Consider the following 288358-nt stretch of genomic DNA (forward strand, 5'->3'; position numbering starts at 1 on the left):
TCGTCTGCTAATTTAGCAACTGTGCTCTCATTTCATCGCTGGAATGTGGTGATAATGTGCAGAACCAGAACTCTACAACACCTCTGTTCAAGGTGTCTTCTGTGCTGTGAGCGGGCCTCTGATGGCTTCTGGTTGTCCAGCTGCCCTGTCAAACCCTTAACTCTCTGGACTGTGCCTGCTTAGTTTGATTTTTGGGCCTTGGTGAGCGGTAGAATCAAATATATCACCGAAGCTAGGGAGGCTCCCAGAACTGCTTGTCCCCTAGCCACCGCAAGCTGTCCTCTCAAGAAGAGAACGAGCTCAGTCGGGTGCAGTTTGCTCTTCCTTAGCCTACAACAGCTGCTGCCACTGTCCAAGATGCAGCTTGGTTTAGGACGAGGAGTTCAGGAGCTACAGCTCTCTGCTTTTTCCTCCGGTCGTCCCCTGCCTTCCAGGAGCTCAGGGGCCCAGCCTCGCGGTTCGGTGAGAGCGGCAGAAGCTCCTCAGAGGTTTCCACCGCAGCGCAACCCAGGCGCGGCGTTGGCTTGGCGAAGTTTCGGGTTTTGCCCCGCGCTCCCCGGTCCGTGCGGCGGGGGCACCGCTCGAGGGCCGGGTCCGGGGCTGCTCCCCGCGGGACCCCGACCCCGTCCCCGCTCGGCCCCGCCGTGGGTGTGGCGGCGGGCGCGGCCCCGGGCCGGGCTTTGCCTCCGGTGCCGGCCTCGCGTCGGGCGCTGCGTGGAGGCCGCGCCGGTGAGTGCGGGGCGGCTCCTCCGGGCCGGGGGCTGCCGGGGCCGGGGGGCGCGGGGGCGGGGGCCGGGGCCTGGGCGTGCGCGGCGGCGGCGGCGGCGGGGAGCGGGGAGCGGGGCGCGGCCGAGCTGCGCCGTGCTGCGGCCCCGCCGCTCCGCAGCCCGGGCCCGGGCCCCCGGCCCCCAGCCCCGCCGGGCGAGGCCCCGGCCGCCGCCGCTCCCCGCCCCGCGCCGCTCCGCCCGGCCGCGCAGGCCGCTCCCCCCCCCCCCCCGCCGCTCCTCCCGCCGGGCCGCCCCGCGCCGCCCCGCGCCGCCCCGCCGGGCGATGAGGAGCTGCTTCTGCCTGCGCCGGGGGAGCCGCGAGCCGCCGCCCGCCGCGCGGGCAACAGTTAAGTGTCCCCGGGGCCTCGGCGCGGCCGGGCCGGGGCTGCGGGACCGGGCCCGGCCCTGCCAGCGCCCGCGGGGCCCGGGGCGGCGCGGCGGGGCCCGGCGGGGCCCGGCCGTCCCCTCCCGTCCCCTCCCGGAGCTCCGCGCGTGGGGCCGGGCCCGCCGCGAAGCCCCCGGGTGCCGCCGGGGCCGGGTGCCCGCCCCCGGGGGTCGCTCCCCGCGCGGGGCCGGCGGGCGCGGGGCGGTGTCGGTGTCGGTGTCCCGAGCTGGGGGCGCCGCCTGCGGCGGGGCCGGGCCGCTGGGGGCTCCCGGGGGCCGCAGCCTCGGCGGCCGGGGGTCTGGCCGAGTCCTGGAGCCGTGGCCTAGCGAACAGCTCGCTGCGGGCGTTGTGCGGCTGGTTACAGAAAATCCCCCCAGTGCTGCCTTTCTCTCGGTCTTTGCTGCAGGTGTTCGTGGCGTGGATGTGCTCGATTGCTCTTTTTCCTCCCTCAGCCCTGCTCGGAGGTTTCTGCTCAGCTGGAGGTGACGAACACGCGCTGTGTGTCTTTGCTGAACGAGCCAGAAAGGGGAGGCTGAGCTGCCCAAGTTTTGTTTGCTCACCTCTTACCCTGCCGGTGCTTAGGAGTTTTCACTGGTTTCTGGAAGGGTTCTCAAAGATCCACAGAGCGTTAGTGTTTGCTCGGCCTTCCCTGAGTTGGGATGCTCGCGGACTGGTCGCTACAGCTCCAGCTGGGTCCTCAGCTGCAATGGGAGAGCTGGGCTTCAGGAGTTCAGCTGGTCACGTTAAAATTTACATTTCTCCATCCTGTTTTTATTTTAAACCCAGTGAGAGCGCGCAAACACAAAGCTTGGTGGAGCCTGTCGTGTCCCGTGGCAGGTTAGCGGTGCGGTTCAGTGTCGTCCCTGTAACTCTCTGCTTTGCCTATTGTATTTTGTCGGTGTACTGGGAAGAAGGCTTCGTTTGAGCTGCTGGAGGTGTGAAGATAAATACAAAATGTTCCAGTTCTGCAGTGCCTGCTTCTCTAAGTGAGTCCCAAGGTTTAAGGCGCTGTGGCTGCCGGGGACTTGTCCGCACAGGTACCAAGACAGAAATAAGCAAACTGAATGTCATTTAAATTTTGCTACCCCGGTAGAAGGTCATCTGCATTTGGAAATCTATTTTGGTTTGAAATAGGACACTCCTCGCAAGTGACTGCCCATCTGCTGTGAAGCAATGCGAGCGCTGGGTTTCGCTCACCCTGTGCTGGGGTTCCTGTTTCCTCTGGGGTCGGTGAGGAGCTGCGGCACTTCCCCAGCTGCGGGGGGAGGCTGGCGGGGGGTGGGGGTCGGTGTGGGGACGGTCCCGGACGTGCCTCCGTTTGGTGAGAGCTGACACCGAGGCCTTGGGGGTCCCAGCTGCATGTCCTGCCGCGGTCTCCTGTTTCTGTTCTGGCTCAAACAGTTGTGCTTCGGCAGCAGAAATAGCAGCCCAGCAGGGGCTGTGTCCTGTTCCCGGGGGTTGGCAGCCCCGGTGGGGGGACCGGGTGTGCGGAGGAGAGCCCCGGGGTAACCTCGGTGCCGTCCGTGCTGTGCTGGCGGTACCCGCCTCCTTCACAAGATGAGGCAGTGATAACCCGAGCACGTGGATGAGTGTTTCGGCAGCGTCTGCTCTGGTTTGATAGGATTATTTCCTGCAGAGTGCAGGAACTTGGGTAGTTGATTTATTTTTTTCAGTTTTGCCTTAGCTTATGGTTTTCTGCTCTGTAGGAAGTCCTCTGCGGTTTAACTTCAGGACTTGGCCTGCTTTGCTGGAGTTTCTATGGCAGATATGTCCCCAGATCTGTTCACCTGCCACTGGCTCCTGGGCTTGCCTCACTTGTTGAAAAGAAACACCAAGAGGGGAGAGCGCTGTACAAACTCAAAATAACACTTTTGTCTCTAAAACTGTGTTCCTTTGTTACGCCTGCGTCCCAGCCAAAGCTCAGTAGTGCATGTGGTCAGGTCACCGTCCTGTAACGCTCTAAATGGACAGTGAAGCCAGTAGAAAAGTGTGCCTAGGATAAACTAATAAAATCAGAGATGAGCTAGCAAGAGTGAGAGAATGCAGAAAGGATGGAAACAGGCGATCCCAGGGCTGTGCTGTCTGCGCCCCCTCTGCTCTCCGCGCCGTGCCTGTTTGCCGTGCGGCTGGGTGGCAGGAGGGCCAGGCAGAAGGCCACTTCCCCTGCCTCGCCTGTGAGGCCTCTGCTCCATGGGCTGAGGGTTTCCCGGCACCGAGACTCGTGGACACCCGGTCAGCTGCTCTGCGCGGAGCCTGCCCGGTGCCCGCTGCCTGCAGGGCGCCTGCTGCTGGGCTTGGAGCAGGAGCGCTGGCTTCGCTGGTGGGCTGGGCTGGTTTTGCTGGCATTTGTTCCAGGAAGGTCAGTTTCTGATATTCCTGCCTGCTGCTCTGGAGAGGGAGTCTGCCTGCGTTCTCGGGCCGCCACGAGGAAGATGAGGCTCTGCTGACCTGCAGCAGTCTGAAGCCCTGCGCAGAGCTTGCCGAGAGCGTGGGTGCTGTTCCCACCGGCCTGGCAGGGCACAGAGCCTGTACCCCTGTACCTGCCTCTCTGCTGGTCCATCTCCCGCCGTGCTGGCCAGCGCAGGGCTTCCCCAGTAGCTGCTGCGAGCCCCATCGTGCAGCTGGGATCAGGCTGCCCAGGAGCCCCACACCTCCTGCCCCCTGTGCCACAGCCGGCTCGAGACTGCCAGAGGTGTTCAGAGCGAAGCTGGCAGCGCTGCAGCCGAAAGCTCTGCATCCTCGTGCCTCGTCCTGCAGGCATCCTGCTCTGCCCTGCATGTGGGACCGGTGCTGGTGGGATGCGTGCAGCGGTGCGGGGCAGGCACGGCCTCTCCCTGCAGGCTTCGTGTGAGCAGTCCCGGCGGGGCTGGCGTTACGTCCTGTCCCGGGGCTCGTGCCCGGCATCCCCTCGGTGCTGGGAGCTGGATGTGGCCCTGCAGCTGAGAACCTCCAGGGAGCATGCTCCCAGCTGAGGGGAGGAATGCTCTTGTGATTGTTGTGGGCTGTTCCCAGCACAACCATGCGGCAGGAGGAGCAGCAGAGGCCCTCAGAGAGCTCAGGAGCAGAGCTGAGCGTGGGATGTGACGGGCTGTTCCCTGGTCAGCTGCTCTGAGTTCCCAGCCACCACGGTGCTAGGCAGGCGTGTGGGTCAAACTTATGTTGTTTAAAGAGAACTTCGTTAAAATAACAAGCTGTCTGATAGGAGTATTTATAGAATCCGTCTCCTCGATTTAATTTGTTCTTTCACTGTTTGGTTTTTCTATTATTTTTAAGTTCAAAGGCATGCTAGAAAAGAAACCAAACTTGCAGCAAGCACCCTGAGGGGGATGTGAGATGTAGCTGCTGTTGGTGTGATTGCCCAGCCGGAAACTCCTCTTTGACCCGTGTAGAGCTCAGAATAACGTTGGTCTGGGTGCACAGACCGGTTGCTGCCGCTCCGTGTCTGTTCCAGAGGCATCCTTGGTACCACCCAGGGACCCTCGGTGGCCGAACCCGCGCTGCCGTGCCCGCTGCCCATCCCGCACCCCGGCAGGAAGCCCCACGCCTCCGTGCGCGGCCTCCGCTGTTTCCGCCGTGCAGGGGCTTTGTGTGAGCCCTGACAAAGTGCGGATTGATGCGGCTTCCTCTCCCCTCCCCCTGCCGTGCCGTGCGTCCGGCCCGCGAGAGGCCCTGCGACAGAGGTGCCTTTCTTCCCTGGGCCGAGGGCAGCTCCGGGCTGGGCCGGGCGGGGTGGCCGAGCCCTCCCCGTCCTCAGCGCCCCGCGCAGCCCCCCAGCCCTGAGGCGTGTTGCGTGCCGTTCCGTGGCGCACTGGGGACTGCCATCGCTTACCTGAACCGCGGCTCTGAGCGGTCCAACAGAAGCCGCTGTCGGCACCCGTCACCCCCCAGCTCCTGCTGTGTAACAGCAAGTCACCAAATTGTCGTGAGCGACGTGGGAAGACGTGCATTCGTATGAAGAACACATTGCAAGTTCTTTATTACAGTCACGTTAAGTTTGCCGAGTTCTGCTCGGTTTAGGCAGTTTCTGCATTATTTGCGAGGTTTTTTGAGGAGCTCATGGGCACAGTGCGGACGTGCAGCAGGGCTGGCTTTGTCTGAGCAGCACCCAGTGGCTTTGTTAGCTGCACAGCCCTTTGTTCTCTGCTGGCCCTGACAACGCGAAGGCTGCGGTGAGGGGACGGGGGTGAGCAGGTAGGGGTCAGGGTGCCCTTCTAGTTGTGCTTTGGAAGCTTAAATCGTGTGGGTAAGAGTGGGCCTGCTTCAGCTGGCTGCCTGCGTGCTGGATGCTTACCAGGCGCTGAAGCAAAGCTCTGTCCTCGATTTGGGTCGTTGGCAGTGGCATTTCCGTCATTTCGAGCACTTGTTTCCTTTGTTTTGGTCACTTCAGGCAGTCTGCTTGTTTGTGTGCCATTGTTATTTATACAGGGCCCAGACTTGCTCTTTTCTTGTCGCCTGCAGCACGATGTTTGTTCAGACTGGGCATTGTGAAGTGTAAAACCCAGGTCCTACTGGCACCAGCACTCACCTCTGCCTTTTCTAGGAGCAGTAAGTAACTGGCCATCTCCGTGGCCTCGAAGCGCTGGGTTTCATTGCTCTTAAGAGGGAACTGGATGAGGTAGCTGTGGTTCTCAGCTTGTCTGGCTGCTCGCGGCGGTGTGCCTCCACACACGGTGCTGCCCTTCTGTCTGCAGGTGCATGGGGGCAGTGTCCTGGGGCAGTCCTTCCCGAGAGCCTGAGAGGTCTGGCTCTGGCTGCCGGCCTCTGCAGGAGACCACTTGCTGAGGCAGTGGCACCTTTCCTCCTCCTCCTCCTCAGTGAGCTATTTTGGCAGCTCTCTTGTCCTCTCCCCCTGCTTCCAGTAGCAGCATCTCTCCACATGGGTTGGTTTCACCCGCTTCTCTCCCTCTTTGCGGCTCTTTCCCCTGAAGCATTCAGTGCTCTTCTCCCTTGTTCCTGGAGGATGCTCAGGCCTCTGTCTGCTTTGCATCAGACCGTCCTGTGTTGCTTCGTGTGCTCCCCTGGCGCTCCGCTCCCTGCAGCAAGCAGAGATTTGCATATAGTGCCAGATACATCTGTGCTGCTACGTGAAGGCGGTCGCATTCAGGAGGGTGCGGTGAGACTGCTGCCTCGCCGGGGAGCCCTCGCTGTGCCCGATGCCTGTGTTGGATGGGGAACCTCGTAACGAAGCCATTACCAGCAGTTTTCTTGCTGCTTAAAATGGCAGAGCTGCTTCAACCAGCCTGACTGGGGGATGAAATTTGCTCTTTATGTGGGGGGGAAGGGATGAACTTGGGTTTTCCCATCACTGGTAAATGGAGACCAGCCCATGCTAAATGTCCTGGAAACAGTGAAGTTAATCTCAGAAGAGGCTGCTGGCCCAAATTCCAGACCTGTTGGGCATTGCACAAACATACCTTCTTATCAAAAGCAAATGAAGGTGCAGAAGGTGTGTCTGGCCTAATCCTGTGTTTAACTTGGCAGTCTGTGGTGTTTCAGCACAAGCACTGTGGCATGCACGCACGCAGGCTCTCGGTGCTCTCTGTGCCGCTGCGGTGCGCTGCCCAGCAGCCCTTTAATGCTGTGCCTTTCTTCCAGGATCAGTCCATGATGCCTGAAGTGCGAGACCTCTCCGATGCGTTGCCTGACCTGCCGATGGATCCCATCACGGGCGTCAGTGTGGTTGCATCCCGGAACCGCGCACCGACAGGTTATGATGTAGTAAGTAGAGCTGTTTCAGCTGCTGTCGCTACTGCTTTGGTCCTGCATTAATGAGGCTTTGCTGGGAGCAGCATCTCTTCCACAGAGGGCTTGCCATCAGACGGGTTTGAAGAAGTAATTTGGTAACCAGCTGCCCACCTCTCAGCCCAAGGTACTTAGCAGTGCATTTGCTCAGTGGAGGTTTGTGGGTGCAGTCATGCCACTTCATCTGTGCTCCAAGAGGAGCATAATTACCTGGAGGAGAGGTTTGCAGAAACAGCTGGCCACCGTGGCAAGTAAATTTACTGATCCTAGTAACATCCATCCTGAAGGATTCCTAAGTATCGCGCAAATTACATCTCTGAATAAATGGATCCCACATCAGCTGTTTAATCCCACACATCAGCACTGCACGATAATGATGAGAAGCTCCAGATTGGGAAGCAAATAGCTTCACAACCAGCTGAAATTGCAAGGGCAATTTTGATGGACAGAATGCAAACCTCTAAATTAAGCGTTGGCAGGAGGCTGGGCAGCAGGAGAAGGCAGCTGGATACAGTAGAGATGAACATGGGAATGGGTGGATGGAGGACACAGCGTAACGACTGCTTGTTCCCTGGACTGGTTGCTGTATAGCCACCAACATGATTGGTTTTTTGCCTATAAAGTGAGCGTCCCAAACAGTGAAACATCATGAAATGCTGACCTTGCAGAGTACTGCTTGGGAAGATGTGGTCCCTTTTTGTGTATCCTCCAGCTGCTCTATGTCACACCTTGGGTTTTCAGTGTCACACAGCTTGTGGAGCTGAGCGTGGAAACCCATGGACTGCGGCTTTGCTCACACATTTACAGCTCTGGGTCACGTACAATCGCTGGATCATTGTGCAGGATGCCCTGATCTGGATCACTGTGCAGGATGCCCTGTATGGTGTGAGAAGGAAGAAAAGGGATCAGGCTGAAATAAGGGGCGGTGTGTCCGTGTGTGTGTGTGTGTGAGAAAAGGCTCCTGAGAGACCTGGAGGGGTTTTTGCATTTACTGCATTTTTCTGAGTGCTGATTACCTGTGTGAGCCAGGCTGTGTAATTAGCTGCTTGCCCTGATAAAGGAGCATGGGACAATGTGAGAGTTGTGATAACAGAATTGCATTCTGCCTAAATGGCTGGGCAGAGAGCTGCTCACCCCAGATAGCCTGTCTGAGGTTTAATAGGGAACTTTAGCACTAGCACAGTTTAAACTAAACAAGATAAAAGATTCTTCCTGTGGCTTAATCCAATTACAGCGGTGTTGTAATAATGCTTGTGAATGTGGGTTGCTCTCTCCTAGGGGGCACAGAGCGGAGGCTGCCTTTTCTCTGATTTTTCTGTTTTGCTTTGCGTTTACAAGGAGCTCTTTTGACCTGGGGCCAGTGGTCCCTGCTGTCGCCAGCGGTGGTGTTTGCTGGCTGCAGTTTCTTTACCTGATGCGTGGCTTCCACACGTTTCCTCCTTCAGCCGTGCGTGTGGCGAAGCCGCAGCGTGGCTCTGTGCCTGGGGCTGTGCTGGGCCCCCAGGAACTGCCTTCGGTGTCCTTCCACTGCACAGCGCCTGCTGTGGTGTGGCTGCACCAGGGGTCACAACACGTCCTGGTGCCCAGCCCCTGGGGCGGGTGAACGCGGGGCTGTGCCCCTCTTGCCTGGATGTCTGGGCAGGGGCTCCTCTGCACAAGTCAGCCGCACGTGGGGTGTGGGGGCACCACCTCCCCACGACCTCTCTGGAACCCGGCCTGGAGTATCTCAGGGCACAAAACCAAGCATGCAGAAGCGCTCTTCTGAATGCGGAGGGCGAAGGCTGTAGCAGGTTCAGAGACGTGGGCATCGTGTGGACCGGAGCAGTACCAGGCTCAAGGTTTCTCCAGATCTTTTAATTGCTGAAGCACCAAGGACCAGATTTTGCCAACACGCATGGAATGTGTCTGAATGTAGATTCCTGAAAATCTGCCCAAACTGGCAGGACTGAGCCCAGAGGTGGGGAGGAAAGGGAGGAGAGGTGGGCGGAGGGCTGGGGACAGGAGGGAGGTGTGGTTCCCGCGCTGCAGGCTCGCGGCCAGCTCGGCGCTGCGGGTTGCTCTGGGGCTGCGGTGCCGGGGCAGGGGTGGGGGCAGCCCCTGCCGGGGGGCAGGCAGTTCAGCGAGCCTGCTTGCCAGAAGAGCTGGCCCAGGGCTGCCAGTAGCAGCATGCCGGTGCAGGGCGCTGCGCGGCTGGAGGAGCCGGCTGGGAGACGCCTTCTGTACCGCGTGCCGCTCCTCTGTGTCCAGCTGGTTGTGGCGTGCACTTGAGGAACGTCTTCAGCTCTGAGAACGACCTTCCCTTGTGCTTGGCAAGGCGCCGTGCCAGGCGGGCAGGCACCTGGCTGTTCAGCTCCACATTCCCTTTCCCTCTGCAGCCCATCTCTGCCCCCTCTGCTCTCGTTCTCTGTCCGTACCCCTCCTGGTCCTCTGGGCCCAGACAGCTCCTGACAGCAGGGCATGGGCTGTGACCTGGAAGAGCTTGTGCCTACGCTTCACACGTCTGCAGTGTGTGAATGCTGGGATTCCTGCCTGCTTTTGGTGGTCGTTGCAGACAAGGGGGTGGGAAGAAGTTTGGAGCAGCCACACTGGAGCCAGCCCAGATCTGGGAGTACCACCCCCGCTGCTCCCTCGGTAAGGCCAGGGTGTTGGGCACCATCTCCACCATCCTGCACGTTCCTCACACCTTACCGAAGCAGGGAAGACGTGGGCTGGGGTTGCTCAGCACCCGTCCTGCTGGGACAGGCCTGCTGCAGTCTCTCCACATCCTTCCCCTCTCGCGTTACCCCACCGTGGGCACGTTTCCCTCATGCAGCTTGGGCACAGTTCTGCTTCCAGGGGTGGTGGGGATCCTCCTTGCCTGCAGGAGCCTAGCAGATGATGTAAGACATTTCCTGTTTATATTACTCTGTTTTCTTTCCCTGTGAGTTTTCTGACAAGTTAATGCATGCTTACATTCTCCAGGCTTGGAAAGAGGCTTCAGCAGGATGGTGCGGAGCCACAGCGTTCAGATTAATCGCTGGGGATAGCGCCTGCAAGTGTTGCGTTTCAGCAGCAGCAGGCATGGCTTTGCCTGGCGTGCCCGTGGGAGCTGGTGAGGTCTCAGCCCTGGCTGCTTTCTGTTTTGCTGCCTGCATTGCCCCAAGCACCCTGCGGGAGGAGCGGCTCGGGGTGCGCTGCACGGCGCTGGTGGTGGGCAGCGGGTTGGCTGGGCAGGGAGGTGCCGGAGGAGCTCGGGCTCAGGCCCCAGCTCTGCAGGGATGCCCTCCCGGGGGGACGCCGGAGCAGGGCTGCAGGGAGGGAGCCCCAGCACCTTCCCAAAGAGGAGTGCTGTGCGCGGTGACTGGCTGGGAAGCTAACTTCAACCGCTTTGAGATTTGAGGCGTTAGAATTGCAGGGTAGTTGCCTATAAGGGTTTGTGATGTGGTTTTTATTTTTTTTCTGTTATTGCTTTTTGAGGATTTTTTCAGTGCTGAGTCAGGGCATAACACTGCCAGGCTCTCTCCTCTGGGAAGGCAGAGGTGCCAGCTTGTGCACGCCCGTGCTGGAGCCTTCCTGCCGTTCAGCTGTGGGTCGGGGGAAGGCAGCAGATGCACCCTCTTGTGCCGCGAGAGCAGGGGCTGTGCCCTGTGCCGATGGGTCTGCTCCAGAGCTCTGCTGTGTGTGCAGGGCAAAGCCTTCATAAGAGGAAGGGAAATTGAGGTATGAAAGCGGCGTACCCGAGTTTTTCATCTTCCCAAGGGAGCGAAATGCAGGTGCTCTGGTGCAGCAGCCCCAGTCGGGCGGTAGGGTGACTGGCACAAGGGCTTGGAGTTGCCTCTCTGCTGTAACTGTTGTAGTGTCACCACTCCTTTGAAGTGACTTTTTAATCCAGTTTAAATCGTGTGAAATCACAAGGAAAGGCTTAAAGATTTTTGTGGGAGTATTTCTTGTTCTGGCCTTCGTCAGGAGAAGTGGCTGTGGCTCCTGGTCAGCCCCGGGGCCATCGCTCTGCAGACGGCCGTGGGCTTTGTTGGGATGGAGCCCTCCTTGCTGTGTGCCCCTGCACCTGTGGCGGTAACGCATGCCTCCATGTGCTGACTGTTCCTAACTATTGTTTGGAGACTGCAGCCAAGTTGCTGTTTCCTCATTAGAACAGCTTTTGTCAGAGCATCTTTAATCAATGGACTCCCAAGCGGCAGCACTTTTAGAACTTTTTTTATACCTCCTCTTGGAAGTTCTTTACACTGCACCTTGTGAAGAAATAATGAGATGCTGTGAGAGTTCAGGCTGCTGTTAATTAGAAGAGGTCTGAAGAAGTAGTCCTGCACATATATTAACTTTATCTTGGCTCACATGTCTCCTCTCTCCCTCTGTCTCTTCTTTCCAGGTTGCACAAACAGCAGATGGCTTGGATGCTGACCTCTGGAAAGATGGCTTATTTAAATCCAAGGTCACGCGATACCTGTGCTTCACAAGATCATTTTCAAAAGAAAATGTAAGTCCGTTTGCTGAGTGTCTGCATGATTTGTATCTGTGCCTGCTATGTTCTTACCCACAAGATGATTCATTTTATTGAGCCAGTTATAATTCAAGCAGGCATTTAACTGTGTTTTGGTGACTAAAGAGGCAAACTGCAATGGCCAGATATTTGTGTTTTGTTTATGTTCTTCATGGAAGGAAACCACTGGTGAAATCTGTAACAAAACCAGCAGAAGAGTGAGTGTTTACATTTCAGCACCCCCCTTACACTAGCAATGGGTGCTGCATGTTCCAAATCCTGTTAGATTTCTAGCTCTAATTACGCAGAGAAATAAATGCTGCAGATAATGTTGACAAAGGAAATGTTAGTTTCTGAGTCCAGGGGAATCACACCTGTCTTCTTGCAGGATTACATTTTTCCTTATTTTTTGTGTTCATTCTTGAAAATTTGTCTACGTTGTGCTTACACCACCCTATATTTGCAGTCTTCTAGTATGGCTATTAAACAACTGCCAGTGATCAGAAATGAGCTTATGTCTGCCCACATCTCCTGTGGAAGGGGGGAGACCATGTGCAGTGAGAGCCTGACGCCTTCTGCTGTGTTCATTTAATTTTTCAGTTGAGGGTAGTGTGAAAACTTCCTCTTTTCTGGAGGAGCTATTTAATTCTACAATGAATGCACTCCATCTAGTGGGTATTTCTGCTTTTCTTGGTATTCTGGATATTCACAGTGACGCAATTGTCAAGGGTATGGCGGTACCATTTCGTGCTTTTACCAACAATGGGAACGGAAAAGCGGCCGTGACTTTGGAGGCTGATCGCAGATCTTGCCAGGAAAAACAAGGGCCTGCCTATTTCCAGCATTTGCCCTTTATTCCTTCCACTTTCTCCAGATTAAAATGAAGCTCCAGAGCCACGGGAAATACTGCTTCCTCGGGTGGATGGACAGTACCTGGTTTTTTAGCCTTTAGTACCTGCAGCAGCAGGAATAATAGCACCAGAATAGGTAGGAAGGGTACTAAACAGAAAGATTTGTGATCATTTGGGTATTAAGTTTATCTGCGGCTACCTTAAATGCAAGGTTGTCAGAAATAATTATGGGATAGTAGCAACTACTGGCTACTGGAGACAGCGTAAATCCCCCCAGTCAGTGCCTGTTGGGCTTTGGCATGAATCATCTGCTCAGCATGGCACGGGAATATGTTCTTCGTATTTATGAGAAGTGAATTAAAGGGGGGGGGATCGAGGGGGGGGTCTCAGCTGCACAGCAGACGCATGTGCGAGGAGCGGTGCAAGCGGCCGTGCCCCACGCAGGGGCTGTCTCACAGCCTGTGCCGGGTGGGTGCTGCTGGGCTCCGGGCAGCAGCCGCGGGCTGAGCTGTGGGGGGACCACGGGTGGCAGGGAGCTCCCTCTCTTCGGGCGGTGGGTTTCCTGAGGTTTGTCAGCCTGCTCACACCCATGAGTGGGTTCTGTCCTGAGGACACTCCTCTATCCAAACTCAGCAGAAGGTGCAGCTCACGCTGCTCAAGGCTGTAGGTTTTGTGTGTGCTTGGGGCCTGTCTGTGAGGCAGAGATGCGGGGTAGATGGTGCAGCGAGCCTGCCAGCCCCCCAGGAGCACGCAGCTGACCAGCACTCCTGGTCGCCCGCCTGCAGGAAGCTTGGAAATGCAGGTTGTGTGGCCTGGGAGGAGGGGGGGCAGATGAGCGGCTTTTTTTTTCCTGGTGCAGAGCAGCCCAGCAGAGCTTTCCATCTCCTCGGTCTGCCCCAGCCATGCAGGGCTGCGATGGGCTGCGCCCAGCCTGGGGCCCCCAGGTAGCAGAGCACTGGCTCACCTGGACCTGCAGGTGTTGCTGCTCTTTGGGCTGCAGGCTTTACGCATGGGGTGTTTGTGTTGGTTTGTTTTTTTTTTCTTGTTTTTGTTTTTTTTTTTTACAGAACGGTGGGAACGACTCAGCTAGAAGAACATGTTAGCAGAGTGAATGCAGCATGGTTACCTGGTTTACAATGGGGACAGCCTGCAGTGCCCCATTATCAGAACAATTGTTCTCAACAGCTTAAAATATTTGGCAATTTATAAGGATGTTTTGGGTATTTAAATGTCACATCTAGGAGACCTGGAATGGTGCATCTCACAGACAGAGGGATGGAGGCAGCCGGGGGCTGCCCAGCCTCGGTTGCTTGGTGTGAGCTGGGGACACAAGCCATGTGTGTGCTGGTTGTCAGGGCTGCAGGCCTGGGGGCAAGGAGCTGACTGTGAAACGCAGAACCTCAAAGTCAACTCCAGCCTGATCTCCCCTTAGTTCAAAGGCTACAAATTCAAATGTGTTTTCAAATAGCTCAGAATAATAACCAGAGAGTAGAGATACGCATGAAATAGTTTGTCTGCCAGACAAAAAATACCTATCAGGGAGGTACCTGGAAACAAGTAACAGTAAAACACACTGGCAAGTGTGATGGCTTAGGGTGAAATCTTAATTTTTCTGTGTTGCATTTCTGTTTGTAAAGGCTGTGTAGTATCTGAAGTGTAGGGCTTTTTCTTCAACACGTGAATGCAGATTACTGGGAGCAATGTTGGATTTAACGAGAACTGCAAAGAAAATCTGGTCTCTAAACAATCGTGGAGGCTGTCGTTCTGAATTGTATTTTTAGCTCTTCAAGCCTTGATTAACAGGGCAAGGCATCAGATCAGAATTCATATGGACTCTAAATGAAGCTCTTCCTTCCAAATGGCCTGCTCTTCTGGAGCACGCCTGAGCTTGGAGCTAGAACTGTGTCTGTTCAGTACTAATTAGCTAATGCATGTAATGACTCTGGCTGTGTCTGCAAGAATCCTCTTCCCGCAGTGCTTTCTGCCATCGCTGTCGCAGAAGTGTCGAGCTCCTCTTGCAGCGAGCAGTGAAGTTACCTGTGTAGCGGGTGGGGTGGTGGAGCTGGTACCCTGAGCTGCCGTGCTTTCAAAAAGGAAGAGTTAGGTTCCTCTTCCGAGGATCCAGGAGTGCAGCTGTGGATGAGACGGCTGAATCTGTGAATGCCAAAAGCTGCCTGGTATTTCCTATTCGGTCACTGTAGTTTCTGGGGAAGGACAGGTCCAGGTGTTGCCGTGGTATCTCCTCGCCTGTTTCTCAGTGGCCAGGTACAATGACAAGGCATCCTGGGACTCAGAAGGGGATAAAAGCTGGGTTTGAACTGGATCATGTTGTAATCGCTGACTGTTTCTTTTCTCTCTTCAAAGAGCCATTTAGGCAACGTCTTGGTTGATATGAAGCTCATTGACATAAAGGACACTTTGCCTGTGGGCTTCATCCCCATCCAGGAGACCGTTGATACACGTAAGTTGGTGTTGGTTCCTGCAGCACCGTGGGGTGGTGCAGGGCAGCAGGATGCTCCAAGTGCTGCTCTGGGGGGCATCTTCAGGGGTAGCTCTTCTTGTGCTCTCCAGGCTTGTTAATGCTGCTGCCTGGCTGCCACCAGCTCTCCCGCTCACGCAGGAAGGAATAGTTTATTCTTCCTCTTCCCAAGGGCAAACTGAGCCTCACGGGAACAGAGCTGCTGTGAGGGGGGGTGTTCACAGACAGGTACGAGAAGGGAAGTGGGTGCACGTGGGGCTGTGCTCATGCACACGTGACTTTCACCACCCGTTGCAAACAAACAGAAGCCCAGGACTTGGCAGGCGGTGCTGAGGTTATGTTTGAGCTTGCTGAGAGAAGCCACAAGTGTGGCATCCAGGGGAAATACTGTCCTCGTTTCTGCAGGGCAGAAATGGCTTTCCTGCAGCATTTAAGCAAACTGCTCGTGAACGGGTCTTCCAATCCTCTGAGACTTGTGGCAGCAGCAGCTGGAGCCGTGTCTGGTCACAACAGCCCAGCCTGCAGCAGGCAGCGAGCGCTCTTGGCTCGTGGTGCAAAGCAGCCTGGGGCCAGCCCCGTGGGAGCTGTCTGGGAGGGCTGCGCAGCGCCGGGTGCTGGCGCTGAGTGCACGGTTACCACGCGGGAGCGTAGGTGGCTGGTACCAGTTCTTTCCAGTAAAGAAATCCAGGCTGGCTATGAACAGAAAGGAGGTGTGTGGGCCTGCTTTGCAGTGGGTAACTCATCCAGATCTGCAGCAGAGGAGGATCATTTTTCAGTTGCTGCTGACCTGGTTCTGTTTGGAACCTGTAACCCAGAAGTGAAAGGCTCTGCAGCCCAGTACTGAGCCCACGGGTCGTCCCCTTTGCCTGGAGAATTCCTTAGCTCATGTGGCGTGGGAGACTCACACCTGTGGGAGAACTGGACAGTTGTCAGCTGTTGGCGTAGCTTTTGTAGAAGTCTAGGTAGAGAGGTGAGAAGGGACTTTGTAATTAATTTAAAATGCATTGAATTGCAACCCGTACAATCTTTAAAGCGGTGGCACTGTCTGTATTAATGAAGTGGTGCATATCCCTGTCTCCGTTAGCATGACTGAGCACATTTTGATTGTCTGTATATAATATGTTTACTTAAAATTAACTGTGGTTAAGCATGAGTAATTAATGGACCTAGCTCTTAAACCAAATTTGCTACAGACTGCAGGCTCTATCCAAGTGTGAAAGAGACCAAAGACAAAAGCAAATAGTGTACTCAGCTTTATACATATTGTGAAAGTTGAGTAAGAGACGCTAATTTTGGTTAAAGCCAAATATTTTGGTTATACGTTTTTCTATGTTCTTCTCTAATGGTGCATGACTTGTAATAAATACATTAAATATAGCATTCTTTGGTGGTTCTTGACAAAATTTTCAGATGCGGAAGCCTTAAACCCTGGACTCCTTAGACCTGTTCTAGGTATGTCAGAAGCCCTAGTTTCCCAAAGCAGAAGGATTAGAGTTCAGGGATGTAGGTATTTAATATCTCTAAAAAGCGTCACTGTTAATCTGACGTGGCACGCACGGGTGCTGCACTGTGACACACCTCACACTGTCTGTATGTTTGTTGGTGCTGGTCTGACAGCAGGCTTCAAAGGCCAGGATGAATTGCTTTCTCCAAGGTAAAGATTACGAAACAGCAGGAGCCTACAGAGACAGGACTGCTTACCATCTGTTCAAGTGAGGGCATATTTTTAAACTGGAGAATACTTACTCATATTAAACCGGAGGGCTTTTATTCTTCTCCCAGTGCTTGTTTATACCTGTTGGTTGCTTTCAGATTTTCATGCAGTGTCTGCACTTTTGATTTTTCCACTTTATCAGTAAGAGCTTCTGTCGTGTCTTTCAGTTGTCTGCGTTCACAGATGGAAACCTCACCCTGCTCACGTTGAGAGTCCCACAGATTTTTAGGGTGAGGTGGAGCAAATCTGTGTCAGTGTGCCAGTACCACATGTTGTTGTGCAACTGACCCAGAACTGAACATAGTTTGCACCTGCATGCAGACAGGTAGTAGGCTTATACATGAACTCATTGTACAGATAAGCCTTAATTGTGGGCTTTAGTTTTTTACAATGAGTAGCACAGAAACAAGTGAAATTTCTCTGTGACACACAGCAAGAAGGCACCATGCAGGAGATTCATCTGCCCTTTGAACACAGGTCAGCACAGCCCAGTTACCCCGTTGGGGATCCCAGCAATTCTGCTTTTAAAACCTATTTTTAACCCTGCAAAGACACCAGGGCAGATGTAGTGGAAGTATCACTTCAGTGCTTGCTGAGGGAGTCAGGAGAGGTTGTTAGCACTTAGCAGAAGTCACCTCTCCAAATCTCACATCCTGTCAGCGCTCTGTGACAGTGTCCTGCCCGCTTTGGCTGTTGGAAGCACTTCTCAGAACAAACTGTCCACTTGTGTCAGCAGCTTCCAGGTATGTTCCCAGAGGCAGAGCTTGTAGAAGAAATACTCAGGTATCCAGGCCAGTGAGTCAAACGCTGCTTTGGAAAGAGGAAGCAAATATGAGAAGCATATGGAAGTGGGAAAATCACCTGCCACTTCTGTTCCCTAGTGCAGTGTGCTGTGGCATGCACGATGCCTTATCTTCTCTACAAAGGGAAGTAGGGGGTATTGGTTTCTCACAGTGCCTAGTAACAATTCCTGCACGGTGTACAGAGAGCTCATAGAAAATTTCTTCAGTCGTTGAATGGCACTGCACTGTCTGGTTTTCTGACATATATGTCCTTTGGCTCTGGTTCCTGCTGTAATTATCTGCCAAATATCTGGAGAGATAATAAATAATATTTATACCCTTGTCTTGCATAAAAAAAAAGCTTCTGTTGTTTTTGTTTTGTTTTTACAGAAGAAGTAGCTTTCAGAAAGAAGAGGCTGTGCATTAAATTCATCCCTCGAGATTCTACAGAGGCAGCAATCTGTGATATTCGAATCCTGAGTAGATCTAAGCAAGCCCCTCCTCAGTACACGTTCATAGGGTAGGTACCCCTCGCTCTAGAAGCTGCTTCCATATTTGTAATTGTGCCAAGCATCTTCTTTTCCTGTAATCGGGAAGTAGTCACTTATGAGATGAAGCTCGTCATTGGAAATATTTACGTAAATACAAATGTTACTGAGTTTGATGTGGGAAGTAACGAACCCTTTTTTCCATGATTAAGATAGTTCTTGCTATCCAAGGTGTCTGTGAAATTTATCTGTTTCCTAATTGTGTATGTGTGCAGCATGTGCTCACAGCATTAATGTCTTTTCTGTCAACTACACAGGGAGTTGAACAACATGGGCATTTGGTACCGGATGGGCAGAGTTCCCCGCAACCATGAGTCTTCACAACCTGCTGCTCCTGCCCAAGTACCGTCTTCAACACCAGCTCCTAACCTGCCGAGGTGAGTTTTCTGCTTTCCAGCATCTTCTGCTTGACGCAGCGTGGCATATTGTTGCAAAGCACCTGCATGGTGGACTCTAGACGAAAGGCACACCTAATAATAATTATTCAAATAATAATAATTAAAAGAATTAAATTAACATTTAAAATATTTTTATAAATTGATAAATAATTTAAACATTGATTTATAAATTTTTGTATTGATTTATAAATTCGATTTTATTATTGATTAAATCGATTCATAAAAATTATCAATTAATTTTATTAATTTTATAATTAAGAATTTAATCAAAAATAATAATTAAATTAAAATAATAATTATTCAAATTGTTCAGATAATTATGTAGTCTGATTTGATAGTGAGGGAATGAGTCATTCTTTCAAGTGTTTGCCTAATTGGAAGTTCCTGTGATTGTCATTGCACAAAGGCATACGATTAAAGAAGTCGGGGGAAAAAAAAGCCTTCATCGGAACAGAAACAGTCAGAAAGCTACACCTTTTCTTTGTTTTGTACTGTGTAAAATTTTTGTAGCTTCCAAGCACACGTGGGTTACCCTGGAGAACAGGTGAGAACTGTTCTCCAAACCAGCTGGTTTCCCACTCCTTGACCAAGGAAAGGGAGAACTGTTCATACAGTCCCTCATGCACAGGGAGACAAGTTTTGCTCGTTCTCCAAGATCAGTCCACTCGTGGTTTGAAGTGCTGGCCCCCTTTTTTTTTTTTTCTTAGACCACTATGCTCTAGTCTTGCAGTAGACATTGAACATGCAGAGCAGACTGCTCATTGTACCGTGTCAGGAGTAGGTCATAAGTTGCATGCTGGCAAAGGGTAGGCAAGATCAGGGAAAGAGATGTCATGACTATTAGAGCGCAGATCTTCGTTTTCTGTCTGCAAGAAATTCCTGCTTGGGCATATTTCCAAAATAAAGAGAAAAATTATCATAGCAAGAGAATATCGATGGCAGTCCTTAATCACTAAGCGTGGAAGGGTCACTTTATGGCCAAGCAGGGAAGGCTGTAGAACAGCTTCAGAGCTATTGGGAACAGGGCCAAAATTAGAGCTCAGAGCATCAGCGACAGTCTGAAAAGAAGTGTTTACAAGGCTTATATATTTTATAACCTCTTGTTGTACAGTTTATGGTTTACAATGGCTGCAGGGAAATTGGATCAGTTTTGTTTTACTTGCCAAATAAAGCAAATGTCAAAATAGTCAATATAAAATGTATTCTAATTTGGCTGAGTTAAAACAGCCAGCATGCAGTGGAATAATTGAATGTTACATTAATGCCTCCTAGTAAAAACCACCTGTCTGTAGCCAGCTCCACTTTCGTGCCCGGTGCATGATTTACAGGTAACTTTTACACCACCCGCCTGATCTTTCAAAGCATCTTTCATGTCTGATTTTTACTCTGATTATTTATTATCCAATATATTTTTTAAGAAATAGAAATATATAAAAAGGTGCATCCTGCAAATATTTCATTATTACGGGAAACACATGCTACTTGAAAAGCCTTTTCTAATACTATATCAGCAATGCGATGTTACTCAAGTTTAATGTTTGTGGAAGATTGTAGTCACAAGTAACCTCTTATTTTTACATCACCATAGAGATAGGAGATTACAGTGGTCGCCAGTTTGCCATTTTACTCTGTGTGGATATATTTTGACAGGAACTGAAGTGAGTAGCTCTGCTACTGCAAGTGCTAAGACAAAACTGGTGAGCAGTGCAGAGCAGAGCTCTGGAGATCCAGCTGTTAGGTTGATCAGGTATTTAAGCTATTCAGTTGCTGGCGAGCATTATAAGCAGTTTTAAATTAAGATGGTGTGCTTGGGTGCTTCGGGATAATTGTCAACACTGGATATAAACTAAAGAAGTAAACCATACCGGAGAGCAGGGAAGAACTTCTCGCTGAGAGCTTTATTTCTGTCAGCCATGTTCCCTCCGCTGACCCGCGGTACAAGCCGCTGATGGCAGTGGATGGCTGCACATCAGGGTTTTGTTGTGTGTCAGACGTTTGACCTCCCCAGCTCGCTGTGCGTCAGCAATGCTGCTTCCTCTGCTGTGTCGTGGGGTTATGGCTCGCAATCAGAACTGCACAAGGGGAAGCTTTGTTTGATATTCTTGCTGGACTGCATATGTTATTTTCTAGCCATTTCTTCTCCTTGGTGTTTAATACTACAGGCATCTGGCTTAATGGTCTCTAACTGCAGCCGTCACGCATCCCAGCGAGGGCTGCACACTGTACCGTGGAACACAACCGTGCCGTTGTGCAGGGCATCAAGCTGCTTTACTATTTTTTCTCTCCAAATTTTGCAATGGCTTCTTGGCACTAATGGCAGCCTGGAGAAATGCATTTTTAGTTTCCCATCCTAGAAGGCTGCTGCTAAAGAACTGCTTCTGTTGACTTGAGTCACCAGTGAGGATTTAGAGTAACTTCCCTCGGTGCGTCTGCGTTTGAGGCTTGCACTCTCCAGTAAAAATTGGTGGTAGTGCTACATTGGGACATCGCTTTGGGGAGCAAGTAGGTAAGCCTCCTCCAAAAGAAGAGGTGCTAATAACAGGTAATTCATTTGTTCTTCTGCATACCTTTATTTCATCTAGCCTATTACTGATAGCCAGTGCATGTGTTGGGGACCTGGAAAAATACATGTCGCAAGCATTTGAGCAGTGTTTTAGGGCTCAGCTCCTCACTGGCTCAAGCTCTGTCTGGGAATAAGCCAGAGGAGGGTTTTTATGATGTGTTCTCCTCTTCATCACAAGTCCGCTTTGAGCCTTTTGTGAGCAAGTCCTTCGCTTCAGCACATGCATGTGGCACCAACCTCAAGCCACTTTGCTCTGCAGCTGCCGATGCGATGGCTCCTGTTGCAGTGCTGTGAGCCCATGCGGCTTTTTTGGTGTGTGGGTACAGCTCACATCCCTTCCCGTGGTGCTGCAGGAGCCTCTGCTGCCGTCATTCAAACGGTCCTCTCACAATTTGTCAGCTGCAAGCAAGATGTCAGTCAGTGCTGCTGAAGTGTGTTTTACAGTGACAGACATAATTGCACTTAACTTTTTGCATGGATGTTATCAATCTGTGACAGATACTTTGGGAAATTGAGCGCTCTGATTGCAGATGATGTGTCACAGGCGTTTAATCTTCCTCTCGGAGAGACCAGGATTTCAGTCACAACTTTTACTTGTTGATGTCAGGTTTTGAAAATGTAGATTCGCGCTGACCCTGGGAACTGTTCAGTCATTTAGTTTGCAGGGCTGTCATCTGAGAGGTTAATGGCGTACCAGGGAGAGAGGAGGAAGATCACGCTGCAATTGGCTTGTGTTCACGCCGTGTGTTACCGTGGCTGGGCTCGCGGCACTTGGTCCTCCTGCGCTTTGAAGATCCAACCGCTTCCACCGGCCTTCCTGGGATGCCCGTGGCACATCTCCACCCTGTTCTAATGGAAAAGCCGAGCGGCGGTGAGGGCAGGCAGCCCCGCGTGCTGGACGCTCAGGGTGCCCCCGTCCGGCCATGCAGGCCTGCCCAGAGCCACCGCAGTGGAGACGAGCAGTGGCTGAGCTGGTGCGTGGTCGGCTCCGGCCGGAGAGCAGGAAGGCTGCGGCAGGGGTCAGGGTGCTGGGCAGCTCGTGGGGCAGCTGGTGGAGGAAGCCCTGTGGCAGCGAGGTGCTGAGCTGCTGGTGCTGGATGGGGTCCAGCTGGACAAGGCTCCGGTGCTCCTGTCCCATCCCTGCCTCTTCTTGGGTGCCCAGGGCTTTTGCACAGAGAGGGGCTGGGCGCTGGGCCGCAGCTTATGCCCGCTGTGCCTGCAATTCCTGCCTATCTGCACAGTTAACAAGCCACGGGAGCAGCTCAGTTGTGCTGCAGCTCCCACCCCTTGCAGCTCCCCCCCCCCCGTCCCTCGTTGCATGCCCTGGCGGTGCTGCAAGCAGCCGCTCCCTGCTGCCGGCTGCTCCGCTCTGTGCAGCACCGATCTGGCAGGAGCACGGACCTGGGGCTGTGCTGCAACCCGTGGGATCGGGAGATAGCTACCCGGCATAACCCCCTGAAATAAGAGCAGGATGTGTAAATGTTCCTACCGCTCTCCCACGTACCCCTTAAACAGTTAGCTGCTTTGCCTAAGAACAGGGAAATGATTTGCTCCCGTTCCTTTGCTCCCAGTGGAGTTTAATGCGAAGGAATGTAAGGATTTCCTTTCTGGGCAGAGAAGTCTGATTTTCAGATTGACTTGTTTGGACTTTGTCGTGTGAGCTTGGAACGTGATCAGTGTGTGGCTTCCTGCTGGAGGCTGACGATGTGCAATAGGTGGCAGCTAATAAAGCAGCACCGGCCAGCCCGCGTGTCGGAGGCCTGCGCTCGGCGTGACGATGGGCCAGGCTTGCTCTGCGCGGTGCGCTGACTGAAGGCAAGTGGGAAGCCTTGTACCTTCCTGGTTTTTAAGCAGCAACTATAGTATTTAGAAATAGCTCGTAGCTTTTTCTTTAAGGTGTTTCGAAGAGATTTCATGGAGAGTCTGTAGAGCAGAAGGTTCTGAGGCTTCACTTTCCTCCTCTGGTGAGGAGCAAAGCCAAGACTTCGTGAAGTTGTTGTGGACTGGAGACAGACACTGCTGGTAGCCTGATGGCTAGGATGCTTTAGCAGAGTGGTTGTGTTTCCATTAAAGTCCCTCATCTGAATGAAAGTCTATCAAATAAGGAGTCTGTTGGGGTGGATCTTTTTGGTTTGACTGGAAACCACTCTGAGAAACCTGCCAGTGAAAGCTCTGACAGCTTGATCCTTTCTACAAAGTACTTTGTTCTTGATGGAGATTCATTTTCCAGTACGTTTCATCAAAAGTGCTCTAAAGTAAAACTAATTTACAACTAATAAAATAGATTCCTTGACCATTCTTTGTGCCGGGGAGGCTTAGGTTGGAAATTCTGAGAAATTTCTTCTCAGAACGAGTAGTCAGGCACTGGAACGGGCTGCCCGGGGAGGTGGTGGCGTCACCGTCCTTGAGGAGAGGTTGGACATGGTGCTGAGGGACATGGTTTAGTGGGTGACATTTGGTGGTAGGGGTTGGACCAGATGATCCTTGGAGGTCTTTTCCAACCTTAATGATTCTGTGGCTTGAATGCTTAGAACACTTGTGTCATGAAATAGAGCCAAATATTCTTAATTCTTATACGGTTTATCCTACAAGAGGCCAAGGATTGCACAAGGGCTGGGATGGAACAAGGGCTTCACAGTAGCTATGGGTAACAATCAATGAGACTGAAACGCCGAGCTGAACCTTGGAAATAGTGCTTTCATCCACTGCAGTTCCTACAGTAAGAAGCAACATTTCAGGCTGAAGCGTATGTGATGTGTGTATGCTGTGCAAGTCTGAACCTGATGGTTTGTTTGAGTGGGTAAGGAGTGCTGGCATACGTTTATGCAGAGTCTGTTTCACATAAGGAATTTGTTATGAAACTACACTGACCATATGGCTTGCATCCAACTCAGCTGGATGAAGACGTGCAAAAATTGGTCATAGTCCAGTATGTTTTAGTGGCAGAAAACGATGATTAGGAAAAAATGTTTAAACAATATGAGTGGTTTCCAGGCACAAGAATGCCTTGCATCAGTTGAGAAAGGGGGACATTAACTGTGGTTAGGAAAAGTTTGATTTAGCTGAATTTGAAGATGCATTGAAAAATTTTGGGGAGAGCTCTGACTGAAGAGGCTTCAATATCCTTAGAATCATGAATCATTTTTCTTTACAGCCCTGTTCCAGGTATAGTAATATTCCTCAAGGCATGCTTCTTTAGGGTGTAGTGTAGGGTCGTTATATCTGAGCCAGAGGTATTCATTCAAAGAAGCTATGTACTTAGTTGTTAAATAAGCCCTGTGGGGGAATTGAGCATTTTTTCCCTAAAACATCTATGTTGTCTGCTATTTAATATGATCTCTGCCACTGTTGATTTGTAATCTGTGCTTTCACCCTGAAGTGTATGTGGTTGTGTTCAGATATTTCCGTCTTTAAATCAATCACTTTCACCATTTTCCAAAACACTTCTCGAGTTTATTGCTTTTAGGAAAGTGTTTGGACTGTCATTATTTATTACTGGCGAAGCGCTGACAATGTGCTCTTCCCAAATGAGTCTTTATGTGGAATATTTGTTTAGCAGGTTCTGTAGGGAGGTGCTGGGGCTGTGCCGCAGCACCCCGGGGCTGCGGGCTCTGCCATGGTGGCACCAGCCTCAGGTGCAGGCAGCGATGCTCGGGTCGGATACACTTCTCCATGGGCCTGTGATCTTGGGCTTCCTTCTGAGTAATTTGATGGAATTTAAAAACCCAGCCCAGGAAACCTGCGCTGTGTGTAATTTATCTTTTTGGAGTATTTCTGCTGTTTGGCAATTTTTCCCTACTGCTTCATTATCTGAAAACTCCTGACTCCAGAGAGCAGCTCGTGAAGGATGTGGAAAGCTGCTCTCATCCCACCGCAGCCTCCAGAGACGCTGCGCTGTTCATCTCAGACAACCACTTCATAAGCACTTCATGCTTACAGTATGAGGTCTTAGTTCTTTGATGCAGTCCTCTGCCTATAACAATTTAATGGGCTACAGCTCAGACTTTCAAGCAGTGTAAATTAAACTTGTTGGGCTTTTTCTATTGTTTGGCAGCTGTTCCATCCTAGTTACTTAAATTCTCTGTTCTAAATTAATCCCGGTACAGAGGGAGCCGCAGGAGCTTCGTTCTGCATTAAGCCTCACATTTTGGGTTGCTGGTCTGCAGTAGATCATGCTCCCTTGTTAGCATCATCGGGCCTCGTTCCGTGCAGCTGGTGAGTGCTTTCGTTCTGACAGGGTAGCGTAACATCATCTTCCCTTGTCTTTGAGGCGTGGTCATTTCGGGAGGGGGCCGTGCAGCAGCACGCTCTGCGTGATGCGTTGGGTAAGGATGCTGCAGACAGGCCTTCCTCCCTTCTTACTGCTGGGAAAATGAAGTGCTTAAATCTAAAAGTGGAAAGAATCACTTGCTCCCTTTTTCATTCTCTCATGTGTTTGGTCTTTTATAAAACCGGAGTCTGGCACCACGAGCACTCATTGATTTTTTGGGAAACAGGATATTTTAGTAGTTTGGAATGAGATGAAATGCTTGCAAAGCCCATATGTTGCTTGTTTTAGGCAAAGGGTCAGTAAGGTTTTAGAAAGTATTTAAATATTTGGTTTACACGATTAGAATAGATTGTCTGGAATGAAGTCCATTACCCGAGGTGATTCTTGCCTCGCAGTTTTGTTTTTCACTGCAGTTCTTTTGGGTATGAGGTAGGTGTTCTGGCATAGCAATGCCTGAGCACAGTAAAAGTTAAGAACTGTGAATAAATACTGTAGATGGGATTCTGGACGCTGCTGGAGCCATAGGTATCTGCTGTGCCATTTTCTGTAAACTACAGTTTGGAAAATACATTCTGGTAAAGTGAATGGTCATGGAGAGGTCCTCTGATTTCTGTCAGCAAAACACTAGCAGCTCATTTCTTAGAAATGGGCTTTTTCCTCTGCCCGTAGGCAAAGCTTTCAAGTCAGATTATGTTTCTTGAAAAGTACAGCCTGACATTAACTTCTTGTAGGTGTGTTTTTAGCTTTCTGCAGCTTAGAATGTGTTTAATCATTCTAGCCTCAGTTTTTCGTGAGGCATATGATCTTTGCATAATCCATTGATTACGGAAGATAAGGTTCTTTTTATTCCGGGATATTCCTGTGAGACTTTACAGTATCTGTGGCACTGTTCTTCATTTAGAATAAATTGCAGTCATGGCGGTGGTACATCAAAGAACAGAGCAGACCCAGTTCTGTAGCATGCAATGTGCTTTCTAACATATTTGACAACGTGGGGCAGCTTTTAAGGTTTTGCCTGATTTCTCTACAATGTTTGTCTAATCCAGTTGGAAACCAAAACCTTACTATTGTTCTTTTGCTGTGCATTGCTGATATTTTTATGTGAATTATGAAGCATCCTTTGATATCTGGCGTTTCCCCTTATGATCTTTTGTTACTTTTTATGAGTACTTGCTGCCTGACTTCAAAAGCAGTTCATCACCTTCATGCAGACAGTTATTAATAACTTACTTGGAACTGTTGGGCATTCCTGAGCCTGTTTTGTGCAAGTTTCTCTCTAGAAACAGTCAAAAAGTGACCATAATGTGTGCAGACCTCAAACCTCTTTTGCTAGCATCTGAAGGATCTCTCTCATGTCCTTCTGTTGCTGCTGTAGGTAGATGCATTCCATAGATTTAATGAATAAAAGAAAAACTAAAATTAAGTGAGTAATTAAATCTAACCTGTCCTGAATTATGGTAATGTGGCTGTTTCACCCTAAATTATCTGGAAATTTATAGTATGTTGGGGAAAAATATTTTTTGTAATGTTCTCTCTCTTAATCCATGTGGAAACAATGGGTTTTTCACTTCAGCTTAGGTGAGAACAGGCCTGAAATCCTGCCGTGAGCCTTGCTGGGGCAGGCATCCCTCCTCCCTGAGGGGCAGATGGCACCAAACCCACCTCGTTGCTTGGATTCAGCAGGGAGGACAAAACCTACTTCTCTGACAATTCAGAAGGAAAGCATTAGGATAGTTAATGTGAGTTGCTGTTCCTTAACATCAGAGATTCCACTAAAGCACTAATAATTACTGTTAATATCTTTCAGCGGAAACTTTCAGAGTAACCCAGCACCGGTTGAAGCAGTATTTAACGGCATGCTGCTGGCATGATAAGAATGCAAATAAGCGTTATTAGCCTAATGATTCTGCTGTCGCCATGGCTGTGCGGCGGCGGTGTTGTGAATATGTCATGCAGTACCCGTGAATTTGGAAAGTGTGTCAAAACACAACTTCAATTAGTTTGCTCTAATTATGGCCCTAGAGAGTTCATAACTATATCACTCCTCATTAAAAGAGATTTTTGTATATGGATTAATACAGCACGTAAGGATCCGAGGCAGGGTGGAAGGAGGGTGTCCGCGGGGCAGCGCGCGGCTCCGGGGCAGTCCCAGGGCTGGGCCCTGCACCCCCGGGGGCTCCCCCTGCGCCGGCCGCTGGCTCGGGGTCCGTGCCCCTGGGAGCAGGGCTTTGTCCCTCGGCACGCAGACCTGGGCGATGATTCTGGACGTGTTCTTCAGTTAATTTAAAAAACAACAGCAAAAAAAAACCAAACCACCACTCCAGAAACAACACTTGGTGGTAAGACAGGGATCCAGCCTGAAAAATCTGCTCCGACAAAGGTCAAAGAGCACAGGTAGTCAGCAGCCTGTGGGATGCCAAACGTGCAGGTACCTCTAGCAGTGTTGTTACATCCTTTAAATATTGTCGTTTTGTATTGTGCCAGCACGTTCTTGCTTTGCAGAACGGGGAAGAGATTCTTGTGCCCACAGGTGAGCAGTTGGTGAGGGGTTAAAGTAGTAATTGTTCAAATCTTTCAGGCTTTCCTCCCAGTTCTGTGATAATTTGATGAAGAACTTCACCCTAATTAAATATTCAAATTAGGAATAAGTGTCAATATGGCTTCCCATTGCCTGGAATGATGATTAATTGTATTCAAAACTCTAGTGGCCGCTGTAATCTAAACCAAACCGTTGTTCTTGATTATTTCTGCAACACATTTACCATGTTTTTCTTTTAAAATTTAAACTAGTAATTGATTTGCCATATGCCACAGAGCTGCACATACTTTCACGATATGTGTTTAGGAACTTGGGGACTTTGTAATTGGGATTTTCTTGCTTTTCAATGGCAGCCTCTCTTTTTTTTTTTTTTTTTTTTTGTCTTCTACACTGTAAAATGATTTGGCTTTCACAATGCATAAGGAAAACGCATTATGCAATCAACTGACTAGGTATAAGTTATATTGATCCTGGCTAAAGTTTGCATTAATTTAAAATAAATTAGACTTTGTTTCCCATATTTCCCTACCATGTCATGCTCTTAAAAGAGAAAGGGGGAGGGGAGGAACCGATCTCATTCTAGCAGTCGTTACCCTCTGTCTTGTGGTCTTCCAGCTAAATGTTCTCCTTGGAGAGACCTAGCTCTGCACAGTGCAGCCTGGTAGAAAGGATGAAATACCTGTTTGTCCTACCTCAGAGAACGGAAGGTGGCAAAAGAAGTGGAGACAGAAACAACGGCGTTTTATGTTGCTTTCGAGCACCTTCACAGCAGTGCTCAGGACGCAGCGCTGGAAGGCGATCGGGTGGGATGGGCGCTTGTGGCACGGGGAGCCCCGCGAGAGCAGCTGCAGGGCTGCCTGCCCACCACCGCCAAGCATCAAAGCACGCACCTACCGGTGGTGCTTGTACTTCTCCCCAGCTTGGGGGAGTATTTTGGTATGTATTTTCACATTGATACATCTGGAATGAGAAGCAAATAGGATATTATGTCTGGCTGTGTGAACTTCTGCTGCCATATTTGTGTGTATATGGTCAGAGTCCGTCAGACTGCGAGTGATTCATTTTAATTACGCGTGTGGAATGCGTGCACCACTTTAACATATGGTGCTTGTGAAACCTGGTGCTGCCGTGAGCTGCCATGCAGACTTGGTAGTGCCCGGGGACTTGGTCTGGGATGTCTTTTGCAAAGTAAGATTTCAGAGCTTTGTTGGAAGGCTGCAGTGTTTGTTCGTGGCACTGACAGCTCTGTAATTTTGCTTACACAATGCCTCTGTGAGCTACCTGTGGAGCTGTCCTTTCCATCCTGCAGGTCGATGCGATGTGCATGACTGGCTTCAGCAGCGTGCGGTGGTCTCTCTGGGCTTGGTGGTGGCTTGCTGGAAAGAACTGTACATATGGAAAAGATTTAGCCTCTTACAGCAGAAGCTGGGATAAACGTTTAAAGTACTCTGCTCAGAAATGGGGCTTTTTAAATAGACCTGCTTTGTTTACTTCCAAAGCATTTCCTGCTGTTTCGTTTAGGTATGAAGAAAACAGTCTGCAGTGCAAGTAAGAGAAATTCAGGGATCTTTGTTAGCTGTTTTGATGCCTCAAAGTATTTTTGGATACTGCTAAAAACAAATGAAATGTGTGTAATGCCTACAGGCAGTGGTCTCCTGTTTTAAAAGTGTGTTCATGACAAACCTGCCTGTGCTGGCCAAGAGAGTTTCATATGGATTGGGTTTTAAACAGAAAACTGTTAGCCAAATTTGAAAATATTTTCACACCTTTTTTTTTTTTTTTTTTTTTTTTTTTTTTTAGAAATAGCTTCAGGAAGCACAAGCAAATTCAAACTGATGTTTGCTTTTTCTTATTTTATCCATGGTGTTCACCATCAGCTGCATCAAGATCTAAAAATACGTAGCTCTTCACAAAATGCGTCCTGCTTTTAAAGGCAGATAATTTCCAGATGATCTGCTCGATAGATAAAACCTGCTAGCTAAGAAAATGGATCTGGTGCTGTGCTGGAGAATACAGAGGGCTCTTTGTTGCCCATCACAAATACCGTGGCTGCAAAAGAGGTTGCCTTGTTTTCTGGCAAGAGGGCATGCCAAGCATCTCGCCACATTCGGGTAGCTTTGCCCTTTGTGCAATGGTAGCTGTTGCCTTTGTCTTCATGGTAGAGTAAGTCCCTCTGCAGAGAGGGAGCATCTTCATTATGTATGGCAACAGGGTCCAGAAGATTGATGGTAACGTTCTACAGGAATTTGAGTAGACTTGAGATCAGCATTAGAAAAAATACGAATTTGGATTAGAAGGGAGAAGCTGGGATCTCTCACCAAAGCATGAGAATCTGCGGGCTGCCAGTAACAACATGAGCAAGAAGCCTTTCCTTGGGGAGACTTCCAGGGGAAGTCGGGGGGGGGCACAGTGTCAGGGGGCAGAGCGGGGTTCTCTGCCCTGTGGGGCGGGCTGGGCAGCAGCAGAACGTGTCGTGTCCTCCCGGATCTGAGTGCTCAGGTGTCTGGGCAGTTCTGGGTTGTGTCCTGCCAGCACGAGTTTTAGTGAGCAGCATGGGGCTGCTGTTCGCTGTTTGTGCCGTGTCCCGAGGGTGGTTGGGTCCCATCCACCTCAGGACTGGGGGGGCTGGTGCCAAGGCTCCAGGCTCCAGCAGCGTGGGGTGCGACCGCCTTTCTGGCCCCAAGAGCAGGGCTCGCTGTCACCTCCGTCTCTCCAGTACCGCGTCGTTTCTGGGAAGGTTGTCTGTTCTTCAAGCCTCTGTCCGGGCTCACTGTGTGCTGGGTTTTCCTTTTAATGACCTCTGGGCCACTGAAAGTAGTTTCACCTTCACTTCTATGAGTTCCTGGTTTTTTTTTTTCCTATTTATAGCTAGTACAAGGAGGATTTAACAAAAGATGTAAAAAACGTCTCTGCTGCGGGAAAGGCTGTGCAGAGAGCTGTTGGTAGGCAGGGCACATTTGCTGTTCCATTTAGGGAGAGGCAAGGGGGTGACGTTTGCCTTTCCTTTCCTCTGCAAGTGGAGGGAAGCTCAATTTGTGCATCCTCCTCTGCATCGGAGAGCAGGGTAGCGTGCAGCATGCCTTGGTTAAGTCTGGAGCAGACCACAGCCATTGAGATTTTAAAGGTTTTATGTATGAATGTACTTAGGTTTTGATACAGATCAATCCAAAGCACTCACTGATAGTGTCCTCTGCCTTGAAGGAACCACAGCCAAGTCCCACCGGGTGCACTCCAGGTGCCTTTTGCTCGCAGGGGGAGGCTTGTGCTCACCAGCCACCACGCGGGTGTTTTGAGGCTGTGTCCTGCTCTGGAGCCCACCTTGCAGACAGATGCTGCTGCTCGGTAGTATTTTGATTGTTGGCTCAGTTTGATGTTCAGTGGGGTGGACGGAGCTTGAGCCGGGGTAGCGGCCCTGTCCTGCTCACAGCTGGACTGAGAAGCAGATGCAAGCAGCTGAACTGCACTGAGCTGTGATGGTGGAGTCACCACCTCTGTCTCCTCGCTGTTATTTGGGATCCACTCCATCTCTTAGAAACATTAAAACTGATGTTTGGGCTTAACCTGAGCACAACTGTAAGGCAAGAATGAGCTGATAACAGCAGTGTCTTTTGGTCTGTAGAAACATCATCTTGATTTCCCCGTTTCTCTTCCCCAGGCACATCTCGCTAACTCTTCCTGCTAGCTTTCGAGGCAAAAGTCACAGCACTCGCCTGGACTTGGAGCACCAGCACTCAAATTTGTATGCTATATCAGGTAAGCTGGCACATGCAATGGTTTCTCTGCACCTCTACTCAGAAGTGTAACCAGGTAAAGCAGCCCCATTTGCATAAATAGCCAGATGTGTGGTATCTGTGAAATATGCTTCCAGCTTTTCTGGCAGTGCCATTTAATTGTCGAGAGCATGAGGGGCACAGAGGGATGCCAGAAAATGCACAGGCACGAGTATTACAGGTGGCATACATTGCTCATCACAGGGGAGACTGCAGACCTCAGGGAGGGATGCTGCTGCCCGTGTGGGCTCTAGATGAGAGATCTGGTGGAAGGCAACACTGGCACAAACTGCTCCTCATCTTTTTTGTGATCTTCACTGGTGGGTTATAAAAGATGACTTCTCTGAACATCTAGCAGGAGGATTCATCTAGCATTGCAAGGATGAGTTATCATACATGCAATTCTTTGCTACACTCAACATACCCTAACATTGCTGTTTTTAACAGGTAAATTTGCAATTTGATGTTAGGATGTGGGGGATTCTACTTTACTTTTAAAAACCAGGTACTTGAATGTGCACACCCGTTCTCTCTAGCTGTGACTTTCTCTCTGTTAGCCAGTCCTGGCCAGCATGCAAATGCTGGAACTGACGTGTTCCCAGGTGCCAGTGTGAGGAGGGAAAAAAAAAAAAAAAAAACAAGCAAAAAAAACCTGCTAGTGAATATTTTTTTCTATTTTTAATTTTTACTTAGTCTGTAGGGAAGATGTATGTTTAATAGAGTGGTGAGGCTCAAGCCCATGCCTCTGCCCATGCAGGTACAGGTGCTCTGTTTCTGTGCTTCAGGACCACGTGGTGCATTCATTTTGGAACTGGGGTCCCTGCTGAGCTGTCCCTGACAGCTCTGTTCTTCTGAGCAGGTCTTGCCTTTGAGTGCTTGATTTCTTGGAAGATGAGTGCGCTGAAAAGGAACACGGTGTGTTTCTCAGGGCCCAGGATGAACTCGTGCCTGGGAGCAAGAGGCAGGGATGCTTTACAGAATTGCACCTCTTGGAGTCTGTCGCTGCTGGTAACGCGGAGGGCTGTCTGGAAGCAAAAGGACTTCTGTTGCTGCAAGCTAAAGGCAAATGCTGCGTGCAGCTCTGGCACAACAGTGCATTTCATCTGCTTGTTCTCTTACGGGATTATCTCATTCTGTACTTCAGATAAGTAGTGCTGGAGTGCAACATATTTTCCTCAAAATTATTATTTTAGAGTAATCTTACACCTGCACAAGTACTGTGATAGCTGTAGTAGAAACACACTTAGCTGCAGCTTTCTCTTCATTGTGACGTTTTTGCAAGAGGAAAAAAAAAAACTAGCTTTAACACTAGCCTTAGCAAAACCTAATGGAAGTACAATCCCTTCATTTGGCTGAAGCAGATTTTCAGGATGGTTTGGAAACCCAGGAAAAGCAGCAGTGGGTTGTACAATAGGTACTTGCTTGTGCATAATCAGAGCAGAGAAGATGGCAAAAATGTGCCATTCACAGGTCCTTTCTATTAATAGTGAGTGACACTTCTAACATGGGAACATGGCATTAATTCATGTACCATAATCAAAGGGTTATTTAAAAGGTAATCTCTGACTGAAACTGCAGCTTCAGGTTCCTAAATAGATGGAATATAACAATGGCATAATTCTTGTCAGTACTCGTTTTTCTTGTTACTTTCCTGCCCTAATAGATTTAGAAATGTAAGGGAAAGCATGTTCTTGTGTTCACATGAGACCATCCTGCAGAGAGGATGGGGAAGCTGTTGCTTCTCTCCTAATAAAGCACCAACCGCACCAGCAGCGGCAGCAGTTCTGCATGAGCAGTGCTGGGCATGGCCCTGCTTCTAGGGCGTCCCATGGACTGCCTCTGCTTGTAGCATAACCAGCCTGGAAAGATGACCAATTTTGCAAAGATCTGAATGTGTTACCAGATAATTACAGGCAAAGTATAAAACACACTCGAACGACTGAGCATAGCGCTAGTCCTCTGCGTTCATAGAAGCCCATTTCAGAATACATAACTGTGCACCCCCGATGGCACAGTTCTGCAGGCACATTGTTAGACAGGTCGCGCATACGCGTGTGGTAATGGCTATTGCAGCTGTGAGGCGTTTCTGAAGGAAGGCTCTTGTCGTGTGAAACATCCTGTGTGTTGGCAGGGATCTTCGGCATAGCTCCTGACCACTGCAGCCTTTTCAGCAGCTGTGATGAGGTGCTGAGACAGTTCCCTCTGCGTGCTTAAACGTTACCAAGGCAGGCAAACCCCAGGGCGCACAGTGGAAACCATTCAGAAGTTTCCTATTATGTCGCTGTAGTTTGCAGCCAGTCCCTTTTATCTCTGCTGCGATGTTGGTGTCTCGCTGCAGCGCCATGGCAACGCGAAGCTTATGAATGCCTCTGCACCGCCGCCCCGCGCTGCTCTGCCAGCTTGTGCTGTGCCGCCCTGGGGTCCCGCGGCTCCGGGGGCGATGGGTACGTGGGGAGCGTGGGCTTGGTCCTGTGGGGAGCGCGGAGCCCCTGGGCTGCGGTGCTGGGCGGCCACCAGGGCGAGGTGACCCCGGGGAGGTGACCCCGGGGCGGCAGCGCAGGGCCGCGGCTCTGGGTGCAGTGCTGCAGAGCAGGCGCTGCCGGCGCGCGGACAAGCTGCTGGCTCCCTCTCTTGGCTCTCGGCATAATGGAAGGCTCCTGGTACTGGCACAGGGAAACAAAAGCCGTTATATATAAACAGTCTCTTGCTTTCTAATTCTGGTATCGCCCCGGTCTGAATTCTTGTGGTGAGAGCAGGAGGGGGTGCTGAGGAAGAGAGCGGTAGAAAGGAGGGTGATATGAGGAGTTGCGTTGTGGCCTCAGACACCTAACACTTCCTCAGTAATCGTGAAAATGAAGCGCTCAGAGGTTTTCAGGTAGGTGAGGTGAGTTTTGGAAATCATTTTGGAAGAAATTGCCACGTCCCCACTGGAACTGTCCTGTTACTTCTCCATGTATGTAGTGTAATTCTTACTGCAAATCTGGAAGAAACGGTTCTGAAAGTAGTAGCTAGAGTCTTTAACCAGCTCATTGTCATTTTCAGTCTTGGCAATTAAACATTGTGCCACCAGAAAGTTAGGGAGCCTCCTGTTTGCACAACAAACTAATTAATCAGCCTTTGACAAGTTGCATATAGGAAACTATTGCCCTGTCCTCCCGGCACTGCAAAGGGAACCTTCCCTGTGCTGCCGTACATAGTGCTGTCGCCCACCTCCTCCACACCCAGCAGGCTCCCGTTCCCACACCACGCCGTGCTTCCAAGGCCGAAGCACAGAATTGCCTATAAGTTGATCTGCAAAAGGTCTCTGGGAGCATGGTGCTGAGGAGCTGACAGGTGCAATAAGCATGTTCAAATGGGCAGCTGCTGGAAGAAGAATGCCTTGCTGTAGACAGACCTGTCGACAGACATTGCTCGGTATTTCACAGCATAGTCTTTCTTCATGGCCTTCAGCTTAATTAAGATGTTGTCGTGACTACATACTGCCTTCATTTCAGACTTCAGCGTCCTCTGGCTGCATATTGCTTTGGCTTATCAGAGCCACAAGGACAGAGGGAGCCCTCTCAGGCAGCCAGAGTTGATAACGTGCAGGGAAAATTCCTGAATGAAGTGAAAAATTATTTATAATAATGGTACTCAAATAGAAGGGAAATAAGTCACTTTAAGGGTATATAAATTTTTATGATAGTGTATAAACAGCCACAGCTTGCCTTGTCTCCCATCTATCCCTGCAGAGAATGAGGGCAACATCTAGCATAAAGAAAAATATAATAAGAAAACAAAGAAATGAATGGGAAGAGCTGGAGGATTGATCACTCGGTGTATTTGTATATCCTGATGTAAAAGGTGCTGCTGACAGGTGGCCAGGTTTCTTCTGTATAAAACCATGTGTGTGCTGTCAGGGCGGTGTGAGCAGCCTTGTTTCGATTGATGAATTGCCTGCTTTCTTGATTAAACCTTCCGTCACTTAAGAAACAAAAAGCCTGTGTTTGGATGGCAGAGTGGGACATGTCAAAAAAATCTGTCTGCTTTACCTTTGTGCAGATGTTGGGCACAGACTGTAACATGTATTATTAAAATGAATGTGGCATTTACTGTGCATTATTTCTTTCCTGGGAGAAAGGACCTGTAAATTATATGCTAATAATAAGCCTTAACCCTTTCAGAAACCAAAAGATTTAGAAGTGCAGATATTCTCACAGGCAATACTAACAGGATGGGCTTTAATACCACTAACTCTCTGAAGTGCATAAACAGTGTGTTTCAGGCCAAGATGCTGATGTCCCTTGGGAATCTTGCTTCCAGTAAGTTTTCTGCTGTGTAAGTGTCAATGGGTAAACCTTCAGAATTACAGGATTTTCTATTGAAAGCTTTCAAATTCTGACTGCAGGCAAAAGCTGTCTCCCTGCTGGAGGACAAGGCCAGCAGAGGAGAGGTTACACGGCCAGCCAGGCACGACCCGCGTGGCAGCAAGGCAGTGCTCTGCCCCAGGAGCTCTTGGAGCTTCCCCGCAGCTGCATCAGCTCCAGCATTTGATTTAACTTTCAGAATTGCTTTAAACTTGCCAGTCAGACATAATGCAACCAACATGCTATTTCAAGAAAAGGATTAGAGATGGAAGAAAGTCTTAACGTTCCTTGCAGCACACGTGGCAGGATTTAGCATTACAAACTCGTGGCTATGCTTGCAAAATGAGATTTTTACTTTCTCGGCTGTGAGTTCCAAGGAATTACAGGATGGTTCAAGCAGGGTGCTTCCATGCTGTGCAGCTTTTGCCCGCTAATATCAGGCGGGCAAAGCCATCTCTGGCTTTGGTGTGTGACCCTGCATGCTCTTGGGCAGGGTTGTCGTTTTTTGGTCCTGAAATTCTACTGTAGCCAGCTTCAGTCATGTCGCGGATAGACACGTTTGCTGGTACCCTTGTAGAACACAAACTTGTATTGACTGCCTTATGTTCAAAATTTGTGTGTAACTTCTGAAATGTGTTGCTCTTGGGCTGTTAGGAGAAATTGCAGTGCATGAAGTGCATCAGATACTTCTGCATGGCCCAGTCAGAATGTGTGCAGAAAATAGTTACAGCCTCTTTGTATCAGTTGCATAGGAAACACACCTGTGAACTTCCAGGTACTGCTTCAGCTTCCATTTCAAAGGCAGAAACCTGGCTTCTGGCATAGAATTCTGTACCTCCAAGGATTTTTGCTCTAGTGGAAACCTGGAGATTACAAGATGATCACAGCTACCCTTGTATATGACCAAGTTCAATTTATTTTGAACGCTAAAATATGGAAACTGCAGAAAAAAAAAAAAAAAGCAGAACATACTTTGCATGTTTGTGATCATTGTTTTCAAATAATACTTGCCAATTGTCAGCCCAAAACAATTAAAACATTTGTACAAATACTTTAAAAGGAACAGCTGATATTAGCTTGGCATTAATATGCCATCCATATGTTTGGTACCTCAAGCCATGTTAATCCATGGAAATAAAACAGCGCCCAGAAGCACATATTATTTGTACTGTATGGGAGCTAACTGAATTGGTTTTTAAAATATAGTTCAGATTCTCATGGCATTTGAAAAGTTTTCAATTCAGTTACGGATCCTTCAAAAAGCATTTGTGGAGCCAACAGCCAGTGCGCCCCGTGCAGAGGTTTCCTGTGCCTGCAGCTGAGCTCTCAGCAGCTGAGCACGAGCAGCCAAGCTCGGCGCCAAGGGGCTGCTGCCAGATCCTTTGCTCGAAGCGCTTTGTGCAGCCAGCCTGTAGCATTGCTCTCTGCTTGCGTGTTTAGTTGTACGTCATTCAAATGTGGCTTCTCATTTTTCTCAAATCCTTTTATCCGTTCAGACCGTATCGCTAATTATGGCTGGAATTTTCTGAAAATGTTAAAAGTTTTTTGCTTATATTGAACTGAAGATGAAGGTTTCCATACTCTTTCAAAGGAAAACACCCTGTCCTCCAGGCTGAAGCTTGGATACCATCGATGTCACATCCCTGAATGAAGCTTCTCACTTTGCAAATCTGTGGTGTGAATGCCTGTAAGGAACAAATGGCAGAAGGCTTTCTCAGGCCTGGGGTACTCAGCTTGGACAGTGAACAATAGTGCACATGCCTTACTTTCCGTACAGCATAAAAAAATCTAGCTGCATCGCGCTGAGCCGCTGATGAGCCACTGGTGAGTCGCGGCCAGGGCCAGAAAGCTGCAGGTATTCAGTGCTTCTAGAAGGTTTGGGAGGATTTGGTAAATGGAGTTCCAATGCTGGTTTGTAATCCAGGAATGGAAACTGCTGCTAAGGATCTGGAAAAACATCAGTCAGTGGGTTCCTGGGGTGGGAAGGGAGGTGCTTTCCTGTATGGGATAATGCAGACCTTGGCAAAGAGACTCGTAACTTTTTGTGGGTAGCTTCTTCTTTTTTCTTTTTTTTTTAAGGATTTATTTTACACACTGCTCTTATGGTAGCAGTTTGCTTCCAGATTCTCTGTCCTTTCTGGAGCTCGTTGGATTATTCAGAATGGCCTTCAGTCTTGAAGCTCTCGTGCTCTGGAATGCATCAGAAGGAAGGTGCAGGCGCATCGCTGAGGAGCCGGGGGGCTTGGGGGTGGCTCGCTGCTCTGCTTGCTGGCAGCTCGGTTTTTCCGGTGCTCTGTGATTGACTCAAGGGTGCCTTGTTGCATGTGCCACATTAGGACAAACAAATAAATAAACCCCCCTGGTCTTCCTAGATTAAGAAATGGAAGAAAAATGAAAGATTTCGTTACATTTCAGTGCCCATATGTCAACTTCTTTCTTGTTGCAAAATGTCAGGTTATCTGTGGTACAACTGCCACTTACTTCTCTTCAATGTACATTTTCTTTTAGAAGATACTGTATCTTTTATCTGTATGTAATGAGGACAGACGTTTTAATCAGAGGTTAGTCATTTATTTTTGCAAACTATTGTTTTGCTTCATCATTTTTGCAGATAATTAAATGGTTCACTTGGCACAGTGTGTCTGCTTTATTAAAACAGGTAATTTTGAAAAAAAGAAAGATGCTATTTTTTGGATCACTGCACAAGAATTGCTTTTATCTTCATCTTCCTGCATAGTTTCTGGTGGTTTTGCAATACCCTCCTATCTTCATGTATTTTAGTACATTCTTCTCTCTAAGGGGGGAGGCCCCGTGCTATATTTTACTGTTGATCCAGATTTCCACATGTTTGTTCTTTGCACTTCTTGAGAATAAAATCAGAATAAATTTATTTTTGTGACACCAAAATTTAGTCAGCATGGTCCAAACGAAAAAACACCAGACAAGTTGTGACACAAGCTTTATTCTGCATCTAAACCTCTACTGGGCTGAGATTAAAGTCATCCTGTTTTTCTGCCCTATTGAAATTTCCAGTCTTTGGATTTAGAGACCTGGATAATCTTCAAAATATAAGAGGTTCTATTAATAACCAGCAGTGCAGGGAGACTGAAGGCTCATGTAAGATGCTGCAGCTGCGTATTTCAGAGAGGGAAATGTAAGTGTTATTTAATACTGTATTTAATGAGATTCAAAGGAGCATATTTCCTACTAAATTCTGCTCATCTGTGGTATACAGATTTTTGTGCACGCTTGCTGCTGTAGTGCAACATCCCGTGTTTTCAGTGCTACGCTCAGGTGGGCTCAGACCAGACGGTGAAAGATGAAGCCGCGAGTTCTGCTTTCTGTATATTTTTTTCAGGCATGTGATTTTTCTGCTTAACCTGGTGTAGTCCAAAGCGAAATTGTCTTCACCATCCCATTTTTCTGTAGCTGTATGAAGGTTTTGGCTGCGGTGCTGCTCTTTGCCATGCATTTAGTCTGTTATCCCATGAAGCTGCGTACCGGTGTGTAAAGTTTCATTTTTTTCACGCTGTAACGTGCCAGACTTGGTCTTCACTCGTTTTACTCAGATTGCATGTCCTCCAAGGGAAGTGCTTGCGGATTTCCACCCGGAGCGTTGCCGGGTTCCTCACCCCAGGTGTGCAGGCAGGCATGTGGGCAGGGGCTCGCACCGTGCCCACCGTGGGGACGGTGGTGAAGGTGTTGCTGGCAGGGTGCCATCAGGGCGCTGCTGCCGACCTGCGCTTGCTTGGAGAGACGCTGGCGCGTGGCTGCTCCCGAGGACTTGCACCAGTTGCTTGTGGAGCACAACCTCCGAGGTGGGCTGCACTGTATTTGTTTTGCTTTTCTGAGTGCCGTAGTTTAATTTTTTTTAAATAGGAAGCCGCTATGCGGTTTGGATATTTAAACAGTTATTAACCGAATGACAATTAACAGATTGCATAGACAGATTTTCTTTTCAAAACCTCTGAAATTGAGTACAGTTTGCAAAACTATCACGGCATAGTAATGACAATGAATTTTGATTTCCCGGAACTGATATTAGACTCCTTATTAAACTATGTGCATCTGCTTTTAATTTACTCCAAATAATTGGAAAATGCAATGAAGCTTTCCAATTAAAGCACGGCTTTATGCTGTTTAATAATACCCCCATAATATTATAGCTTATGAAGTGACAGGTGAGTTGGTATATGAATAAAACATAAAGGCAGCAATAAGGGACAGAAAACCAGAGACAGTTGTTGGGGATTTTAAATGCTGGATGTAATTTGCATATATTAATCTCTTCTTTTCAGCCTTATCAGGCGTTCTTCAGTATTTGAAGTTAAAATAGCGTTGACAGGCGGGAGTATGCTTAGTTTTTTCAAGGATTTATTACTTGTATAATTTCTGATCTTTAATAAGCAGATATGACTGATCCTCATAGTTCTATAGAAATCGGTTAATTGTTCCAGATGGCGTGTACTGATTATGCAAAATTACTTTTCACACCATTTTTTTTTTCTGATGGAGTTTGGAGTAAAATTAAATTTTTTATAGCCTTCTTATCATGCTGTTTTACAGTGGTTTTTGCACAGAAGTTGAATTTAATCTACTATATTACATTGACCAGCAGAGTTATTCTAATGTAGTATTTTGTGATTTGACAAAGAATAATAGAACACATTGCTCATTGTTCGTTACTGTGCTGCTAATAAAAAGGAGTTCTAGTGCAGAAAACCAGGCTGTTATTTATGAAGAATGCTTAATTTGCACAGTTAAAAATGCAAAATTGTTACAATGAGATGTTCTCTCTTTTGCATAGAAGATCTGGGCAGAACAAATGAAAATAGTCTTGTTGGTACAGATTTCATCTAATAGAGAAGGATTTTTTTAGAAATAACTAGTGCGGTTAGGCTGTTTTACTGGGAGCAGCAGTCATCCAGGCAGCATGCGCTGAATCCTATCAAGAGGTGTCACTGGTGTTTTCCCGGATCATCGTAATCTGGATATCTCAATGGCATAATTCCGTAAGTGAACAGCATTCGTGAAGGTTGCAGGGCTTCATTTGTCTAATGAAATGCTGTTCATACACAACAAGCCACACGTGAAGCCCCCTCACTAAGCAGGCTGTTGTGGTTCGGGTTGGTGTGAACTCTGCCTTCAGAGGAGGTGCCTGGGGTCCGCGTGCCCACGGGGTGCTCGGGCTGGGCCCCGCCTGCTCCGGCACCAGCGCCGGTTCCGTCGAATTTCCTCGTTGCCTCCCAGCGTTTGTTGCACCCTCCTGCAGCCTGCGTGGAGCGCTGCTCTGACGGCGCTGAGTGTCACACGTGTTCTGTTTTTCCTTCCTCGGCCAGCTCGGGGGCTGGTGGTGCCCCTGCCCACAGACGGCTTCGCGGCTCCCGGCCGTGGGTGCCCTGGCGTCAGGGACAGCAGCGTGAGCACGGCCCCGTCTCAGGGGCCGGGCGTTGTCCTGAGGTCTCCGCTGCTGCACGTAGATGCATGTGGGGAGAGGGGCTGAAGGTATGGTCCAGGGCTGAGTCTGAGACGTCTTATTAGTCTTTGAAAAGCAAAACAGCAAATGTTTAAAAAATGACCCTGTGGTTAATGGAATCAAAATCTCCAATTAAATTAGAAAAGTGGGGATACAGTAAATGGACTTTGGTAAAGAGTGCTTATTTTTAACTCAGTAGAAAAAAGACAAGTAATTAACTCAGCCATTAGAAAGCTCAAAATTCCTCCCGTCTCCTGTGCAACAAGAAAATTGTTTTGTGTATACTTTTCTATATGGAGGAATAATATATAGGGAAACGACTAATGGCATAAATCAGAAATGATTAGAAAATATTTGTTCTAATGAAGTAATAATTTGGTAGTAATGCTTTTCATCAGTGTAGCTTAAGGCTACATTAAGTGGACAGACTTTATATGGATTCTCTAATTTTAATCTCCAAAATGCTATCTAATGTCTCATTAAGACTTGCATATAATGTATCTTAAGTACAGTCATTAAATATAGTTTAGGGAGATTTATGTTCAGATATTGCTTAAAGATGTTTTAATAGGCCCATTTACTCTGATGATATTAATGAGTTCTTAACACATATTAAGCTTCTAAAATTGGTAGTATTCCTCTCACAGTGAGCAAAACAACTTAGGAATTGTAAATGAATTGGGTGCTCCAATAAGGCTCTTCAGTCGAGTCTGCAGACACCCTCTTGAATCTGTTTCACTCTGTAAGTATCAGCTCTGCGCCTCCTGCCTTCCTGCAGCATGCCTTGCACGGGCTTTGCAAGGTCGTTCAGCCTTACCAGCAGTTCTCTCCTGGGCGTGCAAGGGTTGATGGCGGTCGTGGGCGCTCCTGTGAGTGTGTATACCCCAGAGCTGGTGTAAACGTGTAAAACGTTACACAAATCTGGTTGCATATTTACTAAAATAAATAGATATTTTAAGGAAAAAGACAGTACGGCCCTAATTTTCATAAATTCTTTGCTTTTGATCATTTCACGTTAGCATGTAACAATTGTAATTATGTGTAATAAGAACCGTTCGTTCCCATATTTTCACTTTAGTTCCAACTCTGAAAGTTATTGCAAACAAGATGCTCCAGTTTCATCACTCAGCTCTTAAAAAATCCTTCTGAGTTCGGAGACTTTTATAATTACTAAATTGGTTTGTTAGAAGGAGATAATAGCAAATTTCTTCTTTTCATAATTGGACATTTCTTCCCTGTAGGCTAATGTATGCGCGGCACTTGCATACACAATAAGCCGTGCTTTTGAAAAGCCATAACTAGCTAATAAGTGCTGTGGTGTCATCAGAGAGTAATGGTTTGCTGATTAGCATAATTAATGACAAATGGTGGTGTGGAGCTGGTGGATTGGTTTAGCAGATGATGAATGCATCGCAGCCCGAGTCGAATCCTGCCAAGAAGGCCTTGCTGGCTGTCAGCCGTCTGTTCCCGCGCAGGTAGACCTCATTAGTCACCGCCAAGCGTGCCAGCTCGCCTTCGCCGCTGTGCGGGGCTGGGGGGCTCGGCACGGTGTGCGCGGGCACCCCCAGCCCGGGGCTGGCCTCGGCCCCGTGCCCGCTGGGCGCCGCTGCGCCCGCGCGGGGCACGCTGGTGGGCGCTGAGCGTGCCTCTCCCCGGGAGGGCAGGAGGGAAGCTCTGGGCGACCACTCCTGCTATGAGATGGGCGCATTTATCTGTGACTTGATTAATCGGGGCTAATTTGCATTCACAAATGAGACTGATAAAAATGGAGTTACCTTTTCACCTTTAAAGGGGAGGAGGGATTATTTCTAGGTTGTCTCTTTTTAAGTGATAAGCAACTCTTTTACCAGTAAGGATGAAAATACTTAATTTGCATTAGCAAAAGAAGCTAATTATTATATAGTTAATTAGCATCTGGAAATGAGGATTATCTTAATTACAAAGCACAATTTCCTTAATAGCTACAAAACTGTAAGTTTGATCTGTGTGGAGATTGGCGACTATTATTATGTAATTAGTGATCATATTAATGGTGCAATGTATTTAGATATAATTTGCATATGCAAATGAAATTTACCTGATAGAAATATGTGGCTCCACTAATGGCTCTGAGCACTTAAAGTAAATTACATTAGGAGATCCAGATCCTGGCTTGCCACAAAGTGGTGCTGAAACCTCTCGTCCTGCAGAAGAGCCGGTGGTGCGGGGTGTGTTGTGAGAAACCCAGGGCACAAAGACATTGCCCGGCCGTCTCAGTTCCTGGGCTTGTCCTTGTTACAGCTTCTGGCAGCTGAGCGTTCCCTTGTGCAGCACAGGCATTGCCCGTGCCGTGCTGGCAGCCTCTCCTACACTGAAGGCATCAGCTCCCTGACAAGGCTGCTTTGGCTGGAGAAGTATTGTCCCTGGAGCGAAAGTTGGTGATTTCAGGAGGAAGCAAGCATTCGTGATAATGGCGGTAGTGAGCTACTGGGCAGGGAGATGCAAGTCCCGCCACCTTCCTTTGTAGCATGCTCGTGATTCCTTTCTGCTCTCCATTCACATTTGGGGATGCCTTGGTATGGAAAGCATGCCGTTTACGTGACAGCTCATCCAGTGCCTTTCCCCTGCCCTTGCTGGGAGCAAAAAGCTGCATGTATGTTCAAAATAAAAAACAAAAAATAAAAATAAAAACATCTTTAAAAGAAACCTATTGAGAGAGGGTGCAGTGTACCTGTATCTCACACAGGGAGCCCTGTGGGACATATACTGGTTGCACAACTGGAGGCTGTGGGGTGCTGGTGCTGAGCAGGATCGCAGCTGCCCCTGTGAGTGCTTCTGGCCCCACGGGACCTGGCCCCCTGAGCACAGAGAGGCTTTTGAGCAGGGGGATCCCAAAGATCCTCTCATGGTGACAACCTCCCACCTCTGTAGGTGTCTCAGCAAAGGAGAATTAAAGCTTCCAGGGCCAGATACTGTAACAAAATGAAGTGTGTTTCTGTAATATACCCTGCTTCTAACCTGTGGTACTGAAAATTAGTGAAGTGAAAAAAAAAATACAAGTGCTGGAAGGAAGCAGCCATTACTGGGCAGGATGTTTCTCTCATCAAGAGGGAGAAATTTACAGCTGCCTGCCGGGGAACACTGCAGCTATTGTGGGTGCTTCCTGAGATGCTTTTTGCAACTGTTTGCTCAAGCCCGAGTTCTGTATGCCTGCGTCTCCACTGCAGACAGACATTACAAGTTTAATGACTTCCACGGAGTCTGTCTATCGTTACAGTTAGAGCTGAAAGTAATTGAAAAATGTCTGTGTTTCTCTTCAGCACAAAGACCTGCGTGCAGGGGCTGGAGGAATACCTCTCGTTCAGTGCTGCTGTTCGCGAGGGTCGCTGTCCTTATGTGAGACCTGCTTAAATTCCTCTGCAGCCCAGTACAAGTACCCTGTTTTGTATCTGCTCTGGTCTAATTAATTAAGGGTTGTTGCTTGGAAGCAGCACATGCTTAGGTGTGATCTTTGAAGTTTAGTATAGTGCAGAGACTTCAAAGGAGACATTTTATTAAAAAATAATAAAATCAAGAGCTCCTAAACACTTGCAATTTGAAGAGCTTGTTTGAAGTCTATCCATGTTCTCTGGTGCTGATATAGCCGTGGTACCAAGGTACTATTTAGCTGTTACCATGCAGTACTTAACCTTAACTTTATTTAAAAAAAAAAAAAAAAAAAAAAAAGAAAAGGAAAATAATCAAAACCAGGAGTATTTTCTCAAGTGTTTTCGTGGCTTGATCTAGCAGTAAAGAACTAATTATGTTGTGTCATGAGCTGTGCAGGAAATAGAGAAAATCAAGGCTGACAATCAAATTAGCAAAAATGAAAATTTAATCCAGGTCTGTTTTTTTAATCAATGTCATTTCAAGATGAACAGAAAAGCTGTAAACTGTTCCCCTTGCTGGGGCTCCTCTCAGTGGTCAGGGAGGCAGTGTTAGGCAGGGCCCGGCTCCGCGGCCTGTTCCTCGGCGCCCTGCCCACGCAGCTCACTGGCGGCAGCGCCGGGGGCGGCCCTGTGAGTGCCGGAGGAGCTGCCATAGCCAGCTGGGTACGGCTGCGGGCCACGAGGTGCCCCCAGTTGGGCAGTGCTGGGGCCCATCAGCACGGCGGGCTGTGGGGCAGGGCGCCTCGCCTCGTGCTGGTGCAGCAGGACCAACGCGGAGGCCTTGGCCCGTCAGGCCGAGCCCAGCGAGGGGTCGTGGCTGGGGCTGGCACCGGCAGGTCCGGACGTCAGGGCAGAGCCCCCAGCGCACCCTGCGTCGTGCCATGGCAGCACTTGCTGGAGTGGAGCTTGCTTGGAGACTGCCCTGGTCTCCTCTCATCAGCACACTTGACTAACGAGGGGCTGTGTGGGGCCAGCCAACCTGCCGATCCTCTCGGCACCGCCAGCGACAGCAGCCTCTGCAGCAGCGGCACAGATGGCAAGCCCGAGCGACAACGTAAACTACAATATGTCTTGGAGACACTGTCAGGCTGCCGCGGATTTGTCACGTCGTGGCAGACTCTGGGGTGGGGAGCAGCTACACGTCCCCTGCTCTTGCCTGAGAAGTTGCTGGTGGTGGGGCTGTGCCTGGTAGGCTGCAGAGGAGTTGGATGCGAGCCAGAAGAAACAGTGGTCAATTGCTTGATATGCGGGCACTTCATTAAACAAATAAGTGTGCATTTGGGGGGGCGGTGTCTGAATCTGAGGAGTGCAGCCTGTGGCAATCGCAGGCGTTCGGATTGCTGAGGATTTGGCAAGAGCTCGCAGGGAGAGTTTGCTTTTGTTTTCCCCCTGAGATTTTGCTATCATTAGTGATTTGGAAATGCAGAGTGGTGGTGTTCCATCTGGGACTCGGTGCACAGTAGCACACACACATGTTTACTATTCAGGCTGCTATTTAAATTACTGTGTACAAAAATACAGAAGTAGGAGGCTTAGCTGTACATTATGAAAAGAGTGGTGTATTTTGAAAAGCTTGCATCTTCCTCTTGATGCGTTGCAGGCTGTTGTAAAAGGGTTTTTTTTCCGCACTTGTGAATGACTTTCCTCTGCGCTGAGATCACATAACATTCCTTCGGTGTTTGATGTTGGTGTCCTGCGGTCCTCCACGTGTGACTGTAACGGCTGAGGCACGCCCAAGCACTCACTGCAGTTCCAGAGCCCTGCACACTTCGTAGGGGATGAAGGGCACCGAGTGCTCTGTTGAGGTGCTGGTGGTTCTGCCCTGTGCCCTGCCTCCTCCGCGCCCCAGGCACATGTCCCTCAGGAGAGCAGGGCCTGCCTTGCACCCTATTCCCCCCAGTGAGTCACACCCTGATCACGTGTAATCTATTGCCCTCGATTGCCAGAACTGTCCCTTGTTCTTGTCGTGCAGTACAGGATGGCACGGGCTGCAGTCTCTTGTGTATGTGCAAGTTCTGTTGGAAGAGGGTGGGCTGCCCAGGTGCTGTGCTGCCCTCACCAGGCTGTGCTCTGTGGAAAAGGAGAGCAAAACCTTCCAGCATTGCCCTGGGAGCATGGTGTTTCCACGTTCATCCCATTTATCGGTGGTTTCTCTTGGCTTGTGCACATAGCTGCCCACTCTGATCGCTGGAGCACCAGCAGTCTGTGCCCAGCCTGCCCTAATTCTTGCACGTTTCCAAGTTCCTGATGAAAGCAGTGAAGATATTATTTCCTATAGTGTCACTTAGCTGAAAATTAAGTTTCTCTAAGCAGGCGAGCTTTGCTGTTTTTATGGTATTACTGTAGGCTGTTCTATGAGATATCCATTGTGGTAAAACACAAACACTGAAACAGTGTTTCAGGTCTGGGGAAAATCTGAAGACTTGTGCGGTATTACAGAAAGCTATTTCTAAAATCTAAGATGATTTAAATTTTACATGTGGCAATAGTACATCCCGTGTTGTGGGGGGTTTCATTTTTTTGGGGGGAGGGGGCTGTTATCAGTGTTTTAATTTTCATAGTAATGTAGGAAAATGTTTTGTGAGGAACTTACTTAAATATTTTTAATATCAGAGGTTGAAAATTTGAGTGTAAAAGGCCATGCAGAAAAAGCAATAAAGAAATCCAAAGCTATAAAAGCTTATGGTGAGAATTTAAATGCAGAAACAGCTGTTATTTCCTTGGGAGTTGAGGTATATAAACTTTTCTACGGCTGTGTATCCCCACAATAGTGGTGTGAAGAATTAGCGCTCACTGCAGTGTGCAAACTGAACCCGCCAAGCACTGAGGCAGCTATTCATCTATACCCAGGAGCTAAATATGACAATGTTAGCATTTTTCATTTCCCTGACGTTACCATTAATAAAGCAATGATCCAAAAGAAGCTTTGCTGAGTCTGTTCTTTATGCTTCCATCACTCACGACTAGATAATTTCACACAGGATCGTTTTTAAATTAAATGACGATAAAAGCGCTCTGCTGTCCTGTGTTCACTAGTTCATAGAAGTCTATCAAGTCATTAATGTGTCATGACAAACTGCTAGTTGGATACAAGAGTAATTAATTATTTGCATAAATAACAGGTTGAACTTCGTGCTTTGAACTGCAATGACATGTGCATAACATCATGGGCATCTTAAAACCTCTTGCGGAGAGTTCACAAGAGGGGTTAAAACCGAGATGTGTGTGTGTTTGTGTGAAATCGTATCCTCACTTACAATAGTCAGGAGCTTGGCTTGAGTTTTGATGCTTTTTGTGTTCTTAGGTTCTTCATTAACGGCTGTTTCAAGAAAGCATCTGATCACTGGAGATTTCAATGAACAATTATACAGATTTTCATAATCACCATTAATCACCACATATTTTTCAAGATAATTACAGCAATTATTATTTAGATTCCTCTTTTATGTGTACATTGTAGAAGAGAACAAGTGCTTATTACACTGGGTAATGTAGAGAACTACAGTCTGAAGTTCTTTGTCATCCGGCAACTCATTATGTTAACTGATGCTGCCTGTGAAAGTTCGTCAGCATGTTTAAATTAGGGTAGCATTGGCAGGTCTGATTATTTAAATCTGGTAGCTTTGCTAAAAATATAGTTATTCTAGAAAGATGAATTACTAATTTGACAACTGAGATTTAGTTGGAGTCTGCAGCACAGAAGGCAGCATCTATCGTGTGCTTAGAGGAGGGTGACAGTACTTCTTCATATTAAAGAGTGAATTTCTAAGTGAGCTAACAAGTTGTATTTATAGAGCCTAGTTTTGTGGCATGCCCTTTAAAGGCTGATAATAAGTCTTAGTAAATTATGATGAAGTAGCAGCAACCAGGCAGAAGCTGGACGTGCTTTCCTGCGGTCCTGCGTGGTGCCAGCAGCCCAGTCTCCCCTCAGCTTGGTCAGGGCTTTGCAGGGAGATGCTCCCCTCCTCAGTTCGATTGCAGGCGTGCAGTTCTGGCAGTTGGCTCCTTTTGGTTCTTATCTAATTCCAGTGAATGAGCTAATTGGATATAACCCTCAGGGAGGAGCTGTTCCTCAGAGACAATAAACAGCCACTGAAAACATTTTTCTTTCTGAACTCCCTTTTTATTTTTTTCCATTTGGAGAGTGAGCAGTGGAGGCACCTCCCTAATCTGTTGCAGATGCTGTAGCTGTAATTACGGGGAGGGGAGAAGCTGCTCCTCCACTGCCAGCCCTCCGCAGCGCCCCGTGCTGGGGGTGTCCATGGCCCTGAGGCTGCGGTGAGGGGAGCGGTGCTGTGAGGGGAGCAGCGCGGAGCTTTCTGCCAGGCCCTCCCGCTGCTGTTGGCCACGCGGCCCCTGTGTGCCAGGGAGGTGGCAGGAGGTGTGTGGCCAGGGCTCTGTCCCGCTGCAGCTCCCCTCGAAGCCTCAGCATTGAGAGGCCGTGCGCCTTCACCTCCATCGCCCCCGCCGTGCTCTGCCTGGAGGTGGGGGCTGCGGGTGCTCCGGAGCGGTGGCCGCTGCTCAGGCCCTGGCTCCGCTTGCCCGTGCTGCGCTGCCAGCCTGGTGCTGTCAGTAAGTCATGCGAAAAGTCAAAATCCTTTGGTGTGTCCCATGCCATTGTCCTGGCCTACGGAAGCGGCTGCTGTGCACAGCGCCTGGTCAGGCTCACAGGCAGGCGTGAGGTGGGAGCTCAGAGGGGGCCAGATGGACAAAGCCTGAAAACTGTGTAAAAGCAATGAAGGGCAAGAAAATCTATGTCTACCTGTGTAAGGAGGCTTTTAAGTGACACGAGCAAGGCAATTTATAGATCTTTTAAAACATTTTAAAGTTACAACCTTTTAAAAATGTCAAAACCTGTATGGGTTGTTACGTGAGCCCGCTCATGTCATGGTATGAGTAATGCTACTTGCAGCAATGCTGCAAAAAGGGGACTTCACCCACCTCTTTTGTTCTGAATCAGTACATTTTGCCTTTGGAAAGAGAGTTTTACTTTATCATTTGTTAGCACCAGTTCCTCTTCTCCCCTTCTGTTACTGGATGCTCGTCCTGAAAGTGGCACCAGCAGGCATTAAGGAGCATTGCACGGCTCTTGGCCAGGCTAAAACTAGAACTGTAGCTCCAGCCCAAAGCGTGGCTGGTCAGTTTTGATGTGAAAACAACACCGGGCAGCATCTCAGCGCAGTATTTCTTTCATCAGAGACTGCCAGGAGTGTCTGAAAACCAGAGGAGAGAGGTGTAGGGGGGAAAGGGGGAGGAGAAAAAAAAGGAATCATAGGCTGCTGCTGATGTTTATTTACAGCACAACATCAGAACAAGAGACAAGGAATTAAAAGCCTCCTACAGTTCTGGTCTCATTTAACTTTATTATGAAATTAACTGTCTGCTGTAAAGTGCAGTTGCACGCTGCCTCGTGGTGTGTGGTGGGGGCGAGCGATGGCACTCGTGCCCAGGCCCTGGTGCCGGACACCCCCAGCAGATCACGGTGCAGCAGGGGAGCTCTCTCCTATGGTGCCTGCTTGCTGGATCGGGTGCTCAGCCCTTGGGACTGCTCCCTGGAGCGGGATGTTGCCCTCTTTGTGGGGTGATGGTGAGCTGGACACATGGCGTGTGCACGCACATACGCAGCCCCATCGCTGCCCTGCTGCTGCCTGTGCTGTGTGGCTGTACTGCACCGGAGGGCGATGTCTGCCAGGGCTGGGCACCGCTGCTGCGCCGGCAGCAATGGAACCTGCTCTGCCACCGCGTGCTCGTACCGCTGGGAGGCCTTGGTGCTGCAGCCTGGCTGTGTCAGGAGGACGCGAGCCCCACGCGCAGCACCAGCGCTCCCCAGCACCGCTGCTGAGAGCGCTCTTCTCTCCCGCAGATGGTTTCTGTTCAGATTCGTGCTTTGTGTAGGACCCGTGCCAAGCACGCTCCAAACCTGAGGAGAGGCGTAGTGTGACAGAGACGTTAACAGATACCAGTTCAGCATTTTGGTGGAACTAATCGTCACTGCATTTATTAATCTTCTTGGATTTGGATTTATGTGGCTAAAAGGAGGTCAGGTGCTTCATCCTTGAAGTTGTTTGTAGATGTGGAAAAACACTACTTTGGTAACAGGAGTTTTGAATCTCTTTCTTCTTGTGTCAAGCGTTAATAAGACCACACTCAGCTCCTTTGAGGGTGAGGCATGGGGAATGGGGCGCTGTCTTTTGAAGCACCCATTTCGGCCTGGGCCATAGGAGCTGCTGCCACCCGCTGCTTCAGTGCCCCTGGCAGAGCCGTTTGCCTCCCACCCGCTGCACGCTGAAGCCGCCCTCCCCAGCGGCACCAGTACCACCACTGCTCCCAGCCTGGCCGTGACACGGGTGCTGCAGGCACCCGGAGGAGGCTGCCCCCACTGCCTGGCATAGCACGGGGCTGGTGGTGCAGCCTGCAAGGACAGCCTGGAGCTGCATTTGTGTAAAGTTTCCCCAGTTGGTGGGTATTTAAATCCTCTCGTCTCTGGTGCCTGGCTGTGAAAGGACTGTTGAATGAGCTTGTTGTTTTCTGATTTTTCCCTTTAATGTGTTTTACAAGCAGCCTAGTGACAGGCCCGATACGCCAGCTCAATGCACGCTCCCCACGCTTTGGGATTGCAGCATTAATAACACACTTCCATGCATCATGCCATTTTTAAGCATGATCGTTATGATAAAGGGCATATACTTAATTACAGGCCTGCTTAATTACAGCTCTGTTGAAGCTCGTTTGTTTAGGAGAGTGCTAATTGTGCTGCTGAGCCCTTGGCACACCCTGCTTTCATCTGCTGCCTTGCTCTGCAGTTCTGAGCTCTGTCAGGACCGAAGGACCGATGGAGGCAGTGCAACGGGGGTGGCAAGAGGGGAACATGCGAACGCACCATGGCTTATTCTTTAAATTACTTTACAAAAGCTGGCGTGTGACTGATCAAAGCAGGTTTCTGTCGGGATAACAAATGCAGATGGTCTTTCAGGTTCAAAACTTCCTGGATTTTGTGATGCTGCTTTTCATCTGTTTCCTTTTGTTTCATGTAACACTGCAGCTGCCACATAGCACCTTTGATAATGAAATTATTCCACTGGAGTGGATTTTTTGTGTTTTGTTTTTTTTTTTTATGTTGAAAATATACAAAGTGAGTGTAAAACGCTAAGTATTCTTAAATAGCTGTTATTAAAACACTAACATGGTAACTCACTGGTGCTGATGGCAGCTGGGAAATCAAAAAGCAAAAAAAAAAAAAAAACAAGTAGGGAAATGCAGGGTTCGTGCACACACCCTGTGAAAGAAAACCCTATTTGAGGATTACTTAAGGGCATTTCAGGGGTTAAACTTGCTCCAGTTTGAAGTTTTTATTTCTTTAAGAGCTGAAATTTAAAGACTTAAAGGTGTAACTGAAATAAAGCATGTGTATCTGGGGCTGCGCTCTGCTTAGAAATGTGCCCTTCTCAGTCTTTGTGGAAATTGTTGAGATGCATGCTTTAAAAATAAGTGGTTCACTTGTACTGACATGTCCTGTGGGAGGATTTCTGTGAAGTTTCCAAGGTGGTGATAACAAGACAAAAACACTGAACATTGTTGCAATATCTGAGAATAATATACAACATTATAAATAGAAAAAATCCTTTTAATATCATTACGGTGGTGCTACAGAGAGTGCCTAGCACAGTGACATGTCCTTGTGTGTCTCCAGCTACTTCACTGGTTTCTGTCCTCCAGATGCGGTTTGCATTTTGTTCAAGCTCCATTGCTGGCTGTTGAATTTCCAGTGGTGGCAGTCAGGAATGGGGAGGTGCTTGCTGTGGTTCTGCCCAGCAGTGCCTACCTACTGCTTTGTATTTGGAAACGTGAAAGTTATCTGAACGAGGTACTTCCCTTTTCCTCTGGTTAGGACACCAAGTTAGCTCAGATTGTTCTGTGTGGTAGCGATAAATAGATGTCTGTCCTTTTAAACTGTTCGTATTTGTTTGCAGTTTCAAATGCTGTCCTTTTTTGGCAGCTGGACCAAGTTGGAAGCAGACTCAAAACCGAGACCATGAAATGATATGTGGGTAGAGCAGGGAGGGTTTATCGAATTCCTGACTCGGTAGGAACTAACCCAGCTGTCTTCAACAGAGAAAACACTGGGAGATTAGAGGGAGAAAAGATTGGCAATAACTTCTATGAGGTATCAATCAAATGTCAATGCCATGTACACTTGATATGTTGTTGTGAATGTGTGGAGCTGCATGTCAGAAGTGAGCTGGAAATGTGACGTTTTTGCTTGTTTTGTCCCTTACAGCGATGGATGGAGTACCTTTTATGATTTCAGAGAAGTTTGCCTGCGCTCCTGAAGGGGTGAGTTACCTTCATTCTTCTTCCCATGTCTGTAATTCGTCTTTTCATGGAGAACGATCACATAGCATTAACACAAATTACCAGCTTCTGGGATCTTTTCTTCTGTCTAATACATGCCTTGTGCTTGATATGGCCCATGGCTGCACCTCAGAGTACTTTCCTGTAGGTGGGAGCAGCTTTTACCAGATCTTTTCTGAAACTGAATTCTCCCAGGAGATGAAGGTTTAATGCCATTAAAAATAGGAGCGGTGATTTGACCTTCTGTGCACTGGAAACACTTCTAATTTCCTAGTCTAGATTTTAAAGAAAGCTGCAAATACTCAGGTCTCCTGAATTTAACCTGTTGTGGAGACCGCATAGTACAGTCAACCTCACAGGTTTCCTTTTGCACCCCAGAAGCTGAAGGCAGCAGGAACAGCACCGTGTTTGCTGGCGCTGACCCCTGGCTGCTGCCCTGCAGGCGGCCACGAGGTTCCCCCCACGTGCTGCGCACCCCTGGGAGCAGAGCTGGGAGCAGTGTGGGGGCGAGGAGGGCACGGCACCTCCGAGCGGGGCCCAGGCTGTGCTGCCCTTGCTTGGCCGCAGCACACAAAGTGCCTGAGCACGGGCGCTGTGGTCCCTAGCAGGTCAGCCCCACGTGCGCCATGGCCAACCAGGGTTCCCCCGTCCCACCGCCTTGCTGCTAGATGCAGTGCCCGAAAGGCCCTTGGTGGCAGGAGCATCTCTGGAAAACTGCCTGGGGAGCACCAACGAGGCGGGACGCCCCTGCGTTCTCTGCTCACACCAAACACAACTGGCATCACCTAAATCCTTCAGAGCTACCGGATCTGAAGGAACGCCAGTGATCCCGCACGTGGACCGGTGGCTGTGGTGCCCCGCAGCGGGGCTGCCATGGCTACGCTGGCAGAAACCCAGTTCTGCGGGAGGCTGAGGCGTCCTGTTCCCTGATTCCAGCCTGGGAAGTTTAAGGAGGTGCCTGCGTCCTCATGGCACTGCAGCTGGACCTCTGCGGGGTGCCAGGAAACAGAAGAGGGGATAGAAAAATGATTTTAGCATTGCTGCTGCCCTCTGGTTTAGGGGATTATTTGAGCTCAGGCATCTCAATTGCAGCAGCAAAACATGCTTGGTTATTTTCGCACAGAGCATGTTTCTGAGTGACTTCTCTTTGCAGAGAGGGGTCCTGCCCAGCTCGCCCAGGAGCTGCGCAGCGGCGGGGCACGGTGCCGCATCCTCGGCTCTGAGCACGGCAGTGACTGCAGAGGGAGGGCGACTCCGACATCCTGGGCAGGGCAGCCTTGCACCTCAGAACGGGCACCCACCCCAGTACCAGTTGAGAATTGCTTTTGAGCATCACTGGCCCAGCACTGTCTTAAGTTGGTGATCCAGAGCTCAAAGGCATCCCATTACCAGTCCTCTAATCCATCCAATCACTAAAACAGTATCTTCTTAAAATAATTTACAAGATGCTGTTGCAGCAAACGCAGAACTGTCAGATGTGTCTGATTTTTCACATCATACTCCTGCTTCATGCATTCTTTTTCTCACTGACACAACCTGTGTGGGCAGCTGGATGTGGTTTTTCACAACCACTGCTTTCTGCAAGGGTTGTTTATGGGACTTCATTCCCAGAAAGCTGGAGGCCCCTGCAGCGAGGACAAATGCAGAAAGATTAGGTCATGCTAATCTCCCTTCAGATCCTTTAGACACCATTGCCACCATATGGTCAATATGATCGAGGTTTTCCACAGCTGGTGCCACTCACACCTGCGTGCTGTGGCCATACAAAATCCATGGGGTATTACAAAGCGAGTTCCAGTAACGACAGTCCCGTGGCAGGGAGATGGCTGAAGATTTACCTGTTTAAAGTGACACTGTGATGAGTGTCAGCTGTCCCCATTTAGGGAGAAAGGTATTAGAGCTGTTATCCCTAAACCGCCTTCTGCTGCTTCTCTCTTGTGGTGCGCTGAGAAATAGGATTATGCATGCATTTACAGATGGTGCCTCTAAATCTCTGGTGATGGAGTATTTGCTGACTTTAAACAAAACCAAAATCAAAACAACAACAAAAATTGGCATTTGTTTGTTTTTGTTTTTTTATTCCACCAGATACAGCCAGTTGATCTTTTGGGCATCACAATCAAAACCCTTGCAGAAATCGAGAAGGAGGTAGGTTCCCACCCATGCACTAAGAAGTGTCATGAGATCTGTGTTCATGTAGTTGTAAGATTTTCCCCCCTGTGGAAAAGGTCTTGTCTTTCCCAAGTCACTGCTGGTAGGTGAAGTCAATGCTGAGTCAAACAGTAAATACAGAATTAGAGACATCTGTGATTTGTGCCAGGTAAAGAAGTGTTAGACATAGAATCTAGTGGCAAAGGCTGCTGGCCTCCATTTAATTCCAGATGTCTCTCTTATTCAACCTTTCTCTTTTACTAACAAAAGGTGTTTGTTACAAGCAAGGTGCTGTTTGTGTCAGGAAGCAAATGAAGTCAGCTAAGTAGTACAAAGTAAACTACATCATAATTTTTCAATTAGAATCCACAGGTAACTTGCTACCAGGAAAAACAACTGGCATTTTTAGCAAATGTGGGTCTTTCAGGAGGTTAGGGAACAGGCAGGAACCAAACTGAGACTGTTCCTGAGGGAGCATTTTGGCACACGTGTGACTTGGGCTGCATGGTGCTGAGGAGCCAGCTGCTCTGCAAGAGCTGCTTCTCAGCTGCATGTCTAAGACCAGGAGGAAGATTCTCAGCAGCATTTGTTTCTTTGGGCATCCTTGGTCACAGATGTCTCTGTTGTGCAGACCAGCAGGGTTAACAGCAAAGCGTAAGAAGGTAGCATAGCAATACTTCCAGACTCTTCTTGGCCTCTCTGCTCTTTGGTTGCAGTTGTGGGTCCAGTTTCTTAAATCATAGAATCATGGAATGGCCTGGGTTGAAAAGCACCTTAAAAATCATTTAGTTTCAACCCCGCTGCTCTGGGCAGGGTTGTCAGCCACTGGAGCAGGCTGCCCAGAGCCGCATCCAGCCTGGCCTTGAATGCCTCCAGGGATGGGGCATCCACAACCTCTCTGGGCAACCTGTTCCAGTGCCTCACCACCCTCTGAGTGAACAACTTCCTCCTAATATCTAACCTAAATCTCCCCTGTCTTAGTATAAAACCATTCCCCCGTGTCCTATCACTACCAACACACACAAACAGGCGTTCCCCCTCCTGTTTATACCCTCCCTACAAGTACTGGAAGGCTGCAATGAGGTCTCCCCAGAGCCTTCTCTTCTCCAAGCTAAACAAGCCCAGTTCCCTCAACCTCTCTGCACAGGAGAGGTGCCCCAGCCCTCTGATGTCCAGCTTCTCGTCCAGCAGGACCCCCAAGTCCTTCTCCGCAGGGCTGCTCTCAACTTCTTCTCCCAGTCTATATAAATACCTGGGATTGCCCCAGCGCAAGTGCAGCACCTTGCACTTGGCCTTGTTGAACCTCATCAGGTTCTCATGGGCCCAGTTCTCCAGCCTGCCCAGGTCCCTCCGGACGGTGTCCCTTCCCTCTCTTGTATCGACGGCACCGCTCAGCTCGGTGTCATCTGCAAACTTGCTGAGGGTGCACTCGATTCCATCGTCTGTGTCATTGATAAAGATGTTGAAGAGCACTGGACCCAAGACCGACCCCTGAGGGACATCACTTGTGACCGGCGAGTCACAAAATCTGTCTCCTCTTCCTGCCTTGAAATTTTGGCTGAGTAAGAAAAGTTGGCTGGATGCCAGAGCTTTCCAGGCATCCGCCAGCACAGCAGAGCGCTGTGATGGTGGCTCTGAACATGCTGCCCAAGCGTAGAAATCGCTGGCAGAAGCACCCAGCTGCCTCAGGCGCTGCGGTCCTGCCATGTGGCACGCCTGCCTACTGCTGGGGGCCGCCACGGTGTGCTTGGGCAGCCCCAGCCTGCCCTGAGCACGTGGAGCCCAGTGCTCGGGGAACAGCTGCCCCGAGCCCTTCTGCCTCCTGTCCCCCTCTCGCCAGTCAGCTGCAGGTGCCTTTTGCTGGAGGGGAAGCGCAGTGGTGTCAGATCTCCTGCTGCTGCCCTCTCCATCCTGCCAGGCGTGGAGAGGTCTGGGCAGCTCAGCGTGCTGCCTGCAGCCCTCTCCTGAGCCTCTCGTGGGCCTGCAGAGCGTGGGGACCGCTACTGGCTAGGCTGGGGTGGCTGTGGGAAGAGTGGCGGATACCTGCTGGTTCTCCCCACACCCTCCTGTTCCATTACAGGCTGTGTGTGTTTCAGAGTAATGAAAAGTATAATTATGCAGCCTATATTCCTTGATGAAGCATCTTGTCTGCACATAGATAGCTGCGCATATAAATATTGTGAATTTCCACATGGTTTTATTTCCCTTGCAAGCAATAGCACCATTACAACAAATCTTCTGGATTTCCAGAGCAGCAAGAACATTTTCCCTGGAGCTAGATGCCATTCAAAAATATTCCCAAAGAATTCCAAGAGTTATTGTTCTCTGTCGCCACATTTGCAGATGTATGCACCCATCCTCCAAGCTGTGCAGCGAGCCAAATGGAAGGACCCCACCCTTTCAGGAAAAGCAGTGAAAATAGGGTGCAAATCCTGTACTGCACGGCCAGCCTGCAGCGGGAGCGGCTGCGTGCTCAGGCCGCGTCTCCTTGCAGCAGGCACTGGAACCGCACAGCCGAGCGCTAGGGGGATGTGTGAGGAGGTGGAGCCCGGTGGGAGCAGAGGCTGGAGAAGGTTTTAAGCTGAGTTCGCCCAAGGCCATTTTGGTGGACATGGGGCAGAGAGGAGCAGGAGCCCCTGCAGCAGCCTCCTTGCGGGGCTGCAGGGGGGCTGTGCTGGCTGGTCCTCGTGTACCGGGTAGGGAAACTTCCAGTGTCAGCGTCTGGGAGGCGAGGTGGTCGCTGCCTAACGCCGCGTGGCCCTCAGCCTCCGGGCGGGCTGCCGCAGGCCTGCCCCGCGCACGGGATGCTGGCAGAGAGCACCGAGCCTCCAGTTCAGCTTGGCATTGAGCTGAAAGTCTGGAGAGGATCTAATTAGTAAAGTGAGCATCTAATATTAATTATTCTTTTTAAACTGACAAGGAAGGCAGCTCATTTAACCACTTAATTCCTACAAGTTTTCATGGGCTGTTCTTTGCAAGTATGTTTAATGAAGAAGTGGTAAATCTAAAAGAGCTTAAAATTTTAATTTTATACAGAAATATTTTTCCTTGTTCTCATGTTTGTAGTCAATTCTCCGGAGTGTAGTCACATGAAATGTTCTTTAAATGAACATATTTGCTAACTGGCATGATTTCAGTTTTTAAAACATTGGTTCCAGCAATTAGGCATTTTTTTCAGTTCCCAAATGACTAGAGAAATTCGTCTTGATTATAATTGCTCTTAGCCACGCATATCTAATTTGTGTCTTTTTAAGTGTTAATTAGTAAACAGTTTGAGCTGACATCTTTATGTGTTTGCGCGTTGAAAAATGATGCTCAGTGCTTATTTAGCTTGGGGCTGGTTCTGCTGGCTGTGACACCATGACACCGAGGTAAAATTAATGAAGCCGCCTTTGCCAATTAAAAGGCAGCCTCGACAGAAGCGGCTGCTTGACCCGAGCTCCCCGCGCGGCTCACGCCGGGGGCCGCCCGGTGCCGCCCGCGGGGGCCGCGGGACGCGAGCGCCGCGCCCGTGGCGGAGCCCGGCCCGCGGCGAGGCTCCCGGCCCTGCTGCGGGCGGGGCAGCGCCCGAGGCGCTCCCGGCGTCAGGCGGCTCGGAGCCGGTCGCCGAGCACCCCCTAGCGCCGCCAAGCCTCGCTGCACGGCCCCGGCGCTGCCGCGGGGGGAAGGAGGGGGCCGGGGCCGGCTCCCGGCCGCCGGGGCCTCGCCCGCCCGGAGCCGCCCGGCCCCGCCCGCGGCACCGCCGGGGGTCGGCCCCGGGAGGCCGGGGGAGGCCGGGCCCGGGCCGAGGCCTCGGGTGGCGGCGCGGTGCCGTGGGCGCGGTGCTGTGGGCGCGGCGCGGCGCGGCCGGCAGGTGGCGCTGCTGCGGCATCCCACGGGCGGCGGCTCCGCGCCGGGCGCCGCGTGCCTGGGCCCCGGCCCGCAGGTGCCGAGCCCGGCCCGGCCCCGGGGGGCGAAGCGGAGCGGGCGGCGGGGGCTCGCGGCCGGGGCGCGCTCCCGGTGCCGGCCCCACAGCCGCAGGCACCGCGGTGGGAAGCGGCTGGAGAGGCCCGCGCCGGGCGGGGGCTTCCCGGGCGGCTGCTTCGAGGGCAGGAGGCGCGGCCGCGTTCCCGGTAAGCCGGGGTCTGGGGGGGGGCAGCGAACGCGCCCCGCCGCGGGCGGGCCCTGCAGGCACGGCCTCGGCCCGGGGCAGGGGGACGCGGCTGAGGCTGCTGCCCGTGCCGGGGCCGTCCTGCTGCTCTTCGTGCCGGTTGCGTGCATCCCGGGCGGGGCAGGGGCTGGGGGCGCTGCCAGGCAGGTGCCCCAGCGCTCCCTCTGTCCCGTCTCTCCCACAGTACGACTACAGCTTCAGGACGGAGCAGAGCGCGGCGGCCCGCCTGCCGCCCAGCCCCACCAGGTGCCCGCCAGTGCCGCCGTCCTGAGGGGCTGCCGGCGCTGGAGCAGCCTCGTGCGCGCGTACTACTGAGCGGGATGCGGCGCTGGGGCCCTGCCAGCAGAGCTCTGCTCGTCCAGCCATCGCCACCCACCCTGCGCTGCACCGCCTCCTCCCGCACACGTTGCTCCACACGTTTGGATCGTGCAACCCTTCGGCAGCTGCCCTCGGCCTTGTACGCTGCTGCGGACGAGTCTCCACGTGAGTACGTTACTCAGAGCCTGACTGGCAGTCTCTTGGTTGCTTCTATTTCCATGTACCCTGCTGCAGGACAGTCACAAAAACAATAGACTGTAACGAAGCCCTGTGAACAGCAAGCTGTGAGCTCGCAGACGATCAGGAATGCTCAGCAGCGAGCCCTGAGAGAGAGTAAAAGATAACAGCCGGTTAACAGCAAACTCCAGACCTCCTGCCCAAGCTGGCTGCTTTGCTCTCGTCACCCCGTGCACGTCGCTGAGCAGGCGGCACCGAGCCATGGCAGACACTTCATTGGCCTCTGCTGAGGTCTGGGCATGCAGCAACTCTGCCGTGGCCAGGTTCAACCCCAGACTGTGGTCTTCTTTTTTGCTGTAGGCTCGTGGAGCCAGGGTCACTTGCTCAGACCTGCTCTGGGCCCTCTCCTCAGTTGCTGCCAACGGGGAGAAGCACAGAGATCACGAGCGGCACTGCGGTCTCTGAGGTGAAGCACGTTTGCTTTGCACAGGGTGTCCGCGCGTCTGGCAGGACCTCGAGTGACAAGCGTCCCATGCGTCCTTCTGGGCTGGATGCTGACAGCAAGCCAGCAAGACCCCTGCAACGTCATGCTGACCCCTCGCTGCAGCTGCCTGCTGAGCTGTGGCCCTGCTGACCAGGCGGATGCTGTCACCTGTCTGTTACTTTGGACAGTTTTCTCATTTTTGCCCCGCTAGCTGCTAAAACAAAAGAGATGTGCCTGTTCCCCTTTGCACTCACGGAAGGAAGCACTGAAGTCTGGCGTAGCACAGGATGAGAGTTGATGCATTAAACCCTGACCTCAGCCTCCTTGTGATCGGTGACCTTAGCTCACTCCTGAGTCAAATGCATGTCTTGGAGAACTCGGTTGTTGTAATGAGTTACTTAGAAATGCCCGTCTGACTCTGTGCTGCTTTTTCAAGTCTCTGCTGTAGAACAAAACTCCATCATGGCAGCAAAATGGCAATTTTTAAGTGTTCAAATGTACAACTTTTTGTATTGTAAAATACTGATTACCTAACCCTATTGAAACGCAATTGCCATAGTAACAAGTAACAGTATTGCCGCTCTCGGTCTGGGTCACATATATGCCCTGACCTGCTTTGCACTGCTTTTGGTTGATCTTGTATTTTCTAGTTGGACAGAATGGTAACTAACAGTAGGTTTTGTACTGTCAGCTTGTATTTTTTATTTGTACATATGTAAAATATTTCTTGTCCAAAGATTCATTTCTGGTTTTAAGGCACCATACCATATCTCTTAGGATAATGAGCACAATATACCTTAACATTCAGGATAGACTGATTCCCGTTATGTGCTTCAACTTCTTCTAATCAGGTGATAATTTTCTAAAACTGCCTCTGTAAAGCAAGGCTGTGCAATTTAAAAGCATAGGCAGATTTGGTTGCAGGTGTGTCATAATTTGGTCAAAAGGATTAAAGCTATGTCATTTGCATCAACTCTGGAGGTTTGGTTGACCCCCTGGAAGTGCTCATTTACTTGAAGGTTGCAGCACCATTTTTAGTTCTTATTTATCCTGCAGGAAAGCAAAGCCAGACCTCACTGCCAAGCTTCACAAAGGCTAGATTGATGATGCCGACATCAACAAATGAACATACCATGGCAGCCTGGTCATTCGGCTCAGGTTCACTTGAAGTTCAAATCCACTCTATGCTGTAGTAGTATGCCCATCTCATCCATCTTTTGTCGTTCTATTTTTCTGCTTGTAATTTGTTCTGTAGTTTTCTGTGGCATCCACTTATAGCTTCTCCTTTAGTGGACACTGCAGGTAGGTCGAAGCTGACTGCAGCAGTGCATTCCTCATAGCTTTGGGACAACAGAGTTGCAGACAGCTGACCTTCCCTGTTACTGATGGTGGGCGAGCAAGGGCTGCAAGGCTAGTGCTAAGCTGCCAGTGCAGAGTCTGTAGAGCTCCAGGGGCAGTTCCTGCTGCCAGGAGATAGGGAGACAGCTACAAGGAGCACCTCCTCCATCCGTGTCTTCCTGTGCTGAAGGCAGGACTGACCATGCCACAGTGAGGAGCAGCTTTGGTAGCTGCCAAGCTCAGCATCCAGGCACGCACTTCCTATGGGTGTCTTGGGAAAATGGGCACATAGCTTTGAGTCCCTTCCCGTGAGATTTAGCTTAGAGCATCTGGAGATAAAACCTGGTGCTTTAATATTTATAGTGACAGTTGCACTTGCTCAGTCTTCTTAGGGGTAGTAAGTTCAGCTTTCTCTTCAGTGACCTACAAGAAACACTGGATGGCTCAAAATGCTGCCAGGACATCCAGCTGGGACAAGCATCTAAGAAATCTTCGGGATATATCTGTATAGTTGGTTCTCACTGTCTCTTCTCTTAACACTGGCCTAGCAAAGCTACTTCAGGGATGCATCTGCAAAGAAAATTGGAAGATAAATTGGTCTTTACAGCGGGGTTTTGCACTGTGGCACTTCAAAGATAGCTGTTATCAAAAGCATGATATGTCTGCATGAGTGCAGTAGAGATGTTTTGAGTAAAGAGCTACAGCTGCTGAAAGCCAGTTGTGCTCTCAGACATGCTAACCTGAGGCTAGAAAACTGTGGACATCTCCAAAGCCGAGAGGGCTCAGAGTCAATACTCAGAAGCACAGCGAGGCACAGCACAGGGTGGCTGATTTTACCTTCACAGTCCACTGGTTCTAGGAAGCTTTCCTGCTGCACCTCTGAATTCTGCATATCGCAGGCATCAGATCAGCATTTCCACAGGCAGGTTCTATTTGCAGTTCTGTAACTTTTGTACTCTCAGTAACTCACTGCAGGGCTGGTCCTTGCATCCTCACAGCAATGTGCCAGAGCCAGCACAAGCATCCCTGTCGGATAGGCAAGTGTGCTACCACTGGTCCAGGCAGTAAATATTCAGGGAGCCTGATATTGATGTTTGTCTGTGGGGAAGCCTTCTGGGGCATAAGGGGTGGGGATGTGTCAGTGGGAAGCAACAGAAGTGGATTTGCAGAGCTTTACCAGATGCGTTTGGCTACCTTCTTTCTGTTTCTAGAACAAAACCGGACACCAGGTAGCTTAATCTTGTGGCTGATGCAGAGATTAGTTTGCCAAATTATCCAACAGATCCATATCTCTGCAACAGAGACAGAAGAGCAGCAGTGAGGGGTTTACTTACTGTAAAATATACCTTCCGATGTGAGTTAGTAGTGACGTGCTGCCTCCTGGCTTTCCCACAGCAGGGAGCGTACCAAGATGAGTCATGGACCGTCCAGGACAGGCTGCGATGTCTAACATGTTACTTACGGAAAGGCAAGAAATTAGTGCAGAAAGTAATGTAAAGCGTGAACTTTGTGGTAAAATTCAAGTGTGGACTGACTTAGCAGATGTCTTCCTGTGGGAGCATCTCGTAGCTGTAGTTGTGTAGGAATAAACTTTGTCATACTTCGTTCCTTTGACTGTCACTGAGATTGCCTCAGTGTTTGTAGGAAAGGATCCCTTGTGAGCCTCCTGTGTAGTAGGACGTTGTTGGTAGTTCGTTCCTTTGGGCTTGTTGGGTTTCACACCCGCCCCGTGCCCCTGCTGGTTTCCTGAACTCCTCCAACCGAACCTGCAGCCTCAGAGCCTGTAGGAGGTGCTGCCTGGGCACGGCGCGGCTCGGTGGGTGCTGGTGGCGAGGGAGCGCGTCCAGGAGCCTGGGAGCCTGCTGTTCCCTTGGCCCTGACAATCTCCTCAGCAGAGGGAGGTCGGGGCACGGCGCCCTCCGCAGCTGGCAAGGCCCACACCCGCCCTCAGCCCCTGTCCCTCAGCGCCCGCGGAGCAGCAGCTCCCCAGGCGGGGCACGCGCGGCCCTGCTGCCCTGTGCCAGGGCCGGCCTGCTGTGGCTCTGCCTCGCCATCCTTCAAACCGCACACGGCACAGACGGCTGCGGAAAATGGTGCCTACGACACTCGGCTTACCCGTGTTTTTAACATAAAAGTAAAACTCCTGCTGTGCCCGCCTCACGGCACGGGGGTGTTGCTGGCGGGGCGAGCGCCTGGCGAGGGCGCCCAGAGCCCAGCCCCACGCGCGGCCACGTCCCCCAGCAGCACCCCTCGTGCGAGGGGCCGGGCGCGCTGCAGAGCTGCCCTGGGCCCTGCAGGCCCTGCCCGGGTGAGTCCCCTCCTGAAGCACGTCTCTGCGTTTCAGCATTACCTCAGCCTCCAGCCTTGACGAACAGACGGCGTGTCCCGGCAGCGGGGCGGCCGAGCGGTGTCAGTTAGCTGTTCTGAGCCATAAACCAACAGCGCTGCGGGTAGGGAGGGTGTTCCTCAGTTAATTAAAAGGCTCAGTAAGGTGCTGCTCAATTCATTCAATACAGGGACACCAAACAGGTTGGATATTATGGTCATTTATTGTGAAATTCTTTGTAAACAGCAACAGTTTTGAATGCCATCATACGAACATGAGAGAAACCTTTTATGCAGTTGGAAAGTGTTTTTTTAAGATGCTATGCATTTTGTTGGGTTATTGAAAGTGAATTTACTGTGCATTAATCTAATGAATGTTATTACCTTTTGTATTTATTTTAGATGACTCTCCTGTATTTTACAAAGGGAAGTTTCATTGTGTGATAACTTAGTCTGTATTCTTAATATAATTGTTAAATAAAATTTGCTTTAATCGGTTTATTCTCTGTTTTGCATGTGTATGTTCCTTGGGACCAGCTTGCACATCTTCCCTCTGTATCGTTGTTGCGCTGACTTCTTCAGATCTCAAACCTGGATGTTTTGCAAGTAGTTAAAACACATCAGGAGAATGAAACATGAGTTAATGCTTAGTCTGAACTCTGCTGTACTGTAGCAGTTTCAGCTGTGTCACCTGGAACTACTTGTATTTCTAAATGAGATTACAAGTTTGTTTGATACAGGTGATGCTTTCTAACAGTAGACTTGGACTTCAGTGAAGCAATTGGCTTTGTACCAAGATGAACACTTGTTAAGGAGCTAGAATGGTACAGGTGGATGGTTCTTGTGGTGTCCTACAGAGGTGAGTTTTCTTACCTTCCGTCTCTGGTTTTGATCATGTGGAATTATAAATCATCACTCATATGTGTCCTTGGATTGGAAGGTCTCAGAAAGGAACGGGTACTGCAGGCTTTAATGCAAGAGACTCATTTACAAAGGTGCTTTTTTCTCTGTCACAACTGTGCAGGTCACCTTCTGCTCCTGCTTGGGGCCAACAGGGGCTTTCTGAGCAGTTTTGGTAGGACATGAGGGCTGAGACCAGAGACACCCTTTCCTGTGCTCTCAGGGTACCCAGGAAGGTGAAGGACACTGCAAGAGATGTGACCTGAATTCAGACACAGGAGTAATAAAGAGATGGGAGCAGAGGAATCATGAGCAGTTGGACCAGGAGCTGTGAATCCCTGACGAGGAGCTGGGGAGCAGCCGTGACTGCCCGCAGTGCTGACAGGTTCCCTGACTGACTGAAGCAGGTATGTCAGAGGTTATGGCTTGATCCCCACCGTAGGTAATTCGCTTTTGCTTGTCTTGTTTTCTATCCTTGAAAATAAAATATAAGAAGTCTTGGAAAATCAATCCAAAATGTCTCTGTTAAACTTTATGCTGCAAAGTCAAAAATCAGTAGTCAAAATAGCTCAGCTGAAGTGTTTTCTGGAGGATAAAGGACCACTCGTGATCCCTACGCTGCTGTACAGGCAGTGTCCCAAATGTGGGTGGCAATGAGTGTGTTCAGTACAGTAAATGCTGGCAAAGTCGGTGAAACAACTTGTTTATCCTCTATAAAGATTAACAGCTTTAGTGACCCGTAATTATCAACTATATAATTTGCATTGCGTGTCATTATGAGGAGGTCAGGTTTAAGTCACGGAGTCAGCATCACAGCTTGGCAACACCAGCGTCTGAGCTTGACTTTTCAGCACAGTCTTTCATTGAATTAATTGTTGTTACCGTGCACATGCTTGTGCGCAGCCGCTCCCTCGGACGGCCTTTCTGCACCGCAGCGCATCCCCTGCTGGGGACGCTGCCGCAGCCCAGAACAGGGAGGGCTCTACTGGGAGCTCCTGGCATTGCAGCAGAGCACAGCAGGTGACAGCAGCATGCAGCAGGTGACAGTAGTGTGCAGCCTGAGTGCAGCGTGCAGCGTGTGTGGGGCTGCAGGGCACCTCGCAACTGCAGTCCCTGGCTCCCTGGCTCCCTGGCTGCTGCCCGCAGTGTTGCGCAGTGACCCGGCAGCAGGCAGAGCTTTCGGGCAGGGCGTTTAGGCAGAGCGCTGAGGCAGGGCTTTCTTGCCTGGAGGCCACCCAAGTGGCTTCTCTCCTGCGCAGCATTTCGGCTCGAGGCTGTCCCAGCAGGGATGGAGGCTGCACGTGGGCCAGGTGGGAGCATTTCTGTAGACTAAGAGCAGCCCTGCCCAGCTCAGGGCTCCGTGGTCTTGTTTTTTACAAATATTATAAACTGGGATTCTGCAGAAATAAACAGGGTTTTATAATCAACTCTGAAATACGGCCGTGTTTTAAGAGAGGCAGTTAAGGGTGGAAGTGTGAGTTACAGGGAAGGTGCCATGCTTTTATGACTCAGGGTCTGTACTGTGTGGCCCTGCTTTGTGCTTTCTTTGTCAAGTGCTGCTGCAGAGAGTTTTAACGGCACTGGAGGGACGTTGCTGGGACTGGCCTCAGCTCAAGCGCCTGCTGTCAAGTGTGGTGCTGGAGGGCGAAGCCCCTTTGGTGGCTGCCTCGCAGCGGTGGGGAGAAGCCTCAGCACTGGGCAGGACGGGGAAGGACCTGGCACGGGGGCTGTTGGGCAGCAGTGAGGGCAGCGCACAGCGTGGACAGAGCCCTTCTGTTGCACCCTTGTGAGAGCCCTTGGGGGCAAAATGGATTTCTCAGCTACAGAGAGGCTAATATCACCCCATTAGAACTCAAATTTGTTATTCTTTGTGCTTAGTTATTTTTCTGAACTTGACCCAAGTGGTGGCGTACGCTATGACCTCTGCCATCTTCTCTCACCCCAGCCAATATTTCTGTCTCACATACTTAGAGTGGCCTTTGAATTAAAGGAGATTAATACCCGAGTTCCCAACATTCTCTTCAGGCACATGTTTTTATAACCTTTTTAAAGCGAGTACCGCTGGTTCTGCCAAAAACTAAGAAACTGCACCGTGGAGTTGCTGTGGGAGCCGTCACCGGCACCTGATTGAATGTCCTGGCCGGGGGAGGAGGCAGGCGCGGGGGGCACGTAAACCAGGGGGGGCTGGTCCCGCACCACCCCCTGACCTCCGTGGCTACGTGCAGCATTCAGGCGCGAGCGGCCGCCGACCCGTCACTGCGCAGGCAATGCCTGCAGGGTCGGCTGCTGCCTCTGCCGGGGGCTGCACTCAGGGGCAGCGCGGGCTGGGGCTGCACAACTCCTGCTGGGCGGCAGCAGCGCCTCCGCACCCGCCGCGAGGGCTCATCCCTGGAGCTCAGCTTGGTTTGTGGTTGGAGCCAGCGCCGCCCTGGCAGGGCTTGTGCGCCCCTTCCTCTGAGAAGCTGCTCGGAGGCCTCTGGGACTGCGCTGCTGTTGAAGTACTCCAGGTTTCACCAAAACCCTAGTATTTCTGCTCAGCCTCTGATCTTTGTATTTCCCAATTCAGCTGCTCAGAATCCCCCTGTAATTATCGAATGTTAAAAGATCCTTCACCGAATATCTCTGCCATTTCTGAGGAGTTTCTTCTGAAGCAGCCATGGTCTAAAGATCTGCAGTGACTGGCGCTGGTGGAAGGGGGTCACCACCACCGCTACCAGGAGCAACAGCGACGCTCAAAGCCAGGGGGAGCGGTGGTGTCCTGCCCCCACTGCTAGGCACAATGTGATTGATGTTTGGGCTGCAGATGCTGGCACGTGGGCCACAGCCAGCGCGTGGAGCAGTGGAGGCAGCTGCGCTGTGTGCTATAGGTCACGGTGTTCAAAAGCGGATAGAAAGAAACCCAGAGCCTCACCTGCCATGTTTCTTGGTGCCAGTGCCTGAACAGCATTTCCTTTTGTTATGAAAACCCCTAAGTCTCAATCCATTGAGCCGTCATTTCCTCCTCAGCTAAAACAACATTCTCTGGTATTTCAGCTCCTTCTCCTGTGCTCATCCCTTTCAGGCAAAACAAATTTAAAATTGTCTGCCAAGAGATTTTTGCTGCCCAGGGGACCGCTCAGCTGCGTGCTGGGAGGGGTGATGGCCCCAGGCCCAACAGGGGCCAGGACGGGACGGGGCGGGCGGCTGGGAGCGACCTGCCGGGGAGGTGTGTGCCACCCTGCGGAGACGTGGCAGTGTCACCGCCTGGCGTGGGCGCCCGGTGCCAGCTGGGTACGGCCCCTTCGCTTTGCTCCGGGGCTGTGGGACCTGGGGCGCCTGCGTGGAGTGGTCCCGGAGCTGGTTTGTGCTGAGTGTCATTCAGAGAATTTGTTTTCTAAGGAGAGTCAATAAATTAATTGAACTTCGAAGGCAGCCCTTCTGCTCCGTTTCATGCTCCAGTCACTGGGAGCTGCCATTTGTCCGAAAATGTGAGCACCTTGTCATTCTTACTGCGAGGCAGGCCTCGTCTCGTGAAGATGAGGAAACAACAGGCACGAGGGGTGGAACAAAAGCCAGCCAAGGGTGCGTGTGGTGTCAGAAAGCTGTGCTGGGCTTTGTGTTTCTGTGGCTTTTTTGTTGGTGTTTGTTTTCTTTTCCCCTTCTCCCTCCTACAGCTTTAAAAATTAACTTGCCCTGGGAATTTCTGAAAACCTTTTCCTTTCTCTGCAATGATTGATAAGCCATGTAACTGATTGTCATGGCCCTGGAGAGGATAAACATCTTCTGCAGTTTAAAATAAAACCTCCTCACTTCTTGGTTAATAAGTGTTGAAAGAAGCATAAATAGAAAAAACACAGGATTTCCATGACTAACAAGATGACCACATCAGTGAATGTTGTTTGGGGTTAAAAATGACTCAGCTTTTGCTTCCCCAGGGTAAGATGTTTTATTCCGCTGCAGGAAAGGCTGCCAACAGCACTTTGAAGGTCTAGCAAAGCCGACATAGCTTGGATTGTGAACTGGGAAGTGTTTGAATGCACAGTTAAAAAAAATAAAAATCCTGAACTCTGCTCCATGTGTGCAGATTTCTGAAGATAAAGGAGCCCACAGCTTTATCCAGCTTGTGCTGACTCTTTTCTTTTCAAAAGCCTTTTCAGATGTTTTCACTTTTCTGCTTGCTTTGTTGAAAGATGTAAAAATTTAAGACAACCACAAAATAAACATTTCAAAACTTTCTATTCTGAAAATTAGTGACATTTTCAAAATCCCTTGAATTCCAGTTCTGCATTATCAGAAATGAAGATGTTTGGCATTTCTTTGACAAATTTTTCAGGCAGGATTTTGTTTATTGATAACCTTTCTTTTATTTTTTTCAAAGAAAATAGATTTATTATTCGGTAGAAACACTAGATAAGTAGATGTCTTGTCAAAATAAAGCAGGTTTTCTTTATTAGAGTGAAATAGTAATGAACTCATCTGCTTCCAATATTTATAAAGAGTAGAGAAGGCCATTAATTCTACTGCTTGTGAATAAAACCATCTGTGATTTCTTTCCATTTGATGTGTTTTGGTTTTAATATACATTTTTCACAAATAAGTACAGGGATTTTTTGTGAAAATGTCACATTCAGAATCTCATAAAGAAAGAACGCAAAGAGGGGGGAAACGAAATGTTTTGTTAGCTAAGTAATTTCTCACCTTGCACAGAGAATAAAATTCATGCCAACTTTAACACATTAGGCGACAGAATTACATGTTCAGCTCTAATGCAATCCATGACATGTAACAAGGCAAATAGAGTATGTTTGGAAGTTTGTTTTCCTTTGGGAATCACACAGTACATTTAACCTAATCTGTCCTGACACTTGAATTATAACATTATGAGCTTCTTCAGAGAAGCAAAACGGTAGATGCCTCGTTTTAAAGCAAAGCAGAAGTTAATAAAACGGGCAACATGTCAAGGAGAAAAAGCCCGATCAAATCACGGTGCAATTCTCTGGAGGAAACAGGTTCTAGGTTGTGTGTTTTTCCACCAGATCTTGGAAGTCTCGTGACGTAGTTCTACTGAAGCTGAAATTTGACCTGCAGAATTTTGCTTGATTAAACCAAAAACTGTGAGAACACCCCAAGTGGGACCACTTTGTAGTTTGACTTGTGAGTGTTAGATCTTAAATTAAAATGAGTATTCATCCAGGTGCTCTGCCGTATTTACATATATATTTTATAGTCTTCCCACCAACTCCTACGGAGGCCGTACTATTTCATGGGTTTCCAAAAATGTGCCCGTACCCATTAAAGGAGCGCAGTGCAACGCGCTTGCCAATGCCAAAAGTCCCAACCAAGCTCCAGGTAACCCCCTCAGAGGGGCTTCCACAGGATTGCCCCTGAAGATGCCATCCGCTCCGCTCACTGCTTTGCACCCCCCCCAGGGTCCCCAGGGGTGCCCGCTGCCCTCGCGGGGCCCTGGCTGAGGATGCTGCTGTGCCTGCAGGCACCCAGGCACGGCTGCGGGCAGTGAGCACCAGCGTGAGTAGGAACAATTGATTCTGGAATGTACAAAGCGAGTCCGTGGGGATTGCACTGATGATTCACGCAGCAGCCACAAACTGGCGTGTGAACAAACCTGCTGTGAAACCCCATGCCTTGCTGCTCCTCTTGAGAAACTGCAGTTTAAAAAAACACGTCTTCCTTTTTTTTTTTTGCAGTAAAAATTAAAAAGTTACTTTTTGTAATCTGAAAAAGGCCTTTCAAGGAAGGCTTAACCCAAGTCAGATCAACAACTAGTACCTAGAGGCTCAGCTCCTGTGCTGTGCTTTCAGCTGCTCAGAGAAGCGCCTCTGGTACCCAGGCAGATGTGGAGCTGCCAACCCATGCAGCTGAGCCTGCGTGGTGCCTTTTTGCCCACGCTGAAACATCTTCACTGGCATAACTTTTTTTCCTACTTTTTTAAATTTAGAGGATATATATATATATATATATTTAAGGAGAATATGTTAAATCATAAACAGAAATTCACTGTTGGTTTTCACTGAAAAAATGAGGAAACCAATTATTTCTCCAGACATTTGGAAAAAGGGGGAGGGAAGAAAGAGAGAAAGAGTGTTTTGCCCCAAATTGCCACGTTCTTTTTAGGCTGCAAGCCCTCTTCTCTGTTGACTGCCTGAGTCAGGACTCGCTTTCTCAGCTAGTTCCTGCAGCTGTTGATTCCTTGGTGTGGCACATTCATCTCTTAGGAGAGTTTTCATACTTATGTCAAACAGGTGAGTCTACCCACTCTTATAGTTTTATAGTTTAGGCTTTGTTTCAGCTGCTTGGGCTTCATCTTCACCAAAATGCAGAGTATTAAAGTATCAAAGAAGTATTAAATGCGGTGTATTAAAGAAGGGTTCTCTGTCTCTTTCTAAATATCTTTGGTTCTGCTTTGGATACAATAACAATGTTTTGCAAAATGTGTTTGTCTTCACTAATGTAGGGTAGGAGCTCCTGTTGGAACTAAACTTTTTCTCCTTCCACTGCTGGCAGCTGGCATATCCTGGTGACTCCTTGCTCGAACCCGCATCTCCTGGGAGCAGACCTGCACCACCACGCAAGTACACGCACTGCCCACAGGAACAGGCCTTGTAACGATTTCACCACTGCACAGTAACCTGACGCTAGAAGGGTTTTCCTGGTGCTTTCAGATCCAGTGCGGTCCCACCACTTGCGTACAGGCACCGCCTTCGCAGCAGCCGCGGTTTGATGCACAGCTCTTCTAAGGCAGAGTGGGGGCTGGAAGGAAAAGTTGCTTACATCTGTTTGATAAGCTTGAGGACACTGCCAGAGGATAAGGACAGCAGCTGCCTCATGCTTTATGCTGAATGTCTGAACTTCTAGAAATTCAGGACTGGAGTTTGTTACTCCTTGGAAACTAACACTTGAGGTAGACGACTCGGGACCACTGAACTCCTGCACAAAGGGACCAGTGAAACCCAACAGGTTTCTGGGAGATGGCAGGCATGAAAGTTTATGATGGCAGAATTGTGGGAGAGTGTGTTCCCCTTCTCCAGGCTGATTCCATTTCCTGCATTCTCATTCACTTCTTTACATGCCAAAGAGATGATATATGTGTCCTTTATTACCCCAATACTGTAATTCCATCTCCTTGTGAAAACCCATTCAAAGCCATGGGGTTAGAACTAGATCACTGGTGTATGGGATCATGCACTGGAGATCCAGGCAGCAGGAGTTGTAGAGAGCATGTGCTATGCTCATGGAAATGAATTCTCTCAAATGCCACGTCCCATCTTAAAGACTAAAATGAAGACAAGCAAGAAAATTAATTGATTTATCTGCTAGTAACTGAGGTCAATAAACACATGGCTCTTACAGAACGAAGATTATTCCAGCAGGGATCCACTCTGGTGCCCACTAAATTATCTGCTGCAGAAGAGGGGCTGTGAATGCCCAGTGACCTAACGCTGGAGCCAGCTAGACAGGCCAGAGATAATCTGGCATAGAACAACGAGGATACGAATTGTTTAGAGCACTTCTTTGACCACATTAAGCTGCACTTTTAGCTGGGCAAGGAAACAAAAACTTTGTACCAACCTTGAAAAGTAACTGATTTGGGACATTAGCTGTAGCAGTTTCCAAGAGCAGTCACGTCTTAGATTCGGCCGAGTGTGGGTACTGTTTTGACAGGTTTAGGGGCACCCTGACCACAGGACTATGCTGGGTGCACCACAGCCAGTCGAGCAATCAGTGCATCTGTGGAGGAGGCCAGGGAAGGACACCTACAGTCCTCTCTGTTGTTTTCCTCTCCTTGGACAGAGAGCACAAAACGTGCTGGGTTTAAACGGTCACAAGGAAAATCCACACTGGGTATTAAAAAACCTTCCTGCAGCTGAAAACTTCCATGGCCTGGGGAGGCCTCCATCATTGGCCTCCATTGTTAAATCTTTGCTGCAGTTTTTGGGAGCAACAGAGGTGAAGCCAGGCTGCTCTGGGGAAGGTCGGGTGAAGCAGTGCGCGGGGTGTCCCCTGCCCCTCTGCAGGCACATGCCCTTGCTGTGGGCGCACCGGTGGGAAATCCCCACAGTCCTGGCAAAGATTTTGGATTTATTTTTGGGGGTGTTTGCTGGAAGCTGGGGGAGTCACTGACAAAGTCACTGAAGAGTCAAGAAAAGGGAGCCAGCCAGGGAAGCTGAAGTGCCATGAGGTCGTTTTAGGTCATTTCCCTGCCAGGGAAATGCTCCCAGCAGGAGTGTCTGAAAACAGACATTCTTCAAAAAAATAGGCAAGAAGCCTATTATTGCTGTTCCTTATAATGTGTCCTGCAAAAGCACCTGAGGGCTTCATCAGGATGCGACCCGCAGCCAGGCAGCCTTCACCTGGCTGCCACTCACCCAGTGCCGGGAGGACACTGGGCACTGCGCACATGCTGTGGCGAGATGCACCATGTAGGGACCTGATGGCAGCAAGCTGAACCTTGCTGCTAAATGGGATTTGTTTCTGCAGTAACGATTTTCTCACCTGTATAAAAAAATCTCACTCACAATTTTGCCACCCCCAGAGCAGTGGATGGGGCTGCAGCAGGGAGCTGCACGCGTTTGTCGCAGAGAGTGTGTGAAGCAGCAAATCAGCCCAACAGCATGGCCTTGTCCATCTTACAGTGCCTAACAAGCTTTCCCCTGACTGGGAAAAAAATTTCTCGTGTCAGAGTCAGGCCATGCTCCTGGCAAAAACTGAGAAAGACAAACTTAAGAGCTATGTAAGAATCAATCTGTTTCCTGAGCACTGAAGGGAATGGAGGTGGTTTCCTATGACTGACTTTTATCTGAATTATGTGAAGATTTTCTACTCTTTCCACTACACCTAAATGTTTTCTGCAGTCTGCTGGCAGCGGCCTGTTGCAGCCAGAGGCAGAAGCCAGCTGATGGACTCAAAGCCCTTAATGCAAACTTTTTGCCTGTTCTAACTTTGAATTCCTTTTTCTGCTCAAATGCCTATTTACATGGAACTTTTAGGAACTTAATTATCCTTGAGACTTCTACCTCTCTATGAAATCTGGTTTAAATCAGTTAAAAAAAAAAAAAAAAGGAGTTCAAAGTTATTGGGTAGGACAGGCAGACAGACAAGCGTACATGGATCACAGGAACTTTGTTTTCATAGGAAACTAGGTTAAAAAAAAATCCCACAGCAGTTACCAGCTCTTTCAGTGGCAACCCCCCGTAGGTCTGGCGCAGCATTTGGGGTGTGAGGGCTCCCCTCAGTGCAGGCACAGCAATTCGAGTTCATGCTCTCGCTACAAGTGGAGGGAGACTGGAAGAAAATCTGCATCTCCTTGCCAGGAGGTGACTGTGGCAGCAGTGATTCTGCAGCCTGTCTGCTTTTCCCAGCTGGACGCAGATTCATGACATCCCTGCTTTCTTTGGCATGCAAACCTGTACCTAATTTCTTCTGAAAAGGGCCCTGAGGAAGTCAGCAGATGTTATTATTAAAGCATTGAGTATCAACAGCTCCTGAGATATTGTCAGTCCGTTAATGAGCTGATCAAACTGTGGAAAGCAAGGGGTTTCCCAACTTCTTATTAAGGAAAATAAGACCTCCAAGGTTAAAAGACTTCTTCTAAATTGCACCAGGTTTATAGGTTGCAAAATGTTCTTTAATCAGTTTATTCTTAGAAGGCTCTCGCTGTCCAGGCACAGTAGTGGGTGTTATCTTAAGTGGTCCCCAGAAGGAAACATAGCTGCTCTCTTCTGGTAGCGGTTACTGTCATTTTTGCTTGCTAAGTCTTCTTAACAAGCCAGTTCCCTGCAGTTTCTGCAAATCTTTTGTGAATTCTCTGTGCATCAGTGACAGCAGATCTGCCCCGAGACTTCTGCTGATTTGTGGATTATTATGTTCTGCTGTTTAAAAGTTAAACTGAATTTCCTATCAACACATTTGTATTCTCTGTTTGGCAAACCTTAAATCTCAACTGTTTCCCAAGGCTGCAGAAGACACAAGATGCATGAGCAAGCAAGAAATGACCCTGAATCAAAAGTTTCCTTGTACCTCTTCTCTGCATTAACTCACTCCTGAACTATTTCTGTATCTGGGGATGCATGAACTATTGAGCAGATAAAAGCAACAGAAAATGGGTAACCTGTAGTGTTGGGTCTTTTGCTTACTGACACGTGATCTGGAAGCTCCTTTGGAGTTTTTCAGCTGCAGGAATGTTTGAAATCTAGACGAGAGTGCTAATGAAATTAGAGTAAATTGGTAACAGCTAAAAGCTTAGGAAAATCATTTATTATTTCTGTAGTTCAGCGGAAGACCATGATTTAAAGGTGAGGAGAAGCCAAGACAAATTCTTGTCTTGGGGAGTTTCATTATATCAGAAATGTAATTAAACAGCTATTGAGAAATGATCAAAGACAATACAGAGAAGGGCTTACTTTAGTCCCCTTATCTGCTCACTGATATAAGAAAGAAAGAAAAAATAAGGGGGAAGATGGACAAATTCCCATCCGGTGGAACTGTGTTTGGCAGTTGTGGTGTGCCCTGAGCACAGCAAAACACCTTTGTGAGCAGGGCAGGCAGCTTGCCCGCTGCCCGCAGAGGCTCAGCTGTCCAGATGCTCATCAACACTTCTTTCTCACTGTGGGTCACCGTGCTTCACATTCGTGTCCTGATTTATTTGAGCACAGGCATATTTATACCATCTGATAAGCAGCAACCGCTATAAATACATCTGTGCACTCCCTTTCGCTGTGAACCACTGAGGAAGGAGCATGTTGTGATAAATTGACCCTGAAATATAGCGTGTGATGAAATTATAAGACAGAAAGGATTGTGTCTTTCTGCTGTGGTTCAGTTACTTGTTTCTAAAAGCATCTACTGAACTGTGGCTTCCGGAGAACATTTTGGACATTACCTGTATTTTTAATCCAAACTCACGTCACTCAGTGAAACTTTATGGGCACTAATAAACAAACAGACCCTGAACTATGGCTCAGCATCAAAGAAACATTACCCTTTCCCCATTTGCCCAGCCCTCTGCCCCTTTCTGTTGCTCAGGGGGAGGCAGGAGCCCCGCTCAGCTTAGCCCTGAGGCACAGCAGGCATTGCGGGTGCGAGGTGCAGGCGAGCAGCCCAGAGCCCCGGGCAGGCTCCTCCTGGCTGTGCGAGCAGCAGCACCGAGCCTGGCAAAGGTCCTGCAGGCACCCCCAGCTTGGCCAGTGCCCCCCATCCTGTATGTGGGGGGGCATGGAGCCGTTTCTGTGCTCCCCCTAGAGCCACCCCCCCTGCAGAGAGCAGAGGCTGGAGCCCATCAGCATCTCTTCGTTCCTTGCTCTGAGCGACGCCCCACGTAACCCACACCTTTTGAACCAGGAATGGCCAGCAAGCGCCCTTTCCGTATCCTGTACCATTTTGGATGGCTTCAAGTAATAATGTATAACAGAGAAATAATAAATCACAAAAAGCTAGTTCAGAAACCACCCATACAGTCTAGAGCCAGGTCTGCCTATGGAGGAGGATGAAGGCATTCGCACGCATCATACCCAGGAGTCCCACCAAAGCCAGTGTCACCTCACATAAAGTCAAACAGGTGCAAGCTTGCAGAGTTGGGCACCTGAAGCAAAAGTAAAAGGAAGAACCTAAAAAACAGCCTTCCTCTGTGAGGAATGCTGAATAGTTCTTTTCCCCTCATTGCTTTCAGGTGTAGAGCCAATTAGCAGCCATTTGCAAAATGGCTGTGTTAGAGTAGCTGCTGGCTGCATTTTCTTCCAAACAGTGAGTATCAGATCTATTTTTTCCTCTTTAAAAGTAACTGTGTAATTAGCCCAGAGTTCTTCAGGAAGAGGCAAAGGCTGTGCTGGCTTGGGTTAGATTGTTTTGTTAAATCTCAAAAAACCTGTTTTTCATTAAAGAATGTATGTTAGCTTCTAGGGAAGTGGCTGAAGACCTTTCCCCTTCCTGGTATTTAAATACTTGTGCATTTTTAAATTTTATTTTCTTTTCCATTTAAATATTTTAAGCTTGCCTATCCTTTTGGTATCATGAAGCTTGAACTGTCCTGTGTGTTGCAGACTGAAAGAGCCTTGGCTGTATAAATATTTTCAGTTTGCCTGGTCAGTAACTGAATAGCCTAAGAAGGTTTGTTGAATTAGAGAGAAAATTCAAGGCTGTTTTACCAAGCAATGCTGAAAAGTTGTTGGTCTCCACACAAGGCAGAGCAAAAAACTTGCTAGGTGAATTAGGAAAGGTAAAGTCAACTTTATTGCTTAATGTGTTTGAGAATTTGGCTGCCTTCTTCCTCTCTATGCAGTAGCTTCTGTTTGGTTCATGCTTGAATTTAATTTGAGAACCGAGGTTTCTGGATATCTGTAGTCAAATCTGTTTTCTAGATATGTTTTTATCTTGTTTTGTGCATCCCTCTCAAAATCAGCAGCGTTTCTTCTGTTTTAACTGGTTGAAGGAGCTGCTCTGGCTCTTTAAATCTAAAGAGGCCAAGTAAGCTATATGCAGATGTATTTTTATGTAACACAATACAGCTGTATCTATGTTGTGTTATACAAAACAAACCAAAGAAAGTGGCTCATCATGCAGCTCCTTGCTATGCTGTGAGGCTCATTGCCATGGATTGTTAGGGGAGATGGAAGGGAAGAGGTTCTCTGAGTGCTGCTGCACACAGAGCCAGCCAGTTCTTGGGAAGTGCAGGCTCAGAGGGATGTTGGTGGGATGTGTACTGCTCTGTTCTCACCTTCTTGGGGCATTTTTCTCTTGGCTAATGTCAGAGGCCTTGGCTGGATGAATCTTGCTTTACCTCTTGTAGTTGTTTTAATGGTTTCCATTAGGAGGTTGTGGGGTTTAGGTGGAAAGTCTTCCTGCAAACTTTGCAGACAGGAGAGAAAAGCAGGAATATTATTATTGCTGAGCATAGGAAAGTTCTCCCCACCCCTAGCTGGGAGAGACCTGGAGGCCTACTGAGGCCATCTGCCCCATCCATCTGTGTCACCCCTGCTGCATCTGTGCAGCTGGAGCTGTTCCTGCAGCCGCCTGGGAGTGGAGGGTGAGCAATGCTGGAAGAGCAGGATGCAGCCGCAGGGGCTGCTGTGCTGGCCGGGCTGTTACTGCTTGGGAGTGAGGTCTGTGGATTCAGTTAAAGTAGTGGTATGGTGAAGACTCCAGATGTGAATTCATTGCGAGTTTTTGACCAAAATAAATTTGAAAGGCATTAAACTGGCAATTCTGCACTCTTACCACCCCACATTGTTTATGATTCCATGTAGGTCACTGAAACCTTAGAAAACACAAAAGCGTTTCATGTAGCCAAAAAGGACACTAGATACAGGCACATTTCTGTATTTACAAAACTACGCTGGAAGGAATGTTACAAGAAAAAAATATATGCTAAGATACAGACTTCTTTATTTTTGCCTTATCATAACACCAAAAGGAAACTAGTGCACCTTTTGGCAAATTAGAAACAGGTTTGAGTATTAGGCTTTACATTGATGGTACTCGGGTATTAATCCATTAAAGTAATCAAAAGAGCTTAAATAAGATTCTGAAGGCTGCAATATATATGTCAATGAACAAGCTGTAAAACTTCCTGAAAAGGTGATTTCAAAGCCATATTGCCCAAGCTTGGCAAATTGCATATTTAATTATTTTGTCAGTCCCTCTTTCTACTCTAATCTTTTGGTGAAATACCTTTAGACATATGAAATCAGTTAAGATAATTAGGGTATGATGGAATTAGGTGTTACTTGATTTTTAAGAAAGATACCATCCTCTGCCTTGGTATAAAATGTGTGCAGACCCCAAAAGCTAGACTGTATTGTAATGTTTTCTTTTCTATAAAGATCAAAGGTCTCCAGCCCCTTTCAAGATGTTTGCAGAATTTGTTTCCTAATTATCCCACATTTACTTATTTGTGTGCTGGGACATCAGAGTTAACTCTTTGATTGTAAAGATGAGATGGGACAATCATCCAGATGACTGCAGGCCAGCAAAGTCTTGCATCTCTAAATTGTTTTTTTAGATTACCTGGCTCCACTAATTCTAACATTCTGGCACAGTTAAAAAGTCTGGCAGATGAGGTGTTGTGTTTGCTTTATTTTAATACCCCAGTCCTCTACAGCAAAGATTTGTTTTTCCTCAGTAAGAGTTTACACCTTCATTAATATCCTTTACAAGTTTACATACTCTTAGTAAGCAATAGTAAACTATTTAGTCTTTGATTTGTCTGGGAGTTGGAACTGTTTTCACCAAACCTTTATGATCTTTCCATGATGTGGTGCCTGAGTTTTTTCAGGAGAAATTTCTATAAAAGTTTTGAAATTAGAATTTTTTGGCTCACTTCATTGACTTTATTTTCCCCCCATCTAGAGAGATATAAAAGACTGACAGGACACACCAGAAATGTGAAAACAGGCTGTAAGGTTTGCAGTTTCAGTTGTGAAGTTACAAAAATAAAGTTGATTAGAATAGCATGAAATCTATAAAATAAAAAGTAAAATGTTTATAGGGGAAGTCTAATATGAAACATTTTTAAACAATGTGTTTTATTTACTTTTTATACATTTCCTTTCTCATATTCTTTTGAACTTTTTTGAATCTTCTCATATGTTTCCTAATTACATTTGCCTCTACAACTCCTGTCTCTTTTTTTCCTTAGTACTGAAAGGGCTGATGGTTATTTTACTTTTTTTTTTTTTTTTTTTTTTTTTCGCTTTACTTTGAAAAATAAAGATGCTGTGTCAAGCTTTTCCGAAGGAATAATCGGGGGGGGGGGGGCACAAAAAACTAGATAAACAACAGAAATCATGAATACCCAAACAGCCATATGAAATGCAAGTGGTTAAGATAATGAGCAAACGACACATGCCTGTCTACTTAAAATTCTTTGACTGGCAAATCCTGAGATCTGGCAGAATCTATAAATCCTCTCTCTTTGAAGACGATCATTCCTACTATTTGACCCCTTTTAAAAGCAGCTCATGGCTGGCAGGAAATGCAAGCTGCGGCTTTCGCCCGTCCCTGCGGCATCGCCAGCTTGCTGGGGCTGCTGCTGGCCCGAGCCCTTGGCAGTGTTTGTTCACTTAGGGACATGCTGTGTTCCCGTGTGGGCGCTTCTGTAAGAGATCTGGGTGTGTGTCAGGGGGGAGCTGTAAGCTACCAGAGATGAGGCGGCTTTGGGTCTGGCAGCCAGCAGCAATCAGAGTCACGGAACCTGCTTGTGGTGGCAGCTCCTTGCTTCCACCGTATGACCCAGGAGCTGGCAGGATTCTCCGGAGGCGGTGCGGGCACCAGCCTGCTGCCTCCAGAGCGCGGCCGTCCCTCCCAGGGCAACGCTGGTGCTGCGCAGCCCAGGAGGTGCCTCCGGGGCTGCTTGGATGGAAGTAACACCTGTACAGCGCTTTGTGGGAAAAAATGCTCAAATGCCGTGTACTGACAGCTTTCTTGCTTTCACCAGGTAGCCCAGCTGGCCTGCTTGTGGTTCAGCGTGCCCCTTTGCTGCCAGGTCTGGGTGCAGGCATGGTTCAAACTGAATGGTGCTGATCAGGAGGCCTATGAGGCCATGCTCCAACCCCGCTCGAGGGGACTGGCCTCCTGTCACTGTCCCTCTTTGTGCTCCTGCCCGGCCTGGCACAGCCCTGCCATGCTCACTGTGCCGTGCTGGCAGCTGGGTGGGTGGCGTTCCGTGCAAGCTGTGGTCTCCCTGGGCACAACTCAAGTTTCTGTAGGTATTCACAGAGCGTTTATTGTCTTGTGCTGCGGCCTTCAGTGCTGCTCACCAGCAGACTGGAAGCAGAGACTCGGCTGCTCTGCACGGTTCTTGCTGCAGAGCCTGTGCCTCAGCAGTGCTGCCCAGCCCTGCCATGGGACCCCCGGTGCAGGCAATGCATCGCCCAGCCTGAGCCCCGGCACAGGGCAGCACCCAGACTCCCCCCCCGAGGCTCCCTGGCTCCTGCAGGCAGGCTCTGCCATGGAGCACTGGTGGGCGCGTCTGTGTTCCCATGCTTTCCATCCCCCCCCCCCGCCCCCAGCAGTGCTATTTATTTCTTTGCTGTCTTAACTCAGGTATGGGGTTACTTGAGGGTTCTCTTTCTTCTTTGTCATCTCAAATTCAGGCAAGATTTTCTTCAAAATCCACCATTTTAATCTTTGTTTTTTTGTTGTTGTTGTTGTTGTTCAGCTTAGAGATTTTTGTTTACTGGTTATTATTTACTGACATAGGGCTAAATTTTTCTTCAGCCTGTGTTAGGAACAATTTTCTTATTTACTCAGTAATGAATTACTTGTTTTTTTTCCCCCTACCCCAATAAGTCAAGAGTCATTTGATGATACTTGCTTGCTGTTATTTTTGATTTCAATAGCATTACAGATGAGTTTTTATATTATGTAACCAGTTCAGGAATATTTCAGTGACTTTTTAATTTTTTTTTTTTTTTTTTTTTTTAAATCTAAGGCTTCTCAGATGCTCACAGACTTCTGTTGAGCTTAAATGTTTCCATCATTAATAAATATTTCATGTGAAGCTTTGTATCATGACATGTACATCATTCTTCCTGGACAAGTCAAAACATTTAAGTTCTTCATCTCATATATGGCTACAGTTTTCAAAAATATACAAATCTGAAATGGAAAAACATCTCCGGTCTTCTAGAGGGAGTCCTACTGCAGGTCAAAAAGCTCTCCTAAGCATGTAGGTAAAGATATTAAGTAAACTTGGATTTTTAAGAGTCACAGGAGCATTTGATAAAGTTTGCCCTGTATTTCGTGAAGGGGTACCGTAAGTGACTGTTTCATTGCCTCTTTAAAAACTGCTTTTGATACCCATAGTAAATGAAGTCTAGGCAGATTCAGATCAAGGCATTTGATCTGGTCTCATATCAAAGACTGTTAGTCTGAGCTACTTGAAATCTCCAGGACTACATCTTTGGCTTTTATATACAATTCTGTCTTGATATCCCTTCACTGGGAAATTGTATTTAGAAAGAAAAGAGAAGGAAGAAAAAAATGCAGAGGCTTTACTGAAGAACTTCTGTAAATTCTGGACTAACTTGAAATTGCTCAGAGATACAGAAGTGCATAGTATTGCCAAATGGCAATACAGAGCATTAATTCTTTATTTTTCTGCAAGGATTTTCCTTTAGACATACCTACCACATTCCTGGGGGGAGGTGTGTGCGGGGGGGGGGGGGGCAATTCTGTGCTTGCAGGTATTGCAAGCATTGCAACAGAATAAGGAATCAGCAAAGTAATTATTTGAACAATAATGAAAGATCTCCAACATGTGTACGTGATATTGTTGCTAGATTGGGGTTGTCCTGAAATGCGGTTTTCATTCCCTTTAATTACTGTGATAAGCAAAATAGCAATTTTCATCAAGCTTTCATGGAAAACTCTAGATACATCCTTGTTCAAATGTTTCTGGTTGTTTTAAATAAGCTTTAAAGATTAGAATTCCTAAAGTAAAACTATCCTCATTGAAATACCTAAGGTATGTTATTAATAATAAGAATTGTTAAACTTTCTTTATATTTAATTCTAAACAGGTTAATAAAATATATTAATTCTATGGAAAGCCTTACACAAATTCATATGAAAGAAAAGGAAAAATTGCTATGCTGTATTTTCCAATTATTTCAGTGTTTAATTGATTGTAACTTATGCCAGAACTTCTACCTAAAGCAGCAACAAATATATTTGAATATATACAAAATTCACCTAGCATTTATTTCTTAAGCTGGTTAAACACAACTATAAAAATCCAAGCATTTACCTTGTTGTGATTAGATGCAGCAGATGCCCTAGAAGGTAAGGCGCAGTGATGTTTCTATGTGCAGTTGAGAAGAAGCCCGTGGAGGATTAGGGTGTGTTAAGTCTCTCTTCAGACAGGTGCACAAACACTTCCCCCTTTTAGGTGCTACCTGCTCTTTACTGGACGTTTATTACAAGTCAATGCAATTTCACAAAGCACCTGCATGCAATAAAAACCTATTACATGTGTGAGGCCTTAAGGAAATTAACGGTTCCTCCCTAGGGATGCATATTTTGTTAAGATGTTTATTACAGATGAAGTGGTCCTGGGGTAAAACATTAACAAGTTGTAGAGTGATAAAAGGAATTTTATCATTTCTCAGTGACATAAATAGGAAGAAACCTTTAACTAAATCTATAAAATTCCTGTTTCCTAATGAATTTGCTTTAACTATTTATTAACTGGATGAACTTTTTCAGGACATGATTTGTTTTTCTTCTTCCTTATCCCCTTCCTCCCACTGCCAAAAGCAAAGCAGAAGCAATCCAGGGTCTGTAAACTGATGTGAACTCCATTGTCCAAAAAAGAATCTTCACCTCACCATCAGTTTAAAAAATAATTCTCCTTTGTGAGCTTAAGGCAGAGCCATAAAACTCAGCTCACTCTAATACTGATTTTAGCATTAAATGTAGCCTTACATTTCTGTATTGCTATAAATAATGCTAACTCATACCACGTAAATTGCAAGTTTTATCTTAAGGTTCAGTCCAGCAACTTTTTTGGTTACCATTACAAATGCAAATTTTTTTCTTTTTTTTTAACACCACATTAACCAAGTTTGTCTGTGCACCATTATTAGAGATGAAAGCATAGAATACTGGCTTTGGACTAAGAATGCTCAATCTAATTGAATTATATGAATGTAGTTAAATGTCTACTTCAGAAAGGCTATATTCACTTTCAAGATTAGTTACTCCAAGAGTTAATGGGCTATTTAAACAACATAGTCCAAGAGCCAAACACAGGTGGGCTGTGTTAATAACTTTATTTAAACCGTTTTTTCCCCTTTTGAGAGGCACAAGCCATCCATTAATGCATTCATTAGAGTTTATGGCATAGTTCTGCTTTTCTCCTAATGACACTATCCAGACTCAAACTTGCTCAGCTAATTTAGCCCAGCTGCCCTTTGCCTCTCAGCAACAGGTCTCTTGTTCTTCGCTCATACATGCTGAAGTGTCATGATGATTAGTTTTTGGTCATTGCTGCTCTTTGCAATATTCTTTTGTGTATTCTCTGCATCAGGAGTTACTTTCCCTTCATTTTTCTTTGCTGAAAAGTTTGTGTAAAGCAGCTGTTGGAAAGGGCATGGTGGCACAGAGGCATCACCACACTTGCTGCAGCACTTGCATTCCAATGTGATTGAGCATAATGGTTTATTACTTTACTCTGACCAAACAAGCTCACAGGTTTCAATATCCCGTTCTGCTGAAGGTATTTGCAGCAGTTCTTTGCAACTGTGACATCTAAGCTTTACCTTGACTTTTCAGTTTAAAATCTAATCTAAAAATGCTTTTTACTGATGTCATTACAGTTGTAAAATATATAACTGAGGACAGAAGTGCCTATTTCTTCCAGTAGCTACAATGCAAGTAACCTGTATATGTTTAATAATGAATTCCCCAGGTACCAATGAACATCACAATGAATAAGAATTACCAAAGTGTCACTCAGAAATTAGCAGCCAGGAACTATGTGGATGGATTAGAATCTGCATGGTTGGCTACTAACATTGGCAGGGTTTCTTTTGGAATATTTTATCAGTTTGTTCCTAGGACTTTTGTGTTAGCTGTTGACTTCCACCTTGAAATACTGCCTCTGCCTTGTACAAACAGTGAGAGGTGTCTTAACCATTGCCAGATATCGGTATTTGTGCCAGTCTTGTTTGAGAAGGACCACAATGCCAGTGAACTCGAATGACCGTAGGCATGAGCATTCATAGATACTTACTAACAGATGTATTTGCAGGACTAATGGCTTAGAACATTTCTGAACTGATATGTAGAGATAGGAATACAATTTTAGCAGGAGCGCAGTATGCTGCAGATACCAAATGTTTTTACTTTCTCATGTATCAGCAGTATGCATGATTTCTACTGAGTCACGCTGCAGAGCCTCTACGCATAGGAATCACAGTGCCAAGGAATTTCCTTTCATTAATCTGGTAAGGTGGTATGTGCACCTCTGACACCATATCAATAGTGATGTGCGTTGCCTATTGGACCGCTTTATGCAGTACACAGTCCCAAGTGCTGCTGCTGAGCAGTTCTGTCCAGCCATGCTGCTCATGCTCTGCAGACTCAGCTTGGCACCTGCACTGGGGCAGTGCTGGCAGGGATGGGCTGCAGGGATGAACTCAGGCCGGACAGGCATCTTGCTAGCCCACCATTTGGGAGGGATCGAGCTTCCTTCACCTGACTTTGTGTGTTGTTGTGCTGCATGTTCCAGGAGGAACAGAGGGACTGCTTTGTACACCTCAGTGACACCATGCACGGCTTGAGACAGGTTTTGGTGAGGAGGTGCTGACAGCTCAGCCCCAGTGTATTTGAGGACGATGCCCTCTCAGGCAGGTCCCTTCTGTTGCTGGTGCTGCTGCCCCGTGCCACAGCTCTGGCTCCAGGCTGCTGCTCTGGCCCTGCCATGGCAGGGAGAGGAATGCTACTGCATACAGAGGCAAGTAACCTCTCTTTTCTACCCCTTCCCTTTCCATAGTCCATGGGCCATGAGGAAATCACAGCCAAAATCATGGCTGCTAGTGAGGTTTTGTGGATTCAGCTCCTTCTCTTGGAATAATTTTAAAAGTGAAAACTGGGAGGATCTGGAGTTGTTTTCTTTGACATTGCCCTTAGGCATTCCCTTTGTAGCAGCTTTCCTAGGTGAACAGCAGTGCAGGGGGCTCTGAGCTCCAGGAGCACACGTGCTCCCTGTGGGTGTCACTGTGCTGGCAGAGGCAGTACTTTGCAGAACTGCAGCCACCGAGAAAGAGAAAGGTTAAATGTGCGAATTGGACTGGTGCCCCAGTCCAAAACTGGCCTAGGTCATTTAGCAGCAGGACAGGTGCAAGGTGTTGTTTAGGATCAACACATTGGAGAAGAATGCAAATACTTTATTTAGCCTTGGTGGATGAAGGGAGTAGGAGACTTTTTTTTTTATTTGACTTTATTCATTGTAACTAAAGCTAACAGCTAGCATGGAAAAATATAGACCAGTGAAAAATGTGCCAGGTCCCGAGTTCTCTGTTCTGTTTGCCCACCTCTGTCCACCCATTGCTGCGCCAAATAGCTCTTCTGAGGCAGATAAGCAAGTACCTGAATGCCAACATGAATACCTTCTGCCACGACTGACTTTAAGTGTCCGGTGGAAGGAGGCCTTTAAAGAGCAGGGGAGGGCAGGAAAGATGGCAGTGATGAGAATCAGGAACCTCAGGAGTCAGATGCTGGCACTCCCATCTGTATCCACCCATTTAACAGTTGAACTTGATGATCTTGGATGTCTTTTCCAACCTAAATGATTCTGTGATTTTCAGGAAACTTCATGTCCACAGATCCAGGTCTTGCCTGCTGTACAAAATGCAAAACAAGTGGCAGGGCACTTTCTTGGGATGGACAAAGGAACGAGAAAAATAGAGACAGAAATATTTTCACTTGTGGTGAGACATGATCAGGGGCCAAGACCCTGCAGCGAATCTGGGTGCTGAGGCAGATGAGTAACCCAGCACAACGTGCATCCCAGTCTATGTGCTGGATGCTTCGTGCAGTCCTGCTGTTTGGCTTGGTAGGGCAGAACTCGCTCTGCTCCGTGCTGCTGGCACAATGCTAACTCCTGCACCAGGACATCCATGGGCCAGGAACCCTGTGCCGCTCAGAGCATTGGCTGCCTCCAGCCAGTCACCCAGCACTGACCACAGCTGGGCCAGCATGGAGCCTGGGAGAGCCTAAACACTACTATAAATTGTGTGCTGATTCCTAACATGATATAGGGTGACGTGTTGTGTGATAACATGCATCTTACAGTTCATTAGAGGGCTGCTTCTGAGGCTGCAAAAACAATGAATGGAGGAGGAATGAATGGAAGGAAATGAATGGAAGGCTTGAACATGCATAAATCTCCCTGCATACTGCTCGTATATCACAATGTGTAAACCTGCAAGAGAAGGAAAGTTTACCTTAAACACAAATTAATTGAACGTTTTCTATACTTCTTCATTTTGGGTGGTCTTAAATTTGTCTTTGATTTACCATAATTTTTCTTCTTTTATTCTGGATAATTACTTTGTGCTGCTCATAACTCATTCACGGTCCCTTTTCATCCTCTCTTCTGGGGCTCCATCTGCATGGAGAAATGTCCACGCAAGTGTCAGATCTTCAGAAGAAAAGCTTTGGGTGATGAGGTAGTGTCTTTGTTTTGCCTTTGTGAACTGCAGTAGGAGCAGAAGTTTTCTGGCTGTGTTCTTACTACAAATGTATGCTGGTGACCAGCAACCACAGCAGTGCAGGAAGGAGCAGGGGGTACGCTGTGCCCTCCCTAGCCCCCCTTGTCCTGCTTGCCCAGTGGGGTGCTGCTCCTCTGAGGCAAAGCAAGTATGGCACAGGGTGGTGAGGAGGTTGCAGGTTGTCCTTGCTGCACCCTCCCGTGGCTGCAGACCCTGCTCCTACATCACCAGGCATGGGTGGGGGCATGCTGCAGGCCAGGGCCACCTCTGCAGCAAGGGGAGCTGCACGCAGGTCAGTGCTGCACCTCTGTGGGGCACAACACCTTTGTGCAAGGCCTAAATTGACACTAATGGGGCTATGAAAGGTCTCTGGCAGGTGATACAGTGTCTGTTGGCAGCAGCCTGGGTGCTGCCCTGCTCCTGCCATAGAAGGGAGTTGCAGGGAGTTCCCCTTAGGTCCCCAGTTATGAACATGAGTGAGAAAGCCCCCTCAGGCATGGGCACACTCTGGACACTGGTCCCAGTGAAAATCGGACAAGCCGAGGCTGGTCGTTTGGGATTGTATGGAAACAAAGCTGCTCTGCCAGCAAGGGATGCCCCTTTCATTTAGCTGATCTCAGGGATCCCACTTTGGCAGGCTCCCTGCCAGGAGCACGTGGGGCCACTCGCACCTCCAGGCCATGAGGTGGGCACCTACCAAAGCAGGCACCTCCCATGTGCAGCTAGGTGAAACCCCGCAGCAATGCTCTTGTTGCAGACCAGGAGCCATACCACAGCTGCTGTGATGGCCTCACGTAATGAATGTAGTGCACCCCAGCCTACAACAGGAGATCCCCTGGTGATCCATCATCCACAAATTCTTCTGCAATGTGCTCTCCATAATTTCCGCTAGGCAGAAGTTTGAAAACGTTTTCCTCTTTTCAGTACTTTGGTGTGAACTGCTTTATTACTCCAAGGAGCTTGTCTGGCATCAGGCACAGAGTCATGTTGCTGATGCTGCTGTGATGCAAACCATCTGAAAGCAATTGCAGCACAAGTCAGGTTTTGTCATCCTGCCCAGTTAATGAGTTTATCCATGTGCTAGGATCCCTGTTTCTAGCAAAGATACCATGTAATTTTGCTCACTTTTGGAACTGCTGTGAGTTGTGCCAGCACAGATGATGCTCTCAGCTGGAAGATACAGGTGAGCAGTATGAGGTTACCCAGCTATGTGGTTACCCAAGTGGTTGCTGCTAAAGCTGCCTTCCCAATAGCAGTGCAAGCACTATGCAAAAATTTGATTTATTTTTTTATAATTAGCACCTGGGACAGTCAGCTGGGAATCATTGCTTCATTGTGCAGCTCCCTGCAGCTGCAGTGGCAAGTGAATGCACTGTGTGGGCCACCAGCTGCGGTGGCCTTTCCCAGCTGTCTCTCTTCCACTGCGCTGGGCTGTCAGCATTCCTCCCTGCCAGCCACGTCTGCCCTGCAAAGCTTAACTGCAGTCCATTTCAACATTTGCAGAATTATCTTTAACAGATCAAACAAACATCTGAAGTAAAAATACTGTGGGAGGGTTAGTTGCTTTCTTCAGCTGCAAAGCAGCATAGCCTAGAGCAGAGCAAAGGCAGTCAGCAGGGGAGGGTCTGCTCCTCACTGAACCATAAATATTTGTGATCCATGTATCAAGGACTGCTGAGGTCACAGCACTGTTGTTTGCTGTTGCCGTTATGCTACTTGAATATTTCGTGTATTTCACAGTGTATTTGTGGGCACAGCTGTGTGTGTGTGCAGAGGGGCTGGTGGTGCTGGAGGTTTCAGTGCTCAAGGTCAGGCACAAGCAGCCCCCCTCTGCCACCAGGCTCTGCCCAGAGCCTGGGCTTGCTCCCTGAGGAGAAAGGGAGGGGATGTGGGTGGCACAAGGCTTGGTAGGCTTGCAGGTGATTTGTGCCTTTAAGTGTTTATGAATGAAATTCAGTGTTGCACTTCTCTAGACGTTCTACAGACAGTTGTGTCCTCACGTTAATCAATATTCCTGAGGTCAGACGTGCTGTCTGGTATGCATGCCTGGCAGCAGGCCTGCCTGCTCCCCCTTGCTCACACAGCTACTGTGCCATGCATTGGCTTCCAGGTGGGAACAGGCAAGATCCCAAGTGCTAGACAACAGTATTTTGTGACTCTGATGAGGTTTCCAGCAGCGAGAAGTGAGGAACCAGGCAAGGTCACCTTAAAAAGTCAGCGCAAAGAGAGCCCCCGTGAGCTTAATCCAAGCAGCAGAGTAGAAGACCGGCATGAACATGTTAACTAAAGTGTGCTTCGTCCCACTGGGGCAGGGGAGCTGCTCCGGCTCAGCCCAGCAAGCGCTGCCCAGTGCTGCCGGGGGCACATCACCCAAGCTCACCCTGGAGGGCACAGGGTGGGCAGGGGCCAATCTGTGTCTGCCAGATGACAAACACACACAACTTTATGGCTCCCCATACCCCAAACTCCACCTGACCCCAGACCCGCAAACCTGCACAGCTGGGGGCACAAGGGGCCATGCGGGGAAAGGAGCCGGGGTCGTGCCTGAGGAGAGACCAGCTTTCAGCTCAAGCCTAGGACCTTGTTCCTCCATTCTTATGACTATGGGGATAGTTTTTTATAGGCTTCTGGCATGAGGTTTTTGGTAAAATGCAATCCATTTCTGCCCTTGTTCAAATGATAAAATGGCGCTCTCTGACATACTGTAACGTGACTTGACACTGCACTTGCTCTGTATTGGCTTTTGTGAAGTAACAAACTTTCACCAGAAATATGCAAACTTTTTTTCATTTTTTCATAAAGGAAAATTACAGTTTGTTTTGTTTTAACTTCTGTTCAAGAATGGCATGTTGCAGGCCACAAGTATCATTATCAGAGATTACCAGTTATCCTTTTCTGTTTATCGTGGCTTCTTCAGTTGACTTTTGTCTGGCTTTATGCAGGCAAGTGAGTTCCCTATATTTTCTGCAATAATCTAATGATTAATTAATACTCAGCAGGTTTGAATGTGAAAACTTACTCTGCAGAAAGGAGAGCTGGGCCCAACAAGCATCTACAATGTACCTGGATGAATTGGAGCAGGATGTTAGAATTGTAACATCTTGTGACCCTAACGCTTTCATCTGCAGTAGCAGTGAAAGAGTTAATGCATTAGTTAAAATGATTTTTAGTGTGGGTCTGAACTGGGGCTGACAATCCATTATTCATAACTCTTCAGAAACTTGTAGCTTAATTCTTTTCTTTTTCTTTCATGATTTACAGAATATTACAACTGTAAGCACTTTGCAGTTGGATTTTTATTGCATACTCCAAAATGAAGAATTACGATTCAGGATTCATGATGAGCAAATGTGTTCTGGTGTTTGTACATCCTTTTCATCTTCTCTGCCCCCATCTATAGCTTACCCCCTGCTCAAAGCAGGGAACTTCTACCATGTATAGGAGCGAGCAGTGCTGAAGCAGCTTTGCCGTTGCACTTAAGAGGTGAAATGCCACAGGCACACATGGAGTAGGAGGTGCTGCACTGCACCCAGAGCAGCCAGCTCTGGATGTGAGTGAGAGCTCCTTGCACGTTCTGGCAAGCCAGCATGTAGGCTTATGGGGCATATTAGCAGTGCTGAGACAAAGGATGAGCATTGCAATGGGTCCAGCATGACTTTTTTCACAGTTGTGTCCATTTTGCTACTTCACTGCACCCTGAATGCCAGATCCGCCCCAAGAGGTGGCAGATGTGAGCCTCAAGTGTGGCCACCTCTTCATTTGAGTTTAAGCTAAATGTTCTGTTCTCCCTGAGGCACAGGCTGCTGGGAGGAGGACTGGATGGAGACTGAAAATTTTAGGGCTGGCTGGAGGCTGAAAAGTTGCTTTCTGCAGCAGCGTTCACCAGGGCATGCCAGCATCCTGCCCAGTGTCGGACTTGCAGAGCAGCTCTTTGTTTCTGCTCCAATTAGCTCCTTGAAGATAATTGCAAGAAAGTTAAGGCACTTACAATTTAGAAACACCCTCCTCAAGGTGGACTTGAAGTCATCTTTTTGAGGGCTTTTGCAGTAAATGTAGTTAAGGGGTTGTGCATTGTCCAAAAGCATTTGGGAGCCTCTGCTGCAGCTATCCATGGCTCTGGAAGGACAACTGCAACAAGGGGTAATTTTTCATTATGGACAAGAGAATTATGAGGTACAAACGAGTGCACCCAAGAAGATTAATAAATTACTCAGGATTAGCTCCAGTGATGGGTAGATCTGCTGTGTGCAGCATTAGCCTGGCAGGACAGACAGGATCCTGTGCAGTGTTTGTCACAGATCAGAAACACTAGCCCTTTGACAGATGCCACGTAGATCTTCATTTCCAAATTCACCCATCTGAGAAACATCTGTGTGCTTAGGCTGGCAAATCTCAAGGAATGCTCTGCCAAGCAGTCTGCTTCCGCTTTTATAGCTCTGTAATCCTCGCCTGGGATTCCTCCTTTAAAAAGAATAGAAGTATGTGCAGCTCTTCAGGAAAACTGCGTAGGTCCAGGAGAAGTCTGTGAAGAAAAGATTCATGGCATGATCAAAAAGCACCCAGGCCTTTTACAGACAGGGCTCAATAGGTGCTCTGAACAGTTATAAATAACAGAAAGGAGGAGGGAACAGATTAAAGAGCTGCATGTGAAGCATAGGCACAGCTATGGGGTTTACTCGCTGCTCTTACACAGCAAGACAGCCCCAGGGCCGCAGCAGGGTCACGCCTGTGCAGAGGCATTGCCCAGCACAGGAGGACAATGGGGGCTGTGAGACTCTGCCATTTGTCAGCCTGAACCATAAAGGGGTTCAGGGCTCAGCTTAGGCATCTGATGTTCAGAGATTTGGAATTGTCCCTACAAATCCCACCTCAAAATGAGCACCCTTGCAGAATTTGCAGTGGTTTGGTCATCCAGCATGTGACACAACTGCTTTGTAAACAGAGCTGTTAGTGTTTGTGCACCAGGCTGGTTGATTGGCATGCAAAGTTAAACGGTCACCTGAAGAACTGAAAATACCGGGAGCTTTTTTTTTATGAATGCTAAATCCTTATTCTAGATATCCCTGTTTATTCATCCCAGTTCTGCGATATCCCAAGGTTAGCACATCCCACTGGCAAGACCTTCTGCAGCCTTCTGCATTTACATTTGCACTGTTTATAGATCTATTTTTTATTATTTCAGGGAGACATGTTCCTGATTTTTTTGCTGATAAGTAGAGGGAAAAGCAAGTGTAAGGAGAGAAAATAGGAGAAAATAAGCAGAGCAGCAAAGCTATACGCAGTGAGTATGCAGCTTCAGTTTCTTCTGGGTGTCCTCAAGGAAGGTCTGTGTGGATGCAACATGGATGCTCCTCTCATGGGTTTCATATCAGTTCTGTTTGTTGGTTTTTTTAAGCAGTGTTTATGCTGCTTACTTATTAGGTTCACACACTCCCAAAAATGTCAGAGAGCATTAAGTGTCAAACACTATTTTGCTCTTCATCCGTTTCTGTTTGGTTCCTTCCCTACAAAGTTTCCTTTTGTTATTAAACTGCACAAAGGAACCTAGCTCAGCTTTACATAACTTCCCTCTGTGCATTAACCCAGCTTGCCTGACAGGCCTCCTAGCTGAAACTTAGTCTTTCCTGTGGCTTGGCAGAAGGAGAAGCATTCTCAACAGCAGATGTTCACCTTGGTGGTGCTTGAAGCCAACAGTTTGTCTCCCCGCCAGGTTTCTCCCACCAGGAGCAATGGCACATGCATCCTGGTGAGCTCTGCTGTCTCTGTGCTCACTGTCTGCAGTCTGGGACAGACACAGGGAGGTTAAACCTTGTCTGGCCATGTCCAGCAGCATCTCAGTAGTTCTGTAAATGACACCCAAATCTGGAAACACAAGTCTCCACTGAAACCAAGGTGTTTTTCAGCAGGGTGCTAGAATGTATTTGAGCTAGAAAGAAAGAGAAGTGAAGCAGGAGAGAAAGGAGCAATATTAACATGTAACACTTGCCTATGCAGCATTTGGTATGTGCCAGAACATATCTCCTGCTTCTGGGTTTCAGGTGCCTCAGGGATCCTGAGTGCTCTCCATCCCTCTGGCCACAGCTGTGAAGCCACTTCTGTCCTGGAAATTGCTTCTGCCCCTGCCCTGGCAGCTACAGTGCTTGGGGGCAAGAGCAAGGCAGGGCTGCCTGCAAGCAGAGGGGAGAGAGACAGCAGGAGCAAGGGGAACAGGGCTCCTTTTTTCAAGGCGGGAATGATTCTCCATGCAGTTGTCCTCACGTGTAATGAAATGTAGCACTTGCAAGAACTGAGAGAGAATTGAGCCCATGTGACAAGCACTGAGTTAGCCTCAAGTTTCCATCAGTGCTTCTTGTTAGAAAGCTCATTATACAGGACCGCAGGACACAAAGATAAAGAATAGTATGTCAGGAGAGCACGTAACAGCAGCCTAGGCATGAGAAGTAAGCTGTGCATAGGCGAGAAGGGAGAGACGTGGGAGAAGGAGGCTTCAGCAAGTTTACTCCCACCTGCTAGAGTAGAAATTTATTTATCCACAAGAGCTTTTTCCAGGCTGCCTCTACTTTTGGTATGTAGCATTATGGGAATCCAGAAGTTCATTCTGGAACCTAATTATGCTAACAGCACAATGGCAATTACACAGCAGCTCAGAGACAGCTGTTGGTACTTGGGCGTTAAGAGCAAGAGATGCTACCAATGTCCATCCTCTCTGCAGGAAAAGCGGGTGCTGGGTGCTTGGAGCAGCTCCTTGAGCTGGGCACTGGCTTAGTCCTTGGGAGCCACAGGGACAATGCTCACACAGAGGATGCAGACCAGCAGGGAAGAGGTGTGAGCAAATGTACAGGTATCACTTGTCGTATGCTCTTGAGCAGGTTTGTGAATATTTCCCATGTCCCTGCTTTTTTTCCCTCCCCTTGGCAGCCTGCAGGTGAATTCTCTCAATACCACATCTCTTCCTTGGTCTTTTGTGTGTGTGTGCACCTTCACCTCTTTTGGAGTCACAGGCTCCTGTGCTAGTTATAAAATAGGGCCCATTTTCCATAGAGGATTTTGACTTTGGGGCAATTCTGGGAGTAGAGGAGGCTCTGGATTTTCCATATACAATCCACAGCAGTCACTAGGGTTTTTTTATGCCTTTGGTTTTTGTTCTATTTTGAGAGAAACCTTTGGAGGAGTATTAATAGCCTAAGGGCTGCCCCAATTTTTTCCATTTGTGCAGGAAAAATAATATTGATGAGGAGGGGCAGAGACACCCACAGCACCCTCAGGGCTAAAGATATTTCATAGGAAATTGTTGTTTTCAGACAGATGAAAGCAGAATCCTTTCTTCCCCCTGCCCTCACCCCTTCTTCCCCCCCCCCTCCCCCCCACCTCTCCTTCCCCATTTTTTTGTAAGTGCATGCAAGGAAACAAGAATAGCCATTCAGGTGTGCTAATATTTTCCCCTTGGATCTAGGGTCTGTCTTGGTGAAGCTTGCTCTCAACTACTTTAAGTGAGATACTAAAATAGAATAGGAACATGTTTTGTTTTTCAAAATGTATCCCCCAGGAGCCAGGCCCAGTAGGCTAATGGTACAGCAGGCTTCGGACTGCTCCCCACGGGCACAGAGGATGATGCTCAGCGGTGGCAGGTCTGTCTCCTCTGGAGCTGCACGACTGTAGTGGTGGCTTTGCAGCCAGGCCAGGGTGGTGGATCACCACAGTGCTGGAGAAACCTCACCTTATCTCCCTGACCACATCTGGGCATCTACACCATGTTTTGTTTTGTTTTGTTTTCCTCCTGCCAGCAAGGAAGGCAGTGTGTTTTCTTAACATTTGAGGGCATGATTTATAAACAACCATTAATGCGCCTTTAACCTCTTTTTTCATTGTTTAAATTTCAAATTTTTGGATGCAAACTCCTTAAATCAATTCAATATGCTCTGAAGGGCTTTGCTAGAATTTGAGTTGAATTGCTTCCAAATGGAAACACAACACACACACAAAAAAGCATGTCAGTAATTTTAATTGACTCTACGCTGTGCATATACTCTTAAATAATTGAAGTGTTTCCAATAGTTATAGATGCTTCAATTTGGCAGTGATTTGGGTACAGGCATAAAAAAGGCAGAATATAGAAGCATTACGCCTAGCGTTTCACAAGGGATTTGTTCTAGATTTAATTGGGATTCCTGTGAAACCATGCAGAACTTTAGCAACGAAACTGGAAACCAGGTGACCTGCGTGGTAAACCAGTGTGAGTTTTGGTACAACCTGAGTGGCTTTGAGGTTTTGGATGGAAACCAGACAAAATTCCCTGATTTCACCTGATCCTTCTTTTGAATTTTGAGGTCAATTTTTAGCTTGATATACAAAACCAAATTTAAGGACTCTGAATACAACCTCAAAGTTGCACAAATCTGTGTAGCCTAGAAACAAAAAGGCCGTGCCTGTTTTGAGGCCTGCCAGAATGAGACAGATTCAAAGCTGGTGATTTGAGGTCTGGGCTCTTCCTCCCTGGAGGACCTGCATTGTTCTAAGGTGCTCTGCTGACTTGAACGGCCCTTGGGTTGGCTTCTGCACCAAATCACAGCAGACCGGTGATATATTTGGCTGGTAAAGACCCTGTGCATGGCTGGGAAGCTCCTGTACGGGGCTGTGTGGGCCATCTCCCTGCTTCTGCTCAGCTTTTCTCTCTGGCAATGCTGGTAACATGGGGTTGTCACCTGCTGCCAAGGATTCAAAGGACCAAAGTGGTCCCTGTGGAGTGTGATGGCAGTCAGGGACAACTCTGTTTGTAGACAGCCTGAGGGTAGCTGGCTAAGTGACTGGAGAAGTGTGGGGCTCCCTGCTAGTGTTCGAACTCCTGCTAACAGAAATGCACCAGTGCAGCTACTAAAGCTAATATTCATTCACTTTCATGATAGATTAAGCATTCTAGTTGCATACCAGCAGGATGTGAAATGTCTCACTTTTTTTTCCTGCTCATGTTTATTAGATGTTCCTCTGAGTTCTCTTATTTCTCCCAAAGAAGGAAGTGGTGGTTTAGTAGTACAAACACTGTGAGCACACTAAAGAAATGCCAAAAACATTTCAAACACATGTATGATCCTGTGTTAATTTAGGCTCAGCTTGAAGCATGCCAGGATGCTGCTCAGGGCAGTATCAGAGCCTATGTGTAATCTTCTTGAGTTTTTCCCTTGCACGCTGAATTTAGCAGAAGCTGCCCAAGGTTCTCATGTTCTGTGCTTCCCCAGCACCAGGCAGGCAGCTGGTGGCCACTCACAGGCAGGAGAAGCGCCTCCCGTGCAGTTTGTCCCCTCTAACTGTGGCTGTGACCACACTGGCAGAAACAGTGCTGGCAGTTCCTGCCGCTTCGTGGTCCTGGGGCCCAACAGCTGCAGGCAGGACGGAGGCAGGGCAGAGCCCAGCCACCAGCTCACTTCCACCGCAAGCATGGCCACGGGGTGAGGCCGTGCAGCCAGCCAGCCATCGCCACGGCAGGCCGGGGCTGGGAGGCTGCACACCACCAGAGCCCTGCGGCATGGGCTTGCAGCCCCTGGGCACTGCAGCCTTGGCTCCCAGCTGCCCGCAGAGCCATGAGAGGTGCAGCACGGCCCGGCATGTTGGACCTGCACCAGCTCAGCTGTGCTGCTGGATTGTGCCCATATCATGCTGCCAATTTTGTAGTAACGGGCCACGTTCGTGGTCTTGCTTCCTGCAATCAGGAGAACAGACAGGGCGTACTGAAAAGGATAGGGGCAGTGAGCTTTGTGACTGAGTAAAGCTGATACCTGAGAGAGGGGAAAGAAAGGAAGGGAAGGAAAGGAAAGGACTGAGTTTGAGGCCATCAGGCCAGAGCAGGAGGCAAAAACTCTGGGTGGTTGTGGTCTGTGAGGGGAAGCCAGGCCCCAGCCCCTGCCCAGTGCCTGCAGGGGCTCAGTGAGCAGCAGGTCTGGACTTGCTCTGCCCTGGCAAAGCCCTGCAGGGCGATGGAGCATCCCCAGAGGGAAATCATGAACACGTTCACAGAATTGGCTGTTTGGCTTACATCTGATGCTGCAAAACTGCACTGTAACTGCAGCTTACTGATTAGTTTTTTGTGTGCATAGCTAAAAGTTTTAAATATTGCTATACAGGGGGAATTGAACTACTGGTGTAAAATGGATGATCTTTGTGGGTCTGGCATATGTCCCTACGTATAGATGAGAAAAGATAACTAGTTGGATTTTTTTTTAAGGAATTTTAATATGCTAAGGTGCGAAAGGCATCCACAGAGTTAAATGTTTAGAAAGGAAATGTTACTTTCAAGCTTCATTATGAGCAAATGTAGTCCTAGATTAGGTTGCAGTTTGTCCCTGACAGTGTCGGTTTTCCTGAGACAGGAGTGGAAGCACGAATCAGTATTAAAAGGAGTCAAAGAAAACTTTTTTTTTTTTTTTTTTTTTTTTGATTCTGTGTTATTCCTTCATTCAGAAAGGCTTCTCTTGTTTTATTCTATCTGATTCTTTGATTTTAAAAACTTTGGATGTGAAATACAGATTCCAGGCCAAATTCTGCCTGTCACAACGTATTTCATACAACATTCTTTTCAATAGGTTTCTAGTATGCATAAAATAAGCAAAGTTTGGCTTCAAAAGTGTGTTTACTACACGAAACCATAGAATCCTCAATGGCATAGTAATTTTTTTCTCATCTCCCTGCAACTTTGTATCACAACCCACATCTAGCATCCCACAGCTAGACTCTGTGTTCAGATTTCAAACAGAATTACTAGTGTCACCAGAATCTAAATGACCAAGTAGCAGAGGAATTTGGCCTACCATAAAAAAAAAAAAGTGTCTTTCCTGGGTATGTAGTGGGTCTGCTGTTTTGAGAGCATGCAATATTGATTTCTAGAGTACGCGTTGTCTGCATAGTGGCATGAATGCTATGCTGCATGAAACAAAAGCAGCTCATGGGTTCTTCCATTGTTTCTGGCTAGAAAGAAGACAGTAGGCATGCCAAACGATAGCATATCATACTCATCAGTTTTCCAGACCCAAGTGAAATACCACCTGTTTCTACAACAATTAGTTCATCAGATTTCATAGAACATTGGCATATTGTTCAATCATCTCATGTCCGCAAGCATTCTGCAAATGAAACAACCAGAAAAGCATTCAGGCAGAGAACATCATCCTCAGTATGCAAGCTATTCACACTGGGAAAAGATGCTGAGGAAAAAGAAAAAGGCTGGAATTTCCAGTGACGGCAGGTCATGCTGCCCAGGGCATGTCTTGCAGAATGAGTGGACTAATGAAGCACAGAGCACACAGCCACACTTTCTGGGGCTCAGCCAGTAACCCCATACTCTTACCCACACATTGGCTGCATGTCATCATCTATGGCTATATTGTCAGAGTTTCTGAGGCAGAAAAAAAAAAAAAAAAACGGTTTTCTGCTCCTTCTGTTTCCTGTTTTTCTTGTGACTGTGTGCATTTCCCCTCTCCCCAGCCTCAAGGCCAGATTCTAACAAGGTCTAGGATGGATAAAGGGCACTGTTCAGGCTGGTTAGGACAGCATCAACCAAAACAGTTAAAGATGCTAACCTTTCTGCAGAAGTAGCAAGACAAACTGTAGACAAATAAAGACAGATTTTGATTCAGCCTCAGAAGAGAATTGCATTTACAAGTTGGAGAGCATCCTGCAGGTGTGTGGGTGGCAGGAGCCTGTGCTCCTGCAAGACCCCAGCCCTGCAGGAGGGACCCTGTAGCCCTGAGCTGTCCTGGGCAGGGTGCAACAGGGCCCAGCCCCAGGCACTTCTGTCCAGCTGCCAGCCCTTCCGTTGGTGGTTTGCTCATTCACTCTTACAGCCCACCACACTGAGTAGCTTTTCCCTATGACTTAATTGCCTCAATGTGTCCTCTTGTGTCCTGAGCTCCAAGAACTGGGCCATAATCTGAATTTGGCCAGGAATTAACGGATAGTGAAGCATCTCTGCTCTAGCAGTTGACATGTTTCCAACCTGGAATAATTAGCAAATATTAAGCATCCTGGAAAGCAGTTGACTCCTATTAGATTTCTAGATTGATCTTAGAGCCAAAGGAATCAAATCAGATGCGTTGATGTTGGGAAATGCTTATAAGAGCCAGATTCACCCTTCTTGCGTGCTGTATATATGACTGCATTACAAGCACCGAAAGAGCAGCGGTCTTTCAAAAGGCATTTCAATAAGTAGCCCCTGATGTATAAAATAATTAAATCCTCTTCATCTCTCTGTGTTAATTTCTCCCTGTGTTTATCTGTTTTGTGCTAGTACCTCTCTTTCTGAGCTGCCTTGCTGATGCTGGTAGGGGTTTCTGAGTGACTGCAGTCCCTTGTGTGTGTATATGGGTCTGGCTGCACCTACATGACCTACCTGTGTCCTGGTGCCACCACCCAGCTCTGCCTCTGTGTAGCTGCTGGCAAAGTCTGGGCAAGGGGCCGGGAGGTAGCATGAGCTGTGACCCCAGTACTCCCCAGGTGCTGAAAGACCCAGGGACTCTGTGCTGGTGCTCTATCCATGTGTTGTGTGCTGTTTCTGTGCTCTCCACCACTCTCAGTAGTAACCAATAGCTATTGTTGAGGTAATTTACCAGGTTCTGGGTAATGCTGGTCATCAGCATGCACCAGAGCTGCTCAGCTCAAAGAAGACCCTTGCTTGATTCCTGTTAGGTGGTGGGACTCTTGTATAATTCTGATACAAGACTCAGCATGTGGTGGAGGTGCCTGAGGCATCCCAAGCTTGGGATGGTCCCTGCTTCCTGTCTCACGTCTCTGTAGCTCAGGACACAGAAATGCAAAAGCAGGTTCAGCCCCTCCCCAGGTCAGCCCCATGTACCTGTGCAGCCCATCGGGGCTCTCACCTCTCAGGTCATGGCAAGAAATACAAGGGTTTTCAGGTTTCTCTCTGCATCACACATATAGGACATTTGTGTCATACAATTAATTGTCCCCATGGTGCAAATATCCAAGAGAAAATAAATAGCTTTAAAGGTGCATAATGTCTGGGAAGTATGCTCTGCTCTGGTCTCTGGGGAGCAGCTTGATTTCCTGAATGCATTCTGAACCTACCACTTCTGACAGATCGCAGTGTTTCTCCAAGCCATTTGCCCATCAGTTACAGAACCCACTTCAAGCCTGAAATAAGGTTACCAATGTTTTCTAGTATTTTTTTTATTAACCACCTCCACCGTCTTGTAATTTAAAGCACCTGTCCATTTAAATTTTCCGTCTGACCTACTAAATAACCCTGCATGATACATACAATGAAACTAATGGCTTTTGGATGATGTTGCTGAAAACCAGCTTATGAAAAGTGAGTTGAATGAACCACACTGCAGGAAATCCTTTTCATACCCCCTGGAAAACCAAGCTGGAACACCTTTCTGGTTCAGTGTGCAGGGCTGAATTCTTAAACAATTATCACTCACTTTGCACTTGAAAAATGAGGACTGTCTTGTGATTTCTCAGCGTTGCTGGTGTCACCGTGCACCCCCTTCCTGTGGCATTTTGTGATAAATGCCAGAGGCTTTGCATGCGCAGGTGCATGGTGAAGCCAAGAGCTCTTGCCCACCAAGAACAGATCTGTGCAAAGAGACTGCCTGCTATCTTCTGCTTCACTTACTCTTATTCTTACAAAAATATAAAGCTTTGTGATTTTGTTTTGTTTTGTTTTGTTTAACTTATTGAGGAATGGATAGATTCTTTCCAGCTAGGACAAGAGCAGCTTTGTACTTTTACTCCAGTTACTGCTTTGCTCACTGTCAATCTTTCAAGCACAAATTTGGCAAGCTAACGAGAAGGGCCAGGTGAAATTGTATTGTTGTGGGGACGGGAATGCCTGTACAACCACAGACTGGAAGGTGTCATTGTGCACTACTTCAGGATCCTCAGCCACCAAAAGGCTTTCAGTTTTTCAAAGCACTGCTGAATGGGGTGACCACGGCATTATAGGACCTAAGCTGTGGAGTGTGCAGGCTTGTCCTGCTGCACATCACTATGTAGGGGGCAGAAGCACTGGAAAAGGCCCTCCCCAGGCCATATAGAAGCAGATGGGTATTGCTGAGTGTTACAAGTCCTAACACTGCTGCAATGGCTCCCCTGGGTGCAGCGTGGCCCAGAGCTGCTGTGAAGGTAAGTGGTGACAGTCTCAGTGGTGACAAATTTACAGAGGCAGAATTACCATGTTACAGAAGGAGGGGAAAGGCCTTGCTTCCAAAGTGGAACATGCAAATCTAGTTACCAACCCAAAGTTCTGTGAGCTTTTCACCATTGCCAGGCAGCTACCCTGCAGGCTCTCTTGCAACTTCCAAATAGCAGCGGCAGCAGCAGTAATGAGCTCTGAGCATGGGAATCAGAAGCATGTGCCTCCCTAGTGGGAAGGGCAGGAGGATCTCTATCAGCTGCCATCTGCACAGGGCTTCCCAGATGCTGCAGAAAGGGCTGGCTGTTGTCAGTGGGGCACAATCACAAGCACAGAAAGGGACTTGTTTACAAAATGGTTTCTCTTCGAATTCTCTAATTGGAAACCATATTTGTAACAGAGCTACTAGAAATGCATAATGCCAGAATTGATTATTTTTTTCAAAATAAATTGTTATTGAAACTAATTTTGTTATGGAAAATGTCACTTCTGGTTGGATTTTTATGATTTCCTTTAGAAAAACTTCTAAAACTTCTAAAACCTTTACTGTTGTTACATTTAGATTTAAAAATGTCTTTTTAATTCATAATCTGGTGTAAGAAAAATTAATGTTTGTATACTGAAATCACCCCAAATGAATATTTATTTCTTTTTGAATTGAAAAATAATCTTTTCATTGAATTCTGAGTAATTCTAATAAGTGCTATCCAGGGCCTTTGCTATTAAACAGACCAGAGTAGATTAAAATAAGACTTTACAATCCAGTCATCTAGATCAGATGGAATCTGACTCTTTTTATTTTATAGAAGCTTTCACAGGGGGATTTTTCATTTTCTCATGTTTTTCATAGGAAAAACTGGGCACAGAGAGAAGTAGAGGTTTGGTTTCTTCCAGTCCTGAGGTTTACTCGGACATGGGCTGCAGCAAATTTCATTGTCTTGTTTGGCCACTGGTTGTTGCCATTGGCCCCCAGCAGCAAATTATTGAACAAAACAGAGGAAGTCAATGGGGTGGGTGGAGGGGACATGCACTCGTGCACAAGAGGGGACAGCATGGGGCACATGCATATGGGTGCAGCTGGTCATCCTGCCTCACAGTGCCTGATATGAGGGGTATGGGAAGAACCGCTCTGCTAGCTCAGTCAGGATTTTGAGCCTTCTGCCAGTGCTGAAGGTGTTCTCATTTGCAGCACCAGCAGCCCCAGAAGCAGCAATGTGTTCTGCCTCTCGCCTGCTTTAATGCTGTGTGCTACCTGCCAGTCCCCCTGAATTTCCCAGCTAGCAAGTCTAGCATTTCTTTGCAAACCGGGGTTGCCAGTGTCAGACATCTCTGGCATGCCCCAAGAACTTGCAGAGACAGTGGGCTGGGTAACATATGTTCACTGACCACAAATGAGACCTTTAATAATTTTGTCTGCACAGGTACCAGATAGCATCTGTTGCACCTGGATTAGCTCTGAAGGATGGGAGTATCAGAGCCTAATGCCATCAGAAGGGCTGCACCAGCTGTGATGAAAAGCTTACCTGCTCTGAAGATAAGGGAGGCCCTGGAGCCCAGGTTGTGGGAAGCTGTATTTGGAAGCTGTTCTTAGTAACAGCGTAGGATAACATTATCCACAGTGAGTTACAAATTGAGGTTACATGTTGCTCTGTGGTGCTTTTTGTGGATCATTAGTGACACCCACTTCTGGATTAAATACAGCATGAAGTTTAGATAAATATGTTGGATATTAAGGTGACCATACACAGTACAAGCTGCAGGAAAATAGAAAGAGAAGAGCCTGGAAGAAAATAATCACAAAAGCAAAGAGGATAGCCAAAATAGAGACCTCAAAAAAGTTTTCACACTCAAAGATAGCACACAAAGCCATAAGGAATACCCTGATAAATTCTGGACAATAATCAATTATTTTTTCTCCTGTTTTAAGCAAGAGCTTTGAAGTGGCAGCACCATCCTTCAGCTGTGGCTTGGGTTCTGCAGCCAGCCATGTGCTTTGCCCTGCAATGTGGTAAAGAGGAGCCCAGCATGCTGCCATTTGGGGAACAGATGGATAGCATCAGGTGTGAACCCAGCTGCCATCCTGGGCTCGGGGTCAGTAGGAATCAAGGCTACTGTGCTTTAGTTCCAGCAGAGATCTGCTTGAGTTTGACAGAGTAACTTGTGCTCAGATGATGCCCAACACAAAAGACACCTAGCGGACACCCATGGCCAGAACTGAGGTCCCATAAGCAGGGAGTTTCTGGTTACTCGCAGAAGACCACTTCTCCTGAGGGCTGGCCAGGCACTGTTAGCTACACCCTGGCAAGGGCTTGCCACAGGCCTCTGAGATTTGTCACAGCGAGTAAGAAAAAGATAGTTCAAGAGCTAGGTAATGATGTGCGCTGAGAATTGGAGACTGCAGAGATAAAAGGCAACTAGTAGCAAAGCAAAAAGACTGACACCACTTAAAAGGGCAGAAGAAGTAAAATGGCTAGACACATCATAGCCTTAATAGGAAACACATGAGAGATGTTGATCAGAGAATGCTGGCAAACAGATGAGGTCTCTGGAAAAAAAAAAAAAAAAAAAAAAAAAGAGGAAACAGAAAACAAGATGGAAAGATAAAATTTCAAAGCAAGTCCTAAATGGGTAGCAGTTCCAGCTAATAGGAAGACCTGTAGTGATTTTGCCAAGTAGTACACAGAGAAGCTGATGATCATTAACATCTTGATAAATTTATTATCAGACAATTCAGGCCTGTCAATTTCAATTTCTTCCAAGAGACCAGGGGTAGTTTTATAAAGTTACTAAAAGTAAGCGAATCTCTAACACAACAAATCCTCACTGATTGCATCTGCATACACTAAATACTCAGGAGTGAGCAGCGTGACAGTCAGGGCAGCCACCAGTGCCAGAGCTGGGGATGGCAGCCGTGCCACAGTCCCATGCCCATCCCAGTGCCTCCTGCCACCTTGCTGCGTGAGCAGCACTCGGGTCAATGCTCAGCCCTGCAGTCTCCACTGGCTGCAGTTTCTATCCAAAGCTCTTTTTAATGTTTCTCTGGGAGAACAGCAAAGGAGGTGGGCAGGCTGCAGCAGTGGGTTCAGCCCTTATATGAGGTGGCTATGACTGCAGCTCTCACTGGAGCTGCAGGGAGACTCTGGGGACCCGGTACTGCCATGGGCCCTGTTCAGTACCAAGGGGAGGCCCCTCTACATACATTGAGCCACTGAGCCACCCTGAAGGAAGAAAAACTGAATTTCAGCAATCCTGTCTGCTCCTGCCACCACCTGGAGAGCTGCTCTTGCATTTCCTCCATTGCTTCCTGAGTGATTACCAGGCATTAAACCATACTGGAGTTGTTCACAGGGCGGGGAGTAACAAATTTGAGACTCAGAACCAGAAAGACCAACAAAGAAAAGCAAAGATTTCAATGGAAAAGGAAGAGTTGGCAGTTGCACAGAAGGCATGCCTGCTTCACTGTGCTCTGCACACAGGGTACGTCACAGCCAAGGCAGCACTGTGGGAGCATTCACTCGCTTGCTTTATGGTACTTGATATACCTTGAATTTTTTGTAATTAATTATTCATGCCTTGCACCATGTTTTACAGTGAGGCTCTGCCACATTCTGAAACTAAAAATAATCTTCTTACATTTTTAATCAGGCTTCATTATGAATGGCAGATGCTTGAGACTGAAGTGAAAATCATCATCAGTTGTACTTATTGGCTAAATTCCTGCTACACTCAAAGCCTAAGAAAAAATCAAACACATTTGACAGCTGGTAGAATGAAAGGGAAGGATAAATCTTACCCTGACAACATATACCATATTTACCATGAGCTGTTAAACTCAAAGAAGCATCAGCCTTCACCCAGAACACCATTATAGCTTTAACGGGATGCTCAAATTATTGTGCATTTATCAGGAGGAAGAGGCGTTTGCTCTGTGGATGCTACGGTCCTCATTGGCATGGCATGGCCCCATCCATGTGGTGCAGGGCAGGGGGTCTCTTGGCCTTCTGCTCCCCCTGCCCCTTGCAGCCATGCTCCTGGCAGCAGCCTCCAGGTCTTCCTGCAACCTTGTGGCTAGCATGGAGGTGCCAGAGATGCAGAGAGCTCCTGGACTGCTTGCTTGCTCTTTGCTCTGCAACAAGCTGCCCTTGCTGTCTGTAGGTAAATGCCCAGCAATAAGGACTTCTTTGGAGCCTCCAAGACAGAGATGCATGGCCATGCTGGCCCAGTTTCATGTGTGCGAGGCAGAACAACGCGATGCTGTGCAGTTGCAGCACTGGGCTGCAGCTGGTCCTGAAGGCGAGGATGGTCAGGGCCTCAGGCTCGCACAGGATAGCAGCACCCCAACAGTGCCCAGGGGATGCTGCAGTGCCAGGGAGTGGCAGTCGGCTCCTGCAGCCCTTCTGTAAAGGGGTGATGGTCCGTATCTCTTCCATCAGGGCAGCAAGACGATTTCCCAGTAATTCAAGTACAGAAAGATAAAGTTTCAGCTAACTTGTTAACCTGATTGGTGAGCACTAACTCCAGTGTCACATTTCACCCCAAAATAATTGGGAAATTATGATTTGCATTCATTCCATCTTCACCTGCAGGTCAGAGGTCCGCTGCATGTCCTACAGCATTTGAACAGCTGTTTTGAGGTAATGTTAATGCACTGCGTACTTTGGAGTCACTTGGGTAAGCTACATCATAGCGAGGCAAGCCTTTCCATTGCACCCCGGAGGGCACAGCACAGCCTCTGTTCATTTCTTATCGCAACTAGTTGTGTGACATTATAAAACATTTGCTAACTTTTTCTTGATGCATATTTTATGGGCTTGTGTTGCTTGAAGACTGTCTCTCTGTGAAACACATTCCTAAAGAGAACACTGAATAAAAAAAATATGTCTGAACTAGAAATGCATGAGTTACAGAAAAATCCTATTTTACTACCAGAGGTTTGTGGATTATTATATGGGTCTGTTTTCACTTGATTTCACACTATGTAGATTTACTAGGTTACAATGAAATATTGGAGTAAAATAACTCTGCAAATGAGTAATGTAATGTGTTTATAATGCAGTGCTCTGTATCTATAGCAATTAGTGTGTAACAATTAAAATATTATATTTATCTTTTTAATGAGTGTAACAAACCCCAAAATCTTTCACAAAATAAGATTTGTCTACAAAGGGCAATAGAGGTGGCTAACCTTATCAAATTCAGAAATAAGCTATAATTTTATGCTGATAAGAAACATCCACAGTTTTTCCAGGTAGAAAATATTTTATTTACCCAAGCACCTACGAGCTTCAGGTAGAATTAAAAGATAAAGGCCACTAAAAGCCTGGGTAAGTGCATAAGAAAAGGGCATTATTTAGGTTGCAAGCACACAGGAGACAGTGTGTGCTGACAGACACACATACCATAGCACAATCCATGGTCAGAGCAAGGAAGGGCTTTCATCTTTGATTTCCCCTGCTGTTTCACCAGGACTTCCCTGGCCAATGCCCGAGGTGCCTTGCCAAGGATGGTTTGCCAACCCGATCTCCAGCTGGAGCTGCTGTGAGGCAGGTCTTGCCTTCTGCAGTGAAAGATCTGCTTGGCTTCTGCACTCACTGCATCAGTGCTTTTCAGTGCCAGCTAGGAAAATGCTTCACCCTCGTTTCTGATGGTGTCAAGAGTCCTTAGCTTTGCAACAGCACGTTTAGCAAAGCAGGGAGGAGAGCCAGCCCATCAGCTTACAGCTCTGACATTTATGTTTATGGGTTAGGAAAGGAAATTGGTCTTTGTGCTCATACCATGACTGAGCATTTCACCAGCAGCACTCAGCACAGCAACAGCCCTCCCCAAACTTGCTTTCCTCTGGCTTAGGCCCTTTTTGGCTTTGCCATGTGAGTTGCCCCACCACATTCATTTTGACTCCCAGCCCCTCACCTCCCCACGTGCCCCCGCTCTGGCTGCCGGATCCTGCTGGGGCAGGGTGGGAGGGGGCCCTGGGCAGGTGGCAGGGTGCGTGGGCACCCGACTGCTGCAAGCCACGGGGAGGGCAGCACCTGAAAGCTCTGGCCGCTTTCCAAAACCAACAGTATCCCCACATCTTTGTCTTCTGGATATACATATTTCCCATGTTATTCACTTAATTGCTTCTCAGTCATGTCTGAGCCGTTGAACTGCTCTTGTGTTCAGCTGGAGTTTCTTGCTCTGAGGACTCTTCTTTCAGTCTGAGGGACATTTTAAAACTGACATTTTACCTAAGCTTTTTGCTTTTGCTTGCTTTAGGATACAGGTGAGGAGTTGTACGAGTTAGGCTGACCCTAATTAGCCATCACTACAGGCTATGTTGTGCTTCCTTCTGAGCCTGGAACTTCTGCTCAGAGGAAGCGCCTCCTCTGTGCCTGATCCTTCTCCATCTCTGCTGCTGCTTCCCTTTCAGCACTGTGTAGCACAAGGCCATGGCTCAAGAACAGAGTGAAAGCTCTTTCTTGACAATGTGCAAAGAAGACAACCCCAACCCCAGTCACTACTAAATGCTTTGACTAGTGACTTTAGCAACACCTTAGTGCACAGATAAACAGCCTGTGCTGGAAACAGAGTTCTGCCAGAAGAAGGGAGATTAGATGGGCAGAGAAGGAAACTAGATTTTCAAACTTCACAGAGTGGTTTGTCAGTTATGAAAACTATTAAAGCCCCATGCTAGGCAGCACACCAAACCTGCCTTGTGACTGGGGCCCTGCCTGTGGTGCAGGAGGGTGCGAGGGTTGCGAAGCCCGGCACTGACGCAGCCTGCATGGGCTTGGGGAGTGGGGCCCCACCAGCTCCCTGTTTGCAGAGTGGCACTTCACACAGAGCCATAGCATAGACAATGTGTAAACTGTTGGGAAAGAAGAAAATGATTTTGGGTTGAGCGCTTTGTCTGAACTTTGTCCTTTTCTCAAGCAAAAGAAAATATTATTTCACCCTTTTAAGAGCCACACATAATAAGAGGCAAAATGTCAAGACCAATGTTGATATAAACCCCCAAGGAAAACAAACATCTATGTGGCTTCTCCAAAAGGTCTCACTTCCTCACCCTTCTCCCCTAGTTTAAACAGATTCAGTAACTGAGGAGGAAGGGGGAGGGAGGGCATCTCCCCTGGCTGCTGCTGAAGGTCTTCATATGGACCCAGTCCTGCAGCCTCCTCTGCGGGGTCCAGGCCTGCACAGAGCACCAGGTACAACACGTTCCTGCCCCAGTAAGACCCCTGCCTCTCCTGAGAAAAGCTGTGTGCGTGGGGCAATGTGGCAAAGCCCCAGGCCCCATTTCACCACACAGGGCAACACAGACTCGCAGCAGGAAAATGAATGTCCTATGCTGCTCAGCAACATGAATGCTTACCAGTATGTTGCTGCTTATAAGGTTGCTGCAAAAAATTCCTCAGATCTTACTAGAGGCTCATCCCAACAGAGGAGATGAGCATGCTGAAGTCAACAGACCTATTTGGACCTGTTGGCTTTTTCAAGGAGTTACATGGAATTAGAGCTGTTTGGCTGCTAGCACTGAGAAATAAAGATTTTGTTATACATGTATGTAGAGTGATTCTATTCTTCTAATATCTTTAGTAAGAGGTAACAGTGAGGCAACCTGGAAGGTGTGCTGAGTGCAAGATATATGTGATGTTCCTGGAAGAGCTGGACCTGTTTACCAGAATCAACAGCAAAAAAAAAAAAAAAAAAAAAAAAAGCAGCCCCTGCAGCTGGAGATGTCTCCATTCCACATATATGTGCAGCTAGAAGGGATAAGGGACAGTGGACCCTGTGGATTGTGATGGAAGAACACAGCTGGATCCTCAGCGCATATCCTTGCTGTGAGCATGGTGCAGAGGAACCACCGCAGAGACAAAGCCATTGGCTGTGAAATCAGGGACTGGCCTCTTGCAAGAAGATTGAAGCACACTGAGGCTCTGACCCAACAAAATGAGCATGGTAGGACTGTGGTACAAATACATGCCAGGAACATTCTCTTGTGATGCTGGGTGTTCAGAGGGTAAGGGTGCAAAGGGTGGAAGCTAGCCTCACAAGCAATTAGGGACATTTCTTGATGTTTCAGCTAATGTATAAAGCTTCAGGTCTGTGAAATCAAGAGCCATCATCTTCTATTGCCAAAGCTGAGCTACAGCCTACAGTTATTAAACAGGAATCTCTAAATGTGAATACATGTGCCAATATTAGTGACATTAACAACCTGAAATGCTGTGCTGCTCTCACTGGACATGAGCATGGCCTGCTTGTCCAAGCAGCGTGGGCACATGGTGCCACATGGTGGCACATCCTTGCTGATGGCCCCACTTCCAGCCATGCTGCGAAGGTCCTGAGGCATCCTTCGTTCCCACTGTGTTCATGGTTCCCTTTGAGCTCTGCACCCCTCAGCATCCTGATACTGCAGAGGGCCTGGTTTTATATGACATTTGTGCCATTGTTGTGGACAGGTTCAAGCCATTCCAAAGCTATTCAGTGTTTAGCCTAAAATATAAAATTCCCAGTGACAAAGTTGTTACCAGCAAGCACAGGCACAGTAATTTCCACCCACAGCAGCAATAACTGTCACATGATGCCACACAAAGTACAGAAATTAATAATTAAAAGCCTTGAACAGGCTTTGGAAGAGCTGTGTTATTATGTGCATCAGCAGGAGGATAAATCACAAGTAATTCAGAAGTATATTCCCAGGTTCACTCATAACCATCATGGTATTTGGAGTCCCTTTGGGAGCAATAAACGACATAGAGTCCATATTATAAAAATAAACATGAACTTAAGTGGCAAGGATTCATTTAAACCGAAAGGAAAAAGACTTTACTACTTGCACCATCAGTTTAACATAAGTAGAGCAAGTTTCACTTTGGAGCATATGCCCAGTGCTAGGAGAAGGGCACCACAGTGCAGGGAAGTGGTTGGCAGTGTCTGCTTCTTCTTGAAGCTGTTTACCCTGATAAGAACTATGTTTTTTCTTCTATGTTCTGCAAAACATGAGCTCTCAAAAGCTCTCTTTGTTGTTCCAATTTGAAAATAAAAAGGCAAAAATGTGGCTATTTCCCGCTCCGCTTTCATTCAGCCTTTTCTTAAAAGAGTATGACCCAGCCCCATGTACAGTATTGGGGTTTTAGCATAGGTGTCATGGGATTTAATAGTGCTTTAAAGTCCCAGTTCCAGGAGCCATGAGGGTATATGGGACTCCTAGTGTTTAATTTAAAATGTGAGATTCTAGTCCCTATGCTTAGAGCTAAAAGCGGTCGATATGACTATGACTACTCCAAGAGCAGGAAGAAAACTCAAGCATTGCTTATTGGTCTTAGTGGTTTCTAGTCGAATGAATTTTAAGAGCTTGATTTTTATATGTATATATATATATTTATATATATATTTTTTTTCCTGAATAAATGTTTCAGCATTTTGTCCCCAAAAAACTTGCTCAGGTATAAATGAGGACAGGCTGACAGGCTTTTCCAATATCATGTTCCTTTTATTTTTATTTTTTTTCCTTAGCAATAATAATATCCTAATAAGAATGTCCTGCAGCACAGATCAACAAAATAATGATAATCAAACAGTACTACTAGATAAAATGTACAATTTTATCACCTGTTTGATTGTTTTGCACAGAGGTAGGGAGCAGGGAGGTTGAGGGCAGGGCGGGTGTATGACTTGGCTCCATGGTTAGATTCTTAGCAAAGTGGAGAATTAACTCAGAAGAGCCAGGGGAAGACTAAGTGCCAGCACTTGTGAAAGCAGACTGGCATGCACATCACAGGAAAATTACCCAGAGGCTTGAGCTAACAAGCCTTTCTCTGGCAAACTGCTGAGTGACTTCAACCCATTCAGTTCAGTGGGAATTTTGCCTGGGCAAAGGCTACTAGATCTGGCCTCATGTATACTCTTCACTATTTCTACCCACAAACACTGCCTTTTCTCAGATCTTAACTGTGTCTTGCCTCTGATCTTGGGCTCCTCCTTACAGGCTCTATTTCAGTTGGCTCTGTAAATAAATACAATTCTGATGTGTGGTCTCACAGTGGATTATTGAATGGGATCCAAAACGCTTTTCACCAGTAAGAAGCTAACTTTCCTCTGGGTTATCGTACCCTGTAATTCACTTCACACTTCTGATGTAAAAACCCCGTGGGGTAAACATACACAATCACTTGTCTTTCCCTTGATAGCATTTTTTTCTAATCTCTTGAAAAATTAACCTTAAAATTATTATTGATGGAAGATGGAGCATGTCTGGTTATGTGCAGCACAGCTCTGCAGCCATGTGCAATCTGCTGTAATATCAGTAGATGGAGCTAAGTGAGAAAAGAAACAGGGGTTTGTTTCTCTGATGGTGCAGGTTTAGCTCTTGATTTGACCTGATTAGAAAAGAATCCCTCATTTAGTTTCTGATGCTTTGAAAGTAATATAGGGAATAATTACATGTAGCTCTGCCAGTGCAATAACCAGTGGCAAACAGTGACTTCTGCAAAAATAAAGATTTGGAACCAGTTTATTCTGCAGGATGATATGTACAGGAGACAGCAAAGGGGACAGTTTTATTATTTTTCTGGGAAGTGAAAGATGAGTAATCTGTGAGGGTAGCAATAGGGTTTTGAGCACTGAAATATTCATTCTTTCTCAGTGAGCCCTAGAAGGTTATTCAGCTGGACTTTAATTATCCTCATCATCTCAGAGCTTGATGTGACAGATTTGGGAAGTAGATGTAGAGAATCGATGCAGTATCAATGCTGTCATCAACAGTCATAGTCTTTCCCCAGAGAAAATTGCTTCTTCGGAGCCATAGCAGCAGGTGCAATGGAGGTGAAATTCATCCTCTGCAGAAGGCTTGCACAAACTTGCTATGGAGATATCTGGTTTGAACAAACTGTGGTTGATGAATGACAATGAAACATTAACCAATCAGTTTACAAAGCTGTGGCATGTAGGAAGTATCCTCTGCAAAGCCCTATTCCAAAAGGCTTAGGGGATAAGAATGTAAATCTGAAAACTCTTAATGCTGCTTGCGTTTGTGTAAGTGCTCGCATATCAATTTATACTCCAAAGTCATCCGTTATTTTTTGTCATATTTTGTGATTTCTGGTAATCTTTTCCAACTTCATGACTGTGATTTAGTTTGACTATACCTTCTTAGCAGCCCTTTTCTTTCATTGTATTGACCATAAGAAAGCATCAGATGAGAACCCAGGAGTAGCCCATGTTACTACTGTGCAAGATGTAATACAGACAATACAGGGATTAAAAAGCAGGAAAGCTATGACTGAATTCCAAGAGCTGTGATGCCTATGTGGACATATATGCCTTTTCTTTTGCTTCTTTCTGCTACAATATGACAGTAGTAGTCTGTGGAGAGAAAGGATCATAATTGCTTGAAAAACAGCGGAATTTCCTTTCTGAGGTCTTTTCTGCACAATGAGTACACAATACGTAAGTACCTGTTATACTAAAATGAAAAGCCATGTCCACATTGACTATCAATCTAGTTCATTGAGAAAGATGTTAGAATGACAATGTTTTGACCAAGGCATATTTTACAATATGTACCACTCTGCTTGCATCAATGTGTCTCCATGTTTGTAGAAATAAAAATCCTTACTTAGAGAAATGGAAAACCTGGGAAAAACAAACAAAATCACAACAGCCAAACAAACAGAATTTCTCACAGAAATCTGTTTTCTATGCGGTGTGTTTACTGAATTAATTGATGGTTTACATGAGTTCTCTTGCTCAGTTCTCAGTTGCACCTCATTAAGAAGGAAGTGCCCCAGAAGGGCCCAGTCCCTTTCACTCACTGACGGATGCTGCTGGCACAGCTCTGCAGAGTTGGGTCTGGTGTGCTTGGGTGAGATCTCATCAAAAAAAAACAGGAACAATTGCCCCTTGTGAAACAAGGATGGCAGGGCAGAGTGCTGTTAGGGAGCAGAGAAAAGGACCATCAGTATTTGCAAGCCTCTGAGCAGCTCACAGCGGTTTGTTAAAGGTATTGTTACTGGCACTGAAGTGATAAAGGAGATAGTGTTAAATCCTCCCTGCAATTCAAAGAAACAGAGACTATTTCTTTGTTTAATGTATCTAATTATTTCTAGCTTTTGTTGAATGTTGCTTGCTTATGTAGATGCTGTTCGTTTTGGAAGTTGCTGGTTTTTAGTGGTCAGCAAACATCTCTCTGTATATTTCTAAGTCCTTGTGAATGTTATATGGTAATAAAGAAAGGCAAGGTGTAATTTAGTATGGTTTTCTTGTTTCTGTATTTGTTTTATTTTCAGTATCTGAAATTTAAAATCTTATTAGGAGCCTTTCTGTGTAAAGAATAGGGAAAGCAAATAATGTTCTGAGCTTTCTCTGCCCTTCCTCCCTTCCTGAGCCTGACTTGTATGTGATAAGGTCAGCACCACTTCATATCTTGGAATCTTGAGGGCAAAGGCTGGCAGGTATGTCATAATTACCATAGAACATACTTTTACATCATTAGTATATGATCAGTGGTACCAGCAGATGATTTAATGAGGCTTTGGAAAATGCAGTTTATATAGTTAAATGAGTTTTTAAAACAGAACCTAACTCAATCTATTGGGCTCTTTGTTTCTGTGTATTCTGGTGATGGAAGAGTAATGCCAAGGGAGGAACCCACATGTTCTTTCCCTTTTCAGGTTCCCTGGAAAGAGCTGAGGGTATAAGCATCAGCACAGGTGGTTGCAGAGAGGTGAGTGGCTTGCTCTTCGTGGGTTCTCTTTTCTGCATGCTGGAGCCAATTGCTGAAACAAATAATCTCCCTTAATGCACATAGGGTGCACACAAAAATACTCTATTTCTTCCAAAAGTATTCAGAAGACACATAAAAATAGAGTAGAAGGGCAGAAAAGCCCTCTAAAATTTCAGCTTTTTTCACAGTCCATTACTGCAAATAAATCGTGCCTGTTGTGCTCAAATGTAACATTCATTCAATGTAACTGGGGAGGAAAAAAAAAGAAAAGATGCTTTACAGTTGTAATATTTATATGCTAAGTGTAGAACATTTGGATAATTACATCCTCATAAATAATGTTGTCAGGTCCATTTCATTTTAACTGTATTGTATTGTTGTTAAATGAAACAAACACCATATTTAAATTTATTTCCCTTGCAGTTCCATTGTTCAGCTTTACTTTGATTTCTTTTAAAAGACAAAGAGAAGCACATCCATCCTATACACCAGGCCACAGCCAAAATAAATGCACATCAAATAAGTTTATTTAAACAGACATGCCCATAAAATGTTAACAAGACACCAAATAATTACAGGAAAAGGCTGAAGTCCAACTCTGTACAGAGTCCAAAGGTCTGAATTGTATTTAAGACAGACATCACATAAAATGCGTATTGACAGTATAACACCAAGTCTCTATCATCAGTGATGCATCCATTTTTTTCAAGGCCAATAAACTTTAATGTGCTAGCAGAGTTGTATCCAAATCACATAAAATACCCTGCCATAGAATGTATAGAATAGAGTAAAATAGGTTTTATGGTTAAAAATATTATCCCATTATGTTTTTGTTTTTCTCACTTCCATTTTGTGATAGGGGCTAAGTTATTTACTACATTATGGTATTTTAAATGTTAGTGTTTGTACTACAGAAAAAACCACATCCTTGTCATCTACAAACAAATAGTGTTTGTTTAATTAAATTGGGCTATGGGTTATGCTGATGGCTTCAGGTTCCACAGGGCTTTCTCAGTGGTTAGTTCTGATCATGAGCCACCCGCTCTGTGTGCAAGTCTCCATTACATAAGATGCAATCCCCTGTGCAAGTAGGGAAAGTGCTTAAGTCTGGGGGGGGAGGGCAGAAGGGGGGGGGGTTACTGCAGGATTTAGGCTGCTCGTAATGCCTCTCATTTTTGCTGATTAGTAGTGCTTGTTCATTCTGTGGTTTTCTTTTGTGTATTGTGGTCTAATGTCAGCTTGGTCAAAGCTTAAGAGCCAAAGAACTCATGTGCACTTGAAGTCTCTGGGCTCTAAATAAATGGCTTATTCACTATTTCAATTTCCTACCTATGGAAAGGGTTAAAATACTCTCCCCTTAGTAGTCTCCTTCAGCTGTTCCCTCCAGTGGTCTGCCAGATGCGGATGCTGCACAGAGCATGGCACAGCAGTATGTACTCTTCCAAGGTATAGACAGGAGAGAGAACATTGCTGTTTCCCTGCTTGTGGATGCACAAGGATATGATGTACCCAAGGCTGGAAGCAGACAGAGCGTCTCTGCTAAAGCCAGGAGTGACTTGGGTTGCACAGTCAGAGACCGTCCCTTGAGTGCAAATGCTAATGTTTGCTCTGGCTCCATGGTCAGGGGCTGTCCGCCCACTTCTCTTTCGGTCTGCACTAACTCCATGTGGAATGCCCAGCAAAGAAGCTCACACAAGCTGAATTAATGTTTTACCCTAGAGGTTAAGAAAGTTCTTACTACTTCTGGCTGAAAAAAGGAAAAAAAAAAAAAAAAAAAAAAAAAAAAGGTTTAAAATCCTATGCCTCTAAACCACTCTTGTGGTGATCTTAAAGATAAATGATGTGCTTTTAACACATTGGCTTAGTGATATGGAAATCAAATTCCTTTCATTGATTTTTGAATGCTCTAATGTTCTTGTCTCCACCTGCTGGTAGAGAGAAGATGATCTGCAGGTCTTGGCCGGATGGTGCTAGAGAAACTTTCTTGCCATTTTCATTTGCACTCCAAGTTAAGAGTCTGATAGATATTATTTGCATGTACTAGTCTCTGTAGATACTCCAGGTGTATTGGGATTGTAGGATGCCTAGAATGTATATGTTGGCAGATGTTCCTTTTACAGTATTTCTCTATAGTGAAACCAATGCTGTAATTCAGTCCTTTTTCTCCAAGATGCCTATATCATTTTAGAATATATAAACAAGTTTTAAATTGTTTTCCCTGAGCACCAACAGGATTAGAACAGCAGTTTCAGAGGTGAAAGGCCTGTAATTAATACAGCATGTCAATCAAATCCCATCAGTGAAATGCATTTCATTAATATTTGTATTTTTTTTTACTATTAAACCATGTTACAAACATTTTAACAGTTCACATCTGTCTCTCATAGAACAATTGTAATTGAAATTAAAATGCTAGTTTTCCAAGGTAATTATATTTTAGAAATGTATAGTCTTGCTGGTGGACACTTGATGTTTCCAGATGTACGTCTCAGCACTGAAAGTTCTGTTTGGACATCAGTAATAACTGCTCTGCATGTCTTTCACCTGACAAAAAGAAACAAAATGTTACCCTTAAAATTCCTCCCCACTTGTGACATGTTTCAATCTTCATGGTTCCTGTTATCTGCCTCTTCCCAGCCTTTTTCTAGCACCTAAATTCAGAGTTTCAGATTGTCTTTGTCATACCCTCCTCCCTCTACCTCTTTGCAGAGAGTTCAGTCCTTGAACAGGAGCTGGCTATGGCAGAGTTTTCATCCTCTCCAGAAATAATGGGGGTTCTGGTGTCTTATCTGTCCTTGGGTGCTGGATCCAGAGATATTTTTAAATGACAGCAGTTGCTTCACACTGAGAAGTGGCTTCTCTGGCAACAAGAGATGCTCTAAGAATTCACAACGACATGTTAATGTTGTGCAAATTTTTCTTTCTACCTTCTCTGGCAAACTGAGCATGAAAATACAAACTGTTACAGGCTTTACAACTGTCCCTTCCTATTTTAATAGCAGAATCTTAGTACCTTCTTTTTATCTTGTTTTACTAATTAACCACACTTTTCTTAGAGTCTTTGATTGCAACTCCACACAAAGTCAAGGATAATTTCAAGCATGAATGATGCCAGGAAAAAAAAAAAAAAAAAAAAAAAAGTGTGCAATATGACTTTGAAATGATGTAATTGGTATCTGATGCTTTCCTTGCTTTATCACATAGAGTGATTTCAGAGAAGAATGAATCTAAACGTGTACAACCCTGGATCCTGTCACTTCACCAGCTTTCATAGCTGAGGAAAATGGGACATGAGAGTCCCTTTAATATACTGCATTAGTCTCCTGAGTAACCTTATAATCTGTAATATAAAGTATAACTACACATCAATACACTCAGTCTTACACTAATTTTTATGACCAATGGGTTTATTCCTTGACACTAGCAAAAATCAAACCCCAGGCACTCATGCTGTTGATATTGAAGAACGTGAGCCTAGCTGTTTGTTCTGGGAGGTCCTATCTCAGCAGGCACTGAGGAGCAGGAGCCTAGCTTGTGCTTGGCTCCTGCCCAACACAGGGCAGCTCTCCTACTGCTGCCGAGGCTCTTGGGAGCTGCTGCAAATTGTGAGTTTCTGCTGGAAGATATGCACAGCTGGGACTGGAAAAGCCTGCAAAGGCAGCTCATGGGAGTGAGCAAGGAGGAAGGCTCTCTTTCCTTCACCCCACCTTCTCTCTGAGCCTGCCATGTTCAGCATAGCTCTTACATGTAAGTACAGGCTGAAATGCTGTGCTAGATTGGGATGTTTTCCTGAACTGAGGTCTTCTAAAGATATGGTGGTCACTTAGGCCTGTCGAACATATTTTTCCACTTTAGTTTAATAACCCAGTTGCTCTAATCATAATGTTGCATCCCAAATCAGAAATGTAAATACCTTTATCTACTGGTTTATATGACAGGCTTCAACCCTTAGCATTAAGGAAATCCTGATTTAGGAAAGGGGGTAGGGGGTGAGGGGGGAGGATTAACTCTCTGTGGGTAAGTGACTGAACAAATCATAATTCATGCTAGCGAAGTCACTGCTTCAGAAGTGTAAGATCATCATTTGAGGGGAGAAGTAGGGGAGGGGATGGCATGTATCACCCAGGTTTTCAAGTGATTGAGACTGTGACCAAATGCATTCATGTCCATTGAGATCACATTGAAAATCACTTTGAAGTTCTCCGTCCACTCTTCCACTTCACTGCTTTTTAGTCCCTTTTGACCCAGGTTGAAAGGGTGCTCCAAATCTGTAGTAAATGTGACTGCTTTGCCACACTTTTATCAGATGACCTGACAGTTCTTGGGGAATACCTCTTCTCCCCAGGTATTATACAAATATTGAACTCCACAGATATCCAGGATATCTCTAGGGGAATAGGGAAAATGACACTTCGGCTGGGAGCAGTCAAACCAGCTCCGTTGCCCTTTGATTGTTCTTGATTTTCTACGTGCAGAGCTACAGGACACTGGAGTGTACAATAGAGCCGTTTCTCTACCAAAAATAATGCAGACGCTAGGCGTTCCTCTACTCTGACCAAGAGTAAGAATGGTGAAATAATTAGGGGAGCAAATCTGTGGTGCGAAGAGGAGTGTCAGATTGGCTCATCTGCCATTGTCCAAACGAGGCTAAAGCTGAAAGTGTTTATTGTTTGTGACAACCTTTGAGCCTTGAGATTAGCTGATTTCTTTTAGGACAACACCATGAGAAGTGGCAGCTGACTGAATGAAGAGCAATCCCAAACGAGTTTATATACACTTACGTTCTGAGCTAACGAGAAATAGTAAGTTTTGTGCTTATGAATAACGGCGGGGTGGGAAAGTGGGGGAAGTGTTCTCCCATGCCTCCTGGCTCCTCAGAGGGACAGAACCATGAGCAGATAACGTAGTTGAGGAATACGGTGAGGGCAGCTGTTGTTTTTTTTTTTTTGTTGTTGTTGTTGTTGTTTTTTTTTTTAAAAAAAAAGTATAGGGCTGGTATTTGCTGATCGAAGCCCTGACTTCTAATAAAGACCTCCGAGGGCTGCTCCAAGTCTTGTCTTGCCAGCATCCAGCATGTCAGATAAACGATAAACAGAGACATGCAAGAGAAAGAGAGAGGACAAGAAAATGCTGCCAGAAGAGCCTGCAGCTTCGTGTGCATCTTTACAGTGATCAGTTGGCATCAGGTGAGAACATGTCATGTTGTGGAATTACATCACGCAACTGCTCTTCATGACAAACTGCCGGATGTGTGTTACGGAGTTTGGAAGCAGTAGCCTGTAAGCAAAATGGATATGAAATGGAGAGAGGCGGGAGCAGCTCCGCCGGCACTCGGGATTGCACAGTGGAGCAGGGAACGGAGTCTTCCCCACGCAGGTTCTCCTGCCTTTGGCTATTCTGGGTTTTTGTTTTGGCATTTCTCCTCTTTTTGTGTGGCACACACACACCAACGATTTCTTCCCCTCTTGCTGTACTGTGTGTGCTTAGAGTCCCGAAGCAAATATTTCCACCCCTGCATTCTTTAATGACAGTGCAATAATCACTAATATAAACCAGAAAGGAGCTCTCGGCTTTGCTATTCAAGGGAGTGCACAGACCGGCAAGGTTAACAGCACTATTTATTTGCTCTCTTTCTGGTATTTCCCCATTTCATGTGATTATTTTCTATTTACAAAGCTAGTTCAGGAGACCCATGGCAGAAAAACCCGACCAGATAATGTAACACAACTGCCTACAACTTATATTTTCTGGTAGCTATTAATAACTTGCGTAGAAAGTTATACTATCTTATATACAAAGCCCTCTCTTTCTTCTTCCTACGTTCGGTCTTCATTTTGCATTCCTCCCCGTGAGGAGCAACAAACAGTGCAGGAGTGCCGGTTGTGGCCATGCAAAAGGGGAGCCCCGTCGAGCCCGGCGCAGCTCCGGCAGCGCTGGGACAAGCTTCGGAAGCGAGCGGCGACCGGTGGGCGCAGAGCTCCCGGCGGCTCGGGGGTGCCCCCGGCCCGGGCTCGGCGTCCCGCCCGCCCCCGGGAGGTGGGCGCTCGCCCCCGCTGCGCCCGGGACGGGACCGGCCGGGCCGCGGGCTCCCGAGCAGAGAAGAAGCCGAGGGGCCGGCCCGATCGCCCCGGCACTGCGGGGACGCTGCCGGGCCGGGCTCCTGGCCGCGTCCTGCCGGCGTCTGCGCGGCCCCGAGGCAAGGCCGGGCCGCGCCCCCTCGCCCCCGGCTCGCGCGCGGTGCCGGCACCTGGCGGGGCTGCGGGCGGGCGGCAGAAGCGCCCCGGGCTCGGCGGGCCGGGCCGCTCGGTCCCCGTGCTCGCGGTCTGGGGCCGTGCGGGGCGGGCTGAGCGCCGAGCGGTGCGGCAGGGCAGCGGCGCAGCCCGGCCGACGAGGCCCCGGCGGCCAGGCCCCGGGAGCACGGGAGCCCGGGCGGGCAGCGGAGCCGACTTCGGTGGTGCACGACGCCGTCGTTCCCGTGCTCCGCCGAGCTCGGTGCTGCGGGGGAGCAAGGAGAGCGGCTGAGGTCTGCGCTCCTGTTAGCCAGAAACGTTGGTCGTAAGCGAGCGGCTGCCCAGCCAGAGCAGGAAACGGTTTCTCGTTGTTGGAATCTTTCTTTTCCCTGAAAATCGGGTTTTATTTAGATTTTCGATTACATGTGTAGAAGTGATTCCGCAGTGCGTCCGCAAAGCCGAGGAACGGGCAGTTCAGTCCGCCCCTCCAACGGGAGCCCGCTCCCGCCCGGCGGGCAGCATCGCCGCCGTCGGCAGCCGCATACGCGCCCCCGGGACTGCCGCACGCCAGCGGAGCCCCCGGTGCCGCCTCGAGCCGTGGCGCAGGCGGCACGGGCCAGCCTCCTGTACCGGGAGCCGGCAGCGCTGCGCGGCGGGCGGTGCGACCCGCTGCTCCCGGCGGCTGCCCCCGCGGGCGCCGAGCCCGGGCGGCCTGGCGCGGCCGCTCCCCCCGGCACAGGGCGCTCCCGGCGCGGCTGCCGCGGTACCGCCCGCCCGTCCGAGTGAAGGCCCGACGGCCCGGCCCGGCCCCGCGGTCAGCGTCGGCCCGGTGCCCCCTCCCGGGCTGGTCCCACGCACCTGCCGATTTGCGGGAGAATGAGCGGAAGATTCAGGGTCCCCTCGTCCCTTCCCGTCCCTCCGACAGACCCTGCTGGACGTACGGTGCGATTCACGCCTCTGCAGGAGGGTCGGCTCTGTGGAGCGGGTCCCGTTTTATGACTGTGGAGGCGGCTGCCCTGGAAATGACCGGTTGCTACCGAGCGCATCCCTCTGAGAGGGAGAGACACCAAGACAGGCAGCTCCGGCAGCCAGGTTAGGTGCGCGGCACGGCTACCTGGGGCGCCCGGGGCACCTGCCGTGCCCCCGCCGAGGGAGAGGCCATCGAGCTGGGCACGGCCTCCGCCGCGCAGGCACAACTCGCTCCCACGGGGCCAGTGGAGCTATGGGCCACGCCAACACCCCCGGCACTTTGTGGCCGGCGGCTGCAGAACCCCTGGGACTGCGCCGTGGACCCCGAGGGGGAGTGCGGACGCTTCGAGCCCGACTTGGCAGCCCGGGTGGGGAGCGACCGCCGCCCCCTCCCGCTGCCGACCGGCGGGGCCGGTGCGGCGACCCCGCAGATGAAAGGCTGCGCTCGCAGGCGCGCCCCGCGCCGGCAGGCCCCCCCACCCCCCCGCGGGTGCACATGTCAGAGTTCACAGACCTGGCTGCTGCCTTTACAACACTGAGCTGTAAAAGAGCGGATATTAAACCCCTATAATGGATCCAACTCCAAGGAGAGGTTAAATTTCCCAGTGAAATGAAGGTATTTGCCCTGAACTGGGGAAAGAACCCCCGCCCTCCCTCGGGCTGGGAAACCCGGGGAGCCATCAGAACCTGGCGGTAAACTCTGCCCCCAGCCCTGCACCTGGCACCGGGCCGCCGCCGGGGACACATGTGCGCGCCACGCCGCAGCCAGCCGGAGGTTCCTCCTGGCCCGGCCGCCCCGTCGGGCCCGGCCGCTCGCGAGCTCTTCCCCGAGCTCGCGAGCGCGGCTCCCGGCGCGCAGAGAGCCCAGGAGGGCGAGCGCAGGTCGATGGAGCGGAGCGGGCGAGGTTCGACCGGGGCCGAGGACCGGTTCGGTCTAATCCGAGTCGGAACGGGAATCGGGAAACCTCGCTGGGACCCGAGCCCAGTGTCCGCCGCCGCTGCCCCGGGGGCTGAGCCGCCTGCCCGGCGGGTCTGCTGGGCCGGATGCCACGGCCCCTCCGCAGCGCGGCTGCTGCGAGCCGGGCAGCGCTCGGGTGAGGCGGTGCCTGCCCGTACGGGGAGCAGCTCCTTGGCCGGGGCGAGGGATGCGACTGCGCTGGTAACGCGGGTCGCGGCCGGCCGCGGGTGCCTGAAGGGCTTCGAGGGCTGGAGCCGAGGCGAGTGCGGAGGCGCCCGGGACGGCGCAGAAGGGCGCGGCCCGTCCCGGAGCTCCCGGCGCCGGGTGAGCCGCTGGCCCGCGGCGAGAGGGAGGACAGCGCGGAGCCGCGCCTGTCGCCGGGCCGGATCTAGGCGCGCGGGGCCTGGCTCGGCGCCTCCCGCGGGGCCGTGTCTGCGACGGAGTGAGAGACCGGGCAGCGAAGCGGCAACGCTCCGGGACGGTACAGCCCCGACGGGCCCCGGCGCCCAGGCCCGTCCGCGGCGCCCTCGCCCCGAGGGGCGGGCGGAGGGTCCGAGACCGCCGCGCCACCAGGCAGCACGGCGAGGCGCTCCGCCGGCAGAGAGGGGACGCGGAGTCCAACTCTGTCTGCCGCACTGCCCTCAAAAATCCACTTAAAAAAGATGAAGGCACATGCAAATGTGTGGCGCCTCCTTGCTTGTGCCTTTAATCATGGTAAATTGACTATAGTTCCTCCAGGCCCCCCGAAAATGTACACAGCGCGCACCGCACCACAGCAGAGCTGGAACTCCCAGCGCGCCGCGCACATTCACACACGCACCCGCTGACTTCCCCGGGGCTTTCTGGCGCTGCTCTGAGCAGCTCAGACAGTCCATGTGATCCAGCTTTCTCAGCAATTTTCCTACCCAAAAGCTGCCGTGAAGGGAACAGCGCACAGAGATAGCATCAGGCTGCATATATCAAAGAGACCCTGCTTAATTAAAATACCGGCTCGCTGCTCGCCGCCTTCCACAGAGAACAGCCTTCGACCGCGGCCTGCCGGCCCGCTCTCGCCGAGACGGCGCGGGGGTTCCCGGGGCTCCCTCGGAGGGGTCGGGCCCTTTGAAAGGCTGCGCCGGCACCGATCACTGCAGGCCCGGGGAGCGGGCCCGTGCCAACTCCAGGCCACCCACCCACCTACCCACCCACCCACCCGCCGGCTACACCCCGGGCCACCTGGGCACCGGCCCTGCTCCCTAGCACTGCTCCGGCCTCGTCGCTGACCGGTCACCTGTTCCACGAGGCTGCCGGGCGAGAAGGGTCCCTCCCCGGGGCCAGAGCGAAGCCCCCACCCGCTGCGGGCCGAGCTCCATCGGCCTTGGCGGGCCGTCCCCGCCAGCCGCCCGCTGGGGACGGGCCGGTCCCCGGGGAGGGGCGGCTGCGAGGCGCGGGAAGGCACCGCGTGGTTCACGGCGATCGTTTGTTTGTGCTATCGAGCAACAGCACGGTAATTTATTGTTATTGTTATTAGTAACTACACTTTGCAGCTCGCTTACATTTATTCTTTCGAGAGAGGGAGAGCGGGCTGCATCACTCATCGCCGAGCGCACCCGACATGCACTCTTCCCGGGCTGAGGAGCCGCTCCGCTGCGGCTCCCGTTCCGGCGACGCTGGACGCTGCAAGTGTCCCCTCAAGACGACCCAGACCCGTCGGCGGCCTGCGGAGCCGGCCCGGGGGCTAAGGCCGTCGGGGAAGAAGCACCGAACGGCGGGGTGGCGCCCCGGGCGCTCCGTCGGGCTGAGCCGCGGGCTGCAGAGCCCTTCTGGGGAGTGGCCGCTGCTCGGGGAAGGGCTCCGCGGTTCTCCTGCACCGATGCGCCCCCGCTGCGCCCGCCCCGAGCTGTGCCTGCCCGCCGTGCGGCCGGGCCGGTGCGCCACGAGCAGGGCCGGGTTCCCTCAGCACCGCCCGCCCGCGCCGCGGGACGGTCTCCGGGCACCGACGGTTCGGAGTCGGCCGCCTGCGAGCGGCAAAGGCCGTGGTTCCGCGAGGCAGCGAGTCGCGGAGTACAGCTGTGGACAGAGAAACAGGACAAAGTGAGACGGAGCCGACGGCACCTAGTGCAGCCCCGCGGCACCCCACTCCCCCCATGTCCCGCGTCCGCATCGCAGCAGACGGGGCCGGTGGCCGCTGCGCCCGTGCCCACGCGCCCGGTCCGACGAGAGGCTGCTCCGCACCGGCCGGGGGTGAGCAGCGCGGCCGCCGCCTCCCCGCGGGGCCGCCCCCGGGCCCTGCGCTCGCCGGTCCCGGGCTTCCCGGGCTCGCCTCGCCCCGGCTGACCCCGGCCCGCTCTCGGCCCGGCCCCGCACCGCCCGCGGCTCGCCCCGGCCGTGCCGCCGCGCGCCGGCAGGGGGCAGGCTGCGCCCGAGGCCGCCCTGAGCAACCGAGCCGAGCCGGGCCGGGCCGGGCCGGGCCGAGCCGGGCCGCGGTCGCAGAGCGGTCGCCGTCTCCAGCGGACCGGGGAGCCCTCCCGCAGCCGGAGTTCAGGCCGCGCGGCCAGGCGGCACGCTCCGCAGTGGCTCGGCAAAATCCGCACCCTGCGGAGCTCCCTCCGCAACCCCGCGGGTTGTGGACACGGCTCCAGGGGCAGCGGCCGCTGCGCGTCCCGCGCCCCGACGGACCGCACGCACGCACCTCGGGGAACGTCGCGCTGGGCCTGGCGGGGCGGCCCGCACGCACCCCCCGGGAATGCAGAAAAAAGTACGGGCACAGACGGGGCTGCACCCGCATGCACGCAGCCAGGATGCGGAGACACACACACCCGACCAGGGGCTACACGCTCACGCAGAGAAAACAGAGAAGTTCTCTCCTTCTTCTCCTTCCTCTGTTTCCTCTCCTTCCTCTCCTTCCTCTCTTTCGTTCAGACCGGGGCCCCTCGCCGTCCCGAGCACGCACACGCAGCGCGGAGCACGGCGGGTCTCACGCACACATCTGCACACTCGCGGGGAGAGGGTATCGCCGCGCACCCACGGCCGAGGCCCCCCCCGGGCTCCCCGGCGCTCGGGCACACGCGTGCACGCGCCTAAGCAGTGCCGACGACGAGGGAAGCAGACGGGAGCGCCGCTCCCACGCGGGCGGTCGCTGCTTCATCCTCGGCCGCAGGAGCTGTGCGAACCCACGCGCATAACTGCAGCAGCCACGAAGGTTCCTTAGGTGGATTCAAACCAGCGTTATTTACTCCTATACCCTATTCTTCCCTGCCTTGTTTAGGAAATACAGAAGGGTGACTGGTTGCTCAACTCTCAAAATTAAAACAAAACACCTCAAAACAAAAAGATTTGTCTTGCAAATAAATACGGAATTAGAACCAAGCCACGGGGAGGAGGGGTTGTGTCAGGCTTGGTTATGTTTTATTTCTGTGATGGTTTTGCGCGTGGGTGTTTTAATTGTATTTTGTTTTTCGTTAAAAGCACTTTATAAACCGAATATAACACCTCATCGAATTGTTCTCGGGGTAACAGGCAGGGATAACAATTATCCGGTGCAGTGTTCGTACACACACATGGCAAGAAGTAACAAATCTTTGGTGTGATATTTGTGAGTAAAAGCCCACGAACAAAGATTGAATTATTGCTGTGGGTGCGAGTTTGGGAGGGTTCCCGTTCCTCTCTCAACGGTCCCGCCGCAGAAGATTGCTTTTTTTTTTTTTTTTTTTAAATTTGAAGTTACAAAAACTATTGCGGAGAGGACAGAGGGACTCCCATTTTCCTCGCAATTGTCGAACACAGTTTAACATAGCCGTTGTGTGATGGAGAAAACTGAATACTTACACGAAAATAGGAAGGGAACATAAAAAATTAATGTAAACGAGAAGCTTTTTTTCTCTGCTGATTGAACTCTGAAATCTAAGCAGCTTTTATCTTGATCTCAGAATTAAATAATCATATATTATTTTTTCGGTATTAGCTACAAAGGTTTTCAGATTTGTATTGTCCCGAACAAAAATCAAATAAGCTCTACTACTTATAACCCTTTCCAAAATATTTGACTAAAACATAATCATGAATTTCATTCAGAGATGTTTCTGTACGAAGAGAAAGAAGGCTTTGCCTTAAGACCCAGAAAAAAAAAATAGTATTAAGTAATTCAAGTTAACACTTGTCCTGCTTATTAAATATCAATATTTTGGGAGCATTACAAAATAAACTGTCTTCCTTCAGCAGGGTCACAGCATATCACGGGTCACATTAAGAAACCTGGAACTGAATCCTTTCCAGACTTTTATTTCTTTAGATTTAAAATTTTAACGGTATCAGCAGAAAAGCAAAAACGAAAGGAAAGCCCCAAACACGGTATTTCAGGAATTCTCTCTCTAGCATACAGAGATCGGTGGGTATCGATTTTCTTATATGTCTCTTTCTGAACAAAAAAGAATAGAAGAGCGCAGTAAATTAAAATATGCTTTTTTTTTTTAATTTATTATTATTTGCACATGCATATTGCGTGCAAATATGCAATTATATATATAAACAGAGCATATACGCGTTCAAATACTTTTGCATTTAAGAGAACGAAACAGTACAGCACATCCAAAGCTCTCTGCAACCAGTCGCGTTAAACGGTATTTACACAGTACGTGCGGGCACAGCGCTCCCGTGCGCGCTGAGCGTTCCCGGGCACCGCCGCGGGACGGTCCCGCCGCCCTCGGTCCGGGCGACGGCCCTGCGGAAAGGAGCGGAGTCACCGGGCGCTCCCTCGGGCCGGGCCGGGCCGGGCCCTCCGCGCCCGCATGCCGAGCCCCGCGGGGCGCCGCCCGGTAGCCCTGCGGCGGCCACCCGGCCCCGCGCCGCGCCGGCCACCGGGCCACTCCGCGGGCAGCCGGGGCGCAGGGCCCCAGCCCCACGCTGTAGCGGAGCCGGCCGGCAGCGACGGGTGTTAACGGCGCGGCCCCGCGCCCCTGCCCCGTCCTCGCCAGGTGCCGGCGGGGACAAAGGCGCGGCCCCGCCACCCGGCGGCTCTCGCCCGAGGGCTGCCCGCGGCCGCCCGGGCCCCGCCGCCACCTGCCCGAGCCCCTGGCCGGCGGGCCGCCCGCGCCGCGGGGCCGGGGGCGCAGCTACGTACCCCGGGGCAGGAGCCAGGAGCTGCCGTCGGGCCGAGCTGCCGGCTGTCGGCCGCCGCCTGGCCGGAGCGGAGCCCGGCGGGGGCTCGGGGCGCCGCTCGGGGCCGCTTCTCGGCGGCCGCGCTCTCTTCTCCCGGCCGCTCGCCCGAGTCCCGGTCCCGGCCCCGGCCCCAGGCCCGGGCCCCCGGCGGCGCGCCCCGGCCCCGCGCGCTGCCTGCGCGCCCCGCGGCCGCCCCGAGCCGCCCCGGGGGTGCGCGGAGGCCGCCCGCCCCGCGCCTCGGGCGCCGCCGCGCTTCGGGGGCTGCGGGGGCCCGCCGGGGCCAGGGCACTATTTGACGTCGAGGAGACGGATCACCGCGGCGCAGCGATACGGCGCGCACCAATGGAGTTCAAATGTCAGCAAGTTTGAGGAGGGGTGAGGCGCCGGGGGGTGTGTTCCTCCGCCGCGGCCCCTTCTCTAAACGGCGCGGCTCCTCGGGACGCCGCATGGCACATGGGCTGCGGAGCGCCGGGGAAGCCCCGCCGCCCCGCCCGGCCCCGCCGCGCCGCTCCGCCCGGCCCCGGCCCCGGCCCCGGGAGGGCCCTCCGCGGAGGGCGTGGGGCTCCGGCGCTCCCGGCGAGCAGGTGACAACGCGGGCTGCCCTGCGCCGTGTGCGGAGCATGTGCGCGCCTGTGTAGCACGGGCTGCCCCCATGGGCAGCGGCGCCGGCTCCTTCCTCTGCCCCCCGTCTCTGGAAGTTCAGGCAGGAAACGCTCCTCATGTCTCCCAGATAAAAATAAAAGCGACTCCCTCCTCCCAGCAACAGAGTGTCCCAGAGCTCGGCCAGACGCGGGGCTGAGCCGGCCCCGCCGCCCGGCAGCCCGTCTCCCCCAGCCGCCCCGGAGCGCCGGGCAGCGCCGCCGCCTGCCCCATGGATATTGCAACAGGTCCCGAGTCCTTGGAAAGGTGCTTTACGCGGGGCCAGTCGGACTGCTCAAAGATGCTGGACGGTATTAAAATGGAAGATCACCCTCTGCGCTCGGGTCCGGCCACGTTAGGAGTGTTACTGGGTGAGTTGCTGCTCGTTTCTCGGCTATGCCAAAAAGCAAACCCTGCTGCTCCCCTGGCTCCGCTCGGTGCCCGGGGCTGCGTTCTGACGGAGCCCGAGCCCGGCTGGCTGCGGGCTGAGCAGCCTCGCCCCGGGCTGCAGGCGGGCGCGGAACTCTCTAACTGACACTTGTGGGGCGCAGACCTGGAGACGGCCTCGCTTGCCCCTGCCGACGTCCGAGGCCGGCCGAACTGCGCTGCCCGCCGCTGCCCGATTCCGGGCGCCGCGGCGGGGCCGGGGTCGGGGCCGGGACCGGGGCCGGGGCCGGGTGGGAGAGCGGCGCGGGGCCGGGGAGGCGCGGGCCCGTCCCGCCGCTTCACGCTGCTCTTTGCCGTTCCCAGGGTCAGACTGCCAGCACCAGGCCGTGTGCGAAGGCTGCCAGAGGCCCATCTCGGATCGGTTTCTGATGAGGGTGAACGAGTCCTCCTGGCACGAAGAGTGTTTGCAGTGCGCGGTGTGTCAGCAAGCCCTCACCACCAGCTGCTACTTCCGGGACCGAAAGCTCTACTGCAAACAGGACTACCAACAGTAAGAACACTCCGTGCGTCCCGCCGGCCTGGCCCGGCTCAGCTCGGCCCGGCCCGGCTTGGCAGGGCCCGGCTCTGCCCCGCGGTGCCCGCCGGCGGCGACCGAAGCCCTGGCAGCGTGGCCCGGCCCGCCTCGGAGGCACGCTGCGAGACTCGGAGCGTGTTTCTGAGCGGGCCGCCTTTGGCAGCTTCCCACCGCGACCGTGCGAACGCCCAGAGCCCCTCAGGGACGGGGGGCAGCGCCCGTGCCGCGGGCCCGGGGCTGCTGTGGGTGGCGGCCCCGGCTAGCGGGGACCCTGGCGCCGAGGCGGAGCGGCCGCCTGGAAATTAACGTTGCAGCGAGCGGCGCTCAACGAGCGTTGAGCCAAAATGTCCTTCCGAAGGGGGAGCTGCCCGCCGCGGGCTTCGCAGCGCTTGGACCCGTTGCGGTCCGGGGTCCTGCGGTGCCGTCGGAGGGGGGCGGCGGCGGCTCGGCTCGGCGCGGCGCGGCCCGGCCCGGCCCGCCGGAGCTGTCGCCACCTGGGCTGCGGAGGCACCGCAGGGCCCGTCCGCCCGGGGTCGAGCCCCGTCTCGCCGGCGCCCCGGAGCTGCGCGGGGCCAGCCCCGGCGGCCGGCCCGCGGTTAGTGCCGGCCGCGCCCGGCGCCGCGCAGGGAGCCCGGCGGCGCGGCGCCCCGAGCGGGCGGTGAGCGCCGGGGTCCCCGCGCGGGGCTCGTCGGGGCCGTCGGGGCGCACCCGTCGGGGCGGGACCGGGCGCGGGGCGCCCGTCGCCGGCTGCCGAGCCGCTGTCGGGGCGCGGAGGGCACGCGGGCGGCCGTGCCCGCGGGTCCTGGCCGCAGGGTCTGGCGCCGGCCGAGCCTCCACGGCAGAGCGAGCGCGGCGCTGACTCTTTCCTCCCGCGGCCGGGCGCTCGCCGCGCTTTATTTTATTTACACTTTATCCCCCAAATGTCAGGCTTTGTCGGGAAAGCGGCCCCCCGCCGCGCCGTGTCCTTGTGCGGAGACAGAGCTCCGGCCCTGCGTGGCGTTTGTCCTCTCCTGCAGAAGCCCACTTCATGCTTGTCACCGAAATTGAGGATCCTTTTTGTGCCGGGAGGGGGGCGAACATGGGCACTTCAATCACTAGGACATAATATGGCTCTGCTAGAAGTCTGGCAACAAACAAAGAACAACAACTATTGGTTTGCATCAACTTTTGTCAGGCATTCAGCAGGCTTCCAGAAAGGCCTGAAGTGGCTTAGTGGCAACAATGTGCATTTCATAGCTACAGCATGAAAATCCATCTCCATGGAAACTGGTAGTAAATGCTAACATGACATGCTGAGTATAAATATTGTTAAGGTTATAACTCTTGTATAAATGGCCTAGATAAATGTCCCCCTGTTTAGGAATTACAACAAAACGTGTTATTTCATACTGCAGCCCTTACCAGCAAGCTATTAAAGAATCTTCCACAGTCCTGGGTACTTCACATGAAAGTAGACCAGAGTTTGCCTCAGCTAGTTTGCTGCAGTCCTGCCCTTGTGGGGACTGAGATTTTAATGATATTTGTATTTTCTCTTGCTTGTATTTGGGAAGAACCTTCACATACTTTGTCTTTTACTTCTACACAAAATGAGATACAGCCGACTAGCTAGAGTGGTAGGTCGATGAAAAAGTTTTGCCAGTGTAGGTAGTATTACCTTTGATATTTTTGTTAATTAAGAAAGAATTTAAAATAGCATTTAGGCTACCTAGAAAAGCATTATTTGGCAATGTAATTATTTATGTTTATTATAAACAAATGTACCACTTTGGTCCTATCTTTAGTTTCTGTAAAATAAAGGACATTATTTTGTGAGTTAAAAAGCAAGATAATAGAGTACTGCTTTGTAAAAAAAAAAAAAAAAAAAAAAAAAAAATGTTACTGACTGAAAATAGAAATGTAACTGGTTCAGAAATTTCCATATTATCAAAAGTGTCCCATTGTATAGGGGGAAATGGGGTAACCAGGCTGACGAGCAATAAAAAGATATCAACATGTTAGCCTTTGTTGAATCCCAGCACCTAGTGTGACATTACATGATAGCCTGCTGTGTGTGCCCCTAAGGACTGACAGCAGAAGTTGCTCATGGAAAGGGGAGGGGAGACATGGTAAATCAAAATTTGTTTTCTCTGAAATTTTATTAGCCCAAAAGAGCAAACATGAAACTATGCTGAAACTGTTTGCATGCTTTCCCTGTCTGTAATGTTTTAGGCTTAGAGAAACATTCTTTTATGATAGCTAAAGTATAGAAATATCTATAAAGACATGAAAACTATTTTCACGGGCTGTACGATGCAGATGATGAGTTTTATCGGTAAGAGTGTGGAGGAAGGAGTGAAGCCAGGAGCAAATCGTGCAAGTCATCTCCAGCATGCTAGTACAACCGTCATCCAAGACTGTAGCGTACCATGATGTATAACACCTATGTGCTAGGCAAATGTGCTTTGGAGTGCAGAGGTGAAACAGTACCAGTACAGAAGAAGACAATATCAGTAAAATCAGGTGCTTTCTGTTATCCTGAATCCTATTTACAGATCTCTAGAAAATAAAATAAGAGGGAGAATAGAGATTACTTAAATATCTTAGTTACTGAAATTAGCTTTAAATAGATTTTTCTGTATGTAGTAATGTAATTTAAAGGTCAGATTTCTCCAGAACTCCCAGGACTATAATCAAGTGCTGTGTGTATATCTTTGGAAAACTGATGTCTCGTCTTTCTAATGAAAGCAAGCTTCTGATGGGTCAGATATCAGACCTTAAACCTTTCACTGGGTCAGGAATGATTACTGCCCATCCTTGGATGAGGGCATTTCACATTAGGGGGGGAGGGTAAAAACATTTTTTTTTCCCTAATAAAAATGCTGGCTATTTGAAGCTACCCCTATGCTTGGAATGTTAGAATAAATCCTGGGGGAGGTGGATTAGTGGTCCAAGCATGGTTTGAAGTAGTCAGAGGTGCCTGATAAATGTAATTTATTACAAAAATATCATTGGTTTATTGTGGGACCAGCCTCTACGCTATGCATGAATTTTACACTCCTCTTACAGAATGCAATTCAACTTTTTTTTTTTTTTTTTTTTTCATGAGTACATACTGATCTTTTGATTTTACGTGAAGTATTTATTTTGCTGAGATGTAATATTTTGAGGGTCACTGTACATTTGATTGCAAGGCTTTTAAGGAAAAATACAGAGAAGTACAATGGCACCAGGAAAGCTGACTTTTGCAAGCCTGCATCAAACAGAATCTCTTTGATTTTAATGAGAGCTTTGCCAAATTGCAGTATTGTTGCACATTTGGAACCTCACACGCACTTTTTTTTCTAAAAAAGAAGTTTTCTTTCTGATAAAGTGAAGCCTTCAGAGTGAATGTTTCTCAAAAATAGGTGTTTGGCAGTAGTTACTTTCAGGTTATTTGCTTAAATTAATTTATTTATTGTATCTCTCATAACACTGCTTCATGCTACAAGGCATTAGTAATTAGAAATATTACATATCTTTTTCATTTTCATTTCTTTTTTTTTTTTTTTGGTGTGTGTGATTATGCTTTTCTGCTTTGTTTTTGTCTCACTACTGAGTGTTACATAATGATTTTCTCTAGTTATTGATGATATTTAAAAATATAAATTATATGAATAATAATTACTTCAGATTACATTTTTACGTATGTAAGTAATAAATACAATTTCTAGAAAGTTCCATATTTTTCTAGCATTGAAAATAAAGGCTGTGGAGGGGGCCATTTATTCAAGGAATAGAGTAACAATCACAATTCATATTTCATAATTTTTCATCTATGCATTTTAATTTTTGCCCAGGGTAAGAAAGAGAAATATTTAGATTTTTGTTAGATTCTTCAAGATGTGTCAGGCATTGTTTTAGCGTCATTGTTGGATGCTATTAATAAAAGTACTTTCCATGTATTTCTGGTACATATTGATACTGTTCTTCATCTTTCAGTCCTTTCTTGGCTGTGACTCTACTTACTTTTTATGTAAAATCAGCATGGAGCAGCATGTACCTAACAGAAAGGAAACAAAATGCTGTGGAACTTCTTTGCTGTGTGTAAATGTTAATCTCTCTAGATTCTGGAAATTCTATCACGAGTGTAATACTGAGACTTATGTTTCCCAGTTCTTTTGCATTTTATATTCAAAATATAAAAGCTTCCTATTAGTAAATGTCTCTAATTTTCATGAATGTTATTTTTCTTCCAGAGAGAGAGAGTGAGCATTTCTGTCATGAGAGCAGGCTGTGGAATGTAGGCAGAATTCGTGGTACAAGAGGTGACTTGAGCTCTCAGATTCTGCTACACGCAGAATGGGTAATACTATTTACTAACAGGAAGATTTTATTTGTTTTCAGTTTTACATATTTTTTAAACTGAGGAACACCAGATTTATTGTTATGTTCATCAGTACAATTGTTCATCATCTGAATTCGGTAAAATTTTGCAGAGCAGTGGTGTCCCAGTCCACTCCATTTTCGTCTTGTATTAGACTGTCTCTAGTCCTTGTGAATGTGTCATTAGGAAATAGCATAAAACTGATTGAAACTTAGCAATGAAGAGTAGCACAAGCACATACCCAGGACATAGAGTAATGATTAAAGTTATGTCATCCACTAAAAATGCTTTTAAAAGTGTCTGAAATACTCTGGCTTTTTTTTTTCTGAAAAACCAAATGTTCCTGCATTATCAGACGTATCAGCCCAATTAAAATGTCTTTGTAAGATCAGGCTTTACTAGCACCTCAAAACAATTCCAAAAGCAGGAGTGTTACAGAAATGTAACTTATTTCTGCAGATAACATCAGCAGAATAGCCAGAGATTGGGCAGAACCCCCTCAAGTCCCCCCTGTGTCAGCAGGAATTCATCTCCTTGCAGCACGTAGAAGAGGTTGCAGAGGAGATAACTGCACAAGTTTTGAAATGGCACTGGACCAACAGAGCCAGCAAAGAGAACGGAGTTTGGTTAGAAGTTAGGCTGAATAAATAGTAGCAGAGATATGGAGTGGAATATGTTTTAAGAATTTGGGGATATATTTTGGTTTCCTTCAACAATCATGGTAAACTTACTGGACAAAATAATTACAACAGTTATATATAAATTGTACTTATCCATGGTAGAAAATGATAGGGAAGAACTTTTTGCAACATAGGCAATATGCAATTAGATTAATAAGAGGATAATTTATAATATCTAACTTCCATCCTTAGAAGAAATAATAAACGTGATACACACTGTGAAAATTTCTTCACTAAAATATATAATAAACAGGAGTATTTTGTATTCTGCTAAGAAATCACATCTATTATTTGTTGGCCTAACATTTTAAGCTAGTTCAAAGGCATACATTACACCTTTTCAACTATTAGTAATATATCATGATGAAATGTCTGGATTATAATGTATTTTCTTAGATCAATTACGTTATTAGTGTATTTCACTTCTAAATGTATATCTTCCTTGCCTCTGTTGTGGAGCAGCCTATAAAGCACGATATGTCTTAAAGCACTTACTGCTCTTGTGATCTTTAAAAGTTGGGGCATATTTAATAACAGTTAGAGCCTGCTTAAATTAATCAGATAGTTGGGAAGAAATTTTCAGGGAAAAAAAAAAGTATTTTTTCATAATGTATCTGTTAGTTTTATTTTTCATTCCAGACAAAATCCACAAAACTCAAATATATACTAAATCTGTTTTTCTTCCCTACTGTTCTTGAAACAAGAATTGATTTCATTTTGTTTAATATCTCCTTCTACTGGAATGAAGAATGCAGCAGATAAAGTAAATTATTAGTCATGAGCCTGAGTTCCCTACATACGCACAGTACAAGTCAGTGGGAGATTAGAGTGCACAAGAAAAGAGGATGGGGCCTTCAGTGGGTATAATGAAATACATACTTAAAAACAAACATGCTTGCTGTCCTGCATTGTGAATTGAGTGTGTACACGCAGTTAGGCGCAGAGACATACACACACACACCTCCCACCCCAGTACCCATACACAAAGAAGCTCATAGACTTCTGCTGACATGCTCAGTGGGGTAATTTTGGGGGGAAGACAGGATTAGTAAAATACTTATGCTCAGTGGGGTAACTTGAGGGGGAAGAGAGGATTAGTAAAATACTTCATTTTTCTTATCATTGTTAGGCTGAAGAGCCGGAGTACATTTTATGTTTGGTTTACACAATACTTTTTGGGCTGTTGGTTTTTGTGTCAGTTTTGGAAGAATGTGGTGTGTAAATATAATAGTAATATTTCAAGATTTCACAAATTGCATAATGTTCAGATTCACAAAAATACTGAATTTTAAACCCCAGCAAAATGGAAAAGAATGTTACAGTATTTTTTAAAAAGGGTGTTTCAGGTCAAAAGACATACTTGCAGGAAAAAAAAAAAAAAACAACCAAACAAACAAACAACAAAAACAAACAAACAAACAAAAAAGCAGGGATAAAGCCTTCTTTTTGTCTGCATTATTTTTTCTTGTATGATAAGTCACGTTATTGCTCAAGTAAGGTAAGAAAGCAAGCAAGTAAATAAATAAAACTGTGAAGTGAATTGTACAGTAATCTCCAGTAAAGGTAAACAAGCCGTATATTACTCTTGGATGGTTTAGTGTGGTGGAAAGATTTTTTTTTGGCATGATTTGTGGATGATTGCATTACTCAGGAAGCAAAGATTGACTCATAATGAAATGACAGTGTCTTGTTCATTACAAAATATCAAAACTCCACATTAGTTCTGAAACAAAGAATAAGGTTAGATGTATGTAACAGTGCCATGTGAACCTTGACAGCTGAGCCACTGGCAGCCAAATTCTGAAATTAGAGGAGTTACCATGGATTTAGATGAGTGCAATTAAGAACACAAATTTCCTTTCTTTAACTGAATTGGATAAATATATCAAGTGAGCAGGGAAAGATTATTCAATATACACCTTGCAGACCTACGTAATTGTGGTATGCTGTATCTAACGCTGTTACTTAAAACAGATTTTAGCTTAATAAAAAATGTTAGATTTATTTATTTATTTATTTTACAAAACAGAAGTGTTTTCTGAATTAAGACACTGTAAACATGTAACAGGGAGATAAGATTATTTTGCGGAGAACTTTAACAGCACTGGTAATGTTTAGGGATAGAGACACTACCACTAGTAACTAAGTAAAAAAAAAAAAAAAATCACATGAACAAATTCATATCTAATGTAAAATAAATCCTGAAAGTAAAGTTAGACTTCTGAATTCAAGAATATAGAGCATGAAAGAAAAAAATGAAAAAAAAAATCAGGTAGAACAAGCTGACCTTTGGTTTTAAATATAATGTTCTTTGGAGTTTATAACATGCATGCTAAAATAGATCCAAATATGTGAGTCTTGCTTGCCATGTTCAGCAAAAGTATTCACCATTTCTAGATGCTTCTTTAAATTCAAAATAAAATGATAAAATTGAGGCAGATTTTATTATTATTATTATTATTATTATTATTATTATTATTATTATTATTATTATTATTATTATTATTATTATTATTATTATTATTATTATTACTACGCTTGCATTTTCTTTAAGTTCCTGAACTTGCTTTGGCTAGACTGATACTCCTCAGATGAAATTTTGTCTTGCTTTTGTTTTACCTTTTGGTATGCCTGCAATTGCTTTGAACATATGTTGACAAACTTGTCCAATTGCTCTGACTAAAGCAGTCACAGAGATCAGATTCAGCCACTGGCATCAGCGGGTTTTATAAAAAGTAAGGCAAATTATTATGCTAAAGTGATGTGAGGAGCAGATGGGGATTTCTGTTCCCTGGAAGTGAGCAGTCAGTTGTCAAAACTGCAAAATAGGCTCTGATTCTTACCAAACAAATTACCAATAACAAATATTGTCTCCTTTTATACAAACAACACATACATAGACTATGTGTTGCCATTGCCCTTTATTGGATATTGAATGCACCTTATAAGTAGAAAGCACCATGTGTGGCAAATTATGCCGTTTTAATGGAGATTATATAGGAGCTAACCCTTTAAAGTATCTTGTATGCAACATCAAGTATACACTGTCTTTAGACGATAAAGTGTTCAGATTAGTATTACCAGAGGAACTCAGGATCTGTTACAACTTTTCAAGACTGAGATGGAAATCTACCAGCCCAGCTAAAACCTACCTGCATGTTTCTTATCGCGATGCTCAGACTGAACAGAGGGAATTTTACTCTCCTTTCAAAAACTATTTGCCGTGGGCAACTGAACAAGGAGACATTTGCAAGATTGTATTACAGTAAAGGAATTGTTAATATGATTAATTCCAGTTTGTTATTTTGTTGGTTTTGAAAATTTACAGTGATCTTTATTATAGATACAGCAGAACTGATACAGCACAGTTTGATTAAATGCCCTTTAATATCACCATAGACAAGGAATAACATATTTCTTAGGAACTTTATAAAGGTTTATACTCCGGTGTTTCTGTAACAAGCCAACACATTTACAGAAGACACTTGTCATGGAGGTCATTTGCTTTGTTTCCAAAACATACTAAGTATTTAATTTAATATGCAAAAAAATTTTCCTTTGCAAATGTTGACATAAACTTGTGAACATGCAATTCCTATTGACTTCAATGAGAGCCATCCTTGCTCATCAAAGGATAGAATTTGGCTCTTGATTTTACTGCAATCAGTATATTATTTATAATGTACAAGCATGCACATGCACTCTCCCAGTAAGAGCTAATAGAATTTATGTGCACATGCTGAGGACCAAATCCTCCTGGTAGCTGTTTAGGAAGTTTGTTTTCATGTGTTTGTTCCTTAGTGTAACCTGAATCAGCATTCACTGATTACAAACACAAAAAACAGAACTAAAAAAAAGAATAGAGGCCTTTACATAATCATCTACACCAATGCTATTTTTCACATTTCTTACTATTATTATCATCATCATCATCATCATCATCATAGGAAGCAAGCAAATTTGAATTTGCAGAAAAAAAAATATTAATAATCTCCTAAAGCATTTATTACAACCAGTGATTACTCATTGTTCCATCAGACTGACTCAAACATTGCTACTTCTTGCAGTAGTTTCTCTTCGAAATTTAGCACTAATGCAGTCCTTGTATATTAGAAAACATGTTTCTTACAGAATGTGCATGTGACACATGTGACTGCGAATAGTGTTTGTTCTTCAGAGGTCAGGCTCAGCAGAGCTCTGGGCATCGCTGACTTCCACAACCAGCGCTTGGGTCACCAGGAGCTCTGCAGGACTAGACCCTTAGGCTGCCGTGTGATATGTGCCAAAACCCATTAGTGAGAAAGGTTACAATTGTCATTAACATCCATTCCACAGAACAGTTGTTTTCAACCTGTGTGATCCTATCCTTCGACATAATCAGCTTGCCTACAGCTAGCATTTTTCTATCACCTGATAGAGCCTACTCCTTTAACTTCCCACTGGAAACAGCTTCTCTGATTCCTTATTTTCTGTCTTATGTCACAACTTTAATCCAGTTTCATGGGAAGGAGGGTGTTTGCTGAGGTTTCTTTTGGTAATGCATGTGAAATGAGACAAGTATTTAATTCTGTATTGTACAAAACAGGCTTATTAGTAAATCAGAATAAAGCACGGTAGGAAACCAGGAAACTAAGTGAGTCACAAAACACACAAAAAAATGCAAAACAAAACACTGAAATGACCACAGAATAGGCAACTGCCTCCAGTTGGTAGAAGCTTTGGTGCAGTAGGGTACAGCTTTATGTGGTAGTCTGGTAGCTCTAGCACTACCCATAAATATTCAGGATTTTCTGCAGACATTTCTTTGTAGTTAATGATCAGTGTTAAGCAACCTCTACTGCAACAGCTCTTCATTTATATATTTTAGCAGTGCTGTGCCCTCAGAACTGTGGTAGATCTTGGCCAGGAGCAGGACAACCTTCCTGTCTCTGTGAACCTTGTAGTGAGCTTTTAACCTGATCAGGAGCCACAAAAGGGATGATTGCAGATGCTGCGGGGAGCTGTGGGAGGACATTGAGCTGGGAGGAGTGAGTGATGCCTCCAGATACCCATGGTCCTGCTGCTGCAGCACAGCCTGGAGCTGGCTGGGCACACAGCCTTGTTTTCGCCTGATTTATTTCTTCCAGCAGCTGGGGATGTAGGCTACCTAGTTCATCCTCCCTGTCAGTCAAATGATGTATTCAGGGTGCTGGAGCTGTGCTTGAGCTGCTCATGAACTGCATATAGATCAAAAGACCCCAGCTTGGCTCCTCCAGGCTGCGGCAGGGGAGCGGGAGCCGTGTGGGCACACAAGTTAGTGCACACTGTGCATTTGGGATGCGGTCACACATGCTGTCTGTTCAGAGGTGTCTGCATGGTCATTGGGATGTTTGTGTTTCTGACTCTCCGTGAAATAAAAATGATCCTTCCTCCCCTCTGACCTGGATATTAATAATCATGGCTTGCCAACTGAATTTCCTCTCTATGAAGGTTTGTACAGGCAGGCTTGATTCAGTACCTATCTGTTGCACTTTTGGAGAACAGTCCTCATGCTGCCGGAGCATGTAGCAGGCTGTGGCTCTCGCTGAGGTCAGCAGTGCATTCCTGATGCAGCTGTCACTGGCACATGAAGTGCTCCCTGCATGAGGCTGCTGATGCTGCCAGGTCATTGGCCCCCACAAGGGCCTGAGCTGGCAAATCCTCCCTCACAGGGCTCCTTAAGTAATAGCTGCTTAAGGAGCCAACTTCCTTGGCAGGCAGTGGCTTGCAGTATCATGTAAGTCCAGTCTACCTGACAGCAAGTATCCAGAGAGAGCTTGGTGGAGCTGTTCACTTCAGTTTTTAGGAATGGGGCTCTTCACAGGCCAAAGCTGCCCCAAGAACCTTGTTTGACATTGTGAGTTGTCCTCGCAGTTGGATCTTGGCATGGGCTTCATCTGGAGACGACAAAGGTTTTGCACATGGAGCATGACCCCGTGGGTCAGCTTCCCCTCGTGCTAGAGCTGATGAAGAAAGTGTGATGGGGCCCTACACAAATGCTCATACCAGCAGTAAGGCTTTAGAAATCCATCCTTTTCCTTCACTAAATGGCTTGACAATGACAAGCTCCTATTCTTCACAACGCTGGTGGCTCTGTTGTCCTTCACAAGCTGCTTGTCTTCTCTGTGCTTATGTGCACTGGGGAAATGGAAATGTAATAATTCTAGTGCTTCAGTCAGCTTCTGATTATTAATGATTAGACTCCAGAGTCATAAAGGAAGAAGATATAGAGACAGAAACAGCAAAACCTGCCCCTGTGCAGAGCCAGACTGTCCCAAGTCCCAGTGAATGAGTTTTGCATCCCACACGTAGCTCTCTTGCAACTGTAGAAGAAAAAAATCCGAAGTGATTCTATTGATAGTAACTTTATGACACGTTAATATGTTTTTTGTTACATGCAAACAATCACAGAGACGCAGACGCGGGAGAATACATGCCTTTCCGTGTTTTTAAATGGCTTTTTCTCGCTTTTAGGTTTTGGTGCTTTAAACACCAAGTACTAACAGTAGGTGGTCAAGGAAGACTCGGCGAAGGTCAGCGAATCAACGCCGTACGGAGCAAGCCCCCAGGCGGGCCGCAAGTAGAACTTGCGTTCGCAGCTGGGGAGGGAGCGGGGCAGGGGCTGCAGGACCTCTGCTGCCGCCAGCCCTGCGGCGGGGGGTGCGGGCCCCGCCGCGCTGGGCAGCGGGCACCGGGGGCGTGCTGCCCGGCGGCTGCGCCCGGCAGCACGCGAGGAGGCAGCAGGCCGCCCCGGCCGCCGTCGCGCCCTGCCGAGGGCCGCCGGTGCTGCGGGCGGCTGTCCCGCCGTCGGCGGCCGCGGGAGGGCCGCGGGGCTCGGGCTCGCCTCTCCGCGCGCCCCCATCCTCGGCGGGCGCCGGGCCTCGTCCCGCGGCTCGGAGGCAGCCCCGAGCCGAGCGGCGGCCCCGGCGGGGCGGGCGCGGGGAGCGCCGGGCGCCGCGCCCCGGCTGCGGCGGCTGCGGAGCGCGGGCTCCGCGGGGCCCGAGCGCGCTGCGGGGCCCGGCCGCGGGGTGCGGGGTGGAGGGCCGGGGCCGGCGCCGGGCCGGAGGCACCGCCGGCCCCAGCCGCCGCCCCCGCCGGGGCGCGGTGCTCCCCCGGCCGCGAAGGGAGCGGTCCCGCGCTCCCGCTGCCGCCGCGCCCGGCGGCGACGCCGCTCGCCCGAGGACCCAGCGCGCTGCGCGCCGGGCGCGCGGAGGCTTCGCAGAGCCTGGATGCTGGCTCGCTCCCCTTTACACGCGCTGCCGAGAACAACTGCGTACTTCGTTGCGTCTTTTCCCCCGATTTTCCCGAGCTGCGAGGATGCTGTGCACACATTTCACCTTACAATAATCGCGAAGGGGCGACAGTACTGGTGTGGTATCCGCGTGCAGTTTATGTTGGCGTTTGCATTGGCACTGATCCCTGCACCAGGTATGACAATGACCTGTGTGCGCTCTGGTTTGTACTTGTACAAAGACAAGCGATGCTATGGTTTCTTACAGATGGGACACAACGATGGGGGTACTTGTAGTACAAAATACAGGTTCTTATTAAGAGCAATATATGAAGCATTACAAAATTACAAATGCAGTAAAAATATTTGAGGGAATAAATGGAATGTGAGATGTTGCAGCAATGCTATCACTTCTTGGCATCATGGGTTTCAACCTGCCTGGCTTTGTGGTTGGAGCTGTAACACACAAGCGAGCCAGCCCATAGGAGCAGAAGGTGTTGCTGCCAGCAGCCACATTGTTCGTGGAGGGACACAAGTATGGTGCTGCAGCTGCTGCACCGTGGTTACTCCTGGTTGTCACTGCCTGGTGGGAACCACGGTGGGAGGGCTGTGCATGGAGGACGTGGGGTTTGTCTCACAGCTGCAGCTTGCCACGTGCCCAGCTCTGGGGGAGGTGACGCATGTCCAGCTGCTTGCGGGGGTCTCCGAGCTGGGGGGCACATCCCATCTGAGCGGAGCAGCCAGTGCTGGCAGGGTAAGCAGCTCCTGTTAGCTTGGCCCTCAGAGCCACGCTGCCTCAGCCTCCCTGCCCGTGCCTGGGCCAGTTCCCCAGCATGGCTTTGTGGGTGTGGAATAAATTAGCCTTGATGGCGCCTGCATTAATTTTATGTGGGAGAATCCCCAGCGATTCCAGGGCAATTAAAGGGAGAGGAGCCTTGCCCAGCACAGCTTCCTTCCCATCCAGCCGCCACTCCTGCTCAAGGAGATGGGAGGGCTGAGTGATGGGCTGCACTTGGTGCCCTGCCACCTGCCTATTGGCTGCAGTCAGAGCAGGGTGGTCCACGGCCCATAGGGGCCACGCTCCTCAGCTGGGGCAGGCAATGGGACTGCACAGTGGCTGAGATCAATAAGCTGATGCTTGTGTTACAGAAAGGATGTAGAACAAGCCCAAGGCAAGCTAGCTGTCTTTCTTTCATACATGTTCCATGAATACTGGTTGTCTAGTATAACTGAAGCCTGTTTGTGGCTTTTTTTTTTTTTTTAACTTAAAAATTCAACTCATATTTTGGCAGGGGTTGTCTGAGTGTGTAGCGGATACATTCAATGACAAGAGCTCTAACAGTCAGTTTGTTGGATGCCACAATTAAACCTCGGCTTTTTCTCCCAGCCATTTGAAAGCCAGTGGCAAGTTGTCACTCAGGCAAGAATACATACAAACAAGGTCAGTGCATAGCCCCCAGATCCTAACAATGTGATTTTCATCACCTTACCAGTCTTTGGGGAGTCTTCAGCTCCCATCTGGAAGTACCTTCAACCCTTTCCAGCTACGGATCTTGAAATAACGAGAACAGAGAGAAAACCAAAATTACATGGAGTTTATTGCCATTTCAGAAGGGAAAAAGTGTTTGAAAAAGTTTATTCAGGAAGCCAGGGGAAGTTAAGTGGGAGACATTTGCCATTTCATCAGTCTGTTGGTGATAGCCATTCATGTCATAAATGGCTTGTGTCATTTGATGCCAAAAATAACACAATTTTCCTCCCCAAAGGCCTATAGGGTTTTTTTTTGCAATAAATGTTTATTTGTTAATAATATACTTTAAACAGCCCAGTCTTGACCTCAAGTCTCCAAAAGAATCCATCTTCTCTCTGAAAAATCTTACATAGTTTGTGTAATTTTTTCTGGGAAGGTGTAATTGATGGTGCAGTGAAGGGTAGTGTGTTTGCTTTAACTACTGCAGCTGCGTGGATTAACTGTTTATAAGGGCCTACTGTGCTTTGAATGGCAACTTTCTTAGATTTCAAGCCATAATTGACAGCACTTCCTAATGGTTTTGTGGATTTGCTTAAGTTTGGTCAGTAAAAATAAATTTCTGCATTTAGCTCACTCATTGTTCTTTTCTCCTGGCTGTTTTGAAATCTTTTAAATGTTTCTTTGTGATAATTCTGTTTCATTGGTTAGCCTACAAAGTGCAGCATTTCAAATGGAGATGACTGATACAACTACCTTGTAGATCTGAGCTTGGGTTTGGTCTAGTTCCACATCTTGTGTTAATTTCAGAAGCAAATGTAATAGAAATTTGGGTACATAGCAAATAACCTGTATGCAAATATTTCTGACAGGTTTTCTCAATTTAGTTATTTGGAGTCTCTACAGTTTAACACAGAACTGACAGGTATGAAATAGATGCAATTAAATATTTGAAAACTTAAAAAAGGATTTTGTAAATATGCTTAATGTAGAAACTGTTATATTGAGGAAAAAATAGTAAGTCAGGTAGTTAATTTATACTATCTTACACTGGTTTGATATTGTCTTCCCAAAAGCTGGAGTTAGACTTCCCCTGGCAAAGCGTTTGTGGAATGTCAGTGGTATGTGATCTGCAGCCCAGTAATCTAACAATTGTCTTTTCATTAAATTACCAACTACCATTGATTTAACCAATCATGTTTTTGTTCTACTATCTACCACTCTGATCCTTCTCTCTTATGATTTTTATGTAAATTTTTACTAAAAACAAAAACAAAAAACAAACAAAAACAACAACAACAAAAAACAACAAAACAAAGTATTAAGGCACTTGTCAGATTTTTTGCTCGTTCTTAAATGCAAATGGGGTTTTCTTGAAGAAATACATAGGCCTTATTTTCTTTAAGAATAACTGACCTATGGAAGAGAGTTACATATTTAATTTCTCAAAGCATTTCAGCTTAAAGTGCTAGTTTGTTGTCAGTCAGACAGGCACTTGGATAAAATAAGGAACAGTATGTATAAAATGAATTGAATTTATTTTTTTCTTTAAACATTTTGCATTTGTGAAGCTAAATTATTTGGATAGTATGCATGCTCAGGTACTTTTATGTAAAACTTACTTTAGTGGGACTCTGTGCTGCTAAATGGCACTAGTAGTTAACAGAGAGTATGTTTGCAATGCATTAATTGCGACAAGTATATAGTGATTTTAAAAAATATATTTTTTGAGAAGCACAGCTTCTAGCTTGGCTTGTCATCCTGCAATAATAAGGTGGTTAATTTTACCCAGTTTCTTCAGCTGTTTACAAGATAAAGTTACACACACAACTAGTTGAAGAACTAGGGTCTTAAGATAACTAAACTGCACGGCAAATGCCAATTTACTTCCCAGAGGTATTTTCGGGGGCAATCTAAGCCACTGTAACCTGAACAACTCTCCTCTTCTGTTGCTGGAAAGGCTTGTCTTGTCTTTGTGTCCAGTTTGATTTTTGCAGGACAGACTTCTTGACCTTAAATTTAGCCTCTGTTGGATCAGTCCTGTTAAAACAAGATCAAATCCAAGCTTTCTTTCCCAATTTGAAAATATTTAGAAAATAAGTTTAAGACTTTTCACAGCTTCCTGCCATCCTGCTGCTTCTGGCACTGCTGGTGAGTTCGAGCCAGAGCAAACAGCCCTGCTGCTGCTGGTGGGGGCTGCTCCCGTGGGGCCCCATGGTGTGCATGGGGCTGTGGGGGCTCTGTGGCCTGGGGGTGTTTGCAGCCCAGCAGTAACGGCAGCCAGCATAGCTTGTCCTGTCTGAGGAGTGGAGAGGAGAGGTGCACAAGGTGTTCCTCAGCCTATGACGTGCACGTGAGCTGCCATAGCAGGCACTGCATGCAGCGGTTTGTGCCCCACTGCTGACCAGCCAGGCCATGTGGCCTGCCTCACTCATCTCCCAGTGGTGTGCGTGACGGCCTCCAGTGACACAGAGTGATGTCTGGGCTGTCTTGGGAATGTTGGGGGACCACGCATGAGGACATGAGTCCTGTGGTTGCCTGGGGGCTGTGCTTGGCATGGTCAGGATGCATGTGGGCTGCTCACAGGGCAGCCATGTGGCTGCGTGGATGTCTAGCTACAGCATGCCCAAGGACAGCTGTGCCACAGCCTCTGCACTAGTGCTATGGGTCAAGCATCCTGTCGCTCTCCTCTGTCCTCAGAAGGCAGCACTGTTCAAACCTCATGTGCTTCCTCTCAGGCATGGGAGGGCTTCCATGCTGCCAGGGCTCCTCTGGTCACTCTGGCCTGTGTGTCATGGGCTGGACCTGCCCTGCTTCTAGCCAGACAGCTGTGCTCCCTGGCTTATCCCTATGGGCACCAGTAATGTCTCTCCGGGTCCTTCCAAGGCAGTGCACAGTGACTCATGCTGTCAGCATCGGCTGCCTGTCTGTGAAACCAAAAAGAAATCTGAAATTGGCTGAGAGCAAAACAGCCACATCTCTAAGGCTAACATGGATTTGCCACTTTAAGAGGATATTAAAAGTCCTCCTTTGTTATACAGAGACTGGGCTTTGCAATTTTGCAGTCTTTTTGCCAGCTTACTTTTGCTTAAAAGCAGCTGACATAACATTTACCTTTATCCTTGTGCATGAGTATTCCTGCTAATTAATTCAGTAACTTTTGACCTTTTGTTTAAAAGATCACAATTGATGGTGTTCCTGAAGACACTGCCATCCTTCAGAATGCTTAGTCATTCATTTATTATGAACATAGCTGTAGCGTGATGGCTTGCATCTTTGTCCTGTTATATTCTTGTAATAGCTAACATTAACAAAGTCAATTGGACAAATGAACAAGAGGAAAAGAAGAAAAGCAAAGGGGCAATTAAATGTAACTTTTCATCAGGAAAAGGATTTCACTGGTTTATCTTCTAATAAGATTATGTCACCGACACAAGTACCTAGAAGCCCTTGATTGACAGCCTCCTGTACTTTTATCAGGCAGTGTGACACTAAACCTCAGGACCTTTTGTCCGATAGAGTGAGCTCACGGAAACTTGCCATCCTAATCCCTTTATTCATGTCAAGCACAGAAAAGAAGTCCTGATCAGATGGCACCTTACAACAGTGTCACCTCCACCCCCTCATAGCTGGATGAACATTGGACATCTCCTGCTTAGTTCTCTGACTGCACTTTGCTCTGTTAGACATATTATACATTCCCACTCCTGATTGCTCTAAGTTGTGATTATTACATGTTTTTGTTGTATCATGCCTTACACTGCTATGAATGACTTGCATTTTCTGTCCTACTTCCATCCAGGGGAAGCTGGATATGTGGTGCAGAAAATCCCAGCGGGATGATAGGAGGATTCTTAGGCTAACTTTTTGCATTTTAATTTTCTTAGCATTTCTCAAAATAAGGAAAGGCCTTTAGGAAGGTATTTCCTTTCCCTTCATGCATTTAAGACTATGTAGGGAGATGAATCAATCAGCTTCTACAAATTTTCTGTTGAGAGAATGGAGTAAGTAGAACTAAAAACAAATGATCTTTTCATGAGTGTAGGGTCAACATGAGGTGCAAAATATTGTTATTGTTTAGTGGCAATTGTTAATAGGTTTAATATTTGTCCAAAGCTCAGAACAGACTTCTATGTAGTCCTCAAGGTATACCTCAAGGATACCTATATGATTTGCTCCTAAGTGTTGTAGAAGTCAACAATTCATCCCAATAGATGGTATTATAAGTTTCATAGCTCCAGCTCTTTCTCAGTTGTAGGAATTCCTTTGTGCATATCCCTGCAGTAACCTATTTCGAGTAGGGGTTCCCTGTGGTGCTTTATTTACTTGTCCAACTGTTTGGAAGTCTGTTAGTCTAAAGATCAGATGCTCTGAAACAAATCTTATTACTTTAACCAGCTCTGCAAATTCTTCTTTCTCCATTTTTATTGACTTCTCTTCAGCTAGAACTAATACATGTGCAGCAGGTGGGCAAGCATGTCTCTCAAAGTTTAGCCTCTCAGATTTAACATGAGAAACAAGAAATCTTTTTGTTTTTCTTGGAAAATGTGGGAAACCACAGGTATTTGAAGAGTTGCCCCTTTAGTGAATTTGTGAAATTTATACTGGTTGCTGCAATTTTTGAAACAGAAATCTGGGAAATTTTAAAAGAATGCTGCATTCTGGTGTATAGATTATTTTATTTTATTTTATTTTATTTTATTTTATTTTATTTTATTTTATTTTATTATTTTATTTTTTTTACTTTCGTTCAGCCTGGCACTACTGGTAGAGATACTTCAATTAATTTGCTTCAAGCTAGTTTACTCAGCACTACTCACCAGTCTTAGTTTTAGAAGGTGTGTCCAGCTCCTCTGTATTTTTCATCTTTATGAACATTTTTTAGTAAGTTTAGATGTTAAAAGTCAGTGCTAATTAAGTGTTTTAAGAAATTATCTTTCAGGAATTCCCCTTCCCCCACCCAGTCTCCTGGCGACCTTGTGCTCCCCTGTCTGAGCACACATCTGATATGCAGGAAATAGCTGCATCTCCCATGGCACTTAGCTTCAGCAGATATCAAAGTCCTTTACAAAGCGACTTGCCCAGGGTTCCTGCAGGCTGGGGCCTGTCCAGGGAGCTCTCCTCCCTGGGACACACCATTTCCCATGTCTTCTGAGGACCTGGGCAGTACCAGCCATCAGGATGGGAAAATTCCCGTCTGAGGTGCACAGAGGAGTTCAGCACTGTTTCCTTTAGATTTGTTTGTTCCACCTTAAACATCAGTGGCTTTTGTCTTACAGTGCAAGCAAATGAGAATGTACACTGCATTGTTTAAAAAAAAAAAAAAAAAAACAGCAAGCAAAGGAATCTGGAAAGTAGTGATGCTTCCCTTTGATCAGAGGGCTGGAACACCTTTTCTGTGAAGAAAGGCTGAGAGAGCTGGGGATCTATCTTCAGCCTGAAGAAGAGAAGGCTCCAGGGTGACCTCATTGCAGCTTTTCAGTACTTAAAGGGGTCGTATAAAAAGGGTGGAGAAGGACTCTTTACTCACGTAGATAATGATAGGACAAGGGGGAATGGTCTTAAGCTAAAAAGAGGATAGATTTAGATTAGACATTAGGAGGAAATTCTTTACTCAAAGGGTGGTGAGGCACTGGAACAGGTTGCCCAGAGAATCTGTGGATGCCCCATCCCTGGAGGCGTTCGAGGCCAGGCTGGATGGGACCTTGGCCAACCTGATCTAGTGGGTGGTGTCCCTGCGTATGACAGGGAGGTTGGAGTTAGATGATCTTTGAGGTCCTTTCCAACTCAAGCTATTCTATGATTCTATGATTCCCTTCAGCAGAGCATGTTTTCTTTGAATGCATAACTCTACTCAAATCTCAAAATCTGTATCACTTTGGTGGCAGTCTCTATAGTGAGGAAAGGACTGGATGAAGTGATCTGAAAAAAAAAATATATATATATATATCCAGCTAATCAGTAAGGCTGGTGAAGGACTGTCTATAAAATGCCTGTAAACTTTTAAGGTCAGTTAACTAATAGCTGAATTGTGGCAGAGCGTGCTTGGGGAACAAGTCTTAGTAAAACTGTAGACAGTCTTAAAATCAGTAGACAACTGATTTTTCAAAGAAACCCTCACTTAAATGCAAGAACAGGAGTATCTTAACATAAGAGAAATGTTAAATGCAAACCAAAAGAATGCAGTAAGAGGCTGTGAATACTTCAGAAACAATCACTTCAGAAAACCATCTGAAATGCTATTTATCTCATGGATATGGCATGAAATGTTGAGGCTCTTCACTGTGCCAATTTGTGCATACAAGGCAGTAGCTCAGTCACTCATGGTTCCTGGTAGGATTTCACGTAGTAAAAACTAACAGGTCTGTTTTATAAAGAAGCAGACAATGCAACATTTTCTGCATCCACCAGAGATAAGCAGACCTTACAGTCTGCAGCATGTCCTGCAGCTTTATAAAACAGCCCATCAGATCTGCTTGACATGTCTTGCCCATCTCTTGAGCAAGCGGGTCAGTAAGCAGGGGAGGCAGCGATCCACCCACATGAGTGTAGGGAGGTGCTGCTGCATTAGCAGCACTTGATGCTAAAGCACTCTCATTGAAAGAAAAATAACTTTTGTTTGGGCCAAAAAAAAAAAAAAGAAAAAAGAAAAAAGAAAAACCTTTGGGGGATTGAATTTCAGAGCCTCCCTGCCTTTCTCTCAGCCCCCTCCAAAGGCTGAAATGATTTGTGTGTGAGGGCCTGTGACCCAGGGAGGCATCGAACAGCAGAGAAGGGAAACATTTGGAGTTCAGAGGGACAGTGGGTCTTGATGACCGGCATAAGACAATGCAGATGTTTCAGATCAGGAGGTCACCGATGATGACAAGAAAAGGCCCCCAAAAGCCTACAGGCTTGGTTCTTTTCTACAGTCCTTTTTTATTTTCCTTGATGCCACACCTCGAAGTATTACGTTTTTAGGACTTATCATAGAAGAATCTCTGTGTTTATTGTATTGAATAGCTCTGGAAAGTAGGGTGGGATTTTAATTTCTCCCTTGGGAGTCCATTACAAGGTGTGTGCCATGGGTGTTGATGGTGGCTGAATGCACCCAGTCCTGCTGCCTCCTGTCCCAGTGGCAGCTGCAGAGCTGAGCCGTGTGTGCTGCAAGCCCTGACAGTGGCCCATGAAAGAGGATTGTCTGCAGTAGGAGTAGAGCCAGTGGAGGAATAGTTTTTGGACAAGAGTCCAACAATAACTGCATGTCCCATTGCCTTGTCTGATATAAACAGAGATTTCCTGGAAGGAGGACAGATTCTGGGACAAGGAAAGAAAAATACTGGCAGAGGGAAGGAGGAGGAGAAATTGTTCAGGATCCTAATCCAGCAGTAGGTCTGCTGAGTGTCTGTGTGCCAATGTCCTTTGTGTTTCTGCACATGGGAGAATTGGAGAGAAACCTGAGCCTTGGTCCTGATATGTGGGCTCAGCCTGTGTTAACAGCCAGTGAGAAAGTACCTCAGCACCACAGGGCTAGAGATTAGTTCAGATTTTATGTCTGGGCTGTGCTGTGAAAACAGTGTAGCAACATTATATACGTAATATTTACATGAGCAACAGAAGAATGGCGTGGCCTGCGGTGTCCAAGCTGGGGAAGCAGTCCCTGATTGTGGCTGGTTGAAGGCTTACCACTCCAGTAACAGCAGACAGCAGCACTGCTGTGTTTAGGTGCGTGCTGATGTCTGTGGGCTCCCCAAAGCCATGGGAGAAGTCATGTCCATGCTGCCTGCTGGTAGCACTGGGTATGGGCTTGCTTTACTGGGTTCATGGAGTCTCTTCTTCACCAGTAAATCCCTGAATTACATGTCGGCAGGGAGGAGAGAGGAGAAAGATGTTAAAAATACTGTTTGCTTAAAAAATATATATAGTCTTTTGGTTTGAGGGGGTGCAGAGGTTGTACAAGGTCCTCCCTGCATCTTGCTAGGAAGAGGAAGGATCCCCATGTCCATTGCATGCTGCAGCAGGAGGTGAAGAAGGAGCTGTGACAGAGCTGGGCAGAGCTACCCCCTGCTGCTGCTGACCCCAGTGCAGAGCTCAGGCGCGAGCTCCAGCCCCAGCCTGTCACCGCTGCTCAGGGCACTGCTGCAGAGCACTGCCTGCGCCCCAGAGCAGCGGCAGCAGCAGTGGATTTACTTCTTGGCACCGCTGCAAGAGGGACTCTGGCTGGAGTGCTTCCCGCAGATGCTGCCAAGATGGAGCCTGGCAAAAGAGTTAGTTTCCTAACTGTGACAAATGCCTGCCTGAAAAAAATGTGTCTTTATTTACAAGTGTTGTGTTCAATTAGCCTTATGCTTTGCAAAAGCTATCTTGTCCCTCTAACAGTCTGCCCTGCAACTTGAACCACTCCTTCTCAGAAAAAGGCTAGGTTTTTATTTTTTTTTTAATGTTTAGGAATTCTTTATTTCTGGTGTGCCACAGCTGCCCAGCTTTAACCTCTTCTGGTGACACTAATCAATATGGTAACTTCTTGGTTGTAATTCTACCACAGGAGCCCCACCAGTTAAGCTTTTCATTACCTTTTTTTTTTTTTTTTACAGTGTTACTGTTTTCTTCTCAGGTATAGCTAAAAAAAAAGGGGGGGGGGAGGGAAGAAAACCAAAACATGGTCCCTAGAGAACTTCTAGGATGAGGGGTTATAATTAAGAAAACATTTTCCTGTTCTGTTTTGATTTCAGAAAAAAAGTGACCACCACCTCAGCATGATTTCTCACCAATGAGACTGATACAGCTTTGCCATTTGATTTTGGCACTTCCTGTTGGGCTTATAATACAAACTGAACATGGCCTTTGTTATCACTATGGTTGAAAGAGCATTAGCAAGGGCACAACTCAAGTTTTGAACATATGCTGGAACATACCCATAAAATATTAAAGAAAAGTTTTCAATAACAATTGTACTTAGAAACAAATTATCTTGGTTTTCCATTTCTGGGCTGTTCCTTGTGAAGCCAAATGGTTGCTGTCCCAGGGATAGTCTTTCTACAGCATCGAATTTGGGGTTTCAGACACAAGAGAAGCAAAATGCCTACTTTAAAATGGTGCTGAGCTAGCAACAATGCTTCTGAGGCCAAAACAGCTTCACAAAGTACCATCTCTGGTAATCAGCTGATTTTTTTTTTTTTACTTTTTTTGGGTCATATGTAAATTAAGAACACATCTGCTTTCCATATGTCCCACATACACAGCTTACATATGTTTTTGGATGTATTATCTTAATCATATTTATTGGACAAAGCAAAAAAAATGAAGTTTAAAATATTTTTGGATTCATATTATTATAAAACCAACAACTATAAAGCAAATGAGTCATGTACTACACTCCAGTTATAGTGTACAATTACAGCATGTATTTAAGAGCTATATTTCTTAGCTGCAGTGAAATCTATAGGCAACAATGCTATCTCTCCTGTATTTTTGTCTAGCAGAGATCTAAAGAAAAATTAATTACACTTCTTTGACTGATTGTTATTCTGCTGAAGTATGGTTCTAATCCTTATTAACATTCTCTAAAGTCATGCATGAAATATGACTTTTGCACCACACTCTGTGGCATATGTTTTCTCTTTCGAGAGTATTTTTCAAACTATCTTCAACCCTCACTGCTGTTCATTATTTTAAGATAGGTTTAAAGTTTGCCACAGTCTCAAAACTGATCCAGTACAGAGCGTTGCAAAGGAAAAAAAATGACACATCATTCTGCTCATGAACACAAATTGCTTCTGATTATTTAGCTTTGAATGTTCTCCTCATACTGTTTTTATTAAAAGCCCCAGTATATTTACTCTTGATAGTGTCTTCAATTAAGTTAAAAAGAGTCCCTTTTCTATAGCAGTATGTAAAGAAAATAGTTGTTACAACCGCAAAATTACCGAAAAAACCTGGTTCTAGTAAAGTACTACTTCAGTTCAACAACCACAGCACGAAGTTTGCTGTTTTCTTGTAAACTTTCCAACCATTAGATAAACAGTGTCTGTATCTTCACATAGAAAGAAGCACCCTCTCTTTGTTTAAGGACAGTTGTTTTCTTACAGCTCTCTGCAAAGTATGTATGCCATTAATCCATTTATCAATACAGAAAACTTGCTCTTTCAGAGCTAGAATTACTCTTTTTGACCATTTGTGAGGTAGGTCTTTGCTCAGCGAACAGTTTTGGTAACAAATTGCTAAATGACTTAGGCAGAGCACTCTGTTTCTGTTCATTTGCCTCCTTGTGAGTGCAGTTAATTTAAGCTGTGACAAGGGGAAGGAAAGTTGTTACAAGTGGGATCCTGTGACTTCAGCACACATTGCACACAGCCAGGAATGTTTTCCTTTTCCTTTTATAAAATAATGATTTAGGAAAATGCTCTAAGTTTAGCAGTTTCTGGAGCTTCTATGCTGTTGGCTTCACAATAACTGATTTTTCTTTTGAAAACATTGTCTTTTAATGCTGTGATGTCACAGTCTAATATTGTACAAAGGCGTAACTGGACTAAACATGTCAGGAACATGTCAGTAACTTTCCATAAATTATTCCGTCTCTTTGGGAAAACCCCTAATTATGTGTTAACTCATTTTCTACTTCAGAGAAGTTTTTGTCTTGAACTTCAGAATCCAATTCCTAGGGATCTTTTCTTTCTTTCTTTCTTTCTTCTTTCTTTCTTTCTTTCTTTCTTTCTTTCTTTCTTTCTTTCTTTCTTTCTTTCTTTCTTTCTTTCTTTCTTTCTTTCTTTCTTTCTTTCTTTCTTTCTTTCTTTCTTTCTTTCTCTCTTATTATTATTATTATTATTATTATTATTATTATTATTATTATTATTGGGGGGGTTACTGTATTTCTGTTTAAAATTCTTTCTGTGTGAGTTCTGACAAAGAACTGCAAGGATCTGGCAGTAATGGGATGGTAAAAATCAAAGAATGGATTAGAGGGTGTCATCTTTAAACTCCTTCAGAAAAAATCCTGGAAACGTGCAGGATGCTAGCGTCTCTGCAGAGCTGCACTCTTTCCTCAGCTAAGAGCAACTGCAGTGCATCCCTGAATGAATACTTCACATGCTCCAGGCTATAAAGCTGTTTGTGCTTTGAAGGCAATGGGATACGGAGGAAAGGACTGTTTGAAACATGTCACTTTGAACTGTGCCGGAGGGTCCCAGGGAGCTGGCCACCTCCGTCCGCCCGTGCTCCTTCAGAGGTCTGGTTCCAGGCTGCAAGCCCTGGAGCCAGCCTCATAGTCTGGTCAGGTGGCCCCACTGTGAGATGTCAGGCTGATAAGTGAAAGTAGTGACGTTCTAGGGAAGATCAAGAGTTTACTGCTTGAACTGAATCTCTTGCTATGTGTGTGTAACAGTTCAATATGGTAACAAAAGGGTTTTCCTGCCTGCAGAGACAGATGCTGCCTTTTCAAAATGTTGCTTTACATTTGAAGCCTCAGCACATGCTGTAATAAAGGCCATCCTGAAACTTCAATGGATTGCATCATGAGGAAATGCAGAGAGGAAAGGGGTTTAGGTGGATCTGCAGAATCTCTTATGAACTCATACCCCATTAAAAAAGCAGGGGTCAGTCACTGCTCAGAATCGGTGCCATCTCGTGTTTCAGATACAGTAGCACTCCTGCGAAGATGACTGGATGGGTGAGTGGGGTCTGGGACACTGCTGAAACACCACAACTTCTTGTGGAGAAAAGAAAAAAAAATTCTTGATCCTAGATTTCATGCCTAAAAGATGTATCATTATTATTAGCTGATATGCAGAAGTTACTGTAGGTACCGGAGAATATCGCAGTTGCCATACCAAGAAGTGGAAAATAACTGAATCTTCAGATGTGCATACATCTTCCTGTATTACCAAGACTTTCAGCAGGCTGATGTGAGCATAATTCTTTGGCCATTGTGCTACAGTGCTTCTGGATGCTGAAAAGACTTGCAGCCTAAGGAAGCAAATGACCTGAGGCAGTCCTATTATTTGTCCCCCTGCCAGGAGAGGCATTGTGGTAGCACTCGCTGTGTTCTGGGTAGAAAAGGGTGAGAAACATTTCCCTTGGCTTCTTATTTTAAGCTGTTGTTTTCAATATGCTTTTGCATATCTTTTCTGAAACATTCTGGTGATTAAGCTTTACTTTTATGTGTTTGTGAAAAACAGAACAAATTACAGTATTCTTATTTATTCTTCAGAGTGAATCTCACAATGTGCATTTAGTAATGCTGCTATGCTATGGTAGGGAATGGGAGTTGTCCAAAGCAATGCATGAATGCAGTATGCTGTGACTTAAGCGTACAATTCTTGTGGTTAGAATACAGAGAGTGTTCAAGAAAAAGATACAGAGTAATTCTCATATGGAAGAGAGGTTACAAAGATGTGTGTATACTTTGATTACCCATAATGAGAAGAGAAAAGGGTGTAAATCAACAGATAGGTTATTTCTTTTTAGTGATTTGCTTTGTGACAATTTTGAATGGAGGAAGGGCTGTAAATTTCTGATTGTTTTAGTACTGACAGTAGGGAGCAGTACTAAGCTGGCTGCCAACTAGAGTCATATGGACTGGAATTAATTTGTGCTTAAAATTATAAGAAATTTCAAAAGAAAATAGTTTTGCCTTATCTTTGATTTAGGTTTGTGTTATGCTAAGACTTTGTAGAGGCTAGATTCATAATTTCACATTTTTACAGTGAAATTTTTGTTTCACGGCAGTGTAAATCTGCAGTACTTTCACTGAAGCAGTGCAAAGCCTGTGTAAAGTTTATGCAACTTTATCTAGCACAGACCTTCCAGAAAAAGGCTGTCAGATGAGTGTGAGCTCTCAAGCCCCTGATAAAGATGCTGTTATTGAGTATAAATACAGAGTCGTTTTTAATAGCTGTAATTAATAGGTGTTGTTGTTTTAAATGAATAGCAACTGGCTTTGTCTTTCTATTTTGACAGAAGGGGATTTACCTGAGTCACTGGAAGACCTTCAGAAGAGTCAATGACTGAGAGTCAGAGCGGGTGCCCCAGCCCAGTGTGCCCCACCGGCAGTGAGGGGTGTCTCAGAGCAGGGGGTGGTGAGGCAGGGCAGAGGACTGCCACCGCCCTGATCTTGCCCAGCCCTGGGTACCTCATGATGTGCCAGCCTCCAGGGCCAGGGACTGCATCATCAGGAACTTCGGCATGTACAATTTCAACATCTAAACATTTATTTTAAAGCTAGAAATCAAATCCTTTTTTCCATCTCATTCTCCTGAAGAATGTACACACAGACAATAGTCAGGGTGTATCTATTGCTGATATAAATAATGCAATAATGTAGAGAAACTGAGCTAAGTCTGTGGGCATTATTTGTTGCTCTAGCGGAGGACTGTGAGGACAGGGGGTGGTTTCACTGTTAGCTCTGCCACGGGCAGCACAAGTTGTGCTGCATCATACTGGAGCAGACTGCAATCCCTGGACCTCTTCTGCAGACACCAGGAAAACATTTTTTTATGGACGAGGTGGGAGAGGATGATGGGGCTTGCTACTCTGTTTGCAGTGTGTGAAAGGGACAAATCCACCACACCAGGTACAGCTGGGCCCCTGTTGGAGGCAGGTAGCTTGGGACCGAGTCAAGGCAAATTCAGGTGTGTGAAGCAGTCTTGGAGGCAGTGTGTTCTCTGGGTACCTGTGCAAGGTGTGTGGCTGCATGCCTACCTGGGGCAGCACGTGGGAGTGCTTAGGCTGCCCAACTTCCCCAGGGACTCCTTCTTGCACCCAAGACCAGGGGAACCCAGGAAGGGGATGATCCTCCACCTCTGCCCCTGTGGGGGCAATGTGGTAGGCATGCTGAGAGCTCACTGAGCACACTGACAAGATCAGGTTTTGCACAGAATGCAGAGGCAGCCAAAACTTTCTCCTAAAGCACTGCCAGAGGAGGAGCTGGTTGTACTTCTCCTTTCCCGAGGCAACCAGGCATGCTGGGTGCTTGGCTCAGCCCTGCACCTTGCTCCTCACCATCAGCACCTGACCTCAGACATGCTGGTGTGGCAGCGCTGGCAGGGATGGCAGCCTGCTGGCCTCTGCCAGGTGAGTGCCCCACTGTGTGGCACTGGCCACACTTGGACTCTCACCTGGTGTCTCCTGCTCTGCATGGTGGAGCAGATCTGCAGGAGGGTGGAGGTGGGACCTGCCCCCAGACACCTTCTAGCTGCAGGTGAGGGAATTCTACAGGGTTACTGAAGGTATGTATTTGAATCCCCTCAAGGAGAGGAGAGAGTTTAACTCCTGTCTCCCATTTCCTTAACCCAGGAACTTGCAGCCCACAGTCTCATTTTTACAGCTTACAAATGAAGGCCTCTCCATAGTACTGCATAGTTGTGTCCTAATTATCTTTTGCATTGATGTAGGATAGCATGGGTTAATGTGTGTCCCACAGAGGAATTAGTGATGTCCCATGCAGCTCCAGCAGCTGCAAGGACGTCTTCACACTCCACCAGAAAAGTTGCTCTGTGTATTTTATTCTGGGCACCTCATCTGTCTGCAAAAATAGCACACACAAATAGCATGAGCATCCAGTCTTCACCTTTCTCTTGCTAGGACTGTGGTATAACTGTCAGCTATTGGTACGAAGGCAACATCATCTTGTAGAGGATGCTTTGATTTGCTGCAGATTGTGATATGGCACATATACACATCCACATTCTTGGACACAGATGCACACTGGAGAATGAGTAGTAACATGGTGTTAAGCTCTTTCCTTCATGAGGGCTGAGAACATGAGGCTATGAGAAGACAATTAGACAGGCTGGCCTTGTGCAAGCTGGAGGTGCCTCCCCACTTGCACCAGTGCTTTCACTGGGACTGCTGCCATGCCTGGGGTGATAGGGTGCTGCTGGTGGTGCTTTAGTCCCAGGGGAAACAACTGGTGTGTACGTGTGAACCTGACAGGCTGATTCCTGCACAGTACTGAGCACGAAGGCATTCCTGAGGCTTCCTCAGGACAGGCTGAGTGTCAGCTAGCCTCTGTCAGCAGTTCCTAAGCTGTTTCACCCCCTGTCCCACTTCCAGGTGAGCTTGACTCTTACGCCCCCACTTTTCTCAGCCTGGGCAAAGTGCCGTGCTGACATGGCTGTTCTAGCTGCAGGAGGTAATCCAAAGCCCCCAAGCATTCGTGCATCCTGTCAAGAGGGAGTGCCCATGGTTTGTAAGTATTGGCATGCATGGAAGATATTGGTGCTGTGGCCTGCAGAGCTCCTGGAAGTTGTTACTTCTGCCAATGCATGCCAGCAGAGCCAGCAGGTTGTTAGGAGAGGTCCTGGTGAGGTCACCAGGGGACAGCCATCAGCCTTGTTGGAATGTGTGCTGGTGTCTGTAAGAGCAGTAAGCTGGATCCCAGCTGTGCATACAGGACTTGCATCCGTTCAACCATATCTGTGCACCCATGCAGTCAAGCAGGCGCACCCCTTTTCAGCAGAGTCCCACTGCATCCCTGGGCAGTGTTCTCTCTTAGTACAGCTCCTCTACAGCTCCTTCTTGCAGCTTAGGAACTCCTGCACCTGCTGCTGGAGCGGCTGAGGTTCAGGCCATGCAAGGCTCTAAGGCACAGAGTTCTCTCAGCCTTCTGATTTTCATGGTTAGATGTTGAGACATTTGGAGTGTCCAGACCCAAACATCATCTAGGAACATGTAAGCAGTATGACTGACATCTGTCACATGCTGTTTGTTCTCCCATGTCCTTCTCACAAGGAGAGGCATAGCAATTATTTGTCCTCTTTTGATGAGGTTCTTGGACAAGTGGTTACGCACTCAGAAAAGGCAATGTTGAGAAAAGATGGATAGCAAGAAAGCGAGGATTGGGTCAGTCCTTTCTTCTGCAGGAGATTGTGATACAGGTTCACTGAGAAAGTTTTTTCTTCTTCCCTCTCTCTTGTTCATTGACTTCACCACTATCTTACTCATGTGACACAACCTGTCTACTGACAGGTATCCAAGCACTGAGTTCCTCTGGAGACAACACATACAAAATTTAAAACTTATTTTTTCAAGCCATCAATTTTATTCTACATACAGAAGCAAATAATGTCTGTATAAAGATGTCACAGAAGGAGTTGATCTTTGTGGGGATCATAAGCAGTGGAGATGAAGTGTATCATCACTACCTCTTAGAAATATCCCTGCAACAAAGGTCCTAATCATCTTACATGTATTACTCATCCCTGAGCCTCTATTCATTTTCTCCCAAGAAGCATAGGTGAGCGCTGAAGCTCCTCATTAGTAGCTTCACATGGTGCAGAGCTCCTCAGAAGTAGTAAAATGGAGGCAGGCCCTCTGGTGAGCATTGCCTCACTGATGTACTGGGTTTCAGGGCTAGAGCGGCACAAGAGTAGAGCTGCTCTTCAGGGTGCCCAGAGCTTCTAAACAGATGAATGTGCTCCACTTTGAGAGTGCAAAGAAGTTATTTTTGTAAGTAAGCCACAAGCATTTATTAGGGCCTGCAGGCTAGTAGTTGTCTGGCTACTGCTGTAGAAAGAAGGATTGTCTGTCCAGACAGAAATAGGCATAGAGTGTCCTCCTTACTGCTCCATGGCTGAAGGTCAGTTCCAGAGTGCAACTGAGGATGTGTGCAGAACCAGAGAAGGACGTAAGCCCTGGGAAGGAGCTTAACTTCAGGGATGGTGTTCAATGAAACCTCCCAGGAGAACAAGTCTGTGGCATCTCACTACCATTGCAGAAAAGGTACCTGTGAACTTCTCAGTGAATCCTTTAGTCTCTGGTGGTCTGTAAATAAGCATAAAATGCATGTTAGTTTTGGCTCAGGCTTCTATTCTCAGATGAATGAATTTGAATGAACTTGTCTTATCTGTGGAATCTCTCTTGAAGCTGATGTTTGCAGAGAAGATAAATGTGCTGCTGCCTGCCTGCTTGTCCTGACTTAATCTGTGATGCACTGAGCAGTGTCCTGGGGGGATTAGGAGGGCTAGAAGAGAGCTTGGGATGTCAGCCTGCCAAGACCTGGTGATGTGACCTCTATTGGTTTCTCCATCAATGATAAAGCTCTAGATTGCATGTTAGCAGTAGTCTGTCATGGTTGTGATGTTTCCCAACATGTTATTTTTAGGCAAATGTTATACGTTGGTGTCCTGTTGTTGCAGCACCCAAATGAATATATGTACTAGGAGAGGAAGAAAAAAAACAAAAAACAAAAAACAAAAAAACCCACAACCCTCCGCATTCATGTGTAGGGAAGTCTGCCTTTAGACAGCAATATATTCAGGCTAGTTTGTGCAAGTGTTAAACTAGCTTGAAGCTGAGCTGTATTCTGTTTCCAATTCCCTGCACAAATTTATGATTCTGAGAGCTCGTGAAAATCCAAAGTCAGAGCAGGCTGTACACTGCAAATGTCACTAAAATGCAATTGTTAAATGTAAACCATAATGATGCTGTTGAAACTGTTTTATAATATGAGTTCTTACTGTATGTATTCAAACTTATTTAGTATCAACATCCTTAGAAGGATGCAATGTAATCTCAGATTATTTTTTTTTGTCCTATAAATGAAGTGTTTACTAGAGAACTGCTTAAGCATCTTTTAGACTAAGGTTTCATTCAAGGTGGGAATAAAATGAACTGAAAATGACTGTGGGGTGAGCAATGAGCAGTCCCCATAGGCCAAATCTCAGTAGGAGAAAACACTTAAAGTTTCTTTAGTGCTGGCAGGTTCAAAAGTCAGGGCTGGTTTCAATTAGCCTGGGAGAGTCTCAGTGATAAACAATTCCTGTGGTCTTGAAGCAAAGGGGCTAGCTGCATGCAGCCATTCTAACTACTTGAGCTGGCCCTATTCCCTCTGCTCTGGGAGTAACTGTCTTTTTGAATGAAGTATTTGTCATCGTTTGTATATGAATTCTTCTGAGTTTTTGAGAGCAAGAAAAATACAAAGCTTTCTGGTTAAGGCATTTTTGGTCTGAAAATCCCCCAGGGTATCAGCATAAAATATGCATGACGTTCATGCAATTTATTTTCTTTAAGGGGCTGGAAAATGTGAGTGTGTGCAGATGTTTGTGTGCACATGTGTGTATGACTGTATGATCCCCCAAGTTCTGCCTGAAGATAAGCTCATGGGAATGCCTTTTTTTTTTTTTTTTTTTTTTTGGAGGGGGGGTGGGGCGTGTAGCTTAGAAAAACAGGTGGAGGGCTGCCACTGCCTGTGACACACTGTCCTGTAGATAGACTGGTGTCTGGGAGTACTCAGTCAGGAAACCTTGTTCTCCTCTGTCCATATTATTTCAGGAGAGGAGACAGGAATTTCAGGTCATGCCAGCTGTGTGTGTGGCATAGGAGCCTATTCAAAGCTCCTGGAGCATCTCCATATTTTGTGGTTGCTCACTCTGACAAAGCCCATTGTTACAGTACTTCTGGCAGACATGCTAAAGCATTGCAGTGAGGAGATGCATCATTTCACTGGTGCTTACACTTCATTAACTGTTGAGAAAATAGTTTTGGGTATTGTACATTTTATAAAGAGGTAAAGTGAGACATTAGGGTTAAAAATACTATACCTCATACAAAAAGATAATACGATCAATTCTTAGTGCTACATAGGCAAGTAGTAAGGTGATAGATTCTGTGGTTGTTGCCTTGAGCCTTGCTCAGAACTGATGCCAGTTCCATTTTTTTCCCAGACCTGCCAAGCCTGTGGTGACTGAATGTGCCTTTGCACTTTCAATTTATTTTCAGGTGACCGGAACAGCTCTCACTGATTTGTTTGTTTATTTAATCAGCACTATCTCTGCATTCAAATAATCTTGAAATAAACTCCCCAATACCAAATTTTGTGTCTTACCAATTCTCAGAAATCATGGTGCTGAATATATTTTTCTAGAATCACCATTACCACATTACCGTTCTAAGAACATTGAATAGTCAAATCCAGGGGGGAAAAAAAAAAAAGCAATAGCCCACATTCTGGATTTCTGGATTTATTTCCATATTTTGGAGCTAGCCGGTTTGCTTGTCTGTAGTCAAAAAAGTTGAAAAGTCTGAAGTTGCATGGAATACCTTTTCTTCATGATCCTGGATAACTCTATTTAGACTTACTTATTGTTAGATTTATGGTAACATGTTTAGGTATTGGTTGAAGGATTATGTATGATTATAGATCGCCAAATGTTCTCACTAAGTAAAACTTCTTTATTTTTAGCCAAAATGCTAAGAAGCACAAGCTTGCCTTTTCTGTTTGAGAATGTTAGTATTTTCCTTTACTGTGGCCAGTACAGCAGAACCTCTTCAAGTGAATCTTGGTGAAAGAAAGAAATTTTTGATGAATGTTTTCTGAGCAACAAAACAAACTGCATGGGATAGTTCAATAAGCCCCATTAAATCATGCACAGTACAAATCCTTTAGAGCAGGAGGATCTATTTTTATCATGTGAGTTTCCATAGCAAAAGCTGATTTAACTCCTTGGGGTGAAGTTCACGCTAGTGCATGTCTCTGTGGAAGATCAAACTCCCTTTAACACATGGATGAGGGACCTGCAGAAATTTTACATTTGGAGTGGAGAGCAGATGTCCATGCACAAACATCCAAGATGTGTACTAAGGAACCTCTTCATAACTATGATACCTTCACTAACAGTGATAAAATTTCAGAAAACTCTGCTCAGCAAACACAATAGTAGCTCATCTGTGAGCAAGAACTTTTTCCACTCACCATTTCAGAGCAGAAGACCTTGCATGGAGCAACTTATGAACTTTGTTCTGGGGGAAAACAAACAAAACAAATGTGGTAGCACTTCAAACAAACAACAGCAGCACTTCTGAGTGCAGTTCTCATAGAAAAAGAGTATTTAACAGGGAAAAAAATTCTTGCTTTTCACACTTAGTGGTCAGTCAGACTCCTCTGACATAGGCAGTGTAAGCAGCAAATAACCTTCTGTGAGTAGCAAGTGCCTTGTGCCATTCACAGGTGATATGGTACAGACCTCACATGTACGCCTTAACCCAGAATTGCATAGCAGCTGGAACTGCCCTGACTTTCTCCAAAATGGGTGTTTGCTGTTCAGAAGGAAAACTGAAAACTTACAGCCATGAGACCCTGCTCTGTTCCCAGTGCTGTGTGTTCAGAGCAGTATTTGTGTACACTTTCAGATTTATGGAAATTTGCATTTTAAGAAGGCCCTGGTATAGCTGAGGACATTCTGTCTCCATGGCAATGAAGGTGATGTCACAGGTGCAACATCATGTTCTCAGCGCAGCAGCAGATGGGTTGAGAGAAAACAAGCTCATCAGGGTTAACCAAAAAGAGTTTTTGCAGCAGGCAGCCATAAAATAAGGTTTTGTGTAGGACTTCTGTGCCATCTCCATTAAATGATGGATGTGTTGACCTGGGATTTGTGATACCCAAGTCTTGTTGCCAAATCCATCACGGACTTGGGCCGCTTGCAAGGGAGTGGCAGGATTATGTCACTGGCAACTGTGATTTACAGGGTGCAAACTGAAGCAATTAGGTTCACCTGGACGTGCATCAGTCGGGATCCGTCCTTCCCTGAGCGGTCACCGTCTTCCCTCGGCAGTTGCGGCTGTTGTAGCCGTACCGGCTGGCGCTCGAGACCCCGCGCCGGCCCCTCCCGCCCGCTGCTGCGGGGCCGGGCGCTCGGCCAGGGGCGCTGCGCGCAGCCCTCCCGGCGGGGCCGCGGCGTGCGCTGCGGTGCGGCGGGGCCGGGCCGGGCCGGGAGTGGCTCCGCGCTGCGGCGGCCGCCTCTGCTTCCTCGGCCGGAAGGGTCGGCTGGGCCGGCTTGGCCGCGGAGAACATCCAGCAGCTCCTTACGCTGCACGAAGCTCCTGGAAAGGATGTGTCCGTTTCTGAGGAATTCGGGAGTAAAATCCTTCGCAACAAACTGGAGGAAACTTCCCTGAAGTTCTTCCAGGAGTGAATGTTGCACCCTGCAGTTTTTCCTACAAAAGCTGTATCAGCCGAATGGATTCTTTGAATCACAATTCCTTTTTTTATTTTATTTTATTTTATTTTATTTTATTTTATTTTATTTTATTTTATTTTATTTTATTTTATTTTTTATTATTATTTTTTTAATTATTCCTTTCAACTAAGCTTTGCAATGAAATCTTCTTACAGTAGTAAAATATTACATATAAAGGTGAGCTGTGATACTGCCACAATATCTGAGTTACTGAAATATGATTACGTAAAATAATCTGACTGAGAAAACCCTGTTTCAGGTGATATATTCTCTCCTTCATAGTTTTAACATCCATGTGCCAATTCAGCCTAAAAATAGACACTTAAAATGTTTGCTTCAACTCAAAAGAAAAATAAATTAAAATAAAGCTGGGTAGCTTTGTAAACAAATAGCAAACTTTGATCTGAATTTGATATATAGTATAACAACACAGAAGTTAGAAGATAATACCTCCAGCATGATTCTTGTATCTCTCACTGAAATAAGGTTTGGGTCTAAACTTTTTTCATGTTAAACTTCTACTGGAGATTATCTTCAGCCAGAAGAAATTATTCTGAGAGTTCTGCTTAGAAGCCCTGGAATACAACCTATTTAAAAAAAAAAAAAAAAAAAAAAAGTTATACAGTGATCTAAAATCAAGCAAGATCTTCAGTGAATTTAGTGTAGGCTTTATTCATTTTAATATGCACAGAATTCATACGAACTTCAAAAATTTGATTTGTCATGTATAGATCAAATTCAAAGCAACATGCAAGTTCTGGTGTTAAAATGGCTCGGGGTGTCAGTGTTGAGTTGTTCAGAGTGTATAAATCATATGTATGTGTGATTCTAGGGCTAGTACCTGGGGATTTGCTTGATATGATTATACACACTGCTCTGCTCACTTAGTTCATTTCATGTCTGCCTCAGGAGCGACCTCAGGAGGCGTTTACATTGATTATTTTCCTCACAACAGCCAACACAGTTCAAATAAAGCAGACTATGCATAATTAAAGGCATCATTGCTTTCTCACTCAAAATAGTAATGGGGCAGTGGATCTAATTTCCTACTTAACACAGAAAGGCTGGGCTTATTAACTACTCCTATGATTATTATTTACTAAACTCATTTTAATAATGACCTGTTCTCCCTCTCCCCCCTCCCCCCCCCCCCCATATTTTTCCTTGGAAGACCCAAGCTATTCTGCTTGTAAAGTAAAAGCATGACAGGGCAGACAGCTGATCTAGAGAGAGGCTAGACAGAGCAGCATCATGAAAGACAGGACATCCATCAGGAATCACAGGGCTGAATCTTTACACTGCAAGCAAATATTTATGTGTACTGCAAGATATGCTCCAGTTAGTGTTACATACAGGAGAGTCAATAAGAAGTGGGGGAAGAATAAGCTCCTGTGTTAGAAATACCCAGGGAGATCCTTCCTGAGCACAGTGATCAGTTTAGGGAGGCAAAGAGGAAAACTCATTCTGGAACAGCTCATCTTTGATGCCCAGTCTGCGCCCTATATTTGTCCTTGCAAAGTGCTGTTCTGCTCACCTTGGGCAGGCTGTAAGCACAGAGCAGTGAAAGGCCTGAGGAGCTGTTCCTTGTTGCAGGGAGCACCCTGGCGCACTGCATTGTGGGCACTGTACTGTCAGCACAGCCCAACGCAATTACATTTGAGTTTGCTCATGTGGTGGACAGCTGTGGTTTTCTGACAATGCGGTGGTTAGTGTAGAAGACGCCCACTTTCAAAGCCAGCCTTGTATCTGTTTTTCCTGTGGGAGACATTTTTAGCACTGCCCCCAGACTCTGGCTTGCATGCTTCAGAGGTCTGTTGTGTTCTTATTTCATTAGCAAAATAAAATCTGCACCTCCCAGTCCATCCCTCTGAAAAGTGAAGAAGGAAAAAAAAGTTCATACACTAACAACACTTGTGCCACAGAAAGAGAAAGTTGGATGATGAGGAATGGTTGAAGAATTGTGCTGATGGCATGGAGAAGCAACTGATGCAGCCTCATGTCAGGCAGAAGTGTGTCTGTCGGCTGCAAGCCTTGATCCAGATACCATGCCCTCACAGCAGGAAATGATTACACCACGCAAGCCCTTGCCCTGGGATTCCTGCTCAGGCAAGACTTGAACGTGGTGTCAGGCTCTAAATTATCAGTTCTCCAGAAATAAATTCTCAAAAGTTAAGGCATTTTGTAAGCTGGTCTTCTTATCATCTGGTGGAATTACTAGCCCAAGGATTATTTGTTAACCTAAAAATGCCAGGAAGTTTGGAGCTAAATTCTGTGTGAGCCATAAAGCAACAAGCTGAGTGCAGGGACTCGTAGTGAGAAAATGTTTGGGCATTGTCTTGTCCTCACCCGTTACTGATTTTGTCCAATGTTACATATTGTTGGTGGGTGCTCTGAGATGGAGCTGGCTGACTGGTATGCTTTTGCAATACGTGCTCCTCTGGGGACACAAATAACAGCAACTTTACGGCTACCTGTGCATGCTCTCACATGTTTAAATTGTTCAGATTTTATGGGAAAGATAAACATTCACCAAGACAACATGTTGTTCCTGAAATGTAGGTCAGCCTATATCCTGTAATCCTTGAGGAAAAATCCTTCAAATCTCATTACTCTTAATGAACGAGCACCAAAGTTTTCTTATTTCAGAAATAAACATCTCTGCGGAAGTTAATAACACTTCCTGTGAAACAAGAACATTACTAGGTGCTCATTCCTGTCCTGTCTCTTGGCTGGTCCTACACTTGTTCACCTAAGTCTGTGCCAAAGCTGGCAAGTTGCATCTGCTGGTACTGTTTGAGGGCCAGGGAGATGCATCAGGCCAGTTTGGAGACTTCAGCCTTTGCTCTGGGGTGCAGTCCACCAAACATCCCTCTGCTTCTGACCTCCCCAGTAGGACACTCCCCAAGCCCCCAGGAGGGCTGCTGGGGCTGACCTTCTCCCAGACATATTTGCAGCACAGGATGTGTGGCCAGGCTGCGTTCTGCTGGTGCATCGGGTCAGGTCCCCAGCATCCACACCCCAAAGGGCCAGGCTGGCTGCTATGTGTCTGGGGCTGGGCACAGTGGCATGGAGGAGCTGCCATGCAGATCCTGCTGTGGGCTGCCCATGCCTAGAGCCTGTACTGAAGGCTCGTGGGTCATGTCCAGAGCTGGGTCCCCTGGGGTACCCTTGCATGGGTACTTGGCACAGCTGGCACTGTGCTGGTGTTGTTCGGCAGCCTGTCTCACAGTTTGTTGGTCCCCAGCCCTCCTGAAATGCAGACCAGAATTGGATCTGAACATCTCTGAATGGAATTGAACAGTTCACATATGGGGACTGAAAATAAAAAGCCATATAATAATTAGTCCCACTTTTTTTTTTTTTTTTTTTTATAACTTGAACAAACCAATTAAAAAAAAAAATAATAAAGCAAATGATTGTAAGAAATAGCTGAACAAACTTCTGGAAAGCAAGTCACAAACTCAGATTGCTCCATAGGCTGTTAAATATCTGACAAACTTCTGGTTAGCTTTAGCAAAGACCAACGACAAGTGGGTTATTGCCATTGTAAATTGTATCTAACAGTTTAATAGTTGTAATACCTGGTATGTTCTTTTTAATCATATATGTCTGGAGTGTTGCAGAACAGGGAAAGCATCTGGAACTGTAGCAGCTGAAGTAGAAAGTTGTTTTTCTGTTTACAATATGACTTTCTGCTCATAAGAACATTCTTAAGTGTGTGGTAAGTGTGTGCCTTGTGTGTGTGGAGGCTATATATTTAGTGTGTGGAAAAAGGTATATTTTGTGTGCAAATGAAGATACTGGTGGATTAGAAATGAGAAAATATACAGCAAGCAGAACCCACATTGCTTTCACTGCAAAAGGTTTGTCAGCTGGAAGATGACTTTTGTGCTCTGCTGACGACATGAGATTAGGGCTGTCTGGCAAGGCTGTGTTGTGTTCACACAGCTCGGACTTGCTGAACCCAAGCTGTAGCAGCTTAAACATTGTACTAACACGGAATGGGGAGGGCTCTAGGAATTTAAACTGTCCCAGGTTTCAAGTATATGCCTATTTAAACTCTTTATAGAGTAACTTGTGTGTGACTGGTGAAAAGTAAAAGCCATGGGGTTTAAGGAGGTGGATGGTGCTTTTCAGCAAACTGAATTGCCGTAGACCTGAAGGATGTGTCAGACAAGGCAGTGAGACAGATCAAAAAGAGTTAGATAAAAATGGGGTATCAGTGAAATAAATTAAAATTTATTTAATAATTGCAGTATACTCTGCTTTATATATGGGTTTTAGTTCAGTAATCTGTGGTCCAGCCCCAGCACACAGCTTTCCTGTGGAAGACTTCACTTGGAGTTGAGCAAAGCATGCTGCTCACCCATGAGTAGGTGTTTCAACATGAGGCCCTGCAAATGTCCCTGCATGCCCCTTACCTCAGGGCAGACCCCAGGGCACAGCTTTTGCAGGGCTTCTTCCTGCCTCCCTTTAGAGGACAAAGAGGGACAGGACTTGCTGCAGACCTTCCCTTTGCAGATCCTGTGATTTGTTGCTAATCTGCCTTCTACCCTTCCTGTATGTGATGCAGAGCTAAAAGCAAAAACGTTAACACAGGACTGTTCTAAGATGGAAAAAAACAAAAAAAAACAAAAAAAAACAACAACAACAACAAAACACAACAGTAAAATAATTTCTGTTGTGACTGCTTGCTTCCCTCCATCCTTCACTTTCAGGTGTAGTTTTTCAGAAGTATCCTGCTTCCAAAATCCAGATCTCTGTTAGGATCAGAAGGACCAAATCTGTTCTCTCACCCATTGATTATACAAGGAAGTTGGTTTTGTGCACAGTTCCCACGCAGCATTTTCAGGAGTGGCAGAGTATCCCATAAAGGGTATGATCCATTATTCCATATGATATGGACACTTCTGTATGTGGCAGGAGGTTGCAGTCCCCTGGCAGACATCAGTGCCCATGCAGTCCTGTGCAGGGAAAACTGTTACAATCCTACAAAGAGAGAGAGTCAGAGCTGAGATTATCACCTTAATCACCATGAAACTCTGTCAGAGGCTTCTGGTCATTGTCCGGTAAATGAGATAAATGAGAAGTAGACATGGCAGTAGATGTTTTGGTAACAAGTGGAAGCTGGAGGATTTATCAAAGCAAGTTGCCTCCTGTAGTACAGCTTTATCTCAGGTGGCTGCCCGTGTTCAGTGTTGCCAGATTTCTTTCTCTCCCTTCAAATGAAAATGAGCTAGAAGTATTTTTACTTACAAATGTTTGGAAGAAATTGTGGTGAGGAGAAGGGAAGGCCCTGTGTTATATCCTTTTCTATGGGCAGATAGAATGGGGTCAGTGAGCCTTAGTTTCAGACTGAGATAACTTTTTTCCTTCTATTTTTATGCATGAACCTCTTTACAATTAAACTCTCATAAAGGGCCTGGATAAGTGGTTACATGAATGCTTGATTCCTGCACCTATGATTTCATGTAATTTATTCAAGCGAAAAGCACTGTCATTGGAAGGTAGAAGAGATCTGTTGTCTTCACTAGCCACATTGTCCATTTCCATGGACGAAGTTACATCAACACTGATTTTGACAAGATGTGCACTGGAGTTGCAACAAATGCAGGGGTTGTAGACTAAAGCTATGCATCAGGTCAGTGGAATTGCCCGTGGCCATCTTGGGCTGTTGTACTTCATACCATTAAGAAATGCTGATATACCATTTTTCTGAAGTGGTTTATACAATACTGCACAATTGCTTTGCTGTTGGTTATTGTTTTCTAGCTGGTATGCTAATTGTGACACACTTCTGTTTTGATTTGGATTATTTCTTCCAACCCAGTAGGAAGTGGTGCCTTGTTTTACTGATCATAAGGTGTGGCTTGGGATACTCTCAAGGTGTTCACATAGCTGAGGTGCAGAGACACCTACCTCAGCTGACTTTTTAAAAGCATATTTTCAGTGCCTTATATTGGACAAAGATCAAGATGTATCCTGTCACTTAATCCTTGCACTGTCTTTCACTATATAGAACTGACCAGAGTACATAAATTGTCTAAAATTTTAGGACAAACAGTATCAGCAGTTATCTAACCTCAGGGAACTGCTTGTATAGAGTAAGATGTAGTTATTGAGTCTGTGATCTGCTCAGTCCTAAAATTATTCCTGGGATCAAACAAGTGGAATTGACTCATAATAATATGGGTCCCGGTAGGCCTAAATAGAAATTGGTTTTCTCAGATTCTTGATTTGTGTTGGTGTTAAACACAATCACTGACACATCATTTGTGTCTGCAGATGTTGACATAGTACTTGTGAAGACCTGAAATGCGGGTAGTCTGCTCTGTTTGCAGCCACGTTGCTTTGTGCTATCCTAGTTTTCCAGCTCACAAAGGAAAAAATAACTGAGATTTGTCTTGTCTTGGGCTGACAGTATAGCCAAGTGATTGCCAGTCCAATTTGGCAGTTTTTAATCATTTTATCTCTGTTCTCTTCTCTCTGGGGAGACAGTCAGTGTTTAGCAGTCTGCTCAGAAAGACCTTGGGGCTAGTTTCAGCGGCAGTGGCTCAGAGCTCCGATTATTAGCTCTGCTCTTAGGAGCACACTGAGATCTTTCCCAAGGGAGTGGTGTGAAAAATTAACACAGGCTTAGAGCAGCAGTGCAGCAGCAAGCTATGTAACTGTAATTACTCCATTGATATTCCTCACACAATAACACTGTCATCAGTCATTTACATAAACTTTTTCTCCATGAAGAGGGAATGGCTGCTTATAACCCTATTGGGTGCTTCCAGAGCATGCATTATACATTTTATTTGCTCTAATTTCAGACTCAAGGCCTGTAGGAACAGAGACAGGAAACATGCAGTCTTTTTGTTGTTGATTTTTTTTTCCTGTTGTAGCAGTATGTGCCAGTCCACATACATGATTGTGCAAGCAGGCTAAAATGCATTTTGAGAGGATATCAGGAACCATTTCCAGGATTTGAAATGTTTATTATAAGCTTAAAAAAAGAAAAAAAAAAAAGAAAAAAAAAGAAAAGTATATTTTAAATAAATAGTTTTGACCACCCAAGCTTAGTTCCAAATCTGTCTCATGCCCTTTTTGCCAGTTCAGGTTCATTAGGTATTGTCCTGTTTGCAGGAGCCAGAACTCCTCAGGACATACTTTTAATTATTTATTTTTTTTCTTCCAAAGCTACACTCCATTGCTCCACCTGTACCATGCTCTCATGTATCTCCATTTTTCTCACCACATCCAGAGAGATTGGTTGCCTAACCCACAAAAGCTTTCTTCCTTACAGCAGGTAATTGAAGACAGTAGTAATAAATAAGTTGTTAATAAAATTCAGAGTTATCACCATCCTACCTTTTGTCAGTGATACTCATTCCCTTTGTATCTGTTTATGCAGTGTAGAAGCCAGAGCTACATAAAGCAAACTACATCTCCCCTAGGTCAGAGCCATGCAGAGATGAGCACCTTGCAGCCTGATCCAGTAGGCACTCTCTGGTCCTGATGGGCCATGATTTAAAGTGGTTGGCTTGATCAGCATATTCTGCAGTTCTTTTAATACACATGCTCATTTGAGCATTGGCTAGCCTGACACAGAATTGCCCTGTACTTTCTCAAGGTGCATAGGATCATGCAGTCACTGCATCACCTCACCCAGCAGGAGAGAGAGAGAAGAGGTTATTTAGTACTGAGCTCCTTAAAAGAGCATCTTGTTAGGGACAAGATGTTCCTATCCTTATACGAAGAGTGTTAAACTTTTGTAAGATATTACACTTTCTCTAATTAAGGTCTTCAGAGCCAGATATTCCTGGGGCCAAGGCTAATAATGTATTCAGAAGAATAATAACCCTGTCTGAGCTGCAGCGTGTTTATTGATGGTGCTGGTACCTGACGGCACTGACCGCATCCTGCCTGTGCTCATATGTTGCTGTTCAGTTCTGCACAGGCCTGCAGGGCACAGCATCGCATATTGCTGTCACAGTAAAAATTCTGAGCACTGCAGCAGGACACATCTAGTGGGAAAAAAGGCGCATGATAGTCAAATTTCACTTGCTGAATATTTAATGAAGCCTGCAGTGTTTATTTGGTTAGCCTGTCGATTTTTATCGTTCTGTCAATAGCTTCTCATATGTGGCACGGTGATGATCTTTAGCAGCCTGTCCCCTGGGAGCCAAAGCGCTAAATGCAATTATGGATTTTATACCGCAATGTGTTTGATATTTCCACTGATCTAATTTGCAGTCTGGTAGTTTATTGTTTGGCATTTTAATGGCGTTCAAATGCTATGGAAAATTTGATTTCTCTTTATAATTCACCCTAACATCATTAATGCTGGTAGCTGGATGGCATGGATTTTAGAGAGCTAAATATATAGGAAAATCATTTTTTTAATATGGACCAAAACACTCAGTTTTAACTAAAAGGAAATCCATGTTCTATTTTTTCCCACACTTCCTCTTTGTCACTTTTCATTGAACATTAAGATTACTTTGAGAAAATGATCAAACAAATGTTAGACCTTGGCAAACAAAATACAGATGCAATATCTTCTGATGGAGGCTTCACTGCAGAGCTTAGAGGTCCTGAGGAGTCCTTTGGTAGAGAAACATAGTGAGAATCATCTATTGAAAAGTCTTATCAGACCATTTCTCTTTTCTGTTTTAGACTGCTTTTGTTTCATAATTAATTGTTTGTGTATTTTTTCTTCTGATGTAGCTGGCTGAAGCCCTGAGCCAACCATTTCATCAGATGCATACATTTCTCTGAACACTGTGTCACTCCTGCCAAAACAAAACAAAAACAAAAACAAGACAAACAAACAAAAAAAATTCAAAGTTTGATAGTTCTTGAATTTTGGATTCGGGCTGTTGGCACAAAGAAGAGCCACGCAGAACTGCACGGGGCTAGGTGGCTTGGGGAAGTTAATCGTAGTGTTATTTTACACATCTACAACACTTTTATTGTGCAGTAACTCATGAGTTATAGGTCCTCTGCAATTGCAAAATAAATCCTTTAATTAACCACCTAGTCAGTAACAATTTAACCTCCTCGGTGTATCTCATAAACTACATTAGCCCCAGATTTATTTAGAATAGTGTTGTACAAGTGTGATATATTTACATTAAGAATATGCCCTTTGTTATGTTACTGGAAAAAGAAAAGAAATCTGTTTTATATGGTTTCATCCCTGGCTCTTAATGAATTTACTGAGAGTTTCTCAAATAGAAGCAAATGTATTTTTCCAGAGTAGTACATGTATATGAAGACAAGCAGTCAGGACAATAACCATTTCACATACACAGCTTCAAGTTTCTGTATACATTGCTTCTTGTTAAGGGCTATTTTACAGACAACAGTGTTGAGAAACTTTACTCTCCCCACATGTCCAGTAAAAGTCAAACTATGCAGTGACATCTTGACAAGCAACAATTTTTTCTTGAATGCTGAAGAGTTTGTTTCTGTCTTTCAACAGAGGTGTGAACACAAGGCCAGTCAGTGTAATAAATCTTACAGGCTGCCAGAAATAGAGCACGCTTTGTGGTTTATGAGTTTAAGAACATTAAAGAGGTTCATGAGAGTTCCTCTTTTAATGTAACCAAGTAGAAAAGCTGACAAAAATAAGAAGTCAGAAAGGAGACTGAATGAGGTGCCAAAAGCACTAATGAATGGGCATAGAACAATCAGCTTTGTGTTTCATAAAAAACTTCAGTGGTTGCACTGGACTGATGGACCTTTTTGATTTCTGGATGAATTTCACACAGCCCCACTGATTCTCAGTGTATCTTTAGAGCATGGTAGCATAGCCATTGCTGCTTGTGCTGTATTTGGCAACAGCAACAAAAGTTGATTATATTTGTAACTCACCTCATAGTTCTTTCTAGTATTAACATATTCCCCAGAAGGAATTTTCCCTAAAAAACAAAACAAAACAAAACAAAACAAAAAAAGGGTATTTTCTCTGATTTTGTTAGATGGCAAGAGCAATAGTGATCATGTAGAGGAGAAACTCTAAACTACCATGTTTCCTTGCATGGGGTCAAAGTACCTCTTGGGGCCCTCATTTTGTCCCATAGTGATGGTCAATGCTGTTGGGTCACAGCAAATTTGGGTGTTTGGTTGGCCACTGTTCACAGGGGTTGCATGGAGGGTACCGGGAGTTGAGTAAATATCTGCTAGACCCTTCTGGAAGTGCACCTTTCAGGAAGAACAGTCAGGGATCAAATTGGATTGGCTCCAAAATATCTGTCACAGGTAGTGGTTACTCTTCTGGCACTGCAACCACCAGCAGAGCTGGAGCCTGGACAGCAGCAGCGGTATTTCAGGGAGTGGGGCTGCTGAGCATGCTGTCCTGCCCAAGGCTCAAGCCCATGCAGACCCCTTGCAGCAGCGTGTGGTGGTGCCTTTGGGTTCTGCTTGGTTATTCCAGTCTGAGCAGGTGTCCATGGTTGGTTTGACAGGGTCAGACCCCAAAGTAAGCCTTCTCACTGTGAGATCCACCAGACTGGCCCTTAGAAAGCAAGCCCACAGGCTTGATCCTCCCCAACTGGGAGCCTATGTCCTTGGTGAGGCTGCACCTTGAGTATTGCGCTCAGTGCTGGGCCTCTCAGTACAAAAAGGACATGGAGGCCCTAGAGTGTGTCCAGAGAAGGGCTGTGAAGCTGGCGAAGGGCCTGTAACACAAGTCCTGTGAGGAGCGGCTGAGGGAAGTGGGATTGTTTAGTCTGGGGAAGAAGAGGCTCAGGGGAGCTCTCATTGCTCTCTACAACTACTTGAAAGGAAGGTGTGGGGAGCTGGGGGTCAGCCTCTTCTCACAGGTAACAAGTGATAGGACTAGAGGGAATGGCCTCAAGTTGCACCAGGGGAGGTTCAGGTTGGAATTTAGGGGACATTTCTTCTCAGAAAGAGCAGTCAGGCATTGGGATGGGTTGCCCAGGGAGGTGGTGGAGTCACCGTCCCTGGGGGTATTTAAGGAAAGGTTGGACATGGTGCTGAGGGACATGGCTTAGTGGGTGACCTTGGTAGTAGGGTGATGGCTGGACTGGATGATCTTGGAGGTCTTTTCCAATCTTAAACACTCTGACTCTATGATTCCATGTGAAAGGCTGGAGAGGAGTGGCAGGAGGAGACCGTGTAACAGGCAGTCATGGTTACATTGCTGTGAACAAATGAACAGTGTCTGCTGAGTACTCTGAAATATTCAGACTATAAAAGCAACAATACTCACTGGAAACAGGCCAAAACATCACACAACTGTGTATACTCTAGCAAATATAAATTAATAAAATCAATCCTACTATCTTATTCAAGCTCTGGCCTATGAGAAAGCCAGGCACAAGGTCTCTTAAGTTGATGTTTTTGTTTGCAAGAACTAAAGCTAGTGTTCTGTCACACAATTGATGAGAAACCTAGTTAGCAGGAAGTAAAAAAACGCCACCAAGTTCTGGAGAGAGACAAGCTAATGACATAAGGCCTAGCTCTCCAAGTGATCTGTTAGCAGATGATAGATGAACGTGTGCCGCACTCGGCAGTGCCACCAGCCTTGCTCCATTCTTGAATATCTGTCAAGATGTTAAGTGGACGACTGCAATCAGCAGTGAAATAAGACCTGTGTAATCTGATGTTCCACTTAGAAAAGAAAACAAAATTCCTACCACCTAATATGAGACTACACCAGTCAACACACAAAGGCCTTTCAAGCAGGCTAGGTATCTGATAAAATCTTTACACCTCATTATCATTTGTAATTTAGAGATATGGGTACAGCTGTATCTACAAACAGTGTATGATGACATTTCCAGGGATTTTTATCTGTGACTGCTTCCAGTGAACAGCTCCTCATTCATATATGTACTTTTATATTCCTTTTAATGTGTTTTTATTCAAACTTTATCTTTCCGAGAAGGGTAGACTGCCTACTAAAAATGTCCCTTTGGTAAGAATTTATGTAAATTAGCAATAAAGACAGTCTTCTAGTTCTTTGCAGTGGAAGTTTGGTTTTGGTTAATTCAATTTACAGTCAAGTTGTTTTCTACAAGATGATAAGAAATGGAGGTGCTCTTATCTTAAGGTGCAAAACAAATTCTACCTCTTAGGGAGAACCTGAGAGAAGCAGCAACAACATGAATGTTAAGTGAAATGCAGTTTTGAGTATTTAGAACAGGACAGACCAGAAACTACATCAAACTGTTACTCTTTAATCTGAACCTTCCTGATTGTTTTCACCCACATAGTTTGGATTACAGAGGATATTAGTAAATGTAATTGAATGCACACCAGTTTGCTGTGAAAAGACAATCAGCTGTGTAAGCACCTTAGCTTTCTCAGCATTATAACAGAGGTTTGCAGGATGGATACTGGGGCCTGGGAAAGTGCACCTAGAGAATTAACTCCATGTTTCAGCAAAAAACGGAGTGAAGTAGAAATGATCATACAGCTCAGTCCTGACCAAACATGTGCTTGATAACTTGATGGTACCAGGCTGGCTTCCAGCCTTGGTTACTTTCTTTCATACACACCTTAGGGATACTGCTTAGGGGGAGCACTCTGCATGGCCAGGAGCATGTTCCTGGGTGCAGAATACTGCTTCACCTTCACTGTATGGCTGGCGCTGATGGTGCCCCACCCAGAGCAACCATGCTCCATCTTCCCCTCTGTGTCTGGGCTCCTTTCCAAAGGAGAACAGGGTGCAGAGAAGGATGGTTTATGTCCAGGTTTTATCCCAGAAAGCAGCTGGGGCACAGTTGAGGCACAATATGGGGTTCAGCTCTATCGAGGCACAATGGAACTCACCATAACTGTAGAGGCACAGCTCCCAGAAGCAGCACTCAGCTCTGTGCTCGTGGCACAGTGCTGGAAGCCATGCTTGGCTTCTTGCACAAGTAAGCCACTTATTAATACTGACACAGTACCTCCCCTTCTTGCACTGCCCTGGAGCACTGATGTTACTCTGTGGTTCTCTGGGATATACAATCTCATTCCTCAAATGGGTACTTTTTTTTTTTTTTTTGAGTGTACGTTTGCAGAAAATATAGGGCATTCCCAGAAAGAAGGAGGCATGAATCACAAAAGTCCTGCTTCAGTCTCCTCCTAGTCCCACCTTGGTCTGTGTCCGGTGCTGTAGGAGTCAAGATATGACCTTCTGCCACAAATGTTGCATGTGAGCAGCACAGCACCATCTGCACTGGGAGCAAGGAGGCACAGCTCTGTAAAGAGGTGCTGAATGGTTGGCCCAAAGCCAGTGAGAAACCTGTGGGAGAAATGGGAATGGATCCAGATGTCCAGATATTCATGTTTGCATGGCTCCTTATCTGTGGCAGAGGTAGCTTAAGAGTACACTTCATCCACAAAATTGTGTCCAGTCAAAACTTTTGCAGTACGGACTGTCTCGGCACAGCCTTCAGGCAGAGGGGTCCTGGAGACTGGGACCCTGGTGGTGTCCACATGTTTGTGAGGGTTTCTGAAGTGACCTCCCACACAGCAGCCACATTTGCTCTTCCTGCTCACAAAGAGGTCCTCTTCTTCCTTGCTATATGTCCAAAGGAGCGTATCCTGCAGTTAAGAAGTGGGTTTCTCCTTATCTGCAATCAGAGTTCAGGTACCAAGAGGGCACAAGACAGATCCATCAGCAGTGTACACAGAGTACATTTTAGTTGGGCTTTATGTTATGTGTAGATCAAATGACATGTAGTTTTTGGAGATAAATTAAATTTAACAGTTAAGGACAAATATTCGTATGACAAATACATGGTCATAATTTCTAATAACAATGAAATTTTAAGTGGGACTGAATGACCTGTAATAGACAACTCCTTTTTTTTTTTTTTTTTTTTTTTTTTTTTTTTTTTTTCCAAGCTACTTCGACAGCTTTTTGCTCTTTTACTCTCCCAGTGTGAGATGACTATCATTTTAGGATTATGTTAGTAAATAAAATGGAGAGATTGAGAAGGATGAATTCCACAGTGTTCAACAAAGATCTTAACTTAAGCAGCCACAAAAATGATAATTGTTGCTGTTATTAGAAATGTCATGTGATTCCAGAAGAAAAGATATTAAAGAATGAACACCCCCAATAGCCATGCAATATTTCTCTTCTCCCTTCTTGCTGCAGAAACTTCCATCTTCTCTCTCTGTCCTTTAAGAAGAGGCATGGGCCGGCACAGTGGAGTTCCTCTGTATTGACCTGACCCTTTATGGATGTATCATTTAGAGGAGTACAGATGTGTTATGCATATTGTACTATGTTCCTTGTTACTTCAGCATTGCTTTTTCTTAAATGCAGTGACTTATGTGGCACAGCTCGTTTCTTAAAAGACAAGAGTACTGCTGGTGGCATACAGATGATACATTACATAGCCCTTTTGCAATGCTTTCCTTTTCTCTGTATCCTAATATTTTTTTGAGTGTGTGTGATATTTGTTGTTGTTTGTTTATTTTGAAATTTGGTGTAACTGTCTTTCATAGTATCTGGCTGGGTGTCCTTAGACAGAGTTAAATTTAACTCTTAAATAAATTTAACTCTTAGATAGAGTTAAATTTAGATAGAGTTAAATTTATTCATAGAGGCTCATGCATTATTGTGTTTTTGATGAAAATAGTGACAACACACCAATGTTTGTCATTGCTGCAGAGCAGTGCTTACCCTGAATTAAGGACTTTTCAGCTTGCCAGTGAGGAGTCTGGGAGTGCACTGGAAGCTGGGAGGGGACACAGCCAGGACCAGTATCCCCAGCTGGCCAAAGAGATATTCCATACCATATAGTGTCATACTCAGCAATAAAAGCTGGGCTATAGGGGGAAGGGGGGACACTTGGAGTGATGGCATTTGTCTTCCCAAGAAATCTTTACGTGTGATGAGCCCTGCTTTCCTGGAAGTGGCTGAGTGTCTGCCTGCTGATTGGAAGTACTGAGTGAATTTCTTGCTTTGCTTGAACACGTAGCTTTTGCTTTACCTGATAAACTGTCTTTCTCTCAAGCCATGAGTTCTTGCACTTTTACCTCTCTGATTCTCTCCCCCATCCCACCTGGGGAGAATGAGCAAGTGGGTGTGAGGTACTTAGCTGCCTGCTGGGGTTAAACCACAACAGAATTGTAAGACACCTGTTGTACAGCCCCTCTCACTGTGGGCATGCCAGAACCTTACTGTTTCCATTGTGCAACTGTAAGGAAAAAAGAGAGACCTAAATTAAACTGAAAATAGTGATTGAAATACATATACTATGTTTATTGTATAAAGAGACTTTTCTTGACCCCAAATGTATCTAAGCTGTCTTGGGATTAGTGTGCTGATTATTATTATCTCTAAAAAAAAACCTGAGAAAATTAATAGGAGGGAAGATTGTTTGAAGAAGACAGGAACGGAGGAAAAGAGGAAAGAATGAAAGAAAAAGGGAAGGAGTCGAGGGTGGGAGGAAGGAACAAAGGAAGGAGAAAATGCAGGTTAGACAGACACAGTTAGAGATTAAAAAGATGTAGCCACTTTCTCAGGCACCGTGGGCTGCAGTCCTGGGAAGGAGGATTTGTTTTGTTTCAGCAGAATGGGTTACTGGTATTCTATTACTGCTCTCTTATGATATTTAAAGACTTGCATCCTTCCTCAAATCTGGGCTGAAGATATTCTGTACATTGTTTCAGACAACGTAGTACCATGATACTGCTTCATGCTGTAGAAAATTGCTAATGCAAGAAAACAGAGCCCCTTTAAAAATCAGCTAATGCTTCATTATGCTTTCCTGGGTCCCTTTTGACCCTGCTCATAAGGAGTAACACTTCCCACAGAATAGTTGCACAGCAGAGAAGCTGTTTGGATTTCTGTTGTGGCAGTTTCCCTGAACCCTCCCTGCTATTATGTGCTTTTGCAGCAGAAAATAATGCTAAGAAGCATCTCTTACGGTAACTCAACAAAGTGCTGTATCAGAGGATTGTACCTCTCCAGCAAAGCTCATACTACTTTGGGAGAACGCAGAGGAAAAAAGTCTGTGAGATATTCGGTGTGCCTTTCGTTCCCCTTGCCTGCTCTCCTGCAGTGGCTGCTCTTACTGAAGGAGGAATGCTCGGAGGGATTGAGAGAAGGGTTGTCAGTGGATGCTGACATTACAGAATCACAGAATCACAGAATTTCTAGGTTGGAAGAGACCTCAAGATCATCGAGTCCAACCTCTGACATTGGTGTGTTCTCTTTGCAGGTGTTATTTGGCCATTTAGTTAGTCCAAAGTGATTCACCTGAGCTACAGCAGTAAAATTAGAAACTGTAGCTGAAGGAGTAATATATGTCATCTTATGCTAGATGATGTAGTTTTATGTTGGTTTGGGGGAAACAAACAAACAAACAAACACACACCTGCCCTTTGAAGTACAAGAGTACTTACAGTCGTACACTGACTGGGAGCCATGTTCCCAGTCATTAAGCAATGAAATGCATGTTATGTAGCAAAAGAAAAGCCAGTTGCTATCATTCCTAATAATATTTGTATTATGGCAGCTTCAGAGGGCCTTGTCTAGATCATGGCTGGGTGCTGTCCTGAAGATAAAAGCTTAGACGTTGAACCTTAAATTGATGTCTTTGAATCTCTCCAATTTTTGATAAACTGCAGACAAAAAATACATGTAGAAAGACTACCTAAGTTATCAATGAGAAAGTACGTCATAGTATGCACATCATTTAGCCCATCAGGCAATAAAAATATTTATTTTATTAATAGTTGTTTTATTGTTGTAAAAGAATATTCAGTATATGCATAGATATGTCCCAGGCAGAAAGTATAGGTATTCCTATAGGAGAAGATGATTAAAGAATTCTCTACTTTTTGGGAGACTAGAAGTTCACTGAAACAGACTAGCCCTTCTCAGGAGGACAGGAAAATTAGTGCAGCAGAAACAACTATAATGGTGATTCCAAAGGTGTTTTTATCTGTCTGATAACCTTAACAAGCAGGAATACCTCAGTGATCATGGATAACTTACACAAATAGAGATGAGGGAGAGGTGATCTTTAAGATATATGTACCAGTTGCCATTGCTGCTTTAGCTGTAGGCAGAGGTTTGAAAGGAGCATAACAGTACTTGAAACCAGCGTGACATTTCATGCATTTCTCAAGGTAATGTAACGGAGCTCCACATCGTTGAAAGTCAGGCAACATAAAAGGTACTTGGACCTTTCTGAAAGGAGGGGGGAAGCCTGTGGTTGTGTTGATAGACTTAAGCCCCTTCTAGCCTCGCTGCAGCTGGGTAAATCTCCCTAGGATTGGGCTGGCTAACAGAAATATTGGCATTCCTTAGTGCTGGGTGAGTGAGTACAACTGATTCATTTCTTTGCTCTGCAGCGTAATTCTAAGCAGCTTCTTTTTAACAGAAAGGATCAAAGTCCCCAAATGAGAATGTGGTGAACTTGATACTTCTCCACAAGCCCAATAGGCATGGACAATATACATTCTGTAACCGAAACCTTTTGGGGTTTGTGTAATACAATACCCTCTCTGTAACCCCCACCCTTTTTCTACATCCTCATGACCCTGCTGCAGCTAAGGGACCGGACAGTAGAAAAACATGTCAAGCATGAAAAGCAGCAACTTGAGGGCAAACATGACCCCTCCGCTGCTAGTTACTGAACTTCTGAAAGTACGTCAAGCAAGTAGAATCAGCTAAAAAGGGAGGCCAGGGACACCTCATGTTGTGCAAGATGGGAGGTTAGGTCTTTGCTCTTTAGAACTAAAGTGTTTTGTTTTAATCATGGGGAGAGCTGCTAGCTTGGCACAGTGTGAAATAGATTTAGAAATCCTGAGGAAGGAGGAATTTCTCAAAACAGTAAGGAAAACAAAAGTCAGCAACAGGGAAGAATTGGCCAGCATTTTTACAACAGGAAATGTGGAGGATACTGAAAAGAGAAAATTAATGACACAGGGAGTATGATTCTGTTAGCTGTTATTATTGACACCTCATCATTTCTAAACTATAATGCCAGCTAAGTCCATGTTTCACTTGACACTAACTTAGGTCACGTTCACCTTACCCAGAGGAAAATAAATATTAAGCAAGTGATCAAAACTTTATAATAAAAATTGAGCACATCAAAAGAATCTCCTTTGATGTTGGAATCTGACAATATGGCTTCTGCAAAAACTCTTTGGGTTGATTGCACAAAATATTTTGCTGCATTTTATTTTCTGAGGTAGGATAAATGTTCCATTATGAGCATTGGAAAATGCTAGCTATACCTATTTTAAACACAAGCGTAATGTTTATAGCCCATAGAGGGATAATTACAAAGTACAAAATCACAGATTTTATAGCAGATTTTCCCACGAGTGCAGTTAGGAAAACAGTATGTGTCATGTAGCCAATTTAGATAATGATTCTGATAAAGATAAACTGAATTGTTTATGATAAGTAATTGGACCTACAAAGGCCCAAATGACACAGTTGAATACACAGGCTTAGAAACTGCACAGGCCAATTGTGCAGCCCTGGATCATGTGCATTAGCTCCTTCTCCCCAGCTGTATTACTTCTGCCCAGACTGTATTTGGCTGGGTTTGATCTTCCAAATACAGTTAATTTTTCGAGGAATATTAAAGATTTAAAACAGATTTTTTTTTTTTTTTTTTTTTTTTTTTTGAGACTCCAAGGCAGTGGCTTTTGTGCATCTGTGCTGGAAGGAACTGTGTGTCCATGGAACAAATTAGCAGATTCATGTTTCTCAGATGGACTGGGAGACACACCTGAAAACCTGAAAACATGAAAAAAAAAAGCCCCGGAGTTCACAGTTCCTATAGAAGTCCTAGGGCACATTCAGAGCTGAACCATAAAGAATACTAGTCTCGTAAAATACAGCATTGCTTTACCACAGGCAGGAGATTACTTGTTGAGTAGATTATCTCTCTTGAGATAAGACAAAATCCTTCAGACTTGAGTAGAGTATCCTTTCTAACCTATTAGTATATGACAAGATGCAGTTTGGGCCCAGTAAGCCTCTATCAATCACAAGATGAAGTAAAGCCCTAATTATCATTTAATTGCTGCCTTCAGCTTGAACTGCCCTTCTTCACAGCTTTCTGCATCCATTTGAGATTAGGTTGCACTGAAATGAGAACCGTAAAGGGCCTGGCAAAGGTGTGAAATTCCCTGGGTAACTGAATTAATGACAGTGTGCTCCTGCTGCTAGGGGGGTTTCTGTTCTCTATGAAGACAGAATGAGTGAGGGCAAAGGGAAATAATGGGGAATTGGCAACGATAGCTCTCAGCCATTTGTTCACAAAAGGAATGACATAGAACATGCTGTTTTGGCCAAACTCGAGAGGAACAAAGGAAATACAACTCACAAACATTTGATTTTATGCTAATTTTGTGGAACTATGTTGTCAATTTTGTTGAGTAAGAAAATGTAATATGTCCTTGTAGGCCAGAGCAGTTGAGCATGAGCTGCAGATTATAAGCATTGTTAACCATAGTTTTTCTTTTCTATGGTATTCTACCATGACATTTTGAAATTGATTAACATATGGGGTCAGAGTATTTGGGGTTTGGTTTAGTTTTAAAGCAACACTTGTTGTTTTCATATGCCCTGCATGGCAGGTGTGTTTTCTAAGTAAACTGCAGAAGCAGAACAGTGTTTCTCATGATGAAATTCTACCAGCAGCCCTGGCACTGACATTCATCATTAAGACGCTTGTCTACACTATGTAGCTTTACAACATCAAATCCAGTTTCAAAGATAATTACAGGCCATTAGTGCCTGACACATGGAGTTTAATAACAGAGGGTAAATATTGTGGTGATCATTGGAAGTGCATATATAAATAGATAAACACACAAAACAGAGTTGTCTGGCTTTAAAAATGAGTTCCTTAAAACTGGTATTGCCTGAGAAACAGGCATAGTTGGAACTGGTCACTTAACCTCTTTAGATGAAAGACATAGTCCTATGAATCCATCATTTTACTAGTCTGCCTGGCAAGCAAATGCTACTCTTCCTAAACTGGTATTGCATTCCAATTTTTTTGTGCTGCAGAAAGGTGAACTGTGCAAACCTAACATGGTAGGACATGAGCAGCTCTTCATTGGTTTCCAGAAACTTTATGTGTTTCAAAATAAATAAATAAATTAATAGCTTGATGAATTTTTAAAATAATACTTTATTTTTATTATTATTTAAAATATATAATAATAATATGAAAGTGTTCCCAGCAGTGTAATTGGAATTCTATTTTCCTGATATTTCTTCATTTTAATTCCTTGCAAAGCCCTTCATAATGACAGTACTCCCTACAACTTACACACATTCATTTATCCACTTAATATCAAAGGAGTTCAGAGTCTTCTGTATCTCTGCCTAAAGACTCTCCTTTCTTACCCATGTGGTTTTACAAGGTAATCACAGAATGGTGGCAAATAGAGGTAGAAAGATTTCAACTTTAAGTAAAGGGACCTGCTCAAAGATGAGCCTGTTTCTTTGGAAAAAAAATATCTGGATTTACAATCAAGAGTGGTGTTTGTCAGGTGGTCCAGGGAAGGTGCTATGCCTTTTCTGATAATGAAGTAACCACATGGGTTTTGCATAGCCTGCGGTGCAGTAACTATGCTTCACGAAGCAGTGATGCATCTCCTTTGAGCAGCCTTCACCTCAGTTGCTCAAATACTCCTGTAGTTAGTGGCCTGGAGTTGGTTCTAAGCATAAGAAAACTTTTATCAGAGTGTATAAATCACTATCTGTGCAGCATGTCTTTGGGCATTGGGATAGTCAGCTGCTTAGAGCACAAGATGACAAAATTTGAAGAAGCTCTGAGAGTAAAACTTCTGTTCTTGTAAAGGAGCATTAAGTAGGATTTAACACGTTATGACAGGAGAAGGAAGTAGACTTGCATGTAAAGAACTCCTCTAGAAACAAAATAACCTTGGTGTTAGAGCTTAGGAGATGTCTGAGTCCTCTTTTTTAAGGGTAATATTAATTTTATCTAGTAATTGTCAAAGTAACAGTGGAAGGGAAAGGATGGAACTGAAGAGACCTTTATCTGCTAGAGACTTCACTAGAGCTGGTTGATTTTTTTGTTTTCAAAATGTCTATTATAACCTAACAAAGCTTATTATGGCTATCTTGCTGTATTTCTCAGATGCTTGAAAAAGCTCCCATGCTAAGAGGTTATATAGAAGGATTTAAGCCAATGACAGTTTTTGCAGCTCAGTTATAAATCATATAAAAATTAACGTTCATAACAGGAGAGCTGTTATTGCCTTATCCATGGAACTGCAACATTCTGTTAAGGCATTTATTAATGTATTATAGCAAATGACACCTTAGCTGCTATGGCTGTAGAATATGTGCTTATAAACTACAGCATTTTATATGTGCTTATAAACTAAGCAGTGCTTGACAAGCTATCTCCACAGCTAATGGAGAAATCCTAATCCTTGTTATGCAGGAAAAGACAATAGGGCATTAAGTGCAATTTGGAACCAGACATCTCTAAAGAGAGGTACTGGAGCTTAAAATAAAATTCAGGTCTTTTGACTTCAGTTCTCTGCTTCAGGTGCAAGTATGGGCATGGTTGTTCAAGACCAGCTGAAAAGTCTGTCTCCTTCAGTATCCTGACTCTAATAGTAGTTAGAGGATTTTAAAACAGCATGTTCTTCTCTCCCTTCTTACACTTAACAAATCTAAGCCAAGTACCAAGAGTTTTGAGGGTGCCCAACAATCTAAAAATAAAGTACTTCTTTCAGTAGCATACTAATTAAGAGGTAGCCTCTTTTTCCCTCCTTCCAGTCATGAAATTAAATGAAATACCATAAAAAGCAATTAATTCTGATATTTTTCCTCTCCTGTAGTCTTCTAGTCACAACTATACCTTTTTTTCCATGTTCTTCTCAATAGCCACATTCTTAAAACAAAGGAACAAACAAACAAAAAAACAAACAAACAAACAAAAAAAACAACACACAAACATACTTCAAAGAGAAGCAAATCAAATCATATTCCTTCTGAAGTTCACTTTTGGGAGCATCAGGGACTTAACACTGAAATGATAGGGAAGTATGAGCTGACAAAAGAAGAACCAAAGACATAGGACAGGATGTTTCTGAGTGAATTGCCCAGTCTGTTAGTATGAACATCCTCACTTTGGAAGATAATTTGGAAAGTCCTCAGAGCACACCTAGGGGGAAAATTGGATAGGGCTGAAACATGCTATCCTGGTCTGTGCAGCCACTGATGTGACTGTTAAAAGCAATGTTAAGCATGCCACTGGATGTCTCCAGTTTATTCTGTCCAGCACTCCCTGTGCAGTCACTAGGTTTTTTTAAGTGTCTTGTTTCACTGAGTCTGACTGCATGAAGCTGATTTCTGGTTTGACAGAACATCTGTGGGAAGGGCAGTGATTTGAATTCTGTTTGCCAAGCACTGAAAAAAAATCAAATTTTGATCAAAACAAGAAATAAGAGTCATGTAGTGACTCTGGCAGGTAAAAATAGCAGAAGACAGATAATTATTTCACTTTTAATAGACCACACAAAATTATACTTGCTCCTGGAAAAGCAAAGATCAGTCAGCAGTTTTCAGACTCTGTGCAGTCTGCATGGGTCTTGCAGGGAGTCTGTCCTGAGAGCTTCTCCATACCCACAGTGCTACCACACAGAAGCAGGAGTTTAGATCAACCCAGTATGCTTTGAGGCCTCTGTGTAAATCTCTGTTTTTTATTGGAGAGAGAGAGAGAGAGAGAGAAAACAAAACAAAACAAAACAAACAAACAAACAAACAAAAAAACTTATAATGAATGGGAAATTACTGTTGCAGCTTTTTCTCACATCCTCTGATCCCTGCAAGCTTTGAAGCTGATGGTTTATTACCTCAGAGCATTCACTTCAGGTGCAGCATGAGCCCCATTGTGTTTGAGCTGTAGTTTGTGTTAGCCCTTTTATCTCTCCTACCTTACCTCAGACTTTGGGAACTGTGGCTGTTGCACTCAGAATACTTCTCTGGGGATCACTTTAGCCACATAGCAAAAGTCTCATGCAGAAGTGAGAAATCCTTATCCTTCTCTGGGATGTACAGCAGAAGCTATTGATCCAGGTAAATTATCCTAAGCTGCTCACAGGTACGCAGCATCACCTGCTTGATGACCAGCTGGAACAGTTTGTGCAAGTACGCCCTCCAAGCAGGGTGGAACAAATGCAGCAGATGTACTGGGGCTGCAGCGCATTTGGCTTCGCTCATGTGGCAGCATCTTCCCTCCAAAGCAAGCAGCCTGCAGGTGATGGTACACTTTAAAGCAGCAGGCTTGGTTCAACATTCATTCAGGCTTTCCTGATGCCATTTTATTTTTGGAAAAATAACTTCCACCCTGGCTGCATTAGCTTTCCCCCTTGCAGACTTTGTTACCAAATACACCCTCACCTGTGTACCTGGGCTGTGAGGGCTGGGTACTCAGGGTAGAAGTCTTCTTTGTAGGGTCTGGTGCTCTGTAGTTACATCCAACCAGAGCTTTCTGTAGTTATAGATCCACAGATAAAGGGTTAGGATGCTATGTCCTCTTTTAGCAAAATAGCTTAGTCTAGACTTAGGAGTTATGTAAATTTTAGCTAGGCAGAATGAATCAATATTTTAGGAATATTTAATAAAATTTTAGATCCCTTTAGGACTTAAAAAAAAAATACAGTATCTTGAGAAATTGTGTAATATATTTTATTTTTAATGAACGTAAACTGTGTGGCACAGACCCTTGTTATTAATTCAGAAGATATTTTTGTCTTTTAAACAGACACTTTATTTTAATAATCAACAGTACTTTTCCATAAAAGATCTTAATGTAGATTTTTAAAATTATGATAAAGAGGAAGTAAGAGAAGCTGTGAAATGTCATTCTACAAGCTGGTGCACTTGCATTTCAGATGTGGGTTTTGTACAGTGGTTGTCAGGCCTCCTGCAGTCTCATCACTGGGAGACGCAGGTCTGTGCAGATTACAAGATGATGATTCATTGTAACATGTTTTAAAATTGAAAAGTTATGTTTGAATCTTTTTACACGCAGAACAATGGGTTTGGGTCTAGTGTTAAAAGCCAAATAACAACTGATTTTTCAGGCTAGATTTTATGCTCATGTGTTTATTTATTTATCTGTGGCCCCAGTGGGGAAAATGGTGCTTATATACAAGAACGAAATATGATCAGAAATTTTGCTTTTAAAAAAAAATATATATTTTTTAGTTTAGCAGCTACTACCATGTCAAACTGAGAAATATTTTTAATGTATTTACATATCCATTGTGCTATTTTTTCAACTTTAGCTCCTGAAGGTGTTTTTAAGAATTGTTTATTTCTCAATAATTCTGATAGAAAGTTTTCTTAGCCGGCATTTTTTAATTTCATCAAGAGTAATTTATTTTACTCAGGGTCTGATTTGCTTACAACGATGAGAACATTTTCCCATCCTTTTCCTAAAAATAATAAAATAGACACCATTAATGGTGAAAAAGGAGATTACATTCCCAAGGGAAAAAATACATCTGTGGAGATGAGTTTCATTAAACTGTTAACTGAAACAGTGAATTTTCAAATTGATTCCATCTTTAGCCAGTGTAGTCAGCACTCTCATGAAGACTGTGTTTATGGAGCATTCTTTATTTAAGATAAACAAAACATAAAAGGAAGCCTTCTCGCCCTCTTTTGCTTTATCTGGGTCAACATCTCAACCTCTTGATTAGATTTGGAATCTACTAATTAGATATAATTCATTATCTGCAAAAATGAGATCAGAAATCAAGAGCTTCGTCTCAGAATAAGGCGATCTTTCCCCTCATCCATCATGGCTGTAAGTAACCAATTTAAAGTCAGACAAATGCATAACCAGCATTATTACCTTGTCATAACTAGTTAGGGAGAAAGACCTGGAATAAGCTGGCATTATAAATGGTTTTTATCACATTATTTTGCAGTTATTTGTCAGCCAATTTGCTTAAGATAAATGTAGAACAATAATCAGATTCTGAAAGTGAATCATGGTCAAGATTGTGTTAATTGCAAAAATACTTCTGCAGGCAAAATTTTTCTGTAGTAGGGCACAATTTATAAATTTCCTTTATGGAGAAATTGTACTGAACATATCTCTACACTTGGGCTTGAAGATCTGATTGGCCAGAAAATAAGAGGTCCCCTCCTCTGGAAACACAGTGAAGTCTCACAACAGTCAATAAATAGGGTTGCTTTGATAAATGACCAAAGGAAAAAATCAACTTTTTTTTTTTTTTTTTTTTTTTTTAGAAAAAAAATAAAGCATACTGATCTTAATGCAGTATGCCTGTGTAATTCAGTGAGTATTATAACAACATGGAAGAGGTGCTGCAGCTGTGGGAGGCTTCTCAAAGGTGCAAACAGATTCCTAAGGTTGCATTTTTGGTAATCACAAATGTCCGTGCTGGGCTTTCTTTGATGGAATGAAGCACAGGTTAAGTCCCACCTTCAGCAGGATTTTAATGTGAGAGCAGCTTTAGAGAGCAACCACTATGTACCTCCTGGAGCAGAGGTGGTGGAAGGTGTAAGCCCAGGGACCACAGTGGAAGCTGCAGTGCCACCATCTCTTGCACAGCTGTGTTTTTTTCTGTGACTTCAGTAAACCAAGATTTAAATTCACATTTAAAGAGGCTAACTGAAGGAAATACAGGGACAAGGTTTTAGCAATATAAATTCAGAACAACCCTCTCTGCTATACTTTCATTTAGACAAAGAATTACTTCAAATTTAAAATCCTGCTATAGAGAACAGGATCAGGCCTCAGATTTTTCTACAGAAAACAGGATCAGACATGAATTATTCAAATTTTTTTAATGACACTTGGAAACCACTCTTAAAATTTAGGGACTTGAAATGTAGCAGAAGGTTTTGTCAGGTTTGCCCAGTGAGGCCCATAGTCCACACTCAGTGTCATGGGCTGTTATTCTGTGGGGTCAGGTAAGGAGCTTACATTAAGGACTATTGTTCCTTCTTGTCAGGGGCAAAAAGAGTCTTCACACATCTTTTCCTCTGAGAATAAAAAATATTCTGTTTAGCTATAAACTGAAGCATAAAAGGGTATGGTTTTAAAAGCAATAGAATTACTGTAGTGTTGTGGGGTAGGAGAACACCAATGCTGAGGTCTAAGGATGCTGTGTTATTCAACTACGGTGCAATGCTGAAATGCACAAAAATGCTACAAAGTCAGCTGATCTGATCACTTGTAATTCCAGATTTTTATTAAACCTGATTTTTACCACATAGATAGGCAAAGGCAGTAACTTGATATTTTTGATCTCAGTCACAATACTCTATCTAGCAAGATTTCAGCAGTAGATATTTACTAAATTATTTCTTATACCAGATTTTCACTGAAAAGCAGTTATGTATTTTATGTACCATTAGCAGAGCACTGTGTAGGCGTACCTTGCTACAGAAAAATAGGTAAGGAATGTTTACTGTCTGGGGTTCTTAGGTTTCATAAAGACAAGTCTATTTAAAAGTGTTAATATAATTGGAACTTAAGGGGAAATGTAGCAGGAAAGGGGAGAATTGAAAATGACAGGTCATTAAAACCTGAGTTATTCTTCTGTCATCTCAAAGTGTAAGCCATCATTATGCAAAGTAAAGAGGGTTTATTTTCCAATTTTTTCCAAATTTAAATGAAAATTTTGTGCCTTCTGTTAGCCCATGAGTATCAGCGCAGTAGTTATGTAGACTGAATCTACTATAGAGTTTACTGTTGTCATCCAGACTTCCATCCTGCTGCAGCCTTTAGAAACAAAAGCAATTCTAATCAGATGTTTCTCAATGCAGTGCTGTGTTAGTGCTTCTGCCTGTAACACTCTGCTTGGTATACATTTGTGTTTCCAGATAAATGCTTTCTGAAAGGCAAAGGAATAGTTCCACCTGATTTTTGCATTCCAGTTTCACTTAAGGTGGTTGATCAAATGATCAAATGGCAAAATTTAGATGAGTTTTCCTTTTTTTCTTTCTTTCCTTTTTTTTTTTTTTTTATCCTTCTGGTTAATGCAGCTTAAGTTGCTGCAGCATGAAAAGACTTGACAAACTGTTAGCATTAATGTACTGAGCATAATGAACACCAACCATACAGCACACGGTGCTTGTCTGCTTATTGGTGAATTTAACTCAGTTTAGTTGGAGTGTTACTTACATGATGGAGATGTAGTCCTCACAGGGATCATTTGAGGGAGGAATAATGTATTTGTCTAAAATTCAAAACAAAACAAAACAAAAATATAGCACTACTAGCTGTAGTAAATTGTATTTTAATAATTATCATCAAGATAGTATTTGGCTTAAGGTTAAAAAAGAGGCACTTCTGGAAAATAGGATAAAAGCTTGCCTGGAGCACAGCCATTGGGGCTGTCTTTTTCAAGCTATACTGGTGGCAAGACATTCACTGGAGCACCTGGGAATAAATTGAGTCTGTTGGGAGGAGAAAGTATCTACCCTCAGGGCACGTCAATGGAAATAGAAGGTGACAATGAGCCCAAGGCCTGCTTGGCCATATCACATGGGTCTCCTGATTCTATTGAAGGTATTGCACAGCAACCTGCCCTCTGAGCAAATTTGACACCTGGGAGGTTTTCTATGCAAGTGGGAGGTGTAGGACCTTTACCCTCTAGCACAGAACTAGTGCCGTAGGCAGTGGGACACTGGTGGTGTTAGAATCTCCTTATGTCTGTCATTTGTACCCTGAACATTGAATATCTTCCTCATTATTCATCCTACCACACTAGAAACAGCTGGTCTTCAAGGGAAATTACCTAATGAATCAACAATAAGGCTATTGTGTAGGCGTGACATTTCTGATAATAAATTATTGCTTTCAGGAGGTTGACCACACTCATCAGGGTTTTGTGAATTACAAATTCAGCTGCCTTGTCTTATGCTGTTTTACATAAATGACAGCATAAAGTCGTAGTATTTGACTATAAGTTATTCCCCCAACTTCTAGATCTATATTGTAAAATTTCCTTCTTCACTTGTTCAGAATAATATTTGGCATTTCCAACCAATGCATTGAAATTATATTAATTGGTTTCAAATCAATTATCTTTATTATGTGGTATCTATCTTGGAATTAATTGTGAGCTTAAACATTTCTATATCAGAACTGTAAATAGGCTATAAAAGAAAGGGCTACGTTTTTTATTTCACTTAGATAAACAATGTGTTTATGTTTTTTATGTGTTTACACTTGAAGGAGTAGCTTTTCAGAAATTCAGAAAAATGGTGTGTAGAAAGATCTAAATATTCCCTTGCTAACTTTCAAAAAATATCTGGTTGTAACTGCTTAATTTAGAAGTATTTCGCCTATATTAAATATGCTTCAAGGATTATTATTTTAAAGCATGCTTCTCTTTTGCTTGCAAGTGTTATTTGCCTTTTACGTTGTGTATACAGGCACATGATTTGTCAGTGATTAAAAAACAAAAGTCTTTGGTCCCTGTAAACTGAATGCAAACGATACTGAAATTCAGTCAGTATCTACAACAAATTGTATGTTTTATCTCAGTGGAATTTTGTGGAACCAGTTTCTTAGCTTTTAATACTATAAGTCTTTTCATAAGTATCCAACAAGTAGAAAAGGACAGCACTTTCGTTTTTTGCCAGATTTCTTGGGGGCAAAATGCATACTTGCAAATATGAATGAAGTGGGTAAATCAAGCTGGAAAGGAAGTCAGTATTCTTATGCAAGTAGCGGTGGAAGTTAAAAATGAGATCTAAGGGAGGGAATACATGTTCTAGCAAGTATACTGGATTTCAGAAACTCACAGTAACTATTGTTTTACTTTTTTCCTTTTCATTGGTAGTTGATATCTTATGTGTGGACAGTGTTGCTGCTTCTATCCTCTACAGAACACGTTCTTAATTTGATTCCATAGGGCATTTTAAGGTTGCTATATAGGGCTCGCTCACTCTAGCACCAATAAATTTTTTTTTTTTTAATAATTTGGATTATCAATAGGAAGAAAACCACCACCACCACCACCAACAAAAACTGTGTCTACAAAGTGTTTCTTCCGACACTTCCTACCTGAAAGATAGGAAACCAGTCTACTTCAGTTTTACAAGAGTGGTTAGAACTCTGACATGTGTCTGAAATAATGCCCAGATCCCTTCTGTCCAGGGTTTTCTAGGAAGGCTACTTAAAAGTAGAAGAGCAAAACAAACAGTTGTTATCCTCACATCACCACCATCAAAATCCTCAAAACAGAAAGTCCCCAGGAAACCTGTGAACTAAAATCTTCCTCTAGGAGGATAGCACAAAATCTTGACTTCACTTGAGAGAGATGCCTGGAGGCAGTCTAATCTAACTCTTAAAACAAAAGTACAGCAGACAAGAGCACTGGCTGTGGTTCTCTGCTGACCCCTTGGCCCTGGAGGGTTTTCTTAAGCCTGCCTTTTCAATTCTGTGAGAACTGTTTTCTTTTTACTTTGTGCCCAATTTGAGGTACACAAAATTTCACTTGTGGGAGGACTGAGCACTCTTACCAGCTGTAAGTGCACAGCAGTATCAGAAGTCAAGTTTCTTGTGCCCTTTCCATATAGGAGTTCAAACCAATGGAACATCAACAGCTTCAGTCATTACCTTCCTGCGCTCTCACTTTCCAACATGCAGAAAGTGTCCTGCATAGTAGTTGAATGGGCTTAGCTGTGTGCTCTCTGAGGGAAGGAGGCAACTGCTCCAGTGCCAGGGGCTCATTGCTGTTGTCCACCACAGACCCCAGCACAGTGCCATGGCAAAAAGTGCCCCTATCCACTGGAAGGAGAAACAGCACTTTTCTCCTGGCTGCTTTCCTGATGCCAGGGATCATGCCACTGCCTATTTATCTGTCCCACTGCATGGGCTGTCCCCAGCTCCTGCTCAAGAGGTACCCCTGTACCCTGCAGCCTGCCTGCTCTGCTCAGTCACTTGCTCTTGGAAAGCATCATCCTATCAGAGGCTGGGGCTATTCAGCCTAAAGAAGAGAAGGCTCCAGGGTGACCTTGTTGCGGCTCTTCAGTACTTAAAGTGGACTTCTAAAAAAAAGGTGGAGAGTGACTCTTTGCTCAATCAGATAATTACAGGACAAGAAGGGGAATGATTTTAAACTGAAAGAGGGGAGATTTTGATTAGAGGTTAGAAGAAAATTCTTCACTCAGAGGCTGGTGAGGCACTGGAACAGGTTGCCCAAAGAGGTTGTGGATGCCCCATCCCTGGGAGGTGTTCAAGACCAGGCTAGATGAGGGCCTGAGGAACCTGATCTAGTGGGTGGCATCCATGTCTGTGGAAGGGGGCTGAAACAAGATGATCTTTAAGGTCCCTTCCAGCCCAGGCCATTCTATGTTTCTATGATCAGGCCTTAGTAAGAGTGAACAGGAGACCTTGTCGAGACATGATTTTTGTCCTGTGATGGTTCTTCACATTGAGGATGATGGCTGTGCAGGTCTGTGGCCTTCAGAATTTGTCTCACCCCAAACACCAGCAGTTTGCAAGCAGACTTCCTGGTATTAAGTCCCATAATAGGTTTTGTCAGACCGTGTGGTAACAAAAAGCTAAACTTTATAAGAAAAGAGGTGACTTACTATGACCCTTAAGCATACTATCTTGGCATCAGTTAGTTAATTGTGTGTTCTAAGTGTGCTGATGGGGATGAGTTAGTGGTGGGCCAAGTGGATACTTGTGGATATGTTGTGTTTATAAAACAGTATCTGTAACCCATGCCAGATATACTAGGCAGCCAAAGGCAGATGTACTTATGCAAATGAAGCTCCCATGAGAAGTTCTGAGCTTGTGAGCTTCTTGTCCTGTGGGTGTTGTCCCTCAGGAGGGGTCTTTCTCACCACCTTTTACTGTTGGTCCACTGTGCTTCCATTCTGTTCCTATTTGCCCTGGAAGGAGTGTTTGTCTCCTGTTCCCTCTGCGAACATTTTGGCTGCATGAGGTACTTGAGCATGCATGCATGGGGAACACACCTGACAGGCAATGGCAGTGACCCATGTTTACTGTGAGCACCAAAGCAAAGCACAGGTTTGGAGGGTGAGAGTGAATTTGTAAGTACTTGAGCATGCTGTCTGAGGGTATTTTAAACATTTCTATTGTGCTCTCCAAATTGCTGCTTTGGTTTGGTTAAATATCATTACTAACTAATCAGGACCTGGTGATTTGCACGAGCACTATTTAGTCATGCTGCAGAGATTAGATGATTGAAAAAAGTGGAAAAATAATTTAGAAACATGATGAAGACTCGTCATACACAATTTTGGATTGAGACTATGTTAATCCAGAAAATTTAGCTAGATGCTAGTGATGGCCAAAGTCCTCTCAAACTCTAAAATTTTCCTTCAAATTCGTTTAATTTCTGGGGGTCTATTTTTGAAAGCAAGTGCCAGCTGTGCACTTTTTTCAGAGAATGGAAATTCAGCTGAAATAAACAAAGGTGTTGTAATTGTGTCCCATTGTCATTTAACTTTCCCCACCAGTCTTCTGATAAAGACACGTTGTATTCAACAGCATACAGACATAACAGCAGTTCTGTCTCCAAAATCTGGCTTTACAGCATAAGGCCTGTTGAGTTTCCATGGCAATGGCCACAAATTCCTCCCCAGCTCTTCAAAGTGAAAGACATATTTGTTTTGCTAGCGCAACTTTGTAGCACAAAAGCTCTCTTTTTTTCACATAACACCTGCTAATCTGCACTTGGTCCCTTTGAAGCCTCCTGCTGATCAGAAATTCAAATACATTTTTGCATGCTAATCTTAGTAGTAATCTAGAGTTTGTGTCTTTCAAGTTTTGTCTGTGAAAACAGTTTTCTTTATAAATCGCCAAAAATGTTGGCCCTGCTTGCTCTCCATGGCAGGATGAGCCAATAGGGAAATCACACTGTCAACGGCTTGGATGTTGATTCTCTCAAGGTACAACACAGCTTGGATGCTGCTATCAAAAAAGGGCTTTTTAACCACCCATTCACTCTTTGTGAAAAGGAGAAAGAGAAGGGGAAAAATAGAGGGGGAAGGGCTTTCATTAGCTCCTTGTGACCACAAGCACATTGCCGTGTGTGGCTGCCCAACTGCAGCACCACCAGGCTCACAGAGGCATAGCGCAATGCTTGCAGCCTTTGCTCCTTCATCTGTCATTTTATGCCTTATTCCTATATATGTCAGCTCGACAAAGGAATAAGTGTGGCTGGAAAGCTGACCGAATGCATGTTTGCTGCAGTGCTTTTCTGATGCATAACCAGGTAGCTACAGTGCTGAATGTGCAGCCTGTGTGTTCCTGCACAAGATGTGATGGGGAGAGAGCAGCTGAGGCACTGTGCACACAGCACGGAGACACCGGATGCGTGCTGTGCCAAAAGTGGCTGCTGGTGTGGCTGCAGGCATCCCTCGCAGCTGGGTGCCAGTTGTACTAGGTGAGGCTGATGGTGCTGCCCTTCCTTCTCCCCACCCATGGCACAACGCTGGAGCCTGCGCAGTGACACCTGCTGGGGCAGGGCACCTAAGGCTGGGTGAGGGTCCCTGTGCTGGGGGCTGAGGCCTGGCAGGGGTGGCCTCTCAGAGGCTGTGAAGGCCTGATGCAGGGGGAGACTGTCACCTGTTGGCCTGTCCCAGGAGTCATAGCTGTAATGCTTCAGGGATGCTCAGTGGTATCTTGCTTGCATCAATTGTAAAGGATTCAAGTGGTTTGCCCTAGGGATAGTGCTGTGAGTTGATGATCTACCTGTGTCTACCAAGTACACTAACCCTGCATCCCACATGTACTCCACCCCCAAACCACTTTTAATTCTCTTCCCTGTAGTACTGCATCTGCGAGTACCTGTGTGAGCAGTCTGGCAGCAGCTCACAATCCATGCTTTGTTACTGCAATGCTCCTTTGTGTCCCAGAGTCCTGAAACAGAAGAGTTTTAGTTTCACTACATCTTGGACATGGGTAAACCTCTGTGGCATGGTTATTTTGAATGAGCGTTTCCTCACAGAGCTTTACCTTTTTTATTTTATTTTATTTTATTTATTTATTTTTTTCCTGCTGTTTGAAGAAAAAAGAAAACCTCCGTGGTAAACTTCTTAACTAATACTTCAGAAAATATATTTTTTCTCTGGGGGGAGAATAATGGTTTTCCCACGTATGAGACATATTACTTGCTCTGTACTTGCTGAATAGCACAGGAAATCGTTCTGTTAAACAATTTCTCTCAGAAAGCCTGAACTGCAGTCTGCAGGAGCCAGCAGACTAATTTGCTCTGATTGCCTACCTGGACTGGGCAATCAGCAGTGCTCTGTGCTGTGCACACAGCACGTGGGGATTTCTGTCTGTGAGTTAAACCATGCAGCTCCTCCTCTATATTCTGAGTTTCTTTAAAAAAAAAAAAATCATAAAAATCTTCATTTATGAAAGCTTATAGTGTATCTCAGGGATGAATTCATGCTTGATATTTCATACAGGATCAGTATCAAAATATTTGACAGAGGTTTTTCTGTTCATTTCAGCATCTCAGTGATATTCAAGCTCTATTCTATTCAAATTCTCTTCCAGTCTTTATGGAGAAGGGTCTGAGTGCACAAGGAGGCTATGATTTCAGCAAGCAGATAATGTAAGCCTGTAATATAAACATTGGATTAATTTATTTAGGCTCTGTGATCTGTCAGACACATTGAGAACTGTTGGCAAAGGTCTAGGGAAGTTCCCACTGCAGCTACAGAGTAGATGGGATGCCTTTCTGCCCTGCTCAGCTGCAGGATCTGTACACCTGGCCCTGGCAAGGTCCATCCTGTCACCTTTCATGGCAGCTCAAACCTCTGCATTGGAAGTCATACGCCCACAGCTTGCAGAGCCTATTAGTTCACCATCATCTGTAACTTACAAAACAAACAAAGCAAACAGGAAAACAAGACCCGCAATGTAAATCTCAATCTGCCTTTATTCTTTTACTTTAGGTTGTGTGTCTTTAAGGGAAAAATGCTGACAACATGATTGCTCACAAAAAGCCTTTTGAGTCAATGACAGGAGTTCAACCAAAGTTGGAAAAACAAAACAAACAAACAGACAAGCAAAAACACAACAACAAACTAACCTGAGAGCTGCACTGATTTTCCTCTACTTTTTTGCTTTATTTTAGTTTTCCAGTAGTTGAGAGAATGTTCAGTATACCTGGTGCTTTTTGCTGTGAGGCTTGGGTCAGAGTGTGCCTTTGTCTTTGGAAGCAGGCGTTCACTGCTGTCTGACTGGTGAGAATCTGCGGGAGCCTATGTTTGCTTTCTCTGTAACTGTTACTCTTCAGTCTGGTGAATGTAACTTTAAAATGATATTGTTTGGACTGAAAATTGCAGCCAGGCAATACGGGCCTCATGCATCCAGGAAGGGCTTTTTCCCCTTCTGCGGTGAGCAGCTTCAGGATTGCTAACATCTGCAGGCCACTGTGCTTGGGAAACTCCCAGTTCCCCCATAGGCAGGACCAGTTTAATGCCATAGTAACCTCTGCAACCAAAGCAACAGTCACCTCACCTTGAAAATCCTTCTGTATGGCAGAAATCTTTTGGTTTCCATGCACTCTCATCTGTTGATGGGATGTCATTGCAGTAATACTGCTGGGCTTGTTCAGTGTTCAAGATATGAGATCCTGGCAGCTAGCTCTGGGTCATCATCAGGATTTCAAGCCTAATAAATCAAAAGGAGTATTTTTTTTTTTTTTGGTGAGGACTGTGCCTGGTGAAGAAGAGCTGATGCTATATATTTTTCTCCTCTTTAGGAATCTTAGTGTCTTCTCTAATGCAATGGGCAATGACCATGTGCTTCTGCAAGCAGTTATTTGTAATTTTGGTAGGAGTCTTCCTACAAGGAAATGTAGTCTGTTAACTGAGTGTATTGAAGTAGCTTTCTACCTGAGTACTTGCACAGAAGGAGCACTGTGAGAAGGATCAATGGAGGGACAGCTTCTGTGCCCTTCAGAGACCATGAAATACATTGGTATCTTTGCATTTGCACGTGGTAACTGAAGCACCTTTATTATTCTGCAAAGTATGAACAGCAGTTTACTGACCTTTACAGACTTTTCCAATAGTGGCTGTCTTCCCTTGAAATGCAGAGAGCTCAGAGTCTCGAGCTACTGAGGAGCCTAAGACATGGAGCTGCAGGAAATATCCTGCCAGTATCTCCTCCATTCCTAAACAAGGGGAAGCCCAACTGTGAATGCACCGTGTACTATGAGATGCTTGTGTCCCACTGCAGGATCATATTTCCTGCTTTCTCCTACATTGTTTGCACCTCTAGCTTCTACTTCCAGTGACCTCACACATATCTAGAACATGCAGTCTATCTTTTACCACTGAAGCTGATAGGTCCAAAATCTTGATGCTTTTTTAAACATACTTATTTTTTTAAAACTAACTATATATATATTTCTAATCTTTTTTATTATAAAGGGTTGATCGATACAGAATGACTTAACACCCATATCTGCAGTAGTGATAACATGCTTTTTATTGCCTCTCGTGCTGTATCATGCTCTAGTTGCTCTAGCCACTACCCAAGAGAATACAGTAAGAGTTCTTAAACCTTAGGGGCTTTTGTGATCTTCTCACTTGCTATTTATAACTCATTAAGGCTCAGTCATGATATAATGATATTTCCCCCCACGTTGTATTGATCCCAGTGGGAACGGAGGGCATTCAGCATCTCACATGATCAGCCTCTTCACATCCATGTCTCACTGCTCGTTACAGAATATGAGCAAGAAGACGGAGCACTCCTAGATTTTCTTATTCAGACTCAGTTCAAGCTTCGGCTCAGACTGGAGATTTGCTGAGTAAATAGTCTCAACAATAATCTCAGCCTGATTCCAACTAATTAAATCCTGTACAAACATCCCTCTCTGGGCCAATATAGCAAAAGACAACGAAAACACAGAAAACCAGACATAGCTTTCCTCCAGATTTTGCCCAGCCCTTTAATCCTGTATCTTTTGAAAGATAGTAACGTCCGTAAGATGAGGGGTCAGCCTTCCTGCCCTCAGCATCAAGCAGTGGAATTTTTCAATAATGAACAGCTGGGTCACCAGCGACACAAAAGCTGCTGTAATATCCTGTAGGCTTATGGGGCACAACAGAAATCCCAAAGCAAATCACGATGTACACAGAAAGGGACCGTCCTTTTCTATTAAGGAGGCCACTTCAAACCAGTCTCGACACCACCTTTTCTCCAGCTTTTTGGAGGCAAGATTATCCCCTGCGTTTATTTAAACATGCGTTGGGGGGCAGCTTTGATTGCCTTTTTAGAGTCAGAGAAGTTAAAGAACACAGTTTGAAAGGTCTTATTACCAGTACTTCATATGCATGTTCTCAGCTGAGATGTGTTTACAAACAAGTATTTAGATCAGAAAGAATAGTAACACTGCATCCTACCCATGGTTAGGTTTTGCACCAGTTTGACAAAATTGGTTTTATTAACCTAGACTCCAAGTGTGGTGAGAGTTTTTACCAGAGAGCGGGGGTTGATTTTTTTTTTTTAATGAAACCCCATGGAATTCATGGCATTTTCCAGAGAAAGAAAAAGTTACATTGCAGAGCTTTTCCTACAGTACTCAGTAAAGCAAAAAGTAAACCAGGGCAACAGGACCAATAAATAAATAAATAAATAAATAAATAAATAAATAAAACTTTTTAATATATTACAAACATCAGTCTGAAATGTATGCAAGATATGTTAGAGATTCCTGATTAAAAGCAGTTTGTGTCAAGGAAGTTACCACTTGCAACATGTAGAACATCTGACAGTGATTAAATGGAGCTAGCTATTAGATTTTTCCTAAAGAAACAATAGTTAAACATATCTCCACAAGTATGAAACACTTTATGTACTGTATCTGGTACACCTCATTTAAATTGACTTAGATGGAACAGACATGCTAAATCTAACTAGTAGGTTATTAAGAATATAAACCTGGTGCCCAAGAATTTACAATCAGTTATATGGGAGGTATCCTGACTTTTCCTTCTTTTCCCAGGGCTTTCATTTACTAAGCATATGCTGTAAAGATGTCACATTTACAGAAAGGGACAAGTTTAGGATGTTTCTTGCAAACAGTTTTAAGTTACATACCTGTAGCCAACACATCTTGCTATTCTGTACAGTGCTGTACAGAAAGTCTGCCATAAGCTTCAAAAAATGTGTTAAAGGAAGAATGCACATTAGGAAGAGTAAGTTCATAGTTTATTTTTCAGTTTGCTTACTAGAGACTGTGAATTTTGTCAGAAAACATGACATAAAATTGTTTTCTACAAGACGGCAAGCTCTTCAGCCCCATTAAACAACTTGGAACATTGGGAAATATGGTTTAAATGATGCATATCATACTTCTAATTTCTGATGGGTAATAAAAAGAAGAGCTTAAAGATTCATCCAGCCTGGAGTATTTGATAGTTGCAAATAGGCTGAGTGCTGAAAGTAATAATCATTTTAAGAGTTCCATAAGAATGCCTTTTTGATTCTTTCACTTTTGGATCAAGAGGTGTATTTACAAGGTTACTGCCAGGGCTCTACTTACACTTGGATGCTCTAATACACATTCATGAATTGCATAGGAAGAACATGCAAGTAAGAAGACTTTGAGATCAGCATTTGAACCTGATTTTAATTACAGATTTTTCTATTATTTTGTGAGATGAGTGGGCAGAATTCTTAAAGTAAACCACTACAGTGCAATTAGCCCAATCAAAATTATGGTTTAGAGTGTGAAAATCATATAAATATTGTTCATTCTGTTTTTTTTTTTTTTTTTTTTTTTTTTTTTTTTTTTTTTCTGTATACCACCTACAGTGAAAGGTTTAAAAAAAAAAAAATAATTGCACTTTCAACAGCTAAAGGAGGTTTGCTTTCCAGGCTGGCTTTTAAAGCCCTAACCTGTCTTGTTCACTCTATCTGTACAGTCAAGTCAGGAATTGCATTCAGCTCCTCAAGAGCAGAAGAATGCTGAGGGTCAATGTTTAAGAGGTGGGAAATCGTGTGAGCAGTCAGTCCTCCAGGGGTTGAGAGCTAATTTATAGTTAAGTCCAAACTTCTCCAATTTGCATAATATCAAATCTAATTAAATATTACTGAATAGCTTATATTTCTTTTATATAATCTAAGACAAGCAAAAATTAAATTGGAAAATATTACTTCAAAAATAGTGAGAGAAACATTGAAGAAAATGTCTTGAGAACAGGAGATGTTTTGCTACTTTTTATTTATCTATTTCATATTTACAAAATCGTTTGCTGAGTTAAAACTCTATCCTGAGTTGTTGCCAAGTGATAGTTTGCCTCATGCACAAAACTGTCAAGAGTTTGGTCTTTTTAACAGGAATCACAATGTCACTGGAATTCCAAGGGCTGATCTCAGTCAGCTGGAGGATGGACTTAGAGATGTGGCATGTTTTCTTCATGGGGTGCCAATAATGGTCATGCTATAAGGAATGACAGATTTAAAGGTACTTGTTTTCTTGTGGTTGGATTTAGTTGAAATGATTAGGGCTTGAAGCTTTGCCAAGAGTTTGCTCTTAATCAAGAGATCATTACTACAATTAGGTGATAGTTTTGACTGATACACTCTGTGAAATGTCAAGTGTGTGCGGGAATAAAAGAAACAACAGGGCTAACTGGAGGTTCTGGACTGGGTGTTCAATTCCATGTATATTTATCCAGTTCTGTTTCTGCCATTTGATGATTGATGACCAAAGACAGATTATATAATAAACAAGAAAAAATTAGGACTTGTAGCAGTGTTCTCTGTATGACTGTCAGCAGGACACAGCTACCAGATGAGCACCAGAAATGAAGCTGGTATCTCTGTACCAGGAAAACAGTGGAGCAGGCACTTGCACAGCTGCTGGTCCACCCTGTTCACTAACTCTAAGTGATTCTTTAAAACAGAAATGTAGGAAATCTCTTTCCTCAGCCTTGGTTTTACCATACTGATTGCTTGGTTAGATCAGTACTATTAGTCATGTTCATTACAAAAGTGATCCTAGTTTGTGCTGGGCACTGCACAACAAAGAAAAGCAGAAAATTTCTATCACAAAGAACTTTGCCTTTCCCAACCAGGCAAAGGCTGTGGAAGAAGGTGTCTTGTGAGCTGGAGAAAAATACTGCATTAGCATCACAGTGCTTTACAGAGTGGATCACACCTGGAAAGGAAGACAAGAGGGGACACAATAGTGGGATGGGAAGGTATGATGCTGCATAAGGAGGTAGAGATTTCTTCTGAATAGTGTTATATGGTAGAAATTTTAAAAGTCAGACCAGAATCCTTGTGCCTGTCTGAATTGTAGCAGATGATCCTTAAATAAAGTAAATAAATGTCTTCTGTGAGCAATTACTGACAAAGGTGCAGGACTGGGATGATCCATGCTCACTAATAGTGGACTTGCAGACCAGCCTGCCTTAGTGATCCCTGGGCACAGCTGCAGAATGGCCTGAGGTTCTGCACAGCCCTGAGAACAGTGGAAGTGGGAGCTCCCCGTGGTGAAGGTTATGTGCTCTTACCATCACAGGACTTGGAAAGGAGTTCATCACGGTTTAGGTATACATACACACAAAAATACCTCAAACTTTATAGACCTTTGCAGTCTACAAAAGTGTACAATGAAATACACTATGCATATATTAATGGAAGCTGGAAGCAGGTTCCCCCAACATGTTTGTGGGTTCAAAGTGGTAAGCTGTGCTATCAGCAGCTGCCCTGTCTTCAAAAAAGTAAACTCTCTGGGATGTTTAAATCATCAGTCTCACTTGTCCTCATGAGACAATCTCCAAGTCACCAATAACTGTTTTCTTGTATAGCCCTACCTCAACCCCTCACAATGTGATAACTGTCTCAACCTAGCTTGAGGTCCATATCTGATCTTCACTGCTTTTTCTGTCTTTGCGGATAAGGCATTTATACAGAGAATGCTGTGATCACTCCCACCAGAAATTTATAGGTCTTTCTCTGAGTTTTATTTCCCTCCTGTATTGAGCATGGATGGTGGACGGGCCAGAACAGCAGATAAACTGGATCCCCACCAGTTAAGAGGCACAATAAGTGCCACCATCCAGATGAGGCTGTACTCAGATCTCGCTGGAGAAGATCAACAGGAACAAACGTAGACAGCTCAAAGCCAACCATGCCCAAGCTGTTTCTGTGCTGCTGTCAAGTTTCATTTATTTCTTGGTGAGAAAATATGAGCTGGAGTTGCTCAACGTCTAGGAGCTGTCTCACCTGCTACCTGTATGCATCATCAGGTACATACTGGGAAACTTGTCATCAAAACCCCTCTAGCCCTCTGGGAAATGGGATTGTCCACAAGTGGTGGGTGAAACAGTTTTTGTCACTGGCAGGCTACAGTGACTGTGTGGTTGGTGGAGCAGGAATGAAGCAAATCTCTGATAGGATTTCTGGTGTACAACAAGGATTCATAGCTGGTGTCTGGAAGGGATTAAAATTATGTGCTGTGAAGAAATTAATCCTGTGCCTATTTCTGAATATGTGGAATGCATGGACAAGGCTGTACATTTATTTTATTTTTATTTAGTTTTTATTTTATTTTCATTTTATTTTCTGTGAAACACATAGGTTCAGGAAGAAGAGTGTGGTGAAAAAGTAAAGTCTGTGGCACTGATTTATGATCATGATCCCTTTCAGATATGTTTTTCCTAAATGGTCTTTCAAGAGTTGAGGTATTAGGATTCAAACATTTTTCTTTTCATGTTATTATTATTATTTGGGTTTAGTAACTTCAGAGCTTCCAGTGTATTAGGTGACACCTTGCCTGGGTTAGCAGTGTTATTCCTTCAAGACTAATATTTTCATCTGTTGAGAGTCTACTTTTTAAACAAAAAATCCATGTGTAGTCTTTTATTTTTTTTCTGTTGATGAACCACTAAGTTCAGCTTCATTGTGAGGCAAAGGGTGGTGTGAGTTTTCAACAAGCAATGGTTGGATATTCTTTATCCAAAAGAAAGCCTATTGCACTTTGGCAGTACCGTGTTTCATACTGGCAAGGAGACATTAAACAAAAGCACTTGATTGAGGAAAAAGTGGAAGCTGCCAGCAGAGATCAGATGACAGATATTTTTGTTAGGAAATAATAGGTTTCTCTGATTTCCTGAGAGGTTGAATACAAAGCCTAAAACAAGGGACAGTGATGAAATCCAGGAGAATTACCTCTGTGTATTCTGCTGGAAGAGAGTAAACAAGTACCTATATGCCACCCAGGTACAACAGGCAGTGTTTGGACAGCTGTATTGTCCATTGAAAGGTGCTGCTTGATAGTGGCTTGGTGATGATAATGCTAGTTTCCTTTAAGGTTCATATGAAATTGTACATCTCTATTGAGATAGCTGTATTAATAAACCCTATACAGCACAGAAGTTGAATTTTCTGATGCATACCAACTACTAATGTGGAACACGGTCCAGTGAGAATTCCTTGAAAAACTGCATTTACTGCTGCAATAATAAGGAAAGGTCACTTTGGATCACATTTGCAAAAGGTCAAACACTGGTGGAGATAACAGACTGTACACACAGAGCATGAGTTTGTAGGTTCATTGTAGTTCCATCTGCAGCCACAGCTGAAAACCAACCAAGATTGGATGTGGAAAAGCATTTTTTTTCTCTATTTATTGATTCTGCAGTGGGAGAGGGATTGTTCATGTAGTGAGGAATGTCTCTGGGCCTGGTAAAAACTGTCAAAAATAGGAGAAGTATTTTTAAATACATCATTGTGCTGAGCTCCTCTAGTATTTCTGTTCTTGAGATGCATTGGGATGAATGCATACCTTTAAGATGGTGATGCTAACACAGTTGCATAGAATAGCTTGTTTCATGCAATATGGCACAAATGCAAAATGTATGCGTGCATGCCTTCCAGCTTGACATCTCTACTATAAATTTCATAGGCAGAGGGAATTATTATTCTCAGTTTCATGGGAAGTTTTCAGTATGAAATGGTTGGAGTTGAAGTGCTTGCACTGGGCTCTGCATTCTCAAAAGTCATTTCTGCAGCAATATGAGGAACACCTCATTCAGTTGCTGCTGTCGTTTCCATCTCCCCCTAGAGCCCCACCAATAACTGACAAACCTCAAGCACAAAGATAACGAAGTTTGTATGAATGCTGCATTTCCAGCTCTTCTCAGCCAGATGTGGTTAAAATGTTGCAAGCTTATTATCAACATTGCAGCCTTCTGCTTTAAAGAAAATGCATTCCTGGACAAGTCCCCATAATTGGAACAGTCCCAGGAGGAATTACCATTTCCATACGCATAAGCTGTCTCTGCATCAGGCCTAGCAGAGGTGGTAAGAAAAGGGTTTGTAGGACTGAGGATCCCATCTAAGAAACTCATATCAGTCATCTTGACCATCTTGCAGACCAGCCTCTGTAGTTCTTACATAAATTATGTGATCCACTGCTAGGTAGTTCAGGGGAAGTTAACTCAGTTGTGATGGATTTGTGTTGTTCTGAATGATTCTGCTGATGATATTTATTTGTGTCAGGACACAGTCCAGAGACTCCCAGAGAAGTTTGTAATGCTCTTCCCTGCGCAGAGGGTAAATGATGGTCTTCGCCTAATGAATTTATGTTCCATTGTAAGTAAAGCATGTCCTTCTTTCTCCAAATTATCTGCTATCAGTTAAGAGACGTGAGAAGTATCATTTATCTTTGAAAATGAAATGTTAGGACACATGTCACAAGCTCCCAAATGCTTCAGTGAAAGAAGGCAGCATATATTCATGGCTAGAGTCTGCCCTTAAATCTGATCACATTCTCTGTTGGCCCCTAATTCCATCACTGTGACCCTCACAGTATAAGGTGAAATATAAAGCAGCAACTGACAGTAGTTACTGCAGCTGCCTAAAACCTGGCAGGCTTTTACTGAGTACACAAGAGCATTTGGTACCATTTATTGCTAGTCTCTGAAGGATGCAGAGTGATCAGCGTTCTTGGAAATGAATGGACTTTTCATGTTGTTGATTTCATTTTTCTGGATGGACACAGCACTCCTGAAAGTGAGGGATTAATAGTCCTGGCTAGATGCAAGCAGACTGCAGCCAGCACTTCGCACTCTGACGCTTGAATCAGACACTGAAAATATAGAACACAGAAACTGGTTTCCAAATATTTGACAGAAAACTAACCAATGAAACTCAGTGTTGTTCCCATTTCTAGGCTGCCAGCAATATCTAGTAAATTTTCCCAGAGAATCGCTGCTGTCCATGGCATGTCTTCAGCATTACTCTTTCTTAACCCCCTTGTTCTGTTTAAGATTTACCTTTGCCTCTGGGGCAGTTTGATGTTGCTAAGCAAAAAAGAATAGTTGTCTTTCAGGCATGTTTGGGATACTCATTGCATTCAGGCTGCTAGGCAGACACTTTAAATAGCTTCAGAAGCTGAAGTGCTGACTTGGGCTGCTAACTCTGGCATTCAGTTAATTTTTTTTGTACAAAATGCGGCAGAGGCTCCAAGGAGGCATCACCAAACAGTGAGCTCTGGTGTTAAAAGTCTGTGAGAGAGGGGCTCTTTGTCTGTGGATCACAGTGAACTGCAAAAGAGCCAGGAGCTTAAAACAGAGGCCCAAAGGAGAGGGCCTTGGGGTGGAGGCATTGCAGGTGCCAGGCTGGGGACACCAGAGCACCTGCCAGCAAGCGCCGTGGCAGGAAGCAGTGCCGGTGGTCTCCGTGCTGTGATTTCCTTGCCTGCAATCGGCAATCTGCCCGGCACTCTTCTGCCGGTGCAAATCCAGCCAGCAGTGACATCAAAGCATGCATCATCTGATGGTTTTCCTCAGTTCAGACATGCTTCCCCATGTATTTCCAGCACAGAAACTGCAGTATTAGCATGTACAAGGTGATCACTCGTGAATATGTAATTGCCATCCTGCATAGCAGTCCTGGTGCTATAAAGAACACGTCTCACATTTCTACTGAAAATGGTAACAGGTACTGACACAGATCAGCTCCACCGTTTCAACTCTAAAGGTTTCTAGATGGAATATTGATGGATTTGGGCTTAAGAGTAACTAATTAGCATGTAGGATTCCTCAAAAGGGTTAACATGGGATCTTTTTAATTGTCAAAAGAGTTTCAGGCTATTAGTGTTGGCATATTCTTCAATAATCTGTTTTATTTTTACCTGCTGGGAGCTTAATTAAAAAACAAAGAGGCTCAATTTAAAGCCCATTACTATGCTAATTTTGTAAGAACTGGGCGGTGATTAAGAAGCTTTAAAAAGAGGAGTTTAGTTTGCTCTAGGGAATGGGTTGCAGGCAGGTTTTATTTCGTTTCATTAGCTAGCTACAATTATTTATAAACTAAATGGAAATGATATTAAAGAGTAATGAAAAAAACAGCATTTATGTATTATTAAACAGCAGAACTTTTTTTTAATTTAGCATCGATGTGTGCAGAGCCTTTATTACTGCAACTTGCAGTTAACGCAGCTAAATGCAGTTGTTAAATATAAGAGGCTTTTTAAATATGCCCATAAATACAGAGCTGTCTGGTTTGCTTTTCCTATAGATCACTAGAGTAAGTTTATAAAGATATCAACATGACAATAACGATGAACTACCGTCTCTTTAAAAAGAAAAAAAAGAAAAAGATTTTATGAGTCTTTACGCAGGAAAATTTCTTCACAATAAATTGCAAAGATGTATTTTTTTATACTATGTATTTAAGTATTTTTCATATGTTGTATAGTCTAACAGTGCCACAAACTTTCTACTGTCTTTTGCTGTCATGTAAACACAAAATAATACATGCAATTACAATGGTGCAAAGGGTACCTAGGAGGAGCAGATGTATCAAATGAACACTCAGAAGCTGAAAGCCAGATGAGCACCAGCACAGTTAAAGCTGGAAATGTTTCTGTGGATGAAGACTGTGAAAGGGTTGGGGAGAGCAGCCACAGGAGAGCTTGGCTCTGGCCTAGCCATATGATGGGGACAGTGGGAGTAGGGTGTCACAGATATGGATATGACCAGAGGCAGGGAGAGGCTGCAAGATTGGCAAGAGCAAGCCTAGGAGAGGATTTGTTGTCAGGCAGCAATTTTGAACTGCATTCCCAAAACAAGAGGTATCTGTGAAGATGTGGGCAGGGAGGTGGTCCCTGTATTTTCCAGAGGAACTAGTAAAACTGGTGCTTTCTACGGAAATAACTCTTTCCTATAAAATGTGTAGTTATCCCAGCCTTTGTGGCATGAATGATATTTGGTCAGCCTGACTCATCTAGTAGGTAACTTAATTCAGCATTTGAGTTCACACTGCAACAGTCATTCTGGTCTCCTAAAGGAGCAAAATCCCAGTGACACAATGACTTAGTGATGCCACTGCAGTGCTGAAACCCTCTTCACCGCAGTGTGTTGCCAGAGGGCTCTCTTGCTGCAGCAGCAATTGGGAGCAGAAGAAAGCCTGGGCCAAGTGTTAGATGTCAGCATTCACCAGGCAGAGGGTCAGGAAAGGCGGAAAGGTGGCCAGAGGTGATGCCAGCCCAGAGCAGCTGGTGTTTAACATCTGGATGGATCTGTGACTGGCTGCAGCATGAAGCCTCCAGACACAGGTGGCCATGTTTACCCACAGTGTCTTTGCTCCCCTCACAAGGGAGCATCTGCATCCATGCATCTGGTCTTCAGAAAGCCTTTCCTCTTCAGTGTGCCACACAGAATGGGCACTCTGTTTTCCTTCTACCCACAGGAGACAGGCAGCTGAGCTTAGGACTGGCCTGGGGCCTCTGTCTTTCTCAGCTACGGGAGCTGAATCCTGGCTGTGCAACTGTCATGTGTGCAGGCATATGCCATGGGCTGGGTCTCGTACAACTGTGCTGGCTGGAAACATTATGCGATTCCTGCAGGGAGGAGTTGCACAAGCAGTAGGAGTCTGCAGGCAGCCACACAAAACAAGCAGGATTACAAATGGAGCCACATCAGGGGACTTGGAGAGTGTTGCAGGATTGTAGTAGTGAGACACCAACCACCTTAAGCTCTGTCTGTCCTGGCTGTATGCTGCTTCAGTGTCAAGAGTGCAGCACTGAGCAGTAGGCCTGCACTGTCTGTGCTGGATTTGTCCTGAGTGCAACCAGGTTTGGAGTTCTGCAGGAGACCAACACCTAGGGCTGTCAATTACTCTGCAGATCACTTCCCCAGTGTCGCCACTGACACTGATGCTGTCATAAGCCCTTCCTCAGCCTCACTTGCATGTTACTTAGGCCCTTATTGACTGCTGGAATGGGATGTGCTTCTCATACATTTTGCCTTGCTGAGGAGGTTGAACCTGAAACATGACAATGGCTCACAGCTTCAGCACTGGGCTTAGCAGGGGATGACAGAAAACTTTCCCTTTCTACTTAAATGTCATCAAGAGACCCTTTTGGGGTGCCAGAGGGGGTTTTCCATGAAGGTGACCTTAGTCTGGGCCTTGGTAATTAATTCCACATACAGTCTACTGTTCAGCTAGCTGGTGGAGTTTCACCCAGCTGTCTCTTAGCCAGGGACAAGAGGTGTGCAAGGCTCACTCTGGGCTCCCCTGAAGACAGTGGTGGGTCTGTGGGCCCTGTGGGCACTGACTGCCCCTGGGGCATGCATGCTGCCCAACTCCTGCCACGTCCAAGGACCAGTGAGTGCATTCCCGTCCCTGCATCACTGCCTGCCTCAGAATAGCAATGCAGTAGTTGCTGCTAATTTTAGTCTGTATTAATACATGGGGCCAGGAAGTCTGATGTTTGTGCAACAGTTATGTATTGGTGTCCTTGCTAGGGGGTGGCAGACTGCAGGGTGGTGAGGCTGGGACAGCGCCTGGAGTCGGTAACCCCCCAGCCTCTAAGAGTCAAGGTCCTGCAGGAGCCTCCACCTGCATGCCTCGCTCTATGGCAGAGGGCGACAGAGGCCATGCCAGCATCCAGGTGCAGCACAATACCTCTTCACCACACTATCAATTACCTTTTTTTATTTTGCAAACACAAAACCATTTGTGCAATAACTTTTAAAACTCTGAATTGAAGAATATCATTAAATGATTCTCCCTTCAGAGTAAAAGCTTGCTTTAAAATACAAGCAGAGGAGAATGTTTTGATGTTTGTGCTACTTGTAGATGTAAATAGTGCAGTCAGATGGTGATTGTCAGCATGGACCACCATTGCTGAGGTACCCACGAAAGTTAGTAACAAGAATTCAGATTTCTCCATGCAAGACCACCACACTATGAAAAAGGACTGCATAAGAGAAGCAGAGATTGAGTATGCATTAATGTTTTTGTGCTGGGACTGAAAAGACTGTAGTCCTTGACTCTGTCACCAACACCAGAGAGAAATAAGGAAAGTTTCCTAAGTCCAGGTTTTCAAAGCTATGGAGGTGCTGAAGCCATCAGGATTTGGACTTCTAAGCACTTACGGCGTTCCAGGCTATAGAGACTAATACAAACCACTGCAATAAATGTAAGTCTTTTAACTTATTTTAAGAACTTGCATCAAGTTCCTTTTCTGTTTTCCAAAAATCAGCTGTCAAAGGAGATGAAAATATTTTGTCCTTGTTATAAGTATAGGCATTTGGCACAGAAATAATCCTTTGCTGTATTTTGGCCTAATGTAGTGGGTGCCTGATCTCTATTGAAGTTCTTATGTGAAAGCTTTTCACATCTCTTGTAAACATTATAACCAATCAGAATTAGGACTGCACTGAAAATCTCACCTCTGGGTAGAAAACAGCCACCTGACAACAGAACAGCCCTGGAGCTGCTCACAGCACCTGGCTCTCAACACACAAACTTCAGATTCTTGAGGGAAACCTGAGGAGGTTTGGAGCTATATATTCTCTTTTGATCTGTGTCTGAAAAGCTCTTTTCCCAGTAAACACAAGGATCATATGCTTTTCTTGAATAGCTGCTACTGGGTGCTACTCCTGTCACCAATGGCTTTGCTTTCCATGTACAAGCAATTTTTTTTTTTTGCAGTCAGAATAGTAGCTGTGTTGGTGAACAGCAAGTCTGTGCTAAGAGCTTACAAGTTGTTACCTGCTCTGCGTCCTGTAGAACTGTCATATCCTAGCTCATAGCATGTCCTTTTTGCTTCATCAGCATTTAGCCCCAACAGTGCATAAGATCTCTATAGTCAACTTCATCTTCTTTCAAGCTGGTGGTTAAAAATAGGAAATGATCTTTCAGCTGGAGCTGCTGTGAGGGTTCTTCATGAAGGACATCCCAAGGGAAATTTCTGATGGAGCATGCCCTCTTCCACTTACCCATTTTCAGACAAGTCCCTTTCCTACCTGCAAGGGAAACCTTACTTGGTGAAGTAAGGGTGATATAATCCATACTAGGAAAAGAATGGAGATAGATTCTCAGTAAGGAATTTCACACTGTAAGAAGTTGTGTTTTCTGTTTTTTTTGTTTGTTTGTTTGTTTGTTTTGTTTTGTTTTGTTTTGTTTTTTGTTTTTTGTTTTGTTTTGTTTTGTTTTTGCTTGTGTTTGACTTCATCTGAGAATTTAAGGGTACAACAACTGCCATTTCAATTTCACTTGTCAAACACTAACACTTCTTTCTTTAAAGTTTACATTTTTGGGGTCAGGATTTGCATATTTCCTGTGTTTTGAAAGCATTTAGTAGATACTATTGTCCAAACAAAGACCTTAAAATGTAATGTGAACAAGCAGGGATATTTAAGAAACCCCCCCCATTAGTGCATTTATTTGCCTGAGATCTAATTTAAGACTGATCACAGTAGTAACTGGACAGGAAACAGAAAAGAGGTAACACTTCAAGAGTGAGCAGTATGACAAAATGGGACTATTTTCCTTTATTCTGATGATCCACTTCCAAGTCTACATTCAAGATCTCCTGTTTTCCAAACAGAATCTGTGAATTGTCTAGGCAGTCTGACTGCTGTCCTCAGGTTTGGGCTTTTTCATAGTATGTATCTAATTACAAGAGAATTTCTAACTGTAGAGACATGTTTCATGACAGAGCTATTGCTGTTGGTTCTAAAAGTTATTTTATTTTATATTTTATTGTTTTTGCTCCCATTTTAACTTTAATTCTATAAAAGCCTTATACTTCTCACAGCAAAATGACTGCTGGAGTATCTTTAAGTTAAACAATTATTACAGTCATTAAACTGATTTTTGATAAAAGAGATAAGTTATGAGAAGTGTTAATATAAAAATTAAAATTATTTAAAGCACTCTGCACATCTGTGGCTCAAATATCTACAGAAACCAGCAGAACTTATGCTGTAAAAGTCTTTTGTGTGGATCCTTAGTATGTAACAAGGTACAGCATTGTCTAGCCTTTTAGGCTCTGTCAAATCAAAGTTCATCATGTTACTTCCACAGTCACATTAGGGAGAAAAGCCTAACAGTACAAGTCTACTGCTTCTGGGAGTAAGCTTAGTGTTAAGCCTAGCCATAGAAGCATCTCTTGAAATAAAGGTCCTACAGCAGAATAGTTTAAAATTTTCTTTCGATTTTAAACAGCAAACAGGCTATCCAGGATCCCTGAGGTCTTAAATGTCCCTTGGCCTTCTTTTGACCCTGTATACACCTTACATTCTTCCTTTAATGATTGACACTCAGTGGGTATGTGCCTTCAGGCATATTGAAGTTGTAGCTGCTGCTTCATCAAAGCAACTGTTTACAGCTGGTTTGAGTTGGATGCCAATAAACAGTATTCTTTTTGTCTCAAAATAAAAAGCAGCTTAAGTCTCTAATGATAAGGATTTTTTTCTTTGTGGAAGGAAAAATCAGATAGGTAGGGACAGCCAGACACTCAGCTTCACAAGTCACTTTATACTTACAGCTAAACTGCTTTTATCTCGTCAAGTGAGTGGGCTATAGATTCTTATCATTGTGGCAGAAGTGATGAGGGTAACATCTTTAGTTGGAAATCATTGGCAACATGTGGAGAAAGCTTAAGATGTTGTCACACTTTAACTTGGTCCTGATCTGTTCAAAGGCAGTTCATACTTTCTAACTGTGCCAGCAGGTAGTGATAGAGAGTTAAAGACCATCAGAGTAAAATAGATCATGCTTTTCTTTGGAGAGTTTATGACTTTCATAAAGTAGGTACAAAGAAACTGCAGCAGTAACTGTTATTTTCTAAATGAAGAGCTTATGTTCACCCAACCATATTTCATTAACTTGTACACCCAAGCTTCTACAATTCCTGCCTGGTTGGTGCAATGCTAGAAGCAATCTTAAATATTTTAATGCCTATTGTCAGTGAAATGAGAACAAGAGAAATGTGTAAATTAGCTGTGCCCCTTATGTGTGGCCACCTGACTTGTCCAACATAGCAGGTAGCAGGACATAGCCATGTACTGGATTGTTTTCTGTGGAATTTGCAAAATTTCCAATGCAAGCTGTTTTGTGACTTGTGTTTATGTGAGTTGATTCTTTGAAGGAACAGTAGAAAATAGATTACAGACCCCTCAGTGAAGCCAGACATTTTTAAAGTCTTCTTCCTTGTGAATGAAGATCCAGTCCTAGTACAGTTGGTACCAAAGTCGTGGGTTTTTTGTGTTTTTTTTTTTTTTTTTTTTTTTTTTTTCTAGTTCTTGAAGCAAAAACTGATACAGCTTCTCATCCTATATTTATCTTTAGCAGATGATCTTAACCTCAGAATTATGGGTAAGCAAATTTCTTTATATTACAGCAAATATTAGGTTTAAGAAAATAAATAATAATTCATAAACTTTGAAGAAAGGACAGTACAGTCAGAGCAGGATTTTTTCAGCCAATTATTCAACAGCACACCTAATTTAGGGGGAACATTTATGCAACTTTCAGAAATACCATGGGACATTTCAGTGCTTTTATAAAACAATTTCAATCAATACAAATGTTCTTACTAAAAGGAAGGAATGTCATATTGATATAATGAGGTGGTGATTTTGTACACCTCCTCCGTAACAGGCATCTCTATTTTTTTCCTCTTTGGATGTATATATGCATGTGTGTACTATACACGCATACACAAAACCAAAAAATAAGCATTATTGTCCAGCTTTGTCCTACTTAGAAGTTTTCATTTAATTAAAAAAAAAAAAAAAAGTTAATAAAATGTTTAGACAAACCTTTCAGTCTTGTGAGATTAAGAGCATAATCGTCTTTGCATGCCTAATAATGTTGTTAGTATCTTATGGGATTTCATTTTCACACATATAGAATGGTCCTGTGTGAGATGTTTAACTGCTGGAGTAACTTAAAACCTGTGTTAAAGTTCCAGGCAAAAGAAGGATCTGGGCATGCTACAGGGCCTTACATGTTGATGGTGATCTTCATGTATGTGTTTGGACAGTCTAGTATACCAAATACAAATACAGATGCTGTTAGCTAAGTGTTTAGGATTTAGTCTTTAGGGCTATTGACCATATTTGGCCTTACAGAAGCTTGTAGATTTTGGTAGCTCACTGTTAATCAAGAATTCAGTTTAGAGAGTAAGTAAAGTAATCATTCATACTAGAATAATTAGACAAGTATGTTCATTTACATAAAAAAAAAAAAAAAAGAATCAGCTATTTGGAGCCTTCAAAATAGCCTGTATTGAAAGAGCTGTGTATTTTGTATCATAGTATTAGTAATGTGTAACTGACATGATGTTAATAAGAGTGACTCCATATTACAAGAATAAGTTATCCTTCCTAGGCATTTCTGGACACACCCTTAGTCACCTTAGGGTTTCTATGTGTTTATTATTGTTTTTCATACCAGTGTTCCTTCTCCTTTCTCAACAGTTTTTTTGACCTCCTGGAAAATGCCAGTGGGCACTTAGTTTTGCTGATTTGTATTATCAGATGATTGAATTTTGTAGGGGAAGGACAGTAAAGATTGCTGGAAAAAAAAAAGTTTTCATCCATTAAAGGTCAAGCTAATAGAGCATGATTTACAGCAGAATATAGTGGGGACTTTTGTAAGACAAACAGCAACTTTTCATGTTCAGATGGGGATTCTTGGGTTAAATTGCTATCTTTGAGTTCTGAACTTGGAAAGGTATTAAAGTGGAATTAAACCTTTACACAATCCGGCTCTTGTGTCATTCAGGATTTTTTTTAGTTCTGTTTAATTGTACATCACAGCAGGGTTCTGAGTGACTGGTGCTCTAAAGAAATGAGGGGTAGGGTTAAGTCTGCAGCCCACTGCTCTCTGCTAATCCTTCTTGTTCCTTGAAGAAGGATTTACTTTTGCTGCCAGCTTGTGAAAGACTTTCCTCGTCCAGAAGAGATTGTTGTGGCTTTCCTGGGGAGGTGTGGTTGCTATAGCAGGGAGTCACGCCTGGGTATTTTCTCAGACCCTACTGAGAATGGGCCAAAAAAGAGCCGAAGAAGAGTAAAACTGGGGATTAAAAAGTAGAACAATGGGAGACAGGAAAATAGGAGTGGGAACAAATGGGAATTACAGCACCAAAAATAATGCAAAGTGACAAAAAGAGGAAATAGAAAAATAATAGCTGACAGTCTGACTGAAAAGAGAAACACTACAAAAGAACAATTTATTTTCAAGAGGCAAAGAAAATAAAAGGGCATTTGGGAAATAAGACACAGGCCAGTGTGTTAATTTTTTAAAAATTATTATTATTAATTTATTATTATTCTTACTGTGTTGCAAACATATATGCATCAAGTATTAAACAAAACTATTCCCTTTATTCCCTTTCTATATCCATCTTTTTACTACAATCTATTTATCCAAAACAAAATATTCCTGGATTTTTAACTGTGTTTACTTATCTGCTGTTAAATGATATTTCTAATACTGTCTATCCCTACAGACTAAGTGTAGGATAATTCTGGTCTTTCCATATAAAATATAGATGTTTAGATAATAGCAGAAGAGAGCCAGCTCTCCACTCAAATTCTGTTCTTCAACGATTCCCAAAGGAATAATTGCTTTCAGGGAAATGCCAGTGGGCACTTCTTTTTGCTGCTGTTTACTGGAGACAAATTCTTCAGTTTCTGCCATGGCAATGCCCCTGATATAAATACCTGGTCCTGCTGCTGCAGGGGCTTCAGCCTCTGCCATCATTCCACCACAGTTACATCCTTAAATTGCATTTGCCAGCTCATGGATATGACATGAAGAGCTTATCTTTAGGATTTTCAGATGCTGCATTTTGGTCCTAAACCCCTTTGCACTACAAATAAAAGACAGACTAATTATGCAGACATCTGAACTTTTTCATCTCAGTAAAGGAAACAGAAATTTTCATTCAGACTAAGGTTTGTCACATTGCAAATAAAATTTAAAAAGAAGCCAGTCCCACATCTAACAGCAAATCTCTCTGAATGCCTTTCCTGCACCCTACTGCTTTATATATAAGAGAGGCTGGGAGATGTAACAGATGAAACATTTTGTTTATGAAGTGTCTATGTTTTGTTTTATTTCACATGTTTTTGCAATATAGATAACAGATTACACCACAGAGCTCTCATTGCCTTGTGCAATAAAGATACTATAAAGCCTTTCTGGGTATTAATAATAGATAGTGTTGATGAGTTTGGAGAAGCTGGCAATAGACCCCCCACTGTAAAGACATTAACACCACAGGACTAAGGTATCTTTCCCTTGCAAATCAGTTTCTAAATTGGCTGTGCTGATGGGTTTGGGCACAAGCTCTTGTACAGCATCAGTGCAGCAGGCACCGGAAGTTACTTTGTTTTGTTTTGTTTTGTTTTGTTTTTTACTGGCAAATGATGTTTCTTCCTATTAATGCTCTTCGTTGAGAGGAAAGGCCCTATGTAAATTCTATCCCTAAGTTCTTGCCAGCCAAGAAATAACTTAGAAACTACATTTGAATTGCTTTGACATTACTATTTTTTTTCTTTAAAAGTGAAGGCCAAAACAGTGAATCACCAACAGTACAGTTTCCCTGCTTATAGGCCCTTCAGCGTCAATTTTCATATAAAATTATATTAGACAAATTTCACTTTGTTGTTGGCAATGTAAATTCAACAGAAACTGTAAATTTAGTATGCTACTTAGAGAAGAAGAAAGATAAGACTTCTCATCAGACTAGTGAATATTCAATGCACTGAAGAAAGTCCTCACAGATCTGTTTTATGAAATAAGGCCTCCACTGTACACAGTTGAGCCATTTCACGCACTTGAAAATCAAAGAAGTTGTAGAGGTAGGGAATAAAGATGGATTTAGTTTAATATGTGTAAATAACTGAATGTGAATCCAAAGAAAGAAAAAACGTAAAAAATGCTGGTTGTCAATAATGAACTTGCTCAGCAAAGATCCAGCATAAATAAAAACACCCCAGCACCTATTACGCTTTTGTAGCACTTTGATATAATTAATGTTAAACAAAAGCACAACAGAAGCCTGTTTACCCTGTTTTTAACTCAAAGACAAAATAACATTATTTCCCAAATGTTTGCGCTGCATAAAAGTATAATTCTAACAAAATCATCATATTTGTTAATGTATTAGGCTTCTAATTGCAGCCCTGACTTTACCAATTCAGTTGGAGCCCTTAACTTTTATAACAGTTTATATTCTCCAGAACAGATTAGGAGAAAATTGCAGCCATAATCTGTACAGTGCAATTGCCATGCTATAAAGAGGAATGGGAGAAGCTGGGAAGAGCAATTGGATTCCCAAAGGTGGAGCACAGTAGAGCAATATCAGTGACTTTGTAAATGAAAAATTGTTTTAATTCCCTTCTAACAGCAATAATTCGATTCTTCATAAATTTTTCCATCAAAGTGTTGTAAGGAAAAATGCTATAAAATAGAGCTGCATGGCAGTGATAGAAGGCATTGAACAAAGTGGTCAATTAGGGGATGAAAATTAAGCAAAGAGAAGAATCCATTCTGTCACATTCTGCTTGAAGCAAGAAACTCCTCTGCACTTTACATTTTATGTTTTACTTTATAGTTAAGGAAGATGCAACTTTTCCATTCATTCTGTCCCTACTTCAGCAAGTTGCCTTTGCATGGTGATGTTGAATTACAGGTATTCTTACATGTTTTACTGAATCCATTAGTTGCATCTTTTTAATTCATCTTGGAACTGTGAGTTCAATCCTGGAGCCATCAGCAGGAAGAGCCCGAGGGGCCATGGAGTGCACCCTCCCTCTGCCAAGGGCTGCAGCTGCAGAGGGGGCCAGGCCTAGGCTCAGCACCTTGCGTGCAGGCAGCAAGCAGTGGCCATGCAAGGGGCAGCTGTAGGGAGAGGAAACTCACCTGGGTGGGAGAGTCTTCAGCAGCTGTGCCTTTTGCAAGAGCAGAGGCTGGTGGTGTTGCTGGTCCAGCCCATAGTGCTGCAGGGCACAGAGGTTCTTGCAATGCTGTCATCCCAGTGCCCAAAGCCTTGGCAGGTCCTGAAAATGGACCAAATTCTGTTCCTGTTCACACAAATGGGACCACTTCCTTTTATTCCAGTAGGAAAGAAATCTCAAGCAGAGGGTAGTATTTTAGTTGCGTGTCTTATGCAAGTCATTGTGTGGGTCAGACCAGCTGATGAAGCTGCCAGCTGATGAAAGTTCAAGGGACCAGTGTTCAGTGTGCAGAGCACCACAGGACTGTAGCTCTCTGGTAACACATGGGCTCAAGCTCCTGCCAGCCTCAAAGCACATGCATGCATAGCATGGGACTGCGTTGTCTCCATCATTATTTTATCTGCTAGGTTACTTTTGGGTGGCAGTACAGCACTTCATGTAAAAATACAGGTCAAATGTTCATGGGAAAAAAGGTACCTCGGTGCCACATTTTAATCAAAGTATTCACTTGCACACTGTGAAGCATAGCTTTAAATGCAAGTGTTCATCAGTAGGTGGTATTCTTAATACAGCACCTGTGGATAGAGGCTTAATAAAAATTTTCTTCAGTCTTCCATCTAGAAAAAGGTGGTTTTTTTTGTGCGTATGTTTTAGGTTCTCTCTCTATATTACCTTTTTTCTAGAGACATTTAAATTTTCCATGTTTGTACATTTTATTCATTATATTAATACTCAGTGAAGTGGAATTAGTTTTCTTTTACTGAAGATTAATCTATGAAGTAGACTTTAATAAACTATGTAATTATTTTTTCTGCTATGATTTTAATCATATTTAAAATGAATTTTTATTTTTATTTTTTTCCCAAAGCATAAAATTATAATATTTCTGTTCTACTTTGGTGCACTCGAGATGTTTTTAATGTTCAGAATTTAGTGTAGCCAAGCAAGTTTTTCTTTTTTTATGTGCACCCATGAGTTGTAAGATGCTACAGAAATGTTCAAGTCCTATTCTTGAAAAAAAACATGCATAGGATTTCCCCTTTCCATGTCATCTAAAGAACAAAGAAGTATCAAAATGTTTTTTGAAGAACAAGTAATGGATGTCATTCATTAGTAATTTAATTTCTTCCCTTAATTAAACTTAGTTTTGTGAAAAGCATAATACATTTTACTTCATTTCTAACATACTTTTTTTACTATTGACTACTTCTGAGTGCCAAGTGAACTCCCAGTTGTATATATAGGCATGATAGGGATGTCATATACCAGCTATTATCAGAAAGAAAAGCATCAGAGTTTAAGACCATATCTACAATATTTACAAAAGCTTATTACCATCATCTTTGCATATTTATTAAGTAAAGAAAAGGCAGGTATCTGCTGTGGTTTCTTGCAACACATAATATCAGAATAATGCAAAGGAAAATGATTTAACATTTCAGTTAGATGGCAGCATCTGTCCTCTCACATATATCAAATTTGACTTAATAACTTCCTGTTTACTGCTTCATGGCAGAAGTCCAGTAAATAAACAACCTGACTGAATTAGTCTATTTTTATACCTCTGTTCTATATAACAAACCTCTTGAACCACACTTAATATGAACAGCAAATTTCATATTGTACATTGATATCACTCAGCACAGATTAAATTAGTTATAATAAAACAATTAAAATGTATTTGCCAACAAACAGGAGGAAATGAAGGACCTGTGTGAGCAATAGAAAGGTAAAGGGTGGGATATTTGGATGTTATAAGAGTAAACAGCAGAACAGTGATTTTCAGGAGCATAGCAGGGTCAAACTTACAGCAAGATAGCTACGCAAGAGATAATAAATCAGTAGTACATACTAAACACCAGATGGTTGTGCCCATGCAGGAAGGCACAACGGATCATGTAACTGTGGTTGTTCCTAAGGATTACTGATTCATCCTGACTTCACAGGGATATTCTACCAAATAAAATCTTTATGGCCTCTTCCGCTTGTGAACATTTTCATCTACTGTTTAAAGACAGGACCACATGTCTTACTGTTTTCATTGCCCCTAAAATATATGCAAAATTAATTTGGTACGTTCACGCAGTTTAAAATAGTGAATATTTTTTGATATCTAGTACTGTGAATTTGCTTCACAGTGATTGTTTCAAATACTTGAATGGACAAACAGGCCATTGTTCCAGGCTTTAGCTCAGCTGAATCCCCTAAGTATTTCAGGCATAGAGACAAACACACTTAAAAACTCCTAAACTTATTGAGTTGTCTTTCAAAATTGTCCAGGCAACAGAATTTATTTATAAAACTCTTGCAATCATTGATTCAAAACAAGGTTTTCTTGTTCTGCTTTTCTCTTTTGTCCTCTTTGAACAATTTTCTTTGGAATGTTTTCGTTGTGCTTAGGAGTCAGAGATTTCCTGGGGCTTCTAATAAAGGCATTTGATTTCCACTCTCCACATACTTTAACAAGTCCAAGGATTTTGAGGTTTGACGTTAACTTAAGAGAGCTGGAGATAATCAGCCAGGGGGGGTAAAAAGCCAGAGTTATGCAAATTATTTGTAAAAAAAGTATAGAAAGTAAAAGAAAAATTTCTTTAAATATGGTTAAGTAAGACAGTCTTTGTCTCAGCGCATAATATCTGCATGCTCCCCATCAAATGTATTGCTTTGATTAAAAGCTGCAAAGGGTGATCTGTAAAGTATTCCTGCTATCCTACACTTCTCAACAGGTTTATTACCATTCGTTTATAAAATGAACAGTCTAATGAGCAGTGTTTTAGGTCACAGATATCAAAGACTGGTCATTTGTCAAGATTAGTTTCCTGTTGTGAGACTGCCTTGTGCAAAAAAAAAAAAAAAAAAAAAAAAAAAAAAAAAAAAAAAAGGTGCATAACCCTGGATTACTTTCTGGAAGCTGAAAAAATACCAATAAACACTTTATAAGGTAAATTAAATGAAAATTTTATAATCACAGAATTAAATCCACTACAGTTCAATATCTGTGACTGCATGTTATAATGCAGACAGTATCTGAGTACAGATTATGATATTTTATTATGTTGACAAAGGACAATTTAGAGATATGAAGTTCATGTAGTATTGTCAGACAAATATAACTGTTAATTTGAATGATTTAATACTACATTGACAACTATGTAATTCTTTATAACTAAAAGACTGCATTTGGAAACATTACTGTGGAAGCACCACCTTTCTAGCAATAGTCAATTGCCAATAAGTAACATGAACTATATTCTATTTGTGTTGGCCATCTTTTACTTTGAGGAAAAAAAGAGAAAAAAGCACTTCATAAAGCAATATAACATAGAAGACACTACTCAGGTAAACAACACACACCATAGCACAAGGATAAGAAGAAAGAATGTTTCTATGTTCCACTTAGAAGAAAGGTGAAGGGGCAGTGTATGCCTTCCTACTTAAAATTATTTCTAAACATATTATGTTTATGTTTTGAATTTAATTGGATGGTGGCAGATTTTGCAGTTTGCTTGGGAGAAAACTGAAGGCTGTTGCTGTCTTAACTATTGCAATACACCATTTATTGCAATATTCGTCCAACCCCAGCTTCAGAGGCCCTGAACCACTCACATGCTGTCCCCTCTGCAAAAGAGCTGTAGCAGGCCTTCTGTGCCCTGGCTCCTGCAGCATTTCCAAGGGAAGGTGCCCTTTCTCCTGCACTCAGGTGGCAAAGCAGGAAGGTTTCTGTCTGCTAGCTGCTTTCTACCTGGGCTCACCTTGTGCTGGGGTGCAGTCCCATGGCTGCCACCCACACAGGGCTGCCTGCTGGTCCAGCAGATTTGCAGTATGGATGGTTTGGCCCAGAAGGACTTACTGCGTGATCTCTTGGAACCAGCATCTCTGCTAGTTTATTCTTTCAAAGAGAAAAAAGTCCTTATGCTTTCAGTATCTGTCAGAGTCTGGCTTCTGTGGTCTGCCTACAAAGGAGCTTGGTGGAGCAGACATCCTACATTAACTCTTTCTGTGGAAAGCCTCCGTATGAAGTACACTGATCACTCAGCATTATTTTTATTAATAGCATGACCACAGTGCTGGAGTTTTATCATCATTATCACAGCAGTATCACAAAGAGTTTTAGACAGATTACAGTGCAGGATCACGGTCACTTTCTGAAGTTTCTTTCTAAGATTTCTCATACCAAGAGCACTGATTTGAAATGCAAATGAAGTCAGGAACCTGGAAACTGTAGAAACAGAAATGGCAGCAGCGTTTCTCAGTCAGGCTGTTACATCTGCAGCCCATCAGAGCTGTTACCACATGTAGGGTCTGTCCCATCCCTCCTGATAGCCATCCATTGAATTTTACTGAAGCGTACACAGGTTAACTGTCACCCTAGTATAAATGAACTGATGCCAGTTAGGGGAGCCGGATGCCTTCACACCAGATTTGCTAATCTTCAGATTCTTTAAGTGTGCTCCATCATCACAACAGTCTTCAAACAAAAGATACAAGCTTAATTAAACTGAGTCAAATAGGTTTAAGCAGTTAAATAGAAACAACTTTTTTTAAGTGCTTAAAATCTGTTTGCTCTTTTTTTCCCATTGTATTTTAATCCTTTCAGATATGTTATTATGCATAAATAGAAATACTTCCTGCATAGGAATTTGCTAGCTAAGACATTGTAATATTTTTGTGATGCTTACTAGTTAGAACATAAAATCATATTTTCCTCTTATAAAGTTTGTATGTAAGAGCAAAAAAAACCAAACATATAGGCAAATCCAATAGACTGCAGGAAATCAAATGGCCTATATACCAGCAGTGGCTGTGGGTCCTGCACGGCATCAATTTTCCTTTAATGGATTTAATTCATTATGTACCCAAAAAGGAGTTGCTAAGTGTTCCTTGTATGACTTGTGCAATGCATATCTGTCATGTTGTAGCTGTGATTGTGCAAAGATATACACCAAACCAGCAAGGTTAATAGAGTAGATCTCTTTAATCAGATCAAAAGATACAAATGTAAAAAATACACAATGTCTTGGGCATTCCACCTTTCTTTGAATGCAGTATGCAAATGTATTTACATTTTCTTTTCCCTCTTGCCCATTTTGTGACGCTACGCTTTTCTGAAAAGCTAGTGGTTGCCATTTTGCTGTATTTTCTCAGTGCAAACAAAATGGAAGCTTTGGAGAACTCAGTAGCTACCACAGACGGTGCCTTCTAAAATTGATGATATTTGCCTTTTATTAAAAAAAAAAAAAAAAAAAGTGATAATTTTGAGGATGAAAAAGAAAGCAGCATACCTCATCCTAAAAGGTAGAATCTCCTTTTTCCTGTGAATGCATTGGTGCAGTTGTGTTAATTTTATTTTAAAAAATGTAAATATTAATGCACCTTGCACTTTGATGTATTGCCATAAGAGACACTGAATTTCAAATTACCAAAGCCACTATGTGATACAGGGACATAACTTAGCTATTCATCTTTATTTGAAGCAGCCCTCTTCCGAAAAGCTCACTTAGGGAGATTCCCAGTTGCTATTAGAAAAGCAAAATAAAATTAATCTAAATCATTCAAACTTTATCTTAGAAAATTAATGATGGATGAAAGAGGGGGTTAATAAAGGTTTAATAAGAACTAGTCTGGAATATAGCGTATATTCCAGAGCCTGTGATTATAGTGGTAATTTAGCAGATTGTATCGCTGCCTGTCTCTGCCAAAGGATGTTTCACACCATTTAAAATGCACAGTATTCTCTTTGGAGACAGGTTGGTCTGGAATAACTCAACATCCAAAGAAAAGCCATGTTATTTCACTCCTCTCTTTATCAATTGCATGTGTGTGATTGCATGTGTGTGTCATCTTCTGCTAAGCATTAGCAATAAGCTTCCATGCTTTTTTCTGTGTTCATCTGTTAACCTCCTCAGAGACAGACGATACCAGAAAGGGCAAGTCATGAAATCTATTCAGATTAGGTTAAAATGCTGATGTCAGAACTCCTGTGTAAATATATATATATATAAAACAAAACAAAACAACAACAAAACAAACAAACAATGGAGATCAGCTTTTTGTTTTGTTTTGTTTGCCTTCTTCCAAAAAGTAAATTAAAGTAAATTTGGTTTTGAAGAAAGTTATCCAAACTCTGAGAGCACCTTAATGTTTCTTATCTTGAAGAGGAACAAAACAGTGAGACAAATCTCTAATCCAAAGTGACTGACACTTGAATAAAATGCATGCTTACAGTGTTTCCAAGACTAAGGATGCAAGTTTCCCAGTGTACAAAAGTATTAGGCAAGCTGATCTGTAGTTAAGTTGAATAATTTGTTGTATTTAAATTCATGCAGTGTATGATCTGACATTCTCTTTGACTTTACTGCCTTTCTTACAGGCTGTTTGCTGCCAAGTGCAGTGGCTGCATGGAAAAGATTGCCCCAACAGAATTTGTGATGAGAGCCCTGGAGTGTGTTTACCACTTAAGCTGCTTCTGCTGCTGCGTTTGTGAACGACAGCTGAGGAAAGGGGATGAATTTGTTCTGAAGGAAGGGCAGTTGCTCTGCAAAAGTGACTATGAAAAAGAGAAAGACCTGTTGAGCTCTGTCAGCCCAGACGACTCAGACTCAGGTGAGCTTTCCCACTTCTGCCCCAGATGGAAAAAACACAAAGGTTTGTAGAGCATTTTTACAGAGAAGTATATGCATTTACACATCTACTTTCTCTATATGCAGATGCCACCCATGCAAATGACATCTCTTAGCAGGCACAGTTGTAAATCCCTAGTCTGTTCTCCTTAACTTAATTTGCTGCTCTCTTAGTAAAGGACAAAAGTTTATTTATTTTATTTGTTTATTTATTATATTTTGGAATACTCTGAAAAATCATGTTTTCTACTTTTCCCATTTTTGTAGCTTATTGTTGAAAGTATATGTGCAGAAGATTCCCTGAAATCAGAGCAAATTTTAGGTGGAGGAAAGTATGCCTACACTTTAAACGAGGTCTTGGATATTTGAAGTCAGTCTGATTCACATACTACAATCTCATAGAAAAACACAATCTTGACCAAAAATAAATAAATTCTCTCTTCAAATCACAGGCACGAACTTTAAGGGAAATGACAAGTACCACATACACATACTGAAAAGAATCTGAAAGAAAAAAAAAAAAAAAGGGAGAGAGAGGAGAGAGAGAAACGGGTTTGTTCCAGCAATAGCATGAGTGGTGCAGACGAAGCCACTATGGCTCACACAGAGAGGATGTCTGCATATCAATTCCTGTTAAGGCAGGCAAGGAGACTCACACACACACAAAATAAAAAAAATGCAGTAACTTGGAGACCATCTCTGAATGATTTCAAGTACAATATTTGACTCTCCTTATCTCCACCCAGACTTCTTTCTGGTAGTATGTCTCTTCCATGCTTTCTGATCATTTGTGTTGTACATGTTATTTTGTGTTTGAGCTTTGTTCTTGTGTAAACATAGAGGCAGTCTACATACTGACACAGGATAGCTGCTCTATGGTTTGTGTGCTACACATGGTACAGAAGTGAGGCATGCAGAGCTTGCCTGTTATGGATTGTCAAGGATGTCTCCTACAGGTCCTACACTGTTCCTGATGAGTGCAAACTAAAGGGGTTCAAACTGTCCAGGTTCCAGGGATGACAGGTTCAATACCTCACTAAAATGCACTGCTGCTAGTCTACAGTGTGAAGTAACCTCTCCCTTAATGGGGACCTAGGGTTTGAACAGTATGATTACAAGCCTGCACCACCTGGCCTGAGGACTGAGGCACCATACTGTGCAAAAAGAACTTTCACCTTTTCCTGAAGAAGGAAGTAGAGTCCTCACAACTGACAGCAGCTGATGGGTGTTTTCCCCAAGTTCTCTGCAGCGAGGGAGAAATAAATACTTCCTGTCCTCCACCCACTTCCTAGGGGAAGTTTTGAAAGGGTGAGAAAAGACACTTGCTGTCTATCTGGGGCTGAGAGCACAGTAGTTCACAGGATAAACACTTCATGTACTGGATGTGGGTTCTCCAGTCCAAAATCCAGTGTATCTGGCTGCTGTTACAGTGAGGACTGGGTGTGAAGCTCAAGCATTTCCAGGAGAGACAGGATTCCTCCTTCCTGTGCTGTGTATACTCACGAAGACTGGAAACTTTGCATTGCAGTGTGCTCTGGCTGAGTTCAAGACTAGAGACAGTGTGTATGTAGACTGCTGCCAGTCATCGTAATTGCTCATTTGTTTCCCAAGAAAATGTCTAAGAAAATCAACAATTACCATTCCATTAAGCGTACAAATAATACAAATGTTTCCCTGTAGTTTGGGAAAATACATTATTCCAAATTCACTAGGAATGGTAATTATATTTAGTCTCTAATCTGAGAGCCATATTCACCACATTGCTCAAATTTATATTTTTGTGTCATGAATGCTGTAAGACAAAGGTCACTGCTGATTCAGCAGGATGTGCAGGATCAGAGCCTTTCTAAATCTCATGTCACAAGGTTTGTACTTTGTGAATCTTCCTGAGGTGTGTGAGTTTCCTACTTGCCTTTTAGTGTGTTTTACCATCACCAGCTTCAGCAACCTGCTGAAGACTGTCTGTATCCAGACAAACCCCTTCGAGAAGACCAGTGAGCAAGGCTGTACCCAGTCCTGCAGTGATGAGTGTGGTAATCCTGCTGCTGCTCTGCTGTTCTTGTCAGCAAGTGTGAGTGTGCCACGCTGGGACTGTTGGTTGCTGTTTGCCAGCTGCCTCTGAGGACTACATCTGGCACAGATAGTCCTTTACTACTAGATTTTATGTTTTGTGATCAGATGGGCAGTAAGATGCCAAAGCAGTACAAAATAAATTTGGTTTCAACTTCATTTTCCCTTGGCACAAGGGTTAGTTTCTTACTCCTGGATATGCTTTTTCACCATTATTCTCTGTTAGCCAAGCCCAAACCTGAAAAACAAGTTAACAAATTAAATGGGATGTTTCATCTCCCATTGTCTAATACATTGAAAACATAGATCTCACAAAAGCCTGTGTGAGAGCAAATGATCTCACATACCCCTGGCTGAGTATGTGTCCTTCCCCAATCAAATATTTATCCATTGGACACAAAAGTAACCCTCCAATGAGCAATATTAATCCTCACAAACCTTTCCTTAGAAATGGCATGCTCAAAAGTTAATAATGTCATGGTTATTAAAATGACTGAACTTCTCTTTAATCATTAGGAAAAAGATGCTTATTAAAGTAAAAGGTGATTAGATTGCTAGGTACATAATAATCAGACCTTAAAATGAATTAAAGTCTAATTTGTTAATTCCCCAAACGCCATCTTTGAGTATATCAAAATTGCAGCATGTTTCTTAAGGCTGAAGTCCCTAGAATAGTGTAATAATGTTTTCTGGAAGAAAAAAAAAACAAACAGTAGTCTGGTAAAATAAAATATACCACGTTGAAAAGTTTTTCACATTAGAATTCATACTTACTCTTCAAACTTTACCACTGAGATTGAAATTTCCCAGTACAATACGCTAACATGCATCATATCACCAGATCATAAGAATATTTAGAAACTAACTACAGAAAATACAAATAATCTATTTATTCTACACAAGCACATCTATATTTATTTGTATTTGCCAAGCAAGATAAATTTGTGCATGTACATGTAGACACATTGTAATACCCAGAGAAAGGATACTGATGTTTTCCATGGGATGCAGAAATGAGAGGGCAAAGAATATATTTAATATTACCTCCAGAGCTTCAAAATATTCAAAACAATAACTGGAATCTATGCTATATTTAATGAAACAGACCTTAAGATATTTTGGGAGTATTTGCGTTTACACTGTTTTGCTTCCGTAGCACCTCTCTGAAACTAGTGCTCTAGGAGAAGATGCAGCTATTCTGTGAAAGGAAAGTGTTGGAAAGCTAGTTGGTGTGGTTGCAACAGTGTCAGCAGGTGAGCGTAGATCAGACCAGGAAATGCTGGAAGGGCACCAAGTCTATCAGTGCCCAGTTCCTGAAGCACATTCTGAGTTTCCACCCCCTGATTAGTCCCATGCCCTTAATTTAAACTTAAGCTCATTCTTCTGCTTTTGTGAAATTTGATTTAGGCAGTGTACACACATTTAAGAGAATTTAAGTAAATTTAATTCTTCAAATAAGCATAGGATAATAGTTGAACCTGCTGACAAGTTTGCAGCTGAAGAGTAGTTCTCATACATGTTGTTATCTTGGTGGAACAAGCACGGTTCTATATTCTTTTTTTTTTTTTTTTTTCTCACCAGTTAAAAGTGATGATGAAGATGGAGATGTTAAACCCACCAAAGGACAAGTAACCCAAGGAAAAGGAAGTGACGATGGGAAAGACCCAAGGAGACCTAAACGACCAAGGACAATACTTACTACACAACAGAGACGAGCATTCAAAGCATCCTTTGAAGTGTCTTCCAAGCCCTGTAGGAAGGTAGGTGCATCATCAGGGGCCACCAGTAAGTACTGACACCAGGCCGTGATGGTGACAGGGTTAGGCCACAGGTCCACACAGGCCCCTGCCCCTTCCTGGGCCAGCATCAGGTATCTGTGGTAAATGTAGAAAACCGGGCCAGCATATGGCAGTACTCACCCAAATTCCTTCTTATCCTTAAGCAGTTAGTAGCTTGGGATCAGCATAATGTTATTTCTGGGTACTCAGAATGTAACTGAGACCGATTCCTGTGGAGCAATGCTGTTTGCTTCTTGTAAAACATGTAGTAGTCATGGACAGCCAGAGCCTGGATAAACAAGGGTCTTTGTGTCCTTCTTTCCACCACAGAGGGAATCACTGTCCAGCAAGATGGGTGCAGAATCCTAGTCCCACTACTTGTCCTTCCAGTCCTGTTTTTTTATGAAAATTAATCATGGTGTTAATCTCAGTTACAGCAGCTAGGGAAAGGTATGATAAAGCTGATGAAAATCAAATCTTGGTGAAAAGCCACCTAGGTAACATTTCCTCCTAAATTTGATTGGGAAAAAATGGAGTCAGATCCCCAAAATTGTCATTGTTGGAAAAAGTAACTTTCTCTTGCAGATGTACAAAGTATGTCTCTCAGGACAGTGCAATGTGCCTTGTTGCCATTTTAAAGTATCAAGTTCTACTTAAAAAATATGAAAAGTGTTCATACTAAATTTCTGATACAGAACTCATTTATGGGTAAGACAAAAATCATGAAATGAGTTAATATAATTTTACACAGCTCAGAGCATTTGTTTAATACTTGTTAAACTGGTAGTGATATGAAGGGCAGAACTTGCACAAACTGCAAAAATATGAGGGATTTTAAAAAATTAATTCTGTACCTGAAATTTTTATTGTAAATACAAACGTCTTTCTCTTAACATAACTTACTAGATGTATAATAATAATAATAATAATAATAATAATAATAATAATTTGAAAAAAAATTATGTCATTAAATTTTTCTTCTTTTAGGTCAGAGAAACACTAGCAGCTGAAACAGGACTCAGTGTGCGAGTTGTCCAGGTCTGGTTTCAAAACCAAAGAGCAAAGGTAGGTTGTTTGTCGTGTTTTGAAATGTAGAATACAAATTGTCCTGCAACAGAGATTCCTTTCTCCTCCCTGAGTTGTTGTACATATCACAAAGATCCTAGGGACTAAACTATACACATTTTTCATTCTCTGCTTTCTACATCCATAAGAGAAGGGCCACTTTCAAACACAAACATTGAGTTCTTGTCCTCAAAGCAATACAAGGTTGGGAGTAAATTTTGCATGCAAATATGAAGTAGAAACTGAAATGTTTAAGCTTAGAAAATAAACTGAAACCACAGTGATGTATGTATGAATATAAGTGGTCTGTATTTATTGACTTAATATTTGCAAAGAATTTTGAAAGGAAAAAAATATTTCATTCAGACCCATGAAATTGTTCTGTTCTTCCTCTTTTATTCAGATGAAAAAGCTAGCACGAAGGCATCAGCAGCAGCAGGAGCAACAAAACTCCCAGCGACTAGGGCAAGGTAGGGGATTTGAGATGGAGGTAAAGCAAGGGGAAAAGAATCTTCAAGATTTCTCAAAGTGCCATTCCCACATGGGTGCATAATGTCTTGGAACAGCCATACATGGCATTCACAGCTCTGTAGGTAATGTGTGCCATCATCTGTGGAAGCACACACAGCAGCTGTGTCCAAGTGCTTGCCACGGGTTATCCCAAAGTTCTTCCATGGGGCCAGACCCTGGAAGTGCTTACACAGAAGCTGTTACTACCTTCCTAAAATAAATATGCAGTACAGAGGAGCTTTCACTGGAGGAAATCTCCAGGAGGCCCACTCCAGGGAGATCCCACAGTTAGCTTTATTTTCTCATGAAAAAAGGGAACCATGAATGGCCGGGCATCTGCAGACTGCCTGCAAGGGCATCAACATTGCTGCTGCCCTGCTGTGCCCCAGATCATTCGGCAGGACTTGCACAGAGGTGCTAGGGCTTGTCCTGCTGCTTCATGGATGCTGCTAAGGAGCAGCATCTCAAGGCCTTGCAACCTCATATCCTCTTCTTTACACAGAACATCAAAACTGTCCTGGTGTTCAGGATCATGGTCTGTGAGCAGCACATGGGGCTGTTCTGCATGCTGTCAAGGAAGCACTTACTGATTGCTCAACATGATATCCACTCCAGCTTAGGGAATCATTGTACCATTGCTGCATTAGCAGTATTAGGCTGGCATCAACAGGCATTAGATGTTATAAGGGATATGCCAGACACAGGAGACTTTGGGAAGTTATGGTCAAGCACCCAGGAGCTCCATAATTATGTAGTCAGAGATTACAAGTCTTTCAATTTACTGTTGAGGGTTGTACTCTCAGACAAGATTGGGAATGCTCCTCTGAATAGCACCTAGCTGTATTCCTTCTGATCTCATGTTCAGTAATGCCACCAATACTACTGTCTGCAGCCTCTGTTGCTAAGCAGTGACTGTGCCCTCCTGTGTCTTCTGCAGAAGTAATGTCTAATCGAATGGAAGGGATGATGACATCTTACACACCACTTGCACCGCCACAACAGCAGATTGTAGCAATGGATCAAAGCAGTTATGGCACAGACCCATTTCAGCAGGGTCTTACCCCTCCACAAATGCCAGGCGACCACATGAATCCTTATGGTAAGGCACGCATCATTCTGCTGCATCAGAAATAGCAGGGTTCATATGCAGGTTCATACTCCAAAGGTTCAACAGAGTTACTTGCTTTTATAATTTTTTTTAATTTTTTTTTCTGGGATTTGTACCAGGGAGTTTGTACCAGTCAGTTTTGTGTGTATGTTTTCATGTACACATAAGTGGGTAGAAGAGAGCTTATCCCAGGCTCTGGACACCCTTCAAAACTACTTCAGAGTATAGTTTTGATAAATGATAAAAACAAGCATCAGTACCTCTCCAGCTCCATTTTTTTTAAATCACTATCCAAGACATCTAAAAATAAACAGAGACAAATTGTATCTCCCTCACAAATTTTTCCCCTTCCTAGAGGCTCTGGGAAAGTAATGCTTTGAAAAGTTGTCTGCTAAGGATAAGTAATCTATTTATTCCAGAATAAATGACCACCCCTCTCAGATCCCTCAGATTGGACGCCTGGATTTGTTAAAGAGCAATTCTTGAGCTACTGAGAGGTATATCACCACAGGACATTTCTCCTGCATACATAGGATATTCTCTGTCCAAACTCAAGATGATGTTTTGGTTTGATAATTTCCTGCCCATACAACATCAAGTGAATAGGTACGCCAAATGCATCACAAGCATTAAATGCCTAATAATTGATCCTGGACAATTGCAATGTGGCATTTAAACAAAACTTAAGAGGTTTTCTTGGACTGTGATTATTGGCCTTGCTATTGCCCACAAGGGCCTGTTACATCAGACTCATTTGTATTGACCAGGAGTACTTCATTGCAGAGTTACATGTGCACATCACTTTCATGAGCATGAATTGCACAGACCAAGAAATCTGGCTTGGGTCTGTGTTATTACTTTTTTCCACTGAGGCAAGTCCACAGTACACACCAGGCAATTTGGTAAATACTGTAAGGAGCTGAAGATATTTGAAGTGCAAATGAGCATTAGACAGCTTGTGATTTTGTTGCTAACAATGTGCTTGGCAAATTCTAAGCAAAACTCATTTAGAAGCATGTTCTGTGTTTCAAAACCAATGCAGGATTTAAAAGAAAGCCATTTTAAATGAAGGCATAAGGAAAAAGAACCATTGTAACACTTTCCTAAAGCTCACATTACTTGAGCTAGAGCTCTTTCTGGTACCTTAAGATACAAAGTAAGCTGAAATTCTAGTTGCTAAGGGAAATAAATGGTGCTGTGTTCCAAACCAGCCCCCAGCGAGTGGAATTTTCTGACAAGAAAGCATGTTTACAACTGTAGCTCATTTGAGGCCAGGGAAGTTGGGCCTCCTCCTGGGTCCCGTCGTGTTTGTTGACCTGCCTTTTACCTTGTGTGTAAATGAAGACCATTACTGGTTATGGTCCTCAGGCTGCTTTTTCCTGTTGTTGGGCTCTCAGCGTCTGGTCCTCCTTTCCTCCATGGAGCCCCCACAAGTGCTGAATCCCAGCTCAAGGAACGCCAGGGACCTTCTCCCCTGTCACCGTTTGCTTACATTGTCAGCCAGGACTTGCTTTGGTACTGTTGACTGGGGCATAAACTAGATACTGGTAGTTTTATGCAGTTTTCTGCACTTCTAAGTGGTATTGCTGACAGTTGAACTTTGCAAGTTGATTGCTAGCCTTTCTCTTTATAGGTCAGATGCTTAGAGCCAACTTATGTTAACATGCCAAAACAAAACCAGGAGCATTCCATTTTGCTGCAGTGTGCAACATATGAGCATCCATGTGTACTATGTCCTTCTTTGACTGCACAGAATACCGCTTAACATATACATTTCATTTACAGGAAACGACTCAATTTTTCATGATATCGACAGTGATACCTCTTTAACTAGCTTGAGCGACTGTTTTCTTGCCTCTTCTGAAGTTAACTCCATGCAGGCTAGAGTAGGAAACCCCATTGACAGGCTGTACTCTATGCAGAGCTCATATTTCGCCTCATGAAAATAAAAGAAAACAAACAGCCGGCGTATATTTAGCCAGTGACTTTTTCCAGTGCAGACTCTACAGCCATATGTTGCCCAGCTCTTCCTTCACAGTGACTCCTGCCGCCTCTGGACTGCAAAGAGCATTTTTAGGAAGACTATATCTGTGTGCATATATGTATGTATGTATATATATATGAATACCTACCTAGTTACATACATACATATATAAACAAAACACATCCACTGGTCCCATACCCTTGATGATTCCCAACTTGCACCAGATCAAGAGAGAAGCGTGGAAGGACAGAAGACCCTGCTCTTCAGCAGCCTTTTTTTTTTTTTTTTTTTTTTTTTTTTGGTTTGAGCTCATCGATATAAAGGAAATGGATTTTGCAGAAAGCTAGACCTTTTCCTCCTTTCTCTCTCCCTTTCTTTTGGATGTTTAATTATTTTTTTTTTTTTTTAAGCCACTGATACTGACATCAGTCAACCACATGAAAAATAAATCAAAGAAACTGGAGATTCCTCCCTTTTCTTACTGCATGATTCATACTATGTTGTGGATAAATTGCCATTTGAACTGTGAGAAGTTAATGTAAATGTGACGTTCAACATTTGTTTCCTTTCTACATTTTTTTACATAATCTAGATCTGCTGATTAGTTTATAGCCCTTATACATATGATACTGAGGAAACTGGTTAACAGTTATATTTATGGAGAAAGCCAGTGATTTTGTAATAAGAAAGGTCTATGACTCTGGAGAGGAGATGCATGTTAGGGACAGAGGCATTTAGGTTAGTATTGATCTTTATTAATTAAAACTAAAGGTGCTTACAAGACAGAGTTTTATTTATTATTAATTTTTTTTTTTTTGAGTGTGAGAATAAAACATTTACTTTTGTTTGTAAGTATTCCAGTGCCAAATTCCAAGTCTAGGCTATGATTGGCAAACATGTTGTTCATTCTGTTTATTTCTGTTTTGCATGAGGCATAAATGTGCTATTCGCCATTGTCCACCTGGAATAATTAAGCACTCCTTTAGTTAATTATCTTGCTTCAGCAAGAATCTATGATATACAGTTCTAGCCTGAACCATCAGAAGTCCTGAAATGTGCACCAGCTAGGAAGAAAAAAAAAATGTAGGAGAGAAATCACAATGGGAGGTTTAGATATACTGAGCTGAAATCTAAACAGAAATACTGCAAGTTTCATGCTGATTTACTGTATTTACAGTAAATACTCCAATTAACCTTTTAGGGGTGCAAATGGAAGAACAAGAAATGCATAAATTGAAGGAAATGTCCCAGATGAAGTTTGATCATCTCAGATGCAAAGTTTGAGCATATGTCATATAGGTTTTCATAGGGCATAAAATATCATAAATAATAATAGCATAGTTATAAATATTGCCTGGTGATAATTATAATGTGGAGAGGCAGACAAGTACAGTCATGGTTCTTAGTGGAGAAAACTTCATGGGGAAAATTTGCCAGGGTAATATCAGTAATTATAGGGTGTGTTCAAAATAGAGCTCATGGGGAAAGATTGGCAGGATAGGCCCTTTCTGAAATAAATACCTTTACTATATTGACCATAATATCCAAAACCAAGCCAAAGTGTTGGTTAATCTGATTCCTTTGGATGAGGACTGGCAGCAGCTCAGAGCAGCAGCCTCCTGGGAAGGCACAGAGCATTCCATTTGCAGGAGTGCAGACACTCCCTGGGACTCTGACCCTGGCCAAGGGGCGCGATTCCTATGTGGGGAGGGAAGGAGTGCCCACTGCACCCAGCCCCAGAGCTCCTCTGCCCACAGAGCTTGGTTCTGCTGGGCAGCCATGTGTCTCTTTGCTCAAGCAGCAGGGCTCTCCCTGCACCCCGGAGGGAGTGATGGCATGGGTAGGTGGTAGGTCCAAGGGAACAGGTAAGATCATGTTCTTCTCCAACATGAAGATGCAGACTGAGAGCGTCAGAGGTTTAGTAAGAAAGCAAATTTCTGTCTTTGAGATAAGCCCATGCATCTTCACACTGTGATGAGGTAAGCACTATGGGAGAAATCTACATGCATACACTGCAGCAGAGCTAAGCACAGACCTGGAGGTAAACCCCTCCTGCTGTAGAGCAGTGGCCAACTCACCACCTGCCTCATACAGGGCCCTTCATGTGTGAAGGAACCAACAACCCTGTGCAGGGTGATGCTCCTCTTCCTGTAGGTGCCTATTTCATCTCTCCAATGTGTCTGCCATGCCCAGGGAGGGGGGTCTGTTACTTTTGCTAGTAACCATTCTCTCACTTTCTTGTAGGGGTGTGTTTTTTTAGTTGAAGGTTGTGAGCCCCTGCATATATTTTGAAATGGGAAGAATTTTCTTTTTGCAGCCATTCTTCCCTTTCTTTGCGTGTCAAGATAACAATTTCCTTTCTTTCTTCATGTTAGCAAACATAAAAAACTCAGGTGAGCTATACTGCTTGCAGGGCAGAAGGCAAGCACTTTTCATTATAAACATTTATAACCACCAATCTCAATTAATTCATTATATTTTCCTGCCCATCCTCCTCCTGTGCACCTTCAGAGTCAGGGAAAAGCGCGTTCACCATCTCAAATGTACTGGGTTTATAGACTAGACATAAATCTTGCTTTGTCCCTCATTCCAGGAAGGATCAAAATGGCATTTATTGTATACAGAGACTTAAGTGATAACTATAATGTGTCCTACAGTTTGGAGAATTGTCTTGTCCCAACTCTACCTCTGCTTCTGGGCTGGTTGTTGAAAATACAATCAATTTCCAAGGTAAAGAATCCAATATCCCGTTTGATAGCTGAAGTAACCATAATATTTTGCTGTTCTTTAGATGGTTGTTTGCTACCTTATCTTTTTTTTTCATTGCAATGTACCTGTACATACCATCTCCTTTTCCCTTGGTGTGTTGTATGATGATGCCTTAGCTGTTTGTTCCCCCATATTCTACCACCTCCGGTGCCACAGGCACTACACAGTCAAGCCATCTGGCATGCATAATGCTTCCCTTGCCACTGTGGATTGCTGCTGGTCAAGGGAAGGAATGCATGGTCAGTGATTTCCAGCAGACCCATTAAATCTGGCAAAGGCCAAAGTTCATTAAAGCAAAATAAATGTCACTTTTTTGTGGAATGAATTATCCTACTGGAGTGTGATCATTGTGGTTTTAACCTGGGACCTGCAGTAAAAGATTATATAGCAACCTCTGACCTTTTTGATTTCTGTTTTACTCTTCTGTTGTCAAGGGAAATGTCACCAATCAGGTGAAAGTAAAATGTTTAATGGTCCATATCACAGTAATATCTTATACTGAGTCAATTTGATAAACCCTTGCCAAAAATTCTTAGCATCTGGCACTTCCACGGAAACCACAAACAATGATTGCACATATGGGAGCTTGAAGGTTAGAGGTCATGACAGCAGTTTATTACATGCACCTTACAGTGATCATTTTCCCTAGGAAATTAACCCTTTTCTAATATAAACGCATCAAGTGAACTCTTCATGGTGTTCCAATCATTGTTTTGGCTAAGCAAGGAATACATGTTAAGCTAAAGTGGTGACAAGATGCAATTAAGTAAAAGATGATTGATTAGGTTTCAGTGTTTGCTCGATAATGTTTAAAAAAAGGTTACTGTGAGATCAGAATGAATATGCTAAGTAACAGCTTCCTCAGAGGTCTTTATTGTGCAATTACAAGATCTGTTCATAAAAGCAATGATAGCACACAGAGTTTTTCCTGCCTTCATGAATGGTTACTGAGCAGTGTGGTCACTGAACCCACCAACTGGCTCTCAGCTGGGCAGCAACATATTTCCATTGCATGGTTGAATGTCAAGGGAACGATTCCTACCATGTACTGCTCCTTTCAGCCCCCCCTATTTTTCACAACACTATGGGATAAACCCCATATTCTAAGCAGTTAGGGGGCTGGAAGTAAATGTGTTTAGTCGCAACATGAAAGACAGTTATGTTGCTGTAAGTAAAAATATAGTGGTTGCACTCACTAAGATTGAAACTGCATCCTAGGAATTTTGATCTTATTTACTTCTTTAAACACTGTCATCAAAAACATCCAGATCACTTAACCCAGTCGCTGCTAACCATGCTGAAGACATGACTCGCATTAATCTCACGATGCCTGCTGAGTAGATTCTTCAGACTCACCCTACACAAGCCTGATGAATGCTACCAGGTCCTTTAAGGAGGTCGCTACTGCTCTATCAGCAGCAACTTAGCCACCTCACTGTGCCATCATTGCATGGGGAAGGGCCTTCATGCTGGCAAACCTTTCAGAGATGATGTGAGCCCACTTACCTCTTCATACTGTGCTCAGGACTCCCTTCTGGTTTCCTTAGGGATCAGAAATACCTCCCAAGCCACCTTCCCATGTGCCCCAGAGAACCCAGCTTACCATGACAGTGCTAGGGATGCTGCAAGCTGGGCTTTGCAAGAGCACCTTCTTCAAACCATGTCATAATAATTCTGACTGTCCCAAAAAGTCACTAAAAATGAACAGCAGAATGAAAGAGGGAGGGAAAGGCTCCCACAAGCCCCAAGTTTGGTCATAAAAGTGAAAGGAAAGCGAGCATATTAAAGCACATCAAAGCCATGGAAGCTGGAACCACAGTACACAAAGTCTGAAATGCTCAGGGCGGTGCTTTACACAATCTGATGCCCAAACCATTCATGCCACGCATTCACGGAGAGCAGATGTTCCCTGCACGTACTGGTTCATCTTTAGCATGTCTTCATTCCTCCTCATGCTGGTGGCCCTGGACAGCTGACATCTGCACCCACGGTGATGTGGCTAGGGCTTCAGGTTTTGGGTCTGTCTTGCTAGGTGACTACTTACACACTTGCTTAACTTTTGGCAGGTATGTAAAGCCTGTAGACTTTGGTGGGATTTAAGCACAGTCTTGCTCATTTGAGGCCCACCTGAATAAACTGAAAACTATTTGCCTTCCTAAACGATACAGCCAAGGTCCTTTTGGTTCTGCACACCATTCTTCTGTTTAGAAGTGACTGTGAAGGGACTGCCAGATATTTAACATTGGGAACTCTGTTTTTAAGTGAATACCTTATTTTTTAGCTGTGTATGGCTGTATTACTTGTATATTTATATATTCTGTATTTATGTTATCAAAATGTAGTATTTTGTAGCTGTCTGTTACAATTTGTTCAACTTGTAAAAAAATATGAATATGCTCTCTCATAATTAACCATCTGCCTCTCCTCACAGTAGTTTCCCTACTCCTTTCCCTCTGCATTGGTAACAAACCACCATAATGTATGTAGATCATTGTCTTTTTTTTTTTTTTTGTTATTATTATTTAATTACTTGTCATTGTTAAATTATTTATTAGTATTTTTAAATTTCATTTCACTGATTTTTTTTCCTGCCACCATTGTCTGGCAGCTAAGATACATGAATTTCTCATTATGCTTCTTCCTTTGTGCACATGCACACATACACAAACACAGTAAACAAAAACAAAAAAGAGGGAAAAAAAGATAACACTTCAGTATATTTGTAAATAAACAACCTGTAAACAAAGCAGGATTTTCTTTCAGTGTGCAGTTCTTTCTTTGCTTTTGCAGACTGAAAGTGTTTTCTCTGCAAAGTGGGGGATGGCACCACTGTTTTCTCAGGCAGGATAACCAGGGGATCATTATAACCAACCACTGTGTTATATATTTATTTTTCAGTAATGTGGAATGGTAGTCCAGGCTATTAATTGAGTTCCCTCCTTTGTTCCAAGGGGAGATAAAGCAAGGGCAAAGACAGAGTCTTCCTTCACACTGTTCCTCAGCCTCCACAGTTAGAAAGCTCCTCTGTAGGGATGGGGATAGTCTTTTACATATCATCATGGCTCTCAGCCTTCTTTGCATAGTCTGTCTTAAGACAGGTGAAGTCTGTAGGAATTGAAGATGGTGCAACCAGACTACTCACACAGCTGTAACTCTGTCAGGACCAAAGTGTGTGTGGTGTCTACTTGTTCCTGCTAGCGCTAGGAAGAGAGGCAACTTCTTGCCCACTCACAACATCTGCATCCTGCATACTAGCCTGCCTCCAGGGCTTACTCTTAAGCATATGAATATGAGCAGTCAACTGCAATAAGCCTAGCAGAAAGCATACTGGGAATACCTGGGATCATGACAAGCTTGGTTGCACTGCCCTGATGCCACCAGCCACAGGCACAGCTGTTGAAGAAAATGGGAAAATACCTCTTAGAGCAAACAGCTGACACCACGAACACAGCATCTCACACTGGCCCTCTGCTTCATTCATTGAGTAGCAGAGTTCTAGAAGATTATCAGTGTTTCTGACACATGAATTGCTTCAGGGGAAGACTGTAGTAGTCATTGCCACTGACTGCTGTGGAGAGTTACAGCCTAAGTGGATGTCCAACTGTCAGATAAATTCAGTGGGGGGAGGGGGGGGGAGATGGTAAGAGCTGTTTGCTGCTGTTAATAATGTCCTGGGTGCAAACTCCAGCTGTCCTGCTGTTTACCAGGGCTTGGCGGTCATCAAGGGAAGGATTATCCAGGGAACCCACTGTGCCTGTGCCCTGACCCTACACATTTCCTGCTGACACCAGACATAGATGGGATTCTCACCCACTGAGATGTGGTATGGTCTTATCTGTCCAGTTTTGTTGTAAGACAAGTTAGATATTATTAATAGTTTTCCTTCAGAGTCTTCCATTTAAACTATTTTAATCCGAGAATTACGGTTTCCAGCAAAATGCTGTTTTTCACCCACAGAAAACATATGCTCGGTTTTCTTGAGATAATTTTGATCATGGTAGAAGTAAAAAAAAAAAAAAAAATCAAATTAAAAAAAAAAGAGACCAAAACCTGCTAGATTTTCAACAGAAACTATAAGAAAAGGACAATTTCTGAAAGATATGTTCTTTAAAGGGAAGAAAACAAAACAAATACAGGTATAGAAAGTGAACCAGCTCTAGAAGTAGGCATCTAGATAGTCTGGACCAAGGTTTTTAACCTCCTTTTCTCTATTTTAGTGGTATAGAAATGTCCATGTGGTTATTTTTTAAATTATCTTAACCAATGCCATTTAAGTGAAAAACAAGCAGTGTTGCTGACTTGGAGAAGCAGCACAAGCAGAAAGGCACAGAGCTGCTGCAGGGGAATGAGGAAAATTCAGCAGACAGCTTGTTATTGCCCGGTATTCTTGGCCTGTCTCCTGAGCAGGTTCTGCTCTTCAAGCTTGATGTACATGGGGAAAGAAAGCCCACTCAAACAGCATTCACCTGACCTTCCTTTGCAGAGGAAATGAGCTGTTCTGTTGGTTCCTGCCATGGAGTGCTCATATTGGAAAACAGAGGGCTAATATCCTCAATGTTTAGACTCAGAAAGAAAGTCCTCTTAGCTGCCAGTTGTTTCTGGTATGTACAGGCAGCACGTAGGGACCACACTAGTGTAACAGCCCTGTCCAAGGACCACATATCTGTGGGTCTCTGAGCATCCCAGGTTGCCCTGTACAGTCAGCGGGTCCATGCAGTCGGGACCAGGAGGTTCTCCAGGAAGAATGGCAGAAGCACAACCAGCAGCCCTGGAGAGGTTCAACACAATTGTCCAAAGATGTACATTTTGCATTAGCACTCCTCAGAATTGTATTCACACTCTTCACAGGCTCCTGCTAAAGCAGTACTTGGTATTGTCAAAGAATGTGTAACTGCAGATCTAGCTGGAATGAGAAGCGGGTCCTACACCAATGCTGAACTGTTTTGTCTACTTGTTTGGATGGGTCAGGCTTGTGAGACCTGCACACATGCTGCAGATAGGCAGGCCAGTTCAGGTGCTCACAGGCACCATCTGTGACCTGTTTCAGGACAGGTTGTGAGTTAGGAGAGCCAGCTCTGCTCAGCAACACCTGCAGAAGTGCTCAAGAGTTGACTCACAGGGCAGAAGTCCTAGCAATACAGCGTGTGGAAGCTGCAGTGGTGTCAGAGAAATCTAACAAGATAGTTTTTTGAAGCAAAACACATGTGAGGGGAGCCATATTCTAAAACAGACAAGAGTATATAAGTATTACCAATGGATTATAAAGTATTCATCTAGTAATGACAAATTTGAGACCAATATAAAATGATAGATATATGCTGATGTCTGTGGGACAATGTAAATATGGACGTAAACTTCAGCTTCAGCTGAGGTTTGATTTGGTCACATCTGATTATAAGTTGCCATTCCCCTGCTCTAGAGACACTAAATTTCTTTTTTGTGCCTCATGCATAAAGTCACAACTTCTATTTTTTATTAAAAATCAAAAGATACGGTTTTATACGTAGCCTGTCATCACCAAAAGGGGCAGCCCTGTTCCCACCGCCACTGCCAGTCATACCATTTCAGCACATACTTTGCAGCCCTTGTGCAGAAGAATACGTTTATCTATCTTTCTGTCTTGAAAAGCAGTCCATGAAGGATCAAAATGAAAGTGGCTTCCCCAGAACAGCTGCTTAATCTGACCTGAGCAGTGAGTACGTCTGCAAGAATCTAAGAAAGAAAATGAATGCACAGGGGAAGTGGGACTGGGCAGAGGGAAAACAATCTGTCCTTTTTCACAGCAAGCCACAGTTTTACCGGGGGGAAGTAGTACACCCCAAGAGTAGGATGTTAAGAGAACTGTCCAGTCTTTCCCACAGCAGTTTGCACATAAAGCGTGCAGTGTCATGCAGGGTACAGTGGATCAAGAGGTGGCAGCTCAATAACATAATAAAAATAGTTCATAAGTAGTCAAAACTTTTTTTTCAGTATTTGTTAATGTAGATCCTAAGGATATTTGTATAGCTGCTGAGCACAGATCTCTCTCTGCTAAAACTCTCACTCCAGAACTTGACCTTAAGGACTGATCAATAAATTGTCTTTGTTCCCAGTCAAAACCTTCTTTCCCTTTTGCTGTCCACCTCCAAATTGCATCATCATGTGCCCCTCATGCTTGTTATTGGTGGAATGTCACTAAGGAAAAATGGATTGCCATTAGCAATTGTTTTCACCTAAGTCAGAGTTAGCTACTCAAATATTCATGCTCTGCATGCATCTAATATTTATGAAGTAAGAATTACTGAGTTGCCCATAGCCATTTCTGAATCTCCCCAAAAAGATGGGTGAAAGGGATTGAAAAAAAAAAAAAAAAAAAAAAAAAAAAAAAAAAAAAAAAGATTAATACATTTGGGGCTTGCTTTGCTGTTCTGCATTGTTTGTGTTGTGTTTCTCTTTGGTGTCAGTGAGACAGAATGAAGACTGATTTATATGCCACAGCTGTAGCAAACAAAAGAAGAAGAGACCAGGGAAATGGCTAGAGGTAAAAATGCCGGTGCAAAGGGCTAAAGGCCTGCACCTGGGTACTGCTTCCCATGCAGTCTACCCCCCTTGGAGCACCTTGTAAAATCAGATTATCTGCTGGACACAGGAGTTCAAACAGCCCTTCAAAAGATTTGTCTTAATAATTGCTGCCTTATCTTAACTTCTGTTTTTTTATCAGCCAAACTGCTGCTGGGAGGCAGATCCTGAGGATAAGGTGCTGTCACTCTTAATTATTATTACCTCTTATAATGAAAACACATTTGTTCATCCTTCTGTGCACTCAGAAATGGTGTAACTAATGAATGTTTAGTGTTTTATCAATATTTTTAATAACATAAAAGAAACATTATGAGTATGGCCCCACTGTATAAAATGATCATGGATTAAATGCTATTAAATAAAGAGTATACCTGTTTCTCATTTATTTGTATACAAATATAAACAAATTACTCTTTAAGAATGAAACATATTTTTATATTCTCAGAAAACCACTCTTTCCTGCAAACTGTATTTTGCAGTTAGGATGCTGTGAGGCTATATTCTGTCACAGGAACATGGTTATTAGCACTAGAAACAGCATGTATATTCTGAAATAAGAGAGGTGATAACATTATTTCTTTGTTTATTTATAACAGGAGAACAGAACATTCTCTTTAAAAGCATGCTAATGAATTTGGCTTCTAGTATTTATCCAATTGACATCTGACATTTGCATTCCAAACTGATTTTTCTCATCTTTTGAGAACTAAAATATGAATTACTTGGATGAAGAGAAAGCATGCCTTTAGTTGTACTTGTGGAAGAAAAGACCTTCTTATATTCTTCTCTTTGGTCCACTTCTCCTCACTTGGGTTTGACAATCCCCACTGATGGTAGCTGGGCTTGGACACAACTTTGCCAGCTTGACATTGCATTATACTGAGCCTCAGTGTTTCAGTATCACAGCTTCATCTGATCATGTTATGAGCAAGACATGTACTGTAATTGACCAGAGCTGCACCCTGAACTAGAGAGGAAGAGAATAATACTAAGTGGAGAACTACATAAAACACAAGGTGTATCAAAGCATTGCATCTTTTCCTACCTCTTGATAGAGTATTTACTTCCCTTTTCTCTACCTCTTCTCTATCTTCTGTATTTACACTCATTCACATTCTTTTGACTTTCAGTTAATAAGAGGGCATTATATTCTCTCTTTGTTAACCTAAAAGAGGAAATAGGGTGATATTTTTGTATGCTTTTGAGATGGTACATCCACAAAGAAGTATGCAGGGGACTAACAAGATACCTGCTCACTCAGAATCATGCCTGCTCACCACTTTTGCCAGCTAGTCACTGATTAGCTGATAGTGAATACCAAATCCATTCCTAGCAGTGAAAGATAATGAGAGTTTGATTAGACCCTGGCATAGTCATATAATGTCCAAAGGAAAAGGACTTCACATGACAGGCACATAAAATGCAATGCTTTTACAACAAGCATTTAGAGGATGACACTAAGGCTGACATAATGGAACTGTGGACAGAGCCCAAAAGGCTTGATTTCAGCACTCCAACTAATGATTTTGGTCAGTGACATGGATTTTTCTCATTCTCTAGCTTTTCTGTCCCTCCTCTTTGAAAAACAAACAAACAAACAAACAAAAAACCTTTCTGTATGTTCTGTATGCTGTTTGTTATATTTAACTTCTTAAAAGACTTACTAACGATTTGAGTGGTTTTGTCAGAGTTGAGCCATTGTTTCATGAGTTACTGTAGAGAAGTGTGAGGTGCTGAAGGCTTTCTTACAGTTTTCTACCTGAAATGTTATTTCCTGAATAAGCAAGCAACTTCATTTGGGGAGTATTAGGACTATGGCAGCCTTGAGACAGCTCTTTCTAAGAGTACTTCTAGGTCTTTTGCTGCTTCATTTCAGTGTTGAAAACATTGTTCTGAAAACTGTGATGAGACAGAATGGACAAAACAAAGTTGAGAAGCTAGGTAATGGTGGTGCCCAAAAGACAGAGTAATAAAGCAGATGATGGTAACCAGGATAATGGTGATGGTGATGCACAGTGGGGGACTATGTGCAGGTTCCTTCTGGGACTTGGGAAGAGCATGAGGAGGGTGATGGTGTCAGGGTCTGCAATGAAGCAGAATCTGCACCACATTGCTCTCTACTACTGTGCAAGGTATTTGTGGGAGTGTCTGGAGAAGAACACTCTTCTTTGTTGTCCTGCCTCCAGTCCGATACTGAGACTTCTATGCATGAATTTCCCTAACCCAGTCCTGGGGACAAGCCCTGCTCACACAGTGGGGTGGGGAGCTTTCCCCAGGTACACACGTAAAAGCAAGCAGTACTACACAGGCTCAGACATCATGCTTGCAACTGCAGATGTGTACACAGTTCACTGCATTAAATGTTTTTCTAAGGAAGGTGTTTCACAACACACCAGTCTGTATTATTAAAATGAGGAACATGGGATATGAAACGCCTTTTCCTTTTAAATACCCATTCTGTAATTACCATGCCCTCTCCCTGCTAGAGGGAGTTTGTCTGTGGGTGTTGTGTAATTGTTATTAGCTGCACACCTACAGACAGCAAAGGCAGGGAGTTCTCTCCTAGGCCCTCCACCACACCTCCCATGTTACCAACACTACTTATTCAGGCTTCTTTAATTTGTTTCTTTGTTCAACTTGTAACAAGTAAACGGGTGTCCAGCAAAACACAATGAGTTACTACTAATCAGATGACCAGTGATCTTATACTAGCTGTGGCAATCCCTCACACCTGTGTTGTTAGATTAACTTTGATAAGGAGCCACCAATAAGCCTCGCACAGAAGTGCTCCCAGTGAAGCCTGTGGATTTCCTTGATCTTTACAATTTACCATTATGAGAAAAACTTTTGCTTTAGAACTGAGTAATTATACTCCCAGTGGCAACAGTCTTTCTTGAAGGACACATCAATGCCTGTCTGCTGCTTACTGAAGCAGGCAAAATATATGTGACCGAAAAAAATATATATATACCACAATGACGTGGATAGCCTAAACTCCTTTTTTCATTACTCTGAAGAGGGACATGCCCCAAGATCTCTACACCAGATAGAAACAAGAGTATCTTTGAAGACAGGTTACTAATAGGCTGACAGTTCCAGGGGTGCATCAGAAAAAACATCTCATACAGTATCTGAAAACTATATACACAAATAGGGACATTTCTTCTTGCTTCTCTTGACCCTCTATATCAGTGGATTGAAACAGAAAGCTGGAACTAATCTGCCAATCATAGGTTATCTGCCTGTCTAACTTCCAATGGCAAAAGGAATGCACCGCAACAGCTGTACTTCACGATTGCTTCTTCCTTCACTTTGCAATTATTTTTCTGAGAACACTGGAAAAATATAGCCTTTGTCTGTGTACCAGTTCACACTGTTGTTTGTTTGTTTGTGTTGAGTTGTTGCATTTATATATCCAATTCTTAAAAAAAAAAAAATAAAAAATCTTTCCTGACTGGTAGTTAGTTGGTTAGCTTGCAAAATGCTTAGATGAAAAATGCTAAACAAGTACAAAATCTGATTACTTTTAGAAGGACTGAAGCAGCAGTGACATGCTGCTGGTACATTATGCTTTTGCAGTTCTGATAAAAAGAGACTTCATCTACAGCCAAATATAGCCAGACACTGTATAATCTTCAATTGCTGCAGTGTTGCAATATGCAGAATATAATAGACTGCAACTTTACACAGGGAGGATCAACAGTCTCAACTTCCTGGTAAATCTGCATTTGACCTGTGGTTCTGTGAGACTAATACATTTTAATGACATTTGTAGCAGAAATTGTCTGTTCCTTCACTTTCTTAATCTCTGAAACTTTTGAGAGGCCGTTCAAGCATGGAAGATTTCTGTAAGACAAGAGAACATGCATGAAAAGGAACAGGCTTTTGAAATCTAATCGTCTCCATCTTAAAATAGAGGTAGTACCAGGCTGTTGACAGTAGGTCTCTGAAGACTTTCAATATACTTTTTATTCCATGGCTCTGGCACCACATAGGAAATTAATTCAGCGACAATATTTTCATTAGATTATAACCCAAGTTCTCAATCTTAGGCACATTTGTTTGCTTGTAATACATTCTAATTACTTGTAAAGAATAAGTCTGTGTGCTGGTTGGTTTATTGAATATATTAAATTAATGAATAAATAAATTTGTCTCTATGCTGGGAATGCCACTCGAAGTCAAAGCTTGCCGCAGAAGGAACCAGAAATGCATTCATTTGTGGTTTTGGTAAATTATATGGTATGTATTGTAGGTGGACTGTTTGGTTTCTCACAAGAATGATGACAAAAAAACCCACCCTTTTAAAACACCCATTTTTTTTTTTTTCCCAAAGGACAGAAGTCAACTGAATAACTTTTTTTCTTTTTTTTTTTCCCTTTTTCTTTTTCTTTCTGTCTTTTTTTTTTTTTTTTTTTTTTTTTTTTTTTTTTTGTGTGGGGTGAGTAGAGAGGAGACGAGGGTAAATGAGACCTCATTATAAAGTTAGTCAGGAGTGTTATTCTTTCTGTCTGAGTTCAGCACCTCACATGGTTTTGCTATGATAGAACTCTCAGAATGTTGACTTACTCTTCTACTTTCACTAATTTCTGAGTTATGCAGAGTAGAATGGAAATAACATATACATTAATTAAATTGTGATAATGGTGGATAAAATTGGCAAGTTTTAGTATTATGTAGTTTCTACCCATACTGTGTACTTTTCTGTATATCATGTTACATTTCATTAAAAAAAAAAAAAAAGTTGCTTTTTGCCTAGAAAAAGACATTAAAAAGGACAATTTTTCTGAAAAGTTGGAAAATTCACTGTTTTTGAAGAGAGCTGTTGAATTTTCACAGCACAAATGACAAGTTTCTCTGTTCCCTCAAATTCAGAACTTTCAGAAAAGGTCTGAAAAAAAAAACAACAAACAAACACAGAAAAAGCCTTATCTTTCCACCTTCTCCAGTGGTTTGTTTAGTAATGTGTTTCCTACTGTTTTCTTTTCATAGAACTATTTTCTTCTCTGGCCCATAAGAGAAAAAACTGCAGGTCTTAGCATGCAAGAAAACCAACGTGGTATTCTGGCATTAACACCAGCTCTGTTCCCTGGAGCACTTACTCTTCGAGTGCTTTCATTTACAGGGAAATGCTCTTTGTTTCTCAGAACCATTGCATCCCCTTCAAGAGTCCAATTTTCTGATGAAGTGTCATCCAAACTCCAAAATGCTGTTGCTTCAGGTACCTTCCTGATAGTGGGATCCTGTGAAATCAAGAACAATGTCTTCAAAAGTGCTTACAGTGAACATGGAAAAGAGCACCAGGGATTTTATACAGAAAAAATAAATAAATAACAATTTCTTTTGCCCCTCAAAGAAAATGGAGGTGAGTTTCCAACAGAAAAGAAAATAGGCCTATGGTGCTGGAAAACTGTTATATGGGACAAGGGGATTGATCATAAGACTGAGGCAAAGAGAGAATGAAAATTTCTCTTCCAGACTGTTGAAATAAAATCAGTGGAACAAGAGGATGGTTGTGTGTGTGTGTGTGTGTGTGTGTGTGTTGTTCGGGCAATGCTTTGTGGAAGATCTTCACCCATGTGAAAATACATAACTCCTGTCAACCTGCCAAGTGAAACTTTGGGTGATCAGCTGCATAAATGCTGGTAGCACAGGATAAAGCTGCCTTTGGCTACTTTCAATTACACGCCCAATTCTTTTAAGACTTCTGAATATTCGGGAAAGGAGAATATGCAGAACTTGTTTGTTTACATCAGATTGTGCTGTGTTTTCAGGTTTCTCAACTGCCTTTGGAGCATGTGAGTACAGCCCTAGCCCTTCCCCTTCCACATACCTGGCAACTTTGTCAATACAATAAATGAATCCTCTACAGAAGAAGGGAGTCATGTCAGGCTGATATTGTACAGGGTTTCGTCATTTCAACAAAGTGGGAACTGGAGCAGAGACAGGCATTAAACAGCAAATGCTTTGCAAAGCAAAGTGTCAGATACTGGTACTGCAGTGATGATTCAGGCAGCCCCAGGGGGCATTACTTATGTGTGTGCTGGGATGGGTTGAGGAAAGTGTCGTAACTAAGGGCAGATTTTAGTCTTTAATCTTTCAGGTACTGCTGGAAGCATGGCTAAGCACTGCTGGGTTTGGGTGCTGGGTAGAACAGATGGAAGTGAGCTCAGTGACTCCACCGAGACAGGATGGATATCACCAGGGTTTGCAAGGCACTTGGCTGTCCACTTCACAGCAGTTCTACTGTCAGGCTCATCAGTAGCCTAAGTACACTGCAAGCATTATTAGGAAGTTTTGGCAGGAAGTTCTAAACACCTCAGTTTCTTCACAACTGAAATATTTTTCATGGATATGGAAGCTTTCAGGATGGCCTGCCTGTGCAAGTATCTTTTTTCCATAGATGATTATAAGTGAGGTCTTTTGGATGAGGAGCTTACTGAAGCTGACAGCTTAGTTCCTTTGAATTTCTGTATGGCTTTCTGTTCTGCACCAGGGTGATGCTGAGTCTGCTCTAATTAGTCCAAAGTATTGTAGGTACAAAAAACACAAATTCATTCTCATGATACCTGGCTCACCTCTACATAGACCTGCTGCAAAGACATGCCCCCGAGGGGCATCACAGTAAATTTCTCGACTTTAATTTTTCCTTGTTCAAACTATTATTCAATATTGTACACCAAATCCATTATCAGTTTCATCAGTTTCCACATTCTGTTAAAGAACAGTGTACCTTTTTCTTTTCTAATCTCAAAATATACAGTAGTGTTCAGGTGATTAAAAGGACATACTGAAGAGCTAGGCCATTAAAGCCTAACTCCAGATGTCCAGGATTTAACAGTTTAGAACTGTTATGCCTTTTGACAAACCCATCCAGAATCCCCAGTCCTTGTTTTTACTGGAAACTGTTTTTCCTTGTTATTTTACTTGTACCAATGAGACTACCCACTCAGAAAGAAACCATTCTGAGGGTGTAAAGAAGACTGTGCTGTTCTTGGTAGCGACGCCAGTGAAGCTGTTACTTTGATTATCTGTCAGATACGAGTTTCCAAAAGCTTGAGCTGGCATATGCAAGTCTGGAATATTTGTGTTTCAGTACCAAAAGCAACAATTACACCACAGGAAGAAAAACAAACCTCTGCAGACTAAGTAGATGAAAATAAACTAGTTTAATCAAAGCAATTGTATAATATTTTAAAAATCAGCATTATTTTGCTTTGCCAGACTTTACATTATAACACTAGAAGAACATGGATTTTTTATTCCAGTGAAAATCTAGTAACCAGGAATGAAAAGTCAACTTTCTGAAGGGTAGAAAAAAAATCTAAAAATGGTTAGTTTTGAAGCAAGTGCATAAATGACTGGTTAAAGCTTTTACTAATGAAAGTACAATAGCAACATTAGAATTCAATTGTACAATTGGATGGGACCTACAAAAACCACCAAGTCCAACTGCCCGGCCACTTCAGGGCTAACCAAAAGTTAAAACATACTATTGAGGGCACTGTCCAAATGCCTCGAACACTGACAGGAATGAGGCATCAACCACCTCTCTAAGAAGCCTGTTTCAGTGTTTGACCACCCTCAGGGTAAAGAATTTTTTCCTAACATCCAGTCTGAACCTCCCCTGGCACAGCTTTGTGCTGTTTCCCCATGTCCTGGCATCAGTTATCAGGGAGCAGAGACAGGCACCTCCCTCTGCACTTCCCCTTCTCAGGGAGTTGTAGGGAGCAATGGGGTTGCCTCTCAGACTTCTTTTCTCCAGATGAGACAAACTGAGTGTCCTCAGACTCTCCTCACAGGACATGCCTTCCAGCCATTTTACCAGCTTTGCTGCCCTTCTCTGGATACATTTAAGTAGATTAATTTTTTTTTTTTTTTTATATATTGTGAAGCCCAGAACTACACATAATATTCAAAGTGAGGCTGTATCAACATTAGACATTGCAGGAGAATCACCTCGTTTGACCACCTGGCTGTTCTGTGTTTGATGTACTCCAAAAAGCAATCCAAAATGAGTATTTTAATATAATCTGAATTAAAAAAAAAAAAAAAAAAAAAAAAAAAAAATTACCTGAAAAGACATTTCTAGGTAATCATTATTTTACTTTTTCTGGTAAAATCAAGAACATTGGTCTGAATAAGACCAATTTTTCCCAAAAATATCCTCACAGAAATACAATATTTTCCATAAACCTGTCCTGATTTTTCTGTCTCTTTCCTTACTCATAACCATATAAAAAACAGTTTTCTTGCTTCACTCTGACAACCTGATGATTTCTTACACCTTATTTTCTCCTAAATAAATATATCCAAGTTTTATTTTGCAATATCAAAGTCTGACCTAGATCCTTATCTGGGGCAGAATGGAGTCTGAAGATCACATACAGCTTCTAACTAAATAATGAGAGGCAGCTTTTCGTTATCGATTTGGGTATCCTGGCTCTGCTAGTGATATCCTGATACAGCAGTGGTAGTTCCTGAAACAATGTGCAGGTGGAATTCTCAATTTGGCTTTCCCTTGTCCTCAGGTATGAAGGTCCAGGCAGTTTTAGGCAGTTACATCTGTGTTGCCCATAGGAGCTGAGCATGGGGAACTGCCCATCCCATGTCCATACTGTGGTTTCTGCTCCCAGGAGTTGTAGCCAGCTCAGAATCAAAACACAAGCAGAGTCACAGAGCCCTACATGAACAGGACAGTGCCTTAAACCAGACCATAATAATAGGAACTACGAATAACCCACTTAATATGCTATAAAAGAAACTTGAATTACATGCAAGTATTTACCACACTATTGCATATTAAGTTTAGAAAGAAGTAGAGGAAAAAAGTTTTAGCATGTTCTCCCTAAGATTTTGTAAGGAGGTAAGTTCTGCAGTAACTTTCAGAGAAGTAGTCTCTGTTCACAACATGAAGTGCTGCCATCAGAAAAGGCATTTAAAGGCACTACCTTTCAGGGAATAGAATTTATTTTCAGTAAAGCTGTCAAACAGTACAGCTGGTTATTCTGATCAGATAGAAAAGGCAGGGAAATGTTTAATGAATGAAAAAATTCTTTTGTTGAAAAAAAGTTTATATTTAAGGACTGTAAGGGTGGCTATGGGAAAGAAATGGAAGCACCAATTTAAAAAGAAAAGAACATATTTTATCCTTTGTAGCTGGCATGCCTTTGACACAATCAATGTTTTATATTTTTTAAAATCTAAGGGTATTTATGGTGTTTCCTGCCCAATTTTGTATGAAAATCAAATAGTCCACCCCTCTGTACTTAGGTCTTTACATCATTTGTCCTCCAGACTTGTTATCACTGCTAAGAGCATGAAAAATAACACACAAAGGAAAACACAAGTTAAACTGATTAGCATTGTTACTGAGGTGTGCAAAGTTTACTAGCACATCCTGTCTGACAGCAGCAAATTTAGAAGAACCTGGCTTTGAATGATGCAGAATACAATTGATTATGAATCTAGGATACATACTGTGATCAATGAAAAGATAAGAGATCTGTCCCACCTGACATAAAATACATTCACAGTCTATGCACATCGATATAGTGTGGAACAGTTTTCCAGGTAAGGCGTATTTTATAAAAGTGCCCCATGTGCTCCACCTGTAGGACATCACGAAATCAGCATTTCCATAGTTATCCAGCATGCATAATAAAACGCCTGTAGTGGAGGAAAGGACAGCATACTCAGGAAACAGGAAACATTAAGAGCAGAACCTGCCATGTCTGCCTGGAAAAAAACTTCCTACTGTTTTTGTCAAATGCCAAAGTCACATGCTATATGGCAAGAAGCTGCGGTTTACAGACTGGCATTGGCACGGAAGATCACAGAGTCAAGGAATGGTTAAGGTTGGAAGGGACCTCTGGAAGTCATCTGGTTCAATCCTTCTGCTCAAGCAGGGCCACCTGGAGCAGGTTGCCCAGGACCATGTCTAGGCAGCTGTTGAAGATCTCCAAGGAAGGATACTCCACAACCTCTCTGTTCCAGTGCTCTGTCACTCACACAGTAAAGCAGCACTTCTGATGTTCAGATGGACCTTCCTGTGTTCCAGTTTGTGCCCATTGCTTCGTCCTGGCTCTGGGCACCTCTGAAAAGAGCCTGGCTCTGTTCTCTTTGCACCCTACCTTCAGGTATTTATGGACATCAATAAGATCCCCCCTGAGCCTAGTCTTCTCTGGGCTGAACAGGCCCAACTCCTCCAGCCTTTCCTCACGGGAGAGGTGCTCCAGCCCCTTGGTCACCTTGGTGGCCCTCTGCTGGACTTCTTCAGTAAGTCCACATCTCTCTTGTGCTGGCGTGCCCAGAACTGGACACAGTGCTCCAGGTGTGGCCTCACCAGTGCTGTGTAGAGCGGAAGGATCATTTCCCTGAACCTGCTGGTGATAATTTGCTCAATGAAGATGAGAATATCATTAGCCTTCTTAGTAGCAAGAGCACGTGTTCAGCTTGGACTCCTAGGTCATTTTCTGCCAAGCTGCTCTCCATTTGGATTCACCCAACGTGCTCTGGTACCTGGGGTTGCTCTTCTCCAGATACAGGATTCTACATTTCTTCTTGTTAAATTTCGTAGAGAACTTTTTGTCAGCCCACCACTCTAGCCTGTTGAGGTCCCTCTGGATGTCTGTGTAGGCCTCTGGTGAGTTAGTTACTTTGCTCTAGTTACTCTTGCATTTCAGAGCAAGATTTTCTCAAGGATTAACTGTTCTTGAACAATTTTTCCAATATATGAGGTATAAATATTTTTTTTCTTCCCAATTAGAAATGCAGGTCTTTCTTGTACAACACTGTGGCCTGCAGAAGGAAAAGCTTGCTCTCCAGTTACATCTTCATCAAACCTTTGGTCCATTTCTAAGAGTGCTGATGGAATACAGAGTTATGTTCCACAGGGCAACCTCCTCTCCAGCACCTCAGCCCTGCAGAGCAAAAATCATTGGTACATTGATACATTGCTGCTCTTGCAAGGTTTGGTTTTTGTGTGAGTTCATTCTCCAGAAAATTAGCTTGGAAGAGTTCAGGGCAAGTCCTTTATTTTCAGGTGCAGGAATAAGAAAGAATATTTGTATCAACAGGCAGGTTCCATCTCAGGTAAGCATGGTCTCTCCAGTCAAGACTCACTGAAGTACCCAAAGGAGGAGCAACAATAGATGAATTCACAGGGAAGTTTTTTTTTTTTTTCAACACAGAGAACAAAATTTAGAGAGCCAAACTGGTACTAGAGAAATCACTGCTAGACTGAACTAACTCACTTTCATATGATGACTTTTGTTTTTACTATTTTCAGCATGGGAAAAAAAAAATAAAAATAATAATAATAATAATAATAATAATAAAACAATTTAGCAAATATCTTTTAGTGGCTATTTTATTTAGTGGCCATCCTCAGTGGCTATTTCCCTTTCTTTCTCACACTGCTTTTTTGGCTTTCCTTTGATATGTCTCCTGGGTGAAAGGTATTACTGACCAGCTCTTCTCACCACTTACAGCATGCAGTTCAGCAGCTTATTGATCTAACAGCTCTGTCACCCTGATTAATGCTGGAAAACTCTTAATTCAGGCAAATGCTTCTTGCAGGCAATTTCAGACAGTAACTCTTGACGCTTCTTTCATAAAGGAAGCAAAGAGTTTGTGCTTGGATATGCTCTGTGTGTACGTGTGTGTGTGTGTGTGTGCACCAGAGACCTTGTCCTTTTCTAAGGAACCAACAGCCATAACCAAAGAGGTCCCAAGTCCACAATCAATGCTGGTAACACTCTGGCAGTAAAATAACTGATCTTTCTGGCCTCTTTGTTTAAAAGACTCACATTGTTATCTGTGGTGGCAGGTGAAGTCAACTCCCAGACTAGCAGTCTGTTCTGGAACAGGAATTCTGAAGTGTAGTCCTGCTTCCAAAGGGTAGTAGGCTTCAAAAAATTCATTTCATTACTGTTCCATATGTGCTACTTATCAATTGTTCCTCCTGACAGACTACAGATTCTGGGGTCTGAATCTTTCCCAGCTCTTTTCCTAGTCTGCTCCAAATTCCAGCTTGCTTACTATTTTTTCCTGTAGTTAATAGGCTATTCCCTATGCACTGTTCTCATGGCACTTCTGAGGTCTGGCCTTAATTGACTCTCTTAATTTCTACTAATCCTATGTCCAAGTAAGATAGTGCCTATCTTACTATCTATCAAGATAGTCTCCTATCTTGTTTTGTTTTATATTTTTTATAATTTTTTATATAAAAATATATTTTTTGTTTTATATTTTTATTATTTTATTTTATTTTATTTTAATTTATTTTAATTTATTTTATTTTTATTTTAATGTTAATCATTTACACCTGGATTTTGCAACAGACTTTGGTCCCCCAACTTGTGCTTCTAAGAATGCATATAAACATCTGAACTAATTTCTATCCTTTTTTTCCTTCTTTTTTTTTTTTTTTTTTTTTTTTTTTACATATATATATAATATCAGTAAGCTGATACAGATATCTAAATTTTATTTTGTAATTTGATGTCTTGTTGGTGAGGGTATCAAAGTTCTAACACACCAAAGCAAATGCAGGTAAGCCTGGCTCTTGTTCAAACATCAGAAAAAAATAAGTGTGTCTCCAAGATAACTCATCTTGGGGACATCAGATTCATGCCTCAAAAGGAATGTTATGACTTGCTGTGTAATCTAATCTGTCCCTTAACACACTTAACAACATCTGATGAAGTTGTTCATATTAGTATTGCAATGTTGTTAGTTAAAAAGAAGCCCTGGGCTTATACATGCATTAGCCTTGCTGGAGTCCCTCTGTCAAAGAGTGGCTTCCAAAACTCCACCCCTGATCAGACCACATCAGTGCTACATTTTTCACACAACCCATACACTACTGCATTAGTTTTGTATCTCAGGTCAGAAATGTAGGTGCATGTACCACATAGGATGGTTGATTGTCACAGTTCCAGAATTCATTGTATTGTCTATTAGTCAGTCAATATACATCTGCCTGTGATGACTCCATAAACACAGTTCTGATGAAAACAGCTGTTGTTCAACCATATCAAGCACATCATACTCACTCTGAGCATCCTGAGTCAGTCACAGCCATGAGCAGAATTTCAATGTTTCAGTTTCACAGCTCACAAATTCAACACACAAAAGTACACAATTTCAATGTGCACTCAGTTTCTATGAGTAAAATTGGGGAGGGTGAGGAATGTCCTTTTCTAAATGTCCATACTCATTGTACAAGTTCCCACCTACATATTATTATTTTCTGCTGTGCTGCAGTCTTCATGGTCTATTTTTGGCTGTAATTAGTCTAGAAAATTTAGATTTATTTATTCTAAACAGGTACAGAAAGAAACTGGTGTAGAGACTAAATTTAACACACACTACCTGCCCAACCTCTTCACATGTACTAACAAATGGACAAATTTTTCAACTACCAAAGCAGGTAGATGCCAGTTGAAACTTTTTGTTTCCTCCATACTTTCAATCATTAAATTAGGACAAAGTGTATTGAAATCTGAGAAGAGACAGGTTGCATTTGTGGATGTCAGGAATACTTTTAGCTATAATTAACCCAGCAAGCCCCTTTTGAAAACAGGTAAAATATTTGTTAATCTCCAGATTAACAAATTAACATAGCTATCATAATTCTTAATGTGTCTCTTGCCAAAGTCTTTATATACTACAGAATGTGTAGCAGTAGGTTAAATTATTATGCCTGCCAATGGCATAGTTTTTGCTCTTTGATGGTGCCAGTGGAGTTCCTTCAGCCATGTTAATGTGCCAACTCATCAGGCTGTGGTTGTAATCAGGAGTCCCATATGCTTTGAAAGCATTTAGGACTTTCATTCTCCAGGCCAGAAGGAAACTGTGCATGTCACTGTAGTGGGTTTATGTGGCAAAGTCTTTGTAGCAGGGGGCCATAGGGGTGACTTTGAAAAGAATCTAGAAGCTGCCCTATGTTAGCACCCACAGCTGACCATAGCCTATGGTCCCCTGCAACTAAAACCTTGCCACAGTCACACAGAATAGGCTGATCCAGAGAGATAGATAAGCTGATATCTCACTTTCCAAGAATATATCAGACATCCACATGACATCTCTGTTGCCATCAGGGGGCTTTGAATCTGAGTCCTGCACATTACCAGTACTGTTCTACTGTGACAGCAAGAATACTTGAATTTTAAGCATCAGGCTAGTTTCTAAACTGCTGTGTGAATATTCTCCCCCAAATCTTGCATTTGCAAATAGGAAACTTTTTTATTCCATCTCTTTGATTTATTATCAGTTTGCTTGCCTAGGTCACCTGTGGATGTGCCTGTCAGCAGTGGCTATGGCTCTTGTAAAAATGTAAGAGCAACAGCTTTGGATTTGTCCAGCCCAGCTCCTGAGCCAGCATCTGGCTCAGTTTTGCTACTGAACTTAGCACAGCAGCAGGAAGCTCTGTGTGGACTGCAATGCCCTTTATGAAGCTGGGAATTAAATGGGTAGCTGGACTGTGTCCTATTCCACCCAGTAGTGGCTTTGATGTCAACAGCACCTGAGCTCATGAAGTTATCAGGTGGCTCCTTCACAAACACACAAAGCTGCAGGAGAAATGGTGGAGGCAGCAGAGGATACTTGAGGAAGGAAGATCAGTGGTCCCTACTCTGAGATATGTTTCAGCTAGAGCTTAACAGGGTCAATCCCACAAATAACTGCAACTCAAGGATGAAATTTTGTGTAAGATTGGGAGCTTAAACAAACTGGGAAGGAAGTGTGAAGATATGTTCTTCTGCCATTTTGGCATGGACACAAAAATTTGATGTTGAGACAGCATACGAGTGCTTTGATCTCTGCTGATATATTTCATTTGACAGAGACCATGATACTTCACATAGCACTGAGATAATAGGCAAGTAATTCAAAGGTTTAATAGAATATAAACTTCAAGAATTTTGAGTGCAAGAGTACAGAAGTATATATAAAGTATGGAGTTCAAATATTTGTTTGAAATACTCATTTTCAAAAATCTCCTACTAAGATTCTATTTCGAGTGGTTTAATAATTTCCTATTAAAGACCAATTTATTCTTTAATAATTTGCTATGAAGAATTGTATATAATCCACTAGTAATAAAGCATTAGCAAACAATGCCATAGAGAATAATTGCAATCTTTCTCCCTTTTAAAAGTGTCTTTTGAATAGTCTTAAGTTGCAACAAAAAATTATAAAGCACTATGTTACATAATCAATCACAGTAAATTTTCTGTGTATGTATGGATTTCTAATAAAGAACATTACTGCCGTGTAATTTGCATCCTACTCTTTTGTATGTGATCTCACATGTAAGCTAAACAGGATAGAGAGAACAAAAAACACTTGCCATATGGTGGGTAAAAAAAGAGGAAACAACACACAGATAAAGAGCTGAATAACAGGAACACCTTTATTATGAACAAACAAACAAACAAACAAGCAAAAACACATAATGTTCAATTGAACTTGGAAAACAAAACCAAAAACAATACCAAAAAAATTGTAAATGCAGCACTTATTAGATCTCACTGTGACACCCATCACAAATTTTTACTCCTGTGCAGGAAATATTTTTCTTTCTTCTAATACCTCCATGGACTAACTTTTTCCTCCCTGGATTCTGGTGAAACACTGCATGGTTTTCAGTCAGCTTTCAGTATTACTAATGTTTAATTTCAGTGCAAGTCTAGGGAAGGGATAACATTATTCAGACAGTGAGAGACTATACACTAGTAAGAGACTAGTTCTTAAAAAAAAATTATATGCTCAGTGCTTCATGGAAAGCTGAGGCTACACACACAAAACACATTTTAAAGCCTCCCTCCACCCCTTGCCTCTCACAGAATCCTCAGAGCAGAACCATAACAGAAAACTGTTGAGGGAAAAAAAAAAATCCTACAGTCCAAGATGTTCCTTTTTCTGTTTTCTACCTGAACAAATATGCAGTGTGAGCTGATTAGGCACAAAGGCACTTTTCTCTTAGTCTAGCTATCTTCTGTACATCAGGGATGACACTGAATTTTTCAGTTTGCCCTGTCAGCCCAGTTATTCATACAAAGTTATTCAAATACAAAGTATTTCATACTTTGGTTGCTCTAGCAATGTTGTCTGGTATCATCAAAGTCTATAGGATTTTTAATGTAATCACAACCCAAAAGCTGAAAGGAATGTGATGGGAAGGATGAGCAGTGAGTTTCAGGGAAATGAGTTAGACACACTATTTTAATTGATATTCAGTAGCATTTTGCAACTTAGATCCTAGAAGCTCTCTGGAAATCCTAGACTAGGCCAGGGGGTGATCCACCATTTCAGCACTGTGCTTAGTAGTTTTATCCTCAAATAATTTTAGTTAGGGACACTCCCAACATCTATCTCACAAATTACATATGGAGTCACATCCCCTGCAGCACTGGTAAGATATTGTATCATGCATCTTTTCCAGCTTATGACTGGAAAAGATAAGATCTGAAAAGAATTTGGTGCTGAGGTAGGTGATGAAATTCTGCTGCTATGTTAGAATATTTCTGGAAAGAATTGTTGAGTTCTGAATATATATTCAATTTCCACAGGCTTCTAGGTGCTTTTGCAGAGGGACTACAAGTGTTCATATGCAGATAGAACACCGTAACTATCAATAATCCAATGACATCCAAAACTCAGGAAACACTTTAGTCCAAAATCATAAATGGACTAAGAGTCATTCATACCTTTAACATTATATGCAAGAGAATTTGAAATTGGTTATGTTGGGAAAGTAAAAAAATATTTGTCTCAAGACTTACTAGTGTGTGCATAGGTAAACACAACTCAAATCAGCCCTTTACTGTAAGGGGCTGCACCCGGGCAATCCGGGACAAGACTACAGACTAGGAGAAGAACTCATTGAGAGAAGCCCTGTAGAGAAGGACTTGGTGGTTCTAGTGGATGAAAAGCTTGACATGAGCCAGCAGTGTGTGCTTGCAGGCCAGAATGCCCAATGCATCCTGGGCTGCATCAACAGAGGAGTGGCCAGCAGGTGAAGGGAGGGAATTGTCCCCTGCTACTCTGCCCTTCTGAGGCCCCACTTGGAGTACTGCGTCCAGGTCTGGGGTTCCCAGCACAAGAAGGAATTTCATCTGTTAGAATAGGTCCAGCAGAGGGCCACAAAGATGATCAGAGGACTGGAGCAGCCCTCCTATGAAGAAAGGCTGAAAGTGCTGGGGCTGTTCAGCCTAAAGAAGAGAAGGCTCTCGGGTGACCTTATTGCAGCTCTCCAGTTCTTTAAGGGGGCTTATAAAAAAGATGGAGAGCAAATTTTTGTTTTGTCAGATAATGACAGGACAAGGGAGAATGGTTTAAACTAAAAGAGGGGAGATTTAGATTAGAGGTTAGGTGGAAAACCTTCACTTAGAGAGTGGTGAGGCACTGGAACAGGTTGCCCAGAGAATGTGTGGATGCCCCATCCCTGGAGATGTTCAAGACCAGGTTGGATGAGGCCCTGAGCAACCTGATCTAGTGGGTGGCATCCCTGTCTATGGTGGGGGGGTTGGAGTTAGATGAACTTAAATGTCCCTTCCAACACAAACCATTCTATGGCTCTGATTCTTTAAAGATGCTTTTCAGCCTTCACTGCCCTCTGTGCTGAAGGCATGAGAACAGCTATTCAGGAGGAGAGAGGAGGAGGAAGGAGACCACTGCTGTTCTGACTTTTCTCTAGCTCCTTGGGTATAGTCTGGAAAAGGGCATATTTTTATTTAACCCACAGCATTTGGCACTGTATCTTAGATGTTCAGTGCAGTTGTGAACATGGATGGTTTCTTAGACTGATATGCAGAATAAATTAAGTTTAGCCACCACTTATGATAAACTGCACAAAGGATAGCTAGATATTGGTAGCAGTGTGCTTTAAGGAAATGAGGATGCTATGCACCGATTTGCTGTAAGGACCAGTAGGGCAAACTGTGGGGAACCAGACAACAGGGTTAATGAGACAGGCATACTTTGTACAGCTATCTCTTGCTGAGACACAAGTGGGGAGAAAGTGGACCTGCTAGGATATGCCTACTGGCTCCTAAGCTGGGAGAAAAGTAACTACAAAAATACAGAAATGGAGAGTGGAAAAAATTATCCTGTTCTTTTAATGCACCTACATCAAACACTTTGGGAAGCAATGTTCCAGCACTCTAAAACAGAACACTATTTTCTGATCATCATTTTCTGACAGGTTGTCCATTTACAGATGAGTCAGACCTGCCTGTTCACTCTTGCATGGAGAGCTACCTGCCAGAGGCCAGAAAGAACTGGTAAATTAGCTTGATATCTTGCATCAGGTCAATCTGTTATCTGAACATGGACCAGGACTTTGCTTTGCGAAAAGGACCCTGCCTGACAAAATCTTACAGTTGTGAAGCACAGCTCATATAACTAGCTCCCACTACCCCACCAAAAGTGTGGTTTCAGGTCTTGTGTCTGAAATATTTCTTTCTCATCCCTTTTATGTCACCATGCATCTATATTTCTAAGTGGAGGCACTATCTCTTCTTCCATTTTACCTTACAATGAAGCAAACCACACAAAGAGGTATCAAGCCCCTGAACATCAGTGAATGGAGAGAATACATCCATATTCCAGAATGTCCAAACTATAGACCTAACATCCTGAGATGCAACAAACACAGCTTTCCTATTGTCTGGGTGACACCAGCTGAGCTGAATGGAATGGACCAGGGGCGGGGGAGAGGAGGATCAGCTGTGGGCCTGATCCCAGCTGCATCCAACCAGCTTTGTTACAGGCAACAAAGAGCAGAAGAAAAGACTTTTGTCTTTTATTGCAAGAGCAACCAACCTCCATCTCACTGGCAGGGGTGACGATTAACCGGAGAGGATTCATTTATTGTTTGGCACTCAAGATCTCCCAGCAGTAGTCCACTCCAGTGTGCTAAAATAATGGGAGGTGCCTTGTTTTTGTAAATGACTCAGTCTCTCTTTGTCTCTCTCTGCGCCAGACTTCACAGCCTGGAGGAGCTGGTTGGCAGTGTTGGAGAGAACTCACTGAAAGATGACTATGGAAAAAAGGTAGAGAAAATGTGTGAAAGAAATTGCCACGACAGGCTGAAGATTGAAGTGAGGTCTCCTTCCAGTGAACCTGGAATAAGCAAGCAGTGCTGGGTTGACAAGCATTTCATGAAGGCTCTAGCACCCCATTTATAAAATCCCTTTTGGGACAGCTAGCAACATAGGCTACTTATATCAGGATCTATAGCCTGGAGTTTTATGGAAGAACTCTTGAACCCTGGCAAAAGGACACAAGAGTAAATACAACACAACAGCAGCAGTCTGTACACTAAGACCAGGAACTTCCCATCAGCTCAGGTGGGAAAGAATGAATCTTATTCAGGGACAGAGGTTTGTATCAGAGAAGCCTGCTACCAGAAACATTTTCCTGATACTAATCCTATTCTTCTGCAGTGGATCAAGTAATTTTTGTATGAGTATTTTTCCTTGGCTAAAGAAAAAAGATATTTAACCAAAACAAATCTGCTGCCAGAAGACATCAGTCTTAGCTTCTTGGGACTATATTATAAGCACCAGCTACCAATTGCTGACTGTCATTTACTTTTTACTGCAGAGGTACCTCACACATTGACACAGATCTCCTGGCAGTGCCGGCGCTTTGCCATCCTGCTGGAAGCAAGAATGTGCAGTCCTCCAAGACATGAAAGCAACTTAATTAGTTTTAGTGCTAGAAGGCACTGACAGAAATATTTTAAATATTCTCTTGCAACACTTGTTCAGGAGTGCAGGAAAATTCTTCCCCAAAAATATTTTTGTTAGTTCAGACAGTAGAGAAATAAAGCCTCATAAGACTTAAACCCTGTTTGGTTACCAGTCTGCCCCTGCTCCAAACACTTAACATTTCCTCTTTCACACACAAGTAACTCAGTCACTTGAACAGAGGCTACAGAGTGTCAGCATCCTTATTTCATCCAGTTAAGGCTGTGAAGAAAGGCAAGAGAATCATGCATCTTCATTAAGAAAAGCTTTGAAATATGCTTTTAAAAATCTTTGCAAGATTTCCAACAAACCAAATAGAGGATAAATTTTATGTTTTGTTATTCATTTTTCTTAAATATGTGGATGCTAGTGAAAACTGCCTGACCTGTGGCCTGGACCTGATCTTTCATAGCAGTAGACAACAGACCCAAACACAGATTTATTGCACTGATATCAACCCTTTGGATGCAACTGCCCACCAATGAGTGTCCTTGCTTAGCCTCAGACAACAGTAGGAGTTGGCAATCTCTCAGGTGCCTGACCTCAGCCAGCACAGCCTAGTGGCTTCCATACATGGCTGTTCCTAAGTGAAGATGTTCCAGTGATGCAGGCCTGGTACTGCATGAGCTGCTTCTGTGCACACATATTGACAGGGAATCTAAGTGGCTCCAATTCATTTCCAGCTCCCCCAGCATCTGATCGGACATGTGTTTGATCCTTATCAGTTTGACTGGACCAGTGCTAGAAAGTGCAATCTCTATTGCTTATCCTTGAAACTATCATTGATTGTTCCATAATCCGTTTCCTCCACAACTCTGTTTTTAAAGATTTTTAGCATGCAAAAAATGATCACCTTTTCCTGTAGAAAAGGACAAAAAAACAAAACAAAACAAAACAAAACAAAACAAACCAAACCAACCAACCAACCAACAAACAAACAAACAAAAAAAACAGTCAATTGCAGCTCAATTTAATTTCCAGGGATCTTTAATTTAAGTTAATTTTAAGAACTTTCTTTCTTGGCACCTCTCCCTTTCCCTCATTACCCTTGAGCAGCTTCTCTTTTTGATAATGAAACACAATCTTAGCCCAAAGTTTCCTGTGATATACTGCAGGATTTTTCTCTGTGTTCCTATTTCTGTTCTTCATTGCTTGTTGATCTTGAGAACAGTGGGTAGAAATAGCACTGACAGCAGAGACAGACTAGCTGGAGCAGAGAAGAGTTTAAAAAACAAAAGCTCAAAGCAATACTTTCAACACATGCACGCCCTGGACAGCCTGTGATTTTGGTAGGATGCTTTTTGAGAATGAGAGCAAAAGAGGAAATTTTAAAATGGGCTTTGAAAGAAGTGGCTAAGTGAGAAGTAAGCAGAAAGTCAGATTAAGGACTCCTGATGCTGTGTGACTTTTGGTAATTTACTTAACTCTTCTTCACCTCATAGATGAACTTCAAATCATAATCATGATTAACAGTTGTGCTGTCCTCACACAACAGCTCAGAGTTTTTATTACTAATTGAATTATTTTATTTCATATTTGCCATTGTTTCTGCAGTACAGCCTCTATGTAAATACATTTATCTGGTAGCTATTAAATTTAAGAACTCAGCAGTGCTGTCTGTATCAGTTTTACATTAATTGAAATTATGCATTATAAAACATTTTAATTATCAGCCCAGCAAGGTGGGAAATGGAGCCCATGGGCAGTGTTTCCCCACAGGGCGTGTGACATGTGGGTGGCAGTGTGCTAAACATCACAGAGCCAAGAAGCTGTTTTCCCATATACTGCTCATGCTCCCACAAGTCACTCTTAGCCTTCCCAGGCACACACCATGGCACTTCCCCTGCTTGCCCACTTGACGCCCATCAGGGAGGATGGAGGGCGGCTCCTCCTGCTTACCAGGCACAGCCCCATGGCAGCCCATGCTTTCTTCCTTGCCAAGAGAAACAGTGTTTCACAAACATTCTGAATTTTGTTTTATTTTTTCTCTATCGTCAGCACACTCGTTAGTTGAAGCCTTAGAACAAGCTGAAAATGAGCTACAGATGGGCACGCAGTGCAACAGAATTCTACTATTTAAATCCTGTTATGTACATGTCTCTCACCCAAAATGCAAAACATAGTGAGAGCAGGCAAGAATCAGCCAATCTCCATTGCTCAGTTAGAAAAGAGAATTAAAAATACATTAATAGAATTAGATACATATATCTATGTTAGATTTTTAGAAAACCAGTCTTGAAAGGGAAGATGCCAAGTACAGGATCAAACCAACAAGCAGAGAGGAGAGGCTGAGTTTGCTGCTGTGTCAACTGATCAGCAGTGCATACTGCAGCATTAAACAGTCCCTCTCAGTGTAACAGAACCACAGAATGGTTACGTTTGGAAGGGACTTCTGGAAGTCATCTGGTTCAAACCTTCTGCTCAAGCAGGGCCACCTGGAGCAGGTTGCCCAGGACCATGTCTAGGCAGCTGTTGAAGATCTCCAAGGAAGGATACTCCACAACCTCTCTGTTCCAGTGCTCTGTCACTCACACAGTAAAGCAGCACTTCTGATGTTCAGATGGACCTTCCTGTGTTCCAGTTTGTGCCCATTGCTTCGTCCTGGCTCTGGGCACCTCTGAAAAGAGCCTGGCTCTGTTCTCTTTGCACCCTACCTTCAGGTATTTATGGACATCAATAAGATCCCCCCTGAGCCTAGTCTTCTCTGGGCTGAACAGGCCCAACTCCTCCAGCCTTTCCTCACGGGAGAGGTGCTCCAGCCCCTTGGTCACCTTGGTGGCCCTCTGCTGGACTTCAGTAAGTCCACGTCTCTCTTGTGCTGGCGTGCCCAGAACTGGACACAGTGCTCCAGGTGTGGCCTCACCAGTGCTGTGTAGAGCGGAAGGATCACCTCCTTAAACCAGCTGGCATTACTGTAGTGCCATGCAGACACAGGAAGCTCCTTTTCTTAGTAGATTATTCCTAGCTCTCAGGGCTTGTATATTTTAATTTTGCTGTGGTTTCTTTCCAGCACAACTCTTTCAGCTTCAGAAATATTTCTCTCAGTCTAAATGGCCGTATCATCAGTGTGCAAATAATAGTGACATTAAAAGCCAAATGGCTGGGTTGTACCAGTGTCATTCAGTCATAGCACAACATGCTAAAAAGTCCTCCAACCTTCTGACATGGGCACACATGCAGACACTCCATGGTCTCTTTAGACTCCTGCAAAGTAAACGCTGAACTTCATCGTCTCACAAGTGCATTATGAGGGTGTGAACATAAGCAGCATCTTGAAGACAATGGTGGTGTTATTTTCAGTATTTATTTCCTTGGTCCTTTGATCAGGGATGAGGTGATGCTTTCAGAAGCCTGAGAAGAGGTACATGTTTGTATGAAGTTCAATCTCTTTCTGTTGAACAGATAACCACAAAAATTATATAGGAAATAGATTTTGCAGCTTGTCTGTTCCATGACACATTTTTAAATACATTATTGCTTCATCATCACTTGTGGTTTATTTTGGCAAGCCCACAACATCACATTTCTCAAAGTCTTCTGTACCTTAATAAATCCAAGCACATTTAGAACAGAGAAAGGAATAAACTAGATGTATTGTGCACAACTGGTAACAGTTTCCTGCCACGCCTGATTAACAGAGTGAAAACAAATCTCAGCTTCTGTTGGCAGGGGTTCCATCCAAAATATAAGCTGTGTAACTTGCCCTTAAGGAAAAGAGGAAAAAGGTCTCTAGCTGTGGGGAGTGTTTTCTCTTTTTCTTTATTTATTTTTTTGGGGGTTGGGGGTGGAGAGGGAGTAGATTTTGTTTGTTTGTTTGTTTAGTTATTTTGGTTTTGTTATTTATTTATTTTAACAAATAGTTTGCTTATATTACGAGGGAAGAGAGGAGGCAGTCCTGCTAAGCAGGACTATGACACTGGTTCTGCTACATTTTCTGCCAGCAGAACTCTTCTGCAATCAAAAGTGAATATCCTAGTACATATGTCTTGTACATCTTGCTATGCAGAGACCATGGACTGCACTTGGTTTATGTTGATGTGGTGCAACAGTACAACAGGATGAGTGGTGAGATTTGATATCTAGATTGGAGGAACTACCTCTTCACTGGTCTAAACATGACTCCAAACAGAAAAATTCCTACCTCCTACCCCCTTTTCATTTCATCATGCTTAGTTACATGATGTCATGAATCCCAGATGCAAAATCATGCCTATTTTATAACCCAACCACTACCTCTGTTCTAAACATGTTTTTTTCAAAGGAAAACCTATTTGAGGTTAAATAGACAGTTCACTGTTTTTCCCCCTTTTTATTCATGTAGCAGGTTACTTTCCATTAATTCTGGCATCTCCTCTTCATTACAGTGTTCTTAAAATAGTGCATCAGAAAACATCTTTTATGTCTTGTGTATAGTTAGTGCACCTTCCAGGGTGCCCTTTGTCAATGATAGTGGTTGGTGACTGTGTCATTTTGCACAAGTTAGTCATTCTCTGTTGTTAGTATCTGTAAATATTTTCTGTGCCTATCAAGGCACAGAATTCCAATTTGACACAATTTCAATTTGCCACCACCAATAGAGCCAAATACAATAACTTGAGAGGAATTGGTACTTCAAGGACATTTGTTACTTCTCTTTTGAATCCAGATATAAGGTTAACTTGAGAATCCAAGACATTAAATGGTTTCCGATAAATTTCCCTCATTATCATTAGTCTTCTCTTCCTGTAGCTCTTCATTCTTCATTGATGGACTGTTTTAAGACACTCACAGAAATTGGTGTGGTACTTACAGATGGGTAAGTTTTCTTCCTCCAGCTAATATTCAGCAAGCAACCAGTCTGTGCTTACGAAAAGTTTTTTATCTGACTGCAGCTGAACTTTGAGAAACTCATGAAAGCGAATGGTTAGCAGATGAATATGAATGTTCTACCTACCAGGTTTTTGTTTAATTATCTTATAGGAATTTGGAGTTTCCCAAAAACAGATAGGACAGCCACTCTGGCCACTCCTATAAGACACTTCATGTAGCTGGGAAGGGATTTCAGAAGGGAAGATGCAGAACACGTAATGTTAATATGAAAATATTGAAAGAAAAGAAGGAAAGAAGAACCTTTTTTTGTTTCTAGCCATGATGAATATATCATCAATCCCTTGTGCTATTTCCACAACACTCTGACAGTTTTTCTTATTGCGCTTTTCATGGCACATTTTAGAACACAGCTGGTAGCTGCAGGCCAGAGTGAAATCAAGCAGGACAGTTAGAGACATTCTCACAGGTTATTTCAGACTGGGAAGATACATTTTTGTGATCACAGCAGCTCAAAAAATCAGGAGCTGAACTGTGGCAGGGAGAAGAACAGTGTTGTAGTTACATGCATAAAGTTTTATAAAGTCCTCAATGTATGCACCTTGTCAAAATTTACAATAATTTAAGGTGCTTAAAATTCCTCCAGGCATGGAACTCATAAATATTACTCAGTGCTATTTGTCATTGGTTTCTCTGTCATGCATAAAATAAAATTAAATACTTATCTCTATATCGTTAACGTATTAAACATTAGGATTTATGGGGTTTGAGATATTACTTGTGCTGAGAACATTAACTTCCTGATGAAAGATCTAAATGCAAATAGAAGGAATGCCAAAATATCCTGGAACATAATTAAGGATACTGAGGTGTGAAGAAGCCCTAGGCACAGGAATGTGCAGTTTTCTTACTTCCAGTTTCATGGTGGGCTAGGTTTTTTTTTGTTCCACATTTCTATCCACTGTCCCAGTGTGCCATCTTGCTTCTTCTTAACCAGTCATCAGATGAAAAAAATGTATGTGCATTCTTACACAGGTTATCAAAGAAAATGAATTTCTGGCTTAAAAAATCTCCTTGCTGTCTGTACTGGGAAACAGCAACTCAGTGATGTCTAGAAGGTAAAAAATAAATTTAAAAATATAGACTACTTTTTTTGATATGAAAAAAAAAATAATAATAAAAAATCCCTTAGTAGCTTTACTTGGTTTGTTGCTATTATTGATACTCAAGGGTTCCTGAATGTATGCATTGAATGAGGACAAATTTTAAGTAAATCTGTGTTTCTGCAGCATAATAGAAATGCTTAATGTGCTGTTGTATAGCTCCAACCAAATATGTATGCTATTTTATCTATCCAGTGCAGAATAATTACCAGTCACTCACCCTATTCCCATATCAGTAAGCACATATGAACGATATAAAACTGTGAGCCATAGCTTATTAATAATAATGATAACAATGATAATAATGACAACAACAATAATAATAATAAAAAGGGATCTCTTTCTTGTCAGTTGTCTCTGACAAGATAAAGGAACATAGGTATTCCCAATATTTTGGAAGACTAGAAGCTACTAAACATCTTTTGGAAGTTGGATAAAATATTTCCATATGTACCTATAAATGGGGCTCCAGTTTGTACCAGTTCTCCCCTTAAGAATAACATTTTCCTGTTTTTACTGGTCATTCTGTTAAGAACTTTGAGGTATACTGATTTCCATTTTGTTTCTCTTCATGTCTGCATTTTTCTGAAGAAATTTGAATGTGATAATCCATCAAGAAATGTTTACTGCTCCTACTGTACATTTCCATTTTGTCATTTAAAAGGAATAAAATGTCCTCTATGGAGGCTTCGAGCAAAATTTTGTTTTCAGCAACATCTGTTATTTTTATTAGCACAAAAAAATGCTTCCATTCCTGGTGCCAGTATGTTTTAATAAAGCGTATGTGCCTGAATACATAATTAAAAAAATAATAATAATCAGGAGAGTTTTGTTTTCTAAAAAATCATCATTGTTATCATCATTTCAATTGGTTTGTTCATTTGTTTTTCCTCAGCGATGATGCCTGCAAATTAGAAAAATCACTCTGATTTTCTTTTGGGTTAACCATGCTAGAAGGCACCACAAGAACTCTGCAGCTTTCATTTTATATCCCCATCAATTTTCTGTGAATTAAGCCATCTAGCAAATAACCCTTTTAAAAATCTTTTTTGGTTAAAGATTTTTCACATCAAACTTGATTTTGGTGTGAGAGACTCCCCATGAAAACACAGTTCTGTTCCTATCTTTTCCTGTATCTGTTAACATTTTCTATAACGAGCACATGTATTCAGGCAAAGAATTATCAGAGAGTTTTGGTGACCAGACTTCTGAATTTTTGCAAGTACAGCCTTGAATGGTGTTGAAAGCCTGGCTAGCTTAAAAACATAAGGAGTTACTAAGAGTAATTTTAAACCTCTTTCATTTCCCAACTTATATGAGTTTGATTAAGTTAATGGATTTATGTAAACACTGACTTTGATCCTGCAGTTTTAATAAAGGTGGGAGGGGGGTCTGTCCTGGTTTTGACTGGTATTTAATTTTCTTCCTAGTACCTCGTGTTTTAGATTTAGGTGTTTTAGATTTAGGATGAGAATAATGCTGATAGCACAGGGACATTTTAGTTGTTGCAGAGCAGTTCTTACCTTGAGCCAAGGACTTTTCATCTTCTCATACTGCCCCGCCAGCAAGGAGTCTGAGGGTACACAAAAAGCTGTGAGGGGACTAGGACTGCTTACCCAAACTGGCCAAAGGGGTATCCCTGCCATATGGCATCATGTGGAACAATAAACTGAGGTAGTTGGCCAGAGCTGGAGGAGGGGCGCTGCTTGAAGTCTGGCTGGGTATCAGTCAGCAGGTGGTGAGCAATTGCATTGTGCATCAGTTTTTTATAGACCTTTATCATAATTATTATCATTATTTTCCTTTCATTTTCTGTCCTATTATACTGTCTTTACTCAACCCATAAGTTTTACCTTCCACCCTCTCCGCCCCCCAGCTTCTCTCTCCCATCCCACTGGGAAGGAGAGGGAAGGGAGCAAAGTTCTGTGTGGTGCTTAGCTGCCTGTTGGGTTTAACTACAACAGGGTCAGATAATTGTGTGCATACATATGATTTTATTCAGAGAAAGAATCATCCTGTGAGAGCACAGAGTGAGTTTAAGTCTACACTACTGATGTTCAGAAAAGCTGTTCCCGTATAGCATTGTATGGTCATCTGCCAGGGGAAGGAATACATTCACATAATGGTGAAACAGAAAATGACATTTAACACAATGGAAGTACCCATCTCCATCTTGACTAACATGAGTAAAGCATGATGCAAGTGTCACTAATACTTAATTAGAGATTCACAGATGGGTGCTGCATGGTATCATGTCCTGGACTAATAGTAGGCATTAGAAAATATATGTTTTTTGGGCAAAGTTGGGGGTAAGAACAAATCTGAATCTATTCACATGCTCTCACAGAAGATAGACATTGACAAAAATTAAAATTAACTAGCCTTATGGGCACCTCAGTCAGACCCAGCTCCCTTCAAGTCATATACTCTCTTCTGTAAATTTCCCTCTGAAAGCCATATTCAGAGAAGACCCTAAAAATTTTACACCCTGGTGATACTTCTGTACACACATAAATTTGTTGCTTCATCACAGGATAGCTTCACAGTTGTTTAGGAAATTTCGGGGGTAGGCTTTATCAGGACTCTTACCTAGCAATGTTTGATAACCCTAAAGCAACTGTTTTTGTCCTCTCTAAAGCTGAAAGCCAAGCTATGTCTCAAGATCACAGTTGATGGCCTGTGCTAAAACACAGATTGAATTTATGGGCACTGTAAACTCTCTTATCTCATCCCAGTAGACTAAGATAGGTATTTTTTCCAGAAGACATTTTATGCTCTACCTTGATCTATTTGATTTAAATGCTCTTAGTGAGATACTCCACCCATTGCTTATGAGACTTTGTCACAGCCCAGCAGAGTTCACTGCCAGCCCAAGTTTTCCCATTATTCATTCCTTCAATCATTTCTCCTTTTACAATCCTAAATAATTCCTCTCCCGCTTATGTGTAGACTGTAACGTGTTTTCCCTGAGGCTAACTAACTTCTGCCACTTTTCTCATCTGCCTCTTGGCCCATTTTTATTATGTTTTGGCTCTTGCTAATATTTGTAACTTTTTCCATTTAAGTTCAATTAAATAATTGTATTAATCACTCTATGAAAAAGAATAATTTAAAAAAATGAACGAGGTCAAACTTGACACCAATTGCTGGAAAACCTGAGCTTGTCTTCTCTACTACTAATGAGAAACAATGAACACTGATAAAGTACCACTGCCACTGTTCACCTATCACACTGTGTTTTTTTTTCATGCCATAAGGCTGATTTTTCACTTCTCTTTGTCTACACTTACTTTTTAATATTGCATGTAGTCAGCATTAGGTGTCATTCATACCAGGTACCAGAGTCACTCCATACCATTTAAACTTCAGCTTCCTTAATGGACAAGTGCACAGACACTATCACTTCCTTATTTTCAAGACAGTTAGGAAGAATTTGCATCGTCTTGATAGGTAATAAAATAGACTTGTTAGATTTGTGCGAAGTACCACATAAAATTTGTGCTGTCCTCCAGGAGTGAGCAGAAGCCAAATATTCCCCAGTATACAATGCATTACAGATAGGTACCCTTCTCTTTGTTCTGATGAAAGTACCTTTCATAGGGGTTACTGTTTAGAGATAGGAACAGATTTATCAGATTGTCAGATGTTTCAAAAGATTTCCTGTTTTTGGATCTAACGTATGCTTTTTCTCACTAAAAAATAGTGATTGTTCTGCTTAGTTCACCATTCTCAACTTTCTCCAGATTAGACTATCATTGCCTTTAAAACAATCTCTTTAATCAACTGTCTTCTGCACTGAGATGCCTCTAGAGAGCACCATATGCTCAGGACCATCAGACAATATTGTGCTGCCATTCCTGAGTCTGACCTGTGACAGGACAGCTCTTAGTTTCCCAAGACTGCTTTGACTTCCTTGTGATCAGCAGAATGCTTCTTTCAGAAAACTTCACTCTAATCTATGGAGGTTATGAAGATCTATTTATTGACATGTCAAATTGCCCTTTCTGATTCAGGCTTTTGTTGTAGGTGCATGTGACTGGGACTAACTTTTTTGAGGAAAACATGACATAATTGGCAGCTGATTTCAGCTCCAGTTGGTATCGATTTTTTGTTTGTTTGTTTGTTTTGTTTTGTTTTTGATATAGTTTTTGAGAAAACAGCATTCTTTTCTCTTGTTACTTATACTGTACACAGACTAAGGATTTTTATTATGTACCAACAATTAAAAGAACAGTGGCACATTCACTGGCCAGAGTCGCAGATTTTTCTTTTTAAGTCTAAAGAATTTTGAAAAATTGAAGAGCCTAGTATTTATTTGGATTAATTTATAAAATCTAAAATGAATATTGAAATGCCAGCAATGTGATTTTCAGTATAAGAGACTTCACTTTTTGGAGGTCTTTTCTCATTCCATGCACTGTGGATGTTTAATTGAAAGGTTACACACAAGGTCATCAATAAGGCTCACAATGCCTCTAGCCTTACAACACACTTAACTTCAAAGGGATTGGCTACATTCCTGAGCCTTGTACCAATAAGCACTAATAACACTGAAAAATGAAAACCGAAACAGATGTCTCCAATAGCATTGATTCTTATTAGCTGTTCACAGCTATTCTTACACCTTTAGGCATAATGAAGCAAAGCCTGTGTGCTGGGTGTGCAGTTGCAGAGGGCCTTGGTAATGCCGTTGGAATGTTCCCCTTCACTTTTGCTCACTGCATTCTTGACAGACTGTCTCCATTATAATCTTAAGAAAACTTCTTCAAAATGTCATTTAAAAATGCATCAAATATCTAAACTGTTACTTAATAAGGGCAGGATTTGACAGTAAAGTTTATTTCTTAAAATTAACTGGGAAAAAAATGTGATCACATGTACATTGGAAAGAATAATCTGAACTGAACATGTATCTGTGCCTCATTGCAGACTCTAGATCTTTTATGACCACCCAGAAGGAGATTAGGGCAGCTCTGTGGCAAGGTAATGGAAGAATGGCAATCAATATTTGTTTTGTTTTGATTTGTTTTGTTTTCGTTGTTGTTGTTAAAAAAAAAAAAAAGTGTTGCACTTCTATGCTGTAAATAGCTTGATCAGACAAGTAATAGACATTAATGCTTTCTGCAGTCTCTTCAGTGAACAGATGCGAAACTGATTTTTCTACAACCCATAAATATAATGAAAAACTACAGCCTTGCACACATAAAGTCTGAAACACTCACTTGCTTGGGTTTGCAGACCTTCCTTGTCTGTCTGGTTTCTAATATATTTTTACTCATGAACCTCATCATTCTAGTTAGAATAAAGAAGAACCATGATAGACATGTAATGATCTACAGGGAACAGATTTAAAACCTATTTAACTTATGGACAGTGGTAGCTGCTCTTGCTGAAGAAGGAGGTAAAATTTCTATTCTGAATGAGATGCTTGGTAATTTGAGAACAACCTTCAAAGTGGACTACCAATCTGCATTGCAACAGGAAAGGCAGAGCTAATGAGGACAGGCTTGGAAAAGGATTGCATGAACAAAGCATTGGACTGTGCCAAGGTTTGCAGTCCAGCTAGTACACTGATACAGGTGCCAGGAATTCACACATTTCCATCGTTGGCACAGTTCTGTATATGCACTGCTGAGTTTAGATTTGAAAAGTTGGGGTTGTAGCATACTGCATATTCAGCATCCACTATCCATGTGGAAAAGTTAATACAACAGAAGACTATTTTGCTGTGGAGCAACTAGATGGATTGTCTAAGTGATCCGTGAAAAGATAATGCTTAATACTATATGGAGCTTCCTTCCTTTCCTGCATCTCTCTTCCCTGAAGATCTCCACACATCTCTGGAAAACATTTTATGCTTCTGAAATATTAAGTCCATATTAACCCTGCAAGTGAAGGTAATCCTGAATACCACTCTCAGCCCTCAAAGTAACAGATCAAAATTGGGAAACAAAGGAAATTATGTCCATCCTGTGCTAAAAAAATTATCCATTTTTATATTAATCACACTTTATAAGAAAAGTAGAAATCTGGTGTGATACACTTTTGGAAATGTTATCTGTGCTGAGAAGGTTTCCAGACAAGATGGATCTTCTGAGTGTTCATCTTGGCCAACACCAACACCATTGCATCATCTTCAAGATGCTCCTCTGATCACTTCCAGTTATGCATGTTAATTTAGGGCACTGAACAAACCCAGCCGCTATTTCCCATGCATTTTCTGACATTAGGATATTTGGTGCAATCAAATCAAGATGCTGTACTCTGACAGTGCCAGTGACACTGCTAGCACACAACATACCATATAACCCATTCAATTGTAAAAGTCACTTCTGGAATATTAAGAATGGGCCTGTGATGCCTGCACAGGTCTGCAGGGATTGTTCAGCTTGCTTGAGGGGAGGAGTTCATGGCATTTGTTGTATGCTACACCACACAGAACACATTAATTTGACTTTTCAGAGAAGAATACCCCTGAAGGGAAACATCATTCAAATGGCAGAAAAGGGAGGGGATATTTTCCATAGAGGGTGTGCATAAATGACAGGCTCACATACAACAAAACAAAGAAAAACACCTCTGCAGAGTTTCCTATTGTTTAATATACATACTTGTGAGGCTAAGGAGAAAGAGCAGCCATCTGCAGCTATAAATACAGTGTGGCTGCGTTGTGTCTGTGAAAATTTATCTTTATCTTCAGGGAAAAAAAAACAGGTTATGTTTTGCTAGGAGTCCATAGAAATGTGAGTTTGTTGTTCTTCCAGGTTCCACCAGTGGCAGATACATTTTTTTAGCTGAGTAATGACCATGTTTCCAGTTCCATACACAGAAACATTTCTGTCTCCTGGATGAGTCCAAGTGAGAATTCACTGCTCACAGAGATATAGGAAAATAGCACCCTGACTGAGCTGGGATCAGAAAGCAAGTCCAGTATCTTGCATAGCTACCAGCTTCCCTCTGCTTCCGATCAGCTTAATGTAGTCATTAAGGGCAATCCAACAGGCTTTGGAGCAAGCAGAACACTACCAGCTGATTCTGGTTTCCTTTACCTGCCAGTCCAAAATATTTTGTGTCAGTAAAGGCTACACAATGAGGTGGATCCAGATGCTTCATCCAGATGATACATAAAATTCAGGAAATTCAAGTACACATCTGGTTACTAAAAAAAAAAAAAAAAAGCCATAAAAACTGAATTTCTTATCAATAAATTAAATATATATACATTTTTTTTTCCTAAGTTAATGTAAAGGTGAACTGGTGCAGGTAGCTTCAAGATCATTGATATTAGAGTCACTCACTTCCCACATTGCAAACTGAAACCTGAATGGATACTATGAACCCTGGTCCTGCTATTGCTGCTTCTAAAGTAATGCTGTGATAAAACTTAAATTAGAAGAGGAGAGAGCAATGTCTTTTGAACTGGCCAGCTGGCCAGGACTTTAGTGCTCTTGGCTGATTATCAAGAATTTAAGTAGAAACATTATCTTATATTTCGATATAATAGATCCAGAGGAAAATTTCAGTGGTCTATAGTGCCCTGTCAGTGAGATGAGAACTACGCCTGGTTAATCCTGCTGTTAGCTCTGTTGCCCACTACCACAGGGATATCAGAAAGTCAAGCTTTGGTCCTGTTTTTCCTGTGTGCATACCTGCATGGTACTAGCCATTTAACTGGTCAGTGTAAAGTTGTGCTTGTTATCTGTGGGAACAGCACAGAGAAGTAGCATTTGGGGTAGGATGGTTCATGCATGTCCTGGACATTTCTGATGCAGGGAGCAAAGTGCAGATTTTGCCAATGTGTTAAAAATAAGTTAGAAAGAGACAGGTGTAAACAGTTGCTGTATACAGTAGAGCTTTCCCTTTGGGATGGAGGGAAGGAAGAGCAGGTCCCAGCAGAGAAGTGTTCCCACCACCTTGTCACTCCATGCAGAGAGCCCCAGCTGGCATATCCAGAGTAACTGCTGAGCTCTGGGCTGTCTGAAACTAAGCAGCCTTTGATCTCATTCATCACATACCTCCAACAGCAACCACCCAGCAATGCACTGCTTACCTGCTGCTCAGGAATGTGGTATAGTACATGGAAAATACATTGTGAACATGGTGGTAAATTCTGGGTTATATCAACAGGCAGGAAAGGACAGTGAATATATTTTTCTATATTGAATGTGCAGTAGAGATGATTTTTATAAGAGTGCTGAAATAATTACTACTGGAAACATTGAAGTCAACTGTCTCATGGATATCTAGACATTTGAAATACCAACTGTTCATTTTGCTTCCATTTGTGGCATGAAAAAGGTACATAATGACTGTACTTCTCTGAGTTGTCATGCTGCTGCTTCTTACCTGTACAACAGAGCTTACAATAAAATTACTACTGGAGGGAAATACCATAAATCTTTTTGCCTGCTGTTGCACTCACCTAGAATCATAGAATCATTAAGGTTGAAATCAAGATCATCTGGTCCAACCATCACCCTACTACCAATGTCACCCACAAAGCCATGTCCCTAAGTACCAGGTCCAACCTACTTGCAGCCAGCCTTGTATCTCAATGGCCCAGCCTGTTCCTGGGTAGAAAAGTTTAAGATATGGGCCATAGCTAGGGAACAAAGCTCACAAAGAAATAGCTAACATGGAAAAATAAGGAATGCAAAATAAACTCATTTTCAAAATAGAACTCATTGAGAGAAGCCCTGTAGAGAAGGACTTGGTGGTTCTAGTGGATGAAAAGCTTGACATGAGCCAGCAGTGTGTGCTTGCAGGCCAGAATGCCCAATGCATCCTGGGCTGCATCAACAGAGGAGTGGCCAGCAGGTGAAGGGAGGGAATTGTCCCCTGCTACTCTGCCCTTCTGAGGCCCCACTTGGAGTACTGCGTCCAGGTCTGGGGTTCCCAGCACAAGAAGGAATTTCATCTGTTAGAATAGGTCCAGCAGAGGGCCACAAAGATGATCAGAGGACTGGAGCAGCCCTCCTATGAAGAAAGGCTGAAAGTGCTGGGGCTGTTCAGCCTAAAGAAGAGAAGGCTCTCGGGTGACCTTATTGCAGCTCTCCAGTTCTTTAAGGGGGCTTATAAAAAAGATGGAGAGCAAATTTTTGTTTTGTCAGACAATGACAGGACAAGGGAGAATGGTTTAAACTAAAAGAGGGGAGATTTAGATTAGAGGTTAGGTGGAAAACCTTCACTTAGAGAGTGGTGAGGCACTGGAACAGGTTGCCCAGAGAATGTGTGGATACCCTATCCCTGGAGATGTTCAAGACCAGGTAGGATGAGACCCTGAGCAACCTGATCTAGTGGGTTGTGTCCCTGCCTTTGGCAGGGAAGATCTTTAACATCCCTTTAAGATCCCCTAGCTGACATTTTAGGTCCCTTCCAACCCAAGCCATTCTATGATTCTATGAACTCAAGGTAGATAGACAGATATAGGACATAACTAGAAGTGAGTAACCTTGCAATGACTTGAAAAACATGTATGTTAATTCTTGGCTTCAGACATACTTACTTCTGTACCTGAAAAATCTATTCCACAAGCTCTGTACTGGTTTATATCCCAAACGAGATTATTTTACACACAACTATATTTAATTTGCAGTGAGGGGAACACCCTGGTTTGTTTTATGTCCACATGCCTGTTTAATTGGACTTGTGATTATTTAATGACACTGTTGTAGAGGTAGCTTTTATGAGACACAAAAGAAAATTTAATGAAAATTATTCACAAACCCAACTTCTGACTAGTAAAACCAAGAGTTTAATGTAAGAGGCAAAGTCCCCATCTGGTACTTCTCTTTGAAAAGAACAGCCCATATGAAGGATTTATTGTGGCATTACAATGCTTGATGTCCAATAATCTAGCCAGAGGAACAATATTGCCCTAAAGAGAGCCATCGGGCCCTGTGTGACATGGGTATTTGAAAGGATTAACTACACTTAAATCAATATGGGCAATGAAAACAGAAATAACCAATCTCTTAGCTGCTCAATTATTTAAGTGTCTTTATTCCCCATAGAATGGAATTAAACGCTTGTTTTAGAGGACTGACAATTAAATCCATTTCTTTAATGTCAAGATAAGGACATAGGATCCTTGACTGCAGTAGGGAATGAAGGAGTGACATTTCACAAAGCAAAATGTTCCAAAGGAATTGTTGGAGAACATTACAGGCAATGGCTTTGCTGTGCAGTAGAATTCACAGATAAGCATGGTTGTGTCACACACCTCCTGCTCTCAAGAAACACCACATCTGCTTCCAAAGTTGTGCCTGTGTACCACTGCCACTGGCATCTCTGGCTGTCATGGTCAGGCCATGGTCTACTGTTGTGGCAGAGTCTGGGCCTGGCGGACAGCAGCAGATCCCCCACACTGCACCTGCCAAGGCTGAGACCATTGCAACATGCAGCTACTGCTCCTGTCTCCAAATGGGCAGTACACAGTCACTAAAGTCTTAACAAAAGACCACATCCAGGTACAGCTTCTTAGCTGTCCATTTCCCTTCCTACTGCTATGTCTTAAGAGTATAAAATGCAAGCATTAAAATTTACAGAATGTTAGTAACTGTTATCTCAGCTGATAATATGAATGTAAGATCATTTTACTGAAATGGGCTGACGATTTTCCAGTTATGGGAGTTCTGTAAAAGTTTGTTTGACCTATCCTCCCCCCCCACCACCCTTTTTTTTTCCCCGTTAAGATAATGTTTTACAAAGCAAACACTTTGGCCCTTTATAATGATACTATTTCTGAGGTGTTTGTTCATCTTAAATGCAATGAAGAAATTCCTGATGTGTAGAATTTTAATAAGAAATTCTATTTTCAAATAATAACAAGGCAATAACAGAAGCAGGATGTAGGCAATATTTGCATCATATTGCAAATATCCAACAACAGGAAAATATCAGATGCCTGCATGCCTTCTGTTTGAGTTCTTGGCCAGAAAATCTGAAAGATTTTCTTAAATTGAGACAACTAAATGCACCAAGTATTCATGGAAAAATAAAAGTTCTAGTTGCAGTTGACCATCATGAATTTCTGTTTTCAAAGGCTTCTGTGAGTTACAAGACTGTCAAAATGGCTGATTCTTGAGTTTTGGCTACTCCACAACATGACAAATGAATGCAGAAGCCCTTTTCTCTGGGTTCTAACTGGTGTGTGAAAGTCTTTCCCAATTAGTCACTTGAATCTGCCATATTGGCTTCTTGCTGCCGTTGAGTTTGAAGTCACTATAGACAAGATCTTCCTAGATCTTTCATCCTTTTTTTACATTTTATAGGTCCATTAAAACACTACTGTGTTTTAACATGTTCATGTCTTTCAGCTGGAGAAAAAGTGTGGTCCAGAAAAGCTGATATTTTTTAAAAACCATTTGTGAAAATGTGTTGCAGAAAATCATTACTCATTATTTTTGTCTTGACACTTATAAGCATAATAGCTGGAAGGTATTGTTGATTAATGATTTCTTGTTTCTCTGATGTTCTTGTGCTAACTTGTCTGCATTTCAGAGTCGTAGAGTAAGGTGGATAGCGAGAAAGAGAGAGAAAGAGAGAGAAAGAAAGAGAAGACAATTGTCACTTTGTAAACAGAGACTGTAGATTTTATGATTTTATGGGTTATATATGCTCTAAAAGCTTTGCATGCAATTCTCAACTTCAACACTGTTACTATTGACCAAATGGTTATACTGCTGCTATTCTGAGTCTGGCCCTTTGCACATGTCTGGTTTTGTGGTCACCCTGCTGGTTATTTTCTTGCCATCATTTTGTTGATCATCACCAAATGATTTATTTCCTCATCTCCTGCATCAGTATTGCACAGCTGTTCATTTCTCTTTGGGGCATTTAAATCACTTTCTTTGCCCTGTTTGCCCTATTACTCCTCACGCATTTCACAGTAGTTTCACCATTGCTTTGGCACACATCTTTCTACCACACATTAATCCATGTAAACTGCAGCTTTACTGATGTTGCCATCATTATTGTCCCTTAAAAGCTGACAATCTAGGTATACAATGATTCACAACAGGTAAAGATCATAAAAAGATCTGCAGACAGAAGGTAATGATGAGACTATACCAGTCCCCGTGGTCAGATGTAGTCACAGCATATCTGCAGTCTAAGCTCTGGTGATAATTTTATAGCTATAGATGCTTATTTGACATAGTAGTCTGTGCCTGTAATTGCACATGTGCAGAGGGAAAGAATGCAAAGAGTTGCCCCACAGAGAGCTGGACACAATCTTCAAACCATGGCAAAGATGCAATGCCAGTGCTTCATGGGATGCAGGGGGAAGCTCAGTGTACCCAAGCCCAGCCCTAAGCATGCTTTGCACTACCAAGTGCAGGTGGCTTGCTGTAGTGGAGAAGACACAGTAGACATCCTTCTGCCTACTAATTTTAACCCTGTAGCTCCTGCCAGCACATTTGGATATGTTCTGCTTTTGTGTAGAGTCACTATAGATTTGTTCATGTTTTACACAGTAAAATTTGACATCTCTGAAACGAAGCATGAATCAATGACTGAACAGCAGGCAATGGAGCTACAGACAGGCATGACTGTTCTAAAGTTTTCTCAGTATTAGCTCTCATGCAAGACTGCACAAGCATCTGCATTCATCCACCTCTCCCAAACACACTAAGAGGTAAAAGCTGAAAGAAAACAAGCTGATTACGAAGTGACATGACTAATGTCACTAGAGAAACTTCTTGTGTCTCCTTTCTCCTCGCCCTTTTATAGTAGTAGTAGCCCATTTCCTGAAAAATAACAATTCTCTGTAGCAACATCTAAAGGCTTCTAGCTTTCTTCCTTCATCTTCCCCAGATGTTACTGTTTTCATACCATTTTTTCATGCACATGTCAGCACTCCTGATTTCAAATACATGTAGACAAGAGGAGAGCAAGAGGAGCACTAAATCGCACTTCCAATAGGCAGGACTGCAGAAACGGAAATGCCATGAGATGAGAGCTTCTGTGTTCTTTTTCCAGTCTTTTGCGATGAAATTATTAGCCAAAGCCTGTTGTTTAGTAAGTTATTGTTTAACATATAATTTCAAGGTAGCAATCTCCATATTCAGCAAAAAATTTCAGTAAAATGTATCTAGGTTTATACAAACTAGAGATAGGAAATGTATATTTGATTTGTTTCCAGATTTCAGAACATAAGTACAATTCCACTTTAGAGGAAGTTTTTTTCCCAGCATGGAATTAATTCTACAAATCCAAACTGGAAGTATCCCTTCCTCAGCAGCTTACTTCTACTGCACTTGAAGGATATGGACTTCAAATAATTGATGCTGCTGGCATGCTGTGAGAGTCTGTGAAACTGAGAACCAACTATTTTGGACATTAATCTTAATGCAATAAGCAGGATTGAGAAATTCAGAAATCCAAGTAGACCATCATTGAGCTTTCCCCATTTGTGGGGACTTCTAAGGGGATAAGTAGCAGTAGCACAAGCCCAGTGTATATTCAATCTCTCTATAGCACTCTCATGCTTTCTGCTGAACTGACATTTGTTGTTAGCAAAACTCCTGGCAACTAAAAGCCAAAAAGAGAATCTCTCACTCATTTCCTCATCGTTTATTCTGGTTCAGCTGCTGGTTGACTTGAAGGTTGAATTTCAGATACATTCACACTGAGCCAAAGGCAAAGGGAACTCTGTTTTTGTCATCATATTTTATCAATATACTTTCCCTCTTCTTTTACTATACAAGAATTACTGTTACTGAATATTGCAATGTAAATTCTACTCCAAATTAGTGTCCACAATGCAGGAAATATTTGCTCAAAGCTTGTACCTGTTTCTTCCCCTTCCCCCATTTAGACCTGACATCATTTTCTGATTCTCCTGTTGGGAAGATACACGTCTCAGCTGGAGAGCTTCCACTAAGCCAAAGAGGAATTGTGCTCTTTGCTTACAGGACTTACTTCTATCAGCTCTGCTCCAGTTGTTTTGACCCAGTCACCTATGGCTGCTCTTTGAATGGGCTAGTTTATGCCTGTCTCTTGCCATTCATAAGTGGGAAAACTTGTCTCTCTCTGACAGAGCAAACTGCTCTGTTACTTATCCTCAGCTTGACAGCAGACTGGTCTGACATGGTTCTTGTCACTCAAATGCTGTAGAGCGCAGATCCCTTTAATCCATCCAACAAGAAGTTCTCTTGTCTTCTCTCAGCACAAAAACTAATTACACAGCAAACCACAAATGCATGGCTTCATGCAGGGATGTAAGGAAAGAAAAGACACTGTTTGCATGAGGTTATACAGAATACCACCTGATAAAAAGTCTGTCACATGTTGCTTCCTTCCACACCTTTTCCCACACCTGAGAAAAGCCAGGTCACCAATTTGACTCAAGCTTAATAGCTAGATCCTTAGCTACCTTCGTCTTTCCGAATGCCAAATTCAGTGTGCTCTTTGCAGCACACTGATGTTGTAACTACTCCTGATGCACATTTTCTTCCACAGGATTTGGTGTAATCTTCAGAAAATTATGCCCTTTATCTCTGCATCCACCTAATTCATGAGCATTCAAATCAGGGACCACCTTTCAGAAGAACCACCAATGTTTACCTACAATCACAGCTGCAGACATTTCCCACTATTTTGCCTGTGCCATGCTGAAACTGCATGGTCTTCAGTGCTCCATGCCAGGTTCCTGCTCTTATTTTTACTCATACTTCTAAAGTTTCATTAGAAGAGGGTTTCAGTCTCTTCTTCACGAGAAAATGGGGATGTTTTCCCCATGTTAATTATTTTTACTCTTTTCTAGTGCCATGTCAAAATCATGTTAGCGTACTCCATCTTTACTGAAGGAATTTAAGATTTTGTATGAAGACCAATTGCTCTCAGGATTGAGCTTTCCCTACTGCTACAAATAACTACCTGAAATACTGCTGAACTGTGTAAGTGTTGCCTGAATACAATGGCAATAGGAAACACTCCTGTGCAGTTTTCTCAATGACTATTTTAGTCACTTCATCATACTGACATGATGGCAGTCCCTGTGGCACTGTGTTTAAAACCTCACCCTACACACACACCCTATCTCACCTCTCCTCCCACCCCACCCCACCCCCCCAAAAAAAAACAAAACCAAAAAACAAACAAACAAACAAAAACATTAACCTCTGTATTCAGATTACAGTTGAGAAGTTGTGAGAAGTTGTAAAGTAGTTTATACATGGGACTACATAGTAAAATGACATTAAAATATATTAAGTGAAGTTAGCATCTTCCCATCTGTGTGTTAAGTGAGACTCGGGTCATGTATATCATAATATATACAAATAAGGGACTGCAGTACATCACCACTAACAACTGTGTGGTATTTCCTTAAACCTCAGTACTATGTAAGAGACTAGTTTTGATGCAATTAAAAGTAAGAAATGGCTCACTGAGCCTAAATAATTGCTCTGATGCATATAAAAAATAGAAAATGCTGTATGAGTTGTTGCTCAAATGTTCAAAGGTGAGATCCTGCAAAGGCTCCCAGCATCCACCCAGAGAGTCCCACTCACAGCACTGCACAGGCAGCTAACTGCTTGCTTGCTTTTTAACCTAAGGTATAATGAAAAGCTGCAAAGATATGTCCAAATACCTCAGTTTACATGCTGCTTTAGTGTAAATTCAGCTGATTGCCCATTGAATCAGAATCTTCTCCAAGATCCTACAGAAAAATTAATTTATTTTAGTGTATCCAAGCTAAATTCTTTTTCTGTCTTTTAAATTAGCCAGAACCCCATATTCTTTTTATAACTTTTTTTTTTTTTTTTTTTTTTTTCTGACATGTCTTGGAAATCAAAACAATCATACTAAAATCGAGTTATTGTAGAAAAAATACTTCTTACTACTCCACTCCCTACCTTCATGTTAGTCATTTGTTATCTCAGTATACAGCTGCCTAGTGATAACCACTTAAATAATGGTGCTGATAGGTCTGAATTAAACCAAAATTATGGAGTTTGGATGCGAGCCCTTGGCCCCAGTCCTTAACATATGCAAAGTTTCATATCTCTGTGACTTTACCAAACTTTCTTCAGTTTACATTCGTATAACTAATATTAGCATGAGAGGTATGAAACTGAGATCAGGAACCAGGGTTCAACTCCTGCACATTCAGGATCTTATGATTCTTTTTTGGACAAACCACCAATTTTACTGACAATCTTTTGAAAGGACTGAGGTGGAATGGTATTAGTTTTTCTATGCTTCACTGTGGAAACTTGTACAGTCTCTCTTCAAAGGAAAGCCATGATGAATTTTACTTTAATAGATAGTTGCATTATTTTTTTAAATGACAATTCATAACACAGAGCATTACGCTTTAATTTAGTTCTTTGTCCACTTGCTAACTGACAGATGGGAAAATAAAATTATCCAAGACAATAATTCATCCAGTGATAGTGCTTATTGCTTGTAGGGGTACTTGAAGTTCTGTGTTAAATAAATGGAAATAGATCCAGGTATGCTTAAGTAGAAAGATGAGGAATGAGCAACTCTAAAATAAGTCTAATCTCCCTAAGAGGAAGACTATTAGTGTTCACAGCATGGGGTGCACTGAGGGAATTTTAGAGTAACTCAGAGTTCCCAGCCTGGAGAACAAGGGCTCACAGCAGCTGGGAAGAAAAGAGCTGTTAAAACGTTAAGGCTATCCTCTTAAGAAGGGATCTGACTTGGACTGTATGTTTCAGGAGTACGCTGTATAGGTTTGAAGTAAGCACTTTACTTTGTGACCAGTTATTATAAGCTATTAGTACACAGATAATTAGATGTACAGGATTTGAATACTACATCTATCCTTTGCAGTCATCTCCAAAAGAAATTGTCTCTGTTTATGAGTTACAGAAATGGAAAGCAAAGGATGTCAAAGAACAAGCTGTAAAATCTAAATCTAGATCTATGCTGTTTCAAAAAGTAGTAGGAACTTTTTATAGTGTATTCCTCTTTTGTTAGGCAATCAACTGGCAATATTACATATTACATGGCAATATTACATGGAATATTAATAATATCATAATATTATTAATAATTGTCAATAGTTCTGTAATGCAATTTCCTTATAGGACAGCTTTCAGCTATTGGAGTAACATAGGCTTCTTCTTCTAGGTTCAAAATCGAGTGTTTTAAATGCAGAACTGGCAATGGTTGTGGGGTACGAACTGTACTTTAAACTGGTTTAACCGCTTACTGGTTGTGTACAGCAAAGTGACATTTAACAGAGAATGGAAAGGTGTAACTTGAAAGAAGGTGAAGATTTTACATTTGACTGCAGTCATGACTGCCTGCATGAGGTGCACAGAAATGCAGTTGCTTCTCTGGATGAACAGAACTAGGTCATGTACAGCACTGTACATCATCTCTAATGTACAGTTTTAAATAGCAAGAATGAAATACTTTAGGTATTTCAGTAATACTTCAGGTAAGAATGCTTTTCACTAGCTGGCAGACAACCCTGCTGGTGCTACATGCACGTAAGAAGGGCAGCAGGGCATCCTGTGTCTGTATGACCATGCTTGTCAGGCGTCATAAACACTCACTCACCTGCATTTGCAGAGAAGGGGAGCCCTGCAGCCAGAATGCTCTCAGGGGGCTAAACATTTCTCCTGCATACCTTCAATTCACCTTTTTCTAAGATGTGCCCCAGCCCCTCCTCCTCATGAGTGCATCCTTTAATATTATTTATTAGGCAAAATAGCGGGGATAGGTTTAATCAGTGGAGAAGTGGGATGCTGATAGCCCCAGGGCTGACCCAGCTGTGTGATGGTATCTGCACTGCAGGACGATAGCATGGCTGATGAGTTTTTCAGCTTGAATCTCCATAGGCTTCATGTTCATGTGGGGAAGCCCATCTTAGTTCTTAGAGATTTGCTCAGCACAGACCTGCTAGGCGGCTCTGTTGCTTGCACAATGCTTGTTATTTGATTAATTTCTTGGAACATAACATAGTCATGAATACTTCAGAAATCTCCCCAGATGTCCTCCTCTGTGTCTCTTCTACATTAATGTGAACAAAATAGATGGAGTCTGAAGTAAGATATTCCTTATAAATAAAAGATACGGCATGTCAAAGAAGGCAGTGACTTAGCACTTCTATTTGAAAGCAGAGCCACTTTTAAATATAGCAAAGCAGTAATATGTGTATGTGTGTACTGTTAGAGAGAAAAATTGGGGAATGTTGGTCTATTTTACTAAAAACTAGTGCAAAGCACATACAGTATACTGCAACATATTTTTAAATGTATTTGTTTGGGGATGGGCAAGTTCAAAACAACTATTAGTAGAAACCAATAATCCTGCTTATTCCTGTATAAAACAGAGGGAGTAACTTGAAATTTGATCCTTTTTTAAAAATGTACTTTAACTCTAATAAAGCAACATTTCTAAAGTAATGTTTCTTATGTCTGTCACTATGGCAACCTGCTAGGTGCCAGTATGACAGGAAACCTACATTATGAATGCTGCATCCCAAGTGGTTGTATCAGAAGGCTAAGGCAGTATCATATATGCCAAAGAAACAAACACAGTTAAAAAGCTTCTTTTATTGTTTTTAGGCAGTTTGCAAAGATGCTGAGCAGGATTTCTCAGCAAACCAAGAAAACAAACTGAAGACTGTCAACCAGCTAACTCTACACTTAACATTCAGAAAGCCTTTCAGACTATATTGCTTCCTCTAGCTATTCATTACTGTGACACAGAAATGATGGCTATCATTTGTGCTTTGATTACAAATTCTAAGAATTGCTTCTTTCACGTTTGTTCATCAAGCCAGTAAGAAGTTATTAATATAACTTATTAATATTGAAATACTTAATATTAAATAGCAAATAAAGCCAAAACAAATTTTATCTGAGAAGTTCTCTCTTAAATAGTCTTTAATGATTATTAGAGGCACAGCACTGTGATACCACATTCTGCTTTTCCAACATATCTTAAGGGGATACAGCAGAACGAGGAGGTAGTCTCAGGACAGACGTTAGTACACTTTTGTGTAAGCAATCCTAATTTATTGAGAAAGAACCAGTTTTGTTTTGATACTTCTGACCAAAACATGTTTTTCTTTAGAACAGCTACATTAGAAAGTATGATAGTTTATTTCAAGTTGGGAGAGGGAAAGAAAAAAATATTTTCAAAAGAAATGCTTTTTTCTCATGTGATCTTTAAGAATATTTACAAATTAATAAGCGCTTTGCTTTTGTGTTACAGAACTTAAAATCCTTTAAGAAACAAGTTCAGACATTTTGCTGGAAACAAGTGCCCTGACCTGCAAACTAATGCCAGTTCTGTAGTCAGAGTTCTCAGAAGGATAAACATTTCTTGCATACTTATTGACAAGGACCTGCCACTCATACAAGACCTGCTTGGGAACCCACCGAAGCAGATAATGGTCTTTCCATTAACGCCCACAAGGTGAAGATCTGTCTCTTATGCAGGTAACCTTAAATACTCGTCCTGCAATTGCTAACATCACTGCTAAAACTTTTATCAACTTCCACCAGGATTAGGAACAGAGCTGTACCACCCTGCATGCAGAAAGGTCTGCATGTGAGCAGAATAGTGCTTTGGGACCCTGACCCTCTATTCTGTACTAAACCAAGGGTCCCAACCAAAGTTGAATGAATATGAATAGGGTCTGAAGATCCT

At 44.2% G+C, this 288358-nt stretch overlaps 2 protein-coding genes across 4 annotated transcripts; both read left to right on the forward strand.

Moving 5' to 3' along the window:
* The first annotated feature begins 695 nt into the window (after positions 1–695).
* Positions 696–64308, forward strand: MVB12B (multivesicular body subunit 12B). Of its 3 annotated transcripts, XM_082775826.1 has the most exons (11): positions 1062–1113; positions 5611–5697; positions 6748–6870; positions 11261–11368; positions 14587–14683; positions 17588–17717; positions 18003–18122; positions 31171–31268; positions 52793–52848; positions 54955–55014; positions 59352–64308. In XM_082775826.1, the coding sequence occupies exons 3-11, from the start codon at positions 6757–6759 to the stop codon at positions 59436–59438; spliced, it is 870 nt and encodes a 289-aa protein (XP_082631952.1). In that variant the 5' UTR covers positions 1062–1113; positions 5611–5697; positions 6748–6756; the 3' UTR covers positions 59439–64308. The 3 variants fall into 3 exon arrangements, with proteins under 3 accessions (XP_082631953.1, XP_082631951.1, XP_082631952.1); XM_082775827.1 differs by lacking the exons at positions 1062–1113; positions 5611–5697 and adding an exon at positions 696–729; XM_082775825.1 differs by lacking the exon at positions 5611–5697 and having other exon boundaries at positions 880–1113.
* Positions 64309–127590: 63282 nt separating this feature from the next.
* On the forward strand, positions 127591–233860 carry LMX1B (LIM homeobox transcription factor 1 beta). The gene is made up of 8 exons (XM_082775334.1): positions 127591–128066; positions 128446–128632; positions 224897–225129; positions 228798–228976; positions 229982–230059; positions 230463–230529; positions 231507–231668; positions 233463–233860. Exons 1-8 carry the CDS (start codon positions 127928–127930, stop codon positions 233618–233620), a joined length of 1203 nt encoding a protein of 400 aa, XP_082631460.1. The 5' UTR covers positions 127591–127927; the 3' UTR covers positions 233621–233860.
* The last annotated feature ends 54498 nt before the right edge of the window (positions 233861–288358 follow it).

Source organism: Aythya marila (assembly GCF_965140915.1).
Source record: "Aythya marila genome assembly, chromosome: 19".
Classification (NCBI taxonomy): Eukaryota; Metazoa; Chordata; class Aves; order Anseriformes; family Anatidae; genus Aythya; species Aythya marila.

What these genes read in the sequence shown, in the direction of transcription:
- MVB12B (XM_082775825.1), top strand. Translation starts at nt 1,051, where the DNA reads ATGAGGAGCTGCTTCTGCCTGCGCCGGGGGAGCCGCGAGCCGCCGCCC. An exon ending in CGCCCGCCGCGCGGGCAACA is followed by an intron (nt 1,114 to 6,747) that starts GTTAAGTGTCCC and finishes CCTTTCTTCCAG; the next exon opens with GATCAGTCCATGATGCCTGA. An exon ending in AAATTTGTATGCTATATCAG is followed by an intron (nt 31,269 to 52,792) that starts GTAAGCTGGCAC and finishes TGTCCCTTACAG; the next exon opens with CGATGGATGGAGTACCTTTT.
- LMX1B (XM_082775334.1), top strand. Translation starts at nt 127,928, where the DNA reads ATGGATATTGCAACAGGTCCCGAGTCCTTGGAAAGGTGCTTTACGCGG. An exon ending in CACGTTAGGAGTGTTACTGG is followed by an intron (nt 128,067 to 128,445) that starts GTGAGTTGCTGC and finishes TGCCGTTCCCAG; the next exon opens with GGTCAGACTGCCAGCACCAG. An exon ending in CCCAGACGACTCAGACTCAG is followed by an intron (nt 225,130 to 228,797) that starts GTGAGCTTTCCC and finishes TTTTCTCACCAG; the next exon opens with TTAAAAGTGATGATGAAGAT.